This window comes from Capricornis sumatraensis, chromosome 7, assembly GCF_032405125.1.
Source record: "Capricornis sumatraensis isolate serow.1 chromosome 7, serow.2, whole genome shotgun sequence".
NCBI lineage: Eukaryota > Metazoa > Chordata > Mammalia > Artiodactyla > Bovidae > Capricornis > Capricornis sumatraensis.
This window is the reverse complement of record NC_091075.1, coordinates 373405-654367: the sequence shown is the minus strand read 5'-3', so window position 1 is coordinate 654367 and position 280963 is coordinate 373405.

Genomic DNA, 280963 nt, shown 5'->3' with positions numbered 1-280963 from the left:
CTCTGGATGTGGGCGGGACCATCGTGCTTCCTCTCGAGTGGAGACGGGTATGGCGGTGAAATTCTTGAGTTGCAGCAAGGGTGTGAAAGACCCTTTCGAAGTTCGAGAGGTTAGGTGTCATTAGTCTCCAGACGCCTCATCGGAAATAGGCCTCATCTCGCCTGGAAGGGCGAACTTCCTGGATTTTCTCGAGTTGCGGCAGGTGTTCTCGAGTTACGACGGGGACCTCAGGGACCCGCCCTGGTGGCCTCAGGAGAGGCCAGTCCCCATGCGAGGTGCTAGGGGGCCTCTCGGGATTCCTCTCCCGTCGATACCAAGGCCAAAAACCTTGTGTGGAGTCAGGGTCGGAACCGAGGATTCCTCTCAGGGGCTTATATGGATCTTTGGGTACTTCTGGAGTCTCCCCAGGGGAGTCAGGCCTCGTCTCGAGTGGGGGCATGCACGTGCGCTTTCCTTCCAGGCTGTAGCAGCAATGTCACGCTTCCCGTCGCGTGGATCAAAGGATCTGTGGTTTTCCCTCGAGGCTTTCCCTCGAGGCTTTCCCACATGGCTGTGCCACGTGCCACCGTGGTGTGAGTCGATCCTCGGCGTGAAAGATGAGCCAGTGCAGGGCAAAGAGGTTCCTCTGGAATGGACTGAGACATCTGGGGGACTCTTGGAATGGTGGTACGACCATGGAGTTCCTCTCGCCTTTCCTGTTGAGAGTGCCTCCTCTTGAGATGCGACGGGAATGACGGGAATACTTTCCCGTTGAAAGCAGGGAAAGGATCCCTCATCTCGAGCTACGAGGGGGAAACGGGGCTCCTCTGGATGTGGGCGGGACCATCGTGCTTCCTCTCGAGTGGAGACGGGTATGGCGGTGAACTTCTTGAGTTGCAGCAAGGGTGTGAAAGACCCTTTCGAAGTTCCAGAGGTTAGGTGTCATTAGTCTCCAGACGCCTCATCGGAAATAGGCCTCATCTCGCCCGCAAGGGAGAACTTCCTTGATTTTCTCGAGTTGCGGTAGGTGTTCTCGAGTTACGACGGGGACCTCAGGGACCCGCCCTGGTTGCCTCAAGAGGCCAGTCCCCATGCGATTTGCTACGGGGCCTCTCGGGATTCCTCTCCCGTCGATTCCGGGGCCAAAAACCTTGTGTGGAGTCAGGGCCGTAACCGAGGATTCCTCTCAGGGGCTGACATGGATCTTTGGGTACTTCTGGAGTCTCCCCAGGGGAGTCAGGCCTCGTCTCCAGTGGGGGCATGCACGTGCGCTTTCCTTCCAGGCTGTAGCAGCAATGTCACGCTTCCCGTGGCGTGGATCAAAGGATCTGTGGTTTCCCTCGAGGCTTTCCCACAGGGCTGTCCCACGTGCCACCGTGGTGTGAGTCGATCCTCGGCGTGAAAGATGAGCCAGTGCAGTGCAAAGAGGTTCCTCTGGAATGGACTGAGACATCTGGGGGACTCTTGGAATGGTGGTACGACCATGGAGTTCCTCTCGCCTTTCCTGTTGAGAGTGCCTCCTCTTGAGATGCGACGGGAATGCCGGGAATTCTTTCCCGTTGAAAGCAGGGAAAGGATCCCTCATCTCGAGCTACGAGGGGGAAACGGGGCTCCTCTGGATGTGGGCGGGACCATCGTGCTTCCTCTCGAGTGGATACGGGTATGGCGGTGAACTTCTTGAGTTGCAGCAAGGGTGTGAAAGACCCTTTCGAATTTCCAGAGGTTAGGTGTCATTAGTCTCCAAACGACTCATCGGAAATAGGCCTCATCTCGCCTGGAAGGGAGAACTTCCTGGATTTTCTCGAGTTGCGGCAGGTGTTCTCGAGTTACGACGGGGACCTCAGGGACCCGCCCTGGTGGCCTCAGGAGAGGCCAGTCCCCATGCGAGGTGCTAGGGGGCCTCTCGGGATTCCTCTCCCGTCGATACCGGGGCCAAAAACCTTGTGTGCAGTCAGGGCCGGAACCGAGGATACCTCTCAGGGGCTGACATGGATCTTTGGGTACTTCTGGAGTCTCCCCAGGGGAGTCAGGCCTCGTCTCGAGTGGGGGCATGCACGTGCGCTTTCCTTCCAGGCTGTAGCAGCAATGTCACGCTTCCCGTCGCGTGGATCAAAGGATCTGTGGTTTTCCCTCGAGGCTTTCCCTCGAGGCTTTCCCACAGGGCTGTCCCACGTGCCACCGTGGTGTGAGTCGATCCTCGGCATGAAAGATGAGCCAGTGCAGGGCAAAGAGGTTCCTCTGGAATGGACTGAGACATCTGGGGGACTCTTGGAATGGTGGTACGACCATGGAGTTCCTCTCGCCTTTCCTGTTGAGAGTGCCTCCTCTTGAGATGCGACGGGAACGCCGGGAATTCTTTCCCGTTGAAAGCAGGGAGAGGATCCCTCATCTCGAGCTACGAGGGGGAAACGGGGCTCCTCTGGATGTGGGCGGGACCATCGTGCTTCCTCTCTTGTGGAGACGGGTATTGCCGGGTTCCAGCCCCGGTGGATCCAGGGAATTCGAAGGGTGGACGGCGTTGGCGTGGAAAGACTTGTTTATTTATTAATATAAGATTAGATTAAGAAACTGTAGTGCAGTAGGAAGATTAAGTGGAGAAAGAGGGCTGAATAGCTTGGTTTACGCGGAAGACCAATAAAATTCCAGACAAGGAATTTGCACCATCTACGTTGGGCCACCGGTGCCCGCTTGAATATCTAAGGGTGCCTCGCCTTAAGCTCCCTTTCTCGCGGATCTTAATAACCAGGGCAAATAAGTAGACCTGGCGAGCCTCCGCGCCCCAGATGGAAATTCAGCCTGAAATTAAAGTAAAGAGCAGAGGGAAGAAAAGGGAGAGAAAAAGAGAGAGAGAGAGAGACACGGGGGGAGCCAGATTCCCAAGAAACCAGGCCGAGACTAGTCCAAGAAACTGGTCTGAGAATCTGGTCCCGTCCTTTATTGTTCAGAAGGCCTTTTATACTTTTGATAAAACATGGAGATCAATGGGTAACACAAAGTTATGCAGCGTTAGCAGTCCAGACTCTTATCAAAACCAGGCTTTTCTCTCTGCATACCTAATTGTATACACAAGTCTTAGGTAATTTACATCATCTTCCAACCAAAAGGGCCAATTAACATTTTACAGCCTTTTTTCTGATAAGGGTTTGTCAACCACAAGACTTATTTGTGTTGATCTTCCCAAGGTCTGGTGCCACTCTCGGAAAGCACTAAAGAAAGTTACATTCTTAGACAGCAAGGATACAGCAACTTATAACAAGTAGAGGGAGTGCAGTGATTTATAGCAAAAGAGAAGCAATTAACTCAAAAGTCTAGTGTTGCTAACATCAAAACTACTATGTATCTTTTTCTACATCCTGCTTACATTAACATCCTTCCAGGTGCCTAAAAGATAAAGAATAAGGAGGTCTGGCAGCAATCCTTGAGTCAACAGTGAAAACCCTCTACCAATATAATTTTTAACTCTTTAGAAAAGGCTCTGTATCTTTAAGATGCTTTTAAGCTTTGTGCCTCCCGCGGTTGGGGGGCTGTAAGCAATTCACAAGCTGTAAGCTTTGTGCCTCTCGCGGTTGGGGGGCTGTAAGCAATTCACAAGCTGTAAGAGGTCTGGGGAACCTGTTAGGCAGACTAGAGAGCTATCAGAGGGGTTTAACTGAAACATCCCTTTCAAATGCAGAAGACTAAAACCCTGAATTGACTTTTTTCCAGAGAATATCAGAAAAGTGGAAAAGCAGAGCACAAAAGCCGGCAGATTTTTGCTGGGGTACATGCTTAGGAATATCCAGAGGGGTCCCTGAAGTCTGAGCACGCCTTGCGTATGTCAGCTTCCTTCCTCATGACCTTGTCACGGGCGGGATTCCTCACACTGGCTTCCAGCAACTCCCCCTTCTTTATTAGTTTTTTTAAAAAAATTAGGTGCAGTTCAGTCGCGAGATTCCGAATGCTCTGCCGAAGAGTCCTGACAACACAAGGAAGCACGATTACAAGGAGCAGGATTATGGCACCAACAGCAGCATAGCTAAAGACAGTAGTCAGAAAAGTTTTTCCAGAAATGAAGTCAGAGAAGGTGTGGAAAAAGTCATTGGCTTCTCCTGCGGCGGTAAAATCTAATCGGGAGTGTTCCAAGGTCTGAATCTGATTATGAAGTTTCCCTAAATCTAAACTAATATCTGAGCTGTTCCAGACACCTAAAATATGATTTTTGACCCTCTCCCACTTAAAATCTGTCTCATTTACTTTCAGGGATGTAACACATATCCACCGGTAATCGGCATGACATGAAAGAGCCAATTTCATTTTCAGACTCTGTAATTCATTCCCAATATGCATTACTGCTTCTTCTAAGGCATCAATCCTTATTTCTAGCTTCCTATCTATAATTTCCTGGGTTGCCAGCGTTAGAGAAACATTTTTGGATACGGTGTCAACATATTGGGCAGTATACACTTGTTGAGACAATGATAATGCCGCCACAGTAACAGAAGTAATTGCGGTTATCAAAGCTGATATTCCCAAAACAAGTAAGCCCACAAACCGTCGTGTTCGCATTAAATCTTGTAGCTGTTGCAGTACAGCTAGGCCATGGTTATCATACCAATACGTGGCTACAGTTACAGGTACCATGAGATAGGGCGGACGTTTTAAAACCATGAAAGAGCAAACTTTATATTGAGGAGTTAAACAGGATGAAAGCATACATTGTTCACAAGACACTACATGGGGTCCACCTGTATAATTCAATTGTATGTTAAGTCTTTCAGAATCATTAGTGAAAAGAAAAACATAAGGAGAGGGTAGACAAGCTAAAATAGAGTAAATAGAGGTATTTTTTGGTCGGATTAAAATAATAGGGGCGGTAGCCGCAAGGGCTCTCCAAATTTCTGGCTGCCAAAAGGTTTTACCTCTAGTTATATAAGACAGCATAGGGGGAACAAATTGGTTATGATGCCGTCTGGTGGCAACTAACGGCCAAGAAATTGAATATTCTTTCCAATTATCCAATCTATTGATAAAGTCATCGTCAGACTCAGGGTCTTGACCTGGATTTGGGTTGCTCCAGTCCTGAATCGCACAATTTCTTCCTCCCGGCATATTGTAATCTACTCTCGAATTATAAATACAAGATTTCCAAATCGGATATCCTGAATGATCATCTATAGTTTTCCAAATAACATCTGAGGGAGCAACATCATCACAATTTGGATATTCTGATGGAGTTTTGAGAGACAAAGACTTATAGGGGCCAAGGACCCCAGGCATACGGGCTCGTAATATCCAAGCAGACCGATCCCCTATAGATGCAAATTTAGAGGTTGGGGAATCTGTCATAACTGCTTTTGTGGAGGCTCCAATGCATCCTGTCTTGGTAAAGAAGTCTCCTGTAAGGCCAGGAGGAAAATTAAAGCAGACAGGAAAATCATCTGCTAGTCCTTTAAAGGTATAATTGAAATTAATAGGGTATTGGTCTTTTGTATAGGAAGTATAAGATCCTCCCAAAAGGCGAGGCTGGTCTGTACTAACTCGTATGGGGTCACTGTTCCAAGTAACAACTTGGAAAGTTGGAGGATCCGGGAGAAACGCCCAATATTTGGTTGGAATGGGAGCAGCGCTTACCTGGCAAGAGAGCAAGGCAAGCATGGCAATAAACACCTTTTCAGGAGAGACTGACGATCCCTGTAGGGTAGCTATCCCCTGTGCCTGGCGACAGAGAGCTTTAATCTGTCCCCAGGTGGGCAAGGAGGCTTGTTGGGTTGACTGAGCTGGGCGTCCTAATGGATTCCTGCGAGGCAAAAAATCAGGGGGTGCAATATCCTGTATCTGAAGTCGTGACATCTGTCCAGTGGGTGGCTCCGATCCGCGCCTATCCGGGATCTCCAATGTCAGCTGTCCTGGGGTCAGCGGCGTTTCCCGTGCTGGCGGAGGGAGCGGGGGAAGAGGGAGTTTCTTCCTTTTTAGAGATCGCGGTGGCGGGGGATTCTGGTATCCGGGGAGCTGAGACATGGCGAATTAGTCTGTCTGGAACCCAAATCGGAGCGTCTGCGTCCTGTGGAAAAACACAAGCATACCCTCGCCCATTGGTTAATAAGGGGTCAGGACCTTTCCATTGTCCGGAAAGAAGGTCCCTCCATTTTACTAATGGTTTTGCATTCAATTGCTCTGGGCACCAATGGCGAAGCATTGCAGTGTTTCCGGATGAATCAGCATTTAAGTTATTTATTACGAAAAGAGCATGTTGCAAAATCTGATGGGGGGAACTATATTTAAATTCCCCTTCTTTTAGTTTTTGAATATGGATTTTCAGTGTTTGATGTGCTCTTTCCACAATGGCTTGTCCTTGTGGGTTATAAGGGATGCCGGTGTTATGTTTAATTTGAAATCTTGTACAGAATTGCTGAAAAGATTTAGAAGTGTAAGCAGGAGCATTATCAGTTTTTAAAGCTTTTGGCAAGCCCAGATAGGAAAAGCATGTAAAAAGATGTTGTATTACATCTTTAACTGCTTCCCCTGTACGAGCAGTGGCAATAATAACATGAGAGAAGGTATCTACAGTTACATGAACAAAAGACAGTTTTCCAAATGAAGAGACATGGGTTACATCCATTTGCCAGAGTGCATTAGGTTTGAGACCGCGAGGGTTAACTCCCAGAGGCAAAGCATTCACGGTAGTAGGACAATGTGAACAAGAACGAACAATCTCTCGGGCAGATTCTCGAGGAATTTGAAACTGGTATCGTAAGGCAGTGGCATTTTGGTGATGAAGTGAGTGAGAAGCTCGAGCTTCTTCAAAAACAGAAGCCACTGAAATCCTGGTTAACGAATCTGCCAATTCATTGAGAGCATTTAAAGGGCCAGGCAGGCCGGAATGAGCCCGAATGTGGCCGATAAAGAACGCCCGATTTCTTTTCCATATTTGCTGCTGCAGTTTAGTTAACAAATGGAAGATAGCAGTTTTGTTTTCAGGCAAAACTGCAGTCTCAATGTGTGGAAACAGCCTGACCACATACTGAGAGTCAGAATAAAGGTTAAATTCTTTCTCCACAAACATAACAAAGGCCTCAATAACAGCTGTGATTTCAGCCCTTTGAGCTGAAGTTTCTTGTGTTTCCAAAAGTTTTTGATGATCTCTTGTGACTATAGAGGCTCTACCGTTAGCCGATCCATCAGTAAAGACTACCTGAGCATCTGAAATAGGGAACTGTTTACACCGGACAGGAAAAATAACTGGATGGTTAGACATAAAATTTAGTAAAACATGCGAGGGTAAATGATGCAAAATTTGACCACAGTAATTCCCTATGGCAATCTGCCAGTCTTCATCAAACATTAAAAGAGCATCAAGCTGCTCCTTATTATATGGAATTACAATCTCTGATGGCTCTTTACCAAACAATTCAATGCTCCGCTTCCTTCCTTTTAGCATTAATGTGGCAATTAAACCAGGATAAGAAGCCACGACTTTTTTAGCTTGGGTAGGAAGATGGATCCATTCTAAAGGGCCGCGTTGCCACAGAACTCCCGTAGGCGCCGTTGGAGTAGCTAGGCAAAGGAACTGCCACGTCATCGTCAAATCAATTCTTTTTACATAGCTATTTGATAAGGCTGCTTCTACTTTGCCTAGGGCTTCTTGAGCCTCAGCTGTTAATTGTCTTTTTGAGGTTGGATCAGGATCCCCGCGTAAAGTGTTAAAAAGAGGTTTTAATTCGGCAGTGGTTAATTTTAAATATGGTCTAATCCAATTAATATCACCTAAGAGTTTTTGATAATCATTTAAAGTAATAAGATGGTCTTTTCTCAATTGCAGCGGGGTATGAGTCACCGTTTCCGAATTTATGACTCTTCCTAAGTAAGTTATGGGCGGATTGATTTGAATTTTTTCTGGGGCAATTTTTAGGCCTCTGTCTGTCAATGCCTGGGTCAGGTCCTGGAGCACAGTCTGCAGGTGAACTCTATCAGGATGAGCTATTAAAATATCATCCATATAGTGAATCATATACACGTGTTCATATTTAGCCCTAGTATCTTCTAGAGCGGCATTAACAAATTTTTGGCATAAAGTAGGGCTATTTTTCATTCCCTGAGGCAGAACCTTCCACTGAAACCGTAAATAAGGATGTTTAAGATTTTCTGATGGCAGACTAAAGGCAAATCGCTTTTTATCCTCAGGATTTAAGGGAATAGTGAAAAAACAATCTTGTAAATCAATAACAATTATATTATATCCCTCTGGAACGGCTACTGGGGAAGGGAGCCCAGGCTGTAAGGCCCCCATGTCCTCCATGGTGGCATTAATAGCTCTCAAATCCTGTAAAAGTCGCCATTTACCAGATTTTTTCTTAATGACAAAAATAGGAGTGTTCCAGGGGCTATTGGAGGGCTCAATATGTCCCAATTCTAATTGTTCAAAGATTAATGCTTTAGCTGCCAATAATTTTTCCTTATGCAGAGGCCACTGTTCTACCCACACCGGATCTTGAGATTTCCATGTGATGGGGTCGGCAGCAAAAACAATGGCCTCAATTATAAATTTGGATATCCCAATCCAGCATGTAGCTTGCGAGGAGTTGGGCAAATTGGCTCAATTATTCCTGTCTGTTGTTTACCCAATCCTTTTGATGGATCATAGCCCATCTGCAACATCTGAGAGGTCACTTTATCATCAGCGCTAAAAAGTAACACTCCCATTTGAGATAGCACGTCCCTCCCCCACAGGGTAAGGGGGAGCGAAGGAACGACATAAGGTTGGAAAGTTCCACGGGTATCCTCAAATTGCCAATCTAAAATTTTTGCACTTTTGGCTATTGTGGGGGCTCTTCCTATCCCCACCAAGTTATTTTCAGTAGTATGTGTGGGCCAGGAGCTGGGCCAGTCTTTTCCTGAAATGCAAGAAACATCTGCTCCTGTGTCTAATAACCCCACAATAGACTTGCCATTAATCAGGATAGTCTTCATAGGACGTTTCTGAGTAATTTCTGTTATCCAAAAAACCATATCACTAGACCCAAATCCTTTATCCTGCCTTTCATTTTGAGTAGCTGTGCGCCCAATTGCAGTGTGGTAAGGCAAAAGCAAAAGTTGGGCTATTCTTTGTCCCTGATGTATTTGGAAAGTTTTAGTTGGGGGTGAAATCATTATCTGGATTTCTCCTGTATAATCTGAGTCAATTACTCCAGGGATGATTGTGAGACCTTGCATAGCTAAGGAACTTCTGCCTAGTATAATTCCTACTAAACCTGTTGGTAATGGGCCTTTAACTCCTGTAGGTATTTTTACAGTGGGGCTATCTGGTGTTAATATTGCTGAGGTGGTGGAACTGAGGTCCAGTCCTGCGCTGCCTGGGGTTGCTCTGATGAGTTCTGCGATGGGACGAAGGGAATGAATGGGTTCAGTGAGGCTGCCCCAATTGTTGTCGGGGCCTGAGGCTGGCCCCTCAATCCGTTTCCCGACTGCTGGTCGGGGCCCAAAAAGGCTCCATTTCTATGGAATTGTGACCTACATTCTTTTGCCCAGTGATATCCTTTTTGACAACGAGGGCAGAGAGATCTAGGGAGATTAGTAGGCACAGCCGGGGAGGGAGAATTCGGCAGAGAAGAACCGGCTGCTTTTTGGGGACAAGCTCACATAAGGTGCCCTTCCCGTCCGCAAGAGAAGCAGGCCTTGGATAAACCAATATTCTGGCCTGGACTACTGGAATGACTCTTTGACGGGTTATTTCTATTTGTAAAAAAGGACTGTACTGCCTGCTGGTAAGAATTTCCCTTTATGGCTGCAGCTATGGCAACGCCCTGCATCATCGCTGGTCCTACATCTGCACATTGCCTGATATAATCTATTATTTCCCCAGTTTTTTTAATAGGACGTAAAATGGCCTGGCAGGTAGAATTAGCATTTTCAAATGCCAGTTGTTTTATCAATATACTAGCTGCCTCAGTGTTGGAAATTACTCTGTTGACTGCCTCTGCAAGTCTTGATATAAAGTCTTCATATGGCTCTTCTGGTTTTTGTTTAACATTTGAGAAGGAAGAGGTAGATTCTTTCCCTTCAGGCAACAAACGCCAAGCCCCAAGGGCGCAGGCGGTTACTTGATCTAAAGTGGTTTTATCTAATCCCATTTGATCTCTAAGTGTTCCAAAATCATTAGTCCCTGCCAACATATTTTTTATAATATATCTTGGGCCATATTTTTGGTTAGCATCAGCCTGTTTTTGGGCTAGATCTTCATATTCAGTTCTCCAAAGTACATATTGACCTCCAGACAGACAAGCTTTAGCGACTGTCTTCCAGTCATGGGGTGTCATCCATCTGCCCGCTAAAGCTTCCACCAATGATACAGTGTACGGGGCTTTAGGCCCATACAAAGCACAAGCCTGTTTGAGTTCTTTAATCATTTTCATTGGAATGGGTTCCCAGTGGGGGGCTGTTCTCCCACCACTTCCACCAAATATTATGGGGAAACAAGCCTCAAGGTGGGGATCAAGTTCATCATCTGGGCTAGAGAAAACTCTTCTTCGGGGAGCTTCTAGTGGAGGCCCCTCACCCTTATAGGGAGGGGGGGGCAAGGGGTGTCCTATGTCACTTTCTTCGTACTTTGGGAATTTTTTATCCGTTCTGTGTTTAGGTCTTACGGATGTTTTATCTGGGGAATCTGGCCTTAAACTCTCAGGTGCATATAATCTGATGGGGGACATTTGTCTTGAGCCTCTGGAAGCAGAAGGCTTAATTAAGGAAATTTCTCTTGAATTTGTGGAAGCAGGTGGTCTGGTTGGGGAAGTTTTTATTAAGCTCTTTGGAGCAGATAATCTAATTGGAGAAGTTTCTCTTAAACTCCTTGGAGCATCTTTATTTAATAAAGACCAGTCCTCATCAGAATGATCTTGACTTACTTCCTCTTCCAAATCTTCCTCATCTGAAAGCTGCTCTTTTTTGTCATCTCTATCTATTACCTTTTCTTGGGCAGTCATTGCAGCTATCATTTGACTCAACTGCCGATAGTTAGGTGTAGCCTCCTTTTCATCACTCTCCTCTTCGATAGATACCTTTTTCTCTGCACTTTCCTCTTTAAGATGTACCTTTTCAGATTCAGGGGCAGGGTCTAGAGCGTCCCTAATTATATTCCATAAGGAAAAGGCGTCAGTAGGCACCTTTTGTGAGCCATGTTCAGCATGGTAAGTTTTTAGTTGTTTTCCTACTCTCTCCCAGGTGTCTAAGTTAACAGTGCCTTCTTCTGGAAACCAGGGACACTGTTCTTGTACAAAGGAAAAAAATGAATGAATATTGGATTTTTTAACTTTAATTCCTCGTTTAGTTAGTAACTGCAAGATTACTCCTGTAAAAAGCTGTCTTTCTTTTGATTCACTGTTACCCATGTCAGAAAATTAAGTCTTATAGAAAAGTCTACCTCAACAAAAAGGTTTTACCTTTGGCGAGGGGGGTTTTGTTTTCAACCCTAAGATAGCAGGTTTCTTTTCAACCTCTAGAGCACCAGGTTTCTCTTAAACCCTTGAACACTTCCCACTCCTCCTCACCCTGTCTATCCTACAGGGGGGTCCGCGGCACCCTGAGTGGGGTCCTAGCCGTCCCGAACACTCAACACTGGGGGAGTACCCGAAAGTACTCCGGGGGGAGTGATTAAGTCACTCCGGGGGGGAGCAACAGAGAGTGCTCCGGGGGGAGCAACAGAGAGTGCTCCGGGGGGAGCTACAGAGAGTGCTCCGGGGGGAGCTTTTGCTCCGAGGAACCTACCTTCGAATAGCCTGTTCCGGGCGCCACTTGCCGGGGTCCAGCCCCGGTGGATCCAGGGAATTCGAAGGGTGGACGGCGTTGGCGTGGAAAGACTTGTTTATTTATTAATATAAGATTAGATTAAGAAACTGTAGTGCAGTAGGAAGATTAAGTGGAGAAAGAGGGCTGAATAGCTTGGTTTACGCGGAAGACCAATAAAATTCCAGACAAGGAATTTGCACCATCTACGTTGGGCCACCGGTGCCCGCTTGAATATCTAAGGGTGCCTCGCCTTAAGCTCCCTTTCTCGCGGATCTTAATAACCAGGGCAAATAAGTAGACCTGGCGAGCCTCCGCGCCCCAGATGGAAATTCAGCCTGAAATTAAAGTAAAGAGCAGAGGGAAGAAAAGGGAGAGAAAAAGAGAGAGAGAGAGAGACACGGGGGGAGCCAGATTCCCAAGAAACCAGGCCGAGACTAGTCCGAGAAACTGGTCTGAGAATCTGGTCCCGTCCTTTATTGTTCAGAAGGCCTTTTATACTTTTGATAAAACATGGAGATCAATGGGTAACACAAAGTTATGCAGCGTTAGCAGTCCAGACTCTTATCAAAACCAGGCTTTTCTCTCTGCATACCTAATTGTATACACAAGTCTTAGGTAATTTACATCATCTTCCAACCAAAAGGGCCAATTAACATTTTACAGCCTTTTTTCTGATAAGGGTTTGTCAACCACAAGACTTATTTGTGTTGATCTTCCCAAGGTCTGGTGCCACTCTCGGAAAGCACTAAAGAAAGTTACATTCTTAGACAGCAAGGATACAGCAACTTATAACAAGTAGAGGGAGTGCAGTGATTTATAGCAAAAGAGAAGCAATTAACTCAAAAGTCTAGTGTTGCTAACATCAAAACTACTATGTATCTTTTTCTACATCCTGCTTACATTAACATCCTTCCAGGTGCCTAAAAGATAAAGAATAAGGAGGTCTGGCAGCAATCCTTGAGTCAACAGTGAAAACCCTCTACCAATATAATTTTTAACTCTTTAGAAAAGGCTCTGTATCTTTAAGATGCTTTTAAGCTTTGTGCCTCCCGCGGTTGGGGGGCTGTAAGCAATTCACAAGCTGTAAGCTTTGTGCCTCTCGCGGTTGGGGGGCTGTAAGCAATTCACAAGCTGTAAGAGGTCTGGGGAACCTGTTAGGCAGACTAGAGAGCTATCAGAGGGGTTTAACTGAAACATCCCTTTCAAATGCAGAAGACTAAAACCCTGAATTGACTTTTTTCCAGAGAATATCAGAAAAGTGGAAAAGCAGAGCACAAAAGCCAGCAGATTTTTGCTGGGGTACATGCTTAGGAATATCCAGAGGGGTCCCTGAAGTCTGAGCACGCCTTGCGTATGTCAGCTTCCTTCCTCATGACCTTGTCACGGGCGGGATTCCTCACACTGGCTTCCGGCAGGGTATGGTGGTGAACTTCTTGAGTTGCAGCAAGGCTGTGAAAGACCCTTTCGAAGTTCCAGAGGTAAGGTGTCATTAGTCTCCAGACGCCTCATTGGAAATAGGCCTCATCTCGCCTGGAAGGGAGAACTTCCTGGATTTTCTCGAGTTGCGGCAGGTGTTCTCGAGTTACGACGGGGACCTCAGGGACCCGCCCTGGTGGCCTCAGGAGAGGCCAGTCCCTATGCGAGTTGCTAGGGGGCCTCTCGGGATTCCTCTCCCGTCGATACCGGGGCCAAAAACCTTGTGTGGAGTCAGGGCCGGAACCGAGGATTCCTCTCAGGGGCTGACATGGATCTTTGGGTACTTCTGGAGTCTCCCCAGGGGAGTCAGGCCTCGTCTCGAGTGGGGGCATGCACGTGCACTTTCCTTCCAGGCTGTAGCAGCAATGTCACGCTACCTGTCGCGTGGATCAAATGATCTGTGGTTTTCCCTCGAGGCTTTCCCACAGGGCTGTCCCACGTGCCACCGTGGTGTGAGTCGATCCTCGGCGTGAAAGATGAGCCAGTGCAGGGCAAAGAGGTTCCTCTGGAATGGACTGAGACATCTGGGGGACTCTTGGAATGGTGGTACGACCATGGAGTTCCTCTCGCCTTTCCTGTTGAGAGTGCCTCCTCTTGAGATGCGACGGGAACGCCGGGAATATTTTCCCGTTGAAAGCAGGGAAAGGATCCCTCATCTCGAGCTACGAGGGGGAAACGGGGCTCCTCTGGATGTGGGCGGGACCATCGTGCTTTCTCTCGAGTGGAGACGGGTATGGCGGTGAACTTCTTGAGTTGCAGCAAGGGTGTGAAAGACCCTTTCGAAGTTCCAGAGGTTAGGTGTCATTAGTCTCCAGACGCCTCATCGGAAATAGGCCTCATCTCGCCTGGAAGGGAGAACTTCCTTGATTTTCTCGAGTTGCGGCAGGTGTTCTCGAGTTACGACGGGGACCTCAGGGACCCGCCCTGTTGGCCTCAGGAGAGGCCAGTCCCTATGCGTGTTGCTAGGGGGCCCCTCGGGATTCCTCTCCCGTCGATACCGGGGCCAAAAACCTTGTGTGGAGACAGGGCTGGAACCGAGGATTCCTCTCAGGGACTGATATGGATCTTTGGGTACTTCTGGAGTCTCGCCAGGGGAGACAGGCCTCGTCTCGTGTGGGGGCATGCACGTGCACTTTCCTTCCAGGCTGTAGCAGCAATGTCACGCTTCACGTCGCGGGGATCAAAGGATCTGCGGTTTTCCCTCGAGGCTTTCCCTCGAGGCTTTCCCACAGGGCTGTCCCACGTGACACCGTGGTGTGAGTCGATTCTCGGCGTGAAAAATGAGCCAGTGCAGGGCAAAGAGGTTCCTCTGGAATGGACTGAGACATCTGGGGGACTCTTGGAATGGTGGTACGACCATGGAGTTCCTCTCGCCTTTCCTGTTGAGAGTGCCTCCTCTTGAGATGCGACGGGAACGCCGGGAATTCTTTCCCGTTGAAAGGAGGGAAAGGATCCCTCATCTCGAGCTACGAGGGGGAAACGGGGCTCCTCTGGATGTGGGCGGGACCATCGTGCTTTCTCTCGAGTGGAGACGGGTATGGCGGTGAACTTCTTGAGTTGCAGCAAGGGTGTGAAAGACCCTTTCGAAGTTCCAGAGGTTAGGTGTCATTAGTCTCCAGACGCCTCATCGGAAATAGGCCTCATCTTGCCTGGAAGGGAGAACTTCCTGGATTTTCTCGAGTTGCGGCAGGTGTTCTCGAGTTACGACGGGGACCTCAGGGACCCGCCCTGGTGGCCTCAGGAGAGGCCAGTCCCCATGCGAGTTGCTAGGGGGCCTCTCGGGATTCCTCTCCCGTCGATACCGGAGCCAAAAACCTTGTGTGGAGTCAGCGCCGGAACCGAGGATTCCTCTCAGGGGCTGACATGGATCTTTGGGTACTTCTGGAGTCTCCCCAGGGGAATCAGGCCTCGTCTCGAGTGGGGGCATGCACGTGCGCTTTCCTTCCAGGCTGTAGCAGCAATGTCACGCTTCCCTTCGCGTGGATCAAAGGATCTGTGGTTTTCCCTCGAGGCTTTCCCTCGAGGCTTTCCCACAGGGCTGTCCCACGTGCCACCGTGGTGTGAGTCGATCCTGGCGTGAAAGATGAGCCAGTGCAGGGCAAAGAGGTTCCTCTGGAATGGACTGAGACATCTGGGGGACTCTTGGAATGGTGGTACGACCATGGAGTTCCTCTCGCCTTTCCTGTTGAGAGTGCCTCCTCTTGAGATGCGACGGGAACGCCGGGAATTCTTTCCCGTTGAAAGCAGGGAAAGGATCCCTCATCTCGAGCTACGAGGGGGAAACGGGGCTCCTCTGGATGTGGGCGGGACCATTGTGCTTCCTCTCGAGTCGAGACGGGTATGGCGGTGAACTTCTTGAGTTGCAGCAAGGGTGTGAAAGACCCTTTCGAAGGTCCAGAGGTTAGGTGTCATTAGTCTCCAGACGCCTCATCGGAAATAGGCCTCATCTCGGCTGGAAGGGAGAACTTCCTGGATTTTCTCGAGTTGCGGCAGCTGTTCTGGAGTTACGACGGGGACCTCAGGGACCCGCACTGGTGGCCTCAGGAGAGGTCAGTCCCCATTCGAGTTGCTAGGGGGCCTCTCGGGATTCCTCTCCCGTCGATACCGGGGCCAAAAACCTTGTGTGGAGTCAGGGCCGGAACCGAGGATTCCTCTCAGGGGCTGACATGGATCTTTGGGTACTTCTGGAGTCTCCCCAGGGGAATCAGGCCTCGTCTCGAGTGGGGGCATGCACGTGCGCTTTCCTTCCAGGCTGTAGCAGCAATGTCACGCTTCCCTTCGCGTGGATCAAAGGATCTGTGGTTTTCCCTCGAGGCTTTCCCTCGAGGCTTTCCCACAGGGCTGTCCCACGTGCCACCGTGGTGTGAGTCGATCCTGGCGTGAAAGATGAGCCAGTGCAGGGCACAGAGGTTCCGCTGGAATGGACTGAGACATCTGGGGGACTCTTGGAATGGTGGTACGACCATGGAGTTCCTCTCGCCTTTCCTGTTGAGAGTGCCTCCTCTTGAGATGCGACGGGAACGCCGGGAATTCTTTCCCGTTGAAAGCAGGGAAAGGATCCCTCATCTCGAGCTACGAGGGGGAAACGGGGCTCCTCTGGATGTGGGCGGGACCATCGTGCTTCCCCTCGAGTGGAGACGGGTATGGCGGTGAACTTCTTGAGTTGCAGCAAGGGTGTGAAAGACCCTTTCGAAGTTCTAGAGGTTAGGTGTCATTAGTCTCCAGACGCCTCATCGGAAATAGGCCTCATCTCGCCTGGAAGGGAGAACTTCCTGGATTTTCTCGGGATGTGGCAGGTGTTCTCGAGTTACGACGGGGACCTCAGGGACCCGCCCTGGTGGCCTCAGGAGAGGCCAGTCCCCATGCGAGTTCCTAGGGGGCCTCTCCGGATTCCTCTCCCGTCGAACCGGGGCCAAAAACCTTGTGTGGAGTCAGGGCCGGAACCGAGGATTCCTCTCAGGAGTTGACATGGATCTTTGGGTACTTCTGGAGTCTCCCCAGGGGAGTCAGGCCTCGTCTCGAGTGGGGGCATGCACGTGCGCTTTCCTTCCAGGCTGTAGCAGCAATGTCACGCTTCCCGTCGCGTGGATCAAAGGATCTGTGGTTTTCCCTCGAGGCTTTCCCACAGGGCTGTCGCACGTGCCACCGTGGTGTGAATCGATCCTCGGCGTGAAAGATGAGCCAGTGCAGGGCAAAGAGGTTCCTCTGGAATGGACTGAGACATCTGGGGGACTCTTGGAATGGTGGTACGACCATGGAGTTCCTCTCGCCTTTCCTGTTGAGAGTGCCTCCTCTTGAGATGCGACGGGAACGCCGGGAATTCTTTCCCGTTGAAAGCAGGGAAAGGATCCCACATCTCGAGCTACGAGGGGGAAACGGGGCTCCTCTGGATGTGGGCGGGACCATCGTGCTTCCTCTCGAGTGGAGACGGGTATGGCGGTGAACTTCTTGAGTTGCAGCAAGGGTGTGAAAGACCCTTTCGAAGTTCCAGAGGTTAGGTGTCATTAGTCTCGAGACGCCTCATCGGAAATAGGCCTAATCTCGCCTGGAAGGGAGAACTTCCCGGATTTTCTCGAGTTGCGGCAGCTGTTCTGGAGTTACGACGGGGACCTCAGGGACCCGCACTGGTGGCCTCAGGAGAGGCCAGTCCCCATGCGAGTTGCTAGGGGGCCTCTCGGGATTCCTCTCCCGTCGATACGGGGGCCAAAAACCTTGTGTGGAGTCAGGGCCGGAACCGAGGATTCCTCTCAGGGGCTGACATGGATCTTTGGGTACTTCTGGAGTCTCCACAGGGGAGTCAGGCCTCGTCTCGAGTGGGGGCATGCACGTGCGCTTTCCTTTCAGGCTGTAGCAGCAATGTCACGCTTCCCGTGGCGTGGATCAAAGGATCTGTGGTTTTCCCTCGAGGCTTTCCCTCGAGGCTTTCCCACAGGGCTGTCCCACGTGCCACCGTGGTGTGAGTCGATCCTGGCGTGAAAGATGAGCCAGTGCAGGGCAAAGAGGTTCCTCTGAAATGGACTGAGACATCTGGGGGACTCTTGGAATGGTGGTACGACCATGGAGTTCCTCTCGCCTTTCCTGTTGAGAGTGCCTCCTCTTGAGATGCGACGGGAACGCCGGGAATTCTTTCCCGTTGAAAGCAGGGAAAGGATCCCTCATCTCGAGCTACGAGGGGGAAACGGGGCTCCTCTGGATGTGGGCGGGACCATCGTGCTTCCTCTCGAGTCGAGACGGGTATGGCGGTGAACTTCTTGAGTTGCAGCAAGGGTGTGAAAGACCCTTTCGAAGGTCCAGAGGTTAGGTGTCATTAGTCTCCAGACGCCTCATCGGAAATAGGCCTCATCTCGGCTGGAAGGGAGAACTTCCTGGATTTTCTCGAGTTGCGGCAGCTGTTCTGGAGTTACGACGGGGACCTCAGGGACCCGCACTGGTGGCCTCAGGAGAGGTCAGTCCCCATTCGAGTTGCTAGGGGGCCTCTCGGGATTCCTCTCCCGTCGATACCGGGGCCAAAAACCTTGTGTGGAGTCAGGGCCGGAACCGAGGATTCCTCTCAGGGGCTGACATGGATCTTTGGGTACTTCTGGAGTCTCCCCAGGGGAATCAGGCCTCGTCTCGAGTGGGGGCATGCACGTGCGCTTTCCTTCCAGGCTGTAGCAGCAATGTCACGCTTCCCTTCGCGTGGATCAAAGGATCTGTGGTTTTCCCTCGAGGCTTTCCCTCGAGGCTTTCCCACAGGGCTGTCCCACGTGCCACCGTGGTGTGAGTCGATCCTGGCGTGAAAGATGAGCCAGTGCAGGGCACAGAGGTTCCGCTGGAATGGACTGAGACATCTGGGGGACTCTTGGAATGGTGGTACGACCATGGAGTTCCTCTCGCCTTTCCTGTTGAGAGTGCCTCCTCTTGAGATGCGACGGGAACGCCGGGAATTCTTTCCCGTTGAAAGCAGGGAAAGGATCCCTCATCTCGAGCTACGAGGGGGAAACGGGGCTCCTCTGGATGTGGGCGGGACCATCGTGCTTCCCCTCGAGTGGAGACGGGTATGGCGGTGAACTTCTTGAGTTGCAGCAAGGGTGTGAAAGACCCTTTCGAAGTTCTAGAGGTTAGGTGTCATTAGTCTCCAGACGCCTCATCGGAAATAGGCCTCATCTCGCCTGGAAGGGAGAACTTCCTGGATTTTCTCGGGATGTGGCAGGTGTTCTCGAGTTACGACGGGGACCTCAGGGACCCGCCCTGGTGGCCTCAGGAGAGGCCAGTCCCCATGCGAGTTCCTAGGGGGCCTCTCCGGATTCCTCTCCCGTCGAACCGGGGCCAAAAACCTTGTGTGGAGTCAGGGCCGGAACCGAGGATTCCTCTCAGGAGTTGACATGGATCTTTGGGTACTTCTGGAGTCTCCCCAGGGGAGTCAGGCCTCGTCTCGAGTGGGGGCATGCACGTGCGCTTTCCTTCCAGGCTGTAGCAGCAATGTCACGCTTCCCGTCGCGTGGATCAAAGGATCTGTGGTTTTCCCTCGAGGCTTTCCCACAGGGCTGTCGCACGTGCCACCGTGGTGTGAATCGATCCTCGGCGTGAAAGATGAGCCAGTGCAGGGCAAAGAGGTTCCTCTGGAATGGACTGAGACATCTGGGGGACTCTTGGAATGGTGGTACGACCATGGAGTTCCTCTCGCCTTTCCTGTTGAGAGTGCCTCCTCTTGAGATGCGACGGGAACGCCGGGAATTCTTTCCCGTTGAAAGCAGGGAAAGGATCCCACATCTCGAGCTACGAGGGGGAAACGGGGCTCCTCTGGATGTGGGCGGGACCATCGTGCTTCCTCTCGAGTGGAGACGGGTATGGCGGTGAACTTCTTGAGTTGCAGCAAGGGTGTGAAAGACCCTTTCGAAGTTCCAGAGGTTAGGTGTCATTAGTCTCGAGACGCCTCATCGGAAATAGGCCTAATCTCGCCTGGAAGGGAGAACTTCCCGGATTTTCTCGAGTTGCGGCAGCTGTTCTGGAGTTACGACGGGGACCTCAGGGACCCGCACTGGTGGCCTCAGGAGAGGCCAGTCCCCATGCGAGTTGCTAGGGGGCCTCTCGGGATTCCTCTCCCGTCGATACGGGGGCCAAAAACCTTGTGTGGAGTCAGGGCCGGAACCGAGGATTCCTCTCAGGGGCTGACATGGATCTTTGGGTACTTCTGGAGTCTCCACAGGGGAGTCAGGCCTCGTCTCGAGTGGGGGCATGCACGTGCGCTTTCCTTTCAGGCTGTAGCAGCAATGTCACGCTTCCCGTGGCGTGGATCAAAGGATCTGTGGTTTTCCCTCGAGGCTTTCCCTCGAGGCTTTCCCACAGGGCTGTCCCACGTGCCACCGTGGTGTGAGTCGATCCTGGCGTGAAAGATGAGCCAGTGCAGGGCAAAGAGGTTCCTCTGGAATGGACTGAGACATCTGGGGGACTCTTGGAATGGTGGTACGACCATGGAGTTCCTCTCGCCTTTCCTGTTGAGAGTGCCTCCTCTTGAGATGCGACGGGAACGCCGGGAATTCTTTCCCGTTGAAAGCAGGGAAAGGATCCCTCATCTCGAGCTACGAGGGGGAAACGGGGCTCCTCTGGATGTGGGCGGGACCATTGTGCTTCCTCTCGAGTCGAGACGGGTATGGCGGTGAACTTCTTGAGTTGCAGCAAGGGTGTGAAAGACCCTTTCGAAGGTCCAGAGGTTAGGTGTCATTAGTCTCCAGACGCCTCATCGGAAATAGGCCTCATCTCGGCTGGAAGGGAGAACTTCCTGGATTTTCTCGAGTTGCGGCAGCTGTTCTGGAGTTACGACGGGGACCTCAGGGACCCGCACTGGTGGCCTCAGGAGAGGTCAGTCCCCATTCGAGTTGCTAGGGGGCCTCTCGGGATTCCTCTCCCGTCGATACCGGGGCCAAAAACCTTGTGTGGAGTCAGGGCCGGAACCGAGGATTCCTCTCAGGGGCTGACATGGATCTTTGGGTACTTCTGGAGTCTCCCCAGGGGAATCAGGCCTCGTCTCGAGTGGGGGCATGCACGTGCGCTTTCCTTCCAGGCTGTAGCAGCAATGTCACGCTTCCCTTCGCGTGGATCAAAGGATCTGTGGTTTTCCCTCGAGGCTTTCCCTCGAGGCTTTCCCACAGGGCTGTCCCACGTGCCACCGTGGTGTGAGTCGATCCTGGCGTGAAAGATGAGCCAGTGCAGGGCACAGAGGTTCCGCTGGAATGGACTGAGACATCTGGGGGACTCTTGGAATGGTGGTACGACCATGGAGTTCCTCTCGCCTTTCCTGTTGAGAGTGCCTCCTCTTGAGATGCGACGGGAACGCCGGGAATTCTTTCCCGTTGAAAGCAGGGAAAGGATCCCTCATCTCGAGCTACGAGGGGGAAACGGGGCTCCTCTGGATGTGGGCGGGACCATCGTGCTTCCCCTCGAGTGGAGACGGGTATGGCGGTGAACTTCTTGAGTTGCAGCAAGGGTGTGAAAGACCCTTTCGAAGTTCTAGAGGTTAGGTGTCATTAGTCTCCAGACGCCTCATCGGAAATAGGCCTCATCTCGCCTGGAAGGGAGAACTTCCTGGATTTTCTCGGGATGTGGCAGGTGTTCTCGAGTTACGACGGGGACCTCAGGGACCCGCCCTGGTGGCCTCAGGAGAGGCCAGTCCCCATGCGAGTTCCTAGGGGGCCTCTCCGGATTCCTCTCCCGTCGAACCGGGGCCAAAAACCTTGTGTGGAGTCAGGGCCGGAACCGAGGATTCCTCTCAGGAGTTGACATGGATCTTTGGGTACTTCTGGAGTCTCCCCAGGGGAGTCAGGCCTCGTCTCGAGTGGGGGCATGCACGTGCGCTTTCCTTCCAGGCTGTAGCAGCAATGTCACGCTTCCCGTCGCGTGGATCAAAGGATCTGTGGTTTTCCCTCGAGGCTTTCCCACAGGGCTGTCGCACGTGCCACCGTGGTGTGAATCGATCCTCGGCGTGAAAGATGAGCCAGTGCAGGGCAAAGAGGTTCCTCTGGAATGGACTGAGACATCTGGGGGACTCTTGGAATGGTGGTACGACCATGGAGTTCCTCTCGCCTTTCCTGTTGAGAGTGCCTCCTCTTGAGATGCGACGGGAACGCCGGGAATTCTTTCCCGTTGAAAGCAGGGAAAGGATCCCACATCTCGAGCTACGAGGGGGAAACGGGGCTCCTCTGGATGTGGGCGGGACCATCGTGCTTCCTCTCGAGTGGAGACGGGTATGGCGGTGAACTTCTTGAGTTGCAGCAAGGGTGTGAAAGACCCTTTCGAAGTTCCAGAGGTTAGGTGTCATTAGTCTCGAGACGCCTCATCGGAAATAGGCCTAATCTCGCCTGGAAGGGAGAACTTCCCGGATTTTCTCGAGTTGCGGCAGCTGTTCTGGAGTTACGACGGGGACCTCAGGGACCCGCACTGGTGGCCTCAGGAGAGGCCAGTCCCCATGCGAGTTGCTAGGGGGCCTCTCGGGATTCCTCTCCCGTCGATACGGGGGCCAAAAACCTTGTGTGGAGTCAGGGCCGGAACCGAGGATTCCTCTCAGGGGCTGACATGGATCTTTGGGTACTTCTGGAGTCTTCCCAGGGGAGTCAGGCCTCGTCTCGAGTGGGGGCATGCACGTGCGCTTTCCTTCCAGGCTGTAGCAGCAATGTCACGCTTCCCTTCGCGTGGATCAAAGGATCTGTGGTTTTCCCTCGAGGCTTTCCCTCGAGCCTTTCCCACAGGGCTGTCCCACGTGCCACCGTGGTGTGAGTCGATCCTGGCGTGAAAGATGAGCCAGTGCAGGGCAAAGAGGTTCCTCTGGAATGGACTGAGACATCTGGGGGACTCTTGGAATGGTGGTACGACCATGGAGTTCCTCTCGCCTTTCCTGTTGAGAGTGCCTCCTCTTGAGATGCGACGGGAACGCCGGGAATTCTTTCCCGTTGAAAGCAGGGAAAGGATCCCTCATCTCGAGCTACGAGGGGGAAACCGGGCTCCTCTGGATGTGGGCGGGACCATCGTGCTTCCTCTCGAGTGGAGACGGGTATGGCGGTGAACTTCTTGAGTTGCAGCAAGTGTGTGAAAGACCCTTTCGAATTTCCAGAGGTTAGGTGTCATTAGTCTCCAGACGCCTCATCGGAAATAGGCCTCATCTCGCCTGGAAGGGAGAACTTCCTGGATTTTCTCGAGTTGCAGCAGGTGTTCTAGAGTTACGACGGGGACCACAGGGACCCGCCCTGGTGGCCTCAGGAGAGGCCAGTCCCCATGCGAGTTGCTAGGGGGCCTCTCGGGATTCCTCTCCCGTCGATACCGGGGCCAAAAACCTTGTGTGGAGTCAGGGCCGCAACCGAGGATTCCTCTCAGGGGCTGACATGGATCTTTGGGTACTTCTGGAGTCTCCCCAGGGGAGTCAGGCCTCGTCTCGAGTGGGGACATGCACGTGCGATTTCCTTCCAGGCTGTAGCAGCAATGTCACGCTTCCCGTGGCGTGGATCAAAGGATCTGTGGTTTTCCCTCGAGGCTTTCCCACAGGGCTGTCCCACGTGCCACCGTGGTGAGAGTCGATCCTCGGCGTGAAAGATGAGCCAGTGCAGGGCAAAGAGGTTCCTCTGGAATGGACTGAGACATCTGGGGGACTCTTGGAATGGTGGTACGACCATGGAGTTCCTCTCGCCTTTCCTGTTGAGAGTGCCTCCTCTTGAGATGCGACGGGAACGCCGGGAATTCTTTCCCGTTGAAAGCAGGGAAAGGATCCCTCATCTCGAGCTACGAGGGGGAAACGGGGCTCCTCTGGATGTGGGCGGGACCATCGTGCTTCCTCTCGAGTCGAGACGGGTATGGCGGTGAACTTCTTGAGTTGCAGCAAGGGTGTGAAAGACCCTTTCGAAGTTCCAGAGGTTAGGTGTCATTAGTCTCCAGACGCCTCATCGGAAATAGGCCTAATCTCGCCTGGAAGGGAGAATTTCCTGGATTTTCTCGAGTTGCGGCAGCTGTTCTGGAGTTACGACGGGGACCTCAGGGACCCGCACTGGTGGCCTCAGGAGAGGCCAGTCCCCATGCGAGTTGCTAGGGGGCCTCTCGGGATTCCTCTCCCGTCGATACCGGGGCCAAAAACCTTGTGTGGAGTCAGGGCCGGAACCGAGGATTCCTCTCAGGGGCTGACATGGATCTTTGGGTACTTCTGGAGTCTCCACAGGGGAGTCAGGCCTCGTCTCGAGTGGGGGCATGCACGTGCGCTTTCCTTCCAGGCTGTAGCAGCAATGTCACGCTTCCCGTGGCGGGGATCAAAGGATCTGTGGTTTTCCCTCGAGGCTTTCCTCGAGGCTTTCCCACAGGGCTGTCCTACGTGCCACCGTGGTGTGAGTCGATCCTCGGCGTGAAAGATGAGCCAGTGCAGGGCAAAGAGCTTCCTCTGGAATGGACTGAGACATCTGGGGGACTCTTGGAATGGTGGTACGACCATGGAGTTCCTCTCGCCTTTCCTGTTGAGAGTGCCTCCTCTTGAGATGCGACCGGAACGCCGGGAATTATTTCCCGTTGAAAGCAGGGAAAGGATCCCTCATCTCGAGCTACGAGGGGGAAACGGGGCTCCTCTGGATTTGGGCGGACCATCGTGCTTCCTCTCGAGTCGAGACGGGTATGGCGGTGAACTTCTTGAGTTGCAGCAAGGGTGTGAAAGACCCTTTCGAAGTTCCAGAGGTTAGGTGTCATTAGTCTCCAGACGCCTCATCGGAAATAGGCCTCATCTCGCCTGGAAGGGAGAACTTCCTGGATTTTCTCGAGTTGCGGCAGGTGTTCTCGAGTTACGACGGGGACCTCAGGGACCCGCCCTGGTGGCCTCAGGAGAGGCCAGTCCCCATGCGAGTTGCTAGGGGGCCTCTCGGGATTCCTCTCCCGTCGATACCGGGGCCAAAAACCTTGTGTGGAGTCAGGGCCGGAACCGAGGATTCCTCTCAGGGGCTGACATGGATCTTTGGGTACTTGTGGAGTCTCCCCAGGGGAGTCAGGCCTCGTCTCGAGTGGGGGCATGCACGTGTGATTTCCTTCCAGGCTGTAGCAGCAATGTCACGCTTCCCGTCGCGTGGATCAAAGGATCTGTGGTTTTCCCTCGAGGCTTTCCCACAGGGCTGTCCGACGTGCCACCGTGGTGTGAGTCGATGCTGGCGTGAAAGATGAGCCAGTGCAGGGCAAAGAGGTTCCTCTGGAATGGACTGAGACATCTGGGGGACTCTTGGAATGGTGGTACGACCATGGAGTTCCTCTCGCCTTTCCTGTTGAGAGTGCCTCCTCTTGAGATGCGACGGGAACGCCGGGAATTCTTTCCCGTTGAAAGCAGGGAAAGGATCCCACATCTCGAGCTACGAGGGGGAAACGGGGCTCCTCTGGATGTGGGCGGGACCATCGTGCTTCCTCTCGAGTCGAGACGGGTATGGCGGTGAACTTCTTGAGTTGCAGCAAGGGTGTGAAAGACCCTTTCGAAGTTCCAGAGGTTAGGTGTCATTAGTCTCCAGACGCCTCATCGGAAATAGGCCTAATCTCGCCTGGAAGGGAGAACTTCCTGGATTTTCTCGAGTTGCGGCAGCTGTTCTCGAGTTACGACGGGGACCTCAGGGACCCGCACTGGTGGCCTCAGGAGAGGCCAGTCCCCATGCGAGTTGCTAGGGGGCCTCTCGGGATTCCTCTCCCGTCGATACCGGGGCCAAAAACCTTGTGTGGAGTCAGGGCCGGAACCGAGGATTCCTCTCAGGGGCTGACATGGATCTTTGGGTACTTCTGGAGTCTCCACAGGGGAGTCAGGCCTCGTCTCGAGTGGGGGCATGCACGTGCGCTTTCCTTCCAGGCTGTAGCAGCAATGTCACGCTTCCCGTGGCGTGGATCAAAGGATCTGTGGTTTTCCCTCGAGGCTTTCCCTCGAGGCTTTCCCACAGGGCTGTCCCACGTGCCACCGTGGTGTGAGTCGATCCTGGCGTGAAAGATGAGCCAGTGCAGGGCACAGAGGTTCCGCTGGAATGGACTGAGACATCTGGGGGACTCTTGGAATGGTGGTACGACCATGGAGTTCCTCTCGCCTTTCCTGTTGAGAGTGCCTCCTCTTGAGATGGGACGGGAACGCCGGGAATTCTTTCCCGTTGAAAGCAGGGAAAGGATCCCTCATCTCGAGCTACGAGGGGGAAAAGGGGCTCCTCTGGATGTGGGCGGGACCATCGTGTTTCCTCTCGAGTGGAGACGGGTATGGCGGTGAACTTCTTGAGTTGCAGCAAGGGTGTGAAAGACCCTTCCGAAGTTCCAGAGGTTTGGTGTCATTAGTCTCCAAATGCCTCATCGGAAATAGGCCTCATCTCGCCTGGAAGGGTGAACTTCCTGGATTTTCTCGAGTTGCGGCAGGTGTTCTCGAGTTACGACGGGGACCTCAGGGACCCGCCCTGGTGGCCTCAGGAGAGGCCAGTCCCCATGCGAGTTGCTAGGGGGCCTCTCGGGATTCCTCTCCCGTCGATACGGGGGCCAAAAACCTTGTGTGGAGTCAGGGCCGGAACCGAGGATTCCTCTCAGGGGCTGACATGGATCTTTGGGTACTTCTGGAGTCTCCACAGGGGAGTCAGGCCTCGTCTCGAGTGGGGGCATGCACGTGCGCTTTCCTTTCAGGCTGTAGCAGCAATGTCACGCTTCCCGTGGCGTGGATCAAAGGATCTGTGGTTTTCCCTCGAGGCTTTCCCTCGAGGCTTTCCCACAGGGCTGTCCCACGTGCCACCGTGGTGTGAGTCGATCCTGGCGTGAAAGATGAGCCAGTGCAGGGCAAAGAGGTTCCTCTGGAATGGACTGAGACATCTGGGGGACTCTTGGAATGGTGGTACGACCATGGAGTTCCTCTCGCCTTTCCTGTTGAGAGTGCCTCCTCTTGAGATGCGACGGGAACGCCGGGAATTCTTTCCCGTTGAAAGCAGGGAAAGGATCCCTCATCTCGAGCTACGAGGGGGAAACGGGGCTCCTCTGGATGTGGGCGGGACCATCGTGCTTCCTCTCGAGTCGAGACGGGTATGGCGGTGAACTTCTTGAGTTGCAGCAAGGGTGTGAAAGACCCTTTCGAAGGTCCAGAGGTTAGGTGTCATTAGTCTCCAGACGCCTCATCGGAAATAGGCCTCATCTCGGCTGGAAGGGAGAACTTCCTGGATTTTCTCGAGTTGCGGCAGCTGTTCTGGAGTTACGACGGGGACCTCAGGGACCCGCACTGGTGGCCTCAGGAGAGGTCAGTCCCCATTCGAGTTGCTAGGGGGCCTCTCGGGATTCCTCTCCCGTCGATACCGGGGCCAAAAACCTTGTGTGGAGTCAGGGCCGGAACCGAGGATTCCTCTCAGGGGCTGACATGGATCTTTGGGTACTTCTGGAGTCTCCCCAGGGGAATCAGGCCTCGTCTCGAGTGGGGGCATGCACGTGCGCTTTCCTTCCAGGCTGTAGCAGCAATGTCACGCTTCCCTTCGCGTGGATCAAAGGATCTGTGGTTTTCCCTCGAGGCTTTCCCTCGAGGCTTTCCCACAGGGCTGTCCCACGTGCCACCGTGGTGTGAGTCGATCCTGGCGTGAAAGATGAGCCAGTGCAGGGCACAGAGGTTCCGCTGGAATGGACTGAGACATCTGGGGGACTCTTGGAATGGTGGTACGACCATGGAGTTCCTCTCGCCTTTCCTGTTGAGAGTGCCTCCTCTTGAGATGCGACGGGAACGCCGGGAATTCTTTCCCGTTGAAAGCAGGGAAAGGATCCCTCATCTCGAGCTACGAGGGGGAAACGGGGCTCCTCTGGATGTGGGCGGGACCATCGTGCTTCCCCTCGAGTGGAGACGGGTATGGCGGTGAACTTCTTGAGTTGCAGCAAGGGTGTGAAAGACCCTTTCGAAGTTCTAGAGGTTAGGTGTCATTAGTCTCCAGACGCCTCATCGGAAATAGGCCTCATCTCGCCTGGAAGGGAGAACTTCCTGGATTTTTTCGGGATGTGGCAGGTGTTCTCGAGTTACGACGGGGACCTCAGGGACCCGCCCTGGTGGCCTCAGGAGAGGCCAGTCCCCATGCGAGTTCCTAGGGGGCCTCTCCGGATTCCTCTCCCGTCGAACCGGGGCCAAAAACCTTGTGTGGAGTCAGGGCCGGAACCGAGGATTCCTCTCAGGAGTTGACATGGATCTTTGGGTACTTCTGGAGTCTCCCCAGGGGAGTCAGGCCTCGTCTCGAGTGGGGGCATGCACGTGCGCTTTCCTTCCAGGCTGTAGCAGCAATGTCACGCTTCCCGTCGCGTGGATCAAAGGATCTGTGGTTTTCCCTCGAGGCTTTCCCACAGGGCTGTCGCACGTGCCACCGTGGTGTGAATCGATCCTCGGCGTGAAAGATGAGCCAGTGCAGGGCAAAGAGGTTCCTCTGGAATGGACTGAGACATCTGGGGGACTCTTGGAATGGTGGTACGACCATGGAGTTCCTCTCGCCTTTCCTGTTGAGAGTGCCTCCTCTTGAGATGCGACGGGAACGCCGGGAATTCTTTCCCGTTGAAAGCAGGGAAAGGATCCCACATCTCGAGCTACGAGGGGGAAACGGGGCTCCTCTGGATGTGGGCGGGACCATCGTGCTTCCTCTCGAGTGGAGACGGGTATGGCGGTGAACTTCTTGAGTTGCAGCAAGGGTGTGAAAGACCCTTTCGAAGTTCCAGAGGTTAGGTGTCATTAGTCTCCAGACGCCTCATCGGAAATAGGCCTAATCTCGCCTGGAAGGGAGAACTTCCCGGATTTTCTCGAGTTGCGGCAGCTGTTCTGGAGTTACGACGGGGACCTCAGGGACCCGCACTGGTGGCCTCAGGAGAGGCCAGTCCCCATGCGAGTTGCTAGGGGGCCTCTCGGGATTCCTCTCCCGTCGATACGGGGGCCAAAAACCTTGTGTGGAGTCAGGGCCGGAACCGAGGATTCCTCTCAGGGGCTGACATGGATCTTTGGGTACTTCTGGAGTCTCCACAGGGGAGTCAGGCCTCGTCTCGAGTGGGGGCATGCACGTGCGCTTTCCTTTCAGGCTGTAGCAGCAATGTCACGCTTCCCGTGGCGTGGATCAAAGGATCTGTGGTTTTCCCTCGAGGCTTTCCCTCGAGGCTTTCCCACAGGGCTGTCCCACGTGCCACCGTGGTGTGAGTCGATCCTGGCGTGAAAGATGAGCCAGTGCAGGGCAAAGAGGTTCCGCTGGAATGGACTGAGACATCTGGGGGACTCTTGGAATGGTGGTACGACCATGGAGTTCCTCTCGCCTTTCCTGTTGAGAGTGCCTCCTTTTGAGATGCGACGGGAACGCCGGGAATTCTTTCCCGTTGAAAGCAGGGAAAGGATCCCTCATCTCGAGCTACGAGGGGGAAACGGGGCTCCTCTGGATGTGGGCGGGACCATCGTGCTTCCTCTCGAGTAGAGACGGGTATGGCGGTGAACTTCTTGAGTTGCAGCAAGGGTGTGAAAGACCCTTTCGAAGTTCCAGAGGTTAGGTGTCATTAGTCTCCAGACGCCTCATCGGAAATAGGCCTCATCTCGCCTGGAAGGGAGAAATTCCTGGATTTTCTCGAGTTGCGGCAGGTGTTCTCGAGTTACGACGGGGACCTCAGGGACCCGCCCTGGTGGCCTCAGGAGAGGACAGTCCCCATGCGAGTTGCTAGGGGGCCTCTCGGGATTCCTCTCCCGTCGATACCGGGGCCAAAAACCTTGTGTGGAGTCAGGGCCGGAACCGAGGATTCCTCTCAGGGGCTGACATGGATCTTTGGGTACTTCTGGAGTCTCCCCAGGGGAGTCAGGCCTCGTTTCCAGTGGGGGCATGCACGTGCGCTTTCCTTCCAGGCTGTGGCAGAAATGTCACGCTTCCCGTCGCGTGGATCAAAGGATCTGTGGTTTTCCCTCGAGGCGTTCCTCGAGGCTTTCCCACAGGGCTGCCCCACGTGCCACCGTGGTGTGAGTCGATCCTCGGCGTGAAAGATGAGCCAGTGCAGGGCAAAGAGGTTCCTCTGGAATGGACTGAGACATCTGGGGGACTCTTGGAATGGAGGTACGACCATGGAGTTCCTCTCGCCTTTCCTGTTGAGAGTGCCTCCTCTTGAGATGCGACGGGAACGCCGGGAATTCTTTCCCGTTGAAAGCAGGGAAAGGATCCCACATCTCGAGCTACGATGGGGAAACGGGGCTCCTCTGGATGTGGGCGGGACCATCGTGTTTCCTCTCGAGTGGTGACGGGTATGGTGGTGAATTCTTGAGTTGCAGCAAGGGTGTGAAAGATCCTGTCGAAGTTCCAGAGGTTTGGTGTCATTAGTCTCCAGATGCCTCATCGGAAATAGGCCTCATTTCGCCTGGAAGGGTGAACTTCCTGGATTTTCTCGAGTTGCGGCAGGTGTTCTCGAGTTACGACGGGGACCTCAGGGACCCGCCCTGGTGGCCTCAGGAGAGGCCAGTCCCCATGCGAGTTGCTAGGGGGCCTCTCGGGATTCCTCTCCCGTCGATACCGGGGACAAAAACCTTGTGTGGAGTCAGGGCCGGAACCGAGGATTCCTCTCAGAAGCTGACATGGATCTTTGGGTACTTCTGGAGTCTTCCCAGGGGAGTCAGGCCTCGTCTCGAGTGGGGGCATGCACGTGCGCTTTCCTTCCAGGCTGTAGCAGCAATGTCACGCTTCCCTTCGCGTGGATCAAAGGATCTGTGGTTTTCCCTCGAGGCTTTCCCTCGAGCCTTTCCCACAGGGCTGTCCCACGTGCCACCGTGGTGTGAGTCGATCCTGGCGTGAAAGATGAGCCAGTGCAGGGCAAAGAGGTTCCTCTGGAATGGACTGAGACATCTGGGGGACTCTTGGAATGGTGGTACGACCATGGAGTTCCTCTCGCCTTTCCTGTTGAGAGTGCCTCCTCTTGAGATGCGACGGGAACGCCGGGAATTCTTTCCCGTTGAAAGCAGGGAAAGGATCCCTCATCTCGAGCTACGAGGGGGAAACGGGGCTCCTCTGGATGTGGGCGGGACCATCGTGCTTCCTCTCGAGTGGAGACGGGTATGGCGGTGAACTTCTTGAGTTGCAGCAAGTGTGTGAAAGACCCTTTCGAATTTCCAGAGGTTAGGTGTCATTAGTCTCCAGACGCCTCATCGGAAATAGGCCTCATCTCGCCTGGAAGGGAGAACTTCCTGGATTTTCTCGAGTTGCAGCAGGTGTTCTAGAGTTACGACGGGGACCACAGGGACCCGCCCTGGTGGCCTCAGGAGAGGCCAGTCCCCATGCGAGTTGCTAGGGGGCCTCTCGGGATTCCTCTCCCGTCGATACCGGGGCCAAAAACCTTGTGTGGAGTCAGGGCCGGAACCGAGGATTCCTCTCAGGGGCTGACATGGATCTTTGGGTACTTCTGGAGTCTCCCCAGGGGAGTCAGGCCTCGTCTCGAGTGGGGACATGCACGTGCGATTTCCTTCCAGGCTGTAGCAGCAATGTCACGCTTCCCGTGGCGTGGATCAAAGGATCTGTGGTTTTCCCTCGAGGCTTTCCCACAGGGCTGTCCCACGTGCCACCGTGGTGAGAGTCGATCCTCGGCGTGAAAGATGAGCCAGTGCAGGGCAAAGAGGTTCCTCTGGAATGGACTGAGACATCTGGGGGACTCTTGGAATGGTGGTACGACCATGGAGTTCCTCTCGCCTTTCCTGTTGAGAGTGCCTCCTCTTGAGATGCGACGGGAACGCCGGGAATTCTTTCCCGTTGAAAGCAGGGAAAGGATCCCTCATCTCGAGCTACGAGGGGGAAACGGGGCTCCTCTGGATGTGGGCGGGACCATCGTGCTTCCTCTCGAGTCGAGACGGGTATGGCGGTGAACTTCTTGAGTTGCAGCAAGGGTGTGAAAGACCCTTTCGAAGTTCCAGAGGTTAGGTGTCATTAGTCTCCAGACGCCTCATCGGAAATAGGCCTAATCTCGCCTGGAAGGGAGAATTTCCTGGATTTTCTCGAGTTGCGGCAGCTGTTCTGGAGTTACGACGGGGACCTCAGGGACCCGCACTGGTGGCCTCAGGAGAGGCCAGTCCCCATGCGAGTTGCTAGGGGGCCTCTCGGGATTCCTCTCCCGTCGATACCGGGGCCAAAAACCTTGTGTGGAGTCAGGGCCGGAACCGAGGATTCCTCTCAGGGGCTGACATGGATCTTTGGGTACTTCTGGAGTCTCCACAGGGGAGTCAGGCCTCGTCTCGAGTGGGGGCATGCACGTGCGCTTTCCTTCCAGGCTGTAGCAGCAATGTCACGCTTCCCGTGGCGGGGATCAAAGGATCTGTGGTTTTCCCTCGAGGCTTTCCTCGAGGCTTTCCCACAGGGCTGTCCCACGTGCCACCGTGGTGTGAGTCGATCCTCGGCGTGAAAGATGAGCCAGTGCAGGGCAAAGAGCTTCCTCTGGAATGGACTGAGACATCTGGGGGACTCTTGGAATGGTGGTACGACCATGGAGTTCCTCTCGCCTTTCCTGTTGAGAGTGCCTCCTCTTGAGATGCGACCGGAACGCCGGGAATTATTTCCCGTTGAAAGCAGGGAAAGGATCCCTCATCTCGAGCTACGAGGGGGAAACGGGGCTCCTCTGGATTTGGGCGGACCATCGTGCTTCCTCTCGAGTCGAGACGGGTATGGCGGTGAACTTCTTGAGTTGCAGCAAGGGTGTGAAAGACCCTTTCGAAGTTCCAGAGGTTAGGTGTCATTAGTCTCCAGACGCCTCATCGGAAATAGGCCTCATCTCGCCTGGAAGGGAGAACTTCCTGGATTTTCTCGAGTTGCGGCAGGTGTTCTCGAGTTATGACGGGGACCTCAGGGACCCGCCCTGGTGGCCTCAGGAGAGGCCAGTCCCCATGCGAGTTGCTAGGGGGCCTCTCGGGATTCCTCTCCCGTCGATACCGGGGCCAAAAACCTTGTGTGGAGTCAGGGCCGGAACCGAGGATTCCTCTCAGGGGCTGACATGGATCTTTGGGTACTTGTGGAGTCTCCCCAGGGGAGTCAGGCCTCGTCTCGAGTGGGGGCATGCACGTGTGATTTCCTTCCAGGCTGTAGCAGCAATGTCACGCTTCCCGTCGCGTGGATCAAAGGATCTGTGGTTTTCCCTCGAGGCTTTCCCACAGGGCTGTCCGACGTGCCACCGTGGTGTGAGTCGATGCTGGCGTGAAAGATGAGCCAGTGCAGGGCAAAGAGGTTCCTCTGGAATGGACTGAGACATCTGGGGGACTCTTGGAATGGTGGTACGACCATGGAGTTCCTCTCGCCTTTCCTGTTGAGAGTGCCTCCTCTTGAGATGCGACGGGAACGCCGGGAATTCTTTCCCGTTGAAAGCAGGGAAAGGATCCCACATCTCGAGCTACGAGGGGGAAACGGGGCTCCTCTGGATGTGGGCGGGACCATCGTGCTTCCTCTCGAGTCGAGACGGGTATGGCGGTGAACTTCTTGAGTTGCAGCAAGGGTGTGAAAGACCCTTTCGAAGTTCCAGAGGTTAGGTGTCATTAGTCTCCAGACGCCTCATCGGAAATAGGCCTAATCTCGCCTGGAAGGGAGAACTTCCTGGATTTTCTCGAGTTGCGGCAGCTGTTCTCGAGTTACGACGGGGACCTCAGGGACCCGCACTGGTGGCCTCAGGAGAGGCCAGTCCCCATGCGAGTTGCTAGGGGGCCTCTCGGGATTCCTCTCCCGTCGATACCGGGGCCAAAAACCTTGTGTGGAGTCAGGGCCGGAACCGAGGATTCCTCTCAGGGGCTGACATGGATCTTTGGGTACTTCTGGAGTCTCCACAGGGGAGTCAGGCCTCGTCTCGAGTGGGGGCATGCACGTGCGCTTTCCTTCCAGGCTGTAGCAGCAATGTCACGCTTCACGTGGCGTGGATCAAAGGATCTGTGGTTTTCCCTCGAGGCTTTCCCTCGAGGCTTTCCCACAGGGCTGTCCCACGTGCCACCGTGGTGTGAGTCGATCCTGGCGTGAAAGATGAGCCAGTGCAGGGCACAGAGGTTCCGCTGGAATGGACTGAGACATCTGGGGGACTCTTGGAATGGTGGTACGACCATGGAGTTCCTCTCGCCTTTCCTGTTGAGAGTGCCTCCTCTTGAGATGGGACGGGAACGCCGGGAATTCTTTCCCGTTGAAAGCAGGGAAAGGATCCCTCATCTCGAGCTACGAGGGGGAAAAGGGGCTCCTCTGGATGTGGGCGGGACCATCGTGTTTCCTCTCGAGTGGAGACGGGTATGGCGGTGAACTTCTTGAGTTGCAGCAAGGGTGTGAAAGACCCTTCCGAAGTTCCAGAGGTTTGGTGTCATTAGTCTCCAAATGCCTCATCGGAAATAGGCCTCATCTCGCCTGGAAGGGTGAACTTCCTGGATTTTCTCGAGTTGCGGCAGGTGTTCTCGAGTTACGACGGGGACCTCAGGGACCCGCCCTGGTGGCCTCAGGAGAGGCCAGTCCCCATGCGAGTTGCTAGGGGGCCTCTCGGGATTCCTCTCCCGTCGATACCGGGGCCAAAAACCTTGTGTGGAATCAGGGCCGGAACCGAGGATTCCTCTCAGGGGCTGACATGGATCTTTGGGTACTTGTGGAGTCTCCCCAGGGGAGTCAGGCCTCGTCTCGAGTGGGGGCATGCACGTGCGCTTTCCTTCCAGGCTGTAGCAGCAATGTCACGCTTCCCGTCGCGTGGATCCAAGGATCTGTGGTTTTCCCTCGAGGCTTTCCCACAGGGCTGTCCCACGTGCCACCGTGGTCTGAGTCGATCCTCGGCGTGAAAGATGAGCCAGTGCAGGGCAAAGAGGTTCCTCTGGAATGGACTGAGACATCTGGGGGACTCTTGGAATGGTGGTACGACCATGGAGTTCCTCTCGCCTTTCCTGTTGAGAGTGCCTCCTCTTGAGATGCGACGGGAACGCCGGGAATTCTTTCCCGTTGAAAGCAGGGAAAGGATCCCACATCTCGAGCTACGATGGGGAAACGGGGCTCCTCTGGATGTGGGCGGGACCATCGTGTTTCCTCTCGAGTGGAGACGGGAATGGCGGTGAACTTCTTGAGTTGCAGCAAGGGTGTGAAAGACCCTTCCGAAGTTCCAGAGGTTTGGTGTCATTAGTCTCCAGATGCCTCATCGGAAATAGGCCTCATCTCGCCTGGAATGGTGAACTTCCTGGATTTTCTCGAGTTGCGGCAGGTGTTCTCGAGTTACGACGGGGACCTCAGGGACCCGCCCTGGTGGCCTCAGGAGAGGCCATTCCCCATGCGAGTTGCTAGGGGGCCTCTCGGGATTCCTCTCCCTTCGATACCGGGGCCAAAAACCTTGTGTGGAGTCAGGGCCGGAACCGAGGATTCCTCTCAGAGGCTGACATGGATCTTTGGGTACTTCTGGAGTCTCCCCAGGGGAGTCAGGCCTCGTCTCGAGTGGGGGCATGCACGTGCGCTTTCCTTCCAGGCTGTAGCAGCAATGTCACGCTTCCCTTCGCGTGGATCAAAGGATCTGTGGTTTTCCCTCGAGGCTTTCCCTCGAGGCTTTCCCACAGGGCTGTCCCACGTGCCACCGTGGTGTGAGTCGATCCTCGGCGTGAAAGATGAGCCAGTGCAGGGCAAAGAGGTTCCTCTGGAATGGACTGAGACATCTGGGGGACTCTTGGAATGGTGGTACGACCATGGAGTTCCTCTCGCCTTTCCTGTTGAGAGTGCCTCCTCTTGAGATGCGACGGGAACGCCGGGAATTCTTTCCCGTTGAAAGCAGGGAAAGGATCCCTCATCTCGAGCTACGAGGGGGAAACGGGGATCCTCTGGATGTGGGCGGGACCATCGTGCTTCCTCTCGAGTGGAGACGGGTATGGCGGTGAACTTCTTGAGTCGCAGCAAAGCTGTGAAAGACCCTTTCGAAGTTCCAGAGGTTATGTGCCATTAGTCTCCAGACGCCTCATTGGAAATAGGCCTCATCTCGCCTGGAAGGGAGAACTTCCTGGATTTTCTCGAGGTGCGGCAGGTGTTCTCGAGTTACGACGGGGACCTCAGGAACCCGCACTGGTGGCCTCCTGAGAAGCCAGTCCCCATGCGAGTTGCTAGGGGGCCTCTCGGGATTCCTCTCGCGTCGATACCGGGGCCAAAGACCTTGTGTGGAGTCAGGGCCGGAACCGAGGATTCCTCTCAGGGGCAGACATGGATCTTTGGGTACTTCTGGAGTCTCCCCAGGGGAGTCAGGCCTCGTCTCGAGTGGGGGCATGCACGTGCGATTTCCTTCCAGGCTGTAGCAGCAATGTCACGCTTCCCGTCGCGTGGATCAAAGGATCTGTGGTTTTCCCTCGAGGCTTTCCCACAGGGCTGTCCCACGTGCCACCGTGGTGTGAGTCGATCCTCGGCGTGAAAGATGAGCCAGTGCAGGGCATAGAGGTTCCTCTGGAATGGACTGAGACATCTGGGGGACTCTTGGAATGGTGGTACGACCATGGAGTTCCTCTCGCCTTTCCTGTTGAGAGTGCCTCCTCTTGAGATGCGACGGGAACGCCGGGAATTCTTTCCCGTTGAAAGCAGGGAAAGGATCCCTCATCTCGAGCTACGAGGGGGAAACGGGGCTCCTCTGGATGTGGGCGGGACCATCGTGCTTCCTCTCGAGTCGAGACGGGTATGGCGGTGAACTTCTTGAGTTGCAGCAAGGGTGTGAAAGACCCTTTCGAAGTTCCAGAGGTTAGGTGTCATTAGTCTCCAGACGCCTCATCGGAAATAGGCCTAATCTCGCCTGGAAGGGAGAACTTCCTGGATTTTCTCGAGTTGCGGCAGCTTTTCTGGAGTTACAACGGGGACCTCAGGGACCCGCACTGGTGGCCTCAGGAGAGGCCAGTCCCCATGCGAGTTGCTAGGGGGCCTCTCGGGATTCCTCTCCCGTCGATACCGGGGCCAAAAACCTTGTGTGGAGTCAGGGCCGGAACCGAGGATTCCTCTCAGGGGCTGACATGGATCTTTGGGTACTTCTGGGGTCTCCACAGGGGAGTCAGGCCTCGTCTCGAGTGGGGGCATGCACGTGCGCTTTCCTTCCAGGCTGTAGCAGCAATGTCACGCTTCCCGTGGCGTGGATCAAAGGATCTGTGGTTTTCCCTCGAAGCTTTCCTCGAGGCTTTCCCACAGGGCTGTCGCACGTGCCACCGTGGTGTGAATCGATCCTCGGCGTGAAAGATGAGCCAGTGCAGGGCAAAGAGGTTCCTCTGGAATGGACTGAGACATCTGGGGGACTCTTGGAATGGTGGTACGACCATGGAGTTCCTCTCGCCTTTCCTGTTGAGAGTGCCTCCTCTTGAGATGCGACGGGAATGCCGGGAATTCTTTCCCGTTGAAAGCAGGGAAAGGATCCCTCATCTCGAGCTACGATGGGGAAACGGGGCTCCTCTGGATGTGGGCGGGACCATCGTGTTTCCTCTCGAGTGGAGACGGGTATGGCGGTGAACTTCTTGAGTTGCAGCAAGGGTGTGAAAGACCCTTCCGAAGTTCCAGAGGTTTGGTGTCATTAGACTCCAGACGCCTCATCGGAAATAGGCCTCATCTCGCCTGGAAGGGAGAACTTCCTGGATTTTCTCGAGTTGCGGCAGGTGTTCTCGAGTTACGACGGGGACCTCAGGGACCCGCCCTGGTGGCCTCAGGAGAGGCCAGTCCCCATGAGAGTTGCTAGGGGGCCTCTCGGGATTCCTCTCCCGTCGATACCGGGGCCAAAAACCTTGTGTGGAGTCAGGGCCGGAGCCGAGGATTCCTCTCAGGGGCTGACATGGATCTTTGGGTACTTCTGGAGTCTCCCCAGGGGAGTCAGGCCTCGTCTCGAGTGGGGGCATGCACGTGCGCTTTCCTTCCAGGCTGTAGCAGCAATGTCACGCTTCCCTTCCCGTGGATCAAAGGATCTGTGGTTTTCCCTCGAGGCTTTCCCTCGAGGATTTCCCACAGGGCTGTCCCACGTGCCACCGTGGTGTGAGTCGATCGTGGCGTGAAAGATGAGCCAGTGCAGGGCAAAGAGGTTCCTCTGGAATGGACTGAGACATCTGGGGGACTCTTGGAATGGTGGTACGACCATGGAGTTCCTCTCGCCTTTCCTGTTGAGAGTGCCTCCTCTTGAGATGCGACGGGAACGCCGGGAATTCTTTTCCGTTGAAAGCAGGGAAAGGATCCCTCATCTCGAGCTACGAGGGGGAAACGGGGCTCCTCTGGATGTGGGCGGGACCATCGTGCTTCCTCTCGAGTGGAGACGGGTATGGCGGTGAACTTCTTGAGTTGCAGCAAGGGTGTGAAAGACCCTTTCGAAGTTCCAGAGGTTAGGTGTCATTAGTCTCCAGACGCCTCATCGGAAATAGGCCTCATCTCGCCTGGAAGGGAGAACTTCCTGGATTTTCTCGAGTTGCGGTAGGTGTTCTCGAGTTACGACGGGGACCTCAGGGACCCGCCCTGGTGGCCTCAGGAGAGGCCAGTCCCCATGCGAGTTGCTAGGGGGCCTCTCGGGATTCCTCTCCCGTCGATACCGGGGCCAAAACCCTTGTGTGGAGTCAGGGCCGGAACCGAGGATTCCTCTCAGGGGCTGACATGGATCTTTGGGTACTTCTGGAGTCTCCCTAGGGGAGTCAGGCCTCGTCTCGAGTGGGGGCATGCACGTGCGCTTTCCTTCCAGGCTGTAGCAGCAATGTCACGCTTCCCGTGGCTTGGATCAAAGGATCTGTGGTTTTCCCTCGAGGCTTTCCCTCGAGGCTTTCCCACAGGGCTGTCCCACGTGCCACCGTGGTGTGAGTCGATCCTCGGCGTGAAAGATGAGCCAGTGCAGGGCAAAGAGGTTCCTCTGGAATGGACTGAGACATCTGGGGCCTCTTGGAATGGTGGTAGGACCATGGAGTTCCTCTCGCCTTTCCTGTTGAGAGTGCCTCCTCTTGAGATGCGATGGGAACCCCGGGAATCCTTTCCCGTTGAAAGCAGGGAAAGGATCCCTCATCTCGAGCTACGAGGGGGAAACGGGGATCCTCTGGATGTGGGCGGGACCATCGTGCTTCCTCTCGAGTGGAGACGGGTATGGCGGTGAACTTCTTGAGTCGCAGCAAGGGTGTGAAAGACCCTTTCGAAGTTCCATAGGTTAGGTGTCATTAGTCTCCAGACGCCTCATCGGAAATAGGCCTCATCTCGCCTGGAAGGGAGAACTTCCTGGGTTTTCTCGAGTTGCGGGAGGTGTTCTCGAGTTAAAACGGGGACCTCAGGGACCCGTCCTGGTGGCCTCAGGAGAGGCCAGTCCCCATGCGAGTTGCTAGGGGGCCTCTCGGGATTCCTCTCCCGTCGATACCGGGGCCAAAAACCTTGTGTGGAGTCAGGGCGGGAACCGAGGATTCCTCTCAGCGGTGACATGGATCTTTGGGTACTTCTGGAGTCTCCCCAGGGGAGTCAGGCCTCGTCTCGAGTGGGGGCATGCACGTGCGCTTTCCTTCCAGGCTGTAGCTGCAATGTCACGCTTCCCGTCGCGTGGATCAAAGGATCTGTGGTTTTCCCTCGAGGCTTTCCCTCGACGCTTTCCCACTGGGCTGTCCCACGTGCCACCGTGGTGTGAGTCGATCCTAGGCGTGAAAGATGGGCCAGTGCAGGGCAAAGAGGTTCCTCTGGAATGGACTGAGACATCTTGGGGACTCTTGGCATGGTGGTACGACCATGGAGTTCCTCTCGCCTTTCCTGTTGAGAGTGCCTCCACTTGAGATGCGATGGGAACGCTGGGAATTCTTTCCCGTTGAAAGCAGGGAAAGGATCCCTCATCTCGAGCTAAGAGGGGTAAACGGGGCTCCTCTGGATGTGGGCGGGACCATCGTGCTTCCTCTCGAGTGGAGATGGGTATGGCGGTGAACTTCTTGTGTTGCAGCAAGGGTGTGAAAGATCCTTTCGAAGTTCCAGAGGTTAGGTGTCATTAGTCTCCAGATGCCTCATCGGAAATAGGCCTCATCTCGCCTGGAAGGGAGAACTTCCTGGATATTCTCGAGTTGCGGCAGGTGTTCTCGAGTTACGACGGGGACTTCAGGGACCCGCCCTGGTGGCCTCAGGAGAGGCCATTCCCCATGCGAGTTGCTAGGGGGCCTCTCGGGATTTCTCTCTCGTCGATACCGGGGCCAAAAACCTTGTGTGGAGTCAGGGCCGGAACCGAGGATTCCTCTCATGGGTGACATGGATCTTTGGGTACTTCTGGAGTCTCCCCAGGGGAGTCAGGCCTCGTCTCGAGTGGGGGCATGCACGTGCGCTTTCCTTCCAGGCTGTAGCAGCAATGGCACGCTTCCCGTCGCGTGGATCAAAGGATCTGTGGTTTTCCCTCGAGGCTTTCCCTCGAGGCTTTCCCACAGGGCTGTCCCACGTGCCACCGAGGTGTGAGTCGATCCTAGGCGTGAAAGATGAGCCAGTGCAGGGCAAAGAGGTTCCTCTGGAATGGACTGAGACATCTGGGGGACTCTTGGAATGATGGTACGACCATGGAGTTCCTCTCGCCTTTCCTGTTGAGAGTGCCTCCTCTTGAGATGCGACGGGAACGCCGGGAATTCTTTCCCGTTGAATGCAGGGAAAGGATCCCTCATCTCGAGCTACGAGGGGGAAACGGGGCTACTCTGGATGTGGGCGGGACCGTCGTGCTTCCTCTCGAGTGGAGACGGGTATGGCGGTGAACTTCTTGAGTTGCAGCAAGGGTGTGAAAGACCCGTTCGAAGTTCCAGAGGTTAGGTGTCATTAGTCTCCAGACGCCTCATCGGAAATAGGCCTCATCTCGACTGGAAGGGAGAACTTCCTGGATTTTCTCGAGTTGCGGCAGGTGTTCTCGAGTTACGACGGGGACCTCAGGGACCCGCCCTGATGGCCTCAGGAGACGCCAGGCCCATGCGAGTTGCTAGGGGGCCTCTCGGGATTCCTCTCCCGTGGATACCGGGGCCAAAAACTTTGTGTGGATTCAGGGCCGGAACCGAGGATTCCTCTCAGGGGTGACATGGATCTTTGGGTACTTCTGGAGTCTCCCCAGGGGAGTCAGGCCTCGTTTCGAGTGGGGGCATGCACGTGCGCTTTCCTTCCAGGCTGTAGCAGCATTGTCACGCTTCCCGTCGCGTGGATCAAAGTATCTGTGGTTTTCCCCTGAGGCTTTCCCACAGGGCTGTCCCACGTGCCACCGTGGTGTGAGTCGATCCTCGGCGTGAAAGATGAGCCAGTGCATGGCAAAGAGGTTCCTCTGGAATGGACTGAAACATCTGGGGGACTCTTGGAATGGTGGTACGACCATGGAGTTCCTCTCGCCTTTCCTGTTGAGAGTGCCTCCTCTTGAGATGCGACGGGAATGCCGGGAATTCTTTCCCGTTGAAAGCAGGGAAAGGATCCCTCATCTCGAACTCCGAGGGGGAAACGGGGCTCCTCTGGATGTGGGCGGGACCATCGTGCTTCCTCTGGAGTGGAGACGGGTATGGCGGTGAACTTCTTGAGTTGCAGCAAGGGTGTGAAAGACCCTTTCGAAGTTCCAGAGTTTAGGTGTCATTAGTCTCCAGACGCCTCATCGGAAATAGGCCTCATCTCGCCTGGAAGGGAGAACTTCCTGGGTTTTCTCGAGTTGCGGGAGGTGTTCTCGAGTTAAAACGGGGACCTCAGGGACCCGTCCTGGTGGCCTCAGGAGAGGCCAGTCCCCATGCGAGTTGCTAGGGGGCCTCTCGGGATTCCTCTCCCGTCGATACCGGGGCCAAAAACCTTGTGTGGAGTCAGGGCGGGAACCGAGGATTCCTCTCAGGGGTGACATGGATCTTTGGGTACTTCTGGAGTCTCCCCAGGGGAGTCAGGCCTCGTCTCGAGTGGGGGCATGCACGTGCGCTTTCCTTCCAGGCTGTAGCTGCAATGTCACGCTTCCCGTCGCGTGGATCAAAGGATCTGTGGTTTTCCCTCGAGGCTTTCCCTCGACGCTTTCCCACTGGGCTGTCCCACGTGCCACCGTGTTGTGAGTCGATCCTAGGCGTGAAAGATGGGCCAGTGCAGGGCAAAGAGGTTCCTCTGGAATGGACTGAGACATCTTGGGGACTCTTGGCATGGTGGTACGACCATGGAGTTCCTCTCGCCTTTCCTGTTGAGAGTGCCTCCTCTTGAGATGCGATGGGAACGCTGGGAATTCTTTCCCGTTGAAAGCAGGGAAAGGATCCCTCATCTCGAGCTAAGAGGGGGAAACGGGGCTCCTCTGGATGTGGGCGGGACCATCGTGCTTCCTCTCGAGTGGAGATGGGTATGGCGGTGAACTTCTTGAGTTGCAGCAAGGGTGTGAAAGATCCTTTCGAAGTCCAGAGGTTAGGTGTCATTAGTCTCCAGATGCCTCATCGGAAATAGGCCTCATCTCGCCTGGAAGGGAGAACTTCCTGGATATTCTCGAGTTGCGGCAGGTGTTCTCGAGTTACGACGGGGACTTCAGGGACCCGCCCTGGTGGCCTCAGGAGAGGCCAGTTCCCATGCGAGTTGCTAGGGGGCCTCTCGGTATTCCTCTCCCGCCGATACCGGGGCCAAAAACCTTGTGTGGAGTCAGGGCCGGAACCGAGGATTCCTCTCACGGGTGACATGGATCTTGGGTACTTCTGGAGTCTACCCAGCGGAGTCAGGCCTCGTCTCGAGTGGGGGCATGCACGTGCGCTTTCCTTCCAGGCTGTAGCAGCAATGGCACGCTTCCCGTCGCGTGGATCAAAGGATCTGTGGTTTTCCCTCGAGGCTTTCCCTCGAGGCTTTCCCACAGGCCTGTCCCACGTGCCACCGTGGTGTGAGTCGATCCTAGGCGTGAAAGATGAGCCAGTGCAGGGCAAAGAGGTTCAACTGGAATGGACTGAAACATCTGGGGGACTCTTGGAATGGTGGTACGACCATGGAGTTCCTCTCGCCTTTCCTGTTGAGAGTGCCTCCTCTTGAGATGCGACGGGAACGCCGGGAATTCTTTCCCGTTGAAAGCAGGGAAAGGATCCCTCATCTCGAACTCCGAGGGGGAAACGGGGCTCCTCTGGATGTGGGCGGGACCATCGTGCTTCCTCTCGAGTGGAGACGGGTATGGCGGTGAACTTCTTGAGTTGCAGCAAGGGTGTGAAAGACCCTTTCGAAGTTCCAGAGGTTAGGTGTCATTAGTCTCCAGACGCCTCATCGGAAATAGGCCTCATCTCGCCTGGAAGGGAGAATTTCCTGGATTTTCTCGAGTTGCGGCAGGTGTTCTCGAGTTACGACGGGGACCTCAGGGACCCGCCCTGGTGGCCTCAGGAGAGGCCATTCCCCATGCGAGTTGCTAGGGGGCCTCTCGGGATTCCTCTTCTGTCGATACCGGGGCCAAAAACCTTGTGTGGAGTCAGGGCCGGATCCGAGGATTCCTCTCAAGGGCTGACATGGATCTTTGGGTACTTCTGGAATCTCCCCAGGGGAGTCAGGCCTCGTCTCGAGTGGGGGCATGCACGTGCGCTTTCCTTACAGGCGGTAGCAGCAATGTCACGCTTCCCGTGGCGTGGATCAAAGGATCTGTGGTTTTCCCTCGAGGCTTTCCCACAGGGCTGTCCCACGTGCCACCGTGGTGTGATTCGATCCTCGGCGTGAAAGATGAGCCAGTGCAGGGCAAAGAGGTTCCTCTGGAATGGACTGAGACACCTGGGGGACTCTTGAAATGGTGGTACGACCATGCAGTTCCTCTCGCCTTTCCTGTTGAGAGTGCCTCCTCTTGAGATGCGACGGGAACGCCGGGAATTCTTTCCCGTTGAAAGCAGGGAAAGGATCCCTCATCTCGAACTCCGAGGGGGAAACGGGGCTCCTCTGGATGTGGGCGGGACCATCGTGCTTCCTCTGGAGTGGAGACGGGTATGGCGGTGAACTTCTTGAGTTGCAGCAAGGGTGTGAAAGACCCTTTCGAAGTTCCAGAGTTTAGGTGTCATTAGTCTCCAGACGCCTCATCGGAAATAGGCCTCATCTCGCCTGGAAGGGAGAACTTCCTGGGTTTTCTCGAGTTGCGGGAGGTGTTCTCGAGTTAAAACGGGGACCTCAGGGACCCGTCCTGGTGGCCTCAGGAGAGGCCAGTCCCCATGCGAGTTGCTAGGGGGCCTCTCGGGATTCCTCTCCCGTCGATACCGGGGCCAAAAACCTTGTGTGGAGTCAGGGCGGGAACCGAGGATTCCTCTCAGGGGTGACATGGATCTTTGGGTACTTCTGGAGTCTCCCCAGGGGAGTCAGGCCTCGTCTCGAGTGGGGGCATGCACGTGCGCTTTCCTTCCAGGCTGTAGCTGCAATATCACGCTTCCCGTCGCGTGGATCAAAGGATCTGTGGTTTTCCCTCGAGGCTTTCCCTCGACGCTTTCCCACTGGGCTGTCCCACGTGCCACCGTGGTGTGAGTCGATCCTAGGCGTGAAAGATGGGCCAGTGCAGGGCAAAGAGGTTCCTCTGGAATGGACTGAGACATCTTGGGGACTCTTGGCATGGTGGTACGACCATGGAGTTCCTCTCGCCTTTCCTGTTGAGAGTGCCTCCTCTTGTGATGCGATGGGAACGCTGGGAATTCTTTCCCGTTGAAAGCAGGGAAAGGATCCCTCATCTCGAGCTAAGAGGGGGAAACGGGGCTCCTCTGGATGTGGGCGGGACCATCGTGCTTCCTCTCGAGTGGAGATGGGTATGGCGGTGAACTTCTTGAGTTGCAGCAAGGGTGTGAAAGATCCTTTCGAAGTCCAGAGGTTAGGTGTCATTAGTCTCCAGATGCCTCATCGGAAATAGGCCTCATCTCGCCTGGAAGGGAGAACTTCCTGGATATTCTCGAGTTGCGGCAGGTGTTCTCGAGTTACGACGGGGACTTCAGGGACCCGCCCTGGTGGCCTCAGGAGAGGCCAGTCCCCATGCGAGTTGCTAGGGGGCCTCTCGGTATTCCTCTCCCGCCGATACCGGGGCCAAAAACCTTGTGTGGAGTCAGGGCCGGAACCGAGGATTCCTCTCACGGGTGACATGGATCTTGGGTACTTCTGGAGTCTACCCAGGGGAGTCAGGCCTCGTCTCGAGTGGGGGCATGCACGTGCGCTTTCCTTCCAGGCTGTAGCAGCAATGGCACGCTTCCCGTCGCGTGGATCAAAGGATCTGTGGTTTTCCCTCGAGGCTTTCCCTCGAGGCTTTCCCACAGGGCTGTCCCACGGGCCACCGTGGTGTGAGTCGATCCTCGGCGTGAAAGATGAGCCAGTGCAGGGCAAAGAGGTTCCACTGGAATGGACTGAAACATCTGGGGGACTCTTGGAATGGTGGTACGACCATGGAGTTCCTCTCGCCTTTCCTGTTGAGAGTGCCTCCTCTTGAGATGCGACGGGAACGCCGGGAATTCTTTCCCGTTGAAAGCAGGGAAAGGATCCCTCATCTCGAACTCCGAGGGGGAAACGGGGCTCCTCTGGATGTGGGCGGGACCATCGTGCTTCCTCTCGAGTGGAGACGGGTATGGCGGTGAACTTCTTGAGTTGCAGCAAGGGTGTGAAAGACCCTTTCGAAGTTCCAGAGGTTAGGTGTCATTAGTCTCCAGACGCCTCATCGGAAATAGGCCTCATCTCGCCTGGAAGGGAGAATTTCCTGGATTTTCTCGAGTTGCGGCAGGTGTTCTCGAGTTACGACGGGGACCTCAGGGACCCGCCCTGGTGGCCTCAGGAGAGGCCAGTCCCCATGCGAGTTGCTAGGGGGCCTCTCGGGATTCCTCTTCTGTCGATACCGGGGCCAAAAACCTTGTGTGGAGTCAGGGCCGGATCCGAGGATTCCTCTCAAGGGCTGACATGGATCTTTGGGTACTTCTGGAATCTCCCCAGGGGAGTCAGGCCTCGTCTCGAGTGGGGGCATGCACGTGCGCTTTCCTTACAGGCTGTAGCAGCAATGTCACGCTTCCCGTGGCGTGGATCAAAGGATCTGTGGTTTTCCCTCGAGGCTTTCCCACAGGGCTGTCCCACGTGCCACCGTGGTGTGATTCGATCCTCGGCGTGAAAGATGAGCCAGTGCAGGGCAAAGAGCTTCCTCTCGAATGGACTGAGACATCTGGGGGACTCTTGGAATGGTGGTACGACCATGGAGTTCCTCTCGCCTTTCCTGTTGAGAGTGCCTCCGCTTGAGATGCGACGGGAACGCCGGGAATTCTTTCCCATTGAAAGCAGGGAAAGGATTCCTCATCTCGAGCTACGAGGGGGAAAGGGGGCTCCTCTGGATGTGGGCGGGAGGATCGTGCTTCCTCTCGAGTGGAGACGGGTATGGCGGTGAACTTCTTGAGTTGCAGCAAGGGTGTGAAAGACCCTTTCGAAGTTACAGAGGTTAGGTGTCATTAGTTTCCAGACGCCTCATCGGAAATAGGCCTCATCCTGCCTGGAAGGGAGAACTTCCTGGATTTTCTCGAGTTGCGTCAGGTGTTCTCGAGTTACGACGGGGACCTCAGGGACCCGCCCTGGTGGCCTCAGGAGAGGCCAGTCCCCATGCGAGTTGCTAGGGGGCCTCTCGTGATTCCTCTCCCGTCGATACCCGGGCCAAAAACCTTGTGTGGAGTCAGGGCCGGAACCGAGGATTCCTCTCAGGGGCTGATATGGAACTTTGGGTACTTCTGGAGTCTCGCCAGGGGAGACAGGCCTCATCTCGAGTGGGGGCATGCACGTGCGCTTTCCTTCCAGGCTGTAGCAGAAATGTCACGCTTCCCGAGGCGTGGATCAAAGGATCTGTGGTTTTCCCTCGAGGCTTTCCCTCGAGGCTTTCCCACAGGGCTGTCCCACGTACCACCGTGGTGTGAGTCGATCCTCGGCGTGAAAGATGAGCCAGTGCAGGGCAAAGAGGTTCCTCTGGAATGGACTGAGACACCTGGGGGACTCTTGAAATGGTGGTACGACCATGCAGTTCCTCTCGCCTTTCCTGTTGAGAGTGCCTCCTCTTGAGATGCGACGGGAACGCCGGGAATTCTTTCCCGTTGAAAGCAGGGAAAGGATCCCTCATCTCGAACTCCGAGGGGGAAACGGGGCTCCTCTGGATGTGGGCGGGACCATCGTGCTTCCTCTGGAGTGGAGACGGGTATGGCGGTGAACTTCTTGAGTTGCAGCAAGGGTGTGAAAGACCCTTTCGAAGTTCCAGAGTTTAGGTGTCATTAGTCTCCAGACGCCTCATCGGAAATAGGCCTCATCTCGCCTGGAAGGGAGAACTTCCTGGGTTTTCTCGAGTTGCGGGAGGTGTTCTCGAGTTAAAACGGGGACCTCAGGGACCCGTCCTGGTGGCCTCAGGAGAGGCCAGTCCCCATGCGAGTTGCTAGGGGGCCTCTCGGGATTCCTCTCCCGTCGATACCGGGGCCAAAAACCTTGTGTGGAGTCAGGGCGGGAACCGAGGATTCCTCTCAGGGGTGACATGGATCTTTGGGTACTTCTGGAGTCTCCCCAGGGGAGTCAGGCCTCGTCTCGAGTGGGGGCATGCACGTGCGCTTTCCTTCCAGGCTGTAGCTGCAATGTCACGCTTCCCGTCGCGTGGATCAAAGGATCTGTGGTTTTCCCTCGAGGCTTTCCCTCGACGCTTTCCCACTGGGCTGTCCCACGTGCCACCGTGGTGTGAGTCGATCCTAGGCGTGAAAGATGGGCCAGTGCAGGGCAAAGAGGTTCCTCTGGAATGGACTGAGACATCTTGGGGACTCTTGGCATGGTGGTACGACCATGGAGTTCCTCTCGCCTTTCCTGTTGAGAGTGCCTCCTCTTGTGATGCGATGGGAACGCTGGGAATTCTTTCCCGTTGAAAGCAGGGAAAGGATCCCTCATCTCGAGCTAAGAGGGGGAAACGGGGCTCCTCTGGATGTGGGCGGGACCATCGTGCTTCCTCTCGAGTGGAGATGGGTATGGCGGTGAACTTCTTGAGTTGCAGCAAGGGTGTGAAAGATCCTTTCGAAGTCCAGAGGTTAGGTGTCATTAGTCTCCAGATGCCTCATCGGAAATAGGCCTCATCTCGCCTGGAAGGGAGAACTTCCTGGATATTCTCGAGTTGCGGCAGGTGTTCTCGAGTTACGACGGGGACTTCAGGGACCCGCCCTGGTGGCCTCAGGAGAGGCCAGTCCCCATGCGAGTTGCTAGGGGGCCTCTCGGTATTCCTCTCCCGCCGATACCGGGGCCAAAAACCTTGTGTGGAGTCAGGGCCGGAACCGAGGATTCCTCTCACGGGTGACATGGATCTTGGGTACTTCTGGAGTCTACCCAGGGGAGTCAGGCATCGTCTCGAGTGGGGGCATGCACGTGCGCTTTCCTTCCAGGCTGTAGCAGCAATGGCACGCTTCCCGTCGCGTGGATCAAAGGATCTGTGGTTTTCCCTCGAGGCTTTCCCTCGAGGCTTTCCCACAGGGCTGTCCCACGGGCCACCGTGGTGTGAGTCGATCCTCGGCGTGAAAGATGAGCCAGTGCAGGGCAAAGAGGTTCCACTGGAATGGACTGAAACATCTGGGGGACTCTTGGAATGGTGGTACGACCATGGAGTTCCTCTCGCCTTTCCTGTTGAGAGTGCCTCCTCTTGAGATGCGACGGGAACGCCGGGAATTCTTTCCCGTTGAAAGCAGGGAAAGGATCCCTCATCTCGAACTCCGAGGGGGAAACGGGGCTCCTCTGGATGTGGGCGGGACCATCGTGCTTCCTCTCGAGTGGAGACGGGTATGGCGGTGAACTTCTTGAGTTGCAGCAAGGGTGTGAAAGACCCTTTCGAAGTTCCAGAGGTTAGGTGTCATTAGTCTCCAGACGCCTCATCGGAAATAGGCCTCATCTCGCCTGGAAGGGAGAATTTCCTGGATTTTCTCGAGTTGCGGCAGGTGTTCTCGAGTTACGACGGGGACCTCAGGGACCCGCCCTGGTGGCCTCAGGAGAGGCCAGTCCCCATGCGAGTTGCTAGGGGGCCTCTCGGGATTCCTCTTCTGTCGATACCGGGGCCAAAAACCTTGTGTGGAGTCAGGGCCGGATCCGAGGATTCCTCTCAAGGGCTGACATGGATCTTTGGGTACTTCTGGAATCTCCCCAGGGGAGTCAGGCCTCGTCTCGAGTGGGGGCATGCACGTGCGCTTTCCTTACAGGCTGTAGCAGCAATGTCACGCTTCCCGTGGCGTGGATCAAAGGATCTGTGGTTTTCCCTCGAGGCTTTCCCACAGGGCTGTCCCACGTGCCACCGTGGTGTGATTCGATCCTCGGCGTGAAAGATGAGCCAGTGCAGGGCAAAGAGCTTCCTCTCGAATGGACTGAGACATCTGGGGGACTCTTGGAATGGTGGTACGACCATGGAGTTCCTCTCGCCTTTCCTGTTGAGAGTGCCTCCGCTTGAGATGCGACGGGAACGCCGGGAATTCTTTCCCATTGAAAGCAGGGAAAGGATTCCTCATCTCGAGCTACGAGGGGGAAAGGGGGCTCCTCTGGATGTGGGCGGGAGGATCGTGCTTCCTCTCGAGTGGAGACGGGTATGGCGGTGAACTTCTTGAGTTGCAGCAAGGGTGTGAAAGACCCTTTCGAAGTTACAGAGGTTAGGTGTCATTAGTTTCCAGACGCCTCATCGGAAATAGGCCTCATCCTGCCTGGAAGGGAGAACTTCCTGGATTTTCTCGAGTTGCGTCAGGTGTTCTCGAGTCACGACGGGGACCTCAGGGACCCGCCCTGGTGGCCTCAGGAGAGGCCAGTCCCCATGCGAGTTGCTAGGGGGCCTCTCGTGATTCCTCTCCCGTCGATACCCGGGCCAAAAACCTTGTGTGGAGTCAGGGCCGGAACCGAGGATTCCTCTCAGGGGCTGATATGGAACTTTGGGTACTTCTGGAGTCTCGCCAGGGGAGACAGGCCTCATCTCGAGTGGGGGCATGCACGTGCGCTTTCCTTCCAGGCTGTAGCAGAAATGTCACGCTTCCCGAGGCGTGGATCAAAGGATCTGTGGTTTTCCCTCGAGGCTTTCCCTCGAGGCTTTCCCACAGGGCTGTCCCACGTACCACCGTGGTGTGAGTCGATCCTCGGCGTGAAAGATGAGCCAGTGCAGGGCAAAGAGGTTCCTCTGGAATGGACTGAGACACCTGGGGGACTCTTGAAATGGTGGTACGACCATGCAGTTCCTCTCGCCTTTCCTGTTGAGAGTGCCTCCTCTTGAGATGCGACGGGAACGCCGGGAATTCTTTCCCGTTGAAAGAAGGGAAAGGATCCCTCAACTCGAGCTAGGAGGGGGAAACGGGGCTCCTCTGGATGTGGGCGGGACCATCGTGCTTCCTCTCGAGTGGAGACGGGTATGGCGGTGAACTTCTTGAGTTGCAGCAAGGGTGTGAAAGACCCTTTCGAAGTTCCAGAGGTTAGGTGTCATTAGTCTCCAGACGCCTCATCGGAAATAGGCCTCATCTCGCCTGGAAGGGAGAAATTCCTGGATTTTCTCGAGTTGCGGCAGGTGCTCTCGAGTTACGACGGGGACCTCAGGGACCCGCCCTGATGGCCTCAGGAGAGGCCAGTCCCCATGCGAGTTGCTAGGGGGCCACTCGGGATTCCTCTCCCATCGATACCGGGGCCAAAAACCTTGTGTGGAGTCAGGGCCGGAAACGAGGATTCCTCTCAGGGGCTGACATGGATCTTTGGGTACTTCTGGAGTCTCCCCAGGGGAGTCAGGCCTCGGCTCGAGTGGGGGCAATCACTTGCGCTTTCCTTCCAGGCTGTAGCAGCAATGTCACGCTTCCCGAGGCGTGGATCAAAGGATCTGTGGTTTTCCCTCGAGGCTTTCCCTCGAGGCTTTCCCACAAGGCTGTCCCTCGTGCCACCGTGGTGTGAGTCGATCCTCGGCGTGAAAGATGAGCCAGTGCAGGGCAAAGAGTTTCCTCTGGAATGGACTGAGACATCTGGGGGACTCTTGGAATGGTGGTGCGACCATGGAGTTCCTCTCGCCTTTCCTGTTGAGAGTGCCTCCTCTTGAGATGCGACGGGAACGCCGGGAATTCTTTCCCGTTGAAAGCAGGGAAAGGATCCCTCATCTCGAGCTACGAGGGGGAAAGGGGGCTCCTCTGGATGTGGGCGGGACGATCGTGCTTCCTCTCGAGTGGAGACGGGTATGGCGGTGAACTTCTTGAGTTGCAGCAAGGGTGTGAAAGACCCTTTCGAAGTTCCAGAGTTTAGGTGTCATTAGTCTCCAGACGCCTCATCGGAAATAGGCCTCATCTCGCCTGGAAGGGGGAACTTCCTGGAATTTCTCGAGTTGTGGCAGGTGTTCTCGAGTTACGACGCGGACCTCAGGGACCCGCCCTGGTGGCCTCAGGAGAGGCCAGTCCCCATGCGAGTTGCTAGGGGGCCTCTCGGGATTCCTCTCCCGTCGATACCGGGGCCAAAAACCTTGTGTGGAGTCAGGGCCGGAACCGAGGATTCCTCTCACGGGCTGACATGGATCTTTGGGTACTTCTGGAGACTCCCCAGGGGAGTCAGGCCTCGTCTCGAGTCGGGGCATGCACGTGCACTTTCCTTCCAGGCTGTAGCAGCAATGTCACGCTTCCCGTGGCGTGGATCAAAGGATCTGTGGTTTTCCCTCGAGGCTTTCCCTCGAGGCTTTCCCACAGGGCTGTCCCACGTGCCACCGTGGTGTGAGTCGATCCTCGGCGTGAAAGATGAGCCAGTGCAGGGCAAAGAGCTTCCTCTGGAATGGACTGAGACATCTGGGGGACTCTTGGAATGGTGGTACGACCATGGAGTTCCTCTCGCCTTTCCTGTTGAGAGTGCCTCCGCTTGAGATGCGACGGGAACGCCGGGAACTCTTTCCCATTGAAAGCAGGGAAAGGATTCCTCATCTCGAGCTACGAGGGGGAAAGGGGGCTCCTCTGGATGTGGGCGGGACGATCGTGCTTCCTCTCGAGTGGAGACGGGTATGGCGGTGAACTTCTTGAGTTGCAGCAAGGGTGTGAAAGACCCTTTCGAAGTTCCAGAGGTTAGGTGTCATTAGTCTCCAGACGCCTCATCGGAAATAGGCCTCATCTCGCCTGGAAGGGAGAACTTCCTGGATTTTCTCGAGTTGCGGCAGGTGTTCTCGAGTTACGACGGGGTCCTCAGGGACCCGCCCTGGTGGCCTCAGGAGAGGCCAGTCCCGATGCGAGTTGCTAGGGGTCCTCTCGGGATTGCTCTCCCGTCGATACCGGGGCCAAAAACCTTGTGTGGAGTCAGGGCCGGAACCGAGGATTCCTCTCAGTGGCTGACATGGATCTTTGGGTACTTCTGGAGTCTCCCCAGGGGAGTCAGGCCTCCTCTCAAGTGGGGGCATGCACGTGCGCTTTCCTTTAAGGCTGTAGCAGCAATGTCACGCTTCCCGTGGCGTGAATCAAACGATCTGTGGTTTTCCCTTGAGGCTTTCCCTCGAGGCTTTCCCACAGGGCTGTCCCACGTGCCACCGTGGTGTGAGTCGATCCTCGGAGTGAAAGATGAGCCAGTGCAGGGCAAAGAGGTTCCTCTGGAATGGACTGAGACATATGGGGGACTCTTGGAATGGTGGTACGACCATGGAGTTCCTCTCGCCTTTCCTGTTGAGAGTGCCTCCTCTTGAGATGCGACGGGAACGCCGGGAATTCTTTCCCATTGAAAGCAGGGAAAGGATCCCTCATCTCGAGCTACGAGGGGGAAACGGGGCTCCTCTGGATGTGGGCGGGACCATTGTGCTTCCTCTCGAGTGGAGACGGGTATGGCGGTGAACTTCCTGAGTTGCAGCAAGGGTGTGAAAGACCCTTTCGAAGTTCCAGAGGTTAGGTGTCATTAGTCTCCAGACGCCTCATCGGAAATAGGCCTCATCTCGCCTGGAAGGGAGAACTTCCTGGATTTTCTCGAGTTGCGGCAGGTGTTTTCGAGTTACGATGGGGACCTCAGGGACCCGCCCTGGTGGCCTCAGGAGAGGCCAGTCCCCATGCGAGTTGCTAGGGGCCCTCTCGGGATTCCTCTCCCGTCGATACCGGGGCCAAAAACCTTGTGTGGAGTCAGGGCCGGAACCGAGGATTCCTCTCAGGGGCTGACATGGATCTTTGGGTACTTCTGGAGTCTCCCCAGGGGAGTCAGGCCACGTCTCGAGTCGGGGCATGCACGTGCGCTTTCCTTCCAGGCTGTAGCAGCAATGTCACGCTTCCCGTGGCGTGGATCAAAGGATCTGTGGTTTTCCCTCGAGGCTTTCACTCGAGGCTTTCCCACAGGGCTGTCCCACGTGCCACCGTGGTGTGAGTCGATCCTCGGCGTGAAAGATGAGCCAGTGTAGGGCAAAGAGCTTCCTCTGGAATGGACTGAGACATCTGGGGGACTCTTGGAATGGTGGTACGACCATGGAGTTCCTCTCGCCTTTCCTGTTGAGAGTGCCTCCTCTTGAGATGAGACGGGAACGCCGGGAAGTCTTTCCCATTGAAAGCAGGGAAAGGATCCCTCATCTCGAGCTACGAGGGGGAAACGGGGCTCCTCTGGATGGGGGCGGGACTATCGTGCTTCCTCTCGAGTGGAGACGGGTATGGCGGTGAACTTCTTGAGTTGCAGCAAGGGTGTGAAAGACCCTTTCGAAGTTCCAGAGGTTAGGTGTCATTAGTCTCCAGACGCCTCATCGGAAATAGGCCTCATCTCGCCTGGAAGGGAGAACTTCCTGGATTTTCTCGAGTTGCGGCAGGTGTTCTCGAGTTACGACGGGGACCTCAGGGACCGGCCCTGGTGGCCTCAGGAGAGGCCAGTCCCCATGCGAGTTGCTAGGGGGCCTCTCGGGATTCCTCTCCCGTCGATACCGGGGCCAAAAACCTTGTGTGGCGTCAGGGCCGGAACCGAGGATTCCTCTCAGGGGCTGATATGGATCTTTGGGTACTTCTGTAGTCTCGCCAGGGGAGACAGGCCTCGTCTCGAGTGGGGGCATGCACGTGCACTTTCCTTCCAGGCTGTAGCAGCAATGTCACGCTTCCCGTCGCATGGATCAAAGGATCTGTGGTTTTCCCTCGAGGCTTTCCCTCGAGGCTTTCCCACAGGGCTGTCCCACGTGCCCCCGTGGTGTGAGTCGATCCTCGGCGTGAAAGATGAGCCAGTGCAGGGCAAAGAGTTTCCTCTGGAATGGACTGAGACATCTGGGGGACTCTTGGAATGGTGGTACGACCATGGAGTTCTCTCGCCTTTGCTGTTGAGAGTGCCTCCTCTTGAGATGGGACGGGAATACCGGGAATTCTTTCCCGTTGAAAGCAGGGAAAGGATTCCTCATCTCGAGCTACGAGGGGGAAACGGGGCTCCTGTGGATGTGGGCGGGACCATCGTGCTTCCTCTCGAGTGGAGACGGGTATGGCGGTGAACTTCTTGAATTGCAGCAAGGGTGTGAAAGACCCTTTCGAAGTTCCAGAGGTTAGGTGTCATTAGTCTCCAGACGCCTCATCGGAAATAGGCCTCATCTCGCCTGGAAGGGAGAACTTCCTGGATTTTCTCGAGTTACGGCAGGTGTTCTCGAGTTACGACGGGGACCTCAGGGACACGCCCTGGTGGCCTCAGGAGAGGCCAGTCCCCATGCGACTTGCTAGGGGGCCTCTCGGGATTCCTCTCCCGTCGATACCGGGGCCAAAAACCTTGTGTGGAGTCAGGGCCGGAACCGAGGATTCCTCTCAGGGGCTGACATGGATCTTTGGGTACTTCTGGAGTCTCCCCATGGGAGTCAGGCCTCGTCTCGAGTGGGGGCATGCACGTGCGCTTTCCTTCCAGGCTGTAGCAGCAATGTCACGCTTCCCGTGGCGTGGATCAAAGGATCTGTGGTTTTCCCTCGAGGCTTTCCCTCGAGGCTTTCCCACAGGGCTGTCCCACGTGCCACCGTGGTGTGAGTCGATCCTCGGCGTGAAAGATGAGCCAGTGCATGGCAAAGAGCTTACTCTGGAATGGACTGAGACATCTGGGGGACTCTTGGAATGGTGGTACGACCATGGAGTTCCTCTCGCCTTTCCTGTTGAGAGTGCCTCCGCTTGAGATGCGACGGGAACGCCGGGAATTCTTTCCCATTGAAAGCAGGGAAAGGATTCCTCATCTCGAGCTACGAGGGGGAAAGGGGGCTCCTCTGGATGTGGGCGGGACAATCGTGCTTCCTCTCGAGTGGAGACGGGTATGGCGGTGAACTTCTTGAGTTGCAGCAAGGGTGTGAAAGACCCTTTCGAAGTTCCAGAGGTTAGGTGTCATTAGTCTCCAGACGCCTCATCGGAAATAGGCCTCATCCTGCCTGGAAGGGAGAACTTCCTGGATTTTCTCGAGTTGCGGCAGGTGTTCTCGAGTTACGACGGGGAACTCAGAGACCCGCCCTGGTGGCCTCAGGAGAGGCCAGTCCCCATGCGAGTTGCTAGGGGGCCTCTCGGGATTCCTCTCCCGTCGATACCCGGGCCAAAAACCTTGTGTGGAGTCAGGGCCGGAACCGAGGATTCCTCTCAGGGGCTGAAATGGATCTTTGGGTAATTCTGGAGTCTCGCCAGGGGAGACAGGCCTCATCTCGAGTGGGGGCATGCACGTGCGCTTTCCTTCCAGGCTGTAGCAAAAATGTCACGCTTCCCATCGCGTGGATCAAAGGATCTGTGGTTTTCCCTCGAGGCTTTCCCTCGAGGCTTTCCCACAGGGCTGTCCCACGTGCCACCGTGGTGTGAGTCGATCCTCGGCGTGAAAGATGAGCCAGTGCAGGGCAAAGAGGTTCCTCTGGAATGGACTGAGACATCTGGGGGACTCTTGGAATGGTGGTACAACCATGGAGTTCCTCTCGCCTTTCCTGTTGAGAGTGCCTCCTCTTGAGATGCGACGGGAACGCCGGGAATTCTTTCCCGTTGAAAGCAGGGAAAGGATCGCTCATCTCGAGATAGGAGGGGGAAACGGGGCTCCTCTGGATGTGGGCGGGACCATCGTGCTTCCTCTCGAGTGGAGACGGGTATGGCGGTGAACTTCTTGAGTTGCAGCAAGGGTGTGAAAGACCCTTTCGAAGTTCCAGAGGTTAGGTGTCATTAGTCTCCAGACGCCTCATCGGAAATAGGGCTCATCTCGCCTGGAAGGGAGAACTTCCTGGATTTTCTCGAGTTGCGGCAGGTGTTCTCGAGTTACGACGGGGACCTCAGGGACCCGCCCTGGTGGCCTCAGGAGAGGCCAGTCCCCATGCGAGTTGCTAGGGGGCCTCTCGGGATTCCTCTCCCGTCGATACCGGGGCCAAAAACCTTGTGTGGAGTCAGGGCCGGAACCGAGGATTCCTCTCAGGGGATGACATGGATCTGTGGGTACTTCTGGAGTCTCCCCATGGGAGTCAGGCCTCGTCTCGAGTGGGGGCATGCACGTGCGCTTTCCTTCCAGGCTGTAGCAGCAATGTCACGCTTCCCGTCGCGTTGATCAAAGGATCTGTGGTTTTCCCTCGAGGCTTTCCCTCGAGGCCTTCCCACAGGGCTGTCCCACGTGCCACCGTGGTGTGAGTCGATCCTCGGCGTGAAAGATGGGCCTGTGCAGGGCAAAGAGGTTCTTCTGGAATGGACTGAGACATCTAGGGGACTCTTGGAATGGTGGTACGACCATGGAGTTCCTCTCGCCTTTCCTGTTGAGAGTGCCTCCTCTTGAGATGCGACGGGAACGCCGGGAATTCTTTCCCGTTGAAAGCAGGGAAAGGATCCCTCATCTCGAGCTACGAGGGGGAAACGGGGCTCCTCTGGATGTGGGCGGGACCATCGTGCTTCCTCTCGAGTGGAGACGGGTGTGGCGGTGAACTTCTTGAGTTGCAGCAAGGGTGTGAAAGACCCTTTCGAAGTTCCAGAGGTTAGGTGTCATTAGTCTCCAGACGCCTCATCGGAAATAGGCCTCATCTCGCCTGGAAGGGGGAACTTCCTGGAATTTCTCGTTTTGTGGCAGGTGTTCTCGAGTTACGACGGGGATCACAGGGACCCGCCCTGGTGGCCTCAGGAGATGCCAGTCCCCATGCGAGTTGCTAGGGGGCCTCTCGGGATTCCTCTCCCGTCGATACCGGGGCCAAAAACCTTGTCTGGAGTCAGGGCCTGAACCGAGGATTCCTCTCAGGGGCTGACATGGATCTTTGGGTACTTCTGGAGTCTCCCCAGGGGAGTCAGGCCTCGTCTCGAGTCGGGGCATGCACGTGCACTTTCCTTCCAGGCTGTAGCAGCAATGTCACGTTTCCCGTGGCGTGGATCAAAGGATCTGTGGTTTTCCCTCGAGGCTTTCCCTCGAGGCTTTCCCACAGGGCTGTCCCACGTGCCACCGTGGTGTGAGTCGATCCTCGGCGTGAAAGATGAGCCAGTGCAGGGCAAAGAGGTTCCTCTGGAATGGACTGAGACATCTGGGGGACTCTTGGAAAGGTGGTACGACCATGGAGTTCCTCTCGCCTTTCCTGTTGAGAGGGCCTCCGCTTGAGATGCGACGGGAACGCCGGGAATTCTTTCCCATTGAAAGCAGGGAAAGGATTCCTCATCTCGAGTTACGAGGGGGAAAGGGGGCTCCTCTGGATGTGGGCGGGACGATCGTGCTTCCTCTCGAGTGGAGACGGGTATGGCGGTGAACTTCTTGAGTTGCAGCAAGGGTGTGAAAGACCCTTTCGAAGTTCCAGAGTTTAGGTGTCATTAGTCTCCAGACGCCTCATCGGAAATAGGCCTCATCTCGCCTGGAAGGGGGAACTTCCTGGAATTTCTCGAGTTGTGGCAGGTGTTCTCGAGTTACGACGGGGACCTCAGGGACCCGCCCTGGTGGCCTCAGGAGAGGCCAGTCCCCATGCGAGTTGCTAGGGGGCCTCTCGGGATTCCTCTCCCGTCAATACAGGGGCCAAAAACCTTGTATGGAGTCAGGGCCGGAACCGAGGATTCCTCTCACGGGCTGACATGGATCTTTGGGTACTTCTGGAGACTCCCCAGGGGAGTCAGGCCTCGTCTCGAGTCGGGGCATGCACGTGCACTTTCCTTCCAGGCTGTAGCAGCAATGTCACGCTTCCCGTGGCGTGGATCAAAGGATCTGTGGTTTTCCCTCGAGGCTTTCCCTCGAGGCTTTCCCACAGGGCTGTCCCACGTGCCACCGTGGTGTGAGTCGATCCTCGGCGTGAAAGATGAGCCAGTGCAGGGCAAAGAGCTTCCTCTGGAATGGAGTGAGACATCTGGGGGACTCTTGGAATGGTGGTACGACCATGGAGTTCCTCTCGCCTTTCCTGTTGAGAGTGCCTCCTCTTGAGATGCGACGGGAACCCCGGGAATTCTTTCCCATTGAAAGCAGGGAAAGGATCCCTCATCTCGAGCTACGAGGGGGAAACGGGGCTCCTCTGGATGTGGGCGGGACCATTGTGCTTCCTCTCGAGTGGAGACGGGTATGGCGGTGAACTTCCTGAGTTGCAGCAAGGGTGTGAAAGACCCTTTCGAAGTTCCAGAGGTTAGGTGTCATTAGTCTCCAGACGCCTCATCGGAAATAGGCCTCATCTCGCCTGGAAGGGAGAACTTCCTGGATTTTCTCGAGTTGCGGCAGGTGTTTTCGAGTTACGATGGGGACCTCAGGGACCCGCCCTGGTGGCCTCAGGAGAGGCCAGTCCCCATGCGAGTTGCTAGGGGTCCTCTCGGGATTCCTCTCCCGTCGATACCGGGGCCAAAAACCTTGTGTGGAGTCAGGGCCGGAACCGAGGATTCCTCTCAGGGGCTGACATGGATCTTTGGGTACTTCTGGAGTCTCCCCAGGGGAGTCAGGCCACGTCTCGAGTCGGGGCATGCACGTGCGCTTTCCTTCCAGGCTGTAGCAGCAATGTCACGCTTCCCGTGGCGTGGATCAAAGGATCTGTGGTTTTCCCTCGAGGCTTTCACTCGAGGCTTTCCCACAGGGCTGTCCCACGTGCCACCGTGGTGTGAGTCGATCCTCGGCGTGAAAGATGAGCCAGTGTAGGGCAAAGAGCTTCCTCTGGAATGGACTGAGACATCTGGGGGACTCTTGGAATGGTGGTACGACCATGGAGTTCCTCTGGCCTTTCCTGTTGAGAGTGCCTCCTCTTGAGATGAGACGGGAACGCCGGGAAGTCTTTCCCGTTGAAAGCAGGGAAAGGATCCCTCATCTCGAGCTACGAGGGGGAAACGGGGCTCCTCTGGATGGGGGCGGGACTATCGTGCTTCCTCTCGAGTGGAGACGGGTATGGCGGTGAACTTCTTGAGTTGCAGCAAGGGTGTGAAAGACCCTTTCGAAGTTCCAGAGGTTAGGTGTCATTAGTCTCCAGACGCCTCATCGGAAATAGGCCTCATCTCGCCTGGAAGGGAGAACTTCCTGGATTTTCTCGAGTTGCGGCAGGTGTTCTCGAGTTACGACGGGGACCTCAGGGACCGGCCCTGGTGGCCTCAGGAGAGGCCAGTCCCCATGCGAGTTGCTAGGGGGCCTCTCGGGATTCCTCTCCCGTCGATACCGGGGCCAAAAACCTTGTGTGGCGTCAGGGCCGGAACCGAGGATTCCTCTCAGGGGCTGATATGGATCTTTGGGTACTTCTGTAGTCTCGCCAGGGGAGACAGGCCTCGTCTCGAGTGGGGGCATGCACGTGCACTTTCCTTCCAGGCTGTAGCAGCAATGTCACGCTTCCCGTCGCATGGATCAAAGGATCTGTGGTTTTCCCTCGAGGCTTTCCCTCGAGGCTTTCCCACAGGGCTGTCCCACGTGCCCCCGTGGTGTGAGTCGATCCTCGGCGTGAAAGATGAGCCAGTGCAGGGCAAAGAGTTTCCTCTGGAATGGACTGAGACATCTGGGGGACTCTTGGAATGGTGGTACGACCATGGAGTTCCTCTCGCCTTTGCTGTTGAGAGTGCCTCCTCTTGAGATGGGACGGGAATACCGGGAATTCTTTCCCGTTGAAAGCAGGGAAAGGATTCCTCATCTCGAGCTACGAGGGGGAAACGGGGCTCCTCTGGATGTGGGCGGGACCATCGTGCTTCCTCTCGAGTGGAGACGGGTATGGCGGTGAACTTCTTGAATTGCAGCAAGGGTGTGAAAGACCCTTTCGAAGTTCCAGAGGTTAGGTGTCATTAGTCTCCAGACGCCTCATCGGAAATAGGCCTCATCTCGCCTGGAAGGGAGAACTTCCTGGATTTTCTCGAGTTACGGCAGGTGTTCTCGAGTTACGACGGGGACCTCAGGGACACGCCCTGGTGGCCTCAGGAGAGGCCAGTCCCCATGCGACTTGCTAGGGGGCCTCTCGGGATTCCTCTCCCGTCGATACCGGGGCCAAAAACCTTGTGTGGAGTCAGGGCCGGAACCGAGGATTCCTCTCAGGGGCTGACATGGATCTTTGGGTACTTCTGGAGTCTCCCCATGGGAGTCAGGCCTCGTCTCGAGTGGGGGCATGCACGTGCGCTTTCCTTCCAGGCTGTAGCAGCAATGTCACGCTTCCCGTGGCGTGGATCAAAGGATCTGTGGTTTTCCCTCGAGGCTTTCCCTCGAGGCTTTCCCACAGGGCTGTCCCACGTGCCACCGTGGTGTGAGTCGATCCTCGGCGTGAAAGATGAGCCAGTGTATGGCAAAGAGCTTACTCTGGAATGGACTGAGACATCTGGGGGACTCTTGGAATGGTGGTACGACCATGGAGTTCCTCTCGCCTTTCCTGTTGAGAGTGCCTCCGCTTGAGATGCGACGGGAACGCCGGGAATTCTTTCCCATTGAAAGCAGGGAAAGGATTCCTCATCTCGAGCTACGAGGGGGAAAGGGGGCTCCTCTGGATGTGGGCGGGACAATCGTGCTTCCTCTCGAGTGGAGACGGGTATGGCGGTGAACTTCTTGAGTTGCAGCAAGGGTGTGAAAGACCCTTTCGAAGTTCCAGAGGTTAGGAGTCATTAGTCTCCAGACGCCTCATCGGAAATAGGCCTCATCCTGCCTGGAAGGGAGAACTCCCTGGATTTTCTCGAGTTGCGGCAGGTGTTCTCGAGTTTCGACGGGGAACTCAGAGACCCGCCCTGGTGGCCTCAGGAGAGGCCAGTCCCCATGCGAGTTGCTAGGGGGCCTCTCGGGATTCCTCTCCCGTCGATACCCGGGCCAAAAACCTTGTGTGGAGTCAGGGCCGGAACCGAGGATTCCTCTCAGGGGCTGAAATGGATCTTTGGGTAATTCTGGAGTCTCGCCAGGGGAGACAGGCCTCATCTCGAGTGGGGGCATGCACGTGCGCTTTCCTTCCAGGCTGTAGCAAAAATGTCACGCTTCCCGTCGCGTGGATCAAAGAATCTGTGGTTTTCCCTCGAGGCTTTCCCTCGAGGCTTTCCCACAGGGCTGTCCCACGTGCCACCGTGGTGTGAGTCGATCCTCGGCGTGAAAGATGAGCCAGTGCAGGGCAAAGAGGTTCCTCTGGAATGGACTGAGACATCTGGGGGACTCTTGGAATGGTGGTACGACCATGGAGTTCCTCTCGCCTTTCCTGTTGAGAGTGCCTCCTCTTGAGATGCGACGGGAACGCCGGGAATTCTTTCCCGTTGAAAGCAGGGAAAGGATCCCTCATCTCGAGCTACGAGGGGGAAACGGGGCTCCTCTGGATGTGGGCGGGACCATCGTGCTTCCTCTCGAGTGGAGACGGGTGTGGCGGTGAACTTCTTGAGTTGCAGCAAGGGTGTGAAAGACCCTTTCGAAGTTCCAGAGGTTAGGTGTCATTAGTCTCCAGACGCCTCATCGGAAATAGGCCTCATCTCGCCTGGAAGGGGGAACTTCCTGGAATTTCTCGAGTTGTGGCAGGTGTTCTCGAGTTACGACGGGGACCACAGGGACCCGCCCTGGTGGCCTCAGGAGATGCCAGTCCCCATGCGAGTTGCTAGGGGGCCTCTCGGGATTCCTCTCCCGTCGATACCGGGGCCAAAAACCTTGTGTGGAGTCAGGGCCTGAACCGAGGATTCCTCTCAGGGGCTGACATGGATCTTTGGGTACTTCTGGAGTCTCCCCAGGGGAGTCAGGCCTCGTCTCGAGTCGGGGCATGCACGTGCGCTTTCCTTCCAGGCTGTAGCAGCAATGTCACGCTTCCCGTGGCGTGGATCAAAGGATCTGTGGTTTTCCCTCGAGGCTTTCCCTCGAGGCTTTCCCACAGGGCTGTCCCACGTGCCACCGTGGTGTGAGTCGATCCTCGGCGTGAAAGATGAGCCAGTGCAGGGCAAAGAGGTTCCTCTGGAATGGACTGAGACATCTGGGGGACTCTTGGAATGGTGGTACGACCATGGAGTTCCTCTCGCCTTTCCTGTTGAGAGGGCCTCCGCTTGAGATGCGACGGGAACGCCGGGAATTCTTTCCCATTGAAAGCAGGGAAAGGATTCCTCATCTCGAGTTACAAGGGGGAAAGGGGGCTCCTCTGGATGTGGGCGGGACGATCGTGCTTCCTCTCGAGTGGAGACGGGTATGGAGGTGAACTTCTTGAGTTGCAGCAAGGGTGTGAAAGACCCTTTCGAAGTTCCAGAGTTTAGGTGTCATTAGTCTCCAGACGCCTCATCGGAAATAGGCCTCATCTCGCCTGGAATGGGGAACTTCCTGGAATTTCTCGAGTTGTGGCAGGTGTTCTCGAGTTACGACGGGGACCTCAGGGACCCGCCCTGGTGGCCTCAGGAGAGGCCAGTCCCCATGCGAGTTGCTAGGGGGCCTCTCGGGATTCCTCTCCCGTCGATACCGGGGCCAAAAACCTTGTATGGAGTCAGGGCCGGAACCGAGGATTCCTCTCACGGGCTGACATGGATCTTTGGGTACTTCTGGAGACTCCCCAGGGGAGTCAGGCCTCGTCTCGAGTCGGGGCATGCACGTGCACTTTCCTTCCAGGCTGTAGCAGCAATGTCACGCTTCCCGTGGCGTGGATCAAAGGATCTGTGGTTTTCCCTCGAGGCTTTCCCTCGAGGCTTTCCCACAGGGCTGTCCCACGTGCCACCGTGGTGTGAGTCGATCCTCGGCGTGAAAGATGAGCCAGTGCAGGGCAAAGAGCTTCCTCTGGAATGGACTGAGACATCTGGGGGACTCTTGGAATGGTGGTACGACCATGGAGTTCCTCTCGCCTTTCCTGTTGAGAGTGCCTCCTCTTGAGATGCGACGGGAACGCCGGGAATTCTTTCCCGTTGAAAGCAGGGAAAGGATCCCTCATCTCGAGCTACGAGGGGGAAACGGGGCTCCTCTGGATGTGGGCGGGACCATCGTGCTTCCTCTCGAGTGGAGACGGGTATGGCGGTGAACTTCTTGAGTTGCAGCAAGGGTGTGAAAGACCCTTTCGAAGTTCCAGAGGTTAGGTGTCATTAGACTCCAGACGACTCATCGGAAATAGGCCTCATCTCGCCTGGAAGGGAGAACTCCCTGGATTTTCTCGAGTTGCGGCAGGTGTTCTCGAGTTACGACGGGGACGTCAGGGACCCGCCCTTCTGGCCTCAGGAGAAGCCACTCCCCGTGCGAGTTGCTAGGCGGCCTCTCGGGATTCCTCTCCCGTCGATACCGGGGCCAAAAACCTTGTGTGGAGTCAGGGCCGGAACCGAGGATTCCTCTCAGGGGTGACATGTATCTTTGGGTACTTCTGGAGTCTCCCCAGGGGAGTCAGGACTCGTCTCGAGTGGGGGCATGCACGTGCGCTTTCCTTCCAGGCTGCAGCAGCAATGTCACGCTTTCTGTTGCGTGGATCAAAGGATCTGTGGTTTTCCCTCGAGGCTTTCCCACGAGGCTTTCCCACAAGGCTTTCCAACGTGCCACCGTGGTGTGAGTCGATCCTCGGCGTGAAAGATGAGCCAGTGCAGGGCAAAAGGTTCCTCTGGAATGGACTGAGACATCTGGGGGACTCTTGGAATGGTGGTACGACCATGGAGTTCCTCTCGCCTTTCCTGTTGAGAGTGCCTCCTCTTGAGATGCGACGGGAACGCTGGGAATTCTTTCCCGTTGAAAGCAGGGAAAGGATCCCTCATCTCGAGCTACGAGGGGGAAACGGGGCTCCTCTGGATGTGGGCGGGACCATCGTGCTTCCTCTCGAGTGGAGACGGGTATGGCGGTGAACTTCTTGAGTTGCAGCAAGGGTGTGAAAGACCCTTTCGAAGTTCCAGAGTTTAGGTGTCATTAGTCTCCAGACGCCTCATCGGAAATAGGCCTCATCTCGCCTGGAAGGGAGAACTTCCTGGATTTTCTCGAGTTGCGGCAGGTGTTCTCGAGTTACGACGGGGATCTCAGGGACCCGCCCTGGTGGCCTCAGGAGAGGCCAGTCCCCGTGCGAGTTGCTAGGGGGCCTCTCGGGATTCCTCTCCCGTCGATACCGGGGCCAAAAACCTTGTGTGGAGTCAGGGCCGGGACCGAGGATTCCTCTCAGGGGCTGACATGGATCTTTGGGTACTTCTGGAGTCTCCCCACGGGAGTCAGGCCTCGTCTCGAGTGGGGGCATGCACGTGTGCTTTTCTTCCAGGCTGTAGCAGCAATGTCACGATTCCCGTCGCATTTATCAAAGGATCTGTGGCTTTCCCTCGAGGCTTTCCCTCGAGGCTTTCCCACAGGGCTGTCCCACGTGCCACCGTGTTGTGAGTCGATCCTCGGCGTGAAAGATGAGCCAGTGCAGGGCAAAGAGTTTCCTCTGGAATGGACTGAGACATCTGGGGGAGTCTTGGAATGGTGGTACGACCATGGAGTTCCTCTCGCCTTTCCTGTTGAGAGTGCCTCCTCTTGAGATGCGACGGGAAGGCCGGGAATTCTTTCCCGTTGAAAGCAGGGAAAGGATCCCTCATCTCGAGCTACGAGGGGGAAACGGGGCTCCTCTGGATGTGGGCGGGACCATCGTGCTTCCTCTCGAGTGGAGACGGGTATGGCGGTGTACTTCTTGAGTTGCAGCAAGGGTGTGAAAGACCCTTTCGAAATTCCAGAGGTTAGGTGTCATTAGTCTCCAGACGCCTCATCGGAAATAGGCCTCATCTCACATGGAAGGGAGAACTTCCTGGATTTTCTCGAGTTGCGGCAGGTGTTCTCGAGTTACGACGGGGACCTCAGGGACCCGCCCTGGTGGCCTCAGGAGAGGCCAGTCCCCATGCGAGTTGCTAGGGGGCCTCTCGGGATTCCTCTCCTGTCGATACCGGGGCCAATAACCTTGTGTGGAGTCAGGGCCCGAACCGAGGATTCCTCTCAGGGGATGACATGGATCTTTGAGTACTTCTGGAGTCTCCCCAGGGGAGTCAGGCCTCGTCTCGAGTGGGGGCATGCACGTGCGCTTTCCTTCCAGACTGTAGCAGCAATGTCACACTTCCCGTCGCGTGGATCAAAGGATCTGTGGTTTTCCCTCGAGGCTTTCCCTCGAGGCTTTCCCACAGGGCTGTCCCACGTGCCACCGTGGTGTGAGTCGATCCTCGGCGTGAAAGATGAGCCAGTGCAGGGCAAAGAGGTTCCTCTGGAATGGACTGAGACATCTGGGGGACTCTTGGAATGGTGGTACGACCATGGAGTTCCTCTCGCCTTTCCTGTTGAGAGTGCCTCCTCTTGAGATGCGACGGGAACGCCGGGAATTCTTTCCCGTTGAAAGCAGGGAAAGGATCCCTCATCTCGAGCTACGAGGGGGAAACGGGGCTCCTCTGGATGTGGGCGGGACCATCGTGCTTCCTCTCGAGAGGAGACGGGTATGGCGGTGAAATTCTTGAGTTGCAGCAAGGGTGTGAAAGACCCTTTCGAAATTCCAGAGGTTAGGTGTCATTAGTCTCCGGACGCCTCATCGGAAACAGGCCTCATCTCGCCTGGAAGGGAGAACTTCCTGGATTTTCTCGAGTTACGGCAGGTGTTCTCGAGTTACGACGGGGACCTCAGGGACCCGCCCTGGTTGCCTCAGGAGAGGCCAGTCCCCATGCGAGTTGCTAGGGCGCCTCTCGGGATTCCTCTCCCGTCGATACCGGGGCCAAGAACCTTGTGTGGAGTCAGGTCCCGAACCGAGGATTCCTCTCAGGGGCTGACATGGATCTTTGGGTACTTCTGGAGTCTCCCCAGGGGAGTCAGGCCTCGTCTCGAGTGGGGGCATGCACGTGTGCTTTCCTTCCAGGCTGTAGCAGCAATGTCACGCTTCCCGTCGCGTGGATCAAAGGATCTGTGGTTTTCCCTCGAGGCTTTCCCTCGAGGCTTTCCCACAGGGCTGTCCCACGTGCCACCGTGGTGTGAGTCGATCCTCGGCGTGAAAAATGAGCCAGTGCAGGGCAGAGAGGTTCCTCTGGAATGGACTGAGACATCTGGGGGACTCTTGGAATGGTGGTACGACCATGGAGTTCCTCTCGCCTTTCCTGTTGAGAGTGCCTCCTCTTGAGATGCGACGGGAACGCCGGGAATTCTTTCCCGTTGAAAGCAGGGAAAGGATCCCTCATCTCGAGCTCCGAGGGGGAAACGGGGCTCCTCTGGATGTGGGCGGGACCATCGTGCTTCCTCTCGAGTGGAGACGGGTATGGCGGTGAACTTCTTGAGTTGCAGCAAGGGTGTGAAAGACCCTTTCGAAGTTCCAGAGGTTAGGTGTCATTAGTCTCCATACGCCTCATCGGAAATAGGCCTCATCTCGCCTGGAAGGGAGAACTTCCTGGATTTTCTCGAGTTGCGGCAGGTGTTCTCGAGTTACGACGGGGACCTCAGGGACCCGCCCTGGTTGCCTCAGGAGAGGCCAGTCCCCATGCGAGTTGCTAGGGGGCCTCTCGGGATTCCTCTCCCGTCGATACCGGGGCCAAAAACCTTGTGTGGAGTCAGGGCCCCAACCGAGGATTCCTCTCAGGGGTGACATGGATCTTTGGGTACTTCTGGAGTCTCCCCAGGGGAGTCAGGCCTCCTCTCGAGTGGGGGCATGCACGTGCGCTTTCCTTCCAGGCTGTAGCAGCAATGTCACGCTTCCCGTCGCGTGGATCAAAGGATCTGTGGTTTTTCCTCGAGGCTTTCCCTCGAGGCTTTCCCACAGGGCTGTCCCACGTGCCACCGTGGTGTGAGTCGATCCTCGGCGTGAAAGATGAGCCAGTGCAGGGCAAAGAGGTTCCTCTGGAATGGACTGAGACATCTGGGGGAGTCTTGGAATGGTGGTACGACCATGGAGTTCCTCTCGCCTTTCCTGTTGAGAGTGCCTCCTCTTGAGATGCGACGGGAACGCCGGGAATTCTTTCCCGTTGAAAGCAGGGAAAGGATCCCTCATCTCGAGCTCCGAGGGGGAAACGGGGCTCCTCTGGATGTGGGCGGGACCATCGTGCTTCCTCTCGAGTGGAGACGGGTATGGCGGTGAACTTCTTGAGTTGCAGCAAGGGTGTGAAAGACCCTTTCGAAGTTCCAGAGGTTAGGTGTCATTAGTCTCCAGACGCCTCATCGGAAATAGGCCTCATCTCGCCTGCAAGGGAGAACTTCCTGGATTTTCTCGAGTTGCGGCAGGTGTTCTCGAGTTACGACGGGGACCTCAGGGACCCGCCCGGGTGGCCTCAAGAGAGGCCAGTCCCCATGCGAGTTGCTAGGGGGCCTCTCTGGATTCCTCTCCCGTCGATACCGGGGCCAAAAACCTTGTGTGGTGTCAGGGCCGGGACCGAGGATTCCTCTCAGGGGTGACAAGGATCTTTGGGTACTTCTGGAGTCTCCCCAGGGGAGTCAGGCCTCCTCTCGAGTGGGGGCATGCACGTGCGCTTTCCTTCCAGGCTGTAGCAGCAATGTCACGCTTCCCGTCGCGTGGATCAAAGGATCTGTGGTTTTCCCTCGAGGCTTTCCCTCGAGGCTTTCCCACAGGGCTGTCCCACGTGCCACCGTGGTGTGAGTCGATCCTCGGCGTGAAAGATGAGCCAGTGCAGGGCAAAGAGGTTCCTCTGGAATGGACTGAGTCATCTGGGGGACTCTTGGAATGGTGGTACGACCATGGAGTTCCTCTCGCCTTTCCTGTTGAGAGTGCCTCCTCTTGAGATGCGACGGGAACGCCGGGAATTCTTTCCCGTTGAAAGCAGGGAAAGGATCCCTCATCTCGAGCTACGAGGGGGAAACGGGGCTCCTCGGGATGTGGGCGGGACCATCGTGCTTCCTCTCGAGTGGAGACGGGTATGGCGGTGAACTTCTTGAGTTGCAGCAAGGGTGTGAAAGACCCTTTCGAAGTTCCAGAGGTTAGGTGTCATTAGTCTCCAGACGCCTCATCGGAAATAGGCCTCATCTCGCCTGGAAGGGAGAACTTCCTGGATTTTCTCGAGTTGCGGCAGGTGTTCTCGAGTTACGACGGGGACCTCAGGGACCCGCCCTGGTTGCCTCAGGAGAGGCCAGTCCCCATGCGAGTTGCTAGGGGGCCTCTCGGGATTCCTCTCCCGTCGATACCGGGGCCAAAAACCTTGTGTGGAGTCAGGGCCGGAACCGAGGATTCCTCTCAGGGGTGACATGTATCTTTGGGTACTTCTGGAGTCTCCCCAGGGGAGTCAGGCCTCGTCTCGAGTGGGGGCATGCACGTGCGCTTTCCTTCCAGGCTGTAGCAGCAATGTCACGCTTCCCGTCGAGTGGATCAAAGGATCTGTGGTTTTCCCTCGAGGCTTTCCCTCGAGGCTTTCCCACAAGGCTGTCCCACGTGCCACCGTGGTGTGAGTCGATCCTCGGCGTGAAAGATGAGCCAGTGCAGGGCAAAGAGGTTCCTCTGGAATGGACTGAGACATCTGGGGGACTCTTGGAATGGTGGTACGACCATGGAGTTCCTCTCGCCTTTCCTGTTGAGAGTGCCTCCTCTTGAGATGCGACGGGAACGCCGGGAATTCTTTCCCGTTGAAAGCAGGGAAAGGATCCCTCATCTCGAGCTACGAGGGGGAAACGGGGCTCCTCTGGATGTGGGCGGGACCATCGTGCTTCCTCTCGAGAGGAGACGGGTATGGCGGTGAACTTCTTGAGTTGCAGCAAGGGTGTGAAAGACCCTTTCGAAATTCCAGAGGTTAGGTGTCATTAGTCTCCAGACGCCTCATCGGAAACAGGCCTCATCTCGCCTGGAAGGGAGAACTTCCTGGACTTTCTCGAGTTACGGCAGGTGTTCTCGAGTTACGACGCGGACCTCAGGGACCCGCCCTGGTGGCCTCAGGAGAGGCCAGTCCCCATGCGAGTTGCTAGGGGGCCTCTCGGGATTCCTCTCCCGTCGATACCGGGTCCAAGAACCTTGTGTGGAGTCAGGGCCCGAACCGAGGATTCCTCTCAGGGGCTGACATGGATCTTTGGGTACTTCTGGAGTCTCCCCAGGGGAGTCAGGCCTCGTCTCGAGTGGGGGCATGCACGTGTGCTTTCCTTCCAGGCTGTAGCAGCAATGTCACGCTTCCCGTCGCGTGGATCAAAGGATCTGTGGTTTTCGCTCGAGGCTTTCCCTCGAGGCTTTCCCACAGGGCTGTCCCACGTGCCACCGTGGTGTGAGTCGATCCTCGGCGTGAAAAATGTGCCAGTGCAGGGCAGAGAGGTTCCTCTGGAATGGACTGAGACATCTGGGGGACTCTTGGAATGGTGGTACGACCATGGAGTTCCTCTCGCCTTTCCTGTTGAGAGTGCCTCCTCTTGAGATGCGACGGGAACGCCGGGAATTCTTTCCCGTTGAAAGCAGGGAAAGGATCCCTCATCTCGAGCTCCGAGGGGGAAACGGGGCTCCTCTGGATGTGGGCGGGACCATCGTGCTTCCTCTCGAGTGGAGACGGGTATGGCGGTGAACTTCTTGAGTTGCAGCAAGGGTGTGAAAGACCCTTTCGAAGTTCCAGAGGTTAGGTGTCATTAGTCTCCAGACGCCTCATCGGAAATAGGCCTCATCTCGCCTGGAAGGGAGAACTTCCTGGATTTTCTCGAGTTGCGGCAGGTGTTCTCGAGTTACGACGGGTACCTCAGGGACCCGCCCTGGTTGCCTCAGGAGAGGCCAGTCCCCATGCGAGTTGCTAGGGGGCCTCTCGGGATTCCTCTCCCGTCGATACCGGGGCCAAAAACCTTGTGTGGAGTCAGGGCCGGAACCGAGGATTCCTCTCAGTGGTGACATGTATCTTTGGGTACTTCTGGAGTCTCCCCAGGGGAGTCAGGCCTCGTCTCGAGTGGGGGCATGCACGTGCGCTTTCCTTCCAGGCTGTAGCAGCAATGTCACGCTTCCCGTCGAGTGGATCAAAGGATCTGTGGTTTTCCCTCGAGGCTTTCCCTCGAGGCTTTCCCACAAGGCTGTCCCACGTGCCACCGTGGTGTGAGTCGATCCTCGGCGTGAAAGATGAGCCAGTGCAGGGCAAAGAGGTTCCTCTGGAATGGACTGAGACATCTGGGGGACTCTTGGAATGGTGGTACGACCATGGAGTTCCTCTCGCCTTTCCTGTTGAGAGTGCCTCCTCTTGAGATGCGACGGGAACGCCGGGAATTCTTTCCCGTTGAAAGCAGGGAAATGATCCCTCATCTCGAGCTACGAGGGGGAAACGGGGCTCCTCTGGATGTGGGCGGGACCATCGTGCTTCCTCTCGAGAGGAGACGGGTATGGCGGTGAACTTCTTGAGTTGCAGCAAGGGTGTGAAAGACCCTTTCGAAATTCCAGAGGTTAGGTGTCATTAGTCTCCAGACGCCTCATCGGAAACAGGCCTCATCTCGCCTGGAAGGGAGAACTTCCTGGATTTTCTCGAGTTACGGCAGGTGTTCTCGAGTTACGACGGGGACCTCAGGGACCCGCCCTGGTGGCCTCAGGAGAGGCCAGTCCCCATGCGAGTTGCTAGGGGGCCTCTCGGGATTCCTCTCCCGTCGATACCGGGTCCAAGAACCTCGTGTGGAGTCAGGGCCCGAACCGAGGATTCCTCTCAGGGGCTGACATGGATCTTTGGGTACTTCTGGAGTCTCCCCAGGGGAGTCAGGCCTCGTCTCGAGTGGGGGCATGCACGTGTGCTTTCCTTCCAGGCTGTAGCAGCAATGTCAAGCTTCCCGTCGCGTGGATCAAAGGATCTGTGGTTTTCGCTCGAGGCTTTCCCTCGAGGCTTTCCCACAGGGCTGTCCCACGTGCCACCGTGGTGTGAGTCGATCCTCGGCGTGAAAAATGTGCCAGTGCAGGGCAGAGAGGTTCCTCTGGAATGGACTGAGACATCTGGGGGACTCTTGGAATGGTGGTACGACCATGGAGTTCCTCTCGCCTTTCCTGTTGAGAGTGCCTCCTCTTGAGATGCGACGGGAACGCCGGGAATTCTTTCCCGTTGAAAGCAGGGAAAGGATCCCTCATCTCGAGCTCCGAGGGGGAAACGGGGCTCCTCTGGATGTGGGCGGGACCATCGTGCTTCCTCTCGAGTGGAGACGGGTATGGCGGTGAACTTCTTGAGTTGCAGCAAGGGTGTGAAAGACCCTTTCGAAGTTCCAGAGGTTAGGTGTCATTAGTCTCCAGACGCCTCATCGGAAATAGGCCTCATCTCGCCTGGAAGGGAGAACTTCCTGGATTTTCTCGAGTTGCGGCAGGTGTTCTCGAGTTACGACGGGGACCTCAGGGACCCGCCCTGGTGGCCTCAGGAGAGGCCAGTCCCCATGCGAGTTGCTAGGGGGCCTCTCGGGATTCCTCTCCCGTCGATACCGGGGCCAAAAACCTTGTGTGGAGTCAGGGCCGGGACCGAGGATTCCTCTCAGGGGTGACATGGATCTTTGGGTACTTCTGGAGTCTCCCCAGGGGAGTCAGGCCTCCTCTCGAGTGGGGCCATGCACGTGCGCTTTCCTTCCAGGCTGTAGCAGCAATGTCACACTTCCCGTCGCGTGGATCAAAGGATCTGTGGTTTTTCCTCGAGGCTTTCCCTCGAGGCTTTCCCACAGGGCTGTCCCACGTGCCACCGTGGTGTGAGTCGATCCTCGGCGTGAAAGATGAGCCAGTGCAGGGCAAAGAGGTTCCTCTGGAATGGACTGAGACATCTGGGGGACTCTTGGAATGGTGGTACGACCATGGAGTTCCTCTCGCCTTTCCTGTTGAGAGTGCCTCCTCTTGAGATGCGACGGGAACGCCGGGAATTCTTTCCCGTTGAAAGCAGGGAAAGGATCCCTCATCTCGAGCTCTGAGGGGGAAACGGGGCTCCTCTGGATGTGGGCGGGACCATCGTGCTTCCTCTCGAGTGGAGACGGGTATGGCGGTGAACTTCTTGAGTTGCAGCAAGGGTGTGAAAGACACTTTCGAAGTTCCAGAGGTTAGGTGTCATTAGTCTCCAGACGCCTCATCGGAAATAGGCCTCATCTCGCCTGGAAGGGAGAACTTCCTGGATTTTCTCGAGTTGCGGCAGGTGTTCTCGAGTTACGACGGGGACCTCAGGGACCCGCCCTGGTGGCCTCAGGAGAGGCCAGTCCCCATGCGAGTTGCTAGGGGGCCTCTCGGGATTCCTCTCCCGTCGATACCGGGGCCAAAAACCTTGTGTGGAGTCAGGGCCGGGACCGAGGATTCCTCTCAGGGGTGACATGGATCTTTGGGTACTTCTGGAGTCTCCCCAGGGGAGTCAGGCCTCCTCTCGAGTGGGGCCATGCACGTGCGCTTTCCTTCCAGGCTGTAGCAGCAATGTCACGCTTCCCGTCACGTGGATCAAAGGATCTGTGGTTTTCCCTCGAGGCTTTCCCTCGAGGCTTTCCCACAGGGCTATCCCACGTGCCACCGTGGTGTGAGTCGATCCTCGGCGTGAAAGATGAGCCAGTGCAGGGCAAAGAGGTTCCTCTGGAATGGACTGAGACATCTGGGGGTGTCTTGGAATGGTGGTACGACCATGGAGTTCCTCTCGCCTTCCCTGTTGAGAGTGCCTCCTCTTGAGATGCGACGGAAACGCCGGGAATTCTTTCCCGTTGAAAGCAGGGAAAGGATCCCTCATCTCGAGCTCCGAGGGGGAAACGGGGCTCCTCTGGATGTGGGCGGGACCATCGTACTTCCTCTCGAGTGGAGCCGGGTATGGCGGTGAACTTCTTGAGTTGCAGCAAGGGTGTGAAAGACCCTTTCGAAGTTCCAGAGGTTAGGTGTCATTAGTCTCCAGACGCCTCATCGGAAATAGGCCTCATCTCGCCTGGAAGGGAGAACTTCCTGGATTTTCTTGAGTTGCGGCAGGTGTTCTCGAGTTACGACGGGGACCTCAGGGACCCGCCCTGGTTGCCTCAGGAGAGGCCAGTCCCCATGCGAGTTGCTACGGGGCCTCTCGGGATTCCTCTCCCGTCGATACCGGGGCCAAAAACCTTGTGTGGAGTCAGGGCCGGAACCGAGGATTCCTCTCAGGGGTGACATGTATCTTTGGGTACTTCTGGAGTCTCCCCAGGGGAGTCAGGCCTCGTCTCGAGTGGGGGCATGCACGTGCGCTTTCCTTCCAGGCTGTAGCAGCAATGTCACGCTTCCCGTCGAGTGGATCAAAGGATCTGTGGTTTTCCCTCGAGGCTTTCCCTCGAGGCTTTCCCACAAGGCTGTCCCACGTGCCACCGTGGTGTGAGTCGATCCTCGGCGTGAAAGATGAGCCAGTGCAGGGCAAAGAGGTTCCTCTGGAATGGACTGAGACATCTGGGGGACTCTTGGAATGGTGGTACGACCATGGAGTTCCTCTCGCCTTTCCTGTTGAGAGTGCCTCCTCTTGAGATGCGACGGGAACGCTGGGAATTCTTTCCCGTTGAAAGCAGGGAAAGGATCCCTCATCTCGAGCTACGAGGGGGAAACGGGGCTCCTCTGGATGTGGGCGGGACCATCGTGCTTCCTCTCGAGTGGAGACGGGTATGGCGGTGTACTTCTTGAGTTGCAGCAAGGGTGTGAAAGACCCTTTCGAAATTCCAGAGGTTAGGTGTCATTAGTCTCCAGACGCCTCATCGGAAATAGGCCTCATCTCACCTGGAAGGGAGAACTTCCTGGATTTTCTCGAGTTGCGGCAGGTGTTCTCGAGTTACGACGGGGACCTCAGGGACCCGCCCTGGTGGCCTCAGGAGAGGCCAGTCCCCATGCGAGTTGCTAGGGGGCCTCTCGGGATTCCTCTCCCGTCGATACCGGGGCCAATAACCTTGTGTGGAGTCAGGGCCCGAACCGAGGATTCCTCTCAGGGGCTGACATGGATCTTTGAGTACTTCTGGAGTCTCCCCAGGGGAGTCAGGCCTCGTCTCGAGTGGGGGCATGCACGTGCGCTTTCCTTCCAGACTGTAGCAGCAATGTCACACTTCCCGTCGCGTGGATCAAAGGATCTGTGGTTTTTCCTCGAGGCTTTCCCTCGAGGCTTTCCCACAGGGCTGTCCCACGTGCCACCGTGGTGTGAGTCGATCCTCGGCGTGAAAGATGAGCCAGTGCAGGGCAAAGAGGTTCCTCTGGAATGGACTGAGACATCTGGGGGACTCTTGGAATGGTGGTACGACCATGGAGTTCCTCTCGCCTTTCCTGTTGAGAGTGCCTCCTCTTGAGATGCGACGGGAACGCTGGGAATTCTTTCCCGTTGAAAGCAGGGAAAGGATCCCTCATCTCGAGCTACGAGGGGGAAACGGGGCTCCTCTGGATGTGGGCGGGACCATCGTGCATCCTCTCGAGTGGAGACGGGTATGGCGGTGTACTTCTTGAGTTGCAGCAAGGGTGTGAAAGACCCTTTCGAAATTCCAGAGGTTAGGTGTTATTAGTCTCCAGACGCCTCATCGGAAATAGGCCTCATCTCACCTGGAAGGGAGAACTTCCTGGATTTTCTCGAGTTGCGGCAGGTGTTCTCGAGTTACGACGGGGACCTCAGGGACCCGCCCTGGTGGCCTCAGGAGAGGCCAGTCCCCATGCGAGTTGCTAGGGGGCCTCTCGGGATTCCTCTCCTGTCGATACCGGGGCCAAAAACCTTGTGTGGAGTCAGGGCCCGAACCGAGGATTCCTCTCAGGGGCTGACATGGATCTTTGAGTACTTCTGGAGTCTCCCCAGGGGAGTCAGGCCTCGTCTCGAGTGGGGGCATGCACGTGCGCTTTCCTTCCAGACTGTAGCAGCAATGTCACACTTCCTGTCGCGTGGATCAAAGGATCTGTGGTTTTCCCTCGAGGCTTTCCCTCGAGGCTTTCCCACAGGGCTGTCCCACGTGCCACCGTGGTGTGAGTCGATCGTCGGCGTGAAAGATGAGCCAGTGCAGGGCAAAGAGGTTCCTCTGGAATGGACTGAGACATCTGGGGGACTCTTGGAATGGTGGTACGACCATGGAGTTCCTCTCGCCTTTCCTGTTGAGAGTGCCTCCTCTTGAGATGCGACGGGAACGCCGGGAATTCTTTCCCGTTGAAAGCAGGGAAAGGATCCCTCATCTCGAGCTCCGAGGGGGAAACGGGGCTCCTCTGGATGTGGGCGGGACCATCGTGCTTCCTCTCGAGTGGAGACGGGTATGGCGGTGAACTTCTTGAGTTGCAGCAAGGGTGTGAAAGACCCTTTCGAAATTCCAGAGGTTAGGTGTCATTAGTCTCCAGACGCCTCATCGGAAATAGGCCTCATCTCGCCTGGAAGGGAGAACTTCCTGGATTTTCTCGAGTTACGGCAGGTGTTCTCGAGTTACGACGGGGACCTCAGGGACCCGCCCTGGTGGCCTCAGGAGAGGCCAGTCCCCATGCGAGTTGCTAGGGGGCCTCTCGGGATTCCTCTCCCGTCGATACCGGGGCCAAGAACCTTGTGTGGAGTCAGGGCCCGAACCGAGGATTCCTCTCAGGGGCTGACATGGATCTTTGGGTACTTATGGAGTCTCCCCAGGGGAGTCAGGCCTCGTCTCGAGTGGGGGCATGCACGTGTGCTTTCCTTCCAGGCTGTAGCAGCAATGTCACGCTTCCCGTCGCGTGGATCAAAGGATCTGTGGTTTTCCCTCGAGGCTTTCCCTCGAGGCTTTCCCACAGGGCTGTCCCACGTGCCACCGTGGTGTGAGTCGATCCTCGGCGTGAAAAATAAGCCAGTGCAGGGCAAAGAGGTTCCTCTGGAATGGACTGAGACATCTGGGGGACTCTTGGAATGGTGGTACGACCATGGAGTTCCTCTCGCCTTTCCTGTTGAGAGTGCCTCCTCTTGAGATGCGACGGGAACGCCGGGAATTCTTTCCCGTTGAAAGCAGGGAAAGGATCCCTCATCTCGAGCTCTGAGGGGGAAACGGGGCTCCTCTGGATGTGGGCGGGACCATCGTGCTTCCTCTCGAGTGGAGACGGGTATGGCGGTGAACTTCTTGAGTTGCAGCAAGGGTGTGAAAGACACTTTCGAAGTTCCAGAGGTTAGGTGTCATTAGTCTCCAGACGCCTCATCGGAAATAGGCCTCATCTCGCCTGGAAGGGAGAACTTCCTGGATTTTCTCGAGTTGCGGCAGGTGTTCTCGAGTTACGACGGGGACCTCAGGGACCCGCCCTGGTGGCCTCAGGAGAGGCCAGTCCCCATGCGAGTTGCTAGGGGGCCTCTCGGGATTCCTCTCCCGTCGATACCGGGGCCAAAAACCTTGTGTGGAGTCAGGGCCGGGACCGAGGATTCCTCTCAGGGGTGACATGGATCTTTGGGTACTTCTGGAGTCTCCCCAGGGGAGTCAGGCCTCCTCTCGAGTGGGGCCATGCACGTGCGCTTTCCTTCCAGGCTGTAGCAGCAATGTCACGCTTCCCGTCACGTGGATCAAAGGATCTGTGGTTTTCCCTCGAGGCTTTCCCTCGAGGCTTTCCCACAGGGCTATCCCACGTGCCACCGTGGTGTGAGTCGATCCTCGGCGTGAAAGATGAGCCAGTGCAGGGCAAAGAGGTTCCTCTGGAATGGACTGAGACATCTGGGGGAGTCTTGGAATGGTGGTACGACCATGGAGTTCCTCTCGCCTTCCCTGTTGAGAGTGCCTCCTCTTGAGATGCGACGGAAACGCCGGGAATTCTTTCCCGTTGAAAGCAGGGAAAGGATCCCTCATCTCGAGCTCCGAGGGGGAAACGGGGCTCCTCTGGATGTGGGCGGGACCATCGTACTTCCTCTCGAGTGGAGCCGGGTATGGCGGTGAACTTCTTGAGTTGCAGCAAGGGTGTGAAAGACCCTTTCGAAGTTCCAGAGGTTAGGTGTCATTAGTCTCCAGACGCCTCATCGGAAATAGGCCTCATCTCGCCTGGAAGGGAGAACTTCCTGGATTTTCTTGAGTTGCGGCAGGTGTTCTCGAGTTACGACGGGGACCTCAGGGACCCGGCCTGGTTGCCTCAGGAGAGGCCAGTCCCCATGCGAGTTGCTACGGGGCCTCTCGGGATTCCTCTCCCGTCGATACCGGGGCCAAAAACCTTGTGTGGAGTCAGGGCCGGAACCGAGGATTCCTCTCAGGGGTGACATGTATCTTTGGGTACTTCTGGAGTCTCCCCAGGGGAGTCAGGCCTCGTCTCGAGTGGGGGCATGCACGTGCGCTTTCCTTCCAGGCTGTAGCAGCAATGTCACGCTTCCCGTCGAGTGGATCAAAGGATCTGTGGTTTTCCCTCGAGGCTTTCCCTCGAGGCTTTCCCACAAGGCTGTCCCACGTGCCACCGAGGTGTGAGTCGATCCTCGGCGTGAAAGATGAGCCAGTGCAGGGCAAAGAGGTTCCTCTGGAATGGACTGAGACATCTGGGGGACTCTTGGAATGGTGGTACGACCATGGAGTTCCTCTCGCCTTTCCTGTTGAGAGTGCCTCCTCTTGAGATGCGACGGGAACGCTGGGAATTCTTTCCCGTTGAAAGCAGGGAAAGGATCCCTCATCTCGAGCTACGAGGGGGAAACGGGGCTCCTCTGGATGTGGGCGGGACCATCGTGCTTCCTCTCGAGTGGAGACGGGTATGGCGGTGTACTTCTTGAGTTGCAGCAAGGGTGTGAAAGACCCTTTCGAAATTCCAGAGGTTAGGTGTCATTAGTCTCCAGACGCCTCATCGGAAATAGGCCTCATCTCACCTGGAAGGGAGAACTTCCTGGATTTTCTCGAGTTGCGGCAGGTGTTCTCGAGTTACGACGGGGACCTCAGGGACCCGCCCTGGTGGCCTCAGGAGAGGCCAGTCCCCATGCGAGTTGCTAGGGGGCCTCTCGGGATTCCTCTCCCGTCGATACCGGGGCCAATAACCTTGTGTGGAGTCAGGGCCCGAACCGAGGATTCCTCTCAGGGGCTGACATGGATCTTTGAGTACTTCTGGAGTCTCCCCAGGGGAGTCAGGCCTCGTCTCGAGTGGGGGCATGCACGTGCGCTTTCCTTCCAGACTGTAGCAGCAATGTCACACTTCCCGTCGCGTGGATCAAAGGATCTGTGGTTTTTCCTCGAGGCTTTCCCTCGAGGCTTTCCCACAGGGCTGTCCCACGTGCCACCGTGGTGTGAGTCGATCCTCGGCGTGAAAGATGAGCCAGTGCAGGGCAAAGAGGTTCCTCTGGAATGGACTGAGACATCTGGGGGACTCTTGGAATGGTGGTACGACCATGGAGTTCCTCTCGCCTTTCCTGTTGAGAGTGCCTCCTCTTGAGATGCGACGGGAACGCTGGGAATTCTTTCCCGTTGAAAGCAGGGAAAGGATCCCTCATCTCGAGCTACGAGGGGGAAACGGGGCTCCTCTGGATGTGGGCGGGACCATCGTGCATCCTCTCGAGTGGAGACGGGTATGGCGGTGTACTTCTTGAGTTGCAGCAAGGGTGTGAAAGACCCTTTCGAAATTCCAGAGGTTAGGTGTTATTAGTCTCCAGACGCCTCATCGGAAATAGGCCTCATCTCACCTGGAAGGGAGAACTTCCTGGATTTTCTCGAGTTGCGGCAGGTGTTCTCGAGTTACGACGGGGACCTCAGGGACCCGCCCTGGTGGCCTCAGGAGAGGCCAGTCCCCATGCGAGTTGCTAGGGGGCCTCTCGGGATTCCTCTCCTGTCGATACCGGGGCCAAAAACCTTGTGTGGAGTCAGGGCCCGAACCGAGGATTCCTCTCAGGGGCTGACATGGATCTTTGAGTACTTCTGGAGTCTCCCCAGGGGAGTCAGGCCTCGTCTCGAGTGGGGGCATGCACGTGCGCTTTCCTTTCAGACTGTAGCAGCAATGTCACACTTCCTGTCGCGTGGATCAAAGGATCTGTGGTTTTCCCTCGAGGCTTTCCCTCGAGGCTTTCCCACAGGGCTGTCCCACGTGCCACCGTGGTGTGAGTCGATCCTCGGCGTGAAAGATGAGCCAGTGCAGGGCAAAGAGGTTCCTCTGGAATGGACTGAGACATCTGGGGGACTCTTGGTGTGGTGGTACGACCATGGAGTTCCTCTCGCCTTTCCTGTTGAGAGTGCCTCCTCTTGAGATGCGACGGGAACGCCGGGAATTCTTTCCCATTGAAAGCAGGGAAAGGATCCCTCATCTCGAGCTACGAGGGGGAAACGGGGCTCCTCTGGATGTGGGCGGGACCATCGTGCTTCCTCTCGAGTGGAGACGGGTATGGCGGTGAACTTCTTGAGTTGCAGCAAGGGTGTGAAAGACCCTTTCGAAATTCCAGAGGTTAGGTGTCATTAGTCTCCAGACGCCTCATCGGAAATAGGCCTCATCTCGCCTGGAAGGGAGAACTTCCTGGATTTTCTCGAGTTACGGCAGGTGTTCTCGAGTTACGACGGGGACCTCAGGGACCCGCCCTGGTGGCCTCAGGAGAGGCCAGTCCCCATGCGAGTTGCTAGGGGGCCTCTCGGGATTCCTCTCCCGTCGATACCGGGGCCAAGAACCTTGTGTGGAGTCAGGGCCCGAACCGAGGATTCCTCTCAGGGGCTGACATGGATCTTTGGGTACTTCTGGAGTCTCCCCAGGGGAGTCAGGCCTCGTCTCGAGTGGGGGCATGCACGTGTGCTTTCCTTCCAGGCTGTAGCAGCAATGTCACGCTTCCCGTCGCGTGGATCAAAGGATCTGTGGTTTTCCCTCGAGGCTTTCCCTCGAGGCTTTCCCACAGGGCTGTCCCACGTGCCACCGTGGTGTGAGTCGATCCTCGGCGTGAAAAATGAGCCAGTGCAGGGCAAAGAGGTTCCTCTGGAATGGACTGAGACATCTGGGGGACTCTTGGAATGGTGGTACGACCATGGAGTTCTTCTCGCCTTTCCTGTTGAGAGTGCCTCCTCTTGAGATGCGACGGGAATGCCGGGAATTCTTTCCCGTTGAAAGCAGGGAAAGGATCCCTCATCTCGAGCTCTGAGGGGGAAACGGGGCTCCTCTGGATGTGGGCGGGACCATCGTGCTTCCTCTCGAGTGGAGACGGGTATGGCGGTGAACTTCTTGAGTTGCAGCAAGGGTGTGAAAGACCCTTTCGAAGTTCCAGAGGTTAGGTGTCATTAGTCTCCAGACGCCTCATCGGAAATAGGCCTCATCTCGCCTGGAAGGGAGAACTTCCTGGATTTTCTCGAGTTGCGGCAGGTGTTCACGAGTTACGACGGGGACCTCAGGGACCCGCCCTTGTGGCCTCAGGAGAGGCCAGTCCCCATGCGAGTTGCTAGGGGGCCTCTCGGGATTCCTGTCCCGTCGATACCGGGGCCAAAAACCTTGTGTGGAGTCAGGGCCGGGACCGAGGATTCCTCTCAGGGGTGACATGGATCTTTGGGTACTTCTGGAGTCTCCCCAGGGGAGTCAGGCCTCCTCTCGAGTGGGGCCATGCACGTGCGCTTTCCTTCCAGGCTGTAGCAGCAATGTCACGCTTCCCGTCGCGTGGATCAAAGGATCTGTGGTTTTCCCTCGAGGCTTTCCCTCGAGGCTTTCCCACAGGGCTGTCCCACGTGCCACCGTGGTGTGAGTCGATCCTCGGCGTGAAAGATGAGCCAGTGCAGGGCAAAGAGGTTCCTCTGGAATGGACTGAGACATCTGGGGGAGTCTTGGAATGGTGGTACGACCATGGAGTTACTCTCGCCTTTCCTGTTGAGAGTGCCTCCTCTTGAGATGCGACGGGAACGCCAGGAATTCTTTCCCGTTGAAAGCAGGGAAAGGATCCCTCATCTCGAGCTCCGAGGGGGAAACGGGGCTCCTCTGGATGTGGGCGGGACCATCGTACTTCCTCTCGAGTGGAGACGGGTATGGCGGTGAACTTCTTGAGTTGCAGCAAGGGTGTGAAAGACCCTTTCGAAGTTCCAGAGGTTAGGTGTCATTAGTCTCCAGACGCCTCATCGGAAATAGGCCTCATCTCGCCTGGAAGGGAGAACTTCCTGGATTTTCTTGAGTTGCGGCAGGTGTTCTCGAGTTACGACGGGGACCTCAGGGACCCGCCCGGGTGGCCTCAAGAGAGGCCAGTCCCCATGCGAGTTGCTAGGAGGCCTCTCGGGATTCCTCTCCCGTCGATACCGGGGCCAAAAACCTTGTGTGGAGTCAGGGCCGGGACCGAGGATTCCTCTCAGGGGTGACAAGGATCTTTGGGTACTGCTGGAGTCTCCCCAGGGGAGTCAGGCCTCCTCTCGAGTGGGGGCATGCACGTGCGCTTTCCTTCCAGGCTGTAGCAGCAATGTCACGCTTCCCGTCGAGTGGATCAAAGGATCTGTGGTTTTCCCTCGAGGCTTTCCCTCGAGGCTTTCCCACAAGGCTGTCCCACGTGCCACCGTGGTGTGAGTCGATCCTCGGCGTGAAAGATGAGCCAGTGCAGGGCAAAGAGGTTCCTCTGGAATGGACTGAGACATCTGGGGGACTCTTGGAATGGTGGTACGACCATGGAGTTCCTCTCGCCTTTCCTGTTGAGAGTACCTCCTCTTGAGATGCGACGGGAACGCTGGGAATTCTTTCCCGTTGAAAGCAGGGAAAGGATCCCTCATCTCGAGCTACGAGGGGGAAACGGGGCTCCTCTGGATGTGGGCGGGACCATCGTGCTTCCTCTCGAGTGGAGACGGGTATGGCGGTGTACTTCTTGAGTTGCAGCAAGGGTGTGAAAGACTCTTTCGAAATTCCAGAGGTTAGGTGTCCTTAGTCTCCAGACGCCTCATCGGAAATAGGCCTCATCTCACCTGGAAGGGAGAACTTCCTGGATTTTCTCGAGTTGCGGCAGGTGTTCTCGAGTTACGACGGGGACCTCAGGGACCCGCCCTGGTGGCCTCAGGAGAGGCCAGTCCCCATGCGAGTTGCTAGGGGGCCTCTCTGGATTCCTCTCCCGTCGATACCGGGGCCAATAACCTTGTGTGGAGTCAGGGCCAGAACCGAGGATTACTCTCAGGGGCTGACATGGATCTTTGAGTACTTCTGGAGTCTCCCCAGGGGAGTCAGGCCTCCTCTCGAGTGGGGGCATGCACGTGCGCTTTCCTTCCAGGCTGTAGCAGCAATGTCACGCTTCCCGTCGCGTGGATCAAAGGATCTGTGGTTTTCCCTCGAGGCTTTCCCTCGAGGCTTTCCCACAGGGCTGTCCCACGTGCCACCGTGGTGTGAGTCGATCCTCGGCGTGAAAGATGAGCCAGTGCAGGGCAAAGAGGTTCCTCTGGAATGGACTGAGTCATCTGGGGGACTCTTGGAATGGTGGTACGACCATGGAGTTCCTCTCGCCTTTCCTGTTGAGAGTGCCTCCTCTTGAGATGCGACGGGAACGCCGGGAATTTTTTCCCGTTGAAAGCAGGGAAAGGATCCCTCATCTCGAGCTACGAGGGGGAAACGGGGCTCCTCTGGATGTGGGCGGGACCATCGTGCTTCCTCTCGATTGGAGACGGGTATGGCGGTGAACTTCTTGAGTTGCAGCAAGGGTGTGAAAGACCCTTTCGAAGTTCCAGAGGTTAGGTGTCATTAGTCTCCAGACGCCTCATCGGAAATAGGCCTCATCTCGCCTGCAAGGGAGAACTTCCTGGATTTTCTCGAGTTGCGGCAGGTGTTCTCGAGTTACGACGGGGACCTCAGGGACCCGCCCTGGTTGCCTCAGGAGAGGCCAGTCCCCATGCGAGTTGCTAGGGGGCCTCTCGGGATTCCTCTCCCGTCCATACCGGGGCCAAAAACCTTGTGTGGAGTCAGGGCCGGAACCGAGGATTCCTCTCAGGGGTGACATGGATCTTTGGGTACTTCTGGAGTCTCCCCAGGGGAGTGAGGCCTCGTCTCGAGTGGGGGCACGCACGTGCGCTTTCCTTCCAGGCTGTAGCAGCAATGTCACGCTTCTCGTCGCGTGGATCAAAGGATCTGTGGTTTTCCCTCGAGGCTTTGCCTCGAGGCTTTCCCACAGGGTTGTCCCACGTGCCGCCGTGGTGTGAGTCGATCCTCGGCGTGAAAGATGAGCCAGTGCAGGGCAAAGAGGTTCCTCTGGAATGGACTGAGACATCTGGGGGACTCTTGGAATGGTGGTACGACCATGGAGTTTTTCTCGCCTTTCCTGTTGAGAGTGCCTCCTCTTGAGATGCGACGGAAATGCCGGGAATTCTTTCCCGTAAAAAGCAGGGAAAGGATCCCTCATCTCGAGCTACGAGGGGAAACGGGGCTCCTCTGGATGTGGGCGGGACCATCGTGCTTCCTCTCGAGTGGAGACGGGTATGGCAGTGAACTTCTTGTGTTGCAGCAAGGGTGTGAAAGACCCTATCGAAGTTCCAGAGGTTAGGTGTCATTAGTCTCCAGACGCCTCATTGGAAATAGGCCTCATCTCGCCTGGAAGGGAGAACATCCTGGATTTTCGCGAGTTGCGGCAGGTGTTCTCGAGTTACGACGGGGATCTCAGGGACCCGCCCTGGTGGCCTCCGGAGAGGCCAGTCCCCATGCGAGTTGCTAGGGGGCCTCTCAGTATTCCACTCCTGTCGATACCGGGGCCAAAAACCTTGTTTGGAGTCAGGGCCGGAACCGAGGATTCGTCTCAGGGGCTGACATGGATCTTTGGGTACTTCTGGAGTCTCCCCACTGGAGTCAGGCCTCGTTTCGAGTGGGGGCATGCACGAGCGATTTTCTTCCAGGCTGTAGCAGCAATGTCACGCTTACCTTCGCGTGGATCAAAGGATCTGTGGTTTTCCCTCGAGGCTTTCCCTCGAGGCTTTCCCACAGGGCTGTCCCACTTGCCACCGTGGTGTGAGTCGATCCTCGGCGTGAAAGATGAGCCAGTGCAGGGCAAAGAGGTTCCTCTGGAATGGACTGAGACATCTGGGGGATTCTTGGAATGGTGGTACGACCATAGAGTTACTCTCGCCTTTCCTGTTGAGAGTGCCTCCTCTTGAGATGCGAGGGGAATGCCGGGAATTCTTTCCCGTTGAAAGCAGGGAAAGGATCCCACATCTCGAGCTACGAGGGGGAAACGGGGCTCCTCTGGATATGGGCGGGACCATCGTGCTTCCTCTCGAGTGGAGACGGGTATGGCGGTGAACTTCTTGAGTTGCAGCAAGGGTGTGAAAGACCCTTTCGAAGTTCCAGAGGTTAGGTGTCATTAGTCTCCAGACGCCTCATTGGAAATAGGCCTCATCTCGCCTGGAAGGGAGAACTTGCTGGATTTTCTCGAGTTGCGGCAGGTGTTCTCGAGTTACGACGGGGACCTCAGGGACCCGCCCTGGTGGCCTCAGGAAAGGCCAGTCCCCATGCGAGTTGCTAGGGTGCCTCTCAGGATTCCTCTCCCGTCGATACCGGGGCCAAAAACCTTGTGTGAAGTCAGGGCCGGAACCGGGGATTCCTCTCAGGGGCTGACATGGATCTTTGGGTACTTCTGGAGTCTCCCCAGGGGAGTCAGGCCTCGTTTCGAGTGGGGGCATGCACGTGCGCTTTCCTTCCAGGCTGTAGCAGCAATGTCACACTTCCCGTCGCGTGGATCAAAGGATCTGTGGTTTTCCCTCGAGGCTTTCCCCTGAGGCTTTCCCACAGGGCTGTCCCACGTGCCACCGTGGTGTGAGTCGATCCTCGGCGTGAAAGATGAGCCAGTGCAGGGCAAAGAGGTTCCTCTGGAATGGACTGAGACATCTGGGGGACTCTTGGAATGGTGGTACGACCATGGAGTTCCTATTGCCTTTTCTGTTGAGAGTGCCTCCTCTTGAGATGCGACGGGAACTCCGGGAATTCTTTCCCGTTGAAAGCAGGGAAAGGATCCCTCATCTCGAGCTACGAGGGGGAAACGGGGCTCCTCTGGATGTGGGCGGGACCATCGTGCTTCCTCTCGAGTGGAGACGGGTATGGCGGTGAACTTCTTGAGTTGCAGCAAGGGTGTGAAAGACCCTTTCGAAGTTCCAGAGGTTAGGTGTCATTAGTCTCCAGATGCCTCATCGGAAATAGGCTTCATCTCGCCTGGAAGGGAGAACTTCCTGGATTTTCTCGAGATGCGGCAGGTGTTCTCGCGTTACGACGGGGACCTCAGGGACCCGCCCTGGTGGCCTCAGGAACGGCCAGTCCCCATGCGAGTTGCTAGGGGGCCTCTCAGGATTCCTCTCCCGTCGATACCGGGGCCAAAAACCTTGTGTGGAGTCAGGGCCGGAACCGAGGTTTTCTCTCAGGGGTGACATGGAACTTTGGGTATTTCTGGAGTCTCCCCAGGGGAGTCAGGCCTCGTCTCGAGTGGGGGCATGCACGTGCGCTTTCCTTCCAGGCTGTAGCAGCAATGTCACGCTTCCCGTCGCGTGGATCAAAGGATCTGTGGTTTTCCCTCGAGGCTTTCCCACAGGGCTGTCCCACGTGCCACCGTGGTGTGAGTCGATCCTCGGCGTGAAAGATGAGCCAGTGCAGGGCAAAGAGGTTCCTCTGGAATGGACTGAGACATCTGGGGGACTCTTGGAATGGTGGTACCACCATGGAGTTCCTCTCGCCTTTCCTGTTGAGAGTGCCTCCTCTTGAGATGCGACGGGAACGCCGGGAATTCTTTCCCGTTGAAAGCAGGGAAAGGATCCCTCATCTCGAGCTACGAGGGGGAAACGGGGCTCCTCTGGATGTGGGCGGGACCATCGTGCTTCCTCTCGAGTGGAGACGGGTATGGCGGTGAACTTCTTGAGTTGCAGCAAGGGTGTGAATGACCCTTTCGAAGTTCCAGAGGTTAGGTGTCATTAGTCTCCAGACGCCTCATTGGAAGTAGGCCTCATCTCGCCTGGAAGGGAGAACTTCCTGGATTTTCTCGAGTTGCGGCAGGTGTTCTCGAGTTACGACGGGGACCTCAGGGACCCGCCATGGTGGCCTCAGGAAAGGCCAGTCCCCATGCGAGTTGCTAGGGGGCCTCTCAGGATTCCTCTCCCGTCGATACCGGGGCCAAAAACCTTCTGTGAAGTCAGGGCCGGAACCGGGGATTCCTCTCTGGGGCTGACATGGATCTTTGGGTACTTCTGGAGTCTCCCCAGGGGAGTCAGGCCTCGTCTCGAGTGGGGGCATGCACGTGCGCTTTCCTTCCATGCTGTAGCAGCAATGTCACGCTTCTCGTCGCGTGGATCAAAGGATCTGTGGTTTTCCCTCGAGGCTTTCCCTCGAGGCTTTCCCACAGGGCTGTCCCACTTGCCACCGTGGTGTGAGTCGATCCTCGGCGTGAAAGATGAGCCAGTGCAGGGCAAAGAGGTTCCTCTGGAATGGACTGAGACATCTGGGGGATTCTTGGAATGGTGGTACGACCATAGAGTTCCTCTCGCCTTTCCTGTTGAGAGTGCCTCCTCTTGAGATGCGACGGGAATGCCGGGAATTCTTTCCCGTTGAAAGCAGGGAAAGGATCCCTCATCTCGAGCTACGAGGGGGAAACGGGGCTCCTCTGGATATGGGCGGGACCATCGTGCTTCCTCTCGAGTGGAGACGGGTATGGCGGTGAACTTCTTGAGTTGCAGCAAGGGTGTGAAAGACCCTTTCGAAGTTCCAGAGGTTAGGTGTCATTAGTCTCCAGATGCCTCATAGGAAATAGGCCTCATCTCGCCTGGAAGGGAGAACTTCCTGGATTTTCTCGAGTTGCGGCTGGTGTTCTCGAGTTACGACGGGGACCTCAGGGACCCGCCATGGTGGCCTCAGGAAAGGCCAGTCCCCATGCGAGTTGCTAGGGGGCCTCTCAGGATTCCTCTCCCGTCGATACCGGGGCCAAAATCCTTGTGTGGAGTCAGGGCCGGAACCGAGGTTTTCTCTCAGGGGTGACATGGAACTTTGGGTATTTCTGGAGTCTCCCCAGGGGAGTCAGGCCTCGTCTCGAGTGGGGGCATGCACGTGTGCTTTCCTTCCAGGCTGTAGCAGCAATGTCACGCTTCCCGTCGCGTGGATCAAAGGATCTGTGGTTTTCCCTCGAGGCTTTCCCTCGAGGCTTTCCCACAGGGCTGTCCCACTTGCCACCGTGGTGTGAGTCGATCCTCGGCGTGAAAGATGAGCCAGTGCAGGGCAAAGAGGTTCCTCTGGAATGGACTGAGACATCTGGGGGATTCTTGGAATGGTGGTACGACCATAGAGTTCCTCTCGCCTTTCCTGTTGAGAGTGCCTCCTCTTGAGGTGCGAGGGGAATGCCGGGAATTCTTTCCCGTTGAAAGCAGGGAAAGGATCCCTCATCTCGAGCTACGAGGGGGAAACGGGGCTCCTCTGGATATGGGCGGGACCATCGTGCTTCCTCTCGAGTGGAGACGGGTATGTCGGTGAACTTCTTGAGTTGCAGCAAGGGTGTGAAAGACCCTTTCGAAGTTCCAGAGGTTAGGTGTCATTAGTCTCCAGACGCCTCATAGGAAATAGGCCTCATCTCGCCTGGAAGGGAGAACTTCCTGGATTTTCTCGAGTTGCGGCAGGTGTTCTCGAGTTACGATGGGGACCTCAGGGACCCGCCATGGTGGCCTCAGGACAGGCCAGTCCCCATGCGAGTTGCTAGGGGGCCTCTCAGGATTCCTCTCCCGTCGATACCGGGGCCAAAAACCTTGTGTGGAGTCAGGGCCGGAACCGAGGTTTTCTCTCAGGGGTGACATGGAACTTTGGGTATTTCTGGAGTCTCCCCAGGGGAGTCAGGCCTCGTCTCGAGTGGGGGCATGCACGTGCGCTTTCCTTCCAGGCTGTAGCAGCAATGTCACGCTTCCCGTCGCGTGGATCAAAGGATCTGTGGTTTTCCCTCGAGGCTTTCCCACAGGGCTGTCCCACGTGCCACCGTGGTGTGAGTCGATCCTCGGCGTGAAAGATGAGCCAGTGCAGGGCAAAGAGGTTGCTCTGGAATGGACTGAGACATCTGGGGGACTCTTAGAATGGTGGTACGACCATGGAGTTCCTCTCGCCTTTCCTGTTGAGAGTGCCTCCTCTTGAGATGCGACGGGAACGCCGGGAATTCTTTCCCGGTGCAAGCAGGGAAAGGATCCCTCATCTCGAGCTACGAGGGGGAAACGGGGCTCCTCTGGATGTGGGCGGGACCATCGTGCTTCCTCTCGAGTGGAGACGGGTATGGCGGTGAACTTCTTGAGTTGCAGCAAGGGTGTGAAAGACCCTTTCGAAGTTCCAGAGGTTAGGTGTCATTAGTCTCCAGACGCCTCATCGGAAATAGGCCTCATCTCGCCTGGAAGGGAGAACTTCCTGGATTTTCTCTAGTTGCGGCAGGTGTTCTCGAGTTACGACGGGGACCTCAGGGACCCGCCCTGGTGGCCTCAGGAGAGGCCAGTCCCCATGCGAGTTGCTAGGGGGCCTCTGGGGATTCCTCTCCCGTCGATACCGGGGCCCAAAACCTAGTGTGGATTCAGGGCCGGAACCGAGGATTCCTCTCAGGGGCTGACATGGATCTTTGGGTACTTCTGGAGTCTCCCCAGGGGAGTCAGGCCTCGTCTCGAGTGGGGGCATGCACGTGCGCTTTCCTTCCAGGCTGTAGCAGCAATGTCACGCTTCCCGTGGCCTGGATCAAAGGATCTGTGGTTTTCCCTCGAGGCTTTCCCTCGAGGTTTTCCCACAGGGCTGTCCCACGTGCCACCGTGGTGTGAGTCGATCCTCGGCGTGAAAGATGAGCCAGTGCAGGGCAAAGAGGTTCCTCTGGAATGGACTGAGACATCTGGGGGACTCTTGGAATGGTGGTATGACCATGGAGTTCCTCTCGCCTTTCCTGTTGAGAGTGCCTCCTCTTGAGATGCGACGGGAACGCCGGGAATTCTTTCCCGTTGAAAGCAGGGAAAGGATCCCTCATCTCGAGCTACGAGGGGGAAACGGGGCTCCTCTGGATGTGGGCGGGACCATCGTGCTTCCTCTCGAGTGGAGACGGGTATGGCGGTGAACTTCTTGAGTTGCAGCAAGGGTGTGAAAGACCCTTTCGAAGTTCCAGAGGTTAGGTGTCATTAGTCTCCAGACGCCTCATCGGAAATAGGCCTCATCTCGCCTGGAAGGGAGAACTTCATGGATTTTCTCGAGTTGCAGCAGGTGTTCTCGAGTTACGACGGGGACCTCAGGGACCCGCCCTGGTGGCCTCAGGAGAGGCCAGTCCCCATGCGAGTTACTAGGGGGCCTCTCGGGATTCCCCTCCCGTCGATACCGGGGCCAAAAACCTTGTGTGGAGTCAGGGCCGGAACCGAGGATTCCTCTCAGGGGCTGACATGGATCTTTGGGTACTTCTGGAGTCTCCCCAGGGGAGTCAGGCCTCGTCTCGAGTGGGGGCATGCACGTGCGCTTTCCTTCCAGGCTGTAGCAGGAATGTCACGCTTCCCGTCTCGTGGATCAAAGGATCTGTGGTTTTTCCTCGAGGCTTTCCCTCTAGGATTTCCCACAGGGCTGTCCCACGTGCCACCGTGGTGTGAGTTGATCCTCGGCGTGAAAGATGAGCCAGTGCAGGGCAAAGAGGTTCCTCTGGAATGGACTGAGACATCTGGGTGACTCTTGGAATGGTGGTATGACCATGGAGTTCCTCTCGCCTTTCCTGTTGAGAGTGCCTCCTCTTGAGATGCGACGGGAACGCCGGGAATTCTTTCCCGTTGAAAGCAGGGAAAGGATCCCTCATCTCGAGCTACGAGGGGGAAACGGGGCTCCTCTGGATGTGGGCGGGACCATCGTGCTTCCTCTCGAGTGGAGACGGGTATGGCGGTGAACTTCTTGAGTTGCAGCAAGGGTGTGAAAGACCCTTTCGAAGTTCCAGAGGTTAGGTGTCATTAGTCTCCAGACGCCTCATCGGAAATAGGCCTCATCTCGCCTGGAAGGGAGAACTTCCTGGATTTTCTCGAGTTGCGGCAGGTGTTCTCGAGTTACGACGGGGACCTCAGGGACCCGCCCTGGTGGCCTCAGGAGAGGCCAGTCCCCATGCGAGGTGCTAGGGGGCCTCTCGGGATTCCTCTCCCATCGATACCGGGGCCAAAAACCTTGTGTGGAGTCAGGGCCGGAACCGAAGATTCCTCTCAGGGGCTGACATGGATCTTTGGATACTTCTGGAGTCTCCCCAGGGGAGTCAGGCCTCGTCTCGAGTGGGGGCATGCACGTGCGCTTTCCTTCCAGGCTGTAGCAGCAATGTCACGCTTCCCGTGGCCTGGATCAAAGGATCTGTGGTTTTCCCTCGAGGCTTTCCCTCGAGGTTTTCCCACAGGGCTGTCCCACGTGCCACCGTGGTGTGAGTCGATCCTCGGCGTGAAAGATGAGCCAGTGCAGGGCAAAGAGGTTCCTCTGTAATGGACTGAGACATCTGGGGGACTCTTGGAATGGTGGTACGACCATGGAGTTCCTCTCGCCTTTCCTGTTGAGAGTGCCTCCTCTTGAGATGCGACGGGAACGCCGGGAATTCTTTCCCGTTGAAAGCAGGGAAAGGATCCCTCATCTCGAGCTACGAGGGGGAAACGGGGCTCCTCTGGATGTGGGCGGGACCATCGTGCTTCCTCTCGAGTGGAGACGGGTATGGCGGTGAACTTCTTGAGTTGCAGCAAGGGTGTGAAAGACCCTTTCGAAGTTCCAGAGGTTAGGTGTCATTAGTCTCCAGACGCCTCATCGGAAATAGGCCTCATCTCGCCTGGAAGGGAGAACTTCCTGGATTTTCTCGAGTTGCGGCAGGTGTTCTCGAGTTACGACGGGGACCTCAGGGACCCGCCCTGGTGGCCTCAGGAGAGGCCAGTCCCCATGCGAGTTGCTAGGGGGCCTCTCGGGATTCCCCTCCCGTCGATACCGGGGCCAAAAACCTTGTGTGGAGTCAGGGCCGGAACCGAGGATTCCTCTCAGGGGCTGACATGGATCTTTGGGTACTTCTGGAGTCTCCCCAGGGGAGTCAGGCCTCGTCTCGAGTGGGGGCATGCACGTGCGCTTTCCTTCCAGGCTGTAGCAGCAATGTCACGCTTCCCTTGGCCTGGATCAAAGGATCTGTGGTTTTCCCTCGAGGCTTTCCCTTGAGGCTCTCCCACAGGGCTGTCCCACGTGCCACCGTGGTGTGAGTCGATCCTTGGCGTGAAAGATGAGCCAGTGCAGGGCAAAGAGGTTCCTCTGGAATGGACTGAGACATCTGGGGTACTCTTGGAATGGTGGTACGACCATGGAGTTCCTCTCGCCTTTCCTGTTGAGAGTGCCTCCTCGAGATGCGACGGGAACGCCGGGAATTCTTTCCCGTTGAAAGCAGGGAAAGGATATCTCATCTCGAGCTCCGAGGGGGAAACGGGGCTCCTCTGGATGTGGGCGGGACCATCGTGCTTCCTCTCGAGTTGAGACGGGTATGGCGGTGAACTTCTTGAGTTGCAGCAAGGGTGTGAAAGACCCTTTCGAAGTTCCAGAGGTTAGGTGTCATTAGTCTCCAGACGCCTCATCGGAAATAGGCCTCATCTCGCCTGGAAGGGAGAACTTCCTGGATTTTCTCGAGTTACGGCAGGTGTTCTCGAGTTACGACGGGGACCTCAGGGACCCACCCTGGTGGCCTTAGGAGAGGCTAGTCCCCATGCGAGTTGCTAGGGCGCCTCTCGGGATTCCCCTCCTGTCGATACCGGGGCCAAAAACCTTGTGTGGAGTCAGAGCCGGAACCGAGGATTCCTCTCAGGGGCTGACATGGATCTTTGGGTACTTCTAGAGTCTCCCCAGGGGAGTCAGGCCTCGTCTCGAGTGGGGGCATGCACGTGCGCTTTCTTTCCAGGCTGTAGCAGCAATGTCACGCTTCCCGTGGCCTGGATCAAAGGATCTGTGGTTTTCCCTCGAGGCTTTCCCTCGAGGCTTTCCCACAGGGCTGTCCCACGTGCCACCGTGGTGTGAGTCGATCCTCGGCGTGAAAGATGAGCCAGTGCTGGGCAAAGAGGTTGCTCTGGAATGGACTGAGACATCTGGGGGACTCTTGGAATGGTGGTACGACCATGGAGTTCCTCTCGCCTTTCCTGTTGAGAGTGCCTCCTCTTGAGATGCAACGGGAACGCCGGGAATTCTTTCCCGTTGAAAGCAGGGAAAGGATCCCTCATCTCGAGCTACGAGGGGGAAACGGGGCTCCTCTGGATGTGGGCGGGACCATCGTGCTTCCTCTCGAGTGGAGACGGGTATGGCGGTGAACTTCTTGAGTTGCAGCAAGGGTGTGAAAGACCCTTTCGAAGTTCCAGAGGTTAGGCGTCATTAGTCTCCAGACGCCTCATCGGAAATAGGCCTCATCTCGCCTGGAAGGGAGAACTTCCTGGATTTTCGCGAGTTGCGGCAGGTGTTCTCGAGTTACGACGGGGACCTCAGGTACCAGCCCTGGTGGCCTCAGGAGAGGCCAATCCCCATGCGAGTTACTAGAGGGGCTCTGGGATTCCTCTACCGTCGATACCGGGTCCAAAAACCTTGTGTGGAGTCAGGGCCGGAACCGAGGTTTCCTCTCTGGGGCTGACATGGATCTTTGGGTACTTCTGGAGTCTCCCCAGGGGAGTCAGGCCTCGTCTCGAGTGGGGACAGGTACGTGCGCTTTCCTTCCAGGCTGTAGCAGCAATGTCACTCTTCCCGTGGCCTGGATCAAAGGATATGTGGTTTTCCCACGAGGCTTTCCCTCGAGGCTTTCCCACAGGTCTGTCCAACGTTCCACCGTGGTGTGAGTCGATCCTCGGCGTGAAAGATGAGCCAGTGCAGGGCAAAGAGGTTCCTCTGGAATGGACTGAGACATCTGGGGGACTCTTGGAATGGTGGTACCACCATGGAGTTCCTCTCGCCTTTCCTGTTGAGAGTGCCTCCTCTTGAGATGCGACGGGAACGCCGGGAATTCTTTCCCGTTGAAAGCAGGGAAAGGATCCCTCATCTCGAGCTACGAGGGGGAAACGGGGCTCCTCTGGATGTGGGCGGGACCATCGTGCTTCCTCTCGAGTGGAGACGGGTATGGCGGTGAACTTCTTGAGTTGCAGCAAGGGTGTGAAAGACCCTTTCGAATTTCCAGAGTTTAGGTGTCATTAGTCTCCAAACGCCTCATCGGAAATAGGATTCTTCTCGCCTGGAAGGGAGAACTTCCTGGATTTTCTCGAGTTGGGACAGGTGTTCTCGAGTTACGACGGGGACCTCAGGGACCCGCCCTGGTGGCCTCAGGAGAGGCCAGTCCCCATGCGAGTTGCTAGGGGGCCTCTCGGGATTCCTCTCCCGTCGATACCGGGGCCAATAACCTTGTGTGGAGTCAGGGCCCGAACCGAGGATTCCTCTCAGGGGCTGACATTGACCTTTGGGTACTTCTGGAGTCTCCCCAGGGGAGTCGGGCCTCGTCTCGAGTGGGGGCATGCACGTGCGCTTTCCTTCCAGGCTGTAGCAGCAATGTCACGCTTCCCGTCGCGTGGATCAAAGGATCTGTGGTTTTCCCTCGAGGCTTTCCCTCGAGGCTGTCCCACAGGGCTGTCGCACGTGCCACCGTGGTGTGAGTCGATCCTTGGCGTGAAAGATGAGCCAGTGCAGGGCAAAGAGGTTCCTCTGTAATGGACTGAGACATCTGGGGGACTCTTGGAATGGTGGTACGACCAGGGAGTTCCTCTCGCCTTTCCTGTTGAGAGTGCCTCCTCAAGATGCGACGGGAACCCCGGGAATTCTTTCCCGTTGAAAGCAGGGAAAGGATATCTCATCTCGAGCTCCGAGGGGGAAACGGGGCTCCTCTGGATATGGGCGGGACCATCGTGCTTCTTCTCGAGTTGAGACGGGTATGGCGGTGAACTTCTTGAGTTGCAGCAAGGGTGTGAAAGACCCTTTCGAAGTTCCAGAGGTTAGGTGTCATTAGTCTCCAGACGCCTCATCGGAAATAGGCCTCATCTAGCCTGGAAGGGAGAACTTCCTGGATTTTCTCGAGTTGCGGCAGGTGTTCTCGAGTTACGACGCGGACCTCAGGGACCCGCCCTGGTGGCCTCAGGAGAGGCTAGTCCCCATGCGAGTTGCTAGGGGTCCTCTCGTGATTCCCCTGCCTTCGATACCGGGGCCAAAAACCTTGTGTGGTGTCAGAGCCGGAACCGAGGATTCCTCTCAGGGGCTGACATGGATCTTTGGGTACTTCTGGAGTCTCCCCAGGGGAGTCAGGCCTCGTCTCGAGTGGGGGCATGCACGTGCGCTTTCCTTCCAGGCTGTAGCAGCAATGTCACGCTTCCCGTCGCGTGGATCAAAGGATCTGTGGTTTTCCCTCGAGGCTTTCCCTCGAGGCTTTCCCACAGGGATGTCCCATGTGCCACCGTGGTGTGAGTCGATCCTCGGCGAGAAAGATGAGCCAGTGCAGGGCAAAGAGGTTCCTCTGGAATGGACTGAGACATCTGGGGGACTCTTGGAATGGTGGTACGACCATGGAGTTCCTCTCGCCTTTCCTGTTGAGAGTGCCTCCTCTTGAGATGCGACGGGAACGCCGGGAATTCTTTCCCGTTGAAAGCAGGGAAAGGATCCCTCATCTCGAGCTACGAGGTGGAAACGGGGCTCCTCTGGATGTGGGCGGGACCATCGTGCATCCTCTCGAGTGGAGACGGGTATGGCAGAGAACTTCTTGAGTTGCAGCAAGGGAGTGAAAGACCCTTTCGAAGTTCCAGAGGTTAGGTGTCATTAGTCTCCAGACGCCTCATCGGAAATAGGCCTCATCTCGCCTGGAAGGGAGAACTTCCTGGATTTTCTCGAGTTGCGGCAGGTGTTCTCGAGTTACGACGGGGACCTCAAGGACCAGCCCTGGTGGCCTCAGGAGAGGCCAATCCCCATGCGAGTTGCTAGGGGGACTCTGGGATTCCTCTCCCGTCCATACCGGGTCCAAAAACCTTGTGTGGAGTCAGGGCCGGAACCGAGGATTCCTCTCAGGGGCTGACATGGATATTTGGGTACTTCTGGAGTCTCCCCAGGGGAGTCAGGCCTCGTCTCGAGTGGGGACAGGTACGTGCGCTTTCCTTCCAGGCTGTAGCAGCAATGTCACGCTTCCCGTGGCGTGGATCAAAGGATCTGTGCTTTTCCCACGATGCTTTCCCTCGAGGCTTTCCCACAGGTCTTTCCCACGTGCCACCGTGGTGTGAGTTGATACTCGGCGTGAAAGATGATCCAGTACAGGGTAAAGAGGTTCCTCTGGAATGGACTGAGACATCTGGGGGACTCTTGGAATGGTGGTACGACCATGGAGTTCCTCTCGCCTTTCCTGTTGAGAGTGCCTCCTCTTGAGATGCGACGGGAACGCCGGGAATTCTTTCCCGTTGAAAGCAGGGAAAGGATCCCTCATCTCGAGCTACGAGGGGGAAACGGGGCTCCTCTGGATGTGGGCGGGACCATCGTGCTTCCTCGCGAGTGGAGACGGGTATGGCGGTGAACTTCTTGAGTTGCAGCAAGGGTGTGAAAGACCCTTTCGAAGTTCCAGAGTTTAGGTGTCATTAGTCTCCAAACGCCTCATCGGAAATAGGATTCTTCTCGCCTGGAAGGGAGAACTTCCTGGATTTTCTCGAGTTGCGACAGGTGTTCTCGAGTTACGACGGAGACCTCAGGGACCCGCCCTGGTGGCCTCAGGAGAGGCCAGTCCCCATGCGAGTTGCTATGGGGCCTCTCGGGATTCCTCTCCCGCCAATAACGGGGCCAAAAACCTTGTGTGGAGTCAGGGCCGGAACCGAGGATTCCTCTCAGGGGCTGACATGGATCTTTGGGTACTTCTGGAGTCTCCCCAGGGGATTCAGGCCCCGTCTCGAGTGGGGGCATGCACGTGCGCTTTCCTTCCAGGCTGTAGCAGCAATGTAACGCTTCCCGTCGCGTGGATCAAAGGATCTGTGGTTTTCCCTCGAGGCTTTGCCTCGAGGCTTTCCCACAGGGCTGTCCCACGTGCCACCGTGGTGAGAGTCGATCCTCGGCGTGAAAGATGAGCCAGTGCAGGGCAAAGAGGTTCCTCTGGAATGGACTGAGACATCTGGGTGACTCTTGGAATGGTGGTACGACCATGGAGTTCCTCTCGCCTTTCCTGTTGAGAGTGCCTCCTCTTGAGATGCGACGGGAATGCCGGGAATTCTTTCCCGTTGAAAGCAGGGAAAGGATCCCTCATCTCGAGCTACGAGGGGGAAACGGGGCTCCTCTGGATGTGGGCGGGACCATCGTGCTTCCTCTCGAGTGGACACGGGTATGGCGGTGAACTTCTTGAGTAGCAGCAAAGGTGTGAAAGACCCTTTCGAAGTTCCAGAGGTTAGGTGTCGTTAGTCTCCAGACGCCTCATCAGAAATAGGCCTCATCTCGCCTGGAAGGGAGAACTTCCTGGATTTTCTCGAGTTGTGGCAGGTGTTCTCGAGTTACGACGGGGACCTCAGGGACCCGCCCTGGTGGCCTCAGTAACGGCCAGTCCCCATGGGAGTTGCTAGGGGGCCTCTCGGGATTACTCTCCCGTCGATACCGGGGCCAAAAAGCTTGTGTGGAGTCAGGGCCGGAATCGAGGATTCCTCTCATGGGCTGACATGGATCTTTGGGTACTTCTGGAGTCTCCCCAGGGCCATCAGGCCTCGTCTCGAGTGGGGGCATGCACGTGCGCTTTCCTTCCAGGCTGTAGCAGCAATGTCACGCTTCCCGTGGCCTGGATCAAAGGATCTGTGGTTTTCCCTCGAGGCTTTCCCTCGAGGCTTTCACACAGGGCTGTCCCACGTGCCACCGTGGTGTGAGTCGATCGTCGGCGTGAAAGATGAGCCAGTGCAGGGCAAAGAGTTTCCTCTGGAATGGACTGAGACATCTGGGGGACTCGTGGAATGGTGGTACGACCATGGAGTTCCTCTCGCCTTTCCTGTTGAGAGTGCCTCCTCTTGAGATGCGATGGGAACGCCGGGAATTCTTTCCCGTTGAACGCAGGGAAAGGATCCCTCATCTCGAGTTACGAGGGGGAAACGGGGCTCCTCTGAATGTGGTCGGGACCATCGTGCTTCCTCGCGAGTGGAGACGGGTATGGAGGTGAACTTCTTGAGTCGCAGCAAGGGTGTGAAAGACCCTTTCGAAGTTCCAGAGTTTAGGTGTCATTAGTCTCCAAACGCCTCATCGGAAATAGGATTCTTCTCGCCTGGAAGGGAGAACTTCCTGGATTTTCTCGAGTTGCGACAGGTGTTCTCGAGTTACGACGGAGACCTCAGGGACCCGCCCTGGTGGCCTCAGGAGAGGCCAGTCCCCATGCGAGTTGCTAGGGGGCCTCTCGGGATTCCTCTCCCGTCGAATCCGGGGCCAAAAACCTTGTTTGGAGTCAGGGCCGGAACCGAGGATTCCTCTCAGGGGCTGACATGGATCTTTGGGTTCTTCTGGAGTCTCCCCAGGGGAGTCAGGCCTCGTCTCGAGTGGGGGCATGCACGTGCGCTTTCCTTCCAGGCTGTAGCAGCAATGTCACGCTTCCCGTCGCGTGGATCAAAGGATCTGTGGTTTTCCCTCGAGGCTTTCCCTCGAGGCTTTCCCACAGGGCTGTCCCAAGTGCCACCGTGGTGTGAGTCGATTCTCGGCGTGAAAGATGAGCCAGTGCAGGGCAAAGAGGTTCCTCTGGAATGGACTGAGACATCTGGGGGACTCTTGGAGTGGTGGTACGACCATGGAGTTCCTCTCGCCTTTCCTGTTGAGAGTGCCTCCTCTTGAGATGCGACGGGAATGCCGGGAATTCTTTCCCGTTGAAAGCAGGGAAAGGATCCCTCATCTCGAGCTACAAGTGGGAAACGGGGCTCCTCTGGATGTGGGCGGGACCATCGTGCTTTCTCTCGTGTGGAGACGGGTATGGCGGTAAACTTCTTGAGTTGCAGCAAGGGTGTGAAAGACCCTTTCGAAGTTCCAGAGGTTGGGTGTCATTAGTCTCCAGACGCCTCATCGGAAATAGGCCTCATCTCGCCTGGAAGGGAGAACTTCCTGGATTTTCTCGAGTTGCGGCAGGTGTTCTCGAGTTACGACGGGGACCTCAGGGACCCGCCCTGGTGGCCTCAGGAGAGGCCAGTCCCCATGCGAGTTGCTAGGGCGCCTCTCGGGATTCCTCTCCCGTCGATACCGGGGCCAAAAACCTTGTGTGGAGTCAGGGCCAGAACCGAGGATTCCTCTCAGGGGCTGACATGGATCTTTGGGTACTTCTAAAGTCTCCCGAGGGTAGTCAGGCCTCGTCTCGAGTGGGGGCATGCACGTGCGCTTTCCTTCCAGGCTGTAGCAGCAATGTCACGCTTCACGTCGCGTGGATCAAAGGATCTGTTGTTTTCCCTCGAGGCTTTCCCTCGAGGCTTTCCCACAGGGCTGTCCCACGTGCCACCGTGGTGTGAGTCGATCTTCGGCGTGAAAGATGAGCCATCGCAGGGCAAAGAGGTTCCTCTGGAATGGACTGAGACATCTGGGGGACTCTTGGAATGGTGGTACGACCATGGAGTTCATCTCGCCTTTCCTGTTGAGAGTGCCTCCTCTTGAGATGCGACGGGAATGCCGGGAATTCTTTCCCGTTGAAAGCAGGGAAAGGATCCCTCATCTCGAGCTACGAGGGGGAAACGGGGCTCCTCTGGATGTGGGCGGGACCATCGTGCTTCCTCTCGAGTGGAGACGGGTATGGCGGTGAACTTCTTGAGTTGCAGCAAGGGTGTGAAAGACACTTTCGAAGTTCCAGAGTTTAGGTGTCATTAGTCTCCAAACGCCTCATCGGAAATAGGATTCTTCTCGCCTGGAAGGGAGAACTTCCTGGATTTTCTCGAGTTGGGACAGGTGTTCTCGAGTTACGACGGGGACCTCAGGGACCCGCCCTGGTGGCCTCAGGAGAGGCCAGTCCCCATGCGAGTTGCTAGGGGGCCTCTCGGGATTCCTCTCCCGTCGATACCGGGGCCAAAAACCTTGTGTGGAGTCAGGGCCGGAACCGAGGATTCCTCTCAGGGGCTGACATGGATCTTTGGGTACTTCTGGAGTCTCCCCAGGGTAGTCAGGCCTCGTCTCGAGTGGGGGCATGCACGTGCGCTTTCCTTTCAGGCTATAGCAGCAATGTCATGCTTTCCGTCGCCTGGATCAAAGGATCTGTGGTTTTCCCTCGAGGCTTTCCCTTGAGGCTTTCCCACAGGGCTGTCCCACGTGCCACCGTGGTGTGAGTCGATCCTCGGCGTGAAAGATGAGCCAGTGCAGGGCATAGAGGTTGCTCTGGAATGGACTGAGACATCTGGGGAACTCTTCGAATGGTGGTACGACCATGGAGTTCCTCTCGCCTTTCCTGTTGAGAGTGCCTCCTCTTGAGATGCGACGGGAACGCCGGGAATTCTTTCCCGTTGAAAGCAGGGAAAGGATCCCTCATCTCGAGCTACGAGGGTGAAACGGGGCTCCTCTGGATGTGGGCGGGACCATCGTGCTTCCTCTCGAGTGGAGACGGGTATGGCGGTGAACTTCTTGAGTTGCAGCAAGGGTGTGAAAGACCCTTTCGAAGTTCCAGAGGTTAGGTGTCATTAGTCTCCAGACGCCTCATCGGAAATAGGCCTCATCTCGCCTGGAAGGGAGAACTTCCTGGATTTTCTCGAGTTGCGGCAGGTGTTCTCGAGTTACGACGGGGACCTCAGGGACCCGCCCTGGTGGCCTCAGGAGAGGCCAGTCCCCATGCGAGTTGCTAGGGGGCCTCTCGGGATTCCTCTCCTGTCGATACCGGGGCCAAAAACCTTGTGTGGAGTCAGGGCCGGAACCGAGGATTCCTCTCAGGGGCTGACATCATCTTTGGGTACTTCTGGAGTCTCCCCAGGGGAGTCAGGCCTCGTCTCGAGTGGGGGCATGCACGTGCGCTTTCCTTCCAGGCTGTAGCAGCAATGTCACGCTTCCCGTCGCGTGGATCAAAGGATCTGTGGTTTTCCCTCGAGGCTTTCCCTCGAGGCTTTCCCACAGGGCTGTCCCATGTGCCACCGTGGTGTGAGTCGATCCTCGGCGAGAAAGATGAGCCAGTGCAGGGCAAAGAGGCTCCTCTGGAATGGACTGAGACATCTGGGGGACTCTTGGAATGGTGGTACGACCATGGAGTTCCTCTCGCCTTTCCTGTTGAGAGTGCCTCCTCTTGAGATGCGACGGGAACGCCGGGAATTCTTTCCCGTTGAAAGCAGGGAAAGGATCCCTCATCTCGAGCTACGAGGGGGAAACGGGGCTCCTCTGGATGTGGGCGGGACCATCGTGCATCCTCTCGAGTGGAGACGGGTATGGCAGAGAACTTCTTGAGTTGCATCAAGGGAGTGAAAGACCCTTTCGAAGTTCCAGAGGTTAGGTGTCATTAGTCTCCAGACGCCTCATCGGAAATAGGCCTCATCTCACCTGGAAGGGAGAACTTCCTGGATTTTCTCGAGTTGCGGCAGGTGTTCTCGAGTTACGACGGGGACCTCAAGGACCAGCCCTGGTGGCCTCAGGAGAGGCCAATCCCCATGCGAGTTGCTAGGGGGACTCTGGGATTCCTCTCCCGTCGATACCGGGTCCAAAAACCTTGTGTGGAGTCAGGGCCGGAACCGAGGATTCCTCTCAGGGGCTGACATGGATCTTTGGGTACTTCTGGAGTCTCCCCAGGGGAGTCAGCCCTCGTCTCGAGTGGGGACAGGTACGTGCGCTTTCCTTCCAGGCTGTAGCAGCAATGTCACGCTTCCCGTGGCGTGGATCAAAGGATCTGTGCTTTTCCCACGAGGCTTTCCCTCGAGGCTTTCCCACAGGTCTTTCCCACGTGCCACCGTGGTGTGAGTTGATACTCGGCGTGAAAGATGAGCCAGTACAGGGCAAAGAGGTTCCTCTGGAATGGACTGAGACATCTGGGGGACTCTTGGAATGGTGGTACGACCATGGAGTTCCTCTCGCCTTTCCTGTTGAGAGTGCCTCCTCTTGAGATGCGACGGGAACGCCGGGAATTCTTTCCCGTTGAAAGCAGGGAAAGGATCCCTCATCTCGAGCTACGAGGGGGAAACGGGGCTCCTCTGGATGTGGGCGGGACCATCGTGCTTCCTCGCGAGTGGAGACGGGTATGGCGGTGAACTTCTTGAGTTGCAGCAAGGGTGTGAAAGACCCTTTCGAAGTTCCAGAGGTTAGGTGTCGTTAGTCTCCAGACGCCTCATCAGAAATAGGCCTCATCTAGCCTGGAAGGGAGAACTTCCTGGATTTTCTCGAGTTGTGGCTGGTGTTCTCGAGTTACGACGGGGACCTCAGGGACCCGCCCTGGTGGCCTCAGTAACGGCCAGTCCCCATGGGAGTTGCTAGGGGGCCTCTCGGGATTCCTCTCCCGTCGATACCGGGGCCAAAAACCTTGTGTGGAGTCAGGGCCGGAATCGAGGATTCCTCTCAGGGGCTGACATGGATCTTTGGGTACTTCTGGAGTCTCCCCAGGGCCGTCAGGCCTCGTCTCGAGTGGGGGCATGCACGTGCGCTTTCCTTCCAGGCTGTAGCAGCAATGTCACGCTTCCCGTGGCCTGGATCAAAGGATCTGTGGTTTTCCCTCGAGGCTTTCCCTCGAGGCTTTCACACAGGGCTGTCCCACGTGCCACCGTGGTGTGAGTCGATCGTCGGCGTGAAAGATGAGCCAGTGCAGGGCAAAGAGTTTCCTCTGGAATGGACTGAGACATCTGGGGGACTCGTGGAATGGTGGTACGACCATGGAGTTCCTCTCGCCTTTCCTGTTGAGAGTGCCTCCTCTTGAGATGCGATGGGAACGCCGGGAATTCTTTCCCGTTGAACGCAGGGAAAGGATCCCTCATCTCGAGTTACGAGGGGGAAACGGGGCTCCTCTGAATGTGGGCGGGACCATCGTGCTTCCTCGCGAGTGGAGACGGGTATGGAGGTGAACTTCTTGAGTCGCAGCAAGGGTGTGAAAGACCCTTTCGAAGTTCCAGAGTTTAGGTGTCATTAGTCTCCAAACGCCTCATCGGAAATAGGATTCTTCTCGCCTGGAAGGGAGAACTTCCTGGATTTTCTCGAGTTGCGACAGGTGTTCTCGAGTTACGACGGAGACCTCAGGGACCCGCCCTGGTGGCCTCAGGAGAGGCCAGTCCCCATGCGAGTTGCTAGGGGGCCTCTCGGGATTCCTCTCCCGTCGATACCGGGGCCAAAAACCTTGTTTGGAGTCAGGGCCGGAACCGAGGATTCCTCTCAGGGGCTGACATGGATCTTTGGGTTCTTCTGGAGTCTCCCCAGGGGAGTCAGGCCTCGTCTCGAGTGGGGGCATGCACGTGCGCTTTCCTTCCAGGCTGTAGCAGCAATGTCACGCTTCCCGTCGCGTGGATCAAAGGATCTGTGGTTTTCCCTCGAGGCTTTCCCTCGAGGCTTTCCCACAGGGCTGTCCCACGTGCCACCGTGGTGTGAGTCGATTCTCGGCGTGAAAGATGAGCCAGTGCAGGGCAAAGAGGTTCCTCTGGAATGGACTGAGACATCTGGGGGACTCTTGGAACGGTGGTACGACCATGGAGTTCCTCTCGCCTTTCCTGTTGAGAGTGCCTCCTCTTGAGATGCGACGGGAACGCTGGGAATTCTTTCCCGTTGAAAGCAGGGAAAGGATCCCTCATCTCGAGCTACGAGGGGGAAACGGGGCTCCTCTGGATGTGGGCGGGACCATCGTGCTTCCTCTCGAGTGGAGACGGATATGTCGGTGAACTTCTTGAGTTGCAGCAAGGGTGTGAAAGACCCTTTCGAAGTTCCAGAGGTTAGGTGTCATTAGTCTCCAGACGCCTCATCGGAAATAGGCCTCATCTCGCCTGGAAGGGAGAACTTCCTGGATTTTCTCGAGTTGCGGCAGGTGTTCTCGAGTTACGACGGGGACCTCAGGGACCCGCCCTGGTGGCCTCAGGAGAGGCCAGTCCCCATGCGTGTTGCTAGGGCGCCTCTCGGGATTCCTCTCCCGTCGATACCGGGGCCAAAAACCTTGTGTGGAGTCAGGGCCAGAACCGAGGATTCCTCTCAGGGGCTGACATGGATCTTTGGGTACTTCTAGAGTCTCCCGAGGGTAGTCAGGCCTCGTCTCGAGTGGGGGCATGCACGTGCGCTTTCCTTCCAGGCTGTAGCAGCAATGTCACGCTTCACGTCGCGTGGATCAAAGGATCTGTTGTTTTCCCTCGAGGCTTTCCCTCGAGGCTTTCCCACAGGGCTGTCCCACGTGCCACCGTTGTGTGAGTCGATCCTCGGCGTGAAAGATGAGCCATCGCAGGGCAAAGAGGTTCCTCTGGAATGGACTGAGACATCTGGGGGACTCTTGGAATGGTGGTACGACCATGGAGTTCATCTCGCCTTTCCTGTTGAGAGTGCCTCCTCTTGAGATGCGACGGGAACGCCGGGAATTCTTTCCCGTTGAAAGCAGGGAAAGGATCCCTCATCTCGAGCTACGAGGGGGAAACGGGGCTCCTCTGGATGTGGGCGGGACCATCGTGCTTTCTCTCGTGTGGAGACGGGTATGGCGGTAAACTTCTTGAGTTGCAGCAAGGGTGTGAAAGACCCTTTCGAAGTTCCAGATGTTAGGTGTCATTAGTCTCCAGACGCCTCATCGGAAATAGGCCTCATCTAGCCTGGAAGGGAGAACTTCCTGGATTTTCTCGAGGTGCGGCAGGTGTTCTCGAGTTACGAATGGTACCACAGGGACCCGCCCTGATGGCCTCAGGAGAGGCCAGTCCCCATGCGAGTTGCTAGGGGGCCTCTCGGGATTCCTCTCCCGTCGACACCGGGGCCAAAAACCTTGTGTGGAGTCAGGGCCAGAACCGAGTATTCCTCTCAGGGGCTGACATGGATCTTTGGGTACTTCTAGAGTCTCCCCAGGGGAGTCAGGCCTCGTCTCGAGTGGGGGCATGCACGTGCGCTTTCCTTCCAGGCTGTAGCAGCAATGTCACGCTTCCCGTCGCGAGGATCAAATGATCTGTGGTGTTCTCTCGAGGCTTTCCCTCGAGGCTTTCCCACAGGGCTGTCCCACGTGCCACCGTGGTGTGAGTCGATCCTCGGCGTGAAAGATGAGCCAGTGCAGGGCAAAGAGGTTCCTCTGGAATGGACTGAGACATCTGAGGGACTCTTGGAATGGTGGTACGACCATGGAGTTCCTCTCGCCTTTCCTGTTGAGAGTGCCTCCTCTTGAGATGCGACGGGAATGCCGGGAATTCTTTCCCGTTGAAAGCAGGGAAAGGATCCCTCATCTCGAGCTACGAGGGGGAAACGGGGCTCCTCTGGATGTGGGCGGGACCATCGTGCATCCTCTCGAGTGGAGACGGGTATGGCAGAGAACTTCTTGAGTTGCAGCAAGGGAGTGAAAGACCCTTTCGAAGTTCCAGAGGTTAGGTGTCATTAGTCTCCAGACGCCTCATCGGAAATAGGCCTCATCTCGCCTGGAAGGGAGAACTTCCTGGATTTTCTCGAGTTGCGGCAGGTGTTCTCGAGTTACGACGGGGACCTCAAGGACCAGCCCTGGTGGCCTCAGGAGAGGCCAATCCCCATGCGAGTTGCTAGGGGGACTCTGGGATTCCTCTCCCGTCGATACCGGGTCCAAAAACCTTGTGTGGAGTCAGGGCCGGAACCGAGGATTCCTCTCAGGGGCTGACATGGATCTTTGGGTACTTCTGGAGTCTCCCCAGGGGAGTCAGCCCTCGTCTCGAGTGGGGACAGGTACGTGCGCTTTCCTTCCAGGCTGTAGCAGCAATGTCACGCTTCCCGTGGCGTGGATCAAAGGATCTGTGCTTTTCCCACGAGGCTTTCCCTCGAGGCTTTCCCACAGGTCTTTCCCACGTGCCACCGTGGTGTGAGTTGATACTCGGCGTGAAAGATGAGCCAGTACAGGGCAAAGAGGTTCCTCTGGAATGGACTGAGACATCTGGGGGACTCTTGGAATGGTGGTACGACCATGGAGTTCCTCTCGCCTTTCCTGTTGAGAGTGCCTCCTCTTGAGATGCGACGGGAACGCCGGGAATTCTTTCCCGTTGAAAGCAGGGAAAGGATCCCTCATCTCGAGCTACGAGGGGGAAACGGGGCTCCTCTGGATGTGGGCGGGACCATCGTGCTTCCTCGCGAGTGGAGACGGGTATGGCGGTGAACTTCTTGAGTTGCAGCAAGGGTGTGAAAGACCCTTTCGAAGTTCCAGAGGTTAGGTGTCGTTAGTCTCCAGACGCCTCATCAGAAATAGGCCTCATCTAGCCTGGAAGGGAGAACTTCCTGGATTTTCTCGAGTTGTGGCAGGTGTTCTCGAGTTACGACGGGGACCTCAGGGACCCGCCCTGGTGGCCTCAGTAACGGCCAGTCCCCATGGGAGTTGCTAGGGGGCCTCTCGGGATTCCTCTCCCGTCGATACCGGGGCCAAAAACCTTGTGTGGAGTCAGGGCCGGAATCGAGAATTCCTCTCAGGGGCTGACATGGATCTTTGGGTACTTCTGGAGTCTCCCCAGGGCCGTCAGGCCTCGTCTCGAGTGGGGGCATGCACGTGCGCTTTCCTTCCAGGCTGTAGCAGCAATGTCACGCTTCCCGTGGCCTGGATCAAAGGATCTGTGGTTTTCCCTCGAGGCTTTCCCTCGAGGCTTTCACACAGGGCTGTCCCACGTGCCACCGTGGTGTGAGTCGATCGTCGGCGTGAAAGATGAGCCAGTGCAGGGCAAAGAGTTTCCTCTGGAATGGACTGAGACATCTGGGGGACTCGTGGAATGGTGGTACGACCATGGAGTTCCTCTCGCCTTTCCTGTTGAGAGTGCCTCCTCTTGAGATGCGATGGGAACGCCGGGAATTCTTTCCCGTTGAACGCAGGGAAAGGATCCCTCATCTCGAGTTACGAGGGGGAAACGGGGCTCCTCTGAATGTGGGCGGGACCATCGTGCTTCCTCGCGAGTGGAGACGGGTATGGAGGTGAACTTCTTGAGTCGCAGCAAGGGTGTGAAAGACCCTTTCGAAGTTCCAGAGTTTAGGTGTCATTAGTCTCCAAACGCCTCATCGGAAATAGGATTCTTCTCGCCTGGAAGGGAGAACTTCCTGGATTTTCTCGAGTTGCGACAGGTGTTCTCGAGTTACGACGGAGACCTCAGGGACCCGCCCTGGTGGCCTCAGGAGAGGCCAGTCCCCATGCGAGTTGCTAGGGGGCCTCTCGGGATTCCTCTCCCGTCGATACCGGGGCCAAAAACCTTGTTTGGAGTCAGGGCCGGAACCGAGGATTCCTCTCAGGGGCTGACATGGATCTTTGGGTTCTTCTGGAGTCTCCCCAGGGGAGTCAGGCCTCGTCTCGAGTGGGGGCATGCACGTGCGCTTTCCTTCCAGGCTGTAGCAGCAATGTCACGCTTCCCGTCGCGTGGATCAAAGGATCTGTGGTTTTCCCTCGAGGCTTTCCCTCGAGGCTTTCCCACAGGGCTGTCCCACGTGCCACCGTGGTGTGAGTCGATTCTCGGCGTGAAAGATGAGCCAGTGCAGGGCAAAGAGGTTCCTCTGGAATGGACTGAGACATCTGGGGGACTCTTGGAACGGTGGTACGACCATGGAGTTCCTCTCGCCTTTCCTGTTGAGAGTGCCTCCTCTTGAGATGCGACGGGAACGCTGGGAATTCTTTCCCGTTGAAAGCAGGGAAAGGATCCCTCATCTCGAGCTACGAGGGGGAAACGGGGCTCCTCTGGATGTGGGCGGGACCATCGTGCTTCCTCTCGAGTGGAGACGGATATGTCGGTGAACTTCTTGAGTTGCAGCAAGGGTGTGAAAGACCCTTTCGAAGTTCCAGAGGTTAGGTGTCATTAGTCTCCAGACGCCTCATCGGAAATAGGCCTCATCTCGCCTGGAAGGGAGAACTTCCTGGATTTTCTCGAGGTGCGGCAGGTGTTCTCGAGTTACGACGGGGACCTCAGGGACCCGCCCTGGTGGCCTCAGGAGAGGCCAGTCCCCATGCGTGTTGCTAGGGCGCCTCTCGGGATTCCTCTCCCGTCGATACCGGGGCCAAAAACCTTGTGTGGAGTCAGGGCCAGAACCGAGGATTCCTCTCAGGGGCTGACATGGATCTTTGGGTACTTCTAGAGTCTCCCGAGGGTAGTCAGGCCTCGTCTCGAGTGGGGGCATGCACGTGCGCTTTCCTTCCAGGCTGTAGCAGCAATGTCACGCTTCACGTCGCGTGGATCAAAGGATCTGTTGTTTTCCCTCGAGGCTTTCCCTCGAGGCTTTCCCACAGGGCTGTCCCACGTGCCACCGTTGTGTGAGTCGATCCTCGGCGTGAAAGATGAGCCATCGCAGGGCAAAGAGGTTCCTCTGGAATGGACTGAGACATCTGGGGGACTCTTGGAATGGTGGTACGACCATGGAGTTCATCTCGCCTTTCCTGTTGAGAGTGCCTCCTCTTGAGATGCGACGGGAACGCCGGGAATTCTTTCCCGTTGAAAGCAGGGAAAGGATCCCTCATCTCGAGCTACGAGGGGGAAACGGGGCTCCTCTGGATGTGGGCGGGACCATCGTGCTTTCTCTCGTGTGGAGACGGGTATGGCGGTAAACTTCTTGAGTTGCAGCAAGGGTGTGAAAGACCCTTTCGAAGTTCCAGATGTTAGGTGTCATTAGTCTCCAGACGCCTCATCGGAAATAGGCCTCATCTAGCCTGGAAAGGAGAACTTCCTGGATTTTCTCGAGGTGCGGCAGGTGTTCTCGAGTTACGAATGGTACCACAGGGACCCGCCCTGATGGCCTCAGGAGAGGCCAGTCCCCATGCGAGTTGCTAGGGGGCCTCTCGGGATTCCTCTCCCGTCGACACCGGGGCCAAAAACCTTGTGTGGAGTCAGGGCCAGAACCGAGTATTCCTCTCAGGGGCTGACATGGATCTTTGGGTACTTCTAGAGTCTCCCCAGGGGAGTCAGGCCTCGTCTCGAGTGGGGGCATGCACGTGCGCTTTCCTTCCAGGCTGTAGCAGCAATGTCACGCTTCCCGTCGCGAGGATCAAATGATCTGTGGTGTTCTCTCGAGGCTTTCCCTCGAGGCTTTCCCACAGGGCTGTCCCACGTGCCACCGTGGTGTGAGTCGATCCTCGGCGTGAAAGATGAGCCAGTGCAGGGCAAAGAGGTTCCTCTGGAATGGACTGAGACATCTGAGGGACTCTTGGAATGGTGGTACGACCATGGAGTTCCTCTCGCCTTTCCTGTTGAGAGTGCCTCCTCTTGAGATGCGACGGGAATGCCGGGAATTCTTTCCCGTTGAAAGCAGGGAAAGGATCCCTCATCTCGAGCTACGAGGGGGAAACGGGGCTCCTCTGGATGTGGGCGGGACCATCGTGCATCCTCTCGAGTGGAGACGGGTATGGCAGAGAACTTCTTGAGTTGCAGCAAGGGAGTGAAAGACCCTTTCGAAGTTCCAGAGGTTAGGTGTCATTAGTCTCCAGACGCCTCATCGGAAATAGGCCTCATCTCGCCTGGAAGGGAGAACTTCCTGAATTTTCTCGAGTTGCGGCAAGTGTTCTCGAGTTACGACGGGGACCTCAAGGACCAGCCCTGGTGGCCTCAGGAGAGGCCAATCCCCATGCGAGTTGCTAGGGGGACTCTGGGATTCCTCTCCCGTCGATACCGGGTCCAAAAACCTTGTGTGGAGTCAGGGCCGGAACCGAGGATTCCTCTCAGGGGCTGACATGGATCTTTGGGTACTTCTGGAGTCTCCCCAGGGGAGTCAGCCCTCGTCTCGAGTGGGGACAGGTACGTGCGCTTTCCTTCCAGGCTGTAGCAGCAATGTCACGCTTCCCGTGGCGTGGATCAAAGGATCTGTGCTTTTCCCACGAGGCTTTCCCTCGAGGCTTTCCCACAGGTCTTTCCCACGTGCCACCGTGGTGTGAGTTGATACTCGGCGTGAAAGATGAGCCAGTACAGGGCAAAGAGGTTCCTCTGGAATGGACTGAGACATCTGGGGGACTCTTGGAATGGTGGTACGACCATGGAGTTCCTCTCGCCTTTCCTGTTGAGAGTGCCTCCTCTTGAGATGCGACGGGAACGCCGGGAATTCTTTCCCGTTGAAAGCAGGGAAAGGATCCCTCATCTCGAGCTACGAGGGGGAAACGGGGCTCCTCTGGATGTGGGCGGGACCATCGTGCTTCCTCGCGAGTGGAGACGGGTATGGCGGTGAACTTCTTGAGTTGCAGCAAGGGTGTGAAAGACCCTTTCGAAGTTCCAGAGGTTAGGTGTCGTTAGTCTCCAGACGCCTCATCAGAAATAGGCCTCATCTAGCCTGGAAGGGAGAACTTCCTGGATTTTCTCGAGTTGTGGCAGGTGTTCTCGAGTTACGACGGGGACCTCAGGGACCCGCCCTGGTGGCCTCAGTAACGGCCAGTCCCCATGGGAGTTGCTAGGGGGCCTCTCGGGATTCCTCTCCCGTCGATACCGGGGCCAAAAACCTTGTGTGGAGTCAGGGCCGGAATCGAGGATTCCTCTCAGGGGCTGACATGGATCTTTGGGTACTTCTGGAGTCTCCCCAGGGCCGTCAGGCCTCGTCTCGAGTGGGGGCATGCACGTGCGCTTTCCTTCCAGGCTGTAGCAGCAATGTCACGCTTCCCGTGGCCTGGATCAAAGGATCTGTGGTTTTCCCTCGAGGCTTTCCCTCGAGGCTTTCACACAGGGCTGTCCCACGTGCCACCGTGGTGTGAGTCGATCGTCGGCGTGAAAGATGAGCCAGTGCAGGGCAAAGAGTTTCCTCTGGAATGGACTGAGACATCTGGGGGACTCGTGGAATGGTGGTACGACCATGGAGTTCCTCTCGCCTTTCCTGTTGAGAGTGCCTCCTCTTGAGATGCGATGGGAACGCCGGGAATTCTTTCCCGTTGAACGCAGGGAAAGGATCCCTCATCTCGAGTTACGAGGGGGAAACGGGGCTCCTCTGAATGTGGGCGGGACCATCGTGCTTCCTCGCGAGTGGAGACGGGTATGGAGGTGAACTTCTTGAGTCGCAGCAAGGGTGTGAAAGACCCTTTCGAAGTTCCAGAGTTTAGGTGTCATTAGTCTCCAAACGCCTCATCGGAAATAGGATTCTTCTCGCCTGGAAGGGAGAACTTCCTGGATTTTCTCGAGTTGCGACAGGTGTTCTCGAGTTACGACGGAGACCTCAGGGACCCGCCCTGGTGGCCTCAGGAGAGGCCAGTCCCCATGCGAGTTGCTAGGGGGCCTCTCGGGATTCCTCTCCCGTCGATACCGGGGCCAAAAACCTTGTTTGGAGTCAGGGCCGGAACCGAGGATTCCTCTCAGGGGCTGACATGAATCTTTGGGTTCTTCTGGAGTCTCCCCAGGGGAGTCAGGCCTCGTCTCGAGTGGGGGCATGCACGTGCGCTTTCCTTCCAGGCTGTAGCAGCAATGTCACGCTTCCCGTCGCGTGGATCAAAGGATCTGTGGTTTTCCCTCGAGGCTTTCCCTCGAGGCTTTCCCACAGGGCTGTCCCACGTGCCACCGTGGTGTGAGTCGATCCTCGGCGTGAAAGATGAGCCAGTGCAGGGCAAAGAGGTTCCTCTGGAATGGACTGAGACATCTGGGGGACTCTTGGAACGGTGGTACGACCATGGAGTTCCTCTCGCCTTTCCTGTTGAGAGTGCCTCCTCTTGAGATGCGACGGGAACGCTGGGAATTCTTTCCCGTTGAAAGCAGGGAAAGGATCCCTCATCTCGAGCTACGAGGGGGAAACGGGGCTCCTCTGGATGTGGGCGGGACCATCGTGCTTCCTCTCGAGTGGAGACGGATATGTCGGTGAACTTCTTGAGTTGCAGCAAGGGTGTGAAAGACCCTTTCGAAGTTCCAGAGGTTAGGTGTCATTAGTCTCCAGACGCCTCATCAGAAATAGGCCTCATCTCGCCTGGAAGGGAGAACTTCCTGGATTTTCTCGAGTTGCGGCAGGTGTTCTCGAGTTACGACGGGGACCTCAGGGACCCGCCCTGGTGGCCTCAGGAGAGGCCAGTCCCCATGCGTGTTGCTAGGGCGCCTCTCGGGATTCCTCTCCCGTCGATACCGGGGCCAAAAACCTTGTGTGGAGTCAGGGCCAGAACCGAGGATTCCTCTCAGGGGCTGACATGGATCTTTGGGTACTTCTAGAGTCTCCCGAGGGTAGTCAGGCCTCGTCTCGAGTGGGGGCATGCACGTGCGCTTTCCTTCCAGGCTGTAGCAGCAATGTCACGCTTCACGTCGCGTGGATCAAAGGATCTGTTGTTTTCCCTCGAGGATTTCCCTCGAGGCTTTCCCACAGGGCTGTCCCACGTGCCACCGTTGTGTGAGTCGATCCTCGGCGTGAAAGATGAGCCATCGCAGGGCAAAGAGGTTCCTCTGGAATGGACTGAGACATCTGGGGGACTCTTGGAATGGTGGTACGACCATGGAGTTCATCTCGCCTTTCCTGTTGAGAGTGCCTCCTCTTGAGATGCGACGGGAATGCCGGGAATTCTTTCCCGTTGAAAGCAGGGAAAGGATCCCTCATCTCGAGCTACGAGGGGGAAACGGGGCTCCTCTGGATGTGGGCGGGACCATCGTGCTTTCTCTCGTGTGGAGACGGGTATGGCGGTAAACTTCTTGAGTTGCAGCAAGGGTGTGAAAGACCCTTTCGAAGTTCCAGATGTTAGGTGTCATTAGTCTCCAGACGCCTCATCGGAAATAGGCCTCATCTAGCCTGGAAGGGAGAACTTCCTGGATTTTCTCGAGGTGCGGCAGGTGTTCTCGAGTTACGAATGGTACCACAGGGACCCGCCCTGATGGCCTCAGGAGAGGCCAGTCCCCATGCGAGTTGCTAGGGGGCCTCTCGGGATTCCTCTCCCGTCGACACCGGGGCCAAAAACCTTGTGTGGAGTCAGGGCCAGAACCGAGTATTCCTCTCAGGGGCTGACATGGATCTTTGGGTACTTCTAGAGTCTCCCCAGGGGAGTCAGGCCTCGTCTCGAGTGGGGGCATGCACGTGCGCTTTCCTTCCAGGCTGTAGCAGCAATGTCACGCTTCCCGTCGCGAGGATCAAATGATCTGTGGTGTTCTCTCGAGGCTTTCCCTCGAGGCTTTCCCACAGGGCTGTCCCACGTGCCACCGTGGTGTGAGTCGATCCTCGGCGTGAAAAATGAGCCAGTGCAGGGCAAAGAGGTTCCTCTGGAATGGACTGAGACATCTGGGGGACTCTTGGTATGGTGGTACGACCATGGAGTTCCTCTCGCCTTTAATGTTGAGAGTGCCTCCTCTTGAGATGCGACGGGAATGCCGGGAATTCTTTCCCGTTGAAAGCAGGGAAAGGATCCCTCATCTCAAGCTACGAGGGGGAAACGGGGCTCCTCTGGATGTGGGCGGGACCATCGTGCTTCCTCTCGTGTGGAAACGGGTTTGGCGGTAAACTTCTTGAGTTGCAGCAAGGGTGTGAAAGACCCTTTCGAAGTTCCAGAGGTTAGGTGTCATTAGTCTCCAGACGCCTCATCGGAAATAGGCCTCATCTCGCCTGGAAGGGAGAACTTCCTGGATTTTCTCGAGTTGCGGCAGGTGTTCCCGAGTTACGACGGAGACCTCAGGGACCCGCCCTGGTGGCCTCAGGAGAGCCCAGTCCCCATGCGAGTTGCTAGGGGGCCTCTCGGGATTCCTCTCCCGTCGATACCGGGGCCAAAAACCTTGTGTGGAGTCAGGGCCGGAACCGAGGATTCCTCTCAGGGGCTGACATGGATCTTTGGGTACTTCTGGAGTCTCCCCAGGGGAGTCAGGCCTCGTCTCGAGTGGGGGCATGCACGTGCGCTTTCCTTCCAGGCTGTAGCAGCAATGTCACGCTTCCCGTCGCGTGCATCAAAGGATCTGTGGTTTTCCCTCGAGGCTTTCCCTCGAGGCTTTCCCACAGGGCTGTCCCACGTGCCACCTTTCTGTGAGTCGATCCTCGGCGTGAAAGATGAGCCAGTGCAGGGCAAAGAGGTTCCTCTGGAATGGACTGAGACATCTGGGGGACTCTTGGAATGGTGGTACGACCATGGAGTTCCTCTCGCCTTTCCTGTTGAGAGTGCCTCCTCTTGAGATGCGATGGGAACGCCGGGAATTCTTTCCCGTTGAAAGCAGGGAAAGGATCCCTCATCTCGAGCTACGAGGGGGAAACGGGGCTCCTCGGGATGTGGGCAGGACTATCGTGCTTCCTCTCGAGTGGACACGGGTATGTCGGTGAACTGCTTGAGTTGCAGCAAGGGTGTGAAAGACCCTTTCGAAGTTCCAGAGGTTAGGTGTCATTAGTCTCCAGACGCCTCATCGGAAATAGGCCTCATCTAGCCTGGAAGGGAGAACTTCCTGGATTTTCTCGAGGTGCGGCAGGTGTTCTCGAGTTACGACGGGTACCACAGGGACCCGCCCTGATGGCCTCAGGAGAGGCCAGTCCCCATGCGAGTTGCTAGGGGGCCTCTCGGGATTCCTCTCCCGTCGATACCGGGGCCAAAAACCTTGTGTGGAGTCAGGGCCAGAACCGAGGATTCCTCTCAGGGGCTGACATGGATCTTTGGGTACTTCTAGAGTCTCCCCAGGGGAGTCAGGCCTGGTCTCGAGTGGGGGCATGGACGTGCGCTTTCCTTCCAGGCTGTAGCAGCAATGTCACGCTTCCCGTCGCGTGGATCAAATGATCTGTGGTTTTCTCTCGAGGCTTTCCCACAGGGCTGTCCCACGTGCCACCGTGGTGTGAGTCGATCCTCGGAGTGAAAGATGAGCCAGTGCAGGGCAAAGAGGTTCCTCTGGAATGGACTGAGACATCTGAGGGACTCTTGGAATGGTGGTACGACCATGGAGTTCCTCTCGCCTTTCCTGTTGAGAGTGCCTCCTCTTGAGATGCGACGGGATCGCTGGGAATACTTTCCCGTTGAAAGCAGGGAAAGGATCCCTCATCTCGAGCTACGAGGGGGAAACGGGGCTCCTCGGGATGTGGGCGGGACCATCGTGCTTCCTCTCGAGTGGACACGGGTATGTCGGTGAACTTCTTGAGTTGCAGCAAGGGTGTGAAAGACCCTTTCGAAGTTCCAGAGGTTAGGTGTCATTAGTCTCCAGACGCCTCATCGGAAATAGGCCTCATCTCGCCTGGAAGGGAGAACTTCCTGGATTTTCTCGAGGTGCGGCAGGTGTTTTCGAGTTACGACGGGAACCACAGGGACCCGCCCTGATGGTCTCAGGAGAGGCCAGTCCCCATGCGAGTTGCTAGGGGGCCTCTCGGGATTCCTCTCCCGTCGATACCGGCGCCAAAAACCTTGTGTGGAGTCAGGGCCAGAACCGAGGATTCCTCTCAGGGGCTGACATGGATCTTTGGGTACTTCTGGAGTCTCCCCAGGGGAGTCAGGCCTCGTCACGAGTGGGGGCATGCACGTGCGCTTTCCTTCCAGGCTGTAGCAGCAATGTCACGCTTCCCGTCGCGTGGATCAAAGGATCTGTGGTTTTCCCTCGAGGCTTTCCCTCGAGGCTTTCCCACAGGGCTGTCCCACGTGCCACCGTGGTGTGAGTCGATCCTCGGCGTGAAAGATGAGCCAGTGCAGGGCAAAGAGGTTCCTCTGGAATGGACTGAGACATCTGGGGGACTCTTGGAATGGTGGTACGACCATGGAGTTCCTCTCGCCTTTCCTGTTGAGAGTGCCTCCTCTTGAGTTGTGACGGGAACGCCGGGAATTCTTTCCCGTTGAAAGCAGGGAAAGGATCCCTCATCTCGAGCTACGAGGGGGAAACGGGGCTCCTCGGGATGTGGGCGGGACCATCGTGCTTCCTCTCGAGTGGACACGGGTATGTCGGTGAACTTCTTGAGTTGCAGCAAGGGTTTGAAAGACCCTTTCGAAGTTCCAGAGGTTAGGTGTCATTAGTCTCCAGATGCCTCATCGGAAATAGGCCTCATCTAGCCTGGAAGGGAGAACTTCCTGGATTTTCTCGAGGTGCGGCAGGTGTTCTCGAGTTACGACGGGTACCACAGGGACCCGCCCTGATGGCCTCAGGAGAGGCCAGTCCCCATGCAAGTTGCTAGGGGGCCTCCCGGGATTCCTCCCCAGTCGATACCGGGGCCAAAAACCTTGTGTGGAGTCAGGGCCAGAACCGAGGATTCCTCTCATGGGCTGACATGGATCTTTGGGTACTTCTAGAGTCTCCCCAGGGGAGTCAGGCCTCGTCTCGAGTGGGGGCATGCACGTGCGCTTTCCTTCCAGGCTGTAGCAGCAATGTCACGCTTCCCGTCGCGTGGATCAAATGATCTGTGGTTTTCCCTCTAGGCTTTCCCTCGAGGCTTTCCCACAGGGCTGTCCCACATGCCACCGTGGTGTGAGTCGATTCTCGGCGTGAAAGATGTGCCAGTGCAGGGCAAAGAGGTTCCTCTGGAATGGACTGAGACATCTGGGGGACTCTTGGAATGGTGGTACGACCATGGAGTTCCTCTCGCCTTTCCTGTTGAGAGTGCCTCCTCTTGAGATGCGACGGGAATGCCGGGAATTCTTTCCCGTTTAAAGCAGGGAAAGGATCCCTCATCTCGAGCTACGAGGGGGAAACGGGGCTCCTCTGGATGTGGGCGGGACCATCGTGCTTTCTCTCGTGTGGAGACGGGTATGGCGGTAAACTTCTTGAGTTGCAGCAAGGGTGTGAAAGACCCTTTCGAAGTTCCAGAGGTTAGGTGTCATTAGTCTCCAGACGCCTCATCGGAAATAGGCCTCATCTCGCCTGGAAGGGAGAACTTTCTGGATTTTCTCGAGGTGCGGCAGGTGTTTTCGAGTTACGACGGGTACCACAGGGACCCGCCCTGATGGCCTCAGGAGAGGCCAGTCCCCATGCGAGTTGCTAGGGGGCCTCTCGGGATTCCTCTCCCGTCGATACCGGCGCCAAAAACCTTGTGTGGAGTCAGGGCCGGAACCGAGGATTCCTCTCAGGGGTTGACATGGATCTTTGGGTACTTCTGGAGTCTCCCCAGGGGAGTCAGGCCTCGTCTCGACTGGGGGCATGCACGTGCGCTTTCCTTCCAGGCTGTAGCAGCAATGTCACGCTTCCCGTCGCGTGGATCATAGGATCTGTGGTTTTCCCTCGAGGCTTTCCCTCGAGGCTTTCCCACAGGGCTGTCACACGTGCCACCGTGGTGTGAGTCGATCCTCGGCGTGAAAGATGAGCCAGTGCAGGGCAAAGAGGTTCCTCTGGAATGGACTGAGACATCTGGGGTACTCTTGGAATGGTGGTACGACCATGGCGTTCCTCTCGCCTTTCCTGTTGAGAGTGCCTCCTCTTGAGTTGTGACGGGAACGCCGGGAATTCTTTCCCGTTGATAGCAGGGAAAGGATCCCTCATCTCGAGCTACGAGGGGGAAACGGGGCTCCTCGGGATGTGGGCGGGACCATCGTGCTTCCTCTCGAGTGGACACGGGTATGTCGGTGAACTTCTTGAGTTGCAGCAAGGGTGTGAAAGACCCTTTCGAAGTTCCAGAGGTTAGGAGTCATTAGTCTCCAGACGCCTCATCGGAAATAGGCCTCATCTAGCCTGGAAGGGAGAACTTCCTGGATTTTCTCGAGGTGCGGCAGGTGTTCTCGAGTTACGACGGGTACCACAGGGACCCGCCCTGGTGGCCTCAGGAGAGGCCAGTCCCCATGCGAGTTGCTAGGGGGCCTCTCGGGATTCCTCTCCCGTCGATACCGGGGCCAAAAACCTTGTGTGGAGTCAGGGCCGGAACCGAGGATTCCTCTCAGGGGCTGACATGGATCTTTGGGTACTTCTGGAGTCTCCCCAGGGGAGTCAGGCCTCGTCACGAGTGGGGGCATGCACGTGCGCTTTCCTTCCAGGCTGTAGCAGCAATGTCACGCTTCCCGTCGCGTGGATCAAAGGATCTGTGGTTTTCCCTCGAGGCTTTCCCTCGAGGCTTTCCCACAGGGCTGTCCCACGTGCCACCGTGGTGTGAGTCGATCCTCGGCGTGAAAGATGAGCCAGTGCAGGGCAAAGAGGTTCCTCTGGAATGGACTGAGACATCTGGGGGACTCTTGGAATGGTGGTACGACCATGGAGTTCCTCTCGCCTTTCCTGTTGAGAGTGCCTCCTCTTGAGTTGTGACGGGAACGCCGGGAATTCTTTCCCGTTGAAAGCAGGGAAAGGATCCCTCATCTCGAGCTACGAGGGGGAAACGGGGCTCCTCGGGATGTGGGCGGGACCATCGTGCTTCCTCTCGAGTGGACACGGTTATATCGGTGAACTTCTTGAGTTGCAGCAAGGGTTTGAAAGACCCTTTCGAAGTTCCAGAGGTTAGGTGTCATTAGTCTCCAGACGCCTCATCGGAAATAGGCCTCATCTAGCCTGGAAGGGAGAACTTCCTGGATTTTCTCGAGGTGCGGCAGGTGTTCTCGAGTTACGACGGGTACCACAGGGACCCGCCCTGATGGCCTCAGGAGAGGCCAGTCCCCATGCAAGTTGCTAGGGGGCCTCCCGGGATTCCTCTCCAGTCGATACCGGGGCCAAAAACCTTGTGTGGAGTCAGGGCCAGAACCGAGGATTCCTCTCATGGGCTGACATGGATCTTTGGGTACTTCTAGAGTCTCCCCAGTGGAGTCAGGCCTCGTCTCGAGTGGGGGCATGCACGTGCGCTTTCCTTCCAGGCTGTAGCAGCAATGTCACGCTTCCCGTCGCGTGGATCAAATGATCTGTGGTTTTCCCTCTAGGCTTTCCCTCGAGGCTTTCCCACAGGGCTGTCCCACATGCCACCGTGGTGTGAGTCGATTCTCGGCGTGAAAGATGAGCCAGTGCAGGGCAAAGAGGTTCCTCTGGAATGGACTGAGACATCTGGGGGACTCTTGGAATGGTGGTACGACCATGGAGTTCCTCTCGCCTTTCCTGTTGAGAGTGCCTCCTCTTGAGATGCGACGGGAATGCCGGGAATTCTTTCCCGTTTAAAGCAGGGAAAGGATCCCTCATCTCGAGCTACGAGGGGGAAACGGGGCTCCTCGGGATGTGGGCGGGACCATCGTGCTTCCTCTCGAGTGGACACGGGTATGTCGGTGAACTTCTTGAGTTGCAGCAAGGGTGTGAAAGACCCTTTCGAAGTTCCAGAGGTTAGGAGTCATTAGTCTCCAGACGCCTCATCGGAAATAGGCCTCATCTAGCCTGGAAGGGAGAACTTCCTGGATTTTCTCGAGGTGCGGCAGGTGTTCTCGAGTTACGACGGGTACCACAGGGACCCGCCCTGATGGCCTCAGGAGAGGCCAGTCCCCATGCGAGTTGCTAGGGGGCCTCCCGGGATTCCTCTCCAGTCGATACCGGGGCCAAAAACCTTGTGTGGAGTCAGGGCCAGAACCGAGGATTCCTCTCAGGGGCTGACATGGATCTTTGGGTACTTCTAGAGTCTCCCCAGGGGAGTCAGGCCTCGTCTCGAGTGGGGGCATGCACGTGCGCTTTCCTTCCAGGCTGTAGCAGCAATGTCACGCTTCCCGTCGCGTGGATCAAATGATCTGTGGTTTTCCCTCGAGGCTTTCCCTCGAGGCTTTCCCACAGGGCTGTCCCATGTGCCACCGTGGTGTGAGTCGATCCTCGGAGTGAAAGATGAGCCAGTGCAGGGCAAAGAGGTTCCTCTGGAATGGACTGAGACATCTGGGGGACTCTTGGAATGGTGGTACGACCATGGAGTTCCTCTCGCCTTTCCTGTTGAGAGTGCCTCCTCTTGAGATGCGACGGGAACGCTGGGAATTCTTTCCCGTTGAAAGCAGGGAAAGGATCCCTCATCTCGAGCTACGAGGGGGAAACGGGGCTCCTCTGGATGTGGGCGGGACCATCGTGCTTCCTCTCGAGTGGAGACGGGTATGGCGGTGAACTTCTTGAGTTGCAGCAAGGGTGTGAAAGACCCTTTCGAAGTTCCAGAGGTTACGTGTCAGTCTCCAGACGCCTCATCGGAAATAGACCTCATCTCGCCTGGAAGGGAGAACTTCCTGGATTTTCTCGAGGTGCGGCAGGTGTTCTCGAGTTACGACTGGTACCACAGGGACCCGCCCTGATGGCCTCAGGAGAGGCCAGTCCCCATGCGTGTTGCTAGGGGGCCTCTCGGGATTTCTCTCCCGTCGATACTGGGGCCAAATACCTTGTGTGGAGTCAGGGCCGGAACCGAGGATTCCTCTCAGGGGCTGACATGGATCTTTGGGTACTTCTGGAGTCTCCCCAGGGGAGTCAGGCCTCGTCTCGAGTGGGGGCATGCACGTGCGCTTTCTTTCCAGGCTGTACCAGCAATGTCACGCTTCTCGTCGCGTGGATCAAAGTATCTGTGGTTTTCCCTCTAGGCTTTCCCTCGAGGCTTTCCCACAGGGCTGTCCCACGTGCCACCGTGGTGTGAGTCGATTCTCGGCGTGAAAGATGAGCCAGTGCAGGGCAAAGAGGTTCCTCTGGAATGGACTGAGACATCTGGGGGACTCTTGGAATGGTGGTACGACCATGGAGTTCCTCTCGCCTTTCCTGTTGAGAGTGCCTCCTCTTGAGATGCGACGGGAATGCCGGGAATTCTTTCCCGTTGAAAGCAGGGAAAGGATCCCTCATCTCGAGCTACGAGGGGGAAACGGGGCTCCTCTGGATGTGGGCGGGACCATCGAGCTTTCTCTCGGGTGGAGACGGGTATGGCGGTAAACTTCTTGAGTTGCAGCAAGGGTGTGAAAGACCCTTTCGAAGTTCCAGAGTTTGGGTGTCATTAGTCTCCAGACGCCTCATCGGAAATAGGCCTCATCTCGCCTGGAAGGGAGAACTTCCTGGATTGTCTCGAGTTGCGGCAGGTGTTCTCGAGTTACGACGGGGACCTCAGGGACCCGCCCTGGTGGCCTCAGGAGAGGCCAGTCCCCATGCGAGTTGCTAGGGGGCCTCTCGGGATTCCTCTCCCGTCGATACCGGGGCCAAAAACCTTGTGTGGAGTCAGGGCCGGAACCGAGGATTCCTCTCAGGGGCTGACATGGATCTTTGGGTACTTCTGGAGTCTCCCCAGGGGAGTCAGGCCTCGTCTCGAGTGGGGGCATGCACGTGCGCTTTCCTTCCAGGCTGTAGCAGCAATGTCACGCTTCCCGTCGCGTGCATCAAAGGATCTGTGGTTTTCCCTCGAGGCTTTCCCTCGAGGCTTTCCCACAGGGCTGTCCCACGTGCCACCTTTCTGTGAGTCGATCCTCGGCGTGAAAGATGAGCCAGTGCAGGGCAAAGAGGTTCCTCTGGAATGGACTGAGACATCTGGGGGACTCTTGGAATGGTGGTACGACCATGGAGTTCCTCTCGCCTTTCCTGTTGAGAGTGCCTCCTCTTGAGATGCGATGGGAACGCCGGGAATTCTTTCCCGTTGAAAGCAGGGAAAGGATCCCTCATCTCGAGCTACGAGGGGGAAACGGGGCTCCTCGGGATGTGGGCAGGACTATCGTGCTTCCTCTCGAGTGGACACGGGTATGTCGGTGAACTTCTTGAGTTGCAGCAAGGGTGTGAAAGACCCTTTCGAAGTTCCAGAGGTTAGGTGTCATTAGTCTCCAGACGCCTCATCGGAAATAGGCCTCATCTAGCCTGGAAGGGAGAACTTCCTGGATTTTCTCGAGGTGCGGCAGGTGTTCTCGAGTTACGACGGGTACCACAGGGACCCGCCCTGATGGCCTCAGGAGAGGCCAGTCCCCATGCGAGTTGCTAGGGGGCCTCTCGGGATTCCTCTCCCGTCGATACCGGGGCCAAAAACCTTGTGTGGAGTCAGGGCCAGAACCGAGGATTCCTCTCAGGGGCTGACATGGATCTTTGGGTACTTCTAGAGTCTCCCCAGGGGAGTCAGGCCTGGTCTCGAGTGGGGGCATGGACGTGCGCTTTCCTTCCAGGCTGTAGCAGCAATGTCACGCTTCCCGTCGCGTGGATCAAATGATCTGTGGTTTTCTCTCGAGGCTTTCCCACAGGGCTGTCCCACGTGCCACCGTGGTGTGAGTCGATCCTCGGAGTGAAAGATGAGCCAGTGCAGGGCAAAGAGGTTCCTCTGGAATGGACTGAGACATCTGAGGGACTCTTGGAATGGTGGTACGACCATGGAGTTCCTCTCGCCTTTCCTGTTGAGAGTGCCTCCTCTTGAGATGCGACGGGATCGCTGGGAATACTTTCCCGTTGAAAGCAGGGAAAGGATCCCTCATCTCGAGCTACGAGGGGGAAACGGGGCTCCTCGGGATGTGGGCGGGACCATCGTGCTTCCTCTCGAGTGGACACGGGTATGTCGGTGAACTTCTTGAGTTGCAGCAAGGGTGTGAAAGACCCTTTCGAAGTTCCAGAGGTTAGGTGTCATTAGTCTCCAGACGCCTCATCGGAAATAGGCCTCATCTCGCCTGGAAGGGAGAACTTCCTGGATTTTCTCGAGGTGCGGCAGGTGTTTTCGAGTTACGACGGGTACCACAGGGACCCGCCCTGATGGTCTCAGGAGAGGCCAGTCCCCATGCGAGTTGCTAGGGGGCCTCTCGGGATTCCTCTCCCGTCGATACCGGCGCCAAAAACCTTGTGTGGAGTCAGGGCCAGAACCGAGGATTCCTCTCAGGGGCTGACATGGATCTTTGGGTACTTCTGGAGTCTCCCCAGGGGAGTCAGGCCTCGTCACGAGTGGGGGCATGCACGTGCGCTTTCCTTCCAGGCTGTAGCAGCAATGTCACGCTTCCCGTCGCGTGGATCAAAGGATCTGTGGTTTTCCCTCGAGGCTTTCCCTCGAGGCTTTCCCACAGGGCTGTCCCACGTGCCACCGTGGTGTGAGTCGATCCTCGGCGTGAAAGATGAGCCAGTGCAGGGCAAAGAGGTTCCTCTGGAATGGACTGAGACATCTGGGGGACTCTTGGAATGGTGGTACGACCATGGAGTTCCTCTCGCCTTTCCTGTTGAGAGTGCCTCCTCTTGAGTTGTGACGGGAACGCCGGGAATTCTTTCCCGTTGAAAGCAGGGAAAGGATCCCTCATCTCGAGCTACGAGGGGGAAACGGGGCTCCTCGGGATGTGGGCGGGACCATCGTGCTTCCTCTCGAGTGGACACGGGTATGTCGGTGAACTTCTTGAGTTGCAGCAAGGGTTTGAAAGACCCTTTCGAAGTTCCAGAGGTTAGGTGTCATTAGTCTCCAGACGCCTCATCGGAAATAGGCCTCATCTAGCCTGGAAGGGAGAACTTCCTGGATTTTCTCGAGGTGCGGCAGGTGTTCTCGAGTTACGACGGGTACCACAGGGACCCGCCCTGATGGCCTCAGGAGAGGCCAGTCCCCATGCAAGTTGCTAGGGGGCCTCCCGGGATTCCTCCCCAGTCGATACCGGGGCCAAAAACCTTGTGTGGAGTCAGGGCCAGAACCGAGGATTCCTCTCATGGGCTGACATGGATCTTTGGGTACTTCTAGAGTCTCCCCAGGGGAGTCAGGCCTCGTCTCGAGTGGGGGCATGCACGTGCGCTTTCCTTCCAGGCTGTAGCAGCAATGTCACGCTTCCCGTCGCGTGGATCAAATGATCTGTGGTTTTCCCTCTAGGCTTTCCCTCGAGGCTTTCCCACAGGGCTGTCCCACATGCCACCGTGGTGTGAGTCGATTCTCGGCGTGAAAGATGAGCCAGTGCAGGGCAAAGAGGTTCCTCTGGAATGGACTGAGACATCTGGGGGACTCTTGGAATGGTGGTACGACCATGGAGTTCCTCTCGCCTTTCCTGTTGAGAGTGCCTCCTCTTGAGATGCGACGGGAATGCCGGGAATTCTTTCCCGTTTAAAGCAGGGAAAGGATCCCTCATCTCGAGCTACGAGGGGGAAACGGGGCTCCTCTGGATGTGGGCGGGACCATCGTGCTTTCTCTCGTGTGGAGACGGGTATGGCGGTAAACTTCTTGAGTTGCAGCAAGGGTGTGAAAGACCCTTTCGAAGTTCCAGAGGTTAGGTGTCATTAGTCTCCAGACGCCTCATCGGAAATAGGCCTCATCTCGCCTGGAAGGGAGAACTTTCTGGATTTTCTCGAGGTGCGGCAGGTGTTTTCGAGTTACGACGGGTACCACAGGGACCCGCCCTGATGGCCTCAGGAGAGGCCAGTCCCCATGCGAGTTGCTAGGGGGCCTCTCGGGATTCCTCTCCCGTCGATACCGGCGCCAAAAACCTTGTGTGGAGTCAGGGCCGGAACCGAGGATTCCTCTCAGGGGTTGACATGGATCTTTGGGTACTTCTGGAGTCTCCCCAGGGGAGTCAGGCCTCGTCTCGACTGGGGGCATGCACGTGCGCTTTCCTTCCAGGCTGTAGCAGCAATGTCACGCTTCCCGTCGCGTGGATCATAGGATCTGTGGTTTTCCCTCGAGGCTTTCCCTCGAGGCTTTCCCACAGGGCTGTCACACGTGCCACCGTGGTGTGAGTCGATCCTCGGCGTGAAAGATGAGCCAGTGCAGGGCAAAGAGGTTCCTCTGGAATGGACTGAGACATCTGGGGGACTCTTGGAATGGTGGTACGACCATGGCGTTCCTCTCGCCTTTCCTGTTGAGAGTGCCTCCTCTTGAGTTGTGACGGGAACGCCGGGAATTCTTTCCCGTTGAAAGCAGGGAAAGGATCCCTCATCTCGAGCTACGAGGGGGAAACGGGGCTCCTCGGGATGTGGGCGGGACCATCGTGCTTCCTCTCGAGTGGACACGGGTATGTCGGTGAACTTCTTGAGTTGCAGCAAGGGTGTGAAAGACCCTTTCGAAGTTCCAGAGGTTAGGAGTCATTAGTCTCCAGACGCCTCATCGGAAATAGGCCTCATCTAGCCTGGAAGGGAGAACTTCCTGGATTTTCTCGAGGTGCGGCAGGTGTTCTCGAGTTACGACGGGTACCACAGGGACCCGCCCTGGTGGCCTCAGGAGAGGCCAGTCCCCATGCGAGTTGCTAGGGGGCCTCTCGGGATTCCTCTCCCGTCGATACCGGGGCCAAAAACCTTGTGTGGAGTCAGGGCCGGAACCGAGGATTCCTCTCAGGGGCTGACATGGATCTTTGGGTACTTCTGGAGTCTCCCCAGGGGAGTCAGGCCTCGTCACGAGTGGGGGCATGCACGTGCGCTTTCCTTCCAGGCTGTAGCAGCAATGTCACGCTTCCCGTCGCGTGGATCAAAGGATCTGTGGTTTTCCCTCGAGGCTTTCCCTCGAGGCTTTCCCACAGGGCTGTCCCACGTGCCACCGTGGTGTGAGTCGATCCTCGGCGTGAAAGATGAGCCAGTGCAGGGCAAAGAGGTTCCTCTGGAATGGACTGAGACATCTGGGGGACTCTTGGAATGGTGGTACGACCATGGAGTTCCTCTCGCCTTTCCTGTTGAGAGTGCCTCCTCTTGAGTTGTGACGGGAACGCCGGGAATTCTTTCCCGTTGAAAGCAGGGAAAGGATCCCTCATCTCGAGCTACGAGGGGGAAACGGGGCTCCTCGGGATGTGGGCGGGACCATCGTGCTTCCTCTCGAGTGGACACGGTTATGTCGGTGAACTTCTTGAGTTGCAGCAAGGGTTTGAAAGACCCTTTCGAAGTTCCAGAGGTTAGGTGTCATTAGTCTCCAGACGCCTCATCGGAAATAGGCCTCATCTAGCCTGGTAGGGAGAACTTCCTGGATTTTCTCGAGGTGCGGCAGGTGTTCTCGAGTTACGACGGGTACCACAGGGACCCGCCCTGATGGCCTCAGGAGAGGCCAGTCCCCATGCAAGTTGCTAGGGGGCCTCCCGGGATTCCTCTCCAGTCGATACCGGGGCCAAAAACCTTGTGTGGAGTCAGGGCCAGAACCGAGGATTCCTCTCATGGGCTGACATGGATCTTTGGGTACTTCTAGAGTCTCCCCAGTGGAGTCAGGCCTCGTCTCGAGTGGGGGCATGCACGTGCGCTTTCCTTCCAGGCTGTAGCAGCAATGTCACGCTTCCCGTCGCGTGGATCAAATGATCTGTGGTTTTCCCTCTAGGCTTTCCCTCGAGGCTTTCCCACAGGGCTGTCCCACATGCCACCGTGGTGTGAGTCGATTCTCGGCGTGAAAGATGAGCCAGTGCAGGGCAAAGAGGTTCCTCTGGAATGGACTGAGACATCTGGGGGACTCTTGGAATGGTGGTACGACCATGGAGTTCCTCTCGCCTTTCCTGTTGAGAGTGCCTCCTCTTGAGATGCGACGGGAATGCCGGGAATTCTTTCCCGTTTAAAGCAGGGAAAGGATCCCTCATCTCGAGCTACGAGGGGGAAACGGGGCTCCTCGGGATGTGGGCGGGACCATCGTGCTTCCTCTCGAGTGGACACGGGTATGTCGGTGAACTACTTGAGTTGCAGCAAGGGTGTGAAAGACCCTTTCGAAGTTCCAGAGGTTAGGAGTCATTAGTCTCCAGACGCCTCATCGGAAATAGGCCTCATCTAGCCTGGAAGGGAGAACTTCCTGGATTTTCTCGAGGTGCGGCAGGTGTTCTCGAGTTACGACGGGTACCACAGGGACCCGCCCTGATGGCCTCAGGAGAGGCCAGTCCCCATGCGAGTTGCTAGGGGGCCTCCCGGGATTCCTCTCCAGTCGATACCGGGGCCAAAAACCTTGTGTGGAGTCAGGGCCAGAACCGAGGATTCCTCTCAGGGGCTGACATGGATCTTTGGGTACTTCTAGAGTCTCCCCAGGGGAGTCAGGCCTCGTCTCGAGTGGGGGCATGCACGTGCGCTTTCCTTCCAGGCTGTAGCAGCAATGTCACGCTTCCCGTCGCGTGGATCAAATGATCTGTGGTTTTCCCTCGAGGCTTTCCCTCGAGGCTTTCCCACAGGGCTGTCCCATGTGCCACCGTGGTGTGAGTCGATCCTCGGAGTGAAAGATGAGCCAGTGCAGGGCAAAGAGGTTCCTCTGGAATGGACTGAGACATCTGGGGGACTCTTGGAATGGTGGTACGACCATGGAGTTCCTCTCGCCTTTCCTGTTGAGAGTGCCTCCTCTTGAGATGCGACGGGAACGCTGGGAATTCTTTCCCGTTGAAAGCAGGGAAAGGATCCCTCATCTCGAGCTACGAGGGGGAAACGGGGCTCCTCTGGATGTGGGCGGGACCATCGTGCTTCCTCTCGAGTGGAGACGGGTATGGCGGTGAACTTCTTGAGTTGCAGCAAGGGTGTGAAAGACCCTTTCGAAATTCCAGAGGTTACGTGTCAGTCTCCAGACGCCTCATCGGAAATAGACCTCATCTCGCCTGGAAGGGAGAACTTCCTGGATTTTCTCGAGGTGCGGCAGGTGTTCTCGAGTTACGACTGGTACCACAGGGACCCGCCCTGATGGCCTCAGGAGAGGCCAGTCCCCATGCGTGTTGCTAGGGGGCCTCTCGGGATTTCTCTCCCGTCGATACTGGGGCCAAATACCTTGTGTGGAGTCAGGGCCGGAACCGAGGATTCCTCTCAGGGGCTGACATGGATCTTTGGGTACTTCTGGAGTCTCCCCAGGGGAGTCAGGCCTCGTCTCGAGTGGGGGCATGCACGTGCGCTTTCTTTCCAGGCTGTACCAGCAATGTCACGCTTCTCGTCGCGTGGATCAAAGTATCTGTGGTTTTCCCTCTAGGCTTTCCCTCGAGGCTTTCCCACAGGGCTGTCCCACGTGCCACCGTGGTGTGAGTCGATTCTCGGCGTGAAAGATGAGCCAGTGCAGGGCAAAGAGGTTCCTCTGGAATGGACTGAGACATCTGGGGGACTCTTGGAATGGTGGTACGACCATGGAGTTCCTCTCGCCTTTCCTGTTGAGAGTGCCTCCTCTTGAGATGCGACGGGAATGCCGGGAATTCTTTCCCGTTGAAAGCAGGGAAAGGATCCCTCATCTCGAGCTACGAGGGGGAAACGGGGCTCCTCTGGATGTGGGCGGGACCATCGAGCTTTCTCTCGGGTGGAGACGGGTATGGCGGTAAACTTCTTGAGTTGCAGCAAGGGTGTGAAAGACCCTTTCGAAGTTCCAGAGTTTGGGTGTCATTAGTCTCCAGACGCCTCATCGGAAATAGGCCTCATCTCGCCTGGAAGGGAGAACTTCCTGGATTGTCTCGAGTTGCGGCAGGTGTTCTCGAGTTACGACGGGGACCTCAGGGACCCGCCCTGGTGGCCTCAGGAGAGGCCAGTCCCCATGCGAGTTGCTAGGGGGCCTCTCGGGATTCCTCTCCCGTCGATACCGGGGCCAAAAACCTTGTGTGGAGTCAGGGCCGGAACCGAGGATTCCTCTCAGGGGCTGACATGGATCTTTGGGTACTTCTGGAGTCTCCCCAGGGGAGTCAGGCCTCGTCTCGAGTGGGGGCATGCAAGTGTGCTTTCCTTCCAGGCTGTAGCAGCAATGTCACGCTTCCCGTCGCGTGGATCAAAGGATCTGTGGTTTTCCCTCGAGGCTTTCCCTCGAGGCTTTCCCACAGGGCTGTCCCACGTGCCACCGTGGTGTGAGTCGATCCTCGGCGTGAAAGATGAGCCAGTGCAGGGCAAAGAGGTTCCTCTGGAATGGACTGAGACATCTGGGGGACTCTTGGAATGGTGGTACGACCATGGAGTTCCTCTCGCCTTTCCTGTTGAGAGTGCCTCCTCTTGAGATGCGACGGGAACGCCGGGAATTCTTTCCCGTTGAAAGCAGGGAAAGGATCCCTCATCTCGAGCTCCGAGGGGGAAACGGGGCTCCTCGGGATGTGGGCGGGACCATCGTGCTTCCTCTCGAGTGGACACGGGTATGTCGGTGAACTTCTTGAGTTGCAGCAAGGGTGTGAAAGACCCTTCCGAAGTTCCAGAGGTTAGGTGTCATTAGTCTCCAGACGCCTCATCGGAAATAGGCCTCATCTCGCCTGGAAGGGAGAACTTCCTGGATTTTCTCGAGGTGCGGCAGGTGTTTTCGAGTTACGACGGGTACCACAGGGACCCGCCCTGATGGCCTCAGGAGAGGCCAGTCCCCATGCGAGTTGCTAGGGGGCCTCTCGGGATTCCTGTCCCGTCGATACCGGCGCCAAAAACCTTGTGTGGAGTCAGGGCCAGAACCGAGGATTCCTCTCAGGGGCTGACATGGATCTTTGGGTACTTCTGGAGTCTCCCCAGGGAAGTCAGGCCTCGTCTCGAGTGGGGGCATGCACGTGCGCTTTCCTTCCAGGCTGTAGCAGCAATGTCACGCTTCCCGTCGCGTGGATCAAAGGATCTGTGGTTTTCCCTCGAGGCTTTCCCTCGAGGCTTTCCCACAGGGCTGTCCCACGTGCCACCGTGGTGTGAGTCGATCCTCGGCGTGAAAGATGAGCCAGTGCAGGGCAAAGAGGTTCCTCTGGAATGGACTGAGACATCTGGGGGACTCTTGGAATGGTGGTACGACCATGGAGTTCCTCTCGCCTTTCCTGTTGAGAGTGCCTCCTCTTGAGTTGTGACGAGAACGCCGGGAATTCTTTCCCGTTGAAAGCAGGGAAAGGATCCCTCATCTCGAGCTACGAGGGGGAAACGGGGCTCCTCGGGATGTGGGCGGGACCATCGTGCTTCCTCTCGAGTGGACACGGGTATGTCGGTGAACTTCTTGAGTTGCAGCAAGGGTGTGAAAGACCCTTTCGAAGTTCCAGAGGTTGGGTGTCATTAGTCTCCAGACGCCTCATCGGAAATAGGCCTCATCTCGCCTGGAAGGGCGAACTTCCTGGATTTTCTCGAGTTGCGGCAGGTGTTCTCGAGTTACGACGGGGACCTCAGGGACCCGCCCTGGTGGCCTCAGGAGAGGCCAGTCCCCATGCCAGTTGCTAGGGGGCCTCTCGGGATTCCTCTCCCGTCGATACCGGGGCCAAAAACCTTGTGTGGAGTCAGGGCCGGAAGCGAGGATTCCTCTCAGGGGTGACATGGATCTTTGGGTACTTCTGGAGTCTCCCCAGGGGAGTCAGGCCTCGTCTCGAGTGGGGGCATGCACGTGTGCTTTCCTTCCAGGCTGTAGCAGCAATGTCACGCTTCCCGTCGCGTGGATCAAAGGATCTGTGGTTTTCCCTCGAGGCTTTCCCTCGAGGCTTTCCCACAGGGCTGTCCCACGTGCCACCGTGGTGTGAGTCGATCCTCGGCGTGAAAGATGAGCCAGTGCAGGGCAAAGGGGTTCCTCTGGAATGGACTGAGACATCTGGGGGACTCTTGGAATGGTGGTACGACCATGGAGTTCCTCTCGCCTTTCCTGTTGAGAGTGCCTCCTCTTGAGATGCGACGGGAACGCCGGGAATTCTTTCCCGTTAAAAGCAGGGAAAGGATCCCTCATCTCGAGCTCCGAGGGGGAAACGGGGCTCCTCTGGATGTGGGCGGGACCATCGTGCTTCCTCCCGAGTGGACACGGGTTGGCGGTGAACTTCTTGAGTTGCAGCAAGGGTGTGAAAGACCCTTTCGAAGTTCCAGAGGTTAGGTGTCATTAGTCTCCAGACGCCTCATCGGAAATAGGCCTCATCTCGCCTGGAGGGGAGAACTTCCTGGATCTTCTCGAGTTGCGGCAGGTGTTCTCGAGTTACGACGGGGACCTCAGGGACCCGCCCTGGTGGCCTCAGGAGAGGCCAGTCCCCATGCGAGTTGCTAGGGGGCCTCTCGGGATTCCTCTCCCGTCGATACCGGGGCCAAAAACCTTGTGTGGAATCACGGCCGGAACCGAGGATTCCTCTCAGGGGCTGACATGGATCTTTGGGTACTTCTGGAGTCTCCCCAGGGGAGTCAGGCCTCGTCTCGAGTGGGGGCATGCACGTGTGCTTTCCTTCCAGGCTGTAGCAGCAATGTCACGCTTCCCGTCGCGTGGATCAAAGGATCTGTGGTTTTCCCTCGAGGCTTTCCCTCGAGGCTTTCCCACAGGGCTGTCACACGTGCCACCGTGGTGTGAGTCGAACCTCGGCGTGAAAGATGAGCCAGTGCAGGGCAAAGAGGTTCCTCTGGAATGGACTGAGACATCTGGGGGACTCTTGGAATGGTGGTACGACCATGGAGTTCCTCTCGCCTTTCCTGTTGAGAGTGCCTCCTCTTGAGTTGTGACGGGAACGCCGGGAATTCTTTCCCGTTGAAAGCAGGGAAAGGATCCCTCATCTCGAGCTACGAGGGGGAAACGGGGCTCCTCGGGATGTGGGCGGGACCATCGTGCTTCCTCTCGAGTGGACACGGGTATGTCGGTGAACTTCTTGAGTTGCAGCAAGGGTGTGAAAGACCCTTTCGAAGTTCCAGAGGTTAGGAGTCATTAGTCTCCAGACGCCTCATCGGAAATAGGCCTCATCTAGCCTGGAAGGGAGAACTTCCTGGATTTTCTCGAGGTGCGGCAGGTGTTCTCGAGTTACGACGGGTACCACAGGGACCCGCCCTGGTGGCCTCAGGAGAGGCCAGTCCCCATGCGAGTTGCTAGGGGGCCTCTCGGGATTCCTCTCCCGTCGATACCGGGGCCAAAAACCTTGTGTGGAGTCAGGGCCGGAACCGAGGATTCCTCTCAGGGGCTGACATGGATCTTTGGGTACTTCTGGAGTCTCCCCAGGGGAGTCAGGCCTCGTCACGAGTGGGGGCATGCACGTGCGCTTTCCTTCCAGGCTGTAGCAGCAATGTCACGCTTCCCGTCGCGTGGATCAAAGGATCTGTGGTTTTCCCTCGAGGCTTTCCCTCGAGGCTTTCCCACAGGGCTGTCCCACGTGCCACCGTGGTGTGAGTCGATCCTCGGCGTGAAAGATGAGCCAGTGCAGGGCAAAGAGGTTCCTCTGGAATGGACTGAGACATCTGGGGGACTCTTGGAATGGTGGTACGACCATGGAGTTCCTCTCGCCTTTCCTGTTGAGAGTGCCTCCTCTTGAGTTGTGACGGGAACGCCGGGAATTCTTTCCCGTTGAAAGCAGGGAAAGGATCCCTCATCTCGAGCTACGAGGGGGAAACGGGGCTCCTCGGGATGTGGGCGGGACCATCGTGCTTCCTCTCGAGTGGACACGGTTATGTCGGTGAACTTCTTGAGTTGCAGCAAGGGTTTGAAAGACCCTTTCGAAGTTCCAGAGGTTAGGTGTCATTAGTCTCCAGACGCCTCATCGGAAATAGGCCTCATCTAGCCTGGAAGGGAGAACTTCCTGGATTTTCTCGAGGTGCGGCAGGTGTTCTCGAGTTACGACGGGTACCACAGGGACCCGCCCTGATGGCCTCAGGAGAGGCCAGTCCCCATGCAAGTTGCTAGGGGGCCTCCCGGGATTCCTCTCCAGTCGATACCGGGGCCAAAAACCTTGTGTGGAGTCAGGGCCAGAACCGAGGATTCCTCTCATGGGCTGACATGGATCTTTGGGTACTTCTAGAGTCTCCCCAGTGGAGTCAGGCCTCGTCTCGAGTGGGGGCATGCACGTGCGCTTTCCTTCCAGGCTGTAGCAGCAATGTCACGCTTCCCGTCGCGTGGATCAAATGATCTGTGGTTTTCCCTCTAGGCTTTCCCTCGAGGCTTTCCCACAGGGTTGTCCCACATGCCACCGTGGTGTGAGTCGATTCTCGGCGTGAAAGATGAGCCAGTGCAGGGCAAAGAGGTTCCTCTGGAATGGACTGAGACATCTGGGGGACTCTTGGAATGGTGGTACGACCATGGAGTTCCTCTCGCCTTTCCTGTTGAGAGTGCCTCCTCTTGAGATGCGACGGGAATGCCGGGAATTCTTTCCCGTTTAAAGCAGGGAAAGGATCCCTCATCTCGAGCTACGAGGGGGAAACGGGGCTCCTCGGGATGTGGGCGGGACCATCGTGCTTCCTCTCGAGTGGACACGGGTATGTCGGTGAACTTCTTGAGTTGCAGCAAGGGTGTGAAAGACCCTTTCGAAGTTCCAGAGGTTAGGAGTCATTAGTCTCCAGACGCCTCATCGGAAATAGGCCTCATCTAGCCTGGAAGGGAGAACTTCCTGGATTTTCTCGAGGTGCGGCAGGTGTTCTCGAGTTACGACGGGTACCACAGGGACCCGCCCTGATGGCCTCAGGAGAGGCCAGTCCCCATGCGAGTTGCTAGGGGGCCTCCCGGGATTCCTCTCCAGTCGATACCGGGGCCAAAAACCTTGTGTGGAGTCAGGGCCAGAACCGAGGATTCCTCTCAGGGGCTGACATGGATCTTTGGGTACTTCTAGAGTCTCCCCAGGGGAGTCAGGCCTCGTCTCGAGTGGGGGCATGCACGTGCGCTTTCCTTCCAGGCTGTAGCAGCAATGTCACGCTTCCCGTCGCGTGGATCAAATGATCTGTGGTTTTCCCTCGAGGCTTTCCCTCGAGGCTTTCCCACAGGGCTGTCCCATGTGCCACCGTGGTGTGAGTCGATCCTCGGAGTGAAAGATGAGCCAGTGCAGGGCAAAGAGGTTCCTCTGGAATGGACTGAGACATCTGGGGGACTCTTGGAATGGTGGTACGACCATGGAGTTCCTCTCGCCTTTCCTGTTGAGAGTGCCTCCTCTTGAGATGCGACGGGAACGCTGGGAATTCTTTCCCGTTGAAAGCAGGGAAAGGATCCCTCATCTCGAGCTACGAGGGGGAAACGGGGCTCCTCTGGATGTGGGCGGGACCATCGTGCTTCCTCTCGAGTGGAGACGGGTATGGCGGTGAACTTCTTGAGTTGCAGCAAGGGTGTGAAAGACCCTTTCGAAGTTCCAGATGTTACGTGTCAGTCTCCAGACGCCTCATCGGAAATAGACCTCATCTCGCCTGGAAGGGAGAACTTCCTGGATTTTCTCGAGGTGCGGCAGGTGTTCTCGAGTTACGACTGGTACCACAGGGACCCGCCCTGATGGCCTCAGGAGAGGCCAGTCCCCATGCGTGTTGCTAGGGGGCCTCTCGGGATTCCTCTCCCGTCGATACTGGGGCCAAATACCTTGTGTGGAGTCAGGGCCGGAACCGAGGATTCCTCTCATGGGCTGACATGGATCTTTGGGTACTTCTGGAGTCTCCCCAGGGGAGTCAGGCCTCGTCTCGAGTGGGGGCATGCACGTGCGCTTTCCTTCCAGGCTGTAGCAGCAATGTCACGCTTCTCGTCGCGTGGATCAAAGTATCAGTGGTTTTCCCTCTAGGCTTTCCCTCGAGGCTTTCCCACAGGGCTGTCCCACGTGCCACCGTGGTGTGAGTCGATTCTCGGCGTGAAAGATGAGCCAGTGCAGGGCAAAGAGGTTCCTCTGGAATGGACTGAGACATCTGGAGGACTCTTGGAATGGTGGTACGACCATGGAGTTCCTCTCGCCTTTCCTGTTGAGAGTGCCTCCTATTGAGATGCGACGGGAATGCCGGGAATTCTTTCCCGTTGAAAGCAGGGAAAGGATCCCTCATCTCGAGCTCCGAGGGGGAAACGGGGCTCCTCGCGATGTGGGCGGGACCATCGTGCTTCCTCTCGAGTGGACACGGGTATGTCGGTGAACTTCTTGAGTTGCAGCAAGGGTGTGAAAGACCCTTCCGAAGTTCCAGAGGTTAGGTGTCATTAGTCTCCAGACGCCTCATCGGAAATAGGCCTCATCTCGCCTGGAAGGGAGAACTTCCTGGATTTTCTCGAGGTGCGGCAGGTGTTTTCGAGTTACGACGGGTACCACAGGGACCCGCCCTGATGGCCTCAGGAGAGGCCAGTCCCCATGCGAGTTGCTAGGGGGCCTCTCGGGATTTCTCTCCCGTCGATACCGGCGCCAAAAACCTTGTGTGGAGTCAGGGCCAGAACCGAGGATTCCTCTCAGGGGCTGACATGGATCTTTGGGTACTTCTGGAGTCTCCCCAGGGGAGTCAGGCCTCGTCTCGAGTGGGGGCATGCACGTGCGCTTTCCTTCCAGGCTGTAGCAGCAATGTCACGCTTCCCGTCGCGTGGATCAAAGGATCTGTGGTTTTCCCTCGAGGCTTTCCCTCGAGGCTTTCCCACAGGGCTGTCCCACGTGCCACCGTGGTGTGAGTCGATCCTCGGCGTGAAAGATGAGCCAGTGCAGGGCAAAGAGGTTCCTCTGGAATGGACTGAGACATCTGGGGGACTCTTGGAATGGTGGTACGACCATGGAGTTCCTCTCGCCTTTCCTGTTGAGAGTGCCTCCTCTTGAGTTGTGACGAGAACGCCGGGAATTCTTTCCCGTTGAAAGCAGGGAAAGGATCCCTCATCTCGAGCTACGAGGGGGAAACGGGGCTCCTCGGGATGTGGGCGGGACCATCGTGCTTCCTCTCGAGTGGACACGGGTATGTCGGTGAACTTCTTGAGTTGCAGCAAGGGTGTGAAAGACCCTTTCGAAGTTCCAGAGGTTAGGTGTCATTAGTCTCCAGACGCCTCATCGGAAATAGGCCTCATCTAGCCTGGAAGGGAGAACTTCCTGGATTTTCTCGAGGTGCGGCAGGTGTTCTCGAGTTACGACGGGTACCACAGGGACCCGCCCTGATGGCCTCAGGAGAGGCCAGTCCCCATGCGAGTTGCTAGGGGGCCTCTCGGGATTCCTCTCCAGTCGATACCGGGGCCAAAAACCTTGTGTGGAGTCAGGGCCAGAACCGAGGATTCCTCTCAGGGGCTGACATGGATCTTTGGGTACTTCTAGAGTCTCCCCAGGGGAGTCAGGCCTCTTCTCGAGTGGGGGCATGCAAGTGCGCTTTCCTTCCAGGCTGTAGCAGCAATGTCACGCTTCCCGTCCCGTGGATCAAATGATCTGTGGTTTTCCCTCGAGGCTTTCCCTCGAGGCTTTCCCACAGGGCTGTCCCATGTGCCACCGTGGTGTGAGTCGATCCTCGGAGTGAAAGATGAGCCAGTGCAGGGCAAAGAGGTTCCTCTGGAATGGACTGAGACATCTGGGGGACTCTTGGAATGGTGGTACGACCATGGAGTTCCTCTCGCCTTTCCTGTTGAGAGTGCCTCCTCTTGAGATGCGACGGGAACGCTGGGAATTCTTTCCCGTTGAAAGCAGGGAAAGGATCCCTCATCTCGAGCTACGAGGGGGAAACGGGGCTCCTCTGGATGTGGGCGGGACCATCGTGCTTCCTCTCGAGTGGAGACGGGTATGGCGGTGAACTTCTTGAGTTGCAGCAAGGGTGTGAAAGACCCTTTCGAAGTTCCAGAGGTTACGTGTCAGTCTCCAGACGCCTCATCGGAAATAGACCTCATCTCGCCTGGAAGGGAGAACTTCCTGGATTTTCTCTAGTTGCGGCAGGTGTTTTCGAGTTACGACGGGGACCTCAGGGACCCGCCCTGGTGGCCTCAGGAGAGGCCAGTCCCCATGCGAGTTGCTAGGGGGCCTCTCGGGATTCCTCTCCCGTCGATACCGGGGCCAAAAACCTTGTGTGGAGTCAGGGCCAGAACCGAGGATTCCTCTCAGGGGCTGACATGGATCTTTGGGTACTTCTGGAGTCTCCCCAGGGGAGTCAGGCCTCGTCTCGATTGGGGGCATGCACGTGCGCTTTCCTTCCAGGCTGTAGCAGCAATGTCACGCTTCCCGTCGCGTGGATCAAAGGATCTGTGGTTTTCCCTCGAGGCTTTCCCTCGAGGCTTTCCCACAGGGCTATCCCACGTGCCACCGTGGTGTGAGTCGATCCTCGGCGCGAAAGATGAGCCAGTGCAGGGCAAAGAGGTTCCTCTGGAATGGACTGAGACATCTGGGGGACTCTTGGAATGGTGGTACGACCATGGAGTTCCTCTCGCCTTTCCTGTTGAGAGTGCCTCCTCTTGAGATGCGACGGGAACGCCGGGAATTCTTTCCCGTTGGAAGCAGGGAAAGGATCCCTCATCTCGAGCTCCGAGGGGGAAACGTGGCTCCTCTGTATGTGGGCCGGACCATCGTGTTTTCTCTCGTGTGGAGACGGGTATGGCGGTAAACTTCTTGAGTTGCAGCAAGGGTGTGAAAGACCCTTTCGAAGTTCCAGAGGTTAGGTGTCATTAGTCTCCAGACGCCTCATCGGAAATAGGCCTCATCTCGCCTGGAAGGGAGAACTTCCTGGATTTTCTCGAGATGCGGCAGGTGTTCTCGAGTTACGACGGGGACCTCAGGGACCCGTCCTGGTGGCCTCAGGAGAGGCCAGTCCCCATGCAAGTTGCTAGGGGGCCTCTCGGGATTCCTCTCCCGTCGATACCGGGGCCAAAAACCTTGTGTGGAGTCAGGGCCGGAACCGAGGATTCCTCTCAGGGGCTGACATGGATCTTTGGGTACTTCTGGAGTCTCCCCAGGGGAGTCAGGCCTCGTCTCGAGTGGGGTCATGCACGTGTGCTTTCCTTCCAGGCTGTAGCAGCAATGTCACGCTTCCCGTCGCGTGGTTCAAAGGATCTGTGGTTTTCCCTCGAGGCTTTCCCTCGAGGCTTTCCTACAGGGCTGTCCCACGTGCCACCGTGGTGTGAGTCGATCCTCGGCGTGAAAGATGAGCCAGTGCAGGGCAAAGAGGTTCCTCTGGAATGGACTGAGACATCTGGGGGACTCTTGGAATGGTGGTACGACCATGGAGTTCCTCTCGCCTTTCCTGTTGAGAGTGCCTCCTCTTGAGATGTGCCGGGAACGCCGGGAATTCTTTCCCGTTGAAAGCAGGGAAAGGATCCCTCTTCTCGAGCTACGAGGGGGAAACAGGGCTCCTCTGGATGTGGGCGGGACCATCGTGCTTCCTCTCGAGTGGAGACGGGTATGGCGGTGAACTTCTTGAGTTGCAGCAAGGGTGTGAAAGACACTTTCAAAGTTCCAGAGGTTAGGTGTCATTAGTCTCCAGAAGCCTCATCGGAAATAGGCCTCATCTAGCCTGGAAGGGAGAACTTCCTGAATTTTCTCGAGGTGCGGCAGGTGTTCTCGAGTTACGACGGGTACCACAGGGACCCGCCCTGATGGCCTCAGGAACGGCCAGTCTCCATGCGAGTTGCTAGGGGGCCTCTCGGGATTCCTCTCCCGTCGATACCGGGGCCAAAAACCTTGTGTGGAGTCAGGGCCGGAACCGAGGATTCCTCTCAGGGGCTGACATGGATCTTTGGGTACTTCTGGAGTCTCCCCAGGGGAGTCAGGCCTCGTCTCGATTGGGGGCATGCACGTGCGCTTTCCTTCCAGGCTGTAGCAGCAATGTCACGCTTCCCGTCGCGTGGATCAAAGGATCTGTGGTTTTCCCTCGAGGCTTTCCCTCGATGCTTTCCCACAGGGCTATCCCACGTGCCACCGTGGTGTGAGTCGATCCTCGGCGCGAAAGATGAGCCAGTGCAGGGCAAAGAGGTTCCTCTGGAATGGACTGAGACATCTGGGGGACTCTTGGAATGGTGGTACGACCATGGAGTTCCTCTCGCCTTTCCTGTTGAGAGTGCCTCCTCTTGAGATGCGACGGGAACGCCGGGAATTCTTTCCCGTTGGAAGCAGGGAAAGGATCCCTCATCTCGAGCTCCGAGGGGGAAACGTGGCTCCTCTGTATGTGGGCCGGACCATCGTGTTTTCTCTCGTGTGGAGACGGGTATGGCGGTAAACTTCTTGAGTTGCAGCAAGGGTGTGAAAGACCCTTTCGAAGTTCCAGAGGTTAGGTGTCATTAGTCTCCAGACGCCTCATCGGAAATAGGCCTCATCTCGCCTGGAAGGGAGAACTTCCTGGATTTTCTCGAGATGCGGCAGGTGTTCTCGAGTTACGACGGGGACCTCAGGGACCCGTCCTGGTGGCCTCAGGAGAGGCCAGTCCCCATGCAAGTTGCTAGGGGGCCTCTCGGGATTCCTCTCCCGTCGATACCGGGGCCAAAAACCTTGTGTGGAGTCAGGGCCGGAACCGAGGATTCCTCTCAGGGGCTGACATGGATCTTTGGGTACTTCTGGAGTCTCCCCAGGGGAGTCAGGCCTCGTCTCGAGTGGGGTCATGCACGTGTGCTTTCCTTCCAGGCTGTAGCAGCAATGTCACGCTTCCCGTCGCGTGGTTCAAAGGATCTGTGGTTTTCCCTCGAGGCTTTCCCTCGAGGCTTTCCCACAGGGCTGTCCCACGTGCCACCGTGGTGTGAGTCGATCCTCGGCGTGAAAGATGAGCCAGTGCAGGGCAAAGAGGTTCCTCTGGAATGGACTGAGACATCTGGGGGACTCTTGGAATGGTGGTACGACCATGGAGTTCCTCTCGCCTTTCCTGTTGAGAGTGCCTCCTCTTGAGATGTGCCGGGAACGCCGGGAATTCTTTCCCGTTGAAAGCAGGGAAAGGATCCCTCTTCTCGAGCTACGAGGGGGAAACAGGGCTCCTCTGGATGTGGGCGGGACCATCGTGCTTCCTCTCGAGTGGAGACGGGTATGGCGGTGAACTTCTTGAGTTGCAGCAAGGGTGTGAAAGACACTTTCAAAGTTCCAGAGGTTAGGTGTCATTAGTCTCCAGAAGCCTCATCGGAAATAGGCCTCATCTAGCCTGGAAGGGAGAACTTCCTGAATTTTCTCGAGGTGCGGCAGGTGTTCTCGAGTTACGACGGGTACCACAGGGACCCGCCCTGATGGCCTCAGGAACGGCCAGTCTCCATGCGAGTTGCTAGGGGGCCTCTCGGGATTCCTCTCCCGTCGATACCGGGGCCAAAAACCTTGTGTGGAGTCAGGGCCGGAACCGAGGATTCCTCTCAGGGGCTGACATGGATCTTTGGGTACTTCTAGAGTCTCCCCAGGGGAGTCATGCCTCGTCTCGAGTGGGGGCATGCACGTGCGCTTTCCTTCCAGGCTGTAGCAGCAATGTCACGCTTCCCGTCTTGTGGATCAAAGGATCTGTGGTTTTCCCTCGAGGCTTTCCCTCGAGGCTTTCCCACAGGGCTGTCCTACGTGCCACCGTGGTGTGAGTCGATCCTCGGCGTGAAAGATGAGCCAGTGCAGGGCAAAGAGGTTCCTCTGGAATGGACTGAGACATCTGGGGGACTCTTGGAATGGTGGTACGACCATGGAGTTCCTCTCGCCTTTCCTGTTGAGAGTGCCTCCTCTTGAGATGCTACGGGAATGCCGGGAATTCTTTCCCGTTGAAAGCAGGGAAAGGATCCCTCATCTCGAGCTCCGAGGGGGAAACGGGGCTCCTCTGGATGTGGGCGGGACCATCGTGCTTTCTCTCGTGTGGAGACGGGTATGGCGGTAAACTTCTTGAGTTGCAGCAAGGGTGTGAAAGACCCTTTCGAAGTTCCAGAGGTTAGGTGTCATTAGTCTCCAGACGCCTCATCGGAAATAGGCCTCATCTCGCCTGGAAGGGAGAACTTCCCGGATTTTCTCGAGGTGCGGCCGGTGTTCTCGAGTTACGACGGGGACCTCAGGGACCCGCCCTGGTGGCCTCAGGAGAGGCCAGTCCCCATGCGAGTTGCTAGGGGGCCTCTCGGGATTCCTCTCCCGTCGATACCGGGGCCAAAAACCTTGTGTGGAGTCAGGGCCGGAACCGAGGATTCCTCTCAGGAGCTGACATGGATCTTTGGGTACTTCTGGAGTCCCACCAGGGGAGTCAGGCCTCTTCTCGATTGGGGGCATGCACGTGTGCTTTTCTTCCAGGCTGTAGCAGCAATGTCACGCTTCCCGTCGCGTGGATCAAAAGATCTGTGGTTTTCCCTCGAGGCTTTCCCACAGGGCTGTCCCACGTGCCACCGTGGTGTGAGTCGATCCTCGGCGTGAAAGATGAGCCAGTGCAGGGCAAAGAGGTTCCTCTGGAATGGACTGAGACATCTGGGGGACTCTTGGAATGGTGGTACGACCATGGAGTTCCTCTCGCCTTTCCTGTTGAGAGTGCCTCCTCTTTGGATGCGACGGGAACGCCGGGAATTCTTTCCCGTTGAAAGCAGGGAAAGGATCCCTCATCTCGAGCTCCGAGGGGGAAATGGGGCTCCTCTGGATGTGGGCGGGACCATCGTGCTTCCTCCCGAGTGGACACGGGTATGGCGGTGAACTTCTTGAGTTGCAGCAAGGGTGTGAAAGACCCTTTCGAAGTTCCAGAGTTTAGGTGTCATTAGTCTGCAGACGCCTCATCGGAAATAGGCCTCATCTCGCCTGGAAGGGAGAACTTCCTGGATTTTCTCGAGTTGCGGCAGGTGTTCTCGAGTTACGACGGGGACCTCAGGGACCCGCCCTGGTGGCCTCAGGAGAGGCCAGTCCCCATGCGAGTTGCTAGGGGGCCTCTCGGGATTCCTCTCCCGTCGATACCGGGGCCAAAAGCCTTGTGTGGAGTCAGGGCCGGAACCGAGCATTCCTCTCAGGGGTGACATGGATCTTTGGGTACTTCTGGAGTCTCCCCAGGGGAGTCAGGCCTCGTCTCGAGTGGGGGCATGCACGTGCGCTTTCCTTCCAGGCTGTAGCAGCAATGTCACGCTTCCCGTCGCGTGCATCAAAGGATCTGTGGTTTTCCCTCGAGGCTTTCCCTCGAGGCTTTCCCACAGGGCTGTCCCACGTGCCACAGTGGTGTGAGTTGATCCTCGGCGTGAAAGATGAGCCAGTGCAGGGCAAAGAGGTTCCTCTGGAATGGACTGAGACATCTGGGGGACTCTTGGAATGGTGGTACGACCATGGAGTTCCTCTCGCCTTTCCTGTTGAGAGTGCCTCCTCTTTGGATGCGACGGGAACGCCGGGAATTCTTTCCCGTTGAAAGCAGGGAAAGGATCCCTCATCTCGAGCTACGAGGGGGAAACGGGGCTCCTCTGGATGTGGGCGGGACCATCGTGCTTCCTCTCGAGTGGACACGGGTATGGCGGTGAACTTCTTGAGTTGCAGCAAGGGTGTGAAAGACCCTTTCGAAATTCCAGAGGTTAGGTGTCATTAGTCTCCAGACGCCTCATCGGAAATAGGCCTCATCTCGCCTGGAAGGGAGAACTTCCTGGATATTCTCGATTTGCGGCCGGTGTTCTCGAGTTATGACGGGGACCTCAGGGACCCGCCCTGGTGTCCTCAGGAGAGGCCAGTCCCCATGCGAGTTGCTAGCGGGCCTCTCGGGATTCCTCTCCCGTCGATACCGGGGCCAAAAACCTTGTGTGGAGTCAGGGCCGGAACCGAGGATTCCTCTCAGGGGTGACATGGATCTTTGGGCACTTCTGGAGTCTCCCCAGGGGAGTCAGGCCTCGTCTCGAGTGGGGACATGCACGTGCGCTTTCCTTCCAGGCTGTAGCAGCAATGTCACGCTTCCCGTCGCGTGCATCAAAGGATCTGTGGTTTTCCCTCGAGGCTTTCCCTCGAGGCTTTCCCACAGGGCTGTCCCACGTGCCACCGTGGTGTGAGTCGATCCTCGGCGTGAAAGATGAGCCTGTGCAGGGCAAAGAGTTTCCTCTGGAATGGACTGAGACATCTGGGGGACTCTTGGAATGGTGGTACGACCATGGAGTTCCTCTCGCCTTTCCTGTTGAGAGTGCCTCCTCTTGAGATGCGACGGGAACGCCGGGAATTCTTTCCCGTTGAAAGCAGGGAAAGGATCCCTCATCTCGAGCTCCGAGGGGGAAACGGGGCTCCTCTGGATGTGGGCGGGACCATCGTGCTTCCTCTCGAGTGGAGACGGGTATGGCGGTGAACTTCTTGAGTTGCAGCAAGGGTGTGAAAGACCCTTTCGACGTTCCAGAGGTTAGGTGTCATTAGTCTCCAGACGCCTCATCGGAAATAGGCCTCATCTTGCCTGGAAGGGAGAACTTCCTGGATTTTCTCGAGTTGCGGCAGGTGTTCTCGAGTTACGACGGGGACCTCAGGGACCCGCCCTGGTGGCCTCAGGAGAGGCCAGTCCCCATGCGAGTTGCTAGGGGGCTTCTCGGGATTCCTCTCCCGTCGATACCGGGGCCAAAAACCTTGTGTGGAGTCAGGGCCGGAACCGAGGATTCCTCTCAGGGGCTGACATGGATCTTTGGGTACTTCTGGAGTCTCCCCAGGGGAGTCAGGCCTCGTCTCGAGTGGGGGCATGCACGTGCGCTTTCCTTCCAGGCTGTAGCAGCAATGTCACGCTTCCCGTCGCGTGCATCAAAGGATCTGTGGTTTTCCCTCGAGGCTTTCCCTCGAGGCTTTCCAGCAGGGCTGTCCCACGTGCCACCGTGGTGTGAGTCGATCCTCGGCGTGAAAGATGAGCCAGTGCAGGGCAAAGAGGTTCCTCTGGAATGGACTGAGACATCTGGGCGACTCTTGGAATGGTGGTACGACCATGGAGTTCCTCTCGCCTTTCCTGTTGAGAGTGCCTCCTCTTGAGATGCGACGGGAACGCCGGGAATTCTTTCCCGTTGAAAGCAGGGAAAGGATCCCTCATCTCGAGCTCCGAGGGTGAAACGGGGCTCCTCTGGATGTGGGCGGGACCATCGTGCTTCCTCTCGAGTGGACACGGGTATGGCGCTGAACTTCTTGAGTTGCAGCAAGGGTGTGAAAGACCCTTTCGAAGTTCCAGAGGTTAGGTGTCATTAGTCTCCAGACGCCTCATCGGAAATAGGCCTCATCTCGCCTGGAACGGAGGACTTCCTGGATTTTCTCGATTTGCGGCAGGTGTTCTCGAGTTAAGACGGGGACCTCAGGGACCCGCCCTGGTGGCCTCAGGAGAGGCCAGTCCCCATGCGAGTTGCTAGGGGGCCTCTCGGGATTCCTCTCCCGTCGATACCGGGGCCAAAAACCTTGTGTGGAGTCAAGGCCGGAACCGAGGATTCCTCTCAGGGGCTGACATGGATCTTTGGGTACTTCTGAAGTCTCCCCAGGGGAGTCAGGCCTCGTCTCCAGTGGGGGCATGCACGTGCGCTTTCCTTCCAGGCTGTAGCAGCAATGTCACACTTCCCGTCGCGTGGATCAAAGGATCTGTGGTATTCCCTCGAGGCTTTCCCTCGAGGCTTTCCCACAGGGCTGTCCCACGTGCCACCGTGGTGTGAGTCGATCCTCGGCGTGGAAGATGAGCCAGTGCAGGGCAAAGAGGTTCCTCTGGAATGGACTGAGACATCTGGGGGACTCTTGGAATGGTGGTACGACCCTGAAGTTCCTCTCGCCTTTCCTGTTGAGAGTGCCTCCTCTTGAGATGCGACGGGAACGCCGGGAATTCTTTCCCGTTGAAAGCAGGGAAAGGATCCCACATCTCGAGCTCCGAGGGGGAAACGGGGCTCCTCTGGATGTGGGCGGGACCATCGTGCTTCCTCTCGAGTGGAGACGGGTATGGCGGTGAACTTCTTGAGTTGCAGCAAGGGTGTGAAAGACCCTTTCGAAGTTCCAGAGGTTAGGTGTCATTAGTCTCCAGACGCCTCATCGGAAATACGCCTCATCTCGCCTGGAAGGGAGAACTTCCTGGATTTTCTCGAGTTGCGGCAGGTGTTCTCGAGTTATGACGGGGACCTCAGGGACACGCCCTGGTGGGCTCAGGAGAGGCCAGTCCCCATGCGAGTTGCTAGGGGGCCTCTCGGGATTCCTCTCCCGTCGATACCGGGGCCAAAAACCTTGTGTGGAGTCAGGGCCGGAACCGAGGATTCCTCTCAGGGGTGATATGGATCTTTGGGTACTTCTGGAGTCTCCCCAGGGGAGTCAGGCCTCGTCTCGACTGGGGGCATGCACGTGCGCTTTCCTTCCAGGCTGTAGCAGCAATGTCACGCTTCCCGTCGCGTGCATCAAAGGATCTGTGGTTTTCCCTCGAGGCTTTCCCTCGAGGCTTTCCCGCAGGGCTGTGCCACGTGCCACCGTGGTGTGAGTCGATCCTCGGCGTGAAAGATGAGCCAGTGCAGGGCAAAGAGGTTCCTCTGGAATGGACTGAGACATCTGGGGGACTCTTGGAATGGTGGTACGACCATGGAGTTCCTCTCGCCTTTCCTGTTGAGAGTGCCTCCTCTTGAGATGCGACGGGAATGACGGGAATACTTTCCCGTTGAAAGCAGGGAAAGGATCCCTCATCTCGAGCTACGAGGGGGAAACGGGGCTCCTCTGGATGTGGGCGGGACCATCGTGCTTCCTCTCGAGTGGAGACGGGTATGGCGGTGAACTTCTTGAGTTGCAGCAAGTGTGTGAAAGACCCTTTCGAAGTTCCAGAGGTTAGGTGTTATTAGTCTCCAGACGCCTCATCGGAAATAGGCCTCATCTCGCCTGCAAGGGAGAACTTCCTTGATTTTCTCGAGTTGCGGTAGGTGTTCTCGAGTTACGACGGGGACCTCAGGGACCCGCCCTGGTTGCCTCAAGAGGCCAGTCCCCATGCGATTTGCTACGGGGCCTCTCGGGATTCCTCTCCCGTCGATACCGGGGCCAAAAACATTGTGTGGAGTCAGGGCCGTAACCGAGAATTCTTCTCAGGGGCTGACATGGATCTTTGGGTACTTCTGGAGTCTCCCCAGGGGAGTCAGGCCTCGTCTCGAGTGGGGGTATGCACGTGCGCTTTCCTTCCAGGCTATAGCAGCAATGTCACGCTTCCCGTGGCGTGGATCAAAGGATCTGTGGTTTTCCCTCGAGGCTTTCCCACAGGGCTGTCCCACGTGCCAGCGTGGTGTGAGTCGATCCTCGGCGTGAAAGATGAGCCAGTGCAGGGCAAAGAGGTTCCTCTGGAATGGACTGAGACATCTGGGGGACTCTTGGAATGGTGGTACGACCATGGAGTTCCTCTCGCCTTTCCTGTTGAGAGTGCCTCCTCTTGAGATGCGACGGGAACGCCGGGAATTCTTTCCCGTTGAAAGCAGGGAAAGGATCCCTCATCTCGAGCTACGAGGGGGAAACGGGGCTCCTCTGGATGTGGGCGGGACCATCGTGCTTCCTCTCGAGTGGACACGGGTATGGCGGTGAACTTCTTGAGTTGCAGCAAGGTTGTGAAAGACCCTTTCGAAGTTCCAGAGGTTAGGTGTCATTAGTCTCCAGACGCCTCATCGGAAATAGGCCTCATCTCGCCTGGAAGGGAGAACTTCCTGGATTTTCTCGAGTTGCGGCAGGTGTTCTCGAGTTACGACGGGGACCTCAGGGACCCGCTCTGGTGGCCTCAGGAGAGGCCAGTCCCCATGCGAGGTGCTAGGGGGCCTATCGGGATTCCTCTCCCGTCGATACCAGGGCCAAAAACCTTGTGTGAAGTCAGGGCCGGAACCGAGGATTCCTCTCAGGGGCTGACATGGATCTTTGGGTACTTCTGGAGTCTCCCCAGGGGAGTCAGGCCTCGTCTCGAGTGGGGGCATGCACGTGCGCTTTCCTTCCAGGCTGTAGCAGCAATGTCACGCTTCCCGTCGCGTGGATCAAAGGATCTGTGGTTTTCCCTCGAGGCTTTCCCACAGGGCTGTCCCACGTGCCACCGTGGTGTGAGTCGATCCTCGGCGTGAAAGATGAGCCAGTGCAGGGCAAAGAGGTTCCTCTGGAATGGACTGAGACATCTGGGGGACTCTTGGAATGGTGGTACGACCATGGAGTTCCTCTCGCCTTTCCTGTTGAGAGTGCCTCCTCTTGAGATGCAACGGGAACGCCGGGAATTCTTTCCCGTTGAAAGCAGGGAAAGGATCCCTCATCTCGAGCTACGAGGGGGAAACGGGGCTCCTCTGGATGTGGGCGGGACCATCGTGCTTCCTCTCGAGTGGAGACGGGTATGGCGGTGAACTTCTTGAGTTGCAGCAAGGGTGTGAAAGACCCTTTCGAAGTTCCAGAGTTTAGGTGTCATTAGTCTCCAGACGCCTCATCGGAAATAGGCCTCATCTCGCCTGGAAGGGAGAACTTCCTGGATTTTCTCGAGTTGCGGCAGGTGTTCTCGAGTTACGACGGGGACCTCAGGGACCCGCCCTGGTGGCCTCAGGAGAGGCCAGTCCCCATGCGAGGTGCTAGGGGGCCTCTCGGGATTCCTCTCCCGTCGATACCGGGGCCAAAAAGCTTGTGTGGAGTCAGGGCCGGAACCGAGGATTCCTCTCAGGGGCTGACATGGATCTTTGGGTACTTCTGGAGTCTCCCCAGGGGATTCAGGCCTCGTCTCGAGTGGGGGCATGCACGTGCGATTTCCTTCCAGGCTGTAGCAGCAATGTCACGCTTCCCGTCGCGTGGATCAAAGGATCTGTGGTTTTCCCTCGAGGCTTTCCCTCGAGGCTTTCCCACATGGCTGTGCCACGTGCCACCGTGGTGTGAGTCGATCCTCGGCGTGAAAGATGAGCCTGTGCAGGGCAAAGAGGTTCCTCTGGAATGGACTGAGACATCTGGGGGACTCTTGGAATGGTGGTACGACCATGGAGTTCCTCTCGCCTTTCCTGTTGAGAGTGCCTCCTCTTGAGATGCGACGGGAATGACGGGAATACTTTCCCGTGAAAGCAGGGAAAGGATCCCTCATCTCGAGCTACGAGGGGGAAACGGGGCTCCTCTGGATGTGGGCGGGACCATCGTGCTTCCTCTCGAGTGGAGACGGGTATGGCGGTGAACTTCTTGAGTTGCAGCAAGTGTGTGAAAGACCCTTTCGAAGTTCCAGAGGTTAGGTGTCATTAGTCTCCAGACGCCTCATCGGAAATAGGCCTCATCTCGCCTGCAAGGGAGAACTTCCTTGATTTTCTCGATTTGCGGTAGGTGTTCTCGAGTTACGACGGGGACCTCAGGCACCCGCCCTGGTTGCCTCAAGAGGCCAGTCCCCATGCGATTTGCTACGGGGCCTCTCGGGATTCCTCTCCCGTCGATACCGGGGCCAAAAGCCTTGTGTGGAGTCAGGGCCGTAACCGAGGATTCTTCTCAGGGGCTGACATGGATCTTTGGGTACTTCTGGAGTCTCCCCAGGGGAGTCAGGCCTCGTCTCGAGTGGGGGCATGCACGTGCGCTTTCCTTCCAGGCTGAAGCAGCAATGTCACGCTTCCCGTCGCGTGGATCAAAGGATCTGTGGTTTTCCCTCGAGGCTTTCCCACAGGGCTGTCCCACGTGCCACCGTGGTGTGAGTCGATCCTCGGCGTGAAAGATGAGCCAGTGCAGGGCAAAGAGGTTCCTCTGGAATGGACTGAGACATCTGGGGGACTCTTGGAATGGTGGTACGACCATGGAGTTCCTCTCGCCTTTCCTGTTGAGAGTGCCTCCTCTTGAGATGCGACGGGAACGCCGGGAATTCTTTCCCGTTGAAAGCAGGGAAAGGATCCCTCATCTCGAGCTACGAGGGGGAAACGGGGCTCCTCTGGATGTGGGCGGGACCATCGTGCTTCCTCTCGAGTGGAGACGGGTATGGCGGTGAACTTCTTGAGTTGCAGCAAGGGTGTGAAAGACCCTTTCGAAGTTCGAGAGTTTAGGTGTCATTAGTCTCCAGACGCCTCATCGGAAATAGGCCTCATCTCGCCTGGAAGGGAGAACTTCCTGGATTTTCTCGAGTTGCGGCAGGTGTTCTCGAGTTACGACGGGGACCTCAGGGACCCGCCCTGGTGGCCTCAGGAGAGGCCAGTCCCCATGCGAGGTGCTAGGGGGCCTCTCGGGATTCCTCTCCCGTCGATACCGGGGCGAAAAAGCTTGTGTGGAGTCAGGGCCGGAACCGAGGATTCCTCTCAGGGGCTGACATGGATCTTTGGGTACTTCTGGAGTCTCCCCAGGGGAGTCAGGCCTCCACTCGAGTGGGGGCATGCACGTGCGCTTTCCTTCCAGGCTGTAGCAGCAATGTCACGCTTCCCGTCGCGTGGATCAAAGGATCTGTGGTTTTCCCTCGAGGCTTTCCCACAGGGCTGTCCCACGTGCCACCGTGGTGTGAGTCGATCCTCGGCGTGAAAGATGAGCCAGTGCAGGGCAAATAGGTTCCTCTGGAATGGACTGAGACATCTGGGGGACTCGTGGAATGGTGGTACGACCATGTAGTTCCTCTCGCCTTTCCTGTTGAGAGTGCCACCTCTTGAGATGCGACGGGAACGCCGGGAATTCTTTCCCGTTGAAAGCAGGGAAAGGATCCCTCATTTCGAGCCACGAGGGGGAAACGGGGCTCCTCTGGATGTGGGCGGGACCATCGTGCTTCCTCTCGAGTGGAGACGGGTATGGCGGTGAACTTCTTGAGTTGCAGCAAGGGTGTGAAAGACCCTTTCGAAGTCCCAGAGGTTAGGTGTCATTAGTCTCCAGACGCCTCATCGGAAATAGGCCTCATCTCGCCTGGAAGGGAGAACTTCCTGGATTTTCTCGAGTTGCGGCAGGTGTTCTCGAGTTACGACGGGGACCTCAGGGACCCGCCCTGGTGGCCTCAGGAGAGGCCAGTACCCATGCGAGGTGCTAGGGGGCCTCTCGGGATTCCTCTCCCGTCGATACCGGGGCCAAAAACCTTGTGTGGAGTCAGGGCCGGAACCGAGGATTCCTCTCAGGGGCTGACATGGATCTTTGGGTACTTCTGGAGTCTCCCCAGGGGAGTCAGGCCTCGTCTCGAGTGGGGGCATGCACGTGCGCTTTCCTTCCAGGCTGTAGCAGCAATGTCACGCTTCCCGTCGCGTGGATCAAAGGATCTGTGGTTTTCCCTCGAGGCTTTCCCACAGGGCTGTCCCACGTGCCACCGTGGTGTGAGTCGATCCTCGGCGTGAAAGATGAGCCAGTGCAGGGCAAAGAGGTTCCTCTGGAATGGACTGAGACATCTGGGGGACTCTTGGAATGGTGGTACGACCATGGAGTTCCTCTCGCCTTTCCTGTTGAGAGTGCCTCCTCTTGAGATGCGACGGGAACGCCGGGAATTCTTTCCCGTTGAAAGCAGGGAAAGGATCCCTCATCTTGAGCTACGAGGGGGAAACGGGGCTCCTCTGGATGTGGGCGGGACCATCGTGCTTCCTCTCGTGTGGAGACGGGTATGGCGGTGAACTTCTTGAGTTGCAGCAAGGGTGTGAAAGACCCTTTCGAAGTTCGAGAGGTTAGGTGTCATTAGTCTCCAGACGCCTCATCGGAAATAGGCCTCATCTCGCCTGGAAGGGAGAACTTCCTGGATTTTCTCGAGTTGCGGCAGGTGTTCTCGAGTTACGACGGGGACCTCAGGGACTCGCCCTGGTGGCCTCAGGAGAGGCCAGTCCCCATGCGAGGTGCTAGGGGGCCTCTCGGGATTCCTCTCCCGTCGATACCAGGGCCAAAACCCTTTGGTGGAGTCAGGGCCGGAACCGAGGATTCCTCTCAGGGGCTGACATGGATCTTTGGGTACTTCTGGAGTCTCCCCAGGGGAGTCAGGCCTCGTCTCGAGTGGGGGCATGCACGTGCGCTTTCCTTCCAGGCTGTAGCAGCAATGTCACGCTTCCCGTCGCGTGGATCAAACGATCTGTGGTTTTCCCTCGAGGCTTTCCCTCGAGGCTTTCCCACAGGGCTGTCCCACGTGCCACCGTGGTGTGAGTCGATCCTCGGCGTGAAAGATGAGCCAGTGCAGGGCAAAGAGGTTCCTCTGGAATGCACTGAGACATCTGGGGGACTCTTGGAATGGTGGTACGACCATGGAGTTCCTCTCGCCTTTCCTGTTGAGAGTGCCTCCTCTTGAGATGCGACGGGAACGCCGGGAATTCTTTCCCGTTGAAAGCAGGGAAAGGATCCCTCATCTCGAGCTACGAGGGGGAAACGGTGCTCCTCTGGATGTGGGCGGGACCATCGTGCTTCCTCTTGAGTGGACACGGGTATGGCGGTGAACTTCTTGAGTTGCAGCAAGGGTGTGAAAGACCCTTTTGAAGTTCCAGAGGTTAGGTGTCATTAGTCTCCAGACGCCTCATTGGAAATAGGCCTCATCTCGCCTGGAAGGGAGAATTTCCTGGATTTTCTCGAGTTGCGGCAGGTGTTCTCGAGTTACGACGGGGACCTCAGGGACCCGCCCTGGTGGCCTCAGTAGACGCCAGTCCCCATGTGAGTTGCTAGGGGGCCTCTCGGGATTCCTCTCCCGTCGATACCGGGGCCAAAAACCTTGTGTGGAGTCAGGGCCGGAACCGAGCATTCCTCTCAGGGGCTGATATGGATCTTTGGGTACATCTGGATTCTCGCCAGGTGAGACAGGCCTCGTCTCGAGTCGGGGCATGCACGTGCACTTTCCTTCCAGGCTGTAGCAGCAATGTCACGCTTCCCGTCGCCTGGATCAAAGGATCTGTGGTTTTCCCTCGAGGCTTTCCCTCGAGGCTTTCCCACAGGGCTGTCCCACGTGCCACCGTGGTGTGAGTCGATCCTCGGCGTGAAAGATGAGCCAGTGCAGGGCAAAGAGGTTCCTCTGGAATGGCCTGAGACATCTGGGGGACTCTTGGAATGGTGGTACGACCATGGAGTTCCTCTCGCCTTTCCTGTTGAGAGTGCCTCCTCTTCAGATGCGACGGGAACGCCGGGAATTTTTTCCCGTTGAAAGCAGGGAAAGAATCCCTCATCTCGAGCTCCGAGGGGGAAACGGGGCTCCTCTGGATGTGGGCGGGACCATCGTGCTTCCTCTCGAGTGGAGACGGGTATGGCGGTGAACTTCTTGAGTTGCAGCAAGGGTGTGAAAGACCCTTTCGAAGTTCCAGAGTTTAGGTGTCATTAGTCTCCAGACGCCTCATCGGAAATAGGCCTCATCTCGCCTGGAAGGGAGAACTTCCTGGATTTTCTCGAGTTGCGGCAGGTGTTCTCGAGTTACGACGGGGACCTCAGGGACGCGCCCTGGTGGCCTCAGGAGAGGCCAGTCCCCATGCGAGTTGCTAGGGGGCCTCTCGGGATTCCTCTCCCGTCGATACCGGGGCCAAAAACATTTGGTGGAGTCAGGGCCGGAACCGAGGATTCCTCTCAGGGGCTGACACGGATCTTTGGGTACTTCTGGAGTCTCCCCAGGGGAGTCAGGCCTCGTCTCGAGTGGGGGCATGCACGTGTGCTTTCCTTCCAGGCTGTAGCAGCAATGTCACGCTTCCCGTGGCGTGGATCAAAGGATCTGTGGTTTTCCCTCGAGGCTTTCCCTCGAGGCTTTCCCACAGGGCTGTCCCACGTGCCACCGTGGTGTGATTCGATCCTCGGCGTGAAAGATGTGCCAGTGCAGAGCAAAGAGGTTCCTCTGGAATGGACTGAGACATCTGGGGGACTCTTGGAATGGTGGTACGACCATGGAGTTCCTCTCGCCTTTCCTGTTGAGAGTGCCTGCTCTTGAGATGCGACGGGAACGCCGGGAATTCTTTCCCGTTGAAAGCAGGGAAAGGATCCCTCATCTCGAGCTACGAGGGGGAAACGGTGCTCCTCTGGATGTGGGCGGGACCATCGTGCTTCCTCTTGAGTGGACACGGGTATGGCGGTGAACTTCTTGAGTTGCAGCAAGGGTGTGAAAGACTCTTTCGAAGTTCCAGAGGTTAGGTGTCATTAGTCTCCAGACGCCTCATCGGAAATAGGCCTCATCTCGCCTGGAAGGGAGAACTTCCTGGATTTTCTCGAGTTGCAGCAGGTGTTCTCGAGTTACGACGGGGACCTCAGGGACCCGCCCTGGTGGCCTCAGGAGACGCCAGTCCCCATGCGAGTTGCTAGGGGGCCTCTCGGGATTCCTCTCCCGTCGATACCGGGGCCAAAAACCTTGTGTGGAGTCAGGCCCGGAACCGAGGATTCCTCTCAGGGGCTGATATGGATCTTTGGGTACATCTGGAGTCTCGCCAGGGGAGACAGGCCTCGTCTCGAGTCGGGGCATGCACGTGCACTTTCCTTCCAGGCTGTAGCAGCAATATCACGCTTCCCGTCGCGTGGATCAAAGGATCTGTGGTTTTCCCTCGAGGCTTTCCCTCGAGGCTTTCCCACAGGGCTGTCCCATGTGCCGCCATGGTGTGAGTCGATCCTCGGCGTGAAAGATGAGCCAGTGCAGGGCAAAGAGGTTCCTCTGGAATGGACTGAGACATCTGGGGGACTCTTGGAATGGTGGTACGACCATGGAGTTCCTCTCGCCTTTCCTGTTGAGAGTGCCTCCTCTTGAGATGCGACGGGAACGCCGGGAATTCTTTCCCGTTGAAAGCATGGAAAGATTCCCTCATCTCGAGCTACGAGGGGGAAACGGTGCTCCTCTGGATGTGGGCGGGACCATCGTGCTTCCTCTCGAGTGGATACGGGTATGGCGGTGAACTTCTTGAGTCGCAGCAAGGGTGTGAAAGACCCTTTCGAAGTTCCAGAGGTTAGGTGTCATTAGTCTCCAGACGCCTCATCGGAAATAGGCCTCATCTCGCCTGGAAGGGAGAACTTCCTGGATTTTCTCGAGTTGCGGCAGGTGTTCTCGAGTTACGACGGGGACCTCAGGGACGCGCCCTGGTGGCCTCAGGAGAGGCCAGTCCCCATGCGAGTTGCTAGGGTGCCTCTCGGGATTCCTCTCCCGTCGATACCGGGGCCAAAAACATTTGGTGGAGTCAGGGCCGGAACCGAGGATTCCTCTCAGGGTCTGACATGGATCTTTGGGTACTTCTGGAGTCTCCCCAGGGGCGTCAGGCCTCGTCTCGAGTGGGGGCATGCACGTGTGCTTTCCTTCCAGGCTGTAGCAGCAATGTCACGCTTCCCGTGGCGTGGATCAAAGGATCTGTGGTTTTCCCTCGAGGCTTTCCCTCGAGGCTTTCCCACAGGGCTGTCCCACGTGCCACCGTGGTGTGATTCGATCCTCGGCGTGAAAGATGTGCCAGTGCAGGGCAAAGAGGTTCCTCTGGAATGGACTGAGACATCTGGGGGACTCTTGGAATGGTGGTACGACCATGGAGTTCCTCTCGCCTTTCCTGTTGAGAGTGCCTGCTCTTGAGATGCGACGGGAACGCCGGGAATTCTTTCCCGTTGAAAGCAGGGAAAGGATCCCTCATCTCGAGCTACGAGGGGGAAACGGTGCTCCTCTGGATGTGGGCGGGACCATCGTGCTTCCACTTGAGTGGACACGGGTATGGCGGCGAACTTCTTGAGTTGCAGCAAGGGTGTGAAAGACTCTTTCGAAGTTCCAGAGGTTAGGTGTCATTAGTCTCCAGACGCCTCATCAGAAATAGGCCTCATCTCGCCTGGAAGGGAGAACTTCCTGGATTTTCTCGACTTGCAGCAGGTGTTCTCGAGTTACGACGGGGACCTCAGGGACCCGCCCTGGTGGCCTCAGGAGAGGCCAGTCCCCATGCGAGTTGCTAGGGGGCCTCTCGGGATTACTCTTCCGTCGATACCGGGGCCAAAACACTTTGGTGGAGTCAGGGCCGGAACCGAGGATTCCTCTCAGGGGCTGACATGGATCTTTGGGTACTTCTGGAGTCTCCCCAGGGGAGTCAGGCCTCGTCTCGAGTGGGGGCATGCACGTGCGCTTTCCTTCCAGGCTGTAGCAGCAATGTCACGCTTCCCGTCGCGTGGATCAAAGGATCTGTGGTTTTCCCTCGAGGCTTTCCCTCGAGGCTTTCCCACAGGGCTGTCCCACGTGCCACCGTGGTGTGAGTCAATCCTCGGCGTGAAAGATGAGCCAGTGCAGGGCAAAGAGGTTCCTCTGGAATGCACTGAGACATCTGGGGGACTCTTGGAATGGTGGTACGACCATGGAGTTCCTCTCGCCTTTCCTGTTGAGAGTGCCTCCTCTTGAGATGCGACGGGAATGCCGGGAATTCTTTCCCGTTGAAAGCAGGGAAAGGATCCCTCATCTCGAGCTACGAGGGGGAAACGGTGCTCCTCTGGATGTGGGCGGGACCATCGTGCTTCCTCTTGAGTGGACACGGGTATGGCGGTGAACTTCTTGAGTTGCAGCAAGGGTGTGAAAGACCCTTTCGAAGTTCCAGAGGTTAGGTGTCATTAGTCTCCAGACGCCTCATTGGAAATAGGCCTCATCTCGCCTGGAAGGGAGAATTTCCTGGATTTTCTCGAGTTGCGGCAGGTGTTCTCGAGTTACGACGGGGACCTCAGGAACCCGCCCTGGTGGCCTCAGTAGACGCCAGTCCCCATGTGAGTTGCTAGGGGGCCTCTCGGGATTCCTCTCCCGTCGATACCGGGGCCAAAAACCTTGTGTGGAGTCAGGGCCGGAACCGAGGATTCCTCTCAGGGGCTGCTATGGATCTTTGGGTACATCTGGAGACTCGCCAGGGGAGACAGGCCTCGTCTCGAGTGGGGGCATGCACGTGCGCTTTCCTTCCAGGCTGTAGCAGCAATGTCACGCTTCCCGTCGCGTGGATCAAAGGATCTGTGGTTTTCCTTCGAGGCTTTCCCTCGAGGCTTTCCCACAGGGCTGTCCCACGTGCCACCGTGGTGTGAGTCGATCCTCGGCGTGAAAGATGAGCCAGTGCAGGGCAAAGAGGTTCCTCTGGAATGGACTGAGACATCTGGGGGACTCTTGGAATGGTGGTACGACCATGGAGTTCCTCTCGCCTTTCCTGTTGAGAGTGCCTCCTCTTGAGATGCGACGGGAACGCCGGGAATTCTTTCCCGTTGAAAGCAGGGAAAGGATCCCTCATCTCGAGCTACGAGGGGGAAACGGTGCTCCTCTGGATGTGGGCGGGACCATCGTGCTTCCTCTCGAGTGGACACGGGTATGGCGGTGAACTTCTTGAGTCGCAGCAAGGGTGTGAAAGACCCTTTCGAAGTTCCAGAGGTTAGGTGTCATTAGTCTCCAGACGCCTCATCGGAAATAGGCCTCATCTCGCCTGGAAGGGAGAACTTCCTGGATTTTCTCGACTTGCAGCAGGTGTTCTCGAGTTACGACGGGGACCTCAGGGACCCGCCCTGGTGGCCTCAGGAGAGGCCAGTCCCCATGCGAGTTGCTAGGGGGCCTCTCGGGATTCCTCTCCCGTCGATACCGGGGCCAAAAACCTTTGGTGGAGTCAGGGCCGGAACCGAGGATTCCTCTCATGGGCTGACATGGATCTTTGAGTACTTCTGGAGTCTCCCCAGGGGAGTCAGGCCTCGTCTCGACTGGGGGCATGCACGTGCGCTTTCCTTCCAGGCTGTAGCAGCAATGTCACGCTTCCCGTGGCGTGGATCAAAGGATCTGTGGTTTTCCCTCGAGGCTTTGCCTCGAGGCTTTCCCACAGGGCTGTCCCACGTGCCACCGTGGTGTGAGTCGATCCTCGGCGTGAAAGATGAGCCAGTGCAGGGCAAAGAGGTTCCTCTGGAATGGACTGAGACATCTGGGGGACTCTTGGAATGGTGGTACGACCATGGAGTTCCTCTCGCCTTTCCTGTTGAGAGTGCCTCCTCTTGAGATGCGACGGGAATGCCGGGAATTCTTTCCCGTTGAAAGCAGGGAAAGGATCCCTCATCTCGAGCTACGAGGGGGAAACGGGGCTCCTCTGGATGTGGTCGGGACCATCGTGCTTCCTCTCGAGTGGAGACGGGTATGGCAGTGAACTTCTTGAGTTGCAGCAAGGGTGTGAAAGACCCTTTCGAAGTTCCAGAGTTTAGGTGTCATTAGTCTCCAGACGCCTCATCGGAAATAGGCCTCATCTCGCCTGGAAGGGAGAACTTCCTGGATTTTCTCGAGTTGCGGCAGGTGTTCTCGAGTTACGACGGGGACCTCAGGGACCCGCCCTGGTGGCCTCAGGAGAGGTCAGTCCCCATGTGAGTTGCTAGGGGGCCTCTCGGGATTCCTCTCCCGTCGATACCGGGGCCAAAAACCTTGTGTGGAATCAGGGCTGGAACCGAGGATTCCTCTCAGGGGCTGACATGGATCTTTGGGTACTTCTGGAGTCTCCCCAGGGGAGTCAGGCCTCGTCTCGAGTGGGGGCATGCACGTGTGCTTTCCTTCCAGGCTGTAGCAGCAATGTCACGCTTCCCGTCGCGTGGATCAAAGGATCTGTGGTTTTCCCTCGAGGCTTTCCCTCGAGGCTTTCCCACAGGGTTGTCCCACGTGCCACCGTGGTGTGAGTCGATCCTCGGCGTGAAAGATGAGCCAGTGCAGGGCAAAGAGTTTCCTCTGGAATGGACTGAGACATCTGGTGGACTCTTGGAATGGTGGTACGACCATGGAGTTCCTCTCGCCTTTCCTGTTGAGTGTGCCTCCTCTTGAGATGCGACGGGAACGCCGGGAATTCTTTCCCGTTGAAAGCAGGGAAAGGATCCCTCATCTCTAGCTACGAGGGGGAAACGGGGCTCCTCGGGATGTGGGCGGGACCATCGTGCTTCCTCTCGAGTGGAGACGGGTATGGCGGTGAACTTCTTGAGTTGCAGCAAGGGTGTGAAAGACCCTTTCGAAGTTCCAGAGGTTACGTGTCAGTCTCCAGACGCCTCATCGGAAATAGACCTCATCTCGCCTGGAAGGGAGAACTTCCTGGATTTTCTCGAGTTGCGGCAGGTGTTCTCGAGTTACGACGGGGACCTCAGGGACCCGCCCTGGTGGCCTCAGGAGAGGCCAGTCCACATGCGAGTTCCTAGGGGGCCTCTCGGGATTCCTCTCCCGTCGATACCGGGGCCAAAAACCTCGTGTGGAGTCAGGGCCGGAACCTAGGATTCCTCTCAGGGGCTGACATGGATCTTTGGGTACTTCTGGAGTCTCCCCAGGGGAGTCAGGCCTCGTCTCGAGTGGGGGCATGCACGTGCGCTTTCCTTCCAGGCTGTAGCAGCAATGTCACGCTTCCCGTCGCGTGGATCAAATGATCTGTGGTTTTCCCTCGAGGCTTTCCCTCGAGGCTTTCCCACAGGGCTCTCCCACGTGCCACCGTGGTGTGAGTCGATCCTCGGCGTGAAAGATGAGCCAGTGCAGGGCAAAGAGGTTCCTCTGGAATGGACTGAGACATCTGGGGGACTCTTGGAATGGTGGTACGACCATGGAGTTCCTCTCGCCTTTCCTGTTGAGAGTGCCTCCTCTTGAGATGCGACGGGAACGCTGGGAATTCTTTCCCGTTGAAAGCAGGGAAAGGATCCCTCATCTCGAGCTACGAGGGGGAAACGGGGCTCCTCTGGATGTGGGCGGGACCATCGTGCTTCCTCTCGAGTGGAGACGGGTATGGCGGTGAACTTCTTGAGTTGCAGCAAGGGTGTGAAAGACCCTTTCGAAGTTCCAGAGGTTACGTGTCAGTCTCCAGACGCCTCATCGGAAATAGACCTCATCTCGCCTGGAAGGGAGAACTTCCTGGATTATCTCGAGGTGCGGCAGGTGTTCTCGAGTTACGACTGGTACCACAGGGACCCGCCCTGATGGCCTCAGGAGAGGCCAGTCCCCATGCGTGTTGCTAGGGGGCCTCTCGGGATTCCTCTCCCGTCGATACTGGGGCCATATACCTTGTGTGGAGTCAGGGCCGGAACCGAGGATTCCTCTCAGGGGCTGACATGGATCTTTGGGTACTTCTGGAGTCTCCCCAGGGGAGTCAGGCCTCATCTCGAGTGGGGGCATGCACGTGCGCTTTCTTTCCAGGCTGTAGCAGCAATGTCACGCTTCCGGTCGCGTGGATCAAAGTATCTGTGGTTTTCCCTCTTGGCTTTCCCTCGAGGCTTTCCCACAGGGCTGTCCCACGTGCCACCGTGGTGTGAGTCGATTCTCGGCGTGAAAGATGAGCCAGTGCAGGGCAAAGAGGTTCCTCTGGAATGGACTGAGACATCTGGGGGACTCTTGGAATGGTAGTACGACCATGGAGTTCCTCTCGCCTTTCCTGTTGAGAGTGCCTCCTCTTGAGATGCGACGGGAACGCCGGGAATTCTTTCCCGTTGAAAGCAGGGAAAGGATCCCTCATCTCGAGCTACGAGGGGGAAACGGGGCTCCTCTGGATGTGGGCGGGACCATCGTGCTTTCTCTCGTGTGGAGACGGGTATGGCGGTAAACTTCTTGAGTTGCAGCAAGGGTGTGAAAGACCCTTTCGAAGTTCCAGAGTTTGGGTGTCATTAGTCTCCAGACGCCTCATCGGAAATAGGCCTCATCTCGCCTGGAAGGGAGAACTTCCTGGATTTTCTCGAGGTGCGGCAGGTGTTCTCGAGTTACGACGGGTATCACATGGACCCGCCCTGATGGCCTCAGGAACGGCCAGTCCCCATGCGAGTTGCTAGGGGGCCTCTCGGGATTCCTCTCCCGTCGATACCGGGGCCAAAATCCTTGTGTGGAGTCAGGGCCGGAACCGAGGATTCCTCTCAGGGGCTGACATGGATCTTTGGGTACTTCTAGAGTCTCCCCAGGAGAGTCAGGCCTCGTCTCGAGAGGGGGCATGCACGTGCGCTTTCCTTTCAGGCTGTAGCAGCAATGTCACGCTTCCCGTCGCGTGGATCAAATGATCTGTGGTTTTCCCTCGAGGCTTTCCCTCGAGGCTTTCCCACAGGGCTGTCCCACGTGCCACCGTGGTGTGAGTCGATCCTCGGCGTGAAAGATGAGCCAGTGCAGGGCAAAGGGGTTCCTCTGGAATGGACTGAGACATCTGGGGGACTCTTGGAATGGTGGTACGACCATGGAGTTCCTCTCGCCTTTCCTGTTGAGAGTGCCTCCTCTTGAGATGCAACGGGAACGCCGGGAATTCTTTCCCGTTGAAAGCAGGGAAAGGATACCTCATCTCGAGCTCCGAGGGGTAAACGGGGCTCCTCTGGATGTGGGCGGGACCATCGTGCTTCCTCCCGAGTGGACACGGGTATGGCGGTGAACTTCTTGAGTTGCAGCAAGGGTGTGAAAGACCCTTTCGAAGTTCCAGAGGTTAGGTGTCATTAGTCTCCAGACGCCTCATCGGAAATAGGCCTCATCTCGCCTGGAAGGGAGAACTTCCTGGATTTTCTCGAGTTGCGGCAGGTGTTCTCGAGTTACGACGGGGACCTCAGGGACCCGCCCTGGTGGCCTCAGGAGAGGCCAGTCCCCATGTGAGTTGCTAGGGGGCCTCTCGGGATTCCTCTCCCGTCGATACCGGGGCCAAAAGCCTTGTGTGGAGTCAGGGCCGGAACCGAGCATTCCTCTCAGGGGTTACATGGATCTTTGGGTACTTCTGGAGTCTCCCCAGGGGAGTCAGGCCTCGTCTCGAGTGGGGGCATGCACGTGCGCTTTCCTTCCAGGCTGTAGCAGCAATGTCACGCTTCCCGTCGCGTGGATCAAAGGATCTGTGGTTTTCCCTCGAGGCTTTCCCTCGAGGCTTTCCCACAGGGCTGTCCCACGTGCCACCGTGGTGTGAGTCGATCCTCGGCGTGAAAGATGAGCCAGTGCAGGGCAAAGAGGTTCCTCTGGAATGGACTGAGACATCTGGGGGACTCTTGGAATGGTGGTACGACCATGGAGTTCCTCTCGCCTTTCCTGTTGAGAGTGCCTCCTCTTGAGATGCGACGGGAACGCTGGGAATTCTTTCCCGTTGAAAGCAGGGAAAGGATCCCTCATCTCGAGCTACGAGGGGGAAATGGGGCTCCTCGGATGTGGGCGGGACCATCGTGCTTCCTCTCGAGTGGACACGGGTATGTCGGTGAACTTCTTGAGTTGCAGCAAGGGTGTGAAAGACCCTTTCCAAGTTCCAGAGGTTAGGTGTCATTAGTCTCCAGACGCCTCATCGGAAATAGGCCTCATCTAGCCTGGAAGGGAGAACTTCCTGGATTTTCTCGAGGTGCGGCAGGTGTTCTCGAGTTACGACGGGTATCACATGGACCCGCCCTGATGGCCTCAAGAACGGCCAGTCCCCATGCGAGTTGCTAGGGGGCCTCTCGGGATTCCTCTCCCGTCGATACCGGGGCCAAAATCCTTGTGTGGAGTCAGGGCCGGAAGCGAGGATTCCTCTCAGTGGCTGACATGGATCTTTGGGTACTTCTAGAGTCGCCCCAGGAGAGTCAGGCCTCGTCTCGAGAGGGGGCATGCACGTGGGCTTTCCTTTCAGGCTGTAGCAGCAATGTCACGCTTCCCGTGGCCTGGATCAAAGGATCTGTGGTTTTCCCTCGAGGCTTTCCCTCGAGGCTTTCCCACAGGGCTGTCCCACGTGCCACCGTGGTGTGAGTCGATCCTCGGCGTGAAAGATGAGCCAGTGCAGGGCAAAGAGGTTCCTCTGGAATGGACTGAGACATCTGGGGGACTCTTGGAATGGTGGTACGACCATGGAGTTCCTCTCGCCTTTCCTGTTGAGAGTGCCTCCTCTTGAGATGCGACGGGAACGCCGGGAATTCTTTCCCGTTGAAAGCAGGGAAAGGATCCCTCATCTCGAGCTACGAGGGGGAAACGGGGCTCCTCTGGATGTGGGCGGGACCATCGTGCTTCCTCTCGAGTGGAGACGGGTATGGCGGTGAACTTCTTGAGTTGCAGCAAGGGTGTGAAAGACCCTTTCGAAGTTCCAGAGGTTAGGTGTCATTAGTCTCCAGACGCCTCATCAGAAATAGGCCTCATCTCGCCTGGAAGGGAGAACTTCCTGGATTTTCTCGAGTTGCGGCAGGTTATCCCGAGTTACGACGGGGACCTCAGGGACCCGCCCTGGTGGCCTCAGGAGAGGCCAGTCCCCATGCGAGTTGCTAGGGGGCCTCTCGGGATTCCTCTCCCGTCGATACCGGGGCCTAAAACCTTGTGTGGAGTCAGGGCCGGAACCGAGGATTCCTCTCAGGGGCTGATATGGATCTTTGGGTACTTCTGGAGTCTCGCCAGGGGACACAGGCCTCGTCTCGAGTGGGGGCATGCACGTGCGCTTTCCTTCCAGGCTGTAGCAGCAAGGTCACGCTTCCCGTAGCGTGGATCAAAGGGTCTGTTGTTTTCCCTCGAGGCTTTCCCTCGAGGCTTTCCCACACGGCTGTCCCACGTGCCACCGTGGTGTGAGTCGATCCTCGGCGTGAAAGATGAGCCAGTGCAGGGCAAAGAGTTTCCTCTGGAATGGACTGAGACATCTGGGGGACTCTTGGAATGGTGGTACGACCATGGAGTTCCTCTCGCCTTTCCTGTTGAGAGTGCCTCCTCTTGAGATGCGACGGGAACGCCGGGAATTCTTTCCCGTTGAAAGCAGGGAAAGGATCCCCCATTTCGAGCTCCGAGGGGAAAACGGGGCTCCTCTGGATGTGGGCGGGACCATCGTGCTTCCTCTCGAGTGGAGACGGGTATGGCGGTGAACTTCTTGAGTTGCAGCAAGGGTGTGAAAGACCCTTTCGAAGTTCCAGAGGTTAGGTGTCATTAGTCTCCAGACGCCTCATCGGAAATAGGCCTCATCTCGCCTGGAAGGGAGAACTTCCTGGATTTTCTCGAGTTGCGGCAGGTGTTCCCGAGTTACGACGGGGACCTCAGGGACCCGCCCTGGTGGCCTCAGGAGAGGCCAGTCCCCATGCGAGTTGCTAGGGGGCCTCTCGGGATTCCTCTCCCGTCGATACCGGGGCCAAAAACCTTGTGTGGAGTCAGGGCCGGAACCGAGGATTCCTCTCAGGGGCTGACATGGATCTTTGGGTACTTCTGGAGTCTCCCCAGGGGACACAGGCCTCGTCTCGAGTGGGGGCATGCACGTGCGCTTTCCTTCCAGGCTGTAGCAGCAATGTCACGCTTCCCGTGGCCTGGATCAAAGGATCTGTGGTTTTCCCTCGAGGCTTTCCCTCGAGGCTTTCCCACAGGGCTGTTCCACGTGCCACCGTGGTGTGAGTCGATCCTCGGCGTGAAAGATGAGCCAGTGCAGGGCAAAGAGGTTCCTCTGGAATAGACTGAGACATCTGGGGGACTCTTGGAATGCTGGTACGACCATGGAGTTCCTCTCGGCTTTCCTGTGGAGAGTGCCTCCTCTTGAGATGTGACGGGATCGCCGGGAATACTTTCCCGTTGAAACCAGGGAAAGGATCCCTCATCTCGTGCTCCGAGGGGGAAACGGGGCTCCTCTGGATGTGGGCGGGACCATCGTGCTTCCTCTCGAGTGGAGACGGGTATGGCGGTGAACCTCTTGAGTTGCAGCAAGGGTGTGAAAGACCCTTTCGAAGTTCCAGAGGTTAGGTGTCATTAGTCTCCAGACGCCTCATCGGAAATAGGCCTCATCTCGCCTGGAAGGGAGAACTTCCTGGATTTTCACGAGTTGCGGCAGGTTATCCCGAGTTACGACGGGGACCTCAGGGACCCGCCCTGGTGGCCTCAGGAGAGGCCAGTCCCCATGCGAGTTGCTAGGGGGCCTCTCGGGATTCCTCTCCCGTCGATACTGGCGCCAAAAACCTTGTGTGGAGTCAGGGCCGGAACCGAGGATTCCTCTCAGGGGCTGATATTGATCTTTGGGTACTTCTGGAGTCTCGCCAGGGGAGACAGGCCTCGTCTCGAGTGGGGGCATGCACGTGTGCTTTCCTTCCAGGCTGTAGCAGCAATGTCACGCTTCCCGTGGCGTGGATCAAAGGGTCTGTGGTTTTCCCTCTAGGCTTTCCCTCGAGGCTTTCCCACAGGGCTGTCCCCCGTGCCACCGTGGTGTGAATCGATCCTCGGCGTGAAAGATGAGCCAGTGCAGGGCAAAGAGGTTCCTCTGGAATGGACTGAGACATCTGGGGGACTCTTGGAATGGTGGTACGACCATGGAGTTCCTCTCGCCTTTCCTGTTGAGAGTGCCTCCTCTTGAGATGCGACGGGAACGCCGGGAATTCTTTCCCGTTGAAAGCAGGGAAAGGATCCCTCATCTCGAGCTACGAGGGGGAAACGGGGCTCCTCTGGATGTGGGCGGGACCATCGTGCTTCCTCTCGAGTGGAGACGGGTATGGCGGTGAACTTCTTGAGTTGCAGCAAGGGTGTGAAAGACCCTTTCGAAGTTCCAGAGGTTAGGTGTCATTAGTCTCCAGACGCCTCATCGGAAATAGGCCTCATCTCGCCTGGAAGGGAGAACTTCCTGGATTTTCTCGAGTAGCGGCAGGTTATCCCGAGTTACGACGGGGACCTCAGGGACCCGCCCTGGTGGCCTCAGGAGAGGCCAGTCCCCATGCGAGTTGCTAGGGGGCCTCTCGGGATTCCTCTCCCGTCGATACCGGGGCCTAAAACCTTGTGTGGAGTCAGGGCCGGAACCGAGGATTCCTCTCAGGGGCTGATATGGATCTTTGGGTACTTCTGGAGTCTCGCCAGGGGACACAGGCCTCGTCTCGAGTGGGGGCATGCACGTGCGCTTTCCTTCCAGGCTGTAGCAGCAAGGTCACGCTTCCCGTAGCGTGGATCAAAGGGTCTGTTGTTTTCCCTCGAGGCTTTCCCTCGAGGCTTTCCCACACGGCTGTCCCACGTGCCACCGTGGTGTGAGTCGATCCTCGGCGTGAAAGATGAGCCAGTGCAGGGCAAAGAGTTTCCTCTGGAATGGACTGAGACATCTGGGGGACTCTTGGAATGGTGGTACGACCATGGAGTTCCTCTCGCCTTTCCTGTTGAGAGTGCCTCCTCTTGAGATGCGACGGGAACGCCGGGAATTCTTTCCCGTTGAAAGCAGGGAAAGGATCCCCCATTTCGAGCTCCGAGGGGAAAACGGGGCTCCTCTGGATGTGGGCGGGACCATCGTGCTTCCTCTCGAGTGGAGACGGGTATGGCGGTGAACTTCTTGAGTTGCAGCAAGGGTGTGAAAGACCCTTTCGAAGTTCCAGAGGTTAGGTGTCATTAGTCTCCAGACGCCTCATCGGAAATAGGCCTCATCTCGCCTGGAAGGGAGAACTTCCTGGATTTTCTCGAGTTGCGGCAGGTGTTCCCGAGTTACGACGGGGACCTCAGGGACCAGCCCTGGTGGCCTCAGGAGAGGCCAGTCCCCATGCGAGTTGCTAGGGGGCCTCTCGGGATTCCTCTCCCGTCGATACCGGGGCCAAAAACCTTGTGTGGAGTCAGGGCCGGAACCGAGGATTCCTCTCAGGGGCTGACATGGATCTTTGGGTACTTCTGGAGTCTCCCCAGGGGACACAGGCCTCGTCTCGAGTGGGGGCATGCACGTGCGCTTTCCTTCCAGGCTGTAGCAGCAATGTCACGCTTCCCGTGGCCTGGATCAAAGGATCTGTGGTTTTCCCTCGAGGCTTTCCCTCGAGGCTTTCCCACAGGGCTGTCCCACGTGCCACCGTGGTGTGAGTCGATCCTCGGCGTGAAAGATGAGCCAGTGCAGGGCAAAGAGGTTCCTCTGGAATAGACTGAGACATCTGGGGGACTCTTGGAATGGTGGTACGATCATGGAGTTCCTCTCGGCTTTCCTGTGGAGAGTGCCTCCTCTTGAGATGTGACGGGATCGCCGGGAATACTTTCCCGTTGAAACCAGGGAAAGGATCCCTCATCTCGAGCTCCGAGGGGGAAACGGGGCTCCTCTGGATGTGGGCGGGACCATCGTGCTTCCTCTCGAGTGGAGACGGGTATGGCGGTGAACCTCTTGAGTTGCAGCAAGGGTGTGAAAGACCCTTTCGAAGTTCCAGAGGTTAGGTGTCATTAGTCTCCAGACGCCTCATCGGAAATAGGCCTCATCTCGCCTGGAAGGGAGAACTTCCTGGATTTTCACGAGTTGCGGCAGGTTATCCCGAGTTACGACGGGGACCTCAGGGACCCGCCCTGGTGGCCTCAGGAGAGGCCAGTCCCCATGCGAGTTGCTAGGGGGCCTCTCGGGATTCCTCTCCCGTCGATACTGGCGCCAAAAACCTTGTGTGGAGTCAGGGCCGGAACCGAGGATTCCTCTCAGGGGCTGATATGGATCTTTGGGTACTTCTGGAGTCTCGCCAGGGGAGACAGGCCTCGTCTCGAGTGGGGGCATGCACGTGCGCTTTCCTTCCAGGCTGTAGCAGCAATGTCACGCTTCCCGTGGCGTGGATCAAAGGGTCTGTGGTTTTCCCTCGAGGCTTTCCCTCGAGGCTTTCCCACAGGGCTGTCCCACGTGCCACCGTGGTGTGAGTCGATCCTCGGCGTGAAAGATGAGCCAGTGCAGGGCAAAGAGGTTCCTCTGGAATGGACTGAGACATATGGGGGACTCGTGGAATGGTGGTACGACCATGGAGTTCCTCTCGGCTTTCCTGTTGAGAGTGCCTCCTCTTGAGATGCGACGGGATCGCCGGGAATTCTTTCCCGTTGAAAGCAGGGAAAGGATCCCCCATCTCGAGCTCCGAGGGGGAAACGGGGCTCCTCTGGATGTGAGCGGGACCATCGTGCTTCCTCTCGAGTGGAGACGGGTATGGCGGTGAACTTCTTGAGTTGCAGCAAGGGTGTGAAAGACCCTTTCGAAGTTCCAGAGGTTAGGTGTCATTAGTCTCCAGACGCCTCATCGGAAATAGGCCTCATCTCGCCTGGAAGGGAGAACTTCCTGGATTTTCTCGAGTTGCGGCAGGTGTTCTCGAGTTACGACGTGGACCTCAGGCACCCGCCCTGGTGGCCTCAGGAGAGGCCAGTCCCCATGCGAGTTGCTAGGGGGCCTCTCGGGATTCCTCTCCCGTCGATACCGGGCCCAAAAACATTTTTTGGAGTCAGGGCCGGAACCGAAGATTCCTCTTAGGGGCTGAAATGTATCTTTGGGTACTTCTGGAGTGTCCCCAAGGGAGTCAGGCCTCGTCTCGAGTCGGGGCATGCACGTGCGCTTTCCTTCCAGGCTGTAGCAGCAATGTCACGCTTCCCGTCGCGTGGATCAAAGGATCTGTGGTTTTCCCTCGAGGCTTTCCCTCGAGGCTTTCCCACAGGGCTGTCCCACGTGCCACCGTGGTGTGAGTCGATCCTCGGCATTAAAGATGAGCCAGTGCAGGGCAAAGAGGTTCCTCTGGAATGGACTGAGACATCTGGGGGACTCTTGGAATGGTGGTACGACCATGGAGTTCCTCTCGCCTTTCCTGTTGAGAGTGCTTCCTCTTGAGATGCGACGGGAACGCCGGGAATTCTTTCCCGTTGAAAGCAGGGAAAGGATCCCTCATCTCGAGCTCCGAGGGGGAAACGGGGCTCCTCTGGATGTTGGCGGGTCCATCGTGCTTCCTCTCGAGTGGAGACGGGTATGGCGGTGAACTTCTTGAGTTGCAGCAAGGGTGTGAAAGACCCTTTCGAAGTTCCAGAGGTTAGGTGTCATTAGTCTCCAGACGCCTCATCGGAAATAGGCCTCATCTCGCCTGGAAGGGAGAACTTCCTGGATTTTCTCGAGTTGCGGCAGGTGTTCTCGAGTTACGACGGGGACCTCAGGGACCCGCCCTGGTGGCCTCAGGAGAGGCCAGTCCCCATTCGAGTTGCTAGGGGGCCTCTCGGGATTCCTCTCCCGTTGATACCAGGGCCAAAAACCTTGTGTGGAGTCAGGACCGGAAGCGAGGATTCCTCTCAGGGGCTGACATGGATCTTTGGGTACTTCTGCAGTCTCCCCAAGGGAGTCAGGCCTCGTCTCGAGTGGGGGCATGCACGTGCGCTTTCCTTCCAGGCTGTAGCAGCAATGTCACGCTTCCCGTCGCGTGGATCAAAGGATCTGTGGTTTTCCCTCGAGGCTTTCCCTCGAGGCTTTCCCACAGGGCTGTCCCACGTGCCTCCGTGGTGTGAGTCGATCCTCGGCGTGAAAGATGAGCCAGTGCAGGGCAAAGAGGTTCCTCTGGAATGGACTGAGACATCTGGGGGACTCTTGGAATGGTGGTACGACCATGGAGTTCCTCTCGCCTTTCCTGTTGAGAGCGTCTCCTCTTGAGATGCGACGGGAACGCCGGGAATTCGTTCCCGTTGAAAGCAGGGAAAGGATCCCTCATCTCGAGCTACGAGGGGGAAACGGGGCTCCTCTGGATGTGGGCGGGACCATCGTGCTTCCTCTCGAGTGGAGACGGGTATGGCGGTGAACTTCTTGAGTTGCAGCAAGGGTGTGAAAGACCCTTTCGAAGTTCCAGAGGTTAGGTGTCATTAGTCTCCAGACGCCTCATCGGAAATAGGCCTCATCTCGCCTGGAAGGGAGAACTTCCTGGATATTCTCGAGATGCGGCAGGTGTTCTCGAGTTACGACGGGGACCTCAGGGACCCGCCCTGGTGGCATCAGGAGAGGCCAGTCCCCATGCGAGTTGCTAGGGGGCCTCTCGGGATTCCTCTCCCGTCGATACCGGGGCCAAAAACCTTGTGTGGAGTCAGGGCCGGAACCGAGGATTCCTCTCAGGGGCTGACATTGACCTTTGGGTACTTCTGGAGTCTCCCCAGGGGAGTCGGGCCTCGTCTCGAGTGGGGGCATGCACGTGCGCTTTCATTCCAGGCTGTAGCAGCAATGTCACGCTTCCCGTCGCGTGGATCAAAGGATCTGTGGTTTTCCCTCGAGGCTTTCCCTCGAGGCTGTCCCACAGGGCTGTCCCACGTGCCATCGTGGTGTGAGTCGATCCTTGGCGTGAAAGATGAGCCAGTGCAGGGCAAAGAGGTTCCTCTGGAATGGACTGAGACATCTGGGGGACTCTTGGAATGGTGGTACGACCAGGGAGTTCCTCTCGCCTTTCCTGTTGAGAGTGCCTCCTCGAGATGCGACGGGAACGCCGGGAATTCTTTCCCGTTGAAAGCAGGGAAAGGATATCTCATCTCGAGCTCCGAGGGGGAAACGGGGCTCCTCTGGATGTGGGCGGGACCATCGTGCTTCCTCTCGAGTTGAGACGGGTATGGCGGTGAACTTCTTGAGTTGCAGCAAGGGAGTGAAAGACCCTTTCGAAGTTCCAGAGGTTAGGTGTCATTAGTCTCCAGACGCCTCATCGGAAATAGGCCTCATCTCGCCTGGAAGGGAGAACTTCCTGGATTTTCTCGAGTTGCGGCAGGTGTTCTCGAGTTACGATGGGGACCTCAGGGACCGCCCTGGTGGCCTCAGGAGAGGCTAGTCCCCATGCGAGTTGCTAGGGGGCCTCTCGGGATTCCCCTCCCATCGATACCGGGGCCAAAAACCTTGTGTGGAGTCAGGGCCGGAACCGAGGATTCCTCTCAGGGGCTGACATGGATCTTTGGGTACTTCTGGAGTCTCCCCAGGGGAGTCAGGCCTCGTCTCGAGTGGGGGCATGCACGTGCGCTTTCCTTCCAGGCTGTAGCAGCAATGTCACGCTTCCCGTGGCCTGGATCAAAGGATCTGTGGTTTTCCCTCGAGGCTTTCCCTCGAGGCTTTCCCACAGGGCTGTCCCACGTGCCACCGTGGTGTGAGTCGATCCTCGGCGTGAAAGATGAGCCAGTGCTGGGCAAAGAGGTTGCTCTGGAATGGACTGAGACATCTGGGGGACTCTTGGAATGGTGGTACGACCATGGAGTTCCTCTCGCCTTTCCTGTTGAGAGTGCCTCCTTTTGAGATGCGACGGGAACGCCGGGAATTCTTTCCCGTTGAAAGCAGGGAAAGGATCCCTCATCTCGAGCTCCGAGGGGGAAACGGGGCTCCTCTGGATGTGGGCGGGACCATCGTGCTTCCTCTCGAGTGGAGACGGGTATGGCGGTGAACTTCTTGAGTTGCAGCAAGGGTGTGAAAGACCCTTTCGAAGTTCCAGAGGTTAGGTGTCATTAGTCTCCAGACGCCTCATCGGAAATAGGCCTCATCTCGCCTGGAAGGGAGAACTTCCTGGATTTTCTCGAGTTGCGGCAGGTGTTCTCGAGTTACGACGGGGACCTCAGGGACCCGCCCTGGTGGCCTCAGGAGAGGCCAGTCCCCATGCGATTTGCTAGGGGGCCTCTCGGGATTCCTCTCCCGTCGATACCGGGGCCAAAAACCTTGTGTGGAGTCAGGGCCGGAACCGAGGATTCCTCTCAGGGGCTGATATGGATCTTTGGGTACTTCTGGAGTCTCCCCAGGGGAGTCAGGCCTCGTCTCGAGTGGGGGCATGCACGTGCGCTTTCCTTCCAGGCTGTAGCAGCAATGTCACGCTTCCCGTCGCGTGGATCAAAGGATCTGTGGTTTTCCCTCAAGGCTTTCCCTCGAGGCTTTCCCACAGGGCTGTCCCACGTGCCACCGTGGTGTGAGTCGATCCTCGGCGTGAAAGATGAGCCAGTGCAGGGCAAAGAGGTTCCTCTGGAATGGACTGAGACATCTGGGGGACTCTTGGAATGGTGGTACGACCATGGAGTTCCTCTCGCCTTTCCTGTTGAGAGTGCCTCCTCTTGAGATGCGACGGGAACGCCGGGAATTCTTTCCCGTTGAAAGCAGGGAAAGGATCCCTCATCTCGAGCTACGAGGGGGAAACGGGGCTCCTCTGGATGTGGGCGGGACCATCGTGCTTCCTCTCGAGTGGAGACGGGTATGGCAGAGAACTTCTTGAGTTGCAGCAAGGGAGTGAAAGACCCTTTCGAAGTTCCAGAGGTTAGGTGTCATTAGTCTCCAGACGCCTCATCGGAAATAGGCCTCATCTCGCCTGGAAGGGAGAACTTCCTGGATTTTCTCGAGTTGCGGAAGGTGTTCTCGAGTTACGACGGGGACCTCAGGTACCAGCCCTGGTGGCCTCAGGAAAGGCCAATCCCCATGCGAGTTGCTAGAGGGACTCTGGGATTCCTCTCCCGTCGATACCGGGTCCAAAAACCTTGTGTGGAGTCAGGGCCGGAACCGAGGTTTCCTCTCTGGGGCTGACATGGATCTTTGGGTACTTCTGGAGTCTCCCCAGGGGAGTCAGGCCTCGTCTCGAGTGGGGACAGGTACGTGCGCTTTCCTTCCCGGCTGTAGCAGCAATGTCACTCTTCCCGTGGCCTGGATCAAAGGATCTGTGGTTTTCCCACGAGGCTTTCCCTCGAGGCTTTCCCACAGGTCTGTCCAACGTTCCACCGTGGTGTGAGTCGATCCTCAGCGTGAAAGATGAGCCAGTGCAGGGCAAAGAGGTTCCTCTGGAATGGACTGAGACATCTGGGGGACTCTTGGAATGGTGGTACCACCATGAAGTTCCTCTCGCCTTTCCTGTTGAGAGTGCCTCCTCTTGAGATGCGACGGGAACGCCGGGAATTCTTTCCCATTGAAAGCAGTGAAAGGATCCCTCATCTCGAGCTACGAGGGGGAAACGGGGCTCCTCTGGATGTGGGCGGGACCATCGTGCTTCCTCTCGAGTGGAGACGGGTATGGCGGTGAACTTCTTGAGTTGCAGCAAGGGTGTGAAAGACCCTTTCGAAGTTCCAGAGTTTAGGTGTCATTAGTCTCCAAACGCCTCATCGGAAATAGGATTCTTCTCGCCTGGAATGGAGAACTTCCTGGATTTTCTCGAGTTGGGACAGGTGTTCTCGAGTTACGACGGGGACCTCAGGGACCCGCCCTGGTGGCCTCAGGAGAGGCCAGTCCCCATGCGAATTGCTAGGGGGCCTCTCGGGATTCCTCTCCCGTCGATACCGGGGCCAAAAACCTTGTGTGGAGTCAGGGCCGGAACCGAGGATTCCTCTCAGGGGCTGACATGGATCTTTGGGTACTTCTGGAGTCTCCCCAGGGGAGTCAGGCCTCGTCTCGTGTGGGGGCATGCACGTGTGCTTTCCTTCCAGGCTGTAGCAGCAATGTCACGCTTCCTGTCGCGTGGATCAAAGGATCTGTGGTTTTCCCTCGAGGCTTTCCCTCGAGGCTTTCCCACAGGGCTGTCCCACGTGCCACCGTGGTGTGAGTCGATCCTCGGCGTGAAAGATGAGCCAGTGCAGGGCAAAGAGGTTCCTCTGGAATGGACTGAGACATCTGGGGGACTCTTGGAATGGTGGTACGACCATGGAGTTCCTCTCGCCTTTCCTGTTGAGTGTGCCTCCTCTTGAGATGCGACGGGAACGCCGGGAATTCTTTCCCGTTGAAAGCAGGGAAAGGAACCCTCATCTCGAGCTACGAGGGGGAAACGGGGCTCCTCGGGATGTGGGCGGGACCATCGTGCTTCCTCTCGAGTGGAGACGGGTATGGCGGTGAACTTCTTGAGTTGCAGCAAGGGTGTGAAAGACCCTTTCGAAGTTCCAGAGGTTACGTGTCAGTCTCCAGACGCCTCATCGGAAATAGACCTCATCTCGCCTGGAAGGGAGAACTTCCTGGATTTTCTCGAGTTGCGGCAGGTGTTCTCGAGTTACGACGGGGACCTCAGGGACCCGCCCTGGTGGCCTCAGGAGAGGCCAGTCCCCATGCGAGTTGCTAGGGGGCCTCTCGGGATTCCTCTCCCGTCGATACCGGGGCCAAAATCCTTGTGTGGAGTCAGGGCCGGAACCTAGGATTCCTCTCAGGGGCTGACATGGATCTTTGGGTACTTCTGGAGTCTCCCCAGGGGAGTCAGGCCTCGTCTCGATTGGGGCATGCACGTGTGCTTTCCTTCCAGGCTGTAGCAGCAATGTCACGCTTCCCGTCGCGTGGATCAAAGGATCTGTGGTTTTCCCTCGAGGCTTTCCCTCCAGGCTTTCCCACAGGGCTCTCCCACGTGCCACCGTGGTGTGAGTCGATCCACGGAGTGAAAGATGAGCCAGCGCAGGGCAAAGAGGTTCCTCTGGAATGGACTGAGACATCTGGGGGACTCTTGGAATGGTGGTACGACCATGGAGTTCCTCTCGCCTTTCCTGTTGAGAGTGCCTCCTCTTGAGATGCGACGGGAACGCCGGGAATTCTTTCCCGTTGAAAGCAGGGAAAGGATCCCTCATCTCGAGCTACGAGGGGGAAACGGGGCTCCTCTGGATGTGGGCGGGACCATCGTGCTTCCTCTCGAGTGGACACGGGTATGTCGGTGAACTTCTTGAGTTGCAGCAAGGGTGTGAAAGACCCTTTCGAATTTCCAGAGGTTGGGTGTCATTAGTCTCCAGACGCCTCATCGGAAATAGGCCTCATCTCGCCTGGAAGGGAGAACTTCCTGGATTTTCTCGAGTTGCGACAGGTGTTCTCGAGTTACAACGGGGACCTCAGGGACCCGCCCTGGTGGCCTCAGGAGAGGCCAGTCCCCATGCGAGTTGCTAGGGGGCCTCTCGGGATTCCTCTCCCGTCGATACCGGGGCCAAAAACCTTGTGTGGAGTCAGGGCCGGAACCGAGGATTCCTCTCAGGGGCTGACATGGATCTTTGGGTACTTCTGGAGTCTCCCCAGGGGAGTCAGGCCTCGTCTCGAGTGGGGGCATGCACGTGTGCTTTCCTTCCAGGCTGTAGCAGCAATGTCACGCTTCCCGTCGCGTGCAACAAAGGATCTGTGGTTTTCCCTCGAGGCTTTCCCTCGAGGCTTTCCCACAGGGCTGTCCCACGTGCCACCGTGGTGTGAGTCGATCCTCGGCGTGAAAGATGAGCCAGTGCAGGGCAAAGAGGTTCCTCTGGAATGGACTGAGACATCTGGGGGACTCTTGGAATGGTGGTACGACCATGGAGTTCCTCTCGCCTTTCCTGTTGAGAGTGCCTCCTCTTGAGATGCGACGGGAACGCCGGGAATTCTTTCCCGTTGAAAGCAGGGAAAGGATCCCTCATCTCGAGCTACGAGGGGCAAACGGGGCTCCTCGGGATGTGGGCGGGACCATCGTGCTTCCTCTCGAGGGGACACGGGTATGTCGGTGAACTTCTTGAGTTGCAGCAAGGGTGTGAAAGACCCTTTCGAAGTTCCAGAGTTTAGGTGTCATTAGTCTCCAGACGCCTCATCGGAAATAGGCCTCATCTAGCCTGGAAGGGAGAACTTCCTGTATTTTCTCGAGGTGCGGCAGGTGTTCTCGAGTTACGACGGGTACCACAGGGACACGCCCTGATGGCCTCAGGAGAGGCCAGTCCCCATGCGAGTTGCTAGGGGGCCTCTCGGGATTCCTCTCCCGTCGATACCGGGGCCAAAAACCTTGTGTGCAGTCAGGGCCAGAACCGAGGATTCCTCTCAGGGGCTGACATGGATCTTTGGGTACTTCTAGAGTCTCCCCAGGGGAGTCAGGCCTGGTCTCGAGTGGGGGCATGCACGTGCGCTTTCCTTCCAGGCTGTAGCAGCAATGTCACGCTTCCCGTCGCGTGGATCAAATGATCTGTGGTTTTCTCTCGATGCTTTCCCTCGAGGCTTTCCCACAGGGCTGTCCCACGTGCCACCGTGGTGTGAGTCGATCCTCGGAGTGAAAGATGAGCCAGTGCAGGGCAAAGAGGTTCCTCTGGAATGGACTGAGACATCTGAGGGACTCTTGGAATGGTGGTACGACCATGGAGTTCCTCTCGCCTTTCCTGTTGAGAGTGCCTCCTCTTGAGATGCGACGGGAACGCTGGGAATTCTTTCCCGTTGAAAGCAGGGAAAGGATCCCTCATCTCGAGCTCCGAGGGGGAAACGGGGCTCCTCTGGAGGTGGGCGGGACCAACGTGCTTCCTCTCGAGTGGAGACGGGTATGGCGGTGAACTTCTTGAGTTGCAGCAAGGGTGTGAAAGACCCTTTCGAAGTTCCAGAGGTTACGTGTCAGTCTCCAGACGCCTCATCGGAAATAGACCTCATCTCGCCTGGAAGGGAGAACTTCCTGGATTTTCTCGAGGTGCGGCAGGTGTTCTCGAGTTACGACGGGTACCACAGGGACCCGCCCTGATGGCCTCAGGAGAGGCCAGTCCCCATGCGAGTTGCTAGGGGGCCTCTCGGGATTCCTCTCCCGTCGATACCGGGGCCAAAAACCTTGTGTGGAGTCAGGGCCGGAACCGAGGATTCCTCTCAGGGGCTGACATGTATCTTTGGGTACTTCTGGAGTCTCCCCAGGGGAGTCAGGCCTCGTCTCGAGTGGGGGCATGGACGTGCGCTTTCCTTCCAGGCTGTAGCAGCAATGTCACGCTTCCCGTCGCGTGGATCAAAGTATCTGTGGTTTTCCCTCGAGGCTTTTCCTCGAGGCTTTCCCACAGGGCTGTCCCACGTGCCACCGTGGTGTGAGTCGATCCTCGGCGTGAAAGATGAGCCAGTGCAGGGCAAAGAGGTTCCTCTGGAATGGACTGAGACATCTGGGGGACTCTTGGAATGGTGGTACGACCATGGAGTTCCTCTCGCCTTTCCTGTTGAGAGTGCCTCCTCTTGAGATGCGACGGGAACGCCGGGAATTCTTTCCCGTTGAAAGCAGGGAAAGGATCCCTCATCTCGAGCTACGAGGGGCAAACGGGGCTCCTCGGGATGTGGGCGGGACCATCGTGCTTCCTCTCGAGGGGACACGGGTATGTCGGTGAACTTCTTGAGTTGCAGCAAGGGTGTGAAAGACCCTTTCGAAGTTCCAGAGTTTAGGTGTCATTAGTCTCCAGACGCCTCATCGGAAATAGGCCTCATCTAGCCTGGAAGGGAGAACTTCCTGTATTTTCTCGAGGTGCGGCAGGTGTTCTCGAGTTACGACGGGTACCACAGGGACACGCCCTGATGGCCTCAGGAGAGGCCAGTCCCCATGCGAGTTGCTAGGGGGCCTCTCGGGATTCCTCTCCCGTCGATACCGGGGCCAAAAACCTTGTGTGCAGTCAGGGCCAGAACCGAGGATTCCTCTCAGGGGCTGACATGGATCTTTGGGTACTTCTAGAGTCTCCCCAGGGGAGTCAGGCCTGGTCTCGAGTGGGGGCATGCACGTGCGCTTTCCTTCCAGGCTGTAGCAGCAATGTCACGCTTCCCGTCGCGTGGATCAAATGATCTGTGGTTTTCTCTCGATGCTTTCCCTCGAGGCTTTCCCACAGGGCTGTCCCACGTGCCACCGTGGTGTGAGTCGATCCTCGGAGTGAAAGATGAGCCAGTGCAGGGCAAAGAGGTTCCTCTGGAATGGACTGAGACATCTGAGGGACTCTTGGAATGGTGGTACGACCATGGAGTTCCTCTCGCCTTTCCTGTTGAGAGTGCCTCCTCTTGAGATGCGACGGGAACGCTGGGAATTCTTTCCCGTTGAAAGCAGGGAAAGGATCCCTCATCTCGAGCTCCGAGGGGGAAACGGGGCTCCTCTGGAGGTGGGCGGGACCAACGTGCTTCCTCTCGAGTGGAGACGGGTATGGCGGTGAACTTCTTGAGTTGCAGCAAGGGTGTGAAAGACCCTTTCGAAGTTCCAGAGGTTACGTGTCAGTCTCCAGACGCCTCATCGGAAATAGACCTCATCTCGCCTGGAAGGGAGAACTTCCTGGATTTTCTCGAGGTGCGGCAGGTGTTCTCGAGTTACGACGGGTACCACAGGGACCCGCCCTGATGGCCTCAGGAGAGGCCAGTCCCCATGCGAGTTGCTAGGGGGCCTCTCGGGATTCCTCTCCCGTCGATACTGGGGCCAAAAACCTTGTGTGGAGTCAGGGCCGGAACCGAGGATTCCTCTCAGGGGCTGACATGTATCTTTGGGTACTTCTGGAGTCTCCCCAGGGGAGTCAGGCCTCGTCTCGAGTGGGGGCATGGACGTGCGCTTTCCTTCCAGGCTGTAGCAGCAATGTCACGCTTCCCGTCGCGTGGATCAAAGTATCTGTGGTTTTCCCTCGAGGCTTTTCCTCGAGGCTTTCCCACAGGGCTGTCCCACGTGCCACCGTGCTGTGAGTCGATCCTCGGCGTGAAAGATGAGCCAGTGCAGGGCAAAGAGGTTCCTCTGGAATGGACTGAGACATCTGGGGGACTCTTGGAATGGTGGTACGACCATGGAGTTCCTCTCGCCTTTCCTGTTGAGAGTGCCTCCTCTTGAGATGCGACGGGAATGCCGGGAATTCTTTCCCGTTGAAAGCAGGGAGAGGATCCCTCATCTCGAGCTACGAGGGGGAAACGGGGCTCCTCTGGATGTGGGCGGGACCATCGTGCTTTCTCTCGTGTGGAGACGGGTATGGCGGTAAACTTCTTGAGTTGCAGCAAGGGTGTGAAAGACCCTTTCGAAGTTCCAGAGGTTGGGTGTCATTAGTCTCCAGACGCCTCATCGGAAATAGGCCTCATCTCGCCTGGAAGGGAGAACTTCCTGGATTTTCTCGAGTTGCGGCAGGTGTTCTCGAGTTACGACGGGGACCTCAGGGACCCGCCCTGGTGGCCTCAGGAGAGGCCAGTCCCCATGCGAGTTGCTAGGGGGCCTCTCGGGATTCCTCTCCCGTCGATACCGGGGCCAAAAACCTTGTGTGGAGTCAGGGCCGGAACCGAGGATTCCTCTCAGGGGCTGACATGGATCTTTGGGTACTTCTGGAGTCTCCCCAGGGGAGTCAGGCCTCGTCTCGAGTGGGGGTATGGACGTGCGCTTTCCTTCCAGGCTGTAGCAGCAATGTCACTCTTCCCGTCGCGTGGATCAAAGGATCTGTGGTTTTCCCTCGAGGCTTTCCCTCGAGGCTTTCCCACAGGGCTGTCCCACGTGCCACCGTGGTGTGAGTCGAGCCTCGGCGTGAAAGATGAGCCAGTGCAGGGCAAAGAGGTTCCTCTGGAATGAACTGAGACATCTGGGGGACTCTTGGAATGGTGGTACGACAATGGAGTTCCTCTCGCCTTTCCTGTTCAGAGTGCCTCCCCTTGAGATGCGACGGGAACGCCGGGAATTCTTTCCCGTTGGAAGCAGGGAAAGGATCCCTCATCTCGAGCTACGAGGGGGAAACGGGGCTCCTCGGGATGTGGGCGGGACCATCGTGCTTCCTCTCGAGTGGACACGGGTATGTCGGTGAACTTCTTGAGTTGCAGCAAGGGTGTGAAAGACCCTTTCGAAGTTCCAGAGTTTAGGTGTCATTAGTCTCCAGACGCCTCATCGGAAATAGGCCTCATCTAGCCTGGAAGGGAGAACTTCCTGGATTTTCTCGAGGTGCGGCAGGTGTTCTCACGTTACGACGGGTACCACAGGGACCCGCCCTGATGGCCTCAGGAGAGGCCAGTCCCCATGCGAGTTGCTAGGGGGCCTCTCGGGATTCCTCTCCCGTCGATACCGGGGCCAAAAACCTTGTGTGGAGTCAGGGCCAGAACCGAGGATTCCTCTCAGGGGCTGACATGGATCTTTGGGTACTTCTGGAGTCTCCCCAGGGGAGTCAGGCCTCGTCTCGAGTGGGGGCATGGACGTGCGCTTTCCTTCCAGGCTGTAGCAGCAATGTCACGCTTCCCGTCGCGTGGATCAAAGGATCTGTGGTTTTCCCTCGAGGCTTTCCCTCGAGGCTTTCCCACAGGGCTGTCCCACGTGCCACCGTGGTGTGAGTCGATCCTCGGCGTGAAAGATGAGCCAGTGCAGGGCAAAGAGGTTCCTCTGGAATGGACTGAGACATCTGGGGGACTCTTGGAATGGTGGTACGACCATGGAGTTCCTCTCGCCTTTCCTGTTGAGAGTGCCTCCTCTTGAGATGCGACGGGAATGCCGGGAATTCTTTCCCGTTGAAAGCAGGGAAAGGATCCCTCATCTTAAGCTACGAGGGGGAAACGGGGCTCCTCTGGATGTGGGCGGGACCATCGTGCTTCCTCTCGTGTGGAGACGGGTATGGCGGTAAACTTCTTGAGTTGCTGCAAGGGTGTGAAAGACCCTTTCGAAGTTCCAGAGGTTAGGTGTCATTAGTCTCCAGACGCATCATCGGAAATAGGCCTCATCTCGCCTGGAAGGGAGAACTTCCTGGATTTTCTCGAGTTGCGGCAGGTATTCTCGAGTTACGACGGGGACCTCAGGGACCCGCCCTGGTGGCCTCAGGAGAGGCCAGTCCCCATGCGAGTTGCTAGGGACCCTCTCGGGATTCCTCTCCCGTCGATACCGGGGCCAAAAACCTTGTGTGGAGTCAGGGCCGGAACCGAGGATTCCTCTCAGGGGCTGACATGGATCTTTGGGTACTTCTGGACTCTCCCCAGGGGAGTCAGGCCTCGTCTCGAGTGGGGGCATGGACGTGCGCTTTCCTTCCAGGCTGTAGCAGCAATGTCACGCTTCCCGTCGCGTGGATCAAAGTATCTGTGGTTTTCCCTCGAGGTTTTTCCTCGAGGCTTTCCCACAGGGCTGTCCCACGTGCCACCGTGGTGTGAGTCGATCCTCGGCGTGAAAGATGAGCCAGTGCAGGGCAAAGAGGTTCCTCTGGAATGGACTGAGACATCTGGGGGACTCTTGGAATGGTGGTACGACCATGGAGTTCCTCTCGCCTTTCCTGTTGAGAGTGCCTCCTCTTGAGATGCGACGGGAATTCCGGGAATTCTTTCTTGTTGAAAGCAGGGAAAGGATCCCTCATCTCGAGCTACGAGGGGGAAACGGGGCTCCTCTGGATGTGGGCGGGACCATCGTGCTTTCTCTCGTGTGGAGACGGGTATGGCGGTAAACTTCTTGAGTTGCAGCAAGGGTGTGAAAGACCCTTTCGAAGTTCCAGAGGTTGGGTGTCATTAGTCTCCAGACGCCTCTTCGGAAATAGGCCTCATCTCTCCTGGAAGGGAGAACTTCCTGGATTTTCTCGAGTTGCGGCAGGTGTTCTCGAGTTACGACGGGGACCTCAGGGACCCGCCCTGGAGGCCTCAGTAGAGGCCAGTCCCCATGCGAGTTGCTAGGGGGCCTCTCGGGATTCCTCTCCCGTCGATACCGGGGCCAAAAACCTTGTGTGGAGTCAGGGCCGGAACCGAGGATTCCTCTCAGGGGCTGAGATGGATCTTTGGGTACTTCTGGAGTCTCCCCAGGGGAGTCAGGCCTCGTCTCGAGTGGGGGCATGGACGTGCGCTTTCCTTCCAGGCTGTAGCAGCAATGTCACGCTTCCCGTCGCGTGGATCAAAGTATCTGTGGTTTTCCCTCGAGGCTTTCACTCGAGGCTTTCCCACAGGGCTGTCCCACGTGCCACCGTGGTGTGAGTCGATCCTCGGCGTGAAAGATGAGCCAGTGCAGGGCAAAGAGGTTCCTCTGGAATGGACTGAGACATCTGGGGGACTCTTGGAATGGTGGTACGACAATGGAGTTCCTCTCGCCTTTCCTGTTGAGAGTGCCTCCCCTTGAGATGGGACGGGAACGCCGGGAATTCTTTTCCGTTGGAAGCAGGGAAAGGATCCCTCATCTCGAGCTACGAGGGGGAAACGGGGCTCCTCGGGATGTGGGCGGGACCATCGTGCTTCCTCTCGAGTGGAGACGGGTATGTCGGTGAACTTCTTGAGTTGCAGCAAGGGTGTGAAAGACCCTTTCGAAGTTCCAGAGGTTAGGTGTCATTAGTCTCCAGACGCCTCATCGGAAATAGGCCTCATCTAGCCTGGAAGGGAGAACTTCCTGGATTTTCTCGAGGTGCGGCAGGTGTTCTCACGTTACGACGGGTACAACAGGGACCCGCCCTGATGGCCTCAGGAGAGGCCAGTCCCCATGCGAGTTGCTAGGGGGCCTCTCGGGATTCCTCTCCCGTCGATACCGGGGCCAAAAACCTTGTGTGGAGTCAGGGCCAGACCCGAGGATTCCTCTCAGGGGCTGACATGGATCTTTGGGTACTTCTGGAGTCTCCCCAGGGGAGTCAGGCCTCGTCTCGAGTGGGGGCATGGACGTGCGCTTTCCTTCCAGGCTGTAGCAGCAATGTCACGCTTCCCGTCGCGTGGATCAAAGGATCTGTGGTTTTCCCTCGAGGCTTTCCCTCGAGGCTTTCCCACAGGGCTGTCCCACGTGCCACCGTGGTGTGAGTCGATCCTCGGCGTGAAAGATGAGCCAGTGCAGGGCAAAGAGGTTCCTCTGGAATGGACTGAGACATCTGGGGGACTCTTGGAATGGTGGTACGACCATGGAGTTCCTCTCGCCTTTCCTGTTGAGAGTGCCTCCTCTTGAGATGCGACGGGAATGCCGGGAATTCTTTCCCGTTGAAAGCAGGGAAAGGATCCCTCATCTCAAGCTACGAGGGGGAAACGGGGCTCCTCTGGATGTGGGCGGGACCATCGTGCTTCCTCTCGTGTGGAGACGGGTATGGCGGTAAAGTTCTTGAGTTGCTGCAAGGGTGTGAAAGACCCTTTCGAAGTTCCAGAGGTTAGGTGTCATTAGTCTCCAGACGCCTCATCGGAAATAGGCCTCATCTCGCCTGGAAGGGAGAACTTCCTGGATTTTCTCGAGGTGCGGCAGGTGTTCTCGACTTACGACGGGGACCTCAGGGACCCGCCCTGGTGGCCTCAGGAGAGGCCAGTCCCCATGCGAGTTGCTAGGGGGCCTCTCGGGATTCCTCTCCCGTCGATACCGGGGCCAAAAACCTTGTGTGGAGTCAGGGCCGGAACCGAGGATTCCTCTCAGGGGTGACATGGATCTTTGGGTACTTCTGGAGTCTCCCCAGGGGAGTCAGGCCTCGTCTCGAGTGGGGGCATGCACGTGCGCTTTCCTTCCAGGCTGTAGCAGCAATGTCACGCTTCTCTTCGCGTGGATCAAAGGATCTGTGGTTTTCCCTCGAGGCTTTCCCTCGAGGCTTTCCCACAGGGCTGTCCCACGTGCCACCGTGGTGTGAGTCGATCCTCGGCGCGAAAGATGAGCCAGTGCAGGGCAAAGAGGTTCCTCTGGAATGGACTGAGACATGTGGGGGACTCTTGGAATGGTGGTACGACCATGGAGTTCCTCTCGCCTTTCCTGTTAAGAGTGCCTCCTCTTGAGATCCGACAGGAACGCCGGGAATTCTTTCCCGTTGAAAGCAGGGAAAGGATCCCTCATCTCGAGCTACGAGGGTGAAACGGGGCTCCTCTGGATGTGGGCGGGACCATCGTGCTTCCTTTAGAGTGGAGACGGGTATGGCGGTGAACTTCTTGAGTTGCAGCAAGGGTGTGAAAGACCCTTTCGAAGTTCCAGAGGTTAGGTGTCATTAGTCTCCAGACGCCTCATCGGAAATAGGCCTCATCTAGCCTGGAAGGGAGAACTTCCTGGATTTTCTCGAGGTGCGGCAGGTGTTCTCGAGTTACGACGGGTACACATGGACCCGCCCTGATGGCCTCAGGAACGGCCAGTCCCCATGCGAGTTGCTAGGGGGCCTCTCGGGATTCCTCTCCCGTCGATAGCGGGGCCAAAAACCTTGTGTGGAGTCAGGGCCGGAACCGAGGATTCCTCTCAGGGGCTGACATGGATCTTTGGGTACTTCTAGAGTCTCCCCAGGAGAGTCAGGCCTCGTCTCGAGTGGGGGCATGCACGTGCGCTTTCCTTTCAGGCTGTAGCAGCAATGTCACGCTTCCCGTCGCGTGGATCAAATGATCTGTGGTTTTCCCTCGAGGCTTTCCCTCGAGGCTTTCCCACAGGGCTGTTCCACGTGCCACCGTGGTGTGAGTCGATCCTCGGCGTGAAAGATGAGCCAGTGCAGGGCAAAGGGTTTCCTCTGGAATGGACTGAGACATCTGGGGGACTCTTGGAATGGTGGTACGACCATGGAGTTCCTCTCGCCTTTCCTGTTGAGAGTGCCTCCTCTTGAGATGCGACGGGAACGCCGGGAATTCTTTCCCGTTGAAAGCAGGGAAAGGTTGCCTCATCTCGAGCTCCGAGGGGGAAACGGGGCTCCTCTGGATGTGGGCGGAACCATCGTGATTCCTCCCGAGTGGACACGGGTATGGCGGTGAACTTCTTGAGTTGCAGCAAGGGTGTGAAAGACCCTTTCGAAGTTCCAGAGGTTAGGTGTCATTAGTCTCCAGACGCCTCATCGGAAATAGGCCTCATCTCGCCTGGAAGGGAGAACTTCCTGGATTTTCTCGAGTTGCGGCAGGTGTTCTCGAGTTACGACGGGGACCTCAGGGACCCGCCCTGGTGGCCTCAGGAGAGGCCAGTCCCCATGCGAGTTGCTAGGGGGCCTCTCGGGATTCCTCTCCCGTCGATACCGGGGCCAAAAGCCTTGTGTGGAGTCAGGGCTGGAACCGAGCATTCCTATCAGGGGTTACATGGATCTTTGGGTACTTCTGGAGGCTCCCCAGGGGAGTCAGGCCTCGTCTCGAGTGGGGGCATGCACGTGCGCTTTCCTTCCAGGCTGTAGCAGCAATGTCACGCTTCCCATCGCGAGGATTAAAGGATCTGTGGTTTTCCCTCGAGGCTTTCCCTCGAGGCTTTCCCACAGGGCTGTCCCACGGGCCACCGTGGTGTGAGTCGATCCTCGGCGTGAAAGATGAGCCAGTGCCGGGCAAAGAGGTTCCTCTGGAATGGACTGAGACATCTGGGGGACTCTTGGAATGGTGGTACGACCATGGAGTTCCTCTCGCCTTTCCTGTTGAGAGTGCCTCCTCTTGAGATGCGACGGGAATGCCGGGAATTCTTTCCCGTTGAAAGCAGGGAAAGGATCCCTCATCTCGAGCTCCGAGGGGGAAACGTGGCTCCTCTGTATGTGGGCGGGACCATCGTGCTTTCTCTCGTGTGGAGACGGGTATGGCGGTAAACTTCTTGAGTTGCAGCAAGGGTGTGAAAGACCCTTTCGAAGTTCCAGAGGTTAGGTGTCATTAGTCTCCAGACGCCTCATCGGAAATAGGCCTCATCTCGCCTGGAAGGGAGAACTTCCTTGATTTTCTCGAGTTGCGGCAGGTGTTCTCGAGTTACGACGGGGACCTCAGGGACCCGCCCTGGTGGCCTCAGGAGAGGCCAGTCCCCATGCGAGTTGCTAGGGGGCCTCTCGGGATTCCTCTCCCGTCGATACCGGGGCCAAAAACCTTGTGTGGAGTCAGGGCCGGAACCGAGGATTCCTCTCAGGGGCTGACATGGATCTTTGGGTACTTCTGGAGTCTCCCCAGGGGAGTCAGGCCTCGTCTCGAGTGGGGGCATGCACGTGTGCTTTCCTTCCAGGCTGTAGCAGCAATGTCACGCTTCCCGTCGCGTGGATCAAAGGATCTGTGGTTTTCCCTCGAGGCTTTCCCTCGAGGCTTTCCCACAGGGCTGTCCCACGTGCCACCGTGGTGTGAGTCGATCCTCGGCGTGAAAGATGAGCCAGTGCAGGGCAAAGAGGTTCCTCTGGAATGGACTGAGACATCTGGGGGACTCTTGGAATGGTGGTACGACCATGGAGTTCCTCTCGCCTTTCCTGTTGAGAGTGCCTCCTCTTGAGATGCGACGGGAACGCCGGGAATTCTTTCCCGTTGAAAGCAGGGAAAGGATCCCTCATCTCGAGCTCCGAGGGGGAAACGGGGCTCCTCTGGATGTGGGCGGGACCATCGTGCTTCCTCCCGAGTGGACACGGGTATGGCGGTGAACTTCTTGAGTTGCAGCAAGGGTGTGAAAGACCCTTTCGAAGTTCCAGAGGTTAGGTGTCATTAGTCTGCAGACGCCTCATCGGAAATAGGCCTCATCTCGCCTCGAAGGGAGAACTTCCTGGATTTTCTCGAGTTGCGGCAGGTGTTCTCGAGTTACGACGGGGACCTCAGGGACCCGCCCTGGTGGCCTCAGGAGAGGCCAGTCCCCATGCGAGTTGCTAGGGGGCATCTCGGGATTCCTCTCCCGTCGATACCGGGGCCAAAAATCTTGTGTGGAGTCAGGGCCGGAACCGAGGATTCCTCTCAGGGGTGACATGGATCTTTGGGTACTTCTGGAGTCTCCCCAGGGGAGTCAGGCCTCGTCTCGACTGGGGGCATGCACGTGCGCTTTCCTTCCAGGCTGTGGCAGCAATGTCACGCTTCCCGTCGCGTGCATCAAAGGATCTGTGGTTTTCCCTCGAGGCTTTCCCTCGAGGCTTTCCCACAGGGCTGTCCCACGTGCCACCGTGGTGTGAGTCGATCCTCGGCGTGAAAGATGAGCCAGTGCAGGGCAAAGAGGTTCCTCTGGAATGGACTGAGACATCTGGGGGACTCGTGGAATGGTGATACGACCATGGAGTTCCTCTCGCCTTTCCTGTTGAGAGTGCCTCCTCTTGAGATGCGACGGGAACGCCGGGAATTCTTTCCCGTTGAAAGCAGGGAAAGGATCCCTCATCTCGAGCTCCGAAGGGGAAACGGGGCTCCTCTGGATGTGGGCGGGACCATCGTGCTTCCTCTCGAGTGGAGACGGGTATGGCGGTGAACTTCTTGAGTTGCAGCAAGGGTGTGAAAGACCCTTTCGACGTTCCAGAGGTTAGGTGTCATTAGTCTCCAGACGCCTCATCGGAAATAGGCCTCATCTCGCCTGGAAGGGAGAACTTCCTGGATTTTCTCGAGTTGCGGCAGGTGTTCTCGAGTTATGACGGGGACCTCAGGGACCCGCCCTGGTGGCCTCAGGAGAGGCCAGTCCCCATGCGAGTTGCTAGGGGGCCTCTCGGGATTCCTCTCCCGTCGATACCGGGGCCAAAAACCTTGTGTGGAGTCAGGGCCGGAACCGAGCATTCCTCTCAGGGGTGACATGGATCTTTGGGTACTTCTGGAGTCTCCCCAGGGGAGTCAGGCCTCGTCTCGAGTGGGGGCATGCACGTGCGCTTTCCTTCCAGGCTGTAGCAGCAATGTCACGCTTCCCGTCTCGTGGATCAAAGGATCTGTGGTTTTCCCTCGAGGCTTTCCCTCGAGGCTTTCCCACAGGGCTGTCCCACGTGCCACCGTGGTGTGAGTCGATCCTCGGCGCGAAAGATGAGCCAGTGCAGGGCAAAGAGGTTCCTCTGGAATGGACTGAGACATGTGGGGGACTCTTGGAATGGTGGTACGACCATGGAGTTCCTCTCGCCTTTCCTGTTAAGAGTGCCTCCTCTTGAGATCCGACAGGAACGCCGGGAATTCTTTCCCGTTGAAAGCAGGGAAAGGATCCCTCATCTCGAGCTACGAGGGGGAAACGGGGCTCCTCTGGATGTGGGCGGGACCATCGTGCTTCCTTTAGAGTGGAGACGGGTATGGCGGTGAACTTCTTGAGTTGCAGCAAGGGTGTGAAAGACCCTTTCGAAGTTCCAGAGGTTAGGTGTCATTAGTCTCCAGACGCCTCATCGGAAATAGGCCTCATCTAGCCTGGAAGGGAGAACTTCCTGGATTTTCTCGAGGTGCGGCAGGTGTTCTCGAGTTACGACGGGTACCACATGGACCCGCCCTGATGGCCTCAGGAACGGCCAGTCCCCATGCGAGTTGCTAGGGGGCCTCTCGGGATTCCTCTCCCGTCGATAGCGGGGCCAAAAACCTTGTATGGAGTCAGGGCCGGAACCGAGGATTCCTCTCAGGGGCTGACATGGATCTTTGGGTACTTCTAGAGTCTCCCCAGGAGAGTCAGGCCTCGTCTCGAGTGGGGGCATGCACGTGCGCTTTCCTTTCAGGCTGTAGCAGCAATGTCACGCTTCCCGTCGCGTGGATCAAATGATCTGTGGTTTTCCCTCGAGGCTTTCCCTCGAGGCTTTCCCACAGGGCTGTCCCACGTGCCACCGTGGTGTGAGTCGATCCTCGGCGTGAAAGATGAGCCAGTGCAGGGCAAAGGGGTTCCTCTGGAATGGACTGAGACATCTGGGGGACTCTTGGAATGGTGGTACGACCATGGAGTTCCTCTCGCCTTTCCTGTTGAGAGTGCCTCCTCTTGAGATGCGACGGGAACGCCGGGAATTCTTTCCCGTTGAAAGCAGGGAAAGGTTCCCTCATCTCGAGCTCCGAGGGGGAAACGGGGCTCCTCTGGATGTGGGCGGGACCATCGTGATTCCTCCCGAGTGGACACGGGTATGGCGGTGAACTTCTTGAGTTGCAGCAAGGGTGTGAAAGACCCTTTCGAAGTTCCAGAGGTTAGGTGTCATTAGTCTCCAGACGCCTCATCGGAAATAGGCCTCATCTCGCCTGGAAGGGAGAACTTCCTGGATTTTCTCGAGTTGCGGCAGGTGTTCTCGAGTTACGACGGGGACCTCAGGGACCCGCCCTGGTGGCCTCAGGAGAGGCCAGTCCCCATGCGAGTTGCTAGGGGGCCTCTCGGGATTCCTCTCCCGTCGATACCGGGGCCAAAAGCCTTGTGTGGAGTCAGGGCTGGAACCGAGCATTCCTCTCAGGGGTTACATGGATCTTTGGGTACTTCTGGAGGCTCCCCAGGGGAGTCAGGCCTCGTCTCGAGTGGGGGCATGCACGTGCGCTTTCCTTCCAGGCTGTAGCAGCAATGTCACGCTTCCCATCGCGAGGATTAAAGGATCTGTGGTTTTCCCTCGAGGCTTTCCCTCGAGGCTTTCCCACAGGGCTGTCCCACGGGCCACCGTGGTGTGAGTCGATCCTCGGCGTGAAAGATGAGCCAGTGCCGGGCAAAGAGGTTCCTCTGGAATGGACTGAGACATCTGGGGGACTCTTGGAATGGTGGTACGACCATGGAGTTCCTCTCGCCTTTCCTGTTGAGAGTGCCTCCTCTTGAGATGCGACGGGAATGCCGGGAATTCTTTCCCGTTGAAAGCAGGGAAAGGATCCCTCATCTCGAGCTCCGAGGGGGAAACGGGGCTCCTCTGGATGTGGGCGGGACCATCGTGCTTCCTCCCGAGTGGACACGGGTATGGCGGTGAACTTCTTGAGTTGCAGCAAGGGTGTGAAAGACCCTTTCGAAGTTCCAGAGGTTAGGTGTCATTAGTCTGCAGACGCCTCATCGGAAATAGGCCTCATCTCGCCTCGAAGGGAGAACTTCCTGGATTTTCTCGAGTTGCGGCAGGTGTTCTCGAGTTACGACGGGGACCTCAGGGACCAGCCCTGGTGGCCTCAGGAGAGGCCAGTCCCCATGCGAGTTGCTAGGGGGCCTCTCGGGATTCCTCTCCCGTCGATACCGGGGCCAAAAACCTTGTGTGGAGTCAGGGCCGGAACCGAGGATTCCTCTCAGGGGTGACATGGATCTTTGGGTACTTCTGGAGTCTCCCCAGGGGAGTCAGGCCTCGTCTCGAGTGGGGGCATGCACGTGCGCTTTCCTTCCAGGCTGTAGCAGCAATGTCACGCTTCCCGTCGCGTGCATCAAAGGATCTGTGGTTTTCCCTCGAGGCTTTCCCTCGAGGCTTTCCAGCAGGGCTGTCCCACGTGCCACCGTGGTGTGAGTCGATCCTCGGCGTGAAAGATGAGCCAGTGCAGGGCAAAGAGGTTCCTCTGGAATGGACTGAGACATCTGGGCGACTCTTGGAATGGTGGTACGACCATGGAGTTCCTCTCGCCTTTCCTGTTGAGAGTGCCTCCTCTTGAGATGCGACGGGAACGCCGGGAATTCTTTCCCGTTGAAAGCAGGGAAAGGATCCCTCATCTCGAGCTCCGAGGGGGAAACGGGGCTCCTCTGGATGTGGGCGGGACCATCGTGCTTCCTCCCGAGTGGACACGGGTATGGCGGTGAACTTCTTGAGTTGCAGCAAGGGTGTGAAAGACCCTTTCGAAGTTCCAGAGGTTAGGTGTCATTAGTCTGCAGACGCCTCATCGGAAATAGGCCTCATCTCGCCTCGAAGGGAGAACTTCCTGGATTTTCTCGAGTTGCGGCAGGTGTTCTCGAGTTACGACGGGGACCTCAGGGACCAGCCCTGGTGGCCTCAGGAGAGGCCAGTCCCCATGCGAGTTGCTAGGGGGCCTCTCGGGATTCCTCTCCCGTCGATACCGGGGCCAAAAGCCTTGTGTTGAGTCAGGGCCGGAACCGAGCATTCCTCTCAGGGGTGACATGGATCTTTGGGTACTTCTGGAGTCTCCCCAGGGGAGTCAGGCCTCGTCTCGAGTGGGGGCATGCACGTGCGCTTTCCTTCCAGGCTGTAGCAGCAATGTCACGCTTCCCGTCGCGAGAATCAAAGGATCTGTGGTTTTCCCTCGAGGCTTTCCCTCGAGGCTTTCCCACAGGGCTGTCCCACGTGCCACCGTGGTGTGAGTCGATCCTCGGCGTGAAAGATGAGCCAGTGCAGGGCAAAGAGGTTCCTCTGGAATGGACTGAGACATCTGGGGGACTCTTGGAATGGTGGTACGACCATGGAGTTCCTCTCGCCTTTCCTGTTGAGAGTGCCTCCTCTTTGGATGCGACGGGAACGCCGGGAATTCTTTCCCGTTGAAAGCAGGGAAAGGATCCCTCATCTCGAGCTACGAGGGGGAAACGGGGCTCCTCTGGATGTGGGCGGGACCATCGTGCTTCCTCTCGAGTGGACACGGGTATGGCGGTGAACTTCTTGAGTTGCAGCAAGGGTGTGAAAGACCCTTTCGAAATTCCAGAGGTTAGGTGTCATTAGTCTCCAGACGCCTCATCGGAAATAGGCCTCATCTCGCCTGGAAGGGAGAACTTCCTGGATATTCTCGATTTGCGGCAGGTGTTCTCGAGTTACGACGGGGACCTCAGGGACCCGCCCTGGTGGCCTCAGGAGAGGCCAGTCCCCATGCGAGTTGCTAGGGGGCCTCTCGGGATTCCTCTCCCGTCGATACCGGGGCCAAAAATCTTGTGTGGAGTCAGGGCCGGAACCGAGGATTCCTCTCAGGGGTGACATGGATCTTTGGGTACTTCTGGAGTCTCCCCAGGGGAGTCAGGCCTCGTCTCGACTGGGGGCATGCACGTGCGCTTTCCTTCCAGGCTGTGGCAGCAATGTCACGCTTCCCGTCGCGTGCATCAAAGGATCTGTGGTTTTCCCTCGAGGCTTTCCCTCGAGGCTTTCCCACAGGGCTGTCCCACGTGCCACCGTGGTGTGAGTCGATCCTCGGCGTGAAAGATGAGCCAGTGCAGGGCAAAGAGGTTCCTCTGGAATGGACTGAGACATCTGGGGGACTCTTGGAATGGTGGTACGACCATGGAGTTCCTCTCGCCTTTCCTGTTGAGAGTGCCTCCTCTTGAGATGCGACGGGAACGCCGGGAATTCTTTCCCGTTGAAAGCAGGGAAAGGATCCCTCATCTCGAGCTCCGAGGGGGAAACGGGGCTCCTCTGGATGTGGGCGGGACCATCGTGCTTCCTCCCGAGTGGACACGGGTATGGCGGTGAACTTCTTGAGTTGCAGCAAGGGTGTGAAAGACCCTTTCGACGTTCCAGAGGTTAGGTGTCATTAGTCTCCAGACGCCTCATCGGAAATAGGCCTCATCTCGCCTGGAAGGGAGAACTTCCTGGATTTTCTCGAGTTGCGGCAGGTGTTCTCGAGTTATGACGGGGACCTCAGGGACCCGCCCTGGTGGCCTCAGGAGAGGCCAGTCCCCATGCGAGTTGCTAGGGGGCCTCTCGGGATTCCTCTCCCGTCGATACCGGGGCCAAAAACCTTGTGTGGAGTCAGGGCCGGAACCGAGCATTCCTCTCAGGGGTGACATGGATCTTTGGGTACTTCTGGAGTCTCCCCAGGGGAGTCAGGCCTCGTCTCGAGTGGGGGCATGCACGTGCGCTTTCCTTCCAGGCTGTAGCAGCAATGTCACGCTTCCCGTCTCGTGGATCAAAGGATCTGTGGTTTTCCCTCGAGGCTTTCCCTCGAGGCTTTCCCACAGGGCTGTCCCACGTGCCACCGTGGTGTGAGTCGATCCTCGGCGTGAAAGATGAGCCAGTGCAGGGCAAAGGGGTTCCTCTGGAATGGACTGAGACATCTGGGGGACTCTTGGAATGGTGGTACGACCATGGAGTTCCTCTCGCCTTTCCTGTTGAGAGTGCCTCCTCTTGAGATGCGACGGGAACGCCGGGAATTCTTTCCCGTTGAAAGCAGGGAAAGGTTCCCTCATCTCGAGCTCCGAGGGGGAAACGGGGCTCCTCTGGATGTGGGCGGGACCATCGTGATTCCTCCCGAGTGGACACGGGTATGGCGGTGAACTTCTTGAGTTGCAGCAAGGGTGTGAAAGACCCTTTCGAAGTTCCAGAGGTTAGGTGTCATTAGTCTGCAGACGCCTCATCGGAAATAGGCCTCATCTCGCCTCGAAGGGAGAACTTCCTGGATTTTCTCGAGTTGCGGCAGGTGTTCTCGAGTTACGACGGGGACCTCAGGGACCAGCCCTGGTGGCCTCAGGAGAGGCCAGTCCCCATGCGAGTTGCTAGGGGGCCTCTCGGGATTCCTCTCCCGTCGATACCGGGGCCAAAAGCCTTGTGTTGAGTCAGGGCCGGAACCGAGCATTCCTCTCAGGGGTGACATGGATCTTTGGGTACTTCTGGAGTCTCCCCAGGGGAGTCAGGCCTCGTCTCGAGTGGGGGCATGCACGTGCGCTTTCCTTCCAGGCTGTAGCAGCAATGTCACGCTTCCCGTCGCGAGAATCAAAGGATCTGTGGTTTTCCCTCGAGGCTTTCCCTCGAGGCTTTCCCACAGGGCTGTCCCACGTGCCACCGTGGTGTGAGTCGATCCTCGGCGTGAAAGATGAGCCAGTGCAGGGCAAAGAGGTTCCTCTGGAATGGACTGAGACATCTGGGGGACTCTTGGAATGGTGGTACGACCATGGAGTTCCTCTCGCCTTTCCTGTTGAGAGTGCCTCCTCTTTGGATGCGACGGGAACGCCGGGAATTCTTTCCCGTTGAAAGCAGGGAAAGGATCCCTCATCTCGAGCTACGAGGGGGAAACGGGGCTCCTCTGGATGTGGGCGGGACCATCGTGCTTCCTCTCGAGTGGACACGGGTATGGCGGTGAACTTCTTGAGTTGCAGCAAGGGTGTGAAAGACCCTTTCGAAATTCCAGAGGTTAGGTGTCATTAGTCTCCAGACGCCTCATCGGAAATAGGCCTCATCTCGCCTGGAAGGGAGAACTTCCTGGATTTTCTCGAGTTGCGGCAGGTGTTCTCGAGTTACGACGGGGACCTCAGGGACCCGCCCTGGTGGCCTCAGGAGAGGCCAGTCCCCATGCGAGTTGCTAGGGGGCCTCTCGGGATTCCTCTCCCGTCGATACCGGGGCCAAAAATCTTGTGTGGAGTCAGGGCCGGAACCGAGGATTCCTCTCAGGGGTGACATGGATCTTTGGGTACTTCTGGAGTCTCCCCAGGGGAGTCAGGCCTCGTCTCGACTGGGGGCATGCACGTGCGCTTTCCTTCCAGGCTGTGGCAGCAATGTCACGCTTCCCGTCGCGTGCATCAAAGGATCTGTGGTTTTCCCTCGAGGCTTTCCCTCGAGGCTTTCCCACAGGGCTGTCCCACGTGCCACCGTGGTGTGAGTCGATCCTCGGCGTGAAAGATGAGCCAGTGCAGGGCAAAGAGGTTCCTCTGGAATGGACTGAGACATCTGGGGGACTCGTGGAATGGTGATACGACCATGGAGTTCCTCTCGCCTTTCCTGTTGAGAGTGCCTCCTCTTGAGATGCGACGGGAACGCCGGGAATTCTTTCCCGTTGAAAGCAGGGAAAGGATCCCTCATCTCGAGCTCCGAAGGGGAAACGGGGCTCCTCTGGATGTGGGCGGGACCATCGTGCTTCCTCTCGAGTGGAGACGGGTATGGCGGTGAACTTCTTGAGTTGCAGCAAGGGTGTGAAAGACCCTTTCGACGTTCCAGAGGTTAGGTGTCATTAGTCTCCAGACGCCTCATCGGAAATAGGCCTCATCTCGCCTGGAAGGGAGAACTTCCTGGATTTTCTCGAGTTGCGGCAGGTGTTCTCGTGTTATGACGGGGACCTCAGGGACCCGCCCTGGTGGCCTCAGGAGAGGCCAGTCCCCATGCGAGTTGCTAGGGGGCCTCTCGGGATTCCTCTCCCGTCGATACCGGGGCCAAAAACCTTGTGTGGAGTCAGGGCCGGAACCGAGGATTCCTCTCAGGGGTGACATGGATCTTTGGGTACTTCTGGAGTCTCCCCAGGGGAGTCAGGCCTCGTCTCGAGTGCGGGCATGCACGTGCGCTTTCCTTCCAGGCTGTAGCAGCAATGTCACGCTTCCCGTCGCGTGCATCAAAGGATCTGTGGTTTTCCCTCGAGGCTTTCCCTCGAGGCTTTCCAGCAGGGCTGTCCCACGTGCCACCGTGGTGTGAGTCGATCCTCGGCGTGAAAGATGAGCCAGTGCAGGGCAAAGAGGTTCCTCTGGAATGGACTGAGACATCTGGGATACTCTTGGAATGGTGGTACGACCATGGAGTTCCTCTCGCCTTTCCTGTTGAGAGTGCCTCCTCTTGAGAAGCGACGGGAACGCCGGGAATTCTTTCCCGTTGAAAGCAGGGAAAGGATCCCTCATCTTGAGCTCCGAGGGTGAAACGGGGCTCCTCTGGATGTGGGCGGGACCATCGTGCTTCCTCTCGAGTGGAGACGGGTATGGCGGTGAACTTCTTGAGTTGCAGCAAGGGTGTGAAAGACCCTTTCGAAGTTCCAGAGGTTAGGTGTCATTAGTCTCCAGACGCCTCATCGGAAATAGGCCTCATCTCGCCTGGAAGGGAGAACTTCCTGGATTTTCTCGAGTTGCGGCAGGTGTTCTCGAGTTACGACGGGGACCTCAGGGACCCGCCCTGGTGGCCTAAGGAGAGGCCAGTCCCCATGCGAGGTGCTAGGTGGCCTCTCGGGATTCCTCTCCCGTCGATACCGGGGCCAAAAAGCTTGTGTGGAGTCAGGGCCGGAACCGAGGATTCCTCTCAGGGGCTGACATGGATCTTTGGGTACTTCTGGAGTCTCCCCACGGGAGTCAGGCCTCGTCTCGAGTGGGGGCATGCACGTGCGCTTTCCTTCCAGGCTGTAGCAGCAATGTCACGCTTCCCGTCGCGTGGATCAAAGGATCTGTGGTATTCCCTCGAGGCTTTCCCTCGAGGCTTTCCCACAGGGCTGTCCTACGTGCCACCGTGGTGTGAGTCGATCCTCGGCGTGAAAGATGAGCCAGTGCAGGGCAAAGAGGTTCCTCTGGAATGGACTGAGACATCTGGGGGACTCTTGGAATGGTGGTACGACCATGGAGTTCCTCTCGCCTTTCCTGTTGAGGGTGCCTCCTCTTGAGATACGACGGGAACACCGGGAATTCTTTTCCGTTGAAAGCAGGGAAAGGATCCCTCATCTCGAGCTAAGAGGGGGAAACGGGGCTCCTCTGGATGTGGGCGGGACCATCGTGCTTCCTCTCGAGTGGAGACGGGTATGGCGGTGAAATTCTTGAGTTGCAGCAAGGGTGTGAAAGACCCTTTCGAAGTTCGAGAGGTTAGGTGTCATTAGTCTCCAGACGCCTCATCGGAAATAGGCCTCATCTCGCCTGGAAGGGCGAACTTCCTGGATTTTCTCGAGTTGCGGCAGGTGTTCTCGAGTTACGACGGGGACCTCAGGGACCCGCCCTGGTGGCCTCAGGAGAGGCCAGTCCCCATGCGAGGTGCTAGGGGGCCTCTCGGGATTCCTCTCCCGTCGATACCAAGGCCAAAAACCTTGTGTGGAGTCAGGGTCGGAACCGAGGATTCCTCTCAGGGGCTTATATGGATCTTTGGGTACTTCTGGAGTCTCCCCAGGGGAGTCAGGCCTCGTCTCGAGTGGGGGCATGCACGTGCGCTTTCCTTCCAGGCTGTAGCAGCAATGTCACGCTTCCCGTCGCGTGGATCAAAGGATCTGTGGTTTTCCCTCGAGGCTTTCCCTCGAGGCTTTCCCACATGGCTGTGCCACGTGCCACCGTGGTGTGAGTCGATCCTCGGCGTGAAAGATGAGCCAGTGCAGGGCAAAGAGGTTCCTCTGGAATGGACTGAGACATCTGGGGGACTCTTGGAATGGTGGTACGACCATGGAGTTCCTCTCGCCTTTCCTGTTGAGAGTGCCTCCTCTTGAGATGCGACGGGAATGACGGGAATACTTTCCCGTTGAAAGCAGGGAAAGGATCCCTCATCTCGAGCTACGAGGGGGAAACGGGGCTCCTCTGGATGTGGGCGGGACCATCGTGCTTCCTCTCGAGTGGAGACGGGTATGGCGGTGAACTTCTTGAGTTGCAGCAAGGGTGTGAAAGACCCTTTCGAAGTTCCAGAGGTTAGGTGTCATTAGTCTCCAGACGCCTCATCGGAAATAGGCCTCATCTCGCCCGCAAGGGAGAACTTCCTTGATTTTCTCGAGTTGCGGTAGGTGTTCTCGAGTTACGACGGGGACCTCAGGGACCCGCCCTGGTTGCCTCAAGAGGCCAGTCCCCATGCGATTTGCTACGGGGCCTCTCGGGATTCCTCTCCCGTCGATTCCGGGGCCAAAAACCTTGTGTGGAGTCAGGGCCGTAACCGAGGATTCCTCTCAGGGGCTGACATGGATCTTTGGGTACTTCTGGAGTCTCCCCAGGGGAGTCAGGCCTCGTGTCCAGTGGGGGCATGCACGTGCGCTTTCCTTCCAGGCTGTAGCAGCAATGTCACGCTTCCCGTGGCGTGGATCAAAGGATCTGTGGTTTCCCTCGAGGCTTTCCCACAGGGCTGTCCCACGTGCCACCGTGGTGTGAGTCGATCCTCGGCGTGAAAGATGAGCCAGTGCAGTGCAAAGAGGTTCCTCTGGAATGGACTGAGACATCTGGGGGACTCTTGGAATGGTGGTACGACCATGGAGTTCCTCTCGCCTTTCCTGTTGAGAGTGCCTCCTCTTGAGATGCGACGGGAATGCCGGGAATTCTTTCCCGTTGAAAGCAGGGAAAGGATCCCTCATCTCGAGCTACGAGGGGGAAACGGGGCTCCTCTGGATGTGGGCGGGACCATCGTGCTTCCTCTCGAGTGGATACGGGTATGGCGGTGAACTTCTTGAGTTGCAGCAAGGGTGTGAAAGACCCTTTCGAATTTCCAGAGGTTAGGTGTCATTAGTCTCCAAACGACTCATCGGAAATAGGCCTCATCTCGCCTGGAAGGGAGAACTTCCTGGATTTTCTCGAGTTGCGGCAGGTGTTCTCGAGTTACGACGGGGACCTCAGGGACCCGCCCTGGTGGCCTCAGGAGAGGCCAGTCCCCATGCGAGGTGCTAGGGGGCCTCTCGGGATTCCTCTCCCGTCGATACCGGGGCCAAAAACCTTGTGTGCAGTCAGGGCCGGAACCGAGGATACCTCTCAGGGGCTGACATGGATCTTTGGGTACTTCTGGAGTCTCCCCAGGGGAGTCAGGCCTCGTCTCGAGTGGGGGCATGCACGTGCGCTTTCCTTCCAGGCTGTAGCAGCAATGTCACGCTTCCCGTCGCGTGGATCAAAGGATCTGTGGTTTTCCCTCGAGGCTTTCCCTCGAGGCTTTCCCACAGGGCTGTCCCACGTGCCACCGTGGTGTGAGTCGATCCTCGGCATGAAAGATGAGCCAGTGCAGGGCAAAGAGGTTCCTCTGGAATGGACTGAGACATCTGGGGGACTCTTGGAATGGTGGTACGACCATGGAGTTCCTCTCGCCTTTCCTGTTGAGAGTGCCTCCTCTTGAGATGCGACGGGAACGCCGGGAATTCTTTCCCGTTGAAAGCAGGGAGAGGATCCCTCATCTCGAGCTACGAGGGGGAAACGGGGCTCCTCTGGATGTGGGCGGGACCATCGTGCTTCCTCTCTAGTGGAGACGGGTATTGCCGGGTTCCAGCCCCGGTGGATCCAGGGAATTCGAAGGGTGGACGGCGTTGGCGTGGAAAGACTTGTTTATTTATTAATATAAGATTAGATTAAGAAACTGTAGTGCAGTAGGAAGATTAAGTGGAGAAAGAGGGCTGAATAGCTTGGTTTACGCGGAAGACCAATAAAATTCCAGACAAGGAATTTGCACCATCTACGTTGGGCCACCGGTGCCCGCTTGAATATCTAAGGGTGCCTCGCCTTAAGCTCCCTTTCTCGCGGATCTTAATAACCAGGGCAAATAAGTAGACCTGGCGAGCCTCCGCGCCCCAGATGGAAATTCAGCCTGAAATTAAAGTAAAGAGCAGAGGGAAGAAAAGGGAGAGAAAAAGAGAGAGAGAGAGAGACACGGGGGGAGCCAGATTCCCAAGAAACCAGGCCGAGACTAGTCCAAGAAACTGGTCTGAGAATCTGGTCCCGTCCTTTATTGTTCAGAAGGCCTTTTATACTTTTGATAAAACATGGAGATCAATGGGTAACACAAAGTTATGCAGCGTTAGCAGTCCAGACTCTTATCAAAACCAGGCTTTTCTCTCTGCATACCTAATTGTATACACAAGTCTTAGGTAATTTACATCATCTTCCAACCAAAAGGGCCAATTAACATTTTACAGCCTTTTTTCTGATAAGGGTTTGTCAACCACAAGACTTATTTGTGTTGATCTTCCCAAGGTCTGGTGCCACTCTCGGAAAGCACTAAAGAAAGTTACATTCTTAGACAGCAAGGATACAGCAACTTATAACAAGTAGAGGGAGTGCAGTGATTTATAGCAAAAGAGAAGCAATTAACTCAAAAGTCTAGTGTTGCTAACATCAAAACTACTATGTATCTTTTTCTACATCCTGCTTACATTAACATCCTTCCAGGTGCCTAAAAGATAAAGAATAAGGAGGTCTGGCAGCAATCCTTGAGTCAACAGTGAAAACCCTCTACCAATATAATTTTTAACTCTTTAGAAAAGGCTCTGTATCTTTAAGATGCTTTTAAGCTTTGTGCCTCCCGCGGTTGGGGGGCTGTAAGCAATTCACAAGCTGTAAGCTTTGTGCCTCTCGCGGTTGGGGGGCTGTAAGCAATTCACAAGCTGTAAGAGGTCTGGGGAACCTGTTAGGCAGACTAGAGAGCTATCAGAGGGGTTTAACTGAAACATCCCTTTCAAATGCAGAAGACTAAAACCCTGAATTGACTTTTTTCCAGAGAATATCAGAAAAGTGGAAAAGCAGAGCACAAAAGCCGGCAGATTTTTGCTGGGGTACATGCTTAGGAATATCCAGAGGGGTCCCTGAAGTCTGAGCACGCCTTGCGTATGTCAGCTTCCTTCCTCATGACCTTGTCACGGGCGGGATTCCTCACACTGGCTTCCAGCAACTCCCCCTTCTTTATTAGTTTTTTTAAAAAAATTAGGTGCAGTTCAGTCGCGAGATTCCGAATGCTCTGCCGAAGAGTCCTGACAACACAAGGAAGCACGATTACAAGGAGCAGGATTATGGCACCAACAGCAGCATAGCTAAAGACAGTAGTCAGAAAAGTTTTTCCAGAAATGAAGTCAGAGAAGGTGTGGAAAAAGTCATTGGCTTCTCCTGCGGCGGTAAAATCTAATCGGGAGTGTTCCAAGGTCTGAATCTGATTATGAAGTTTCCCTAAATCTAAACTAATATCTGAGCTGTTCCAGACACCTAAAATATGATTTTTGACCCTCTCCCACTTAAAATCTGTCTCATTTACTTTCAGGGATGTAACACATATCCACCGGTAATCGGCATGACATGAAAGAGCCAATTTCATTTTCAGACTCTGTAATTCATTCCCAATATGCATTACTGCTTCTTCTAAGGCATCAATCCTTATTTCTAGCTTCCTATCTATAATTTCCTGGGTTGCCAGCGTTAGAGAAACATTTTTGGATACGGTGTCAACATATTGGGCAGTATACACTTGTTGAGACAATGATAATGCCGCCACAGTAACAGAAGTAATTGCGGTTATCAAAGCTGATATTCCCAAAACAAGTAAGCCCACAAACCGTCGTGTTCGCATTAAATCTTGTAGCTGTTGCAGTACAGCTAGGCCATGGTTATCATACCAATACGTGGCTACAGTTACAGGTACCATGAGATAGGGCGGACGTTTTAAAACCATGAAAGAGCAAACTTTATATTGAGGAGTTAAACAGGATGAAAGCATACATTGTTCACAAGACACTACATGGGGTCCACCTGTATAATTCAATTGTATGTTAAGTCTTTCAGAATCATTAGTGAAAAGAAAAACATAAGGAGAGGGTAGACAAGCTAAAATAGAGTAAATAGAGGTATTTTTTGGTCGGATTAAAATAATAGGGGCGGTAGCCGCAAGGGCTCTCCAAATTTCTGGCTGCCAAAAGGTTTTACCTCTAGTTATATAAGACAGCATAGGGGGAACAAATTGGTTATGATGCCGTCTGGTGGCAACTAACGGCCAAGAAATTGAATATTCTTTCCAATTATCCAATCTATTGATAAAGTCATCGTCAGACTCAGGGTCTTGACCTGGATTTGGGTTGCTCCAGTCCTGAATCGCACAATTTCTTCCTCCCGGCATATTGTAATCTACTCTCGAATTATAAATACAAGATTTCCAAATCGGATATCCTGAATGATCATCTATAGTTTTCCAAATAACATCTGAGGGAGCAACATCATCACAATTTGGATATTCTGATGGAGTTTTGAGAGACAAAGACTTATAGGGGCCAAGGACCCCAGGCATACGGGCTCGTAATATCCAAGCAGACCGATCCCCTATAGATGCAAATTTAGAGGTTGGGGAATCTGTCATAACTGCTTTTGTGGAGGCTCCAATGCATCCTGTCTTGGTAAAGAAGTCTCCTGTAAGGCCAGGAGGAAAATTAAAGCAGACAGGAAAATCATCTGCTAGTCCTTTAAAGGTATAATTGAAATTAATAGGGTATTGGTCTTTTGTATAGGAAGTATAAGATCCTCCCAAAAGGCGAGGCTGGTCTGTACTAACTCGTATGGGGTCACTGTTCCAAGTAACAACTTGGAAAGTTGGAGGATCCGGGAGAAACGCCCAATATTTGGTTGGAATGGGAGCAGCGCTTACCTGGCAAGAGAGCAAGGCAAGCATGGCAATAAACACCTTTTCAGGAGAGACTGACGATCCCTGTAGGGTAGCTATCCCCTGTGCCTGGCGACAGAGAGCTTTAATCTGTCCCCAGGTGGGCAAGGAGGCTTGTTGGGTTGACTGAGCTGGGCGTCCTAATGGATTCCTGCGAGGCAAAAAATCAGGGGGTGCAATATCCTGTATCTGAAGTCGTGACATCTGTCCAGTGGGTGGCTCCGATCCGCGCCTATCCGGGATCTCCAATGTCAGCTGTCCTGGGGTCAGCGGCGTTTCCCGTGCTGGCGGAGGGAGCGGGGGAAGAGGGAGTTTCTTCCTTTTTAGAGATCGCGGTGGCGGGGGATTCTGGTATCCGGGGAGCTGAGACATGGCGAATTAGTCTGTCTGGAACCCAAATCGGAGCGTCTGCGTCCTGTGGAAAAACACAAGCATACCCTCGCCCATTGGTTAATAAGGGGTCAGGACCTTTCCATTGTCCGGAAAGAAGGTCCCTCCATTTTACTAATGGTTTTGCATTCAATTGCTCTGGGCACCAATGGCGAAGCATTGCAGTGTTTCCGGATGAATCAGCATTTAAGTTATTTATTACGAAAAGAGCATGTTGCAAAATCTGATGGGGGGAACTATATTTAAATTCCCCTTCTTTTAGTTTTTGAATATGGATTTTCAGTGTTTGATGTGCTCTTTCCACAATGGCTTGTCCTTGTGGGTTATAAGGGATGCCGGTGTTATGTTTAATTTGAAATCTTGTACAGAATTGCTGAAAAGATTTAGAAGTGTAAGCAGGAGCATTATCAGTTTTTAAAGCTTTTGGCAAGCCCAGATAGGAAAAGCATGTAAAAAGATGTTGTATTACATCTTTAACTGCTTCCCCTGTACGAGCAGTGGCAATAATAACATGAGAGAAGGTATCTACAGTTACATGAACAAAAGACAGTTTTCCAAATGAAGAGACATGGGTTACATCCATTTGCCAGAGTGCATTAGGTTTGAGACCGCGAGGGTTAACTCCCAGAGGCAAAGCATTCACGGTAGTAGGACAATGTGAACAAGAACGAACAATCTCTCGGGCAGATTCTCGAGGAATTTGAAACTGGTATCGTAAGGCAGTGGCATTTTGGTGATGAAGTGAGTGAGAAGCTCGAGCTTCTTCAAAAACAGAAGCCACTGAAATCCTGGTTAACGAATCTGCCAATTCATTGAGAGCATTTAAAGGGCCAGGCAGGCCGGAATGAGCCCGAATGTGGCCGATAAAGAACGCCCGATTTCTTTTCCATATTTGCTGCTGCAGTTTAGTTAACAAATGGAAGATAGCAGTTTTGTTTTCAGGCAAAACTGCAGTCTCAATGTGTGGAAACAGCCTGACCACATACTGAGAGTCAGAATAAAGGTTAAATTCTTTCTCCACAAACATAACAAAGGCCTCAATAACAGCTGTGATTTCAGCCCTTTGAGCTGAAGTTTCTTGTGTTTCCAAAAGTTTTTGATGATCTCTTGTGACTATAGAGGCTCTACCGTTAGCCGATCCATCAGTAAAGACTACCTGAGCATCTGAAATAGGGAACTGTTTACACCGGACAGGAAAAATAACTGGATGGTTAGACATAAAATTTAGTAAAACATGCGAGGGTAAATGATGCAAAATTTGACCACAGTAATTCCCTATGGCAATCTGCCAGTCTTCATCAAACATTAAAAGAGCATCAAGCTGCTCCTTATTATATGGAATTACAATCTCTGATGGCTCTTTACCAAACAATTCAATGCTCCGCTTCCTTCCTTTTAGCATTAATGTGGCAATTAAACCAGGATAAGAAGCCACGACTTTTTTAGCTTGGGTAGGAAGATGGATCCATTCTAAAGGGCCGCGTTGCCACAGAACTCCCGTAGGCGCCGTTGGAGTAGCTAGGCAAAGGAACTGCCACGTCATCGTCAAATCAATTCTTTTTACATAGCTATTTGATAAGGCTGCTTCTACTTTGCCTAGGGCTTCTTGAGCCTCAGCTGTTAATTGTCTTTTTGAGGTTGGATCAGGATCCCCGCGTAAAGTGTTAAAAAGAGGTTTTAATTCGGCAGTGGTTAATTTTAAATATGGTCTAATCCAATTAATATCACCTAAGAGTTTTTGATAATCATTTAAAGTAATAAGATGGTCTTTTCTCAATTGCAGCGGGGTATGAGTCACCGTTTCCGAATTTATGACTCTTCCTAAGTAAGTTATGGGCGGATTGATTTGAATTTTTTCTGGGGCAATTTTTAGGCCTCTGTCTGTCAATGCCTGGGTCAGGTCCTGGAGCACAGTCTGCAGGTGAACTCTATCAGGATGAGCTATTAAAATATCATCCATATAGTGAATCATATACACGTGTTCATATTTAGCCCTAGTATCTTCTAGAGCGGCATTAACAAATTTTTGGCATAAAGTAGGGCTATTTTTCATTCCCTGAGGCAGAACCTTCCACTGAAACCGTAAATAAGGATGTTTAAGATTTTCTGATGGCAGACTAAAGGCAAATCGCTTTTTATCCTCAGGATTTAAGGGAATAGTGAAAAAACAATCTTGTAAATCAATAACAATTATATTATATCCCTCTGGAACGGCTACTGGGGAAGGGAGCCCAGGCTGTAAGGCCCCCATGTCCTCCATGGTGGCATTAATAGCTCTCAAATCCTGTAAAAGTCGCCATTTACCAGATTTTTTCTTAATGACAAAAATAGGAGTGTTCCAGGGGCTATTGGAGGGCTCAATATGTCCCAATTCTAATTGTTCAAAGATTAATGCTTTAGCTGCCAATAATTTTTCCTTATGCAGAGGCCACTGTTCTACCCACACCGGATCTTGAGATTTCCATGTGATGGGGTCGGCAGCAAAAACAATGGCCTCAATTATAAATTTGGATATCCCAATCCAGCATGTAGCTTGCGAGGAGTTGGGCAAATTGGCTCAATTATTCCTGTCTGTTGTTTACCCAATCCTTTTGATGGATCATAGCCCATCTGCAACATCTGAGAGGTCACTTTATCATCAGCGCTAAAAAGTAACACTCCCATTTGAGATAGCACGTCCCTCCCCCACAGGGTAAGGGGGAGCGAAGGAACGACATAAGGTTGGAAAGTTCCACGGGTATCCTCAAATTGCCAATCTAAAATTTTTGCACTTTTGGCTATTGTGGGGGCTCTTCCTATCCCCACCAAGTTATTTTCAGTAGTATGTGTGGGCCAGGAGCTGGGCCAGTCTTTTCCTGAAATGCAAGAAACATCTGCTCCTGTGTCTAATAACCCCACAATAGACTTGCCATTAATCAGGATAGTCTTCATAGGACGTTTCTGAGTAATTTCTGTTATCCAAAAAACCATATCACTAGACCCAAATCCTTTATCCTGCCTTTCATTTTGAGTAGCTGTGCGCCCAATTGCAGTGTGGTAAGGCAAAAGCAAAAGTTGGGCTATTCTTTGTCCCTGATGTATTTGGAAAGTTTTAGTTGGGGGTGAAATCATTATCTGGATTTCTCCTGTATAATCTGAGTCAATTACTCCAGGGATGATTGTGAGACCTTGCATAGCTAAGGAACTTCTGCCTAGTATAATTCCTACTAAACCTGTTGGTAATGGGCCTTTAACTCCTGTAGGTATTTTTACAGTGGGGCTATCTGGTGTTAATATTGCTGAGGTGGTGGAACTGAGGTCCAGTCCTGCGCTGCCTGGGGTTGCTCTGATGAGTTCTGCGATGGGACGAAGGGAATGAATGGGTTCAGTGAGGCTGCCCCAATTGTTGTCGGGGCCTGAGGCTGGCCCCTCAATCCGTTTCCCGACTGCTGGTCGGGGCCCAAAAAGGCTCCATTTCTATGGAATTGTGACCTACATTCTTTTGCCCAGTGATATCCTTTTTGACAACGAGGGCAGAGAGATCTAGGGAGATTAGTAGGCACAGCCGGGGAGGGAGAATTCGGCAGAGAAGAACCGGCTGCTTTTTGGGGACAAGCTCGCATAAGGTGCCCTTCCCGTCCGCAAGAGAAGCAGGCCTTGGATAAACCAATATTCTGGCCTGGACTACTGGAATGACTCTTTGACGGGTTATTTCTATTTGTAAAAAAGGACTGTACTGCCTGCTGGTAAGAATTTCCCTTTATGGCTGCAGCTATGGCAACGCCCTGCATCATCGCTGGTCCTACATCTGCACATTGCCTGATATAATCTATTATTTCCCCAGTTTTTTTAATAGGACGTAAAATGGCCTGGCAGGTAGAATTAGCATTTTCAAATGCCAGTTGTTTTATCAATATACTAGCTGCCTCAGTGTTGGAAATTACTCTGTTGACTGCCTCTGCAAGTCTTGATATAAAGTCTTCATATGGCTCTTCTGGTTTTTGTTTAACATTTGAGAAGGAAGAGGTAGATTCTTTCCCTTCAGGCAACAAACGCCAAGCCCCAAGGGCGCAGGCGGTTACTTGATCTAAAGTGGTTTTATCTAATCCCATTTGATCTCTAAGTGTTCCAAAATCATTAGTCCCTGCCAACATATTTTTTATAATATATCTTGGGCCATATTTTTGGTTAGCATCAGCCTGTTTTTGGGCTAGATCTTCATATTCAGTTCTCCAAAGTACATATTGACCTCCAGACAGACAAGCTTTAGCGACTGTCTTCCAGTCATGGGGTGTCATCCATCTGCCCGCTAAAGCTTCCACCAATGATACAGTGTACGGGGCTTTAGGCCCATACAAAGCACAAGCCTGTTTGAGTTCTTTAATCATTTTCATTGGAATGGGTTCCCAGTGGGGGGCTGTTCTCCCACCACTTCCACCAAATATTATGGGGAAACAAGCCTCAAGGTGGGGATCAAGTTCATCATCTGGGCTAGAGAAAACTCTTCTTCGGGGAGCTTCTAGTGGAGGCCCCTCACCCTTATAGGGAGGGGGGGGCAAGGGGTGTCCTATGTCACTTTCTTCGTACTTTGGGAATTTTTTATCCGTTCTGTGTTTAGGTCTTACGGATGTTTTATCTGGGGAATCTGGCCTTAAACTCTCAGGTGCATATAATCTGATGGGGGACATTTGTCTTGAGCCTCTGGAAGCAGAAGGCTTAATTAAGGAAATTTCTCTTGAATTTGTGGAAGCAGGTGGTCTGGTTGGGGAAGTTTTTATTAAGCTCTTTGGAGCAGATAATCTAATTGGAGAAGTTTCTCTTAAACTCCTTGGAGCATCTTTATTTAATAAAGACCAGTCCTCATCAGAATGATCTTGACTTACTTCCTCTTCCAAATCTTCCTCATCTGAAAGCTGCTCTTTTTTGTCATCTCTATCTATTACCTTTTCTTGGGCAGTCATTGCAGCTATCATTTGACTCAACTGCCGATAGTTAGGTGTAGCCTCCTTTTCATCACTCTCCTCTTCGATAGATACCTTTTTCTCTGCACTTTCCTCTTTAAGATGTACCTTTTCAGATTCAGGGGCAGGGTCTAGAGCGTCCCTAATTATATTCCATAAGGAAAAGGCGTCAGTAGGCACCTTTTGTGAGCCATGTTCAGCATGGTAAGTTTTTAGTTGTTTTCCTACTCTCTCCCAGGTGTCTAAGTTAACAGTGCCTTCTTCTGGAAACCAGGGACACTGTTCTTGTACAAAGGAAAAAAATGAATGAATATTGGATTTTTTAACTTTAATTCCTCGTTTAGTTAGTAACTGCAAGATTACTCCTGTAAAAAGCTGTCTTTCTTTTGATTCACTGTTACCCATGTCAGAAAATTAAGTCTTATAGAAAAGTCTACCTCAACAAAAAGGTTTTACCTTTGGCGAGGGGGGTTTTGTTTTCAACCCTAAGATAGCAGGTTTCTTTTCAACCTCTAGAGCACCAGGTTTCTCTTAAACCCTTGAACACTTCCCACTCCTCCTCACCCTGTCTATCCTACAGGGGGGTCCGCGGCACCCTGAGTGGGGTCCTAGCCGTCCCGAACACTCAACACTGGGGGAGTACCCGAAAGTACTCCGGGGGGAGTGATTAAGTCACTCCGGGGGGGAGCAACAGAGAGTGCTCCGGGGGGAGCAACAGAGAGTGCTCCGGGGGGAGCTACAGAGAGTGCTCCGGGGGGAGCTTTTGCTCCGAGGAACCTACCTTCGAATAGCCTGTTCCGGGCGCCACTTGCCGGGGTCCAGCCCCGGTGGATCCAGGGAATTCGAAGGGTGGACGGCGTTGGCGTGGAAAGACTTGTTTATTTATTAATATAAGATTAGATTAAGAAACTGTAGTGCAGTAGGAAGATTAAGTGGAGAAAGAGGGCTGAATAGCTTGGTTTACGCGGAAGACCAATAAAATTCCAGACAAGGAATTTGCACCATCTACGTTGGGCCACCGGTGCCCGCTTGAATATCTAAGGGTGCCTCGCCTTAAGCTCCCTTTCTCGCGGATCTTAATAACCAGGGCAAATAAGTAGACCTGGCGAGCCTCCGCGCCCCAGATGGAAATTCAGCCTGAAATTAAAGTAAAGAGCAGAGGGAAGAAAAGGGAGAGAAAAAGAGAGAGAGAGAGAGACAGGGGGGGAGCCAGATTCCCAAGAAACCAGGCCGAGACTAGTCCGAGAAACTGGTCTGAGAATCTGGTCCCGTCCTTTATTGTTCAGAAGGCCTTTTATACTTTTGATAAAACATGGAGATCAATGGGTAACACAAAGTTATGCAGCGTTAGCAGTCCAGACTCTTATCAAAACCAGGCTTTTCTCTCTGCATACCTAATTGTATACACAAGTCTTAGGTAATTTACATCATCTTCCAACCAAAAGGGCCAATTAACATTTTACAGCCTTTTTTCTGATAAGGGTTTGTCAACCACAAGACTTATTTGTGTTGATCTTCCCAAGGTCTGGTGCCACTCTCGGAAAGCACTAAAGAAAGTTACATTCTTAGACAGCAAGGATACAGCAACTTATAACAAGTAGAGGGAGTGCAGTGATTTATAGCAAAAGAGAAGCAATTAACTCAAAAGTCTAGTGTTGCTAACATCAAAACTACTATGTATCTTTTTCTACATCCTGCTTACATTAACATCCTTCCAGGTGCCTAAAAGATAAAGAATAAGGAGGTCTGGCAGCAATCCTTGAGTCAACAGTGAAAACCCTCTACCAATATAATTTTTAACTCTTTAGAAAAGGCTCTGTATCTTTAAGATGCTTTTAAGCTTTGTGCCTCCCGCGGTTGGGGGGCTGTAAGCAATTCACAAGCTGTAAGCTTTGTGCCTCTCGCGGTTGGGGGGCTGTAAGCAATTCACAAGCTGTAAGAGGTCTGGGGAACCTGTTAGGCAGACTAGAGAGCTATCAGAGGGGTTTAACTGAAACATCCCTTTCAAATGCAGAAGACTAAAACCCTGAATTGACTTTTTTCCAGAGAATATCAGAAAAGTGGAAAAGCAGAGCACAAAAGCCAGCAGATTTTTGCTGGGGTACATGCTTAGGAATATCCAGAGGGGTCCCTGAAGTCTGAGCACGCCTTGCGTATGTCAGCTTCCTTCCTCATGACCTTGTCACGGGCGGGATTCCTCACACTGGCTTCCGGCAGGGTATGGTGGTGAACTTCTTGAGTTGCAGCAAGGCTGTGAAAGACCCTTTCGAAGTTCCAGAGGTAAGGTGTCATTAGTCTCCAGACGCCTCATCGGAAATAGGCCTCATCTCGCCTGGAAGGGAGAACTTCCTGGATTTTCTCGAGTTGCGGCAGGTGTTCTCGAGTTACGACGGGGACCTCAGGGACCCGCCCTGGTGGCCTCAGGAGAGGCCAGTCCCCATGCGAGTTGCTAGGGGGCCTCTCGGGATTCCTCTCCCATCGATACCGGGGAGAAAAACCTTGTGTGGAGTCAGGGCCTGAACCGAGGATTCCTCTCAGGGGCTGACATGGATCTTTGGGTACTTCTGGAGTCTCCCCAGGGGAGTCAGGCCTCGTCTCGAGTGGGGGCATGCAAGTGCGCTTTCCTTCCAGGCTGTAGCAGCAATGTCACGCTTCCCGTGGCCTGGATCAAAGGATCTGCGGTTTTCCCTCGAGGCTTTCCCACAGGGCTGTCCCACGTGCCACCGTGTTGTGAGTCGATCCTCGGCGTGAAAGATGAGCCAGTGCAGGGCAAAGAGGTTCCTCTGGAATGGACTGAGACATCTGGGGGACTCTTGGAATGGTGGTACGACCATGGAGTTCCTCTCGCCTTTCCTGTTGAGAGTGCCTCCTCTTGAGATGCGACGGGAACGCCGGGAATATTTTCCCGTTGAAAGCAGGGAAAGGATCCCTCATCTCGAGCTACGAGGGGGAAACGGGGCTCCTCTGGATGTGGGCGGGACCATCGTGCTTTCTCTCGAGTGGAGACAGGTATGGCGGTGAACTTCTTGAGTTGCAGCAAGGGTGTGAAAGACCCTTTCGAAGTTCCAGAGGTTAGGTGTCATTAGTCTCCAGACGCCTCATCGGAAATAGGCCTCATCTCGCCTGGAAGGGAGAACTTCCTTGATTTTCTCGAGTTGCGGCAGGTGTTCTCGAGTTACGACGGGGACCTCAGGGACCCGCCCTGTTGGCCTCAGGAGAGGCCAGTCCCTATGCGTGTTGCTAGGGGGCCCCTCGGGATTCCTCTCCCGTCGATACCGGGGCCAAAAACCTTGTGTGGAGACAGGGCTGGAACCGAGGATTCCTCTCAGGGACTGATATGGATCTTTGGGTACTTCTGGAGTCTCGCCAGGGGAGACAGGCCTCGTCTCGTGTGGGGGCATGCACGTGCACTTTCCTTCCAGGCTGTAGCAGCAATGTCACTCTTCCCGTGGCGTGGATCAAAGGATCTGTGGTTTTCCCTCGAGGCTTTCCCTCGAGGCTTTCCTACAGGGCTGTCCGACGTGCCACCGTGGTGTGAGTCGATCCTCGGCGTGAAAGATGAGCCAGTGCAGGGCAAAGAGGTTCCTCTGGAATGGACTGAGACATCTGGGGGACTCTTGGAATGGTGGTACGACCATGGATTTCCTCTCGCCTTTCCTGTTGAGAGTGCCTCCTCTTGAGATGCGACGGGAACGCCGGGAGTTCTTTCCCGTTGAAAGTAGGGAAAGGATCCCACATCTCGAGCTACGAGGGGGAAACGGGGCTCCTCTGGATGTGGGCGGGACCATCGTGCTTCCTCTCGAGTGGAGACGGGTATGGCGGTGAACTTCTTGAGTTGCAGCAAGGGTGTGAAAGACCCTTTCGAAGTTCCAGAGGTTAGGTATCATTAGTCTCCAGACGCCTCATCGGAAATAGGCCTCATCTCGCCTGGAAGGGAGAACTTCCTGGATTTTCTCGAGTTGCGGCAGGTGTTCTCGAGTTTCGACGGGGAGCTCAGGGACCCGCCCTGGTGGCCTCAGGAGAGGCCAGTCCCCATGCGAGTTGCTAGGGGGCCTCTCGGGATTCCTCTCCCGTCGATACCGGGGCCAAAAACCTTGTGTGGAGTCAGGGCCGGAACCGAGGATTCCCCTCAGAGGCTGACATGGAACTTTGGGTATTTCTGGAGTCTCCCCAGGGACGTCAGGCTTAGTCACGAGTCGGGGCATGCACGTGCGCTTTCCTTCCAGGCTGTAGCAGCAATGTCACGCTTCCCGTCGCGTGGATCAAAGGATCTGTGGTTTTCCCTCGAGGCTTTCCCACAGGGCTGTCCCACGTGCCACCGTGGTGTGAGTCGATCCTCGGCGTGAAAGATGAGCCAGTGCAGGGCAAAGAGGTTCCTCTGGAATGGACTGAGACATCTGGGGGACTCTTGGAATGGTGGTACGACCATGGAGTTCCTCTCGCCTTTCCTGTTGAGAGTGTCTCCTCTTGAGATGCGACGGGAACGCCGGGAATTCTTTCCCGTTGAAAGCAGGGAAAGGATCCCTCATCTCGAGCTACGAGGGGCAAACGGGGCTCCTCTGGATGTGGGCGGGACCATCGTGCTTCCTCTCGAGTGGAGACGGGTATGGCGGTGAACTTCTTGAGTTGCAGCAAGGGTGTGAAAGACCCTTTCGAAGTTCCAGAGGTTAGGTGTCATTAGTCTCCAGACGCCTCATCGGAAATAGGCCTCATCTCGCCTGGAAGGGAGAACTTCCTGGATTTTCTCGAGTTGCGGCAGGTGTTCTCGAGTTTCGACGGGGAGCTCAGGGACCCGCCCTGGTGGCCTCAGGAGAGGCCAGTCCCCATGCGAGTTGCTAGGGGGCCTCTCGGGATTCCTCTCCCGTCGATACCGGGGCCAAAAACCTTGTGTGGAGTCAGGGCCGGAACCGAGGATTCCTCTCAGGGGCTGACATGGATCTTTGGGTACTTCTGGAGTCTCCCCAAGGGAGTCAGGCCTCGTCTCGAGTGGGGGCATGCACGTGCACTTTCCTTCCAGGCTGTAGCAGCAATGTCACGCTTACCGTCGCGTGGATCAAAGGATCTGTGGTTTTCCCTCGAGGCTTTCCCACAGGGCTGTCCCACGTGCCACCGTGGTGTGAGTCGATCCTCGGCGTGAAAGATGAGCCAGTGCAGGGCAAAGAGGTTCCTCTGGAATGGACTGAGACATCTGGGGGACTCTTGGAATGGTGGTACGACCATGGAGTTCCTCTCGCCTTTCCTGTTGAGAGTGCCTCCTCTTGAGATGCGACGGGAACGCCGGGAATTCTTTCCCGTTGAAAGCAGGGAAAGGATCCCTCATCTCGAGCTACGAGGGGGAAACGGGGCTCCTCTGGATGTGGGCGGGACCATCGTGCTTCCTCTCGAGTGGAGACGGGTATGGCGGTGAACTTCTTGAGTTGCAGCAAGGTTGTGAAAGACCCTTTCGAATTTCCAGAGGTTAGGTGTCATTAGTCTCCAGACGACTCATCGGAAATAGGCCTCATCTCGCCTGGAAGGGAGAACTTCCTGGATTTTCTCGAGTTGCGGCAGGTGTTCTCGAGTTACGACGGGGACCTCAGGGACCCGCCCTGGTGGCCTCAGGAGAGGCCAGTACCCATGCGAGGTACTAGGGGGCCTCTCGGGATTCCTCTCCCGTCGATACCGGGGACAAAAACCTTGTGTGGAGTCAGGGCCGGAACCGAGGATTCCTCTCAGGGGCTGACATGGATCTTTGGGTACTTCTGGAGTCTCCCCAGGGGAGTCAGGCCTCGTCTCGAGTGGGGGCATGCACGTGTGCTTTCCTTACAGGCTGTAGCAGCAATGTCACGCTTCCCGTGGCGTGGATCAAAGGATCTGTGGTTTTCCCTCGAGGCTTTCCCACAGGGCTGTCCCACGTGCCACCGTGGTGTGAGTCGATCCTCGGCGTCAAAGATGAGCCAGTGCAGGGCAAAGAGGTTCCTCTGGAATGGACTCAGACATCTGGGGGACTCTTGGAATGGTGGTACGACCATGGAGTTCCTCTCGCCTTTCCTGTTGAGAGTGCCTCCTCTTGAGATGCGACGGGAATGCCGGGAATTCTTTCCCGTTGAAAGCAGGGAAAGGATCCCTCATCTCTAGCTACGAGGGGGAAACGGGGCTCCTCTGGATGTGGGCGGGAACACCGTGCTTCCTCTCGAGTGGAGACGGGCAAGGAGGTGAACTTCTTGAGTAGCAGCAAGGGTGTGAAAGACCCTTTCGAAGTTCCAGAGGTTGGGTGTCATTAGTCTCCAGACGCCTCATCGGAAATAGGCCTCATCTCGCCTGGAAGGGAGAACTTCCTGGATTTTCTCGAGTTGCGGCAGGTGTTCTCGAGTTACGACGGGGACCTCAGGGACCCGCCCTGGTGGCCTCAGGAGAGGCCAGTCCCCATGCGAGGTGCTCGGTGGCCTCTCGGGATTCCTCTCCCGTCGATACCGGGGCCAAAAACCTTGTGTGCAGTCAGGGCCGGAAACAAGGATTCCTCTCAGGGGCTGACATGTATCTTTGGGTACTTCTGGAGTCTCCCCAGGGGATTCAGGCCTCGTCTCGAGTGGGGGCATGCACGTGCGCTTTCCTTCCAGGCTGTAGCAGCAATGTCACGCTTCCCGTCGCGTGGATCAAAGGATCTGTGGTTTTCCCTCGAGGCTTTCCCTCGAGGCTTTCCCACAGGGCTGTCCCACGTGCCTCCGTGGTGTGAGTCGATCCTCGGCGAGAAAGATGAGCCAGTGCAGGGCAAAGAGGTTCCTCTGGAATGGACTGAGACATCTGGGGGACTCTAGGAATGGTGGTACGACCATGGAGTTCCTCTCGCCTTTCCTGTTGAGAGTGCCTCCTCTTGAGATGCGACGGGAACGCCGGGAATTCCTTCCCGTTGAAAGCAGGAAAGGATCCCTCATCTCGAGCTCCGAGAGGGAAACGGTGCTCCTCTGGATGTGGGCGGGACCATCGTGCTTCCTCTCGAGTGGAGACGGGTATGGCGGTGAACTTCTTGAGTTGCAGCAAGGGTGTGAAAGACCCTTTCGAAATTCCAAAGGTTAGGTGTCATTAGTCTCCAGACGCCTCATCGGAAATAGGCCTCATCTCGCCTGGAAGGGAGAACTTCCTGGATTTTCTCGAGTTGCGGCAGGTGTTCTCGAGTTAAGACGGGGACCTCAGGGACCCGCCCTGGTGGCCTCAGGAGAGGCCAGTCCCCATGCGAGGTGCTAGGGGGCCTCTCGGGATTCCTCTCCCGTCGATACCGGGGCCAAAAAGATTGTGTGGAGTCAGGGCCGGAACCGAGGATTCCTCTCAGGGGCTGACATGGATCTTTGGGTACGTCTGGAGACTCCCCAGTGGAGTCAGGCCTCGTCTCGAGTGGGGGCATGCACGTGCGCTTTCCTTCCAGGCTGTAGCAGCAATGTCACGCTTCCCGTCGCGTGGATCAAAGGATCTGTGGTTTTCCCTCGAGGCTTTCCCTCGAGGCTTTCCCACAGGGCTGTCCCACGTGCCACCGTGGTGTGAGTCGATCCTCGGCGTGAAAGATGAGCCAGTGCAGGGCAAAGAGGTTCCTCTGGAATGGACTGAGACATCTGGGGGACTCTTGGAATGGTGGTACGACCATGGAGTTCCTCTCGCCTTTCCTGTTGAGAGTTCCTCCTCTTGAGATGCGACGGGAATGCCGGGAATTCTTTCCCGTTGAAAGCAGGCAAAGGATCCCTCATCTCGAGCTACGAGAGGGAAACGGGGCTCCTCTGGATGTGGGCGGGACCATCGTGCTTCCTCTCGAGTGGAGACGGGTATGGCGGTGAACTTCTTGAGTTGCAGCAAAGGTGTGAAAGACTCTTTCGAAGTTCCAGAGGTTAGGTGTCATTAGTCTCCAGACGCCTCATCGGAAAAAGGCCTCATCTCGCCTGGAAGGGAGAACTTCCTGGATTTTCTCGAGTTGCGGCAGGTGTTCTCGAGTTACAACGGGGACCTCAGGGACCCGCCCTGGTGGCCTCAGGAGAGGCCAGTCCCCATGCGAGGTGCTAGGGGGCCTCTCGGGATTCCTCTCCCGTCGATACCGGGGCCAAAAACCTTGTGTGGAGTCAGGGTCGGAACCGAGGATTCCTCTCAGGGGCTTATATGGATCTTTGGGTACTTCTGGAGTCTCGCCAGGGGAGACAGGCCTCGTCTCGCGTGGGGGCATGCACGTGCGCTTTCCTTCCAGGCTGTAGCAGCAATGTCACGCTTCCCGTCGCGTGCATCAAAGGATCTGTGGTTTTCCCTCGAGGCTTTCCCTCGAGGCTTTCCCTCGAGGCTTTCCCACAGGGCTGTCCCACGTGCCTCCGTGGTGTGAGTCGATCCTCGGCGTGAAAGATGAGCCAGTGCAGGGCAAAGAGGTTCCTCTGGAATGGACTGAGACATCTGGGGGACTCTTGGAATGGTGGTACGACCATGGAGTTCCTCTCGCCTTTCCTGTTGAGAGTGCCTCCTCTTGAGATGCGACGGGAACGCCGGGAATTCCTTCCCGTTGAAAGCAGGAAAGGATCCCTCATCTCGAGCTCCGAGAGGGAAACGGGGCTCCTCTGGATGTGGGCGGGACCATCGTGCTTCCTCTCGAGTGGAGACGGGTATGGCGGTGAACTTCTTGAGTTGCAGCAAGGGTGTGAAAGACCCTTTCGAAATTCCAAAGGTTAGGTGTCATTAGTCTCCAGACGCCTCATCGGAAATAGGCCTCATCTCGCCTGGAAGGGAGAACTTCCTGGATTTTCTCGAGTTGCGGCAGGTGTTCTCGAGTTACGACGGGGACCTCAGGAACCCGCCCTGGTGGCCTCAGGAGAGGCCAGTCCCCATGCGATGTGCTAGGGGGCCTCTCGGGATTCCTCTCCCGTCGATACCGGGGCCAAAAACCTTGTGTGGAGTCAGGGCCGGAACCGAGGATTCCTCTCAGGGGCTGACATGGATCTTTGGGTACTTCTGGAGTCTCCCCAGAGGAGTCAGGCCTCGTCTCGAGTGGGGGCATGCACGTGCGCTTTCCTTCCAGGCTGTAGCAGCAATGTCACGCTTCCCGTGGCGTGGATCAAAGGATCTGTGGTTTTCCCTCGAGGCTTTCCCACAGGGCTGTCCCACGTTCCACCGTGGTGTGAGTCGATCCTCGGCGTGAAAGATGAGCCAGTGCAGGGCACAGAGGTTCCTCTGGAATGGACTGAGACATCTGGGGGACTCTTGGAATGGTGGTACGACCATGGAGTTCCTCTCGCCTTTCCTGTTGAGAGTGCCTCCTCTTGAGATGCGACGGGAACGCCGGGAATTCTTTCCCGTTGAAAGCAGGGAAAGGATCCCTCATCTCGAGCTACGAGGGGGAAACGGGGCTCCTCTGGATGTGGGCGGGACCATCGTGCTTCCTCTCTAGTGGAGACGGGTATTGCCGGGGTCCAGCCCCGGTGGATCCAGGGAATTCGAAGGGTGGACGGCGTTGGCGTGGAAAGACTTGTTTATTTATTAATATAAGATTAGATTAAGAAACTGTAGTGCAGTAGGAAGATTAAGTGGAGAAAGAGGGCTGAATAGCTTGGTTTACGCGGAAGACCAATAAAATTCCAGACAAGGAATTTGCACCATCTACGTTGGGCCACCGGTGCCCGCTTGAATATCTAAGGGTGCCTCGCCTTAAGCTCCCTTTCTCGCGGATCTTAATAACCAGGGCAAATAAGTAGACCTGGCGAGCCTCCGCGCCCCAGATGGAAATTCAGCCTGAAATTAAAGTAAAGAGCAGAGGGAAGAAAAGGGAGAGAAAAAGAGAGAGAGAGAGAGACACGGGGGGAGCCATATTCCCAAGACACCAGGCCGAGACTAGTCCGAGAAACTGGTCTGAGAATCTGGTCCCGTCCTTTATTGTTCAGAAGGCCTTTTATACTTTTGATAAAACATGGAGATCAATGGGTAACACAAAGTTATGCAGCGTTAGCAGTCCAGACTCTTATCAAAACCAGGCTTTTCTCTCTGCATACCTAATTGTATACACAAGTCTTAGGTAATTTACATCATCTTCCAACCAAAAGGGCCAATTAACATTTTACAGCCTTTTTTCTGATAAGGGTTTGTCAACCACAAGACTTATTTGTGTTGATCTTCCCAAGGTCTGGTGCCACTCTCGGAAAGCACTAAAGAAAGTTACATTCTTAGACAGCAAGGATACAGCAACTTATAACAAGTAGAGGGAGTGCAGTGATTTATAGCAAAAGAGAAGCAATTAACTCAAAAGTCTAGTGTTGCTAACATCAAAACTACTATGTATCTTTTTCTACATCCTGCTTACATTAACATCCTTCCAGGTGCCTAAAAGATAAAGAATAAGGAGGTCTGGCAGCAATCCTTGAGTCAACAGTGAAAACCCTCTACCAATATAATTTTTAACTCTTTAGAAAAGGCTCTGTATCTTTAAGATGCTTTTAAGCTTTGTGCCTCCCGCGGTTGGGGGGCTGTAAGCAATTCACAAGCTGTAAGCTTTGTGCCTCTCGCGGTTGGGGGGCTGTAAGCAATTCACAAGCTGTAAGAGGTCTGGGGAACCTGTTAGGCAGACTAGAGAGCTATCAGAGGGGTTTAACTGAAACATCCCTTTCAAATGCACAAGACTAAAACCCTGAATTGACTTTTTTCCAGAGAATATCAGAAAAGTGGAAAAGCAGAGCACAAAAGCCGGCAGATTTTTGCTGGGGTACATGCTTAGGAATATCCAGAGGGGTCCCTGAAGTCTGAGCACGCCTTGCGTATGTCAGCTTCCTTCCTCATGACCTTGTCACGGGCGGGATTCCTCACACTGGCTTCCGGCAACTCCCCCTTCTTTATTAGTTTTTTAAAAAAATTAGGTGCAGTTCAGTCGCGAGATTCCGAATGCTCTGCCGAAGAGTCCTGACAACACAAGGAAGCACGATTACAAGGAGCAGGATTATGGCACCCACAGCAGCATAGCTAGAGACAGTAGTCAGAAGAGTTTTTCCAGAAATGAAGTCAGAGAAGGTGTGGAAAAAGTCATTGGCTTCTCCTGCGGCGGTAAAATCTAATCGGGAGTGTTCCAAGGTCTGAATCTGATTATGAAGTTTCCCTAAATCTAAACTAATATCTGAGCTGTTCCAGACACCTAAAATATGATTTTTGACCCTCTCCCATTTAAAATCTGTCTCATTTACTTTCAGGGATGTAACACATATCCACCGGTAATCGGCATGACATGAAAGAGCCAATTTCATTTTCAGACTCTGTAATTCATTCCCAATATGCATTACTGCTTCTTCTAAGGCATCAATCCTTATTTCTAGCTTCCTATCTATAATTTCCTGGGTTGCCAGCGTTAGAGAAACATTTTTGGATACGGTGTCAACATATTGGGCAGTATACACTTGTTGAGACAATGATAATGCCACCACAGTAACAGAAGTAATTGCGGTTATCAAAGCTGATATTCCCAAAACAAGTAAGCCCACAAACCGTCGTGTTCGCATTAAATCTTGTAGCTGTTGCAGTACAGCTAGGCCATGGTTATCATACCAATACGTGGCTACAGTTACAGGTACCATGAGATAGGGCGGACGTTTTAAAACCATGAAAGAGCAAACTTTATATTGAGGAGTTAAACAGGATGAAAGCATACATTGTTCACAAGACACTACATGGGGTCCACCTGTATAATTCAATTGTATGTTAAGTCTTTCAGAATCATTAGTGAAAAGAAAAACATAAGGAGAGGGTAGACAAGCTAAAATAGAGTAAATAGAGGTATTTTTTGGTCGGATTAAAATAATAGGGGCGGTAGCCGCAAGGGCTCTCCAAATTTCTGGCTGCCAAAAGGTTTTACCTCTAGTTATATAAGACAGCATAGGGGGAACAAATTGGTTATGATGCCGTCTGGTGGCAACTAACGGCCAAGAAATTGAATATTCTTTCCAATTATCCAATCTATTGATAAAGTCATCGTCAGACTCAGGGTCTTGACCTGGATTTGGGTTGCTCCAGTCCTGAATCGCACAATTTCTTCCTCCCGGCATATTGTAATCTACTCTCGAATTATAAATACAAGATTTCCAAATCGGATATCCTGAATGATCATCTATAGTTTTCCAAATAACATCTGAGGGAGCAACATCATCACAATTTGGATATTCTGATGGAGTTTTGAGAGACAAAGACTTATAGGGGCCAAGGACCCCAGGCATACGGGCTCGTAATATCCAAGCAGACCGATCCCCTATAGATGCAAATTTAGAGGTTGGGGAATCTGTCATAACTGCTTTTGTGGAGGCTCCAATGCATCCTGTCTTGGTAAAGAAGTCTCCTGTAAGGCCAGGAGGAAAATTAAAGCAGACAGGAAAATCATCTGCTAGTCCTTTAAAGGTATAATTGAAATTAATAGGGTATTGGTCTTTTGTATAGGAAGTATAAGATCCTCCCAAAAGGCGAGGCTGGTCTGTACTAACTCGTATGGGGTCACTGTTCCAAGTAACAACTTGGAAAGTTGGAGGATCCGGGAGAAACGCCCAATATTTGGTTGGAATGGGAGCAGCGCTTACCTGGCAAGAGAGCAAGGCAAGCATGGCAATAAACACCTTTTCAGGAGAGACTGACGATCCCTGTAGGGTAGCTATCCCCTGTGCCTGGCGACAGAGAGCTTTAATCTGTCCCCAGGTGGGCAAGGAGGCTTGTTGGGTTGACTGAGCTGGGCGTCCTAATGGATTCCTGCGAGGCAAAAAATCAGGGGGTGCAATATCCTGTATCTGAAGTCGTGACATCTGTCCAGTGGGTGGCTCCGATCCGCGCCTATCCGGGATCTCCAATGTCAGCTGTCCTGGGGTCAGCGGCGTTTCCCGTGCTGGCGGAGGGAGCGGGGGAAGAGGGAGTTTCTTCCTTTTTAGAGATCGCGGTGGCGGGGGATTCTGGTATCCGGGGAGCTGAGACATGGCGAATTAGTCTGTCTGGAACCCAAATCGGAGCGTCCGCGTCCTGTGGAAAAACACAAGCATACCCTCGCCCATTGGTTAATAAGGGGTCAGGACCTTTCCATTGTCCGGAAAGAAGGTCCCTCCATTTTACTAATGGTTTTGCATTCAATTGCTCTGGGCACCAATGGCGAAGCATTGCAGTGTTTCCGGATGAATCAGCATTTAAGTTATTTATTACGAAAAGAGCATGTTGCAAAATCTGATGGGGGGAACTATATTTAAATTCCCCTTCTTTTAGTTTTTGAATATGGATTTTCAGTGTTTGATGTGCTCTTTCCACAATGGCTTGTCCTTGTGGGTTATAAGGGATGCCGGTGTTATGTTTAATTTGAAATCTTGTACAGAATTGCTGAAAAGATTTAGAAGTGTAAGCAGGAGCATTATCAGTTTTTAAAGCTTTTGGCAAGCCCAGATAGGAAAAGCATGTAAAAAGATGTTGTATTACATCTTTAACTGCTTCCCCTGTACGAGCAGTGGCAATAATAACATGAGAGAAGGTATCTACAGTTACATGAACAAAAGACAGTTTTCCAAATGAAGAGACATGGGTTACATCCATTTGCCAGAGTGCATTAGGTTTGAGACCGCGAGGGTTAACTCCCAGAGGCAAAGCATTCACGGTAGTAGGACAATGTGAACAAGAACGAACAATCTCTCAGGCAGATTCTCGAGGAATTTGAAACTGGTATCGTAAGGCAGTGGCATTTTGGTGATGAAGTGAGTGAGAAGCTCGAGCTTCTTCAAAAACAGAAGCCACTGAAATCCTGGTTAACGAATCTGCCAATTCATTGAGAGCATTTAAAGGGCCAGGCAGGCCGGAATGAGCCCGAATGTGGCCGATAAAGAACGCCCGATTTCTTTTCCATATTTGCTGCTGCAGTTTAGTTAACAAATGGAAGATAGCAGTTTTGTTTTCAGGCAAAACTGCAGTCTCAATGTGTGGAAACAGCCTGACCACATACTGAGAGTCAGAATAAAGGTTAAATTCTTTCTCCGCAAACATAACAAAGGCCTCAATAACAGCTGTGATTTCAGCCCTTTGAGCTGAAGTTTCTTGTGTTTCCAAAAGTTTTTGATGATCTCTTGTGACTATAGAGGCTCTACCGTTAGCCGATCCATCAGTAAAGACTACCTGAGCATCTGAAATAGGGAACTGTTTACACCGGACAGGAAAAATAACTGGATGGTTAGACATAAAATTTAGTAAAACATGCGAGGGTAAATGATGCAAAATTTGACCACAGTAATTCCCTATGGCAATCTGCCAGTCTTCATCAAACATTAAAAGAGCATCAAGCTGCTCCTTATTATATGGAATTACAATCTCTGATGGCTCTTTACCAAACAATTCAATGCTCCGCTTCCTTCCTTTTAGCATTAATGTGGCAATTAAACCAGGATAAGAAGCCACGACTTTTTTAGCTTGGGTAGGAAGATGGATCCATTCTAAAGGGCCGCGTTGCCACAGAACTCCCGTAGGCGCCGTTGGAGTAGCTAGGCAAAGGAACTGCCACGTCATCGTCAAATCAATTCTTTTTACATAGCTATTTGATAAGGCTGCTTCTACTTTGCCTAGGGCTTCTTGAGCCTCAGCTGTTAATTGTCTTTTTGAGGTTGGATCAGGATCCCCGCGTAAAGTGTTAAAAAGAGGTTTTAATTCGGCAGTGGTTAATTTTAAATATGGTCTAATCCAATTAATATCACCTAAGAGTTTTTGATAATCATTTAAAGTAATAAGATGGTCTTTTCTCAATTGCAGCGGGGTATGAGTCACCGTTTCCGAATTTATGACTCTTCCTAAGTAAGTTATGGGCGGATTGATTTGAATTTTTTCTGGGGCAATTTTTAGGCCTCTGTCTGTCAATGCCTGGGTCAGGTCCTGGAGCACAGTCTGCAGGTGAACTCTATCAGGATGAGCTATTAAAATATCATCCATATAGTGAATCATATACACGTGTTCATATTTAGCCCTAGTATCTTCTAGAGCGGCATTAACAAATTTTTGGCATAAAGTAGGGCTATTTTTCATTCCCTGAGGCAGAACCTTCCACTGAAACCGTAAATAAGGCTGTTTAAGATTTTCTGATGGCAGACTAAAGGCAAATCGCTTTTTATCCTCAGGATTTAAGGGAATAGTGAAAAAACAATCTTGTAAATCAATAACAATTATATTATATCCCTCTGGAACGGCTACTGGGGAAGGGAGCCCAGGCTGTAAGGCCCCCATGTCCTCCATGGTGGCATTAATAGCTCTCAAATCCTGTAAAAGTCGCCATTTACCAGATTTTTTCTTAATGACAAAAATAGGAGTGTTCCAGGGGCTATTGGAGGGCTCAATATGTCCCAATTCTAATTGTTCAAAGATTAATGCTTTAGCTGCCAATAATTTTTCCTTATGCAGAGGCCACTGTTCTACCCACACCGGATCTTGAGATTTCCATGTGATGGGGTCGGCAGCAAAAACAATGGCCTCAATTATAAATTTGGATATCCCAATCCAGCACGTAGCTTGCGAGGAGTTGGGCAAATTGGCTCAATTATTCCTGTCTGTTGTTTACCCAATCCTTTTGATGGATCATAGCCCATCTGCAACATCTGAGAGGTCACTTTATCATCAGCGCTAAAAAGTAACACTCCCATTTGAGATAGCACGTCCCTCCCCCACAGGGTAAGGGGGAGCGAAGGAACGACATAAGGTTGGAAAGTTCCACGGGTATCCTCAAATTGCCAATCTAAAATTTTTGCACTTTTGGCTATTGTGGGGGCTCTTCCTATCCCCACCAAGTTATTTTCAGTAGTATGTGTGGGCCAGGAGCTGGGCCAGTCTTTTCCTGAAATGCAAGAAACATCTGCTCCTGTGTCTAATAACCCCACAATAGACTTGCCATTAATCAGGATAGTCTTCATAGGACGTTTCTGAGTAATTTCTGTTATCCAAAAAACCATATCACTAGACCCAAATCCTTTATCCTGCCTTTCATTTTGAGTAGCTGTGCGCCCAATTGCAGTGTGGTAAGGCAAAAGCAAAAGTTGGGCTATTCTTTGTCCCTGATGTATTTGGAAAGTTTTAGTTGGGGGTGAAATCATTATCTGGATTTCTCCTGTATAATCTGAGTCAATTACTCCAGGGATGATTGTGAGACCTTGCATAGCTAAGGAACTTCTGCCTAGTATAATTCCTACTAAACCTGTTGGTAATGGGCCTTTAACTCCTGTAGGTATTTTTACAGTGGGGCTATCTGGTGTTAATATTGCTGAGGTGGTGGAACTGAGGTCCAGTCCTGCGCTGCCTGGGGTTGCTCTGATGAGTTCTGCGATGGGACGAAGGGAATGAATGGGTTCAGTGAGGCTGCCCCAATTGTTGTCGGGGCCTGAGGCTGGCCCCTCAATCCGTTTCCCGACTGCTGGTCGGGGCCCAAAAAGGCTCCATTTCTATGGAATTGTGACCTACATTCTTTTGCCCAGTGATATCCTTTTTGACAACGAGGGCAGAGAGATCTAGGGAGATTAGTAGGCACAGCCGGGGAGGGAGAATTCGGCAGAGAAGAACCGGCTGCTTTTTGGGGACAAGCTCGCATAAGGTGCCCTTCCCGTCCGCAAGAGAAGCAGGCCTTGGATAAACCAATATTCTGGCCTGGACTACTGGAATGACTCTTTGACGGGTTATTTCTATTTGTAAAAAAGGACTGTACTGCCTGCTGGTAAGAATTTCCCTTTATGGCTGCAGCTATGGCAACGCCCTGCATCATCGCTGGTCCTACATCTGCACATTGCCTGATATAATCTATTATTTCCCCAGTTTTTTTAATAGGACGTAAAATGGCCTGGCAGGTAGAATTAGCATTTTCAAATGCCAGTTGTTTTATCAATATACTAGCTGCCTCAGTGTTGGAAATTACTCTGTTGACTGCCTCTGCAAGTCTTGATATAAAGTCTTCATATGGCTCTTCTGGTTTTTGTTTAACATTTGAGAAGGAAGAGGTAGATTCTTTCCCTTCAGGCAACAAACGCCAAGCCCCAAGGGCGCAGGCGGTTACTTGATCTAAAGTGGTTTTATCTAATCCCATTTGATCTCTAAGTGTTCCAAAATCATTAGTCCCTGCCAACATATTTTTTATAATATATCTTGGGCCATATTTTTGGTTAGCATCAGCCTGTTTTTGGGCTAGATCTTCATATTCAGTTCTCCAAAGTACATATTGACCTCCAGACAGACAAGCTTTAGCGACTGTCTTCCAGTCATGGGGTGTCATCCATCTGCCCGCTAAAGCTTCCACCAATGATACAGTGTACGGGGCTTTAGGCCCATACAAAGCACAAGCCTGTTTGAGTTCTTTAATCATTTTCATTGGAATGGGTTCCCAGTGGGGGGCTGTTCTCCCACCACTTCCACCAAATATTATGGGGAAACAAGCCTCAAGGTGGGGATCAAGTTCATCATCTGGGCTAGAGAAAACTCTTCTTCGGGGAGCTTCTAGTGGAGGCCCCTCACCCTTATAGGGAGGGGGGGGCAAGGGGTGTCCTATGTCACTTTCTTCGTACTTTGGGAATTTTTTATCCGTTCTGTGTTTAGGTCTTACGGATGTTTTATCTGGGGAATCTGGCCTTAAACTCTCAGGTGCATATAATCTGATGGGGGACATTTGTCTTGAGCCTCTGGAAGCAGAAGGCTTAATTAAGGAAATTTCTCTTGAATTTGTGGAAGCAGGTGGTCTGGTTGGGGAAGTTTTTATTAAGCTCTTTGGAGCAGATAATCTAATTGGAGAAGTTTCTCTTAAACTCCTTGGAGCATCTTTATTTAATAAAGACCAGTCCTCATCAGAATGATCTTGACTTACTTCCTCTTCCAAATCTTCCTCATCTGAAAGCTGCTCTTTTTTGTCATCTCTATCTATTACCTTTTCTTGGGCAGTCATTGCAGCTATCATTTGACTCAACTGCCGATAGTTAGGTGTAGCCTCCTTTTCATCACTCTCCTCTTCGATAGATACCTTTTTCTCTGCACTTTCCTCTTTAAGATGTACCTTTTCAGATTCAGGGGCAGGGTCTAGAGCGTCCCTAATTATATTCCATAAGGAAAAGGCGTCAGTAGGCACCTTTTGTGAGCCATGTTCAGCATGGTAAGTTTTTAGTTGTTTTCCTACTCTCTCCCAGGTGTCTAAGTTAACAGTGCCTTCTTCTGGAAACCAGGGACACTGTTCTTGTACAAAGGAAAAAAATGAATGAATATTGGATTTTTTAACTTTAATTCCTCGTTTAGTTAGTAACTGCAAGATTACTCCTGTAAAAAGCTGTCTTTCTTTTGATTCACTGTTACCCATGTCAGAAAATTAAGTCTTATAGAAAAGTCTACCTCAACAAAAAGGTTTTACCTTTGGCGAGGGGGGTTTTGTTTTCAACCCTAAGATAGCAGGTTTCTTTTCAACCTCTAGAGCACCAGGTTTCTCTTAAACCCTTGAACACTTCCCACTCCTCCTCACCCTGTCTATCCTACAGGGGGGTCCGCGGCACCCTGAGTGGGGTCCTAGCCGTCCCGAACACTCAACACTGGGGGAGTACCCGAAAGTACTCCGGGGGGAGTGATTAAGTCACTCCGGGGGGGAGCAACAGAGAGTGCTCCGGGGGGAGCAACAGAGAGTGCTCCGGGGGGAGCTACAGAGAGTGCTCCGGGGGGAGCTTTTGCTCCGAGGAACCTACCTTCGAATAGCCTGTTCCGGGCGCCACTTGCCGGGGTCCAGCCCCGGTGGATCCAGGGAATTCGAAGGGTGGACGGCGTTGGCGTGGAAAGACTTGTTTATTTATTAATATAAGATTAGATTAAGAAACTGTAGTGCAGTAGGAAGATTAAGTGGAGAAAGAGGGCTGAATAGCTTGGTTTACGCGGAAGACCAATAAAATTCCAGACAAGGAATTTGCACCATCTACGTTGGGCCACCGGTGCCCGCTTGAATATCTAAGGGTGCCTCGCCTTAAGCTCCCTTTCTCGCGGATCTTAATAACCAGGGCAAATAAGTAGACCTGGCGAGCCTCCGCGCCCCAGATGGAAATTCAGCCTGAAATTAAAGTAAAGAGCAGAGGGAAGAAAAGGGAGAGAAAAAGAGAGAGAGAGAGAGACAGGGGGGGAGCCAGATTCCCAAGAAACCAGGCCGAGACTAGTCCGAGAAACTGGTCTGAGAATCTGGTCCCGTCCTTTATTGTTCAGAAGGCCTTTTATACTTTTGATAAAACATGGAGATCAATGGGTAACACAAAGTTATGCAGCGTTAGCAGTCCAGACTCTTATCAAAACCAGGCTTTTCTCTCTGCATACCTAATTGTATACACAAGTCTTAGGTAATTTACATCATCTTCCAACCAAAAGGGCCAATTAACATTTTACAGCCTTTTTTCTGATAAGGGTTTGTCAACCACAAGACTTATTTGTGTTGATCTTCCCAAGGTCTGGTGCCACTCTCGGAAAGCACTAAAGAAAGTTACATTCTTAGACAGCAAGGATACAGCAACTTATAACAAGTAGAGGGAGTGCAGTGATTTATAGCAAAAGAGAAGCAATTAACTCAAAAGTCTAGTGTTGCTAACATCAAAACTACTATGTATCTTTTTCTACATCCTGCTTACATTAACATCCTTCCAGGTGCCTAAAAGATAAAGAATAAGGAGGTCTGGCAGCAATCCTTGAGTCAACAGTGAAAACCCTCTACCAATATAATTTTTAACTCTTTAGAAAAGGCTCTGTATCTTTAAGATGCTTTTAAGCTTTGTGCCTCCCGCGGTTGGGGGGCTGTAAGCAATTCACAAGCTGTAAGCTTTGTGCCTCTCGCGGTTGGGGGGCTGTAAGCAATTCACAAGCTGTAAGAGGTCTGGGGAACCTGTTAGGCAGACTAGAGAGCTATCAGAGGGGTTTAACTGAAACATCCCTTTCAAATGCAGAAGACTAAAACCCTGAATTGACTTTTTTCCAGAGAATATCAGAAAAGTGGAAAAGCAGAGCACAAAAGCCAGCAGATTTTTGCTGGGGTACATGCTTAGGAATATCCAGAGGGGTCCCTGAAGTCTGAGCACGCCTTGCGTATGTCAGCTTCCTTCCTCATGACCTTGTCACGGGCGGGATTCCTCACACTGGCTTCCGGCAGGGTATGGTGGTGAACTTCTTGAGTTGCAGCAAGGCTGTGAAAGACCCTTTCGAAGTTCCAGAGGTAAGGTGTCATTAGTCTCCAGACGCCTAATCGGAAATAGGCCTCATCTCGCCTGGAAGGGAGAACTTCCTGGATTTTCTCGAGTTGCGGCAGGTGTTCTCGAGTTACGACGGGGACCTCAGGGACCCGCCCTGGTGGCCTCAGGAGAGGCCAGTCCCTATGCGAGTTGCTAGGGGGCCTCTCGGGATTCCTCTCCCGTCGATACCGGGGCCAAAAACCTTGTGTGGAGTCAGGGCCGGAACCGAGGATTCCTCTCAGGGGCTGACATGGATCTTTGGGTACTTCTGGAGTCTCCCCAGGGGAGTCAGGCCTCGTCTCGAGTGGGGGCATGCACGTGCACTTTCCTTCCAGGCTGTAGCAGCAATGTCACGCTACCTGTCGCGTGGATCAAATGATCTGTGGTTTTCCCTCGAGGCTTTCCCACAGGGCTGTCCCACGTGCCACCGTGGTGTGAGTCGATCCTCGGCGTGAAAGATGAGCCAGTGCAGGGCAAAGAGGTTCCTCTGGAATGGACTGAGACATCTGGGGGACTCTTGGAATGGTGGTACGACCATGGAGTTCCTCTCGCCTTTCCTGTTGAGAGTGCCTCCTCTTGAGATGCGACGGGAACGCCGGGAATATTTTCCCGTTGAAAGCAGGGAAAGGATCCCTCATCTCGAGCTACGAGGGGGAAACGGGGCTCCTCTGGATGTGGGCGGGACCATCGTGCTTTCTCTCGAGTGGAGACGGGTATGGCGGTGAACTTCTTGAGTTGCAGCAAGGGTGTGAAAGACCCTTTCGAAGTTCCAGAGGTTAGGTGTCATTAGTCTCCAGACGCCTCATCGGAAATAGGCCTCATCTCGCCTGGAAGGGAGAACTTCCTTGATTTTCTCGAGTTGCGGCAGGTGTTCTCGAGTTACGACGGGGACCTCAGGGACCCGCCCTGTTGGCCTCAGGAGAGGCCAGTCCCTATGCGTGTTGCTAGGGGGCCCCTCGGGATTCCTCTCCCGTCGATACCGGGGCCAAAAACCTTGTGTGGAGACAGGGCTGGAACCGAGGATTCCTCTCAGGGACTGATATGGATCTTTGGGTACTTCTGGAGTCTCGCCAGGGGAGACAGGCCTCGTCTCGTGTGGGGGCATGCACGTGCACTTTCCTTCCAGGCTGTAGCAGCAATGTCACTCTTCCCGTGGCGTGGATCAAAGGATCTGTGGTTTTCCCTCGAGGCTTTCCCTCGAGGCTTTCCTACAGGGCTGTCCGACGTGCCACCGTGGTGTGAGTCGATCCTCGGCGTGAAAGATGAGCCAGTGCAGGGCAAAGAGGTTCCTCTGGAATGGACTGAGACATCTGGGGGACTCTTGGAATGGTGGTACGACCATGGATTTCCTCTCGCCTTTCCTGTTGAGAGTGCCTCCTCTTGAGATGCGACGGGAACGCCGGGAGTTCTTTCCCGTTGAAAGTAGGGAAAGGATCCCACATCTCGAGCTACGAGGGGGAAACGGGGCTCCTCTGGATGTGGGCGGGACCATCGTGCTTCCTCTCGAGTGGAGACGGGTATGGCGGTGAACTTCTTGAGTTGCAGCAAGGGTGTGAAAGACCCTTTCGAAGTTCCAGAGGTTAGGTATCATTAGTCTCCAGACGCCTCATCGGAAATAGGCCTCATCTCGCCTGGAAGGGAGAACTTCCTGGATTTTCTCGAGTTGCGGCAGGTGTTCTCGAGTTTCGACGGGGAGCTCAGGGACCCGCCCTGGTGGCCTCAGGAGAGGCCAGTCCCCATGCGAGTTGCTAGGGGGCCTCTCGGGATTCCTCTCCCGTCGATCCCGGGGCCAAAAACCTTGTGTGGAGTCAGGGCCGGAACCGAGGATTCCTCTCAGGGGCTGACATGGATCTTTGGGTACTTCTGGAGTCTCCCCAGGGGAGTCAGGCCTCGTCTCGAGTGGGGGCATGCACGTGCGCTTTCCGTCCAGGATGTAGCAGCATTGTCACGCTTCCCTTGGCCTGGATCAAGGGATCTGTGGTTTTCCCTCGATGCTTTCCCTCGAGGCTTTCCCACAGGGCTGTCCCACGTGCCACCGTGGTGTGAGTCGATCCTCGGCGTGAAAGATGAGCCAGTGCAGGGCAAAGAGGTTCCTCTGGAATGGACTGAGACATCTGGGGGACTCTTGGAATGGTGGTACGACCATGGAGTTCCTCTCGCCTTTCCTGTTGAGAGTGCCTCCTCTTGAGATGCGACGGGAACGCCGGGAATTCTTTCCCGTTTAAAGCAGGGAAAGGATCCCTCATCTCGAGCTACGAGGGGGAAACGGGGCTCCTCTGGATGTGGGCGGGACCATCGTGCTTCGTCTCAAGTGGAGACGGGTATGGCGGTGAACTTCTTGAGTTGCAGCAAGGGTGTGAAAGACCCTGTCGAAGTTCCAGAGGTTAGGTGTCATTAGCCTCAAGACGCCTCATTGGAAATAGGCCTCATCTAGCCTGGAAGGGAGAACTTCCTGGATATTCTCGAGTTGCGGCAGGTGTTCTTGAGTTACGACGGGGACCTCAGGGACCAGCCAAGGTGGCCTCAGGAGAGGCCAATCCCCATGCGAGTTGCTAGGGGGCCTCTGGGATTCCTCTCCCGTCGATACCGGGTCCAAAAACCTTGTGTGGAGTCAGGGCCGGAAACGAGGATTCCTCTCAGGTGCTGACATGGATCTTTGGTTACTTCCGGAGTCTCCCCAGGGGAGTCAGGCCTCGTCTCGAGTGGGGACAGGCACGTGTGCTTTCCTTCCAGGCTGTAGCAGCAATGTCACGCTTCCCGTGGCGTGGATCAAAGGATCTGTGGTTTTCCCACGAGGCTTTCCCTCGAGGCTTTCCCACAGGTCTGTCCCACGTGCCACCGTGGTGTGAGTCGATCCTCGGCGTGAAAGATGAGCCAGTGCAGGGCAAAGAGGTTCCTCTGGAATGGACTGAGACATCTGGGGGACTCTTGGAATGGTGTTACCACCATGGAGTTCCTCTCGCCTTTCCTGTTGAGAGTGCCTCCTCTTGAGATGCGACGGGAACGCCGGGAATTCTTTCCTGTTGAAAGCAGGGAAAGGATCCCTCATCTCGAGCTACGAGGGGGAAACGGGGCTCCTCTGGATGTGGGCGGGACCATCGTGCTTCCTCTCGAGTGGAGTTGGGTATGGCGGTGAACTTCTTGAGTTGCAGCAAGGGTGTGAAAGACCCTTTCGAAGTTCCAGAGGTTTGGTGTCATTAGTCTCCAGACGCCTCATTGGAAATAGGCCTCATCTCGCCTGGAAGGGAGAACTTCCTGGATTTTCTCGAGTTGCGGCAGGTGTTCTCGAGTTACGACGGGGACCTCAGGGACCCGCCCTGGTGGCCTCAGGAGAGGCCAGTCCCCATGCGAGTTGCTAGGGGGCCTCTCGGGATTCCTCTCCCGTCGATACCGGGGCCAAAAACCTTGTGTGGAGTCAGGGCCGGAACCGAGGATTCCTCTCAGGGGCTGACATGGATATTTGGGTACTTCTGGAGTCTCCCCAGGGGAGTCAGGCCTCGTCTCGTGTGGGGGCATGCACGTGCGCTTTCCTTCCAGGCTTTAGCAGCAATGTCACGCTTCCCGTGGCCTGGATCAAAGGATCTGTGGTTTTCCCTCGAGGCTTTCCCTGGAGGCTTTCCCACAGGGCTGTCCCACGTGCCACCGTGGTGTGAGTCGATCCTCGGCGTGAAAGATGAGCCAGTGCAGGGCAAAGAGGTTCCTCTGGAATGGACTGAGACATCTGGGGGACTCTTGGAATGGTGGTACGACCATGGAGTTCCTCTCGCCTTTCCTGTTGAGAGTGCCTCCTCTTGAGATGCGACGGGAACGCCGGGAATTCTTTCCCGTTGAAAGCAGGGAAAGGATCCCTCATCTCGAGCTAGGAGGGGGAAATGGGGATCCTCTGGATGTGGGCGGGACCATCGTGCTTCCTCTCGAGTGGAGACGGGTATGGCGGTGAACTTCTTGATTCGCAGCAAGGGTGTGAAAGACCCTTTCGAAGTTCCAGAGGTTAGGTGTCATTAGTCTCCAGACGCCTCATCGGAAATAGGCCTCATCTCGCCTGGAAGGGAGAACTTCCTGGATTTTCTCGAGTTGCGGCAGGTGCTCTTGAGTTACGACGGGGACCTCAGGGACCCGCCCTGGTGGCCTCAGGAGAGGCCAGTCCCCATGCGAGTTGCTAGGGGGCCTCTCGGGATTCCTCTCCCGTCGATACCGGGGCCAAAAACCTTGTGTGTAGTCAGGGCCGGAAACGAGGATTCCTCTCAGGGGCTGACATGGATCTTTGGGTACTTCTGGAGTCTCCCCAGGGGAGTCAGGCCTCGTCTCGAGTGGGGGCATGCACGTGCGCTTTCCTTCCAGGCTGTAGCAGCAATGTCACGCTTCCCGTGGCGTGGATCAAAGGATCTGTGGTTTTCCCACGAGGCTTTCCCTCGAGGCTTTCCCACAGGGCTGTCCCACGTGCCTCCGTGGTGTGAGTCGATCCTCGCCGTGAAAGATGAGCCAGTGCAGGGCAAAGAGATTCCGCTGGAATGGACTGAGACATCTGGGGGACTCTTGGAATGGTGGTACGACCATGGAGTTCCTCTCGCCTTTCCTGTTGAGAGTGCCTCCTCTTGAGATGCGACGGGAACGCCGGGAATTCTTTCCCGTTGAAAGCAGGGAAAGGATCCCTCATCTCGACCTACGAGGGGGAAAGAGGGCTCCTCTGGATGTGGGCGGGACCATCGTGCTTCCTCTCGAGTGGAGACGGGTATGGCGGTGAACTTCTTGAGTTGCAGCAAGGGTGTGAAAGACCCTTTCGTAGTTCCAGAGGTTATGTGTCATTAGTCTCCAGACGCCTCATCGGAAATAGGCCTCATCTCGCCTGGAAGGGAGAACTTCCTGGATTTTCTCGAGTTGCGCCAGGTGTTCTCGAGTTACGACGGGGACCTCATTGACCCGCCCTGGTGGCCTCAGGAGAGGTCAGTCCCCATGTGAGTTGCTACGGGGCCTCTCGGGATTCCTCTCCCGTCGATACCAGGGCCAAAAACCTTGTGTGGAGTCAGGGCCGGAACCGAGGATTCCTCTCAGAGGCTGACATGGATCTTTGGGTACTTCTGAAGTCTCCCCAGGGGAGTCAGGCCTCGTCTCCAGTAGGGGCATGCACGTGCGCTTTCCTTCCAGGCTGTAGCAGCAATGTCACGCTTCCCGTTTCGTTTATCAAAGGATCTGTGGTTTTCCCTCGAGGCTTTCCCTCGAGGCTTTCCCACAGGGCTGTCCCACGTGCCACCGTGGTGTGAGTCTATCCTCGGCGTGAAAGATGAGCCAGTGCAGGGCAAAGAAGCTCCTCTGGAATGGACTGAGACATCTGGGGGACTCATGGAATGGTGGTACGACCATGGAGTTCCTCTCGCCTTTCCTGTTGAGAGTGCCTCCTCTTGAGATGCGACGGGAACGCCGGGAATTCTTTCCCGTTGAAAGCAGGGAAAGGATCCCTCATCTCGAGCTACGAGGGGGAAACGGGTCCCCTCTGGATGTGGGCGGGACCATCGTGCTTCCTCTCGAGTGGAGACGGGTATGGCGGTGAACTTCTTGAGTTGCAACAAGGGTGTGAAAGACCTTTCGAAGTTCCAGAGTTTAGGTGTCATTAGTCTCCAAACGCCTCATCGGAAATAGGATTCTTCTCGCCTGGAAGGGAGAACTTCCTGGATTTTCTCGAGTTGCGACAGGTGTTCTCGAGTTACGACGGAGACCTCAGGGACCCGCCCTGGTGGCCTCAGGAGAGGCCAGTCCCCATGCGAGTTGCTAGGGGGCCTCTCGGGATTCCTCTCCCATCGATACCGGGGAGAAAAACCTTGTGTGGAGTCAGGGCCTGAACCGAGGATTCCTCTCAGGGGCTGACATGGATCTTTGGGTACTTCTGGAGTCTCCCCAGGGGAGTCAGGCCTCGTCTCGAGTGGGGGCATGCAAGTGCGCTTTCCTTCCAGGCTGTAGCAGCAATGTCACGCTTCCCGTGGCCTGGATCAAAGGATCTGCGGTTTTCCCTCGAGGCTTTCCCACAGGGCTGTCCCACGTGCCACCGTGTTGTGAGTCGATCCTCGGCGTGAAAGATGAGCCAGTGCAGGGCAAAGAGGTTCCTCTGGAATGGACTGAGACATCTGGGGGACTCTTGGAATGGTGGTACGACCATGGAGTTCCTCTCGCCTTTCCTGTTGAGAGTGCCTCCTCTTGAGATGCGACGGGAACGCCGGGAATATTTTCCCGTTGAAAGCAGGGAAAGGATCCCTCATCTCGAGCTACGAGGGGGAAACGGGGCTCCTCTGGATGTGGGCGGGACCATCGTGCTTTCTCTCGAGTGGAGACAGGTATGGCGGTGAACTTCTTGAGTTGCAGCAAGGGTGTGAAAGACCCTTTCGAAGTTCCAGAGGTTAGGTGTCATTAGTCTCCAGACGCCTCATCGGAAATAGGCCTCATCTCGCCTGGAAGGGAGAACTTCCTTGATTTTCTCGAGTTGCGGCAGGTGTTCTCGAGTTACGACGGGGACCTCAGGGACCCGCCCTGTTGGCCTCAGGAGAGGCCAGTCCCTATGCGTGTTGCTAGGGGGCCCCTCGGGATTCCTCTCCCGTCGATACCGGGGCCAAAAACCTTGTGTGGAGACAGGGCTGGAACCGAGGATTCCTCTCAGGGACTGATATGGATCTTTGGGTACTTCTGGAGTCTCGCCAGGGGAGACAGGCCTCGTCTCGTGTGGGGGCATGCACGTGCACTTTCCTTCCAGGCTGTAGCAGCAATGTCACTCTTCCCGTGGCGTGGATCAAAGGATCTGTGGTTTTCCCTCGAGGCTTTCCCTCGAGGCTTTCCTACAGGGCTGTCCGACGTGCCACCGTGGTGTGAGTCGATCCTCGGCGTGAAAGATGAGCCAGTGCAGGGCAAAGAGGTTCCTCTGGAATGGACTGAGACATCTGGGGGACTCTTGGAATGGTGGTACGACCATGGATTTCCTCTCGCCTTTCCTGTTGAGAGTGCCTCCTCTTGAGATGCGACGGGAACGCCGGGAGTTCTTTCCCGTTGAAAGTAGGGAAAGGATCCCACATCTCGAGCTACGAGGGGGAAACGGGGCTCCTCTGGATGTGGGCGGGACCATCGTGCTTCCTCTCGAGTGGAGACGGGTATGGCGGTGAACTTCTTGAGTTGCAGCAAGGGTGTGAAAGACCCTTTCGAAGTTCCAGAGGTTAGGTATCATTAGTCTCCAGACGCCTCATCGGAAATAGGCCTCATCTCGCCTGGAAGGGAGAACTTCCTGGATTTTCTCGAGTTGCGGCAGGTGTTCTCGAGTTTCGACGGGGAGCTCAGGGACCCGCCCTGGTGGCCTCAGGAGAGGCCAGTCCCCATGCGAGTTGCTAGGGGGCCTCTCGGGATTCCTCTCCCGTCGATACCGGGGCCAAAAACCTTGTGTGGAGTCAGGGCCGGAACCGAGGATTCCCCTCAGAGGCTGACATGGAACTTTGGGTATTTCTGGAGTCTCCCCAGGGACGTCAGGCTTAGTCACGAGTCGGGGCATGCACGTGCGCTTTCCTTCCAGGCTGTAGCAGCAATGTCACGCTTCCCGTCGCGTGGATCAAAGGATCTGTGGTTTTCCCTCGAGGCTTTCCCACAGGGCTGTCCCACGTGCCACCGTGGTGTGAGTCGATCCTCGGCGTGAAAGATGAGCCAGTGCAGGGCAAAGAGGTTCCTCTGGAATGGACTGAGACATCTGGGGGACTCTTGGAATGGTGGTACGACCATGGAGTTCCTCTCGCCTTTCCTGTTGAGAGTGTCTCCTCTTGAGATGCGACGGGAACGCCGGGAATTCTTTCCCGTTGAAAGCAGGGAAAGGATCCCTCATCTCGAGCTACGAGGGGCAAACGGGGCTCCTCTGGATGTGGGCGGGACCATCGTGCTTCCTCTCGAGTGGAGACGGGTATGGCGGTGAACTTCTTGAGTTGCAGCAAGGGTGTGAAAGACCCTTTCGAAGTTCCAGAGGTTAGGTGTCATTAGTCTCCAGACGCCTCATCGGAAATAGGCCTCATCTCGCCTGGAAGGGAGAACTTCCTGGATTTTCTCGAGTTGCGGCAGGTGTTCTCGAGTTTCGACGGGGAGCTCAGGGACCCGCCCTGGTGGCCTCAGGAGAGGCCAGTCCCCATGCGAGTTGCTAGGGGGCCTCTCGGGATTCCTCTCCCGTCGATACCGGGGCCAAAAACCTTGTGTGGAGTCAGGGCCGGAACCGAGGATTCCTCTCAGGGGCTGACATGGATCTTTGGGTACTTCTGGAGTCTCCCCAAGGGAGTCAGGCCTCGTCTCGAGTGGGGGCATGCACGTGCACTTTCCTTCCAGGCTGTAGCAGCAATGTCACGCTTACCGTCGCGTGGATCAAAGGATCTGTGGTTTTCCCTCGAGGCTTTCCCACAGGGCTGTCCCACGTGCCACCGTGGTGTGAGTCGATCCTCGGCGTGAAAGATGAGCCAGTGCAGGGCAAAGAGGTTCCTCTGGAATGGACTGAGACATCTGGGGGACTCTTGGAATGGTGGTACGACCATGGAGTTCCTCTCGCCTTTCCTGTTGAGAGTGCCTCCTCTTGAGATGCGACGGGAACGCCGGGAATTCTTTCCCGTTGAAAGCAGGGAAAGGATCCCTCATCTCGAGCTACGAGGGGGAAACGGGGCTCCTCTGGATGTGGGCGGGACCATCGTGCTTCCTCTCGAGTGGAGACGGGTATGGCGGTGAACTTCTTGAGTTGCAGCAAGGTTGTGAAAGACCCTTTCGAATTTCCAGAGGTTAGGTGTCATTAGTCTCCAGACGACTCATCGGAAATAGGCCTCATCTCGCCTGGAAGGGAGAACTTCCTGGATTTTCTCGAGTTGCGGCAGGTGTTCTCGAGTTACGACGGGGACCTCAGGGACCCGCCCTGGTGGCCTCAGGAGAGGCCAGTACCCATGCGAGGTACTAGGGGGCCTCTCGGGATTCCTCTCCCGTCGATACCGGGGACAAAAACCTTGTGTGGAGTCAGGGCCGGAACCGAGGATTCCTCTCAGGGGCTGACATGGATCTTTGGGTACTTCTGGAGTCTCCCCAGGGGAGTCAGGCCTCGTCTCGAGTGGGGGCATGCACGTGTGCTTTCCTTACAGGCTGTAGCAGCAATGTCACGCTTCCCGTGGCGTGGATCAAAGGATCTGTGGTTTTCCCTCGAGGCTTTCCCACAGGGCTGTCCCACGTGCCACCGTGGTGTGAGTCGATCCTCGGCGTCAAAGATGAGCCAGTGCAGGGCAAAGAGGTTCCTCTGGAATGGACTCAGACATCTGGGGGACTCTTGGAATGGTGGTACGACCATGGAGTTCCTCTCGCCTTTCCTGTTGAGAGTGCCTCCTCTTGAGATGCGACGGGAATGCCGGGAATTCTTTCCCGTTGAAAGCAGGGAAAGGATCCCTCATCTCTAGCTACGAGGGGGAAACGGGGCTCCTCTGGATGTGGGCGGGAACACCGTGCTTCCTCTCGAGTGGAGACGGGCAAGGAGGTGAACTTCTTGAGTAGCAGCAAGGGTGTGAAAGACCCTTTCGAAGTTCCAGAGGTTGGGTGTCATTAGTCTCCAGACGCCTCATCGGAAATAGGCCTCATCTCGCCTGGAAGGGAGAACTTCCTGGATTTTCTCGAGTTGCGGCAGGTGTTCTCGAGTTACGACGGGGACCTCAGGGACCCGCCCTGGTGGCCTCAGGAGAGGCCAGTCCCCATGCGAGGTGCTCGGTGGCCTCTCGGGATTCCTCTCCCGTCGATACCGGGGCCAAAAACCTTGTGTGCAGTCAGGGCCGGAAACAAGGATTCCTCTCAGGGGCTGACATGTATCTTTGGGTACTTCTGGAGTCTCCCCAGGGGATTCAGGCCTCGTCTCGAGTGGGGGCATGCACGTGCGCTTTCCTTCCAGGCTGTAGCAGCAATGTCACGCTTCCCGTCGCGTGGATCAAAGGATCTGTGGTTTTCCCTCGAGGCTTTCCCTCGAGGCTTTCCCACAGGGCTGTCCCACGTGCCTCCGTGGTGTGAGTCGATCCTCGGCGAGAAAGATGAGCCAGTGCAGGGCAAAGAGGTTCCTCTGGAATGGACTGAGACATCTGGGGGACTCTAGGAATGGTGGTACGACCATGGAGTTCCTCTCGCCTTTCCTGTTGAGAGTGCCTCCTCTTGAGATGCGACGGGAACGCCGGGAATTCCTTCCCGTTGAAAGCAGGAAAGGATCCCTCATCTCGAGCTCCGAGAGGGAAACGGTGCTCCTCTGGATGTGGGCGGGACCATCGTGCTTCCTCTCGAGTGGAGACGGGTATGGCGGTGAACTTCTTGAGTTGCAGCAAGGGTGTGAAAGACCCTTTCGAAATTCCAAAGGTTAGGTGTCATTAGTCTCCAGACGCCTCATCGGAAATAGGCCTCATCTCGCCTGGAAGGGAGAACTTCCTGGATTTTCTCGAGTTGCGGCAGGTGTTCTCGAGTTAAGACGGGGACCTCAGGGACCCGCCCTGGTGGCCTCAGGAGAGGCCAGTCCCCATGCGAGGTGCTAGGGGGCCTCTCGGGATTCCTCTCCCGTCGATACCGGGGCCAAAAAGATTGTGTGGAGTCAGGGCCGGAACCGAGGATTCCTCTCAGGGGCTGACATGGATCTTTGGGTACGTCTGGAGACTCCCCAGTGGAGTCAGGCCTCGTCTCGAGTGGGGGCATGCACGTGCGCTTTCCTTCCAGGCTGTAGCAGCAATGTCACGCTTCCCGTCGCGTGGATCAAAGGATCTGTGGTTTTCCCTCGAGGCTTTCCCTCGAGGCTTTCCCACAGGGCTGTCCCACGTGCCACCGTGGTGTGAGTCGATCCTCGGCGTGAAAGATGAGCCAGTGCAGGGCAAAGAGGTTCCTCTGGAATGGACTGAGACATCTGGGGGACTCTTGGAATGGTGGTACGACCATGGAGTTCCTCTCGCCTTTCCTGTTGAGAGTTCCTCCTCTTGAGATGCGACGGGAATGCCGGGAATTCTTTCCCGTTGAAAGCAGGCAAAGGATCCCTCATCTCGAGCTACGAGAGGGAAACGGGGCTCCTCTGGATGTGGGCGGGACCATCGTGCTTCCTCTCGAGTGGAGACGGGTATGGCGGTGAACTTCTTGAGTTGCAGCAAAGGTGTGAAAGACTCTTTCGAAGTTCCAGAGGTTAGGTGTCATTAGTCTCCAGACGCCTCATCGGAAAAAGGCCTCATCTCGCCTGGAAGGGAGAACTTCCTGGATTTTCTCGAGTTGCGGCAGGTGTTCTCGAGTTACAACGGGGACCTCAGGGACCCGCCCTGGTGGCCTCAGGAGAGGCCAGTCCCCATGCGAGGTGCTAGGGGGCCTCTCGGGATTCCTCTCCCGTCGATACCGGGGCCAAAAACCTTGTGTGGAGTCAGGGTCGGAACCGAGGATTCCTCTCAGGGGCTTATATGGATCTTTGGGTACTTCTGGAGTCTCGCCAGGGGAGACAGGCCTCGTCTCGCGTGGGGGCATGCACGTGCGCTTTCCTTCCAGGCTGTAGCAGCAATGTCACGCTTCCCGTCGCGTGCATCAAAGGATCTGTGGTTTTCCCTCGAGGCTTTCCCTCGAGGCTTTCCCTCGAGGCTTTCCCACAGGGCTGTCCCACGTGCCTCCGTGGTGTGAGTCGATCCTCGGCGTGAAAGATGAGCCAGTGCAGGGCAAAGAGGTTCCTCTGGAATGGACTGAGACATCTGGGGGACTCTTGGAATGGTGGTACGACCATGGAGTTCCTCTCGCCTTTCCTGTTGAGAGTGCCTCCTCTTGAGATGCGACGGGAACGCCGGGAATTCCTTCCCGTTGAAAGCAGGAAAGGATCCCTCATCTCGAGCTCCGAGAGGGAAACGGGGCTCCTCTGGATGTGGGCGGGACCATCGTGCTTCCTCTCGAGTGGAGACGGGTATGGCGGTGAACTTCTTGAGTTGCAGCAAGGGTGTGAAAGACCCTTTCGAAATTCCAAAGGTTAGGTGTCATTAGTCTCCAGACGCCTCATCGGAAATAGGCCTCATCTCGCCTGGAAGGGAGAACTTCCTGGATTTTCTCGAGTTGCGGCAGGTGTTCTCGAGTTACGACGGGGACCTCAGGAACCCGCCCTGGTGGCCTCAGGAGAGGCCAGTCCCCATGCGATGTGCTAGGGGGCCTCTCGGGATTCCTCTCCCGTCGATACCGGGGCCAAAAACCTTGTGTGGAGTCAGGGCCGGAACCGAGGATTCCTCTCAGGGGCTGACATGGATCTTTGGGTACTTCTGGAGTCTCCCCAGAGGAGTCAGGCCTCGTCTCGAGTGGGGGCATGCACGTGCGCTTTCCTTCCAGGCTGTAGCAGCAATGTCACGCTTCCCGTGGCGTGGATCAAAGGATCTGTGGTTTTCCCTCGAGGCTTTCCCACAGGGCTGTCCCACGTTCCACCGTGGTGTGAGTCGATCCTCGGCGTGAAAGATGAGCCAGTGCAGGGCACAGAGGTTCCTCTGGAATGGACTGAGACATCTGGGGGACTCTTGGAATGGTGGTACGACCATGGAGTTCCTCTCGCCTTTCCTGTTGAGAGTGCCTCCTCTTGAGATGCGACGGGAACGCCGGGAATTCTTTCCCGTTGAAAGCAGGGAAAGGATCCCTCATCTCGAGCTACGAGGGGGAAACGGGGCTCCTCTGGATGTGGGCGGGACCATCGTGCTTCCTCTCTAGTGGAGACGGGTATTGCCGGGGTCCAGCCCCGGTGGATCCAGGGAATTCGAAGGGTGGACGGCGTTGGCGTGGAAAGACTTGTTTATTTATTAATATAAGATTAGATTAAGAAACTGTAGTGCAGTAGGAAGATTAAGTGGAGAAAGAGGGCTGAATAGCTTGGTTTACGCGGAAGACCAATAAAATTCCAGACAAGGAATTTGCACCATCTACGTTGGGCCACCGGTGCCCGCTTGAATATCTAAGGGTGCCTCGCCTTAAGCTCCCTTTCTCGCGGATCTTAATAACCAGGGCAAATAAGTAGACCTGGCGAGCCTCCGCGCCCCAGATGGAAATTCAGCCTGAAATTAAAGTAAAGAGCAGAGGGAAGAAAAGGGAGAGAAAAAGAGAGAGAGAGAGAGACACGGGGGGAGCCATATTCCCAAGACACCAGGCCGAGACTAGTCCGAGAAACTGGTCTGAGAATCTGGTCCCGTCCTTTATTGTTCAGAAGGCCTTTTATACTTTTGATAAAACATGGAGATCAATGGGTAACACAAAGTTATGCAGCGTTAGCAGTCCAGACTCTTATCAAAACCAGGCTTTTCTCTCTGCATACCTAATTGTATACACAAGTCTTAGGTAATTTACATCATCTTCCAACCAAAAGGGCCAATTAACATTTTACAGCCTTTTTTCTGATAAGGGTTTGTCAACCACAAGACTTATTTGTGTTGATCTTCCCAAGGTCTGGTGCCACTCTCGGAAAGCACTAAAGAAAGTTACATTCTTAGACAGCAAGGATACAGCAACTTATAACAAGTAGAGGGAGTGCAGTGATTTATAGCAAAAGAGAAGCAATTAACTCAAAAGTCTAGTGTTGCTAACATCAAAACTACTATGTATCTTTTTCTACATCCTGCTTACATTAACATCCTTCCAGGTGCCTAAAAGATAAAGAATAAGGAGGTCTGGCAGCAATCCTTGAGTCAACAGTGAAAACCCTCTACCAATATAATTTTTAACTCTTTAGAAAAGGCTCTGTATCTTTAAGATGCTTTTAAGCTTTGTGCCTCCCGCGGTTGGGGGGCTGTAAGCAATTCACAAGCTGTAAGCTTTGTGCCTCTCGCGGTTGGGGGGCTGTAAGCAATTCACAAGCTGTAAGAGGTCTGGGGAACCTGTTAGGCAGACTAGAGAGCTATCAGAGGGGTTTAACTGAAACATCCCTTTCAAATGCACAAGACTAAAACCCTGAATTGACTTTTTTCCAGAGAATATCAGAAAAGTGGAAAAGCAGAGCACAAAAGCCGGCAGATTTTTGCTGGGGTACATGCTTAGGAATATCCAGAGGGGTCCCTGAAGTCTGAGCACGCCTTGCGTATGTCAGCTTCCTTCCTCATGACCTTGTCACGGGCGGGATTCCTCACACTGGCTTCCGGCAACTCCCCCTTCTTTATTAGTTTTTTAAAAAAATTAGGTGCAGTTCAGTCGCGAGATTCCGAATGCTCTGCCGAAGAGTCCTGACAACACAAGGAAGCACGATTACAAGGAGCAGGATTATGGCACCCACAGCAGCATAGCTAGAGACAGTAGTCAGAAGAGTTTTTCCAGAAATGAAGTCAGAGAAGGTGTGGAAAAAGTCATTGGCTTCTCCTGCGGCGGTAAAATCTAATCGGGAGTGTTCCAAGGTCTGAATCTGATTATGAAGTTTCCCTAAATCTAAACTAATATCTGAGCTGTTCCAGACACCTAAAATATGATTTTTGACCCTCTCCCATTTAAAATCTGTCTCATTTACTTTCAGGGATGTAACACATATCCACCGGTAATCGGCATGACATGAAAGAGCCAATTTCATTTTCAGACTCTGTAATTCATTCCCAATATGCATTACTGCTTCTTCTAAGGCATCAATCCTTATTTCTAGCTTCCTATCTATAATTTCCTGGGTTGCCAGCGTTAGAGAAACATTTTTGGATACGGTGTCAACATATTGGGCAGTATACACTTGTTGAGACAATGATAATGCCACCACAGTAACAGAAGTAATTGCGGTTATCAAAGCTGATATTCCCAAAACAAGTAAGCCCACAAACCGTCGTGTTCGCATTAAATCTTGTAGCTGTTGCAGTACAGCTAGGCCATGGTTATCATACCAATACGTGGCTACAGTTACAGGTACCATGAGATAGGGCGGACGTTTTAAAACCATGAAAGAGCAAACTTTATATTGAGGAGTTAAACAGGATGAAAGCATACATTGTTCACAAGACACTACATGGGGTCCACCTGTATAATTCAATTGTATGTTAAGTCTTTCAGAATCATTAGTGAAAAGAAAAACATAAGGAGAGGGTAGACAAGCTAAAATAGAGTAAATAGAGGTATTTTTTGGTCGGATTAAAATAATAGGGGCGGTAGCCGCAAGGGCTCTCCAAATTTCTGGCTGCCAAAAGGTTTTACCTCTAGTTATATAAGACAGCATAGGGGGAACAAATTGGTTATGATGCCGTCTGGTGGCAACTAACGGCCAAGAAATTGAATATTCTTTCCAATTATCCAATCTATTGATAAAGTCATCGTCAGACTCAGGGTCTTGACCTGGATTTGGGTTGCTCCAGTCCTGAATCGCACAATTTCTTCCTCCCGGCATATTGTAATCTACTCTCGAATTATAAATACAAGATTTCCAAATCGGATATCCTGAATGATCATCTATAGTTTTCCAAATAACATCTGAGGGAGCAACATCATCACAATTTGGATATTCTGATGGAGTTTTGAGAGACAAAGACTTATAGGGGCCAAGGACCCCAGGCATACGGGCTCGTAATATCCAAGCAGACCGATCCCCTATAGATGCAAATTTAGAGGTTGGGGAATCTGTCATAACTGCTTTTGTGGAGGCTCCAATGCATCCTGTCTTGGTAAAGAAGTCTCCTGTAAGGCCAGGAGGAAAATTAAAGCAGACAGGAAAATCATCTGCTAGTCCTTTAAAGGTATAATTGAAATTAATAGGGTATTGGTCTTTTGTATAGGAAGTATAAGATCCTCCCAAAAGGCGAGGCTGGTCTGTACTAACTCGTATGGGGTCACTGTTCCAAGTAACAACTTGGAAAGTTGGAGGATCCGGGAGAAACGCCCAATATTTGGTTGGAATGGGAGCAGCGCTTACCTGGCAAGAGAGCAAGGCAAGCATGGCAATAAACACCTTTTCAGGAGAGACTGACGATCCCTGTAGGGTAGCTATCCCCTGTGCCTGGCGACAGAGAGCTTTAATCTGTCCCCAGGTGGGCAAGGAGGCTTGTTGGGTTGACTGAGCTGGGCGTCCTAATGGATTCCTGCGAGGCAAAAAATCAGGGGGTGCAATATCCTGTATCTGAAGTCGTGACATCTGTCCAGTGGGTGGCTCCGATCCGCGCCTATCCGGGATCTCCAATGTCAGCTGTCCTGGGGTCAGCGGCGTTTCCCGTGCTGGCGGAGGGAGCGGGGGAAGAGGGAGTTTCTTCCTTTTTAGAGATCGCGGTGGCGGGGGATTCTGGTATCCGGGGAGCTGAGACATGGCGAATTAGTCTGTCTGGAACCCAAATCGGAGCGTCCGCGTCCTGTGGAAAAACACAAGCATACCCTCGCCCATTGGTTAATAAGGGGTCAGGACCTTTCCATTGTCCGGAAAGAAGGTCCCTCCATTTTACTAATGGTTTTGCATTCAATTGCTCTGGGCACCAATGGCGAAGCATTGCAGTGTTTCCGGATGAATCAGCATTTAAGTTATTTATTACGAAAAGAGCATGTTGCAAAATCTGATCGGGGGAACTATATTTAAATTCCCCTTCTTTTAGTTTTTGAATATGGATTTTCAGTGTTTGATGTGCTCTTTCCACAATGGCTTGTCCTTGTGGGTTATAAGGGATGCCGGTGTTATGTTTAATTTGAAATCTTGTACAGAATTGCTGAAAAGATTTAGAAGTGTAAGCAGGAGCATTATCAGTTTTTAAAGCTTTTGGCAAGCCCAGATAGGAAAAGCATGTAAAAAGATGTTGTATTACATCTTTAACTGCTTCCCCTGTACGAGCAGTGGCAATAATAACATGAGAGAAGGTATCTACAGTTACATGAACAAAAGACAGTTTTCCAAATGAAGAGACATGGGTTACATCCATTTGCCAGAGTGCATTAGGTTTGAGACCGCGAGGGTTAACTCCCAGAGGCAAAGCATTCACGGTAGTAGGACAATGTGAACAAGAACGAACAATCTCTCAGGCAGATTCTCGAGGAATTTGAAACTGGTATCGTAAGGCAGTGGCATTTTGGTGATGAAGTGAGTGAGAAGCTCGAGCTTCTTCAAAAACAGAAGCCACTGAAATCCTGGTTAACGAATCTGCCAATTCATTGAGAGCATTTAAAGGGCCAGGCAGGCCGGAATGAGCCCGAATGTGGCCGATAAAGAACGCCCGATTTCTTTTCCATATTTGCTGCTGCAGTTTAGTTAACAAATGGAAGATAGCAGTTTTGTTTTCAGGCAAAACTGCAGTCTCAATGTGTGGAAACAGCCTGACCACATACTGAGAGTCAGAATAAAGGTTAAATTCTTTCTCCGCAAACATAACAAAGGCCTCAATAACAGCTGTGATTTCAGCCCTTTGAGCTGAAGTTTCTTGTGTTTCCAAAAGTTTTTGATGATCTCTTGTGACTATAGAGGCTCTACCGTTAGCCGATCCATCAGTAAAGACTACCTGAGCATCTGAAATAGGGAACTGTTTACACCGGACAGGAAAAATAACTGGATGGTTAGACATAAAATTTAGTAAAACATGCGAGGGTAAATGATGCAAAATTTGACCACAGTAATTCCCTATGGCAATCTGCCAGTCTTCATCAAACATTAAAAGAGCATCAAGCTGCTCCTTATTATATGGAATTACAATCTCTGATGGCTCTTTACCAAACAATTCAATGCTCCGCTTCCTTCCTTTTAGCATTAATGTGGCAATTAAACCAGGATAAGAAGCCACGACTTTTTTAGCTTGGGTAGGAAGATGGATCCATTCTAAAGGGCCGCGTTGCCACAGAACTCCCGTAGGCGCCGTTGGAGTAGCTAGGCAAAGGAACTGCCACGTCATCGTCAAATCAATTCTTTTTACATAGCTATTTGATAAGGCTGCTTCTACTTTGCCTAGGGCTTCTTGAGCCTCAGCTGTTAATTGTCTTTTTGAGGTTGGATCAGGATCCCCGCGTAAAGTGTTAAAAAGAGGTTTTAATTCGGCAGTGGTTAATTTTAAATATGGTCTAATCCAATTAATATCACCTAAGAGTTTTTGATAATCATTTAAAGTAATAAGATGGTCTTTTCTCAATTGCAGCGGGGTATGAGTCACCGTTTCCGAATTTATGACTCTTCCTAAGTAAGTTATGGGCGGATTGATTTGAATTTTTTCTGGGGCAATTTTTAGGCCTCTGTCTGTCAATGCCTGGGTCAGGTCCTGGAGCACAGTCTGCAGGTGAACTCTATCAGGATGAGCTATTAAAATATCATCCATATAGTGAATCATATACACGTGTTCATATTTAGCCCTAGTATCTTCTAGAGCGGCATTAACAAATTTTTGGCATAAAGTAGGGCTATTTTTCATTCCCTGAGGCAGAACCTTCCACTGAAACCGTAAATAAGGCTGTTTAAGATTTTCTGATGGCAGACTAAAGGCAAATCGCTTTTTATCCTCAGGATTTAAGGGAATAGTGAAAAAACAATCTTGTAAATCAATAACAATTATATTATATCCCTCTGGAACGGCTACTGGGGAAGGGAGCCCAGGCTGTAAGGCCCCCATGTCCTCCATGGTGGCATTAATAGCTCTCAAATCCTGTAAAAGTCGCCATTTACCAGATTTTTTCTTAATGACAAAAATAGGAGTGTTCCAGGGGCTATTGGAGGGCTCAATATGTCCCAATTCTAATTGTTCAAAGATTAATGCTTTAGCTGCCAATAATTTTTCCTTATGCAGAGGCCACTGTTCTACCCACACCGGATCTTGAGATTTCCATGTGATGGGGTCGGCAGCAAAAACAATGGCCTCAATTATAAATTTGGATATCCCAATCCAGCACGTAGCTTGCGAGGAGTTGGGCAAATTGGCTCAATTATTCCTGTCTGTTGTTTACCCAATCCTTTTGATGGATCATAGCCCATCTGCAACATCTGAGAGGTCACTTTATCATCAGCGCTAAAAAGTAACACTCCCATTTGAGATAGCACGTCCCTCCCCCACAGGGTAAGGGGGAGCGAAGGAACGACATAAGGTTGGAAAGTTCCACGGGTATCCTCAAATTGCCAATCTAAAATTTTTGCACTTTTGGCTATTGTGGGGGCTCTTCCTATCCCCACCAAGTTATTTTCAGTAGTATGTGTGGGCCAGGAGCTGGGCCAGTCTTTTCCTGAAATGCAAGAAACATCTGCTCCTGTGTCTAATAACCCCACAATAGACTTGCCATTAATCAGGATAGTCTTCATAGGACGTTTCTGAGTAATTTCTGTTATCCAAAAAACCATATCACTAGACCCAAATCCTTTATCCTGCCTTTCATTTTGAGTAGCTGTGCGCCCAATTGCAGTGTGGTAAGGCAAAAGCAAAAGTTGGGCTATTCTTTGTCCCTGATGTATTTGGAAAGTTTTAGTTGGGGGTGAAATCATTATCTGGATTTCTCCTGTATAATCTGAGTCAATTACTCCAGGGATGATTGTGAGACCTTGCATAGCTAAGGAACTTCTGCCTAGTATAATTCCTACTAAACCTGTTGGTAATGGGCCTTTAACTCCTGTAGGTATTTTTACAGTGGGGCTATCTGGTGTTAATATTGCTGAGGTGGTGGAACTGAGGTCCAGTCCTGCGCTGCCTGGGGTTGCTCTGATGAGTTCTGCGATGGGACGAAGGGAATGAATGGGTTCAGTGAGGCTGCCCCAATTGTTGTCGGGGCCTGAGGCTGGCCCCTCAATCCGTTTCCCGACTGCTGGTCGGGGCCCAAAAAGGCTCCATTTCTATGGAATTGTGACCTACATTCTTTTGCCCAGTGATATCCTTTTTGACAACGAGGGCAGAGAGATCTAGGGAGATTAGTAGGCACAGCCGGGGAGGGAGAATTCGGCAGAGAAGAACCGGCTGCTTTTTGGGGACAAGCTCGCATAAGGTGCCCTTCCCGTCCGCAAGAGAAGCAGGCCTTGGATAAACCAATATTCTGGCCTGGACTACTGGAATGACTCTTTGACGGGTTATTTCTATTTGTAAAAAAGGACTGTACTGCCTGCTGGTAAGAATTTCCCTTTATGGCTGCAGCTATGGCAACGCCCTGCATCATCGCTGGTCCTACATCTGCACATTGCCTGATATAATCTATTATTTCCCCAGTTTTTTTAATAGGACGTAAAATGGCCTGGCAGGTAGAATTAGCATTTTCAAATGCCAGTTGTTTTATCAATATACTAGCTGCCTCAGTGTTGGAAATTACTCTGTTGACTGCCTCTGCAAGTCTTGATATAAAGTCTTCATATGGCTCTTCTGGTTTTTGTTTAACATTTGAGAAGGAAGAGGTAGATTCTTTCCCTTCAGGCAACAAACGCCAAGCCCCAAGGGCGCAGGCGGTTACTTGATCTAAAGTGGTTTTATCTAATCCCATTTGATCTCTAAGTGTTCCAAAATCATTAGTCCCTGCCAACATATTTTTTATAATATATCTTGGGCCATATTTTTGGTTAGCATCAGCCTGTTTTTGGGCTAGATCTTCATATTCAGTTCTCCAAAGTACATATTGACCTCCAGACAGACAAGCTTTAGCGACTGTCTTCCAGTCATGGGGTGTCATCCATCTGCCCGCTAAAGCTTCCACCAATGATACAGTGTACGGGGCTTTAGGCCCATACAAAGCACAAGCCTGTTTGAGTTCTTTAATCATTTTCATTGGAATGGGTTCCCAGTGGGGGGCTGTTCTCCCACCACTTCCACCAAATATTATGGGGAAACAAGCCTCAAGGTGGGGATCAAGTTCATCATCTGGGCTAGAGAAAACTCTTCTTCGGGGAGCTTCTAGTGGAGGCCCCTCACCCTTATAGGGAGGGGGGGGCAAGGGGTGTCCTATGTCACTTTCTTCGTACTTTGGGAATTTTTTATCCGTTCTGTGTTTAGGTCTTACGGATGTTTTATCTGGGGAATCTGGCCTTAAACTCTCAGGTGCATATAATCTGATGGGGGACATTTGTCTTGAGCCTCTGGAAGCAGAAGGCTTAATTAAGGAAATTTCTCTTGAATTTGTGGAAGCAGGTGGTCTGGTTGGGGAAGTTTTTATTAAGCTCTTTGGAGCAGATAATCTAATTGGAGAAGTTTCTCTTAAACTCCTTGGAGCATCTTTATTTAATAAAGACCAGTCCTCATCAGAATGATCTTGACTTACTTCCTCTTCCAAATCTTCCTCATCTGAAAGCTGCTCTTTTTTGTCATCTCTATCTATTACCTTTTCTTGGGCAGTCATTGCAGCTATCATTTGACTCAACTGCCGATAGTTAGGTGTAGCCTCCTTTTCATCACTCTCCTCTTCGATAGATACCTTTTTCTCTGCACTTTCCTCTTTAAGATGTACCTTTTCAGATTCAGGGGCAGGGTCTAGAGCGTCCCTAATTATATTCCATAAGGAAAAGGCGTCAGTAGGCACCTTTTGTGAGCCATGTTCAGCATGGTAAGTTTTTAGTTGTTTTCCTACTCTCTCCCAGGTGTCTAAGTTAACAGTGCCTTCTTCTGGAAACCAGGGACACTGTTCTTGTACAAAGGAAAAAAATGAATGAATATTGGATTTTTTAACTTTAATTCCTCGTTTAGTTAGTAACTGCAAGATTACTCCTGTAAAAAGCTGTCTTTCTTTTGATTCACTGTTACCCATGTCAGAAAATTAAGTCTTATAGAAAAGTCTACCTCAACAAAAAGGTTTTACCTTTGGCGAGGGGGGTTTTGTTTTCAACCCTAAGATAGCAGGTTTCTTTTCAACCTCTAGAGCACCAGGTTTCTCTTAAACCCTTGAACACTTCCCACTCCTCCTCACCCTGTCTATCCTACAGGGGGGTCCGCGGCACCCTGAGTGGGGTCCTAGCCGTCCCGAACACTCAACACTGGGGGAGTACCCGAAAGTACTCCGGGGGGAGTGATTAAGTCACTCCGGGGGGGAGCAACAGAGAGTGCTCCGGGGGGAGCAACAGAGAGTGCTCCGGGGGGAGCTACAGAGAGTGCTCCGGGGGGAGCTTTTGCTCCGAGGAACCTACCTTCGAATAGCCTGTTCCGGGCGCCACTTGCCGGGGTCCAGCCCCGGTGGATCCAGGGAATTCGAAGGGTGGACGGCGTTGGCGTGGAAAGACTTGTTTATTTATTAATATAAGATTAGATTAAGAAACTGTAGTGCAGTAGGAAGATTAAGTGGAGAAAGAGGGCTGAATAGCTTGGTTTACGCGGAAGACCAATAAAATTCCAGACAAGGAATTTGCACCATCTACGTTGGGCCACCGGTGCCCGCTTGAATATCTAAGGGTGCCTCGCCTTAAGCTCCCTTTCTCGCGGATCTTAATAACCAGGGCAAATAAGTAGACCTGGCGAGCCTCCGCGCCCCAGATGGAAATTCAGCCTGAAATTAAAGTAAAGAGCAGAGGGAAGAAAAGGGAGAGAAAAAGAGAGAGAGAGAGAGACAGGGGGGGAGCCAGATTCCCAAGAAACCAGGCCGAGACTAGTCCGAGAAACTGGTCTGAGAATCTGGTCCCGTCCTTTATTGTTCAGAAGGCCTTTTATACTTTTGATAAAACATGGAGATCAATGGGTAACACAAAGTTATGCAGCGTTAGCAGTCCAGACTCTTATCAAAACCAGGCTTTTCTCTCTGCATACCTAATTGTATACACAAGTCTTAGGTAATTTACATCATCTTCCAACCAAAAGGGCCAATTAACATTTTACAGCCTTTTTTCTGATAAGGGTTTGTCAACCACAAGACTTATTTGTGTTGATCTTCCCAAGGTCTGGTGCCACTCTCGGAAAGCACTAAAGAAAGTTACATTCTTAGACAGCAAGGATACAGCAACTTATAACAAGTAGAGGGAGTGCAGTGATTTATAGCAAAAGAGAAGCAATTAACTCAAAAGTCTAGTGTTGCTAACATCAAAACTACTATGTATCTTTTTCTACATCCTGCTTACATTAACATCCTTCCAGGTGCCTAAAAGATAAAGAATAAGGAGGTCTGGCAGCAATCCTTGAGTCAACAGTGAAAACCCTCTACCAATATAATTTTTAACTCTTTAGAAAAGGCTCTGTATCTTTAAGATGCTTTTAAGCTTTGTGCCTCCCGCGGTTGGGGGGCTGTAAGCAATTCACAAGCTGTAAGCTTTGTGCCTCTCGCGGTTGGGGGGCTGTAAGCAATTCACAAGCTGTAAGAGGTCTGGGGAACCTGTTAGGCAGACTAGAGAGCTATCAGAGGGGTTTAACTGAAACATCCCTTTCAAATGCAGAAGACTAAAACCCTGAATTGACTTTTTTCCAGAGAATATCAGAAAAGTGGAAAAGCAGAGCACAAAAGCCAGCAGATTTTTGCTGGGGTACATGCTTAGGAATATCCAGAGGGGTCCCTGAAGTCTGAGCACGCCTTGCGTATGTCAGCTTCCTTCCTCATGACCTTGTCACGGGCGGGATTCCTCACACTGGCTTCCGGCAGGGTATGGTGGTGAACTTCTTGAGTTGCAGCAAGGCTGTGAAAGACCCTTTCGAAGTTCCAGAGGTAAGGTGTCATTAGTCTCCAGACGCCTAATCGGAAATAGGCCTCATCTCGCCTGGAAGGGAGAACTTCCTGGATTTTCTCGAGTTGCGGCAGGTGTTCTCGAGTTACGACGGGGACCTCAGGGACCCGCCCTGGTGGCCTCAGGAGAGGCCAGTCCCTATGCGAGTTGCTAGGGGGCCTCTCGGGATTCCTCTCCCGTCGATACCGGGGCCAAAAACCTTGTGTGGAGTCAGGGCCGGAACCGAGGATTCCTCTCAGGGGCTGACATGGATCTTTGGGTACTTCTGGAGTCTCCCCAGGGGAGTCAGGCCTCGTCTCGAGTGGGGGCATGCACGTGCACTTTCCTTCCAGGCTGTAGCAGCAATGTCACGCTACCTGTCGCGTGGATCAAATGATCTGTGGTTTTCCCTCGAGGCTTTCCCACAGGGCTGTCCCACGTGCCACCGTGGTGTGAGTCGATCCTCGGCGTGAAAGATGAGCCAGTGCAGGGCAAAGAGGTTCCTCTGGAATGGACTGAGACATCTGGGGGACTCTTGGAATGGTGGTACGACCATGGAGTTCCTCTCGCCTTTCCTGTTGAGAGTGCCTCCTCTTGAGATGCGACGGGAACGCCGGGAATATTTTCCCGTTGAAAGCAGGGAAAGGATCCCTCATCTCGAGCTACGAGGGGGAAACGGGGCTCCTCTGGATGTGGGCGGGACCATCGTGCTTTCTCTCGAGTGGAGACGGGTATGGCGGTGAACTTCTTGAGTTGCAGCAAGGGTGTGAAAGACCCTTTCGAAGTTCCAGAGGTTAGGTGTCATTAGTCTCCAGACGCCTCATCGGAAATAGGCCTCATCTCGCCTGGAAGGGAGAACTTCCTTGATTTTCTCGAGTTGCGGCAGGTGTTCTCGAGTTACGACGGGGACCTCAGGGACCCGCCCTGTTGGCCTCAGGAGAGGCCAGTCCCTATGCGTGTTGCTAGGGGGCCCCTCGGGATTCCTCTCCCGTCGATACCGGGGCCAAAAACCTTGTGTGGAGACAGGGCTGGAACCGAGGATTCCTCTCAGGGACTGATATGGATCTTTGGGTACTTCTGGAGTCTCGCCAGGGGAGACAGGCCTCGTCTCGTGTGGGGGCATGCACGTGCACTTTCCTTCCAGGCTGTAGCAGCAATGTCACTCTTCCCGTGGCGTGGATCAAAGGATCTGTGGTTTTCCCTCGAGGCTTTCCCTCGAGGCTTTCCTACAGGGCTGTCCGACGTGCCACCGTGGTGTGAGTCGATCCTCGGCGTGAAAGATGAGCCAGTGCAGGGCAAAGAGGTTCCTCTGGAATGGACTGAGACATCTGGGGGACTCTTGGAATGGTGGTACGACCATGGATTTCCTCTCGCCTTTCCTGTTGAGAGTGCCTCCTCTTGAGATGCGACGGGAACGCCGGGAGTTCTTTCCCGTTGAAAGTAGGGAAAGGATCCCACATCTCGAGCTACGAGGGGGAAACGGGGCTCCTCTGGATGTGGGCGGGACCATCGTGCTTCCTCTCGAGTGGAGACGGGTATGGCGGTGAACTTCTTGAGTTGCAGCAAGGGTGTGAAAGACCCTTTCGAAGTTCCAGAGGTTAGGTATCATTAGTCTCCAGACGCCTCATCGGAAATAGGCCTCATCTCGCCTGGAAGGGAGAACTTCCTGGATTTTCTCGAGTTGCGGCAGGTGTTCTCGAGTTTCGACGGGGAGCTCAGGGACCCGCCCTGGTGGCCTCAGGAGAGGCCAGTCCCCATGCGAGTTGCTAGGGGGCCTCTCGGGATTCCTCTCCCGTCGATACCGGGGCCAAAAACCTTGTGTGGAGTCAGGGCCGGAACCGAGGATTCCCCTCAGAGGCTGACATGGAACTTTGGGTACTTCTGGAGTCTCCCCAGGGACGTCAGGCTTAGTCACGAGTCGGGGCATGCACGTGCGCTTTCCTTCCAGGCTGTAGCAGCAATGTCACGCTTCCCGTCGCGTGGATCAAAGGATCTGTGGTTTTCCCTCGAGGCTTTCCCACAGGGCTGTCCCACGTGCCACCGTGGTGTGAGTCGATCCTCGGCGTGAAAGATGAGCCAGTGCAGGGCAAAGAGGTTCCTCTGGAATGGACTGAGACATCTGGGGGACTCTTGGAATGGTGGTACGACCATGGAGTTCCTCTCGCCTTTCCTGTTGAGAGTGTCTCCTCTTGAGATGCGACGGGAACGCCGGGAATTCTTTCCCGTTGAAAGCAGGGAAAGGATCCCTCATCTCGAGCTACGAGGGGCAAACGGGGCTCCTCTGGATGTGGGCGGGACCATCGTGCTTCCTCTCGAGTGGAGACGGGTATGGCGGTGAACTTCTTGAGTTGCAGCAAGGGTGTGAAAGACCCTTTCGAAGTTCCAGAGGTTAGGTGTCATTAGTCTCCAGACGCCTCATCGGAAATAGGCCTCATCTCGCCTGGAAGGGAGAACTTCCTGGATTTTCTCGAGTTGCGGCAGGTGTTCTCGAGTTTCGACGGGGAGCTCAGGGACCCGCCCTGGTGGCCTCAGGAGAGGCCAGTCCCCATGCGAGTTGCTAGGGGGCCTCTCGGGATTCCTCTCCCGTCGATACCGGGGCCAAAAACCTTGTGTGGAGTCAGGGCCGGAACCGAGGATTCCTCTCAGGGGCTGACATGGATCTTTGGGTACTTCTGGAGTCTCCCCAGGGGAGTCAGGCCTCGTCTCGAGTGGGGGCATGCACGTGCGCTTTCCTTCCAGGCTATTGCAGCAATGTCACGCTTCCCGTCGCGTGGATCAAAGGATCTGTGGTTTTCCCTCGAGGCTTTCCTTCGAGGCTTTCCCACAGGGCTGTCCCACGTGCCACCGTGGTGTGAGTCGATCCTCGGCGTGAAAGATGAGCCAGTGCAGGGCAAAGAGGTTCCTCTGGAATGGACTGAGACATCTGGGGACTCTTGGAATGGTGGTACGACCATGGAGATCCTCTCGCCTTTCCTGTTGAGAGTGCCTCCTCTTGAGATGCGACGGGAACGCCGGGAATTCTTTCCCGTTGAAAGCAGGGAAAGAATCCCTCATCTCGAGCTACGAGTGGGAAACGGGGCTCCTCTGGATGTGGGCGGGACCATCATGCTTCCTCTCGAGTGGAGACGGGTATGGCGGTGAACTTCTTGAGTTGCAGCAAGGGTGTGAAAGACCCTTTCGAAGTTCCAGAGGTTAGGTGTCATTAGTCTCCAGACGCCTCATCGGAAATAGGCCTCATCTCGCCTGGAAGGGAGAACTTCCTGGATTTTCTCGAGTTGCGGCAGGTGTTCTCGAGTTACGACGGGGACCTCAGGGACCCGCCCTGGTGGCCTCAGGAGAGGCCAGTCCCCATGCGAGTTGCTAGGTGGCCTCTCGGGATTCCTCTCTCGTCGATACCGGGGTCAAAATCCTTGCGTCGAGTCGGGCCCGGAACCGAGGATTCCTCTCAGGGGCTGACATGGATATTTGGGTACTTCTGGAGTCTCCCCAGGGGAGTCAGGCCTCGTCTCGTGTGGGGGCATGCACGTGCGCTTTCGTTCCAGGCTTTAGCAGCAATGTCACGCTTCCCGTGGCCTGGATCAAAGGATCTGTGGTTTTCCCTCGAGGCTTTCCCTGGAGGCTTTCCCACAGGGCTGTCCCACGTGCCACCGTGGTGTGAGTCGATCCTCGGCGTGAAAGATGAGCCAGTGCAGGGCAAAGAGGTTCCTCTGGAATGTACTGAGACATCTGGGGGACTCTTGGAATGGTGGTACGACCATGGAGTTCCTCTCGCCTTTCCTGTTGAGAGTGCCTCCTCTTGAGATGCGACGGGAACGCCGGGAATTCTTTCCCGTTTAAAGCAGGGAAAGGATCCCTCATCTCGAGCTAGGAGGGGGAAATGGGGCCCCTCTGGATGTGGGCGGGACTATCGTGCTTCCTCTCGAGTGGAGACGGGTATGGCGGTGAACTTCTTGAGTTGCAGCAAGGGTGTGAAAGACCCTTTCGAAGTTCCAGAGGTTAGGTGTCATTAGTCTCCACACGACTCATCGGAAATAGGCCTCATCTCGCCTGGAAGGGAGAACTTCCTGGATTTTCTCGAGTTGCGGCAGGTGTTCTCGAGTTACGATGGTGACCTCAGGGACCCGCCCTGTTGGCCTCAGGAGAGGCCAGTCCCCATGCGAGTTGCTAGGGGGCCTCTCGGGATTCCTCTCCCGTCGATACCGGGTCCAAAAACCTCCTGTGGAGTCAGGGCCGGAACCGAGGATTCCTCTCAGGGGCTGACATGGATCTTTGGGTACTTCTGGAGTCTCCCCAGGGGAGTCAGGCCTCGTCTCGAGTGGGGGCATGCACGTGCGCTTTAATTCCAGGCTGTAGCAGCAATGTCACGCTTCCCGTCGCGTGGATCTAAGGATCTGTGGTTTTCCCTCGTGGCTTTCCCTCGAGGCTTTCCCACAGGGCTGTCCCACGTGCCACCGTGGTGTGAGTCGATCCTCGGCGTGAAAGATGATCCAGTGCAGGGCAAAGAGGTTCTTCTGGAATGGACTGAGACATCTGGGGGACTCTTGGAATGGTGGTACGACCATGGAGTTCCTCTCGCCTTTCCTGTTGAGAGTGCCTCCTCTTGAGATGCGACGGGAACGCCGGGAATTCTTTCCCGTTGAAAGCAGGGAAAGGATCCCTCATCTCGAGCTACGAGGGGGAAACGGGGCTCCTCTGGATGTGGGCGGGACCATCGTGCTTCCTCGCGAGTGGAGACGGGTATGGCGGTGAACTTCTTGAGTTGCAGCAAGGGTGTGAAAGACCCTTTCGAAGTTCCAGAGGTTAGGTGTCATTAGTCTCCAGACGCCTCATCGGAAATAGGCCTCATCTCGCCTGGAAGGGAGAACTTCCTGGATTTTCTCGAGTTGCGGCAGGTGTTCTCGAGTTACGACGGGGACCTCAGGGACCCGCCCTGGTGGCCTCAGGAGAGGCCAGTCCCCATGCGAGTTGCTAGGGGGCCTCTCGGGATTCCTCTCCCGTCGATCCCGGGGCCAAAAACCTTGTGTGGAGTCAGGGCCGGAACCGAGGATTCCTCTCAGGGGCTGACATGGATCTTTGGGTACTTCTGGAGTCTCCCCAGGGGAGTCAGGCCTCGTCTCGAGTGGGGGCATGCACGTGCGCTTTCCGTCCAGGATGTAGCAGCATTGTCACGCTTCCCTTGGCCTGGATCAAGGGATCTGTGGTTTTCCCTCGATGCTTTCCCTCGAGGCTTTCCCACAGGGCTGTCCCACGTGCCACCGTGGTGTGAGTCGATCCTCGGCGTGAAAGATGAGCCAGTGCAGGGCAAAGAGGTTCCTCTGGAATGGACTGAGACATCTGGGGGACTCTTGGAATGGTGGTACGACCATGGAGTTCCTCTCGCCTTTCCTGTTGAGAGTGCCTCCTCTTGAGATGCGACGGGAACGCCGGGAATTCTTTCCCGTTTAAAGCAGGGAAAGGATCCCTCATCTCGAGCTACGAGGGGGAAACGGGGCTCCTCTGGATGTGGGCGGGACCATCGTGCTTCGTCTCAAGTGGAGACGGGTATGGCGGTGAACTTCTTGAGTTGCAGCAAGGGTGTGAAAGACCCTGTCGAAGTTCCAGAGGTTAGGTGTCATTAGCCTCAAGACGCCTCATTGGAAATAGGCCTCATCTAGCCTGGAAGGGAGAACTTCCTGGATATTCTCGAGTTGCGGCAGGTGTTCTTGAGTTACGACGGGGACCTCAGGGACCAGCCAAGGTGGCCTCAGGAGAGGCCAATCCCCATGCGAGTTGCTAGGGGGCCTCTGGGATTCCTCTCCCGTCGATACCGGGTCCAAAAACCTTGTGTGGAGTCAGGGCCGGAAACGAGGATTCCTCTCAGGTGCTGACATGGATCTTTGGTTACTTCCGGAGTCTCCCCAGGGGAGTCAGGCCTCGTCTCGAGTGGGGACAGGCACGTGTGCTTTCCTTCCAGGCTGTAGCAGCAATGTCACGCTTCCCGTGGCGTGGATCAAAGGATCTGTGGTTTTCCCACGAGGCTTTCCCTCGAGGCTTTCCCACAGGTCTGTCCCACGTGCCACCGTGGTGTGAGTCGATCCTCGGCGTGAAAGATGAGCCAGTGCAGGGCAAAGAGGTTCCTCTGGAATGGACTGAGACATCTGGGGGACTCTTGGAATGGTGTTACCACCATGGAGTTCCTCTCGCCTTTCCTGTTGAGAGTGCCTCCTCTTGAGATGCGACGGGAACGCCGGGAATTCTTTCCTGTTGAAAGCAGGGAAAGGATCCCTCATCTCGAGCTACGAGGGGGAAACGGGGCTCCTCTGGATGTGGGCGGGACCATCGTGCTTCCTCTCGAGTGGAGTTGGGTATGGCGGTGAACTTCTTGAGTTGCAGCAAGGGTGTGAAAGACCCTTTCGAAGTTCCAGAGGTTTGGTGTCATTAGTCTCCAGACGCCTCATTGGAAATAGGCCTCATCTCGCCTGGAAGGGAGAACTTCCTGGATTTTCTCGAGTTGCGGCAGGTGTTCTCGAGTTACGACGGGGACCTCAGGGACCCGCCCTGGTGGCCTCAGGAGAGGCCAGTCCCCATGCGAGTTGCTAGGGGGCCTCTCGGGATTCCTCTCCCGTCGATACCGGGGCCAAAAACCTTGTGTGGAGTCAGGGCCGGAACCGAGGATTCCTCTCAGGGGCTGACATGGATATTTGGGTACTTCTGGAGTCTCCCCAGGGGAGTCAGGCCTCGTCTCGTGTGGGGGCATGCACGTGCGCTTTCCTTCCAGGCTTTAGCAGCAATGTCACGCTTCCCGTGGCCTGGATCAAAGGATCTGTGGTTTTCCCTCGAGGCTTTCCCTGGAGGCTTTCCCACAGGGCTGTCCCACGTGCCACCGTGGTGTGAGTCGATCCTCGGCGTGAAAGATGAGCCAGTGCAGGGCAAAGAGGTTCCTCTGGAATGGACTGAGACATCTGGGGGACTCTTGGAATGGTGGTACGACCATGGAGTTCCTCTCGCCTTTCCTGTTGAGAGTGCCTCCTCTTGAGATGCGACGGGAACGCCGGGAATTCTTTCCCGTTGAAAGCAGGGAAAGGATCCCTCATCTCGAGCTAGGAGGGGGAAATGGGGATCCTCTGGATGTGGGCGGGACCATCGTGCTTCCTCTCGAGTGGAGACGGGTATGGCGGTGAACTTCTTGATTCGCAGCAAGGGTGTGAAAGACCCTTTCGAAGTTCCAGAGGTTAGGTGTCATTAGTCTCCAGACGCCTCATCGGAAATAGGCCTCATCTCGCCTGGAAGGGAGAACTTCCTGGATTTTCTCGAGTTGCGGCAGGTGCTCTTGAGTTACGACGGGGACCTCAGGGACCCGCCCTGGTGGCCTCAGGAGAGGCCAGTCCCCATGCGAGTTGCTAGGGGGCCTCTCGGGATTCCTCTCCCGTCGATACCGGGGCCAAAAACCTTGTGTGTAGTCAGGGCCGGAAACGAGGATTCCTCTCAGGGGCTGACATGGATCTTTGGGTACTTCTGGAGTCTCCCCAGGGGAGTCAGGCCTCGTCTCGAGTGGGGGCATGCACGTGCGCTTTCCTTCCAGGCTGTAGCAGCAATGTCACGCTTCCCGTGGCGTGGATCAAAGGATCTGTGGTTTTCCCACGAGGCTTTCCCTCGAGGCTTTCCCACAGGGCTGTCCCACGTGCCTCCGTGGTGTGAGTCGATCCTCGCCGTGAAAGATGAGCCAGTGCAGGGCAAAGAGATTCCGCTGGAATGGACTGAGACATCTGGGGGACTCTTGGAATGGTGGTACGACCATGGAGTTCCTCTCGCCTTTCCTGTTGAGAGTGCCTCCTCTTGAGATGCGACGGGAACGCCGGGAATTCTTTCCCGTTGAAAGCAGGGAAAGGATCCCTCATCTCGACCTACGAGGGGGAAAGAGGGCTCCTCTGGATGTGGGCGGGACCATCGTGCTTCCTCTCGAGTGGAGACGGGTATGGCGGTGAACTTCTTGAGTTGCAGCAAGGGTGTGAAAGACCCTTTCGTAGTTCCAGAGGTTATGTGTCATTAGTCTCCAGACGCCTCATCGGAAATAGGCCTCATCTCGCCTGGAAGGGAGAACTTCCTGGATTTTCTCGAGTTGCGCCAGGTGTTCTCGAGTTACGACGGGGACCTCATTGACCCGCCCTGGTGGCCTCAGGAGAGGTCAGTCCCCATGTGAGTTGCTACGGGGCCTCTCGGGATTCCTCTCCCGTCGATACCAGGGCCAAAAACCTTGTGTGGAGTCAGGGCCGGAACCGAGGATTCCTCTCAGAGGCTGACATGGATCTTTGGGTACTTCTGAAGTCTCCCCAGGGGAGTCAGGCCTCGTCTCCAGTAGGGGCATGCACGTGCGCTTTCCTTCCAGGCTGTAGCAGCAATGTCACGCTTCCCGTTTCGTTTATCAAAGGATCTGTGGTTTTCCCTCGAGGCTTTCCCTCGAGGCTTTCCCACAGGGCTGTCCCACGTGCCACCGTGGTGTGAGTCTATCCTCGGCGTGAAAGATGAGCCAGTGCAGGGCAAAGAAGCTCCTCTGGAATGGACTGAGACATCTGGGGGACTCATGGAATGGTGGTACGACCATGGAGTTCCTCTCGCCTTTCCTGTTGAGAGTGCCTCCTCTTGAGATGCGACGGGAACGCCGGGAATTCTTTCCCGTTGAAAGCAGGGAAAGGATCCCTCATCTCGAGCTACGAGGGGGAAACGGGTCCCCTCTGGATGTGGGCGGGACCATCGTGCTTCCTCTCGAGTGGAGACGGGTATGGCGGTGAACTTCTTGAGTTGCAACAAGGGTGTGAAAGACCTTTCGAAGTTCCAGAGTTTAGGTGTCATTAGTCTCCAAACGCCTCATCGGAAATAGGATTCTTCTCGCCTGGAAGGGAGAACTTCCTGGATTTTCTCGAGTTGCGACAGGTGTTCTCGAGTTACGACGGAGACCTCAGGGACCCGCCCTGGTGGCCTCAGGAGAGGCCAGTCCCCATGCGAGTTGCTAGGGGGCCTCTCGGGATTCCTCTCCCATCGATACCGGGGAGAAAAACCTTGTGTGGAGTCAGGGCCTGAACCGAGGATTCCTCTCAGGGGCTGACATGGATCTTTGGGTACTTCTGGAGTCTCCCCAGGGGAGTCAGGCCTCGTCTCGAGTGGGGGCATGCAAGTGCGCTTTCCTTCCAGGCTGTAGCAGCAATGTCACGCTTCCCGTGGCCTGGATCAAAGGATCTGCGGTTTTCCCTCGAGGCTTTCCCACAGGGCTGTCCCACGTGCCACCGTGTTGTGAGTCGATCCTCGGCGTGAAAGATGAGCCAGTGCAGGGCAAAGAGGTTCCTCTGGAATGGACTGAGACATCTGGGGGACTCTTGGAATGGTGGTACGACCATGGAGTTCCTCTCGCCTTTCCTGTTGAGAGTGCCTCCTCTTGAGATGCGACAGGAACGCCGGGAATTCTTTCCCGTTGAAAGCAGGGAAAGGATCCCTCATCTCGAGCTACGAGGGGGAAACGGGGCTCCTCTGGATGTGGGCGGGACCATCGTGCTTCCTCTCGAGTGGAGACGGGTATGGCGGTAAACTTCTTGAGTTGCAGCAAGGGTGTGAAAGACCCTTTCTAAGTTCCAGAGGTTAGGTGTCATTAGTCTCCAGACGCCTCATCGGAAATAGGCCACATCTAGCCTGGAAGGGAGAACTTCCTGGATTTTCTCGAGTTGCGGCAGGTGTTCTCGAGTTACGACGGGGACCTCAGGGACCCGCCCTGGTGGCCTCAGGAGAGGCCAGTCCCCATGCGAGTGGCTAGGGGGCCTCTCGGGATTCCTCTCCCGTCGATACCGGGGCCAAAAACCTTGTGTGGAGTCAGGGCCGGAACCGAGGATTCCTCTCAGGGGCTGACATGGATCTTTGGGTACTTCTGAAGTCTCCACAGGGGAGTCAGGCCTCGTCTCGAGTGGGGGCATGCACGTGCGCTTTCCTTCCAGGCTGTAGCAGCAATGTCACGCTTCCCTTCGCGTGGATCAAAGGATCTGTGGTTTTCCCTCGAGGCTTTCCCTCGAGGCTTTCCCACAGGGCTGTCCCACGTGCCACCGTGGTGTGAGTCGATCCTGGCGTGAAAGATGAGCCAGTGCAGGGCACAGAGGTTCCGCTGGAATGGACTGAGACATCTGGGGGACTCTTGGAATGGTGGTACGACCATGGAGTTCCTCTCGCCTTTCCTGTTGAGAGTGCCTCCTTTTGAGATGCGACGGGAACGCCGGGAATTCTTTCCCGTGGAAAGCAGGGAAAGGATCGCTCATCTCGAGCTACGAGGGGGAAACGGGGCTCCTCTGGATGTGGGCGGGACCATCGTGCTTCCTCTCGAGTGGAGACGGGTATGGCGGTGAACTTCTTGAGTTGCAGAAAGGGTGTGAAAGACCCTTTCGAAGTTCCAGAGGTTAGGTGTCATTAGTCTCCAGACGCCTCATCGGAAATAGGCCTCATCTCGCCTGCAAGGGAGAACTTACTGGATTTTCTCGAGTTGCGGCAGGTGTTCTCGAGTTACGTCGGGGACCTCAGGGACCCGCCCTGGTGGCCTCAGGAGAGGCCAGTCCCCATGCGAGTTGCTAGGGGGCCTCTCGGGATTCCTCTCCCGTCGATACCGGGGCCAAAAACCTAGTGTGGAGTCAGGGCCGGAACCGAGGATTCCTCTCAGGGGCTGACATGGATCTTTGGGTACTTCTGGAGTCTCCCCAAGGGAGTCAGGCCTCGTCTCCAGTGGGGTCATGCACGTGCGCTTTCCTTCCAGGCTGTGGCAGAAATGTCACGCTTCCCGTCGCGTGGATCAAAGGATATGTGGTTTTCCCTCGAGGCTTTCCTCTAGGCTTTCCCACAGGGCTGTCCCACGTGCCACCGTGGTGTGAATCGATCCTCGGCGTGAAAGATGAGCCAGTGCAGTGCAAAGAGGTTCCTCTGGAATGGACTGAGACATCTGGGGGACTCTTGGAATGGTGGTACGACCATGGAGTTCCTCTCGCCTTTCCTGTTGAGAGTGCCTCCTCTTGAGATGCGACGGGAACGCCGGGAATTCTTTCCCGTTGAAAGCAGGGAAAGGATACCTCATCTCGAGCTACGAGGGGGAAACGGGGCTCCTCTGGATGTGGGCGGGACCATCGTGCTTCCTCTCAAGTGGAGACGGGTATGGCGGTGAACTTCTTGAGTCGCAGCAAGGGTGTGAAAGACCCTTTCGAATTTCCAGAGGTTAGGTGTCATTAGTCTCCAGATGCCTCATCGGAAATAGGCCTCATCTCGCCTGGAAGGGAGAACTTCCTGGATTTTCTCGAGTTGCGGCAGGTGTTCTCGAGTTACGACGGGGACCTCTGGGACCCGCCCTGGTGGCCTCAGGAGAGGCCAGTCCCCATGCGAGATGCTAGGGGGCCTCTCGGGATTCCTCTCCCGTCGATACCGGGGCCAAAAACTTTGTGTGGAGCCAGGTCCGGAAACGAGGATTCCTCTCAGGGGCTGACATGGATCTTTGGGTACTTCTGGAGTCTCCCCAGGGGAGTCAGGCCTCGTCTCGAGTGGGGGCATGCACGTGGGCTTTCCTTCCAGGCTGTAGCAGCAATGTCACGCTTCTCTTCGCGTGGATCAAAGGATCTGTGGTTTTCCCTCGAGGCTTTCCCACAGGGCTGTCTCACGTGCCACCGTGGTGTGAATCGATCCTCGGCGTGAAAGATGAGCCAGTGCAGGGCAAAGAGGTTCCTCTGGAATGGACTGAGACATCTGGGGGACTCTTGGAATGGTGGTACGACCATGGAGTTCCTCTCGCCTTTCCTGTTGAGAGTGCCTCCTCTTGAGATGCGACGGGAACGCCGGGAATTCTTTCCCGTTGAAAGCAGGGAAAGGATCCCACATCTCGAGCTACGATGGGGAAACGGGGCTCCTCTGGATGCGGGCGGGACCATCGTGTTTCCTCTCGAGTGGAGACGGGTATGGCGGTGAACTTCTTGAGTTGCAGCAAGGGTGTGAAAGACCCTTCCGAAGTTCCAGAGGTTTGGTGTCATTAGTCTCCAGATGCCTCATCGGAAATAGGCCTCATCTCGCCTGGAAGGGAGAACTTCCTGGATTTTCTCGAGTTGCGGCAGGTGTTCTCCAGTTACGACGGGGACCTCAGGGACCCGCCCTGGTGGCCTCAGGAGAGGCCAGTCCCCATGCGAGTTGCTAGGGGGCCTCTCGGGATTCCTCTCCCGTCGATACCGGAGCCAAAAACCTTGTGTGGAGTCAGGGCCGGAACCGAGGATGCCTCTCAGGGGCTGACATGGATCTTTGGGTACTTCTGGAGTCTCCCCAGGGGAGTCAGGCCTCGTCTCGAGTGGGGGCATGCACGTGCGCTTTCCTTCCAGGCTGTAGCAGCAATGTCACGCTTCCCGTGGCCTGGATCAAAGGATCTGTGGTTTTCCCTCGAGGCTTTCCCTCGAGGCTTTCCCACAGGGCTGTCCCACGTGCCACCGTGGTGTGAGTCGATCCTGGCGTGAAAGATGAGCCAGTGCAGGGCAAAGAGGTTCCTCTGGAATGGACTGAGACATCTGGGGGACTCTTGGAATGGTGGTACGACCATGGAGTTCCTCTCGCCTTTCCTGTTGAGAGTGCCTCCTCTTGAGATGGGACGGGAACGCCGGGAATTCTTTCCCGTTGAAAGCAGGGAAAGGATCCCTCATCTCGAGCTACGAGGGGGAAACGGGGCTCCTCTGGATGTGGGCGGGACCATCGTGCTTCCTCTCGAGTGGAAACGGGTATGGCGGTGAACTTCTTGAGTCGCAGCAAGGGTGTGAAAGACCCTTTCGAAGTTCCAGATGTTAGGTGTCATTAGTCTCCAGACGCCTCATCGGAAATAGGCCTCATCTCGCCTGGAAGGGAGAACTTCCTGGATTTTCTCGAGTTGCGGCAGGTGCTCTCGAGTTACGACGGGGACCTCAGGGACCCGCCCTGGTGGCCTCAGGAGAGGCCAGTCCCCATGCGAGTTGCTAGGGGGCCTCTCGGGATTCCTCTCCCGTCGATACCGGGGCCAAAAACCTTGTGTGGAGTCAGGACCGGAACCGAGGATTCCTCTCAGGGGCTGACATGGATCTTTGGGTACTTCTGGAGTCTCCCCAGGGGAGTCAGGCCTCGTCTCGAGTGGGGGCATGCACGTGCGCTTTCCTTCCAGGCTGTAGCAGCAATGTCACGCATCCCGTCGCGTGGATCAAAGGATCTGCGGTTTTCCCTCGAGGCTTTCCCTCAAAGCTTTCCCACAGGGCTGTCCCACGTGCCACCGTGGTGTGAGTCGATCCTCGGCGTGAAAGATGAGCCAGTGCAGGGCAAAGAGGTTCCTCTGGAATGGACTGAGACATCTGGGGGACTCTTGGAATGGTGGTACGACCATGGAGTTCCTCTCACCTTTCCTGTTGAGAGTGCCTCTTCTTGAGATGCGACGGGAACGCCGGGAATTCTTTCCCGTTGAAAGCAGGGAAAGGATCCCTCATCTCGAGCTACGAGGGGGAAGTGGGGCTCCTCTGGATGTGGGCGGGACCATCGTGCTTCCTCTCCAGTGGAGACGGGTATGGCGGTGAACTTTTTGAGTCGCAGCAAGGGTGTGAAAGACCCTTTCGAAGTTCCACAGGTTAGGTGTCATTAGTCTCCAGACGCCTCATCGGAAATAGGCCTCATCTCGCCTGGAAGGGAGAATTTCCTGGATTTTCGAGTTGCGCCAGGTGCTCTCGAGTTACGACGGGGACATCAGGGACCCGCCCTGGTGGCCTCAGGAGAGGCCAGTGCCCATGCGAGTTGCTAGGGGGCCTCTCGGGATTCCTCTCCCGTCGATACCGGGGCCAAAAACCTTGTCTGGATTCAGGGCCGAAACTGAGGATTCCTCTCAGGGGCTGACATGGATCTTTGGGAACTTCTGGAGTCTCCCCAGGGGAGTCAGGCCTCGTCTCCAGTGGGGGCATGCACGTGCGCTTTCCTTCCAGCCTGTGGCAGAAATGTCACGCTTCCCGTCGCGTGGATCAAAGGATCTGTGGTTTTCCCTCGAGGCTTTCCTCGAGGCTTTCCCACAGGGCTGCCCCACGTGCCTCCGTGGTGTGAGTCGATCCTCGGCGTGAAAGATGAGCCAGTGCAGTGCAAAGAGGTTCCTCTGGAATGGACTGAGACATCTGGGGGACTCTTGGAATGGTGGTACGACCATGGAGTTCCTCTCGCCTTTCCTGTTGAGAGTGCCTCCTCTTGAGATGCGACGGGAACGCCGGGAATTCTTTCCCGTTGAAAGCAGGGAAAGGATCCCTCATCTCGAGCTACGAGGGGGAAACGGGGCTCCTCTGGATGTGGGCGGGACCATCGTGCTTCCTCTCGAGTCGAGACGGGTATGGCGGTGAACTTCTTGAGTTGCAGCAAGGGTGTGAAAGACCCTTTCGAAGTTCCAGAGTTTAGGTGTCATTAGTCTCCAGACGCCTCATCGGAAATAGGCCTCATCTCGCCTGGAAGGGAGAACTTCCTGGATTTTCTCGAGTTGCGGCAGGTGTTCTCCAGTTACGACGGGGACCTCAGGGACCCGCCCTGGTGGCCTCAGGAGAGGCCAGTCCCCATGCGAGTTGCTAGGGGGCCTCTCGGGATTCCTCTCCCTTCAATACCGGGGCCAAAAACCTTGTGTGGAGTCAGGGCCGGAACCGAGGATTCCTCTCAGGGGCTGACATGGATCTTTGGGTACTTCTGGAGTCTCCCCAGGGAAGTCAGGCCTCGTCTCGAGTGGGGGCATGCACGTGCGCTTTCCTTCCAGGCTGTAGCAGCAATGTCACGCATCCCGTCGCGTGGATCAAAGGATCTGCGGTTTTCCCTCGAGGCTTTCCCTCGAAGCTTTCCCACAGGGCTGTCCCACGTGCCACCGTGGTGTGAGTCGATCCTCGGCGTGAAAGATGAGCCAGTGCAGGGCAAAGAGGTTCCTCTGGAATGGACTGAGACATCTGGGGGACTCTTGGAATGGTGGTACGACCATGGAGTTCCTCTCACCTTTCCTGTTGAGAGTGCCTCTTCTTGAGATGCGACGGGAACGCCGGGAATTCTATCCCGTTGAAAGCAGGGAAAGGATCCCTCATCTCGAGCTACGAGGGGGAAATGGGGCTCCTCTGGATGTGGGCGGGACCATCGTGCTTCCTCTCCAGTGGAGACGGGTATGGCGGTGAACTTTTTGAGTCGCAGCAAGGGTGTGAAAGACCCTTTCGAAGTTCCACAGGTTAGGTGTCATTAGTCTCCAGACGCCTCATCGGAAATAGGCCTCATCTCGCCTGGAAGGGAGAATTTCCTGGATTTTCGAGTTGCGCCAGGTGCTCTCGAGTTACGACGGGGACATCAGGGACCCGCCCTGGTGGCCTCAGGAGAGGCCAGTCCCCATGCGAGTTGCTAGGGGGCCTCTCGGGATTCCTCTCCCATCGATACCGGGGCCAAAAACCTTGTGTGGATTCAGGGCCGAAACTGAGGATTCCTCTCAGGGGCTGACATGGATCTTTGGGTACTTCTGGAGTCTCCCCAGGGGAGTCAGGCCTCGTCTCGAGTGGGGGCATGCACGTGGGCTTTCCTTCCAGGCTGTAGCAGCAATGTCACGCTTCCCGTCGCGTGGATCAAAGGATCTGTGGTTTTCCCTCGAGGCTTTCCCACAGGGCTGTCTCACGTGCCACCGTGGTGTGAATCGATCCTCGGCGTGAAAGATGAGCCAGTGCAGGGCAAAGAGGTTCCTCTGGAATGGACTGAGACATCTGGGGGACTCTTGGAATGGTGGTACGACCATGGAGTTCCTCTCGCCTTTCCTGTTGAGAGTGCCTCCTCTTGAGATGCGACGGGAACGCCGGGAATTCTTTCCCGTTGAAAGCAGGGAAAGGATCCCACATCTCGAGCTACGATGGGGAAACTGGGCTCCTCTGGATGCGGGCGGGACCATCGTGTTTCCTCTCGAGTGGAGACGGGTATGGCGGTGAACTTCTTGAGTTGCAGCAAGGGTGTGAAAGACCCTTTCGAAGTTCCAGAGGTTTGGTGTCATTAGTCTCCAGATGCCTCATCGGAAATAGGCCTCATCTCGCCTGGAAGGGAGAACTTCCTGGATTTTCTCGAGTTGCGGCAGGTGTTCTCGAGTTACGACGGGGACCTCTGGGACCCGCCCTGGTGGCCTCAGGAGAGGCCAGTCCCCATGCGAGTTGCTAGGGGGCCTCTCGGGATTCCTCTCCCGTCGATACCGGAGCCAAAAACCTTGTGTGGAGTCAGGGCCGGAACCGAGGATGCCTCTCAGGGGCTGACATGGATCTTTGGGTACTTCTGGAGTCTCCCCAGGGGAGTCAGGCCTCGTCTCGAGTGGGGGCATGCACGTGCGCTTTCCTTCCAGGCTGTAGCAGCAATGTCACGCTTCCCGTGGCCTGGATCAAAGGATCTGTGGTTTTCCCTCGAGGCTTTCCCTCGAGGCTTTCCCACAGGGCTGTCCCACGTGCCACCGTGGTGTGAGTCGATCCTGGCGTGAAAGATGAGCCAGTGCAGGGCAAAGAGGTTCCTCTGGAATGGACTGAGACATCTGGGGGACTCTTGGAATGGTGGTACGACCATGGAGTTCCTCTCGCCTTTCCTGTTGAGAGTGCCTCCTCTTGAGATGGGACGGGAACGCCGGGAATTCTTTCCCGTTGAAAGCAGGGAAAGGATCCCTCATCTCGAGCTACGAGGGGGAAACGGGGCTCCTCTGGATGTGGGCGGGACCATCGTGCTTCCTCTCGAGTGGAAACGGGTATGGCGGTGAACTTCTTGAGTCGCAGCAAGGGTGTGAAAGACCCTTTCGAAGTTCCAGATGTTAGGTGTCATTAGTCTCCAGACGCCTCATCGGAAATAGGCCTCATCTCGCCTGGAAGGGAGAACTTCCTGGATTTTCTCGAGTTGCGGCAGGTGCTCTCGAGTTACGACGGGGACCTCAGGGACCCGCCCTGGTGGCCTCAGGAGAGGCCAGTCCCCATGCGAGTTGCTAGGGGGCCTCTCGGGATTCCTCTCCCGTCGATACCGGGGCCAAAAACCTTGTGTGGAGTCAGGACCGGAACCGAGGATTCCTCTCAGGGGCTGACATGGATCTTTGGGTACTTCTGGAGTCTCCCCAGGGGAGTCAGGCCTCGTCTCGAGTGGGGGCATGCACGTGCGCTTTCCTTCCAGGCTGTAGCAGCAATGTCACGCATCCCGTCGCGTGGATCAAAGGATCTGCGGTTTTCCCTCGAGGCTTTCCCTCGAAGCTTTCCCACAGGGCTGTCCCACGTGCCACCGTGGTGTGAGTCGATCCTCGGCGTGAAAGATGAGCCAGTGCAGGGCAAAGAGGTTCCTCTGGAATGGACTGAGACATCTGGGGGACTCTTGGAATGGTGGTACGACCATGGAGTTCCTCTCACCTTTCCTGTTGAGAGTGCCTCTTCTTGAGATGCGACGGGAACGCCGGGAATTCTTTCCCGTTGAAAGCAGGGAAAGGATCCCTCATCTCGAGCTACGAGGGGGAAATGGGGCTCCTCTGGATGTGGGCGGGACCATCGTGCTTCCTCTCCAGTGGAGACGGGTATGGCGGTGAACTTTTTGAGTCGCAGCAAGGGTGTGAAAGACCCTTTCGAAGTTCCACAGGTTAGGTGTCATTAGTCTCCAGACGCCTCATCGGAAATAGGCCTCATCTCGCCTGGAAGGGAGAATTTCCTGGATTTTCGAGTTGCGCCAGGTGCTCTCGAGTTACGACGGGGACATCAGGGACCCGCCCTGGTGGCCTCAGGAGAGGCCAGTCCCCATGCGAGTTGCTAGGGGGCCTCTCGGGATTCCTCTCCCGTCGATACCGGGGCCAAAAACCTTGTGTGGATTCAGGGCCGAAACTGAGGATTCCTCTCAGGGGCTGACATGGATCTTTGGGTACTTCTGGAGTCTCCCAAGGGGAGTCAGGCCTCGTCTCGAGTGGGGGCATGCACGTGGGCTTTCCTTCCAGGCTGTAGCAGCAATGTCACGCTTCCCGTCGCGTGGATCAAAGGATCTGTGGTTTTCCCTCGAGGCTTTCCCACAGGGCTGTCTCACGTGCCACCGTGGTGTGAATCGATCCTCGGCGTGAAAGATGAGCCAGTGCAGGGCAAAGAGGTTCCTCTGGAATGGACTGAGACATCTGGGGGACTCTTGGAATGGTGGTACGACCATGGAGTTCCTCTCGCCTTTCCTGTTGAGAGTGCCTCCTCTTGAGATGCGACGGGAACGCCGGGAATTCTTTCCCGTTGAAAGCAGGGAAAGGATCCCACATCTCGAGCTACGATGGGGAAACGGGGCTCCTCTGGATGCGGGCGGGACCATCGTGTTTCCTCTCGAGTGGAGACGGGTATGGCGGTGAACTTCTTGAGTTGCAGCAAGGGTGTGAAAGACCCTTCCGAAGTTCCAGAGGTTTGGTGTCATTAGTCTCCAGATGCCTCATCGGAAATAGGCCTCATCTCGCCTGGAAGGGAGAACTTCCTGGATTTTCTCGAGTTGCGGCAGGTGTTCTCCAGTTACGACGGGGACCTCAGGGACCCGCCCTGGTGGCCTCAGGAGAGGCCAGTCCCCATGCGAGTTGCTAGGGGGCCTCTCGGGATTCCTCTCCCGTCGATACCGGAGCCAAAAACCTTGTGTGGAGTCAGGGCCGGAACCGAGGATGCCTCTCAGGGGCTGACATGGATCTTTGGGTACTTCTGGAGTCTCCCCAGGGGAGTCAGGCCTCGTCTCGAGTGGGGGCATGCACGTGCGCTTTCCTTCCAGGCTGTAGCAGCAATGTCACGCTTCCCGTGGCCTGGATCAAAGGATCTGTGGTTTTCCCTCGAGGCTTTTCCTCGAGGCTTTCCCACAGGGCTGTCCCACGTGCCACCGTGGTGTGAGTCGATCCTGGCGTGAAAGATGAGCCAGTGCAGGGCAAAGAGGTTCCTCTGGAATGGACTGAGACATCTGGGGGACTCTTGGAATGGTGGTACGACCATGGAGTTCCTCTCGCCTTTCCTGTTGAGAGTGCCTCCTCTTGAGATGGGACGGGAACGCCGGGAATTCTTTCCCGTTGAAAGCAGGGAAAGGATCCCTCATCTCGAGCTACGAGGGGGAAACGGGGCTCCTCTGGATGTGGGCGGGACCATCGTGCTTCCTCTCCAGTGGAGACGGGTATGGCGGTGAACTTCTTGAGTCGCAGCAAGGGTGTGAAAGACCCTTTCGAAGTTCCAGATGTTAGGTGTCATTAGTCTCCAGACGCCTCATCGGAAATAGGCCTCATCTCGCCTGGAAGGGAGAACTTCCTGGATTTTCTCGAGTTGCGGCAGGTGCTCTCGAGTTACGACGGGGACCTCAGGGACCCGCCCTGGTGGCCTCAGGAGAGGCCAGTCCCCATGCGAGTTGCTAGGGGGCCTCTCGGGATTCCTCTCCCGTCGATACCGGGGCCAAAAACCTTGTGTGGAGTCAGGACCGGAACCGAGGATTCCTCTCAGGGGCTGACATGGATCTTTGGGTACTTCTGGAGTCTCCCCAGGGGAGTCAGGCCTCGTTTCGAGTGGGGGCATGCACGTGCGCTTTCCTTCCAGGCTGTAGCAGCAATGTCACGCATCCCGTCGCGTGGATCAAAGGATCTGCGGTTTTCCCTCGAGGCTTTCCCTCGAAGCTTTCCCACAGGGCTGTCCCACGTGCCACCGTGGTGTGAGTCGATCCTCGGCGTGAAAGATGAGCCAGTGCAGGGCAAAGAGGTTCCTCTGGAATGGACTGAGACATCTGGGGGACTCTTGGAATGGTGGTACGACCATGGAGTTCCTCTCGCCTTTCCTGTTGAGAGTGCCTCCTCTTGAGATGCGACGGGAACGCCGGGAATTCTTTCCCGTTGAAAGCAGGGAAAGGATCCCACATCTCGAGCTACGATGGGGAAACGGGGCTCCTCTGGATGCGGGCGGGACCATCGTGTTTCCTCTCGAGTGGAGACGGTTATGGCGGTGAACTTCTTGAGTTGCAGCAAGGGTGTGAAAGACCCTTTCGACGTTCCAGAGGTTTGGTGTCATTAGTCTCCAGATGCCTCATCGGAAATAGGCCTCATCTCGCCTGGAAGGGAGAACTTCCTGGATTTTCTCGAGTTGCGGCAGGTGTTCTCGAGTTACGACGGGGACCTCTGGGACCCGCCCTGGTGGCCTCAGGAGAGGCCAGTCCCCATGCGAGTTGCTAGGTGGCCTCTCGGGATTCCTCTCCCGTCGATACCGGGGCCAAAAACCTTGTGTGGAGTCAGGGCCGGAACCGAGGATTCCTCTCAGGGGCTGACATGGATCTTTGGGTACTTCTGGAGTCTCCCCAGGGGAGTCAGGCCTCGTCTCCAGTGGGGGCATGCACGTGCGCTTTCCTTCCAGCCTGTGGCAGAAATGTCACGCTTCCCGTCGCGTGGATCAAAGGATCTGTGGTTTTCCCTCGAGGCTTTCCTCGAGGCTTTCCCACAGGGCTGCCCCACGTGCCTCCGTGGTGTGAGTCGATCCTCGGCGTGAAAGATGAGCCAGTGCAGTGCAAAGAGGTTCCTCTGGAATGGACTGAGACATCTGGGGGACTCTTGGAATGGTGGTACGACCATGGAGTTCCTCTCGCCTTTCCTGTTGAGAGTGCCTCCTCTTGAGATGCGACGGGAACGCCGGGAATTCTTTCCCGTTGAAAGCAGGGAAAGGATCCCTCATCTCGAGCTACGAGGGGGAAACGGGGCTCCTCTGGATGTGGGCGGGACCATCGTGCTTCCTCTCGAGTCGAGACGGGTATGGCGGTGAACTTCTTGAGTTGCAGCAAGGGTGTGAAAGACCCTTTCGAAGTTCCAGAGTTTAGGTGTCATTAGTCTCCAGACGCCTCATCGGAAATAGGCCTCATCTCGCCTGGAAGGGAGAACTTCCTGGATTTTCTCGAGTTGCGGCAGGTGTTCTCCAGTTACGACGGGGACCTCAGGGACCCGCCCTGGTGGCCTCAGGAGAGGCCAGTCCCCATGCGAGTTGCTAGGGGGCCTCTCGGGATTCCTCTCCCTTCAATACCGGGGCCAAAAACCTTGTGTGGAGTCAGGGCCGGAACCGAGGATTCCTCTCAGGGGCTGACATGGATCTTTGGGTACTTCTGGAGTCTCCCCAGGGAAGTCAGGCCTCGTCTCGAGTGGGGGCATGCACGTGCGCTTTCCTTCCAGGCTGTAGCAGCAATGTCACGCATCCCGTCGCGTGGATCAAAGGATCTGCGGTTTTCCCTCGAGGCTTTCCCTCGAAGCTTTCCCAGAGGGCTGTCCCACGTGCCACCGTGGTGTGAGTCGATCCTCGGCGTGAAAGATGAGCCAGTGCAGGGCAAAGAGGTTCCTCTGGAATGGACTGAGACATCTGGGGGACTCTTGGAATGGTGGTACGACCATGGAGTTCCTCTCACCTTTCCTGTTGAGAGTGCCTCTTCTTGAGATGCGACGGGAACGCCGGGAATTCTTTCCCGTTGAAAGCAGGGAAAGGATCCCTCATCTCGAGCTCCGAGGGGGAAATGGGGCTCCTCTGGATGTGGGCGGGACCATCGTGCTTCCTCTCGAGTGGAGACGGGTATGGCGGTGAACTTCTTGAGTTGCAGCAAGGGTGTGAAAGACCCTTTCGAAGTTCCACAGGTTAGGTGTCATTAGTCTCCAGACCCCTCATCGGAAATAGGCCTCATCTCGCCTGGAAGGGAGAATTTCCTGGATTTTCGAGTTGCGCCAGGTGCTCTCGAGTTACGACGGGGACATCAGGGACCCGCCCTGGTGGCCTCAGGAGAGGCCAGTCCCCATGCGAGTTGCTAGGGGGCCTCTCGGGATTCCTCTCCCGTCGATACCGGGGCCAAAAACCTTGTGTGGATTCAGGGCCGAAACTGAGGATTCCTCTCAGGGGCTGACATGGATCTTTGGGTACTTCTGGAGTCTCCCCAGGGGAGTCAGGCCTCGTCTCGAGTGGGGGCATGCACGTGGGCTTTCCTTCCAGGCTGTAGCAGCAATGTCACGCTTCCCGTCGCGTGGATCAAAGGATCTGTGGTTTTCCCTCGAGGCTTTCCCACAGGGCTGTCTCACGTGCCACCGTGGTGTGAATCGATCCTCGGCGTGAAAGATGAGCCAGTGCAGGGCAAAGAGGTTCCTCTGGAATGGACTGAGACATCTGGGGGACTCTTGGAATGGTGGTACGACCATGGAGTTCCTCTCGCCTTTCCTGTTGAGAGTGCCTCCTCTTGAGTTGCGACGGGAACGCCGGGAATTCTTTCCCGTTGAAAGCAGGGAAAGGATCCCACATCTCGAGCTACGATGGGGAAACGGGGCTCCTCTGGATGCGGGCGGGACCATCGTGTTTCCTCTCGAGTGGAGACGGGTATGGCGGTGAACTTCTTGAGTTGCAGCAAGGGTGTGAAAGACCCTTCCGAAGTTCCAGAGGTTTGGTGTCATTAGTCTCCAGATGCCTCATCGGAAATAGGCCTCATCTCGCCTGGAAGGGAGAACTTCCTGGATTTTCTCGAGTTGCGGCAGGTGTTCTCCAGTTACAACGGGGACCTCAGGGACCCGCCCTGGTGGCCTCAGGAGAGGCCAGTCCCCATGCGAGTTGCTAGGGGGCCTCTCGGGATTCCTCTCCCGTCGATACCGGAGCCAAAAACCTTGTGTGGAGTCAGGGCCGGAACCGAGGATGCCTCTCAGGGGCTGACATGGATCTTTGGGTACTTCTGGAGTCTCCCCAGGGGAGTCAGGCCTCGTCTCGAGTGGGGGCATGCACGTGCGCTTTCCTTCCAGGCTGTAGCAGCAATGTCACGCTTCCCGTGGCCTGGATCAAAGGATCTGTGGTTTTCCCTCGAGGCTTTCCCTCGAGGCTTTCCCACAGGGCTGTCCCACGTGCCACCGTGGTGTGAGTCGATCCTGGCGTGAAAGATGAGCCAGTGCAGGGCAAAGAGGTTCCTCTGGAATGGACTGAGACATCTGGGGGACTCTTGGAATGGTGGTACGACCATGGAGTTCCTCTCGCCTTTCCTGTTGAGAGTGCCTCCTCTTGAGATGGGACGGGAACGCCGGGAATTCTTTCCCGTTGAAAGCAGGGAAAGGATCCCTCATCTCGAGCTACGAGGGGGAAACGGGGCTCCTCTGGATGTGGGCGGGACCATCGTGCTTCCTCTCGAGTGGAAACGGGTATGGCGGTGAACTTCTTGAGTCGCAGCAAGGGTGTGAAAGACCCTTTCGAAGTTCCAGATGTTAGGTGTCATTAGTCTCCAGACGCCTCATCGGAAATAGGCCTCATCTCGCCTGGAAGGGAGAACTTCCTGGATTTTCTCGAGTTGCGGCAGGTGCTCTCGAGTTACGACGGGGACCTCAGGGACCCGCCCTGGTGGCCTCAGGAGAGGCCAGTCCCCATGCGAGTTGCTAGGGGGCCTCTCGGGATTCCTCTCCCGTCGATACCGGGGCCAAAAACCTTGTGTGGAGTCAGGACCGGAACCGAGGATTCCTCTCAGGGGCTGACATGGATCTTTGGGTACTTCTGGAGTCTCCCCAGGGGAGTCAGGCCTCGTCTCGAGTGGGGGCATGCACGTGCGCTTTCCTTCCAGGCTGTAGCAGCAATGTCACGCATCCCGTCGCGTGGATCAAAGGATCTGCGGTTTTCCCTCGAGGCTTTCCCTCGAAGCTTTCCCACAGGGCTGTCCCACGTGCCACCGTGGTGTGAGTCGATCCTCGGCGTGAAAGATGAGCCAGTGCAGGGCAAAGAGGTTCCTCTGGAATGGACTGAGACATCTGGGGGACTCTTGGAATGGTGGTACGACCATGGAGTTCCTCTCACCTTTCCTGTTGAGAGTGCCTCTTCTTGAGATGCGACGGGAACGCCGGGAATTCTTTCCCGTTGAAAGCAGGGAAAGGATCCCTCATCTCGAGCTACGAGGGGGAAATGGGGCTCCTCTGGATGTGGGCGGGACCATCGTGCTTCCTCTCCAGTGGAGACGGGTATGGCGGTGAACTTCTTGAGTTGCAGCAAGGGTGTGAAAGACCCTTTCGAAGTTCCACAGGTTAGGTGTCATTAGTCTCCAGACGCCTCATCGGAAATAGGCCTCATCTCGCCTGGAAGGGAGAATTTCCTGGATTTTCGAGTTGCGCCAGGTGCTCTCGAGTTACGACGGGGACATCAGGGACCCGCCCTGGTGGCCTCAGGAGAGGCCAGTCCCCATGCGAGTTGCTAGGGGGCCTCTCGGGATTCCTCTCCCGTCGATACCGGGGCCAAAAACCTTGTGTGGATTCAGGGCCGAAACTGAGGATTCCTCTCAGGGGCTGACATGGATCTTTGGGAACTTCTGGAGTCTCCCCAGGGGAGTCAGGCCTCGTCTCCAGTGGGGGCATGCACGTGCGCTTTCCTTCCAGCCTGTGGCAGAAATGTCACGCTTCCCGTCGCGTGGATCAAAGGATCTGTGGTTTTCCCTCGAGGCTTTCCTCGAGGCTTTCCCACAGGGCTGCCCCACGTGCCTCCGTGGTGTGAGTCGATCCTCGGCGTGAAAGATGAGCCAGTGCAGTGCAAAGAGGTTCCTCTGGAATGGACTGAGACATCTGGGGGACTCTTGGAATGGTGGTACGACCATGGAGTTCCTCTCGCCTTTCCTGTTGAGAGTGCCTCCTCTTGAGATGCGACGGGAACGCCGGGAATTCTTTCCCGTTGAAAGCAGGGAAAGGATCCCTCATCTCGAGCTACGAGGGGGAAACGGGGCTCCTCTGGATGTGGGCGGGACCATCGTGCTTCCTCTCGAGTCGAGACGGGTATGGCGGTGAACTTCTTGAGTTGCAGCAAGGGTGTGAAAGACCCTTTCGAAGTTCCAGAGTTTAGGTGTCATTAGTCTCCAGACGCCTCATCGGAAATAGGCCTCATCTCGCCTGGAAGGGAGAACTTCCTGGATTTTCTCGAGTTGCGGCAGGTGTTCTCCAGTTACGACGGGGACCTCAGGGACCCGCCCTGGTGGCCTCAGGAGAGGCCAGTCCCCATGCGAGTTGCTAGGGGGCCTCTCGGGATTCCTCTCCCTTCAATACCGGGGCCAAAAACCTTGTGTGGAGTCAGGGCCGGAACCGAGGATTCCTCTCAGGGGCTGACATGGATCTTTGGGTACTTCTGGAGTCTCCCCAGGGAAGTCAGGCCTCGTCTCGAGTGGGGGCATGCACGTGCGCTTTCCTTCCAGGCTGTAGCAGCAATGTCACGCATCCCGTCGCGTGGATCAAAGGATCTGCGGTTTTCCCTCGAGGCTTTCCCTCGAAGCTTTCCCACAGGGCTGTCCCACGTGCCACCATGGTGTGAGTCGATCCTCGGCGTGAAAGATGAGCCAGTGCAGGGCAAAGAGGTTCCTCTGGAATGGACTGAGACATCTGGGGGACTCTTGGAATGGTGGTACGACCATGGAGTTCCTCTCACCTTTCCTGTTGAGAGTGCCTCTTCTTGAGATGCGACGGGAACGCCGGGAATTCTTTCCCGTTGAAAGCAGGGAAAGGATCCCTCATCTCGAGCTACGAGGGGGAAATGGGGCTCCTCTGGATGTGGGCGGGACCATCGTGCTTCCTCTCCAGTGGAGACGGGTATGGCGGTGAACTTTTTGAGTCGCAGCAAGGGTGTGAAAGACCCTTTCGAAGTTCCACAGGTTAGGTGTCATTAGTCTCCAGACGCCTCATCGGAAATAGGCCTCATCTCGCCTGGAAGGGAGAATTTCCTGGATTTTCGAGTTGCGCCAGGTGCTCTCGAGTTACGACGGGGACATCAGGGACCCGCCCTGGTGGCCTCAGGAGAGGCCAGTCCCCATGCGAGTTGCTAGGGGGCCTCTCGGGATTCCTCTCCCGTCGATACCGGGGCCAAAAACCTTGTGTGGATTCAGGGCCGAAACTGAGGATTCCTCTCAGGGGCTGACATGGATCTTTGGGTACTTCTGGAGTCTCCCCAGGGGAGTCAGGCCTCGTCTCGAGTGGGGGCATGCACGTGGGCTTTCCTTCCAGGCTGTAGCAGCAATGTCACGCTTCCCGTCGCGTGGATCAAAGGATCTGTGGTTTTCCCTCGAGGCTTTCCCACAGGGCTGTCTCACGTGCCACCGTGGTGTGAATCGATCCTCGGCGTGAAAGATGAGCCAGTGCAGGGCAAAGAGGTTCCTCTGGAATGGACTGAGACATCTGGGGGACTCTTGGAATGGTGGTACGACCATGGAGTTCCTCTCGCCTTTCCTGTTGAGAGTGCCTCCTCTTGAGTTGCGACGGGAACGCCGGGAATTCTTTCCCGTTGAAAGCAGGGAAAGGATCCCACATCTCGAGCTACGATGGGGAAACGGGGCTCCTCTGGATGCGGGCGGGACCATCGTGTTTCCTCTCGAGTGGAGACGGGTATGGCGGTGAACTTCTTGAGTTGCAGCAAGGGTGTGAAAGACCCTTCCGAAGTTCCAGAGGTTTGGTGTCATTAGTCTCCAGATGCCTCATCGGAAATAGGCCTCATCTCGCCTGGAAGGGAGAACTTCCTGGATTTTCTCGAGTTGCGGCAGGTGTTCTCCAGTTACAACGGGGACCTCAGGGACCCGCCCTGGTGGCCTCAGGAGAGGCCAGTCCCCATGCGAGTTGCTAGGGGGCCTCTCGGGATTCCTCTCCCGTCGATACCGGAGCCAAAAACCTTGTGTGGAGTCAGGGCCGGAACCGAGGATGCCTCTCAGGGGCTGACATGGATCTTTGGGTACTTCTGGAGTCTCCCCAGGGGAGTCAGGCCTCGTCTCGAGTGGGGGCATGCACGTGCGCTTTCCTTCCAGGCTGTAGCAGCAATGTCACGCTTCCCGTGGCCTGGATCAAAGGATCTGTGGTTTTCCCTCGAGGCTTTCCCTCGAGGCTTTCCCACAGGGCTGTCCCACGTGCCACCGTGGTGTGAGTCGATCCTGGCGTGAAAGATGAGCCAGTGCAGGGCAAAGAGGTTCCTCTGGAATGGACTGAGACATCTGGGGGACTCTTGGAATGGTGGTACGACCATGGAGTTCCTCTCGCCTTTCCTGTTGAGAGTGCCTCCTCTTGAGATGGGACGGGAACGCCGGGAATTCTTTCCCGTTGAAAGCAGGGAAAGGATCCCTCATCTCGAGCTACGAGGGGGAAACGGGGCTCCTCTGGATGTGGGCGGGACCATCGTGCTTCCTCTCGAGTGGAAACGGGTATGGCGGTGAACTTCTTGAGTCGCAGCAAGGGTGTGAAAGACCCTTTCGAAGTTCCAGATGTTAGGTGTCATTAGTCTCCAGACGCCTCATCGGAAATAGGCCTCATCTCGCCTGGAAGGGAGAACTTCCTGGATTTTCTCGAGTTGCGGCAGGTGCTCTCGAGTTACGACGGGGACCTCAGGGACCCGCCCTGGTGGCCTCAGGAGAGGCCAGTCCCCATGCGAGTTGCTAGGGGGCCTCTCGGGATTCCTCTCCCGTCGATACCGGGGCCAAAAACCTTGTGTGGAGTCAGGACCGGAACCGAGGATTCCTCTCAGGGGCTGACATGGATCTTTGGGTACTTCTGGAGTCTCCCCAGGGGAGTCAGGCCTCGTCTCGAGTGGGGGCATGCACGTGCGCTTTCCTTCCAGGCTGTAGCAGCAATGTCACGCATCCCGTCGCGTGGATCAAAGGATCTGCGGTTTTCCCTCGAGGCTTTCCCTCGAAGCTTTCCCACAGGGCTGTCCCACGTGCCACCGTGGTGTGAGTCGATCCTCGGCGTGAAAGATGAGCCAGTGCAGGGCAAAGAGGTTCCTCTGGAATGGACTGAGACATCTGGGGGACTCTTGGAATGGTGGTACGACCATGGAGTTCCTCTCACCTTTCCTGTTGAGAGTGCCTCTTCTTGAGATGCGACGGGAACGCCGGGAATTCTTTCCCGTTGAAAGCAGGGAAAGGATCCCTCATCTCGAGCTACGAGGGGGAAATGGGGCTCCTCTGGATGTGGGCGGGACCATCGTGCTTCCTCTCCAGTGGAGACGGGTATGGCGGTGAACTTCTTGAGTTGCAGCAAGGGTGTGAAAGACCCTTTCGAAGTTCCACAGGTTAGGTGTCATTAGTCTCCAGACGCCTCATCGGAAATAGGCCTCATCTCGCCTGGAAGGGAGAATTTCCTGGATTTTCGAGTTGCGCCAGGTGCTCTCGAGTTACGACGGGGACATCAGGGACCCGCCCTGGTGGCCTCAGGAGAGGCCAGTCCCCATGCGAGTTGCTAGGGGGCCTCTCGGGATTCCTCTCCCGTCGATACCGGGGCCAAAAACCTTGTGTGGATTCAGGGCCGAAACTGAGGATTCCTCTCAGGGGCTGACATGGATCTTTGGGAACTTCTGGAGTCTCCCCAGGGGAGTCAGGCCTCGTCTCCAGTGGGGGCATGCACGTGCGCTTTCCTTCCAGCCTGTGGCAGAAATGTCACGCTTCCCGTCGCGTGGATCAAAGGATCTGTGGTTTTCCCTCGAGGCTTTCCTCGAGGCTTTCCCACAGGGCTGCCCCACGTGCCTCCGTGGTGTGAGTCGATCCTCGGCGTGAAAGATGAGCCAGTGCAGTGCAAAGAGGTTCCTCTGGAATGGACTGAGACATCTGGGGGACTCTTGGAATGGTGGTACGACCATGGAGTTCCTCTCGCCTTTCCTGTTGAGAGTGCCTCCTCTTGAGATGCGACGGGAACGCCGGGAATTCTTTCCCGTTGAAAGCAGGGAAAGGATCCCTCATCTCGAGCTACGAGGGGGAAACGGGGCTCCTCTGGATGTGGGCGGGACCATCGTGCTTCCTCTCGAGTCGAGACGGGTATGGCGGTGAACTTCTTGAGTTGCAGCAAGGGTGTGAAAGACCCTTTCGAAGTTCCAGAGTTTAGGTGTCATTAGTCTCCAGACGCCTCATCGGAAATAGGCCTCATCTCGCCTGGAAGGGAGAACTTCCTGGATTTTCTCGAGTTGCGGCAGGTGTTCTCCAGTTACGACGGGGACCTCAGGGACCCGCCCTGGTGGCCTCAGGAGAGGCCAGTCCCCATGCGAGTTGCTAGGGGGCCTCTCGGGATTCCTCTCCCTTCAATACCGGGGCCAAAAACCTTGTGTGGAGTCAGGGCCGGAACCGAGGATTCCTCTCAGGGGCTGACATGGATCTTTGGGTACTTCTGGAGTCTCCCCAGGGAAGTCAGGCCTCGTCTCGAGTGGGGGCATGCACGTGCGCTTTCCTTCCAGGCTGTAGCAGCAATGTCACGCATCCCGTCGCGTGGATCAAAGGATCTGCGGTTTTCCCTCGAGGCTTTCCCTCGAAGCTTTCCCACAGGGCTGTCCCACGTGCCACCATGGTGTGAGTCGATCCTCGGCGTGAAAGATGAGCCAGTGCAGGGCAAAGAGGTTCCTCTGGAATGGACTGAGACATCTGGGGGACTCTTGGAATGGTGGTACGACCATGGAGTTCCTCTCACCTTTCCTGTTGAGAGTGCCTCTTCTTGAGATGCGACGGGAACGCCGGGAATTCTTTCCCGTTGAAAGCAGGGAAAGGATCCCTCATCTCGAGCTACGAGGGGGAAATGGGGCTCCTCTGGATGTGGGCGGGACCATCGTGCTTCCTCTCCAGTGGAGACGGGTATGGCGGTGAACTTTTTGAGTCGCAGCAAGGGTGTGAAAGACCCTTTCGAAGTTCCACAGGTTAGGTGTCATTAGTCTCCAGACGCCTCATCGGAAATAGGCCTCATCTCGCCTGGAAGGGAGAATTTCCTGGATTTTCGAGTTGCGCCAGGTGCTCTCGAGTTACGACGGGGACATCAGGGACCCGCCCTGGTGGCCTCAGGAGAGGCCAGTCCCCATGCGAGTTGCTAGGGGGCCTCTCGGGATTCCTCTCCCATCGATACCGGGGCCAAAAACCTTGTGTGGATTCAGGGCCGAAACTGAGGATTCCTCTCAGGGGCTGACATGGATCTTTGGGTACTTCTGGAGTCTCCCCAGGGGAGTCAGGCCTCGTCTCGAGTGGGGGCATGCACGTGGGCTTTCCTTCCAGGCTGTAGCAGCAATGTCACGCTTCCCGTCGCGTGGATCAAAGGATCTGTGGTTTTCCCTCGAGGCTTTCCCACAGGGCTGTCTCACGTGCCACCGTGGTGTGAATCGATCCTCGGCGTGAAAGATGAGCCAGTGCAGGGCAAAGAGGTTCCTCTGGAATGGACTGAGACATCTGGGGGACTCTTGGAATGGTGGTACGACCCTGGAGTTCCTCTCGCCTTTCCTGTTGAGAGTGCCTCCTCTTGAGATGCGACGGGAACGCCGGGAATTCTTTCCCGTTGAAAGCAGGGAAAGGATCCCACATCTCGAGCTACGATGGGGAAACTGGGCTCCTCTGGATGCGGGCGGGACCATCGTGTTTCCTCTCGAGTGGAGACGGGTATGGCGGTGAACTTCTTGAGTTGCAGCAAGGGTGTGAAAGACCCTTTCGAAGTTCCAGAGGTTTGGTGTCATTAGTCTCCAGATGCCTCATCGGAAATAGGCCTCATCTCGCCTGGAAGGGAGAACTTCCTGGATTTTCTCGAGTTGCGGCAGGTGTTCTCGAGTTACGACGGGGACCTCTGGGACCCGCCCTGGTGGCCTCAGGAGAGGCCAGTCCCCATGCGAGTTGCTAGGGGGCCTCTCGGGATTCCTCTCCCGTCGATACCGGAGCCAAAAACCTTGTGTGGAGTCAGGGCCGGAACCGAGGATGCCTCTCAGGGGCTGACATGGATCTTTGGGTACTTCTGGAGTCTCCCCAGGGGAGTCAGGCCTCGTCTCGAGTGGGGGCATGCACGTGCGCTTTCCTTCCAGGCTGTAGCAGCAATGTCACGCTTCCCGTGGCCTGGATCAAAGGATCTGTGGTTTTCCCTCGAGGCTTTCCCTCGAGGCTTTCCCACAGGGCTGTCCCACGTGCCACCGTGGTGTGAGTCGATCCTGGCGTGAAAGATGAGCCAGTGCAGGGCAAAGAGGTTCCTCTGGAATGGACTGAGACATCTGGGGGACTCTTGGAATGGTGGTACGACCATGGAGTTCCTCTCGCCTTTCCTGTTGAGAGTGCCTCCTCTTGAGATGGGACGGGAACGCCGGGAATTCTTTCCCGTTGAAAGCAGGGAAAGGATCCCTCATCTCGAGCTACGAGGGGGAAACGGGGCTCCTCTGGATGTGGGCGGGACCATCGTGCTTCCTCTCGAGTGGAAACGGGTATGGCGGTGAACTTCTTGAGTCGCAGCAAGGGTGTGAAAGACCCTTTCGAAGTTCCAGATGTTAGGTGTCATTAGTCTCCAGACGCCTCATCGGAAATAGGCCTCATCTCGCCTGGAAGGGAGAACTTCCTGGATTTTCTCGAGTTGCGGCAGGTGCTCTCGAGTTACGACGGGGACCTCAGGGACCCGCCCTGGTGGCCTCAGGAGAGGCCAGTCCCCATGCGAGTTGCTAGGGGGCCTCTCGGGATTCCTCTCCCGTCGATACCGGGGCCAAAAACCTTGTGTGGAGTCAGGACCGGAACCGAGGATTCCTCTCAGGGGCTGACATGGATCTTTGGGTACTTCTGGAGTCTCCCCAGGGGAGTCAGGCCTCGTCTCGAGTGGGGGCATGCACGTGCGCTTTCCTTCCAGGCTGTAGCAGCAATGTCACGCATCCCGTCGCGTGGATCAAAGGATCTGCGGTTTTCCCTCGAGGCTTTCCCTCGAAGCTTTCCCACAGGGCTGTCCCACGTGCCACCGTGGTGTGAGTCGATCCTCGGCGTGAAAGATGAGCCAGTGCAGGGCAAAGAGGTTCCTCTGGAATGGACTGAGACATCTGGGGGACTCTTGGAATGGTGGTACGACCATGGAGTTCCTCTCACCTTTCCTGTTGAGAGTGCCTCTTCTTGAGATGCGACGGGAACGCCGGGAATTCTTTCCCGTTGAAAGCAGGGAAAGGATCCCTCATCTCGAGCTACGAGGGGGAAATGGGGCTCCTCTGGATGTGGGCGGGACCATCGTGCTTCCTCTCCAGTGGAGACGGGTATGGCGGTGAACTTTTTGAGTCGCAGCAAGGGTGTGAAAGACCCTTTCGAAGTTCCACAGGTTAGGTGTCATTAGTCTCCAGACGCCTCATCGGAAATAGGCCTCATCTCGCCTGGAAGGGAGAATTTCCTGGATTTTCGAGTTGCGCCAGGTGCTCTCGAGTTACGACGGGGACATCAGGGACCCGCCCTGGTGGCCTCAGGAGAGGCCAGTCCCCATGCGAGTTGCTAGGGGGCCTCTCGGGATTCCTCTCCCGTCGATACCGGGGCCAAAAACCTTGTGTGGATTCAGGGCCGAAACTGAGGATTCCTCTCAGGGGCTGACATGGATCTTTGGGTACTTCTGGAGTCTCCCAAGGGGAGTCAGGCCTCGTCTCGAGTGGGGGCATGCACGTGGGCTTTCCTTCCAGGCTGTAGCAGCAATGTCACGCTTCCCGTCGCGTGGATCAAAGGATCTGTGGTTTTCCCTCGAGGCTTTCCCACAGGGCTGTCTCACGTGCCACCGTGGTGTGAATCGATCCTCGGCGTGAAAGATGAGCCAGTGCAGGGCAAAGAGGTTCCTCTGGAATGGACTGAGACATCTGGGGGACTCTTGGAATGGTGGTACGACCATGGAGTTCCTCTCGCCTTTCCTGTTGAGAGTGCCTCCTCTTGAGATGCGACGGGAACGCCGGGAATTCTTTCCCGTTGAAAGCAGGGAAAGGATCCCACATCTCGAGCTACGATGGGGAAACGGGGCTCCTCTGGATGCGGGCGGGACCATCGTGTTTCCTCTCGAGTGGAGACGGGTATGGCGGTGAACTTCTTGAGTTGCAGCAAGGGTGTGAAAGACCCTTCCGAAGTTCCAGAGGTTGGGTGTCATTAGTCTCCAGATGCCTCATCGGAAATAGGCCTCATCTCGCCTGGAAGGGAGAACTTCCTGGATTTTCTCGAGTTGCGGCAGGTGTTCTCGAGTTACGACGGGGACCTCAGGGACCCGCCCTGGTGGCCTCAGGAGAGGCCAGTCCCCATGCGAGTTGCTAGGGGGCCTCTCGGGATTCCTCTCCCGTCGATACCGGAGCCAAAAACCTTGTGTGGAGTCAGGGCCGGAACCGAGGATGCCTCTCAGGGGCTGACATGGATCTTTGGGTACTTCTGGAGTCTCCCCAGGGGAGTCAGGCCTCGTCTCGAGTGGGGGCATGCACGTGCGCTTTCCTTCCAGGCTGTAGCAGCAATGTCACGCTTCCCGTGGCCTGGATCAAAGGATCTGTGGTTTTCCCTCGAGGCTTTCCCTCGAGGCTTTCCCACAGGGCTGTCCCACGTGCCACCGTGGTGTGAGTCGATCCTGGCGTGAAAGATGAGCCAGTGCAGGGCAAAGAGGTTCCTCTGGAATGGACTGAGACATCTGGGGGACTCTTGGAATGGTGGTACGACCATGGAGTTCCTCTCGCCTTTCCTGTTGAGAGTGCCTCCTCTTGAGATGGGACGGGAACGCCGGGAATTCTTTCCCGTTGAAAGCAGGGAAAGGATCCCTCATCTCGAGCTACGAGGGGGAAACGGGGCTCCTCTGGATGTGGGCGGGACCATCGTGCTTCCTCTCGAGTGGAAACGGGTATGGCGGTGAACTTCTTGAGTCGCAGCAAGGGTGTGAAAGACCCTTTCGAAGTTCCAGATGTTAGGTGTCATTAGCCTCCAGACGCCTCATCGGAAATAGGCCTCATCTCGCCTGGAAGGGAGAACTTCCTGGATTTTCTCGAGTTGCGGCAGGTGCTCTCGAGTTACGACGGGGACCTCAGGGACCCGCCCTGGTGGCCTCAGGAGAGGCCAGTCCCCATGCGAGTTGCTAGGGGGCCTCTCGGGATTCCTCTCCCGTCGATACCGGGGCCAAAAACCTTGTGTGGAGTCAGGACCGGAACCGAGGATTCCTCTCAGGGGCTGACATGGATCTTTGGGTACTTCTGGAGTCTCCCCAGGGGAGTCAGGCCTCGTCTCGAGTGGGGGCATGCACGTGCGCTTTCCTTCCAGGCTGTAGCAGCAATGTCACGCATCCCGTCGCGTGGATCAAAGGATCTGCGGTTTTCCCTCGAGGCTTTCCCTCGAAGCTTTCCCACAGGGCTGTCCCACGTGCCACCGTGGTGTGAGTCGATCCTCGGCGTGAAAGATGAGCCAGTGCAGGGCAAAGAGGTTCCTCTGGAATGGACTGAGACATCTGGGGGACTCTTGGAATGGTGGTACGACCATGGAGTTCCTCTCACCTTTCCTGTTGAGAGTGCCTCTTCTTGAGATGCGACGGGAACGCCGGGAATTCTTTCCCGTTGAAAGCAGGGAAAGGATCCCTCATCTCGAGCTACGAGGGGGAAATGGGGCTCCTCTGGATGTGGGCGGGACCATCGTGCTTCCTCTCCAGTGGAGACGGGTATGGCGGTGAACTTTTTGAGTCGCAGCAAGGGTGTGAAAGACCCTTTCGAAGTTCCACAGGTTAGGTGTCATTAGTCTCCAGACGCCTCATCGGAAATAGGCCTCATCTCGCCTGGAAGGGAGAATTTCCTGGATTTTCGAGTTGCGCCAGGTGCTCTCGAGTTACGACGGGGACATCAGGGACCCGCCCTGGTGGCCTCAGGAGAAGCCAGTCCCCATGCGAGTTGCTAGGGGGCCTCTCGGGATTCCTCTCCCGTCGATACCGGGGCCAAAAACCTTGTGTGGATTCAGGGCCGAAACTGAGGATTCCTCTCAGGGGCTGACATGGATCTTTGGGTACTTCTGGAGTCTCCCAAGGGGAGTCAGGCCTCGTCTCGAGTGGGGGCATGCACGTGGGCTTTCCTTCCAGGCTGTAGCAGCAATGTCACGCTTCCCGTCGCGTGGATCAAAGGATCTGTGGTTTTCCCTCGAGGCTTTCCCACAGGGCTGTCTCACGTGCCACCGTGGTGTGAATCGATCCTCGGCGTGAAAGATGAGCCAGTGCAGGGCAAAGAGGTTCCTCTGGAATGGACTGAGACATCTGGGGGACTCTTGGAATGGTGGTACGACCATGGAGTTCCTCTCGCCTTTCCTGTTGAGAGTGCCTCCTCTTGAGATGCGACGGGAACGCCGGGAATTCTTTCCCGTTGAAAGCAGGGAAAGGATCCCACATCTCGAGCTACGATGGGGAAACGGGGCTCCTCTGGATGCGGGCGGGACCATCGTGTTTCCTCTCGAGTGGAGACGGGTATGGCGGTGAACTTCTTGAGTTGCAGCAAGGGTGTGAAAGACCCTTCCGAAGTTCCAGAGGTTGGGTGTCATTAGTCTCCA